The sequence below is a fragment of the Phymastichus coffea genome, unplaced genomic scaffold (assembly GCF_024137745.1).
Source record: "Phymastichus coffea isolate CEN01 unplaced genomic scaffold, Cenicafe_Pcof_1.1 PCOF00094, whole genome shotgun sequence".
NCBI lineage: Eukaryota > Metazoa > Arthropoda > Insecta > Hymenoptera > Eulophidae > Phymastichus > Phymastichus coffea.
Window position 1 is genome coordinate 30,945 of NW_026706905.1, and position 256,199 is coordinate 287,143.

Consider the following 256,199-nt stretch of genomic DNA (forward strand, 5'->3'; position numbering starts at 1 on the left):
CAATCAATGGATGGCAAATGGTTGACTTAATTAGAGCAAGGCCACGCGCGAAAGCTTCTTTCAGTCTGTCGATAGCAAATCGAAACAAAAAAAAAATGTTTTTTCTCATTCGGTCTTTGACGCTCCCTCGGAGCCCATTCGGAATTCGCAATCCCGCGCGTGGAAATGCCACGCGTACGGAATTTATCGAGTGCAAACTAGCGCGCGACCAAACTAAAAATTCAGCCGAACTTCCGACGTACGCGTGCGCACATTCCCTTTCAAAACGCAGCCAGAAATTTCAATTAGGGAGCCTGTCGAAGAAAGGCTGCAGCGAGTCTTTGACGGAGAAAACGCGACTTGCTTTCAGCCGATTCCGGCTACGTACCAAGTAAGCCCTTTGACTGAGACAGCAAAGTAGTAGCTGTATATTATCGACTCGATAAGGAAAAGGAAACGTCGAAGATGCACAGGCCAAAGCGGAAAAAGTTTATTTACATATCTCTCGTCGGCGCGCACGCGACATAAACGGCGACGAAAAGCCGTGGCTCTTAATCCCCCGAATCTGCTAGGTGATCTTGGAGCGGGGCGAAACTCACGCGATAGCCTTGGAATGTTCGGGAGGGGAGTGCGAGCAAGATCGACGTGGGCGCGTTTAGCCGCTACGAAACTGACGTTGCAAGTCGAGCAAGCTTTTGCCTCGCGTCTCCCTCACGAGGCAACCGCCGAGCAGCGCAGCCAGCAAGCTGAATCCAACGAACAGCCCTATCATCTTTGCCACGCCGAGGGCCTCGAGCAAAGTGCCGAGGTAGAGGTTCAGCAACAGGCTGACAAGCCAACCGATCGCTCCTATCGACCAACGACAATTTCCGTTACCACTCCTTCTTCTCTTCCGATGCTTTACTTTACTCACCAATAATCGAAGCACCGACGACTCTGCTACTCAGGGGGAGAATCGGAAAGCATTGCTGAAGCGATCGGCCCGAAACCTATGCCGTAAGCACTGTAGTAAGAAGCGATAATAGCCGGTGACTGCCACGGATAGATTTCTTCGCCTAATGCCAGTGAATTCAGTGTCCAACCTGTGCAATACAAGAATTACAACAATAATATCGCATCGAAAGTGCCACTTTAATCTCACCTAGCAGTCCCATGCTGACAGCCATCGACGTAGCTGATAAACTCAATAAAATCCTACGCCCAAGGCTGTCGACAAGTACGAGACCCAATAAAGCAGCGACAACTTGACAGACCGAGGAGACCAGGCACAGTTGACTCGAGGTCAGCCAGTCCCCAGAACCAGCGAAATCGACAATGGTCTGGCTATTGAATAGCATCGTTGTGGCACCGCTCAGGTGATGACAAATCGTTATGGCCAATAGCGTCCACATTCCACGGTGATACTTGGACTGTTTGGAGAGAGAAAAGAAAATGCTTAATAAACATTCTCCAGCGAAGTTGCTTATGAAGGTGCAAAAAAGATGAAAGTACGTAGATTTCGCTTAATATACGCTCGTTAAGTATTCTTTCCCCAGTGGCATCATCGGCTATTTATTACTCTCGATCGAAGCTTTTTATTGCTACACTTGCGGAATACCATTCTCCGTAAAACCATCGGCATTTTTTCCTTTACGACTCGCGATAAAGAAGAAAACAATTCGTTTCGAAGTTTTGCAAAGTATCGCGAGAATCTGAAAACCGCGCATTTCGCTTGATTTTCTTCTGGAATTGTTTGCTGATACCATTTGGTAATTGGTCTTTTCACTGCGAAATATTTGGGCGCGTAATCAAATAAATGTATGTTGTTCATCATTCAAACAATCCGTTAAGCAAACGTTTCCACGATTTTTGCAATGGTGATGTATATTCGGCCACTACCACAACTATATATTTCAATTGTGAAATTCGGGGAAAAGCAAATACGCATATCACGATCGAATGATTTTCCAAATTACTACAGAATTTCCTATGCGCACACAGGTTGATATCGAAGCTCCCCTTCCAAATAAATTGATTAAACACTGGGACGCAGGTCGAGCGCGAGTATATACTTAACGCCGGTAACTCGTACGCGGGTGCAGATATCGAAATCCCAGGCGCGCGAGCCAGTTGCGGCTGGTTGCGAATTTCTACAATAATTTACGACCGCGCGGTTTGCCGACTTTGCGCGAGTAAGGCGATACTCTCCGAGATGTTAGAACGCTGATACGAAAACAAAAAGGATTAAAGTCGATTTATCGGCGCGAGGGCGAACCGACTTGCAGCTAATTGAGGTTTGGGTGCGATGTCGATTGCGTTTCGGATGTCGCGCTGTCACCGCGGCAAATATTTTGCCTGCTTCGATGTAACTCGAAATTGTTTACCGTATCGACTTTCCACGTCGGAGTGCGAGGAAACTAATTGTAGTTACAAGCTATACGTAGACCAAGCTGTAAACCAAGTTATTACACTGACACTAATACCCATAAACGATGTTTCGTGATTTTCCCAGTGTTCACCGTTGCGACAGCTTGCAGCGCAGTAATAACCTTCGAGTTTCAAGGAAAACACCTTTACGTGATTGCGCTCCATAATATATCAAATGACGCGGGGACAAATGAATTCGGTTCCCGAATCGCGAAGTAAAACGTTGTCCTCGGCGTTGATAAGCTGGAGCGACGGCAAAGGAAGTGAAAGCTTTTCAGAAGAGAAGTGTACGTTTCCTCGCAATTACAACGGGTAAACGTGAGCTAGGAGGCGAGGAACGACGTACTATTCAATCTGACATTTTTATCAACAAAGAAAAGCAACTGCTCTGTTGTCGGCGCGACCAAATGAATAATTAATGAAACATGCATGTTTTACGTGCTCGGCCATTAATTAAGAAAGTACACATTCGCTTCGCGCGCTCGCGAGGGTCAATTCTTAGCGTGATTATTTTAACCTTTAACGACTCAATAATCTTTCGCTAAAAAGAACAACAACGGATCGCGTGCAACCTGGCCTTGCGGTACTCGTGTCGGGCAAGTTCAAGACGAAGGCGAAATTGAATTATAGGCAGAAAGTTCTACGAGAGATAAAGAGAGTGAGGTTACACATTTGTGTGTGTGGGTGCGTAGTTTAATCGGATGCTTGGAAACGATTGCGGACATCTTCTTCAGTACGAATATTATTGTAGAACAGTCTGCCACGAGGACAGGGGGATCAAATAGTTATCTTAACGGCGAATTGTAAAGTTACTTTTGAAATCTGTCTCTGGAGAGTTGCTTTCCTGCAAAGATGCTTTTTTACTTTGCACAGCGATTATCTGCAATTTGACCATGTTGTTCGACTTTATTCAGCATACACAATTTTCAGTAGGTCAATTTTCAGTACCTTATAGATAAATAAAGAAAAGACTGCAATAGATTGGACTAACGGCTTGAAATAAAATGAAAAGTAATTCACTCAAAGGTATAAATCGAAGTGAAAGCTAAAAAAGAAAAACAAGCCAATCGCTCAGTGAAGATCTAGAAAAAACCAAACCATCGTGATGAAAAACTCACCGTCAATCTCTGATTCTTGCTGACCAATTCCCTCAGCTTATCCATTTCACTCTCAACTCTCGCGTCACTGATTTTTGGATCGTGAAACAGTAGAGCTTCCCTCGCAGAGTCCTCTTCGCCGTTCAACATTCTCTCGACCGGATTGACGCTGATAGTGAGTCCGCATAACAGAGCGGGCAGACATGCCAGTGCGCAGTAGAAGTTGTAGCTTTTGAGATCGTCGGCATGGGTATCGACGAGGGCGTAAGCGACGACAATGCCCGAGCTAAGCATCGCGTGCGTGTAGTATAGCAATCTGTCGCGTCTCCACCCACTTGCGATCTCACCGATGTAGATTGGCAGTAGCGTGCTGAACATGCCTACGCCTATGCCGCTCAAACCGCGACCGATCATCAGCATCGTGTACTCGGCCTGTGGAAATGCATTTGCCGTTCAAAGAACATTCTTTCCTGAAACAATGCGGCATAAATCCTTAATTAAAAATTGTATCCCGGAAAGAGAGAGGGGAAGAGATAAAGAGAGATAGAGAGAGGATGCGTCTTATTTTGTTCGACCCGCATTCCGGCAAGTATCAGAGAAAGGGACTTCCATCAAAATTATTTTCGTCGACTGCTCGTGTGTATGTGTGCGAGTTTCGCTCTCGAAGAATTCATCCTTTCTCTCGTAGCTGTGATCCCTTTATGCGTCGTTTGGAACTTGGCAATGCGAAAAAATGGTCGTTTGTTAGGATCCGAAACGAGAGGAAAAAAAAGAGAATGAAAGGGGAAAACAACAGCGCCGCTAATGGAATTTCATCGAAAGATCCCAAAAATTGCCTCTGCTGCTTTTTTGCTCTTCCAGCGTTTGAGACGTTCAGCTTTTTCTCGACGCTGCGTGATATCTCATGGTGTTTTCTGATTATTTATTGCTTCGCCGATGAGTTCTTTTTTCTTATTTTCTTTTTTTTTTTAGTTTGTCTGATTGTACTCAACTTGCTCTACTTGAAATATATCTGTCAATGTGTGTTTAACAGATACGCATTTGAAGCAGCTCATTGATCAAAGATTCATTTCAATAGTTGTCAATCGTCCTCACATCGAAGCTACACGACGGCTGTCCAATCATAAATAATCCATCGTCGATTCATCGCCCAATCAAATCGACAGGGCGGGTAATCAAAGGAAGAACGAGAAAACTCCTTGATAAGGAGAAAACAAGGCGGATCGGCGATCCTAATGATTTTTTCATCGAGCCTAACGGCATGGCGTGGCGACGTAAGGAACCCCCGAGTGAAATAAAACTGTCGCGCGCGACCCACTTTCCCGCAGCGAAACTTGTCTCCTTCGCCCGGGCAAAGTCACGAGTACAAATCGAAATCCCATTTGCGCGCTGGCGCTCGTGAAAATTGATAAAGAGAGGAGAAAACATACGCCGTCGGCGATCTTCCGAGTCTATAGATTCGCAATTTCCCGTGTTATCTGCGCGAAGGAAGCATCACTGCCAAATGAAAAGAAGACCCGACGCTTGTAGAAAAAGGCTCGTTAGACAATGCCCGACAGTGTAGTAATGCAAAAATCCAAACGGACCAACTCGACTGGTCTCGTCTTCGACCTGTCTCCTTTTTTCCGCTCTCACTCGGAGGAATGTCTTTCCTATTTGTTTGTTTCACAGCTAGAGCATGGAAGACGCGCGACGTTTTTATCTGTAATGCAAACTAACGCTGAATGGGACGTTTTTCGAATTGATTTTTGCCTTGCATTCCGGAAGTACTTTCCTTTTAGCTTTTTGACTGAACAATTTTCACTAATAAAATGTTATTCAACAGGGTTTCTCATTCTAACTGACTGACAGAGTTGAAGCTGAAAAAATTTGTCACTGATAATTTTGAAACACAAAAAAATTAGGAACTTTTCCTATTTATAATTTTCGAAAGCTAAGAAATTGGTTGACAATAATCAATAATTCTTTGTGACTTTTAAATGTATCGAAAAGCCAAATCTGTCTGGAAAGACACTCGAAAGGTTAGTTAATCTGATAAATTCTACAAACAACTGTCCGGACATGCGAAAACAAGTCTTTTAAGCATTGACTGCCGGAGCGTGTGTTTAAACAAGTTAGATATGCGCGTTAGTAATCCCACCTCTGGGCTCCGTTAAGCCTGTCATAAATTCACTCTGATAGCTTTGGCTTCGTACAGCTGACTTCAAAGCTTTATTATCCCTACACGACGAGCGGAAACTAATCTGTCGTTCAAAACCGTCTTAATTACCGTAAAATCAACCCGTAACTCGGCGCATATCACGAAGTCCATCAAGTCATAATAATGCCAAACAATAATATCCTCAATCCATCACTCGCCGCATGCACTTTCTCCGCAGTCACTTATAACATCAATTTTCGAGGCATCCTGTCCGAAAATGTAGCGCGCCCGTATTCCTGCCGGGCGGACATTTAATTATCGCACGGCCAGTAGCGGCGCCCTGTAAGCTGTGAAGCAATTTCAAAGGGGGTGGGGCGGAAGAGGGGGAGGAGAGTTTTCGCTGGTAAGTCCCTTAGTCATCGCCTGGCCGCAACATAACGCTCATCCCTCTCGTCGCGAGAACAAAAGCTCTCCTCTCCGCCCGATCGCTTGATGAATTTGCCCGCGCACGATAAAGTGCAAGCTCGCCCTGCCTGCAAGATAATGCCGGGCGCCCGGGCTTTGCCCACCTACGCCCAAGCAACTTTCGTTCTTTTGGCCTTCGTCGGAAAGTTTCGCGCGGAAGAGAGCGAGAGACTCTTCTATTCCCGGCGAAGATGAAGTTCGATCAGGAGCCCTCGATCATTGTCGTGAAAGCTTTATTTCGCTTTCGACGTCCGAGTTGCAAAAGGCAGATCGAAGACACGGCCGTCCTCGCGCGCGCGTCTCCCACGGCTGAAGCGCGGCCAGGTGACTCACCCATTTGTCGGACCAGCAAACGAATAGCCATCCCTTGAGCAGTAGCAGGATATAAGTGCAGGCAATCAGGTAAGCGCGCCGCCGACAGCTGACGAGCACCAGCATACAGAGCAAGCAGCCAAGGCAGCAGCCGGCAGCAACGATTCCAATCACTAGGTCAGCCTCGTGCACTCTCCAGCCCACCGATGCACGCAGCATCCAGCCGCCAAATGAATTCCATCCGAATACCACGCCAGCGGCGAATGCGCCTGTCGATGCTGGATGTGTAAACGTAGTTTTATTGATACTTTGACGGACGAATGCGCAATCGAGCATATCAGCAATCAGACCAGTTTAACGTAAAGAATGAACGACCGAAATGCATCCAGAAGGAACCGACGTATTGTGCGAGAAGTATTCCAAAGATTCCATTGACCTTCGCGTAACACGTTAGCGAAAATGTTTAAAAGTTTTTATCGCGGAGAGGGCCGCAAGTTTATCCAAGTGAGCTGGTTATGCGGTTGTCAGAACGTAGAATCCTTGAGTCACGCGGGCAACGAATTGTTTTTCATTGCCCTGCAGGGGACAAACTGTATAACGCACTCGACTGTGCACACACCGATAAGCTTTTCAAAAGCAACAATTGTTACGACTAGCCTGTGCGCAAGCGTGGGCACGTGTACGAAATAATTATTCCCGTGCAACTGCTCGCGACAAAGCTTATTTACACAAAAGCCCTAACAAGAGAAAGCTTAATGCCGTGTACACGGGCGCATACGCACAAACACGCGGCTTTTTGGCCTGGCATCTTGGAAAGTTGAGCAAGTCCACTGGGGAGAGAGAGAGAAAGCAACTGCAGCGCAGCACAGCTAATCTCTCTCGAGCTTACTTGACTTTGCTTCGGTCAATAGAGTCCTCGTCAAGGGACTTTGGATTGAATCCCTCGCCCCTTGCGCAGATTCTTCGTCTCGCTGCCGTCCGCGTCACCGCGACGTTATTAATAGGCTTTCTCTCTCCCCCTCCCCGCCCCGCGAAGGTCATTCGCTTTTGATTGGCTTTGGAACTCTTCTTTCTCGAGCTTTATCTCCGCTACTGGACCCTCGGGCACTTTGGCGTCGCTCTTGTCGCCGGATGGGATTTCGACCGGCTCGCGAGTTTCCCGCTTTTTTTTTTTTTTTTTTTTTTTTTCGAACCGCCACGTTTCGCAATGAACCGAGCGTCAACCGAGGCTCGCTCATTGAATTTTATAATGACAAACTCCATTACGGGTGTGGGCGTTCGCGCGACGCGTAAAACCAAACGACAATTGATTTGAAAATGCGAATAAACCATTTTGCCGGGGCTCATAAAAGCGGCAGGCGAGAGAGGAAGTTTCGACCTTCGATAAATAAAACAGTACGTGCTTCATTGATACTCGATGCACGAGAAATTGGCCATCGGGCAGGGGCGCAAGAAATGAAAAGCTCTTAAACGAAATTGCGACAAGCTCGAGGAGCTTTATATTCCCTCGAGAGTTTTTGCATACTTCCGACCGCGCGGTGCGTCCGTCGTCGCAGTTTCTCGTATAAATGATATCGTAATATCCGTTTGATCGCGCTTCGAGAGCAAGCAATGGAATTTTCGAGCGGCACACTGAGTTATGTTTTTTCTCTCCCCCCTCCAAGGTTAAAAATTATGGATGTACAGCCCTTGAGGGGGATTGAGAAACTCGCCGTCGAGTAGATGATTAACAAAGTTTTCCGCATGAATTTTGTAAAATCCGATTTGCGGCGCGCGCGACAGTTTTGTATATACGTGTAGCCGATCTGGGCATAATTTTGAATTCGCGCGGCGCGACGAGAAAGAGGCTGCGTTTTGTACGTCACACTCGGGGTGTACACAAGCGAATCACCGATGCTTTTCGAGCTTGAAAATAACTTGCTTCTTTGAACGTAAATCAATCACCGCAGAGAACAGCCCCACGCGGGCACTCGTGCGTAATCGCAACCTCGATATTCAAAAAGTCATCCGGAAACATAAAAGCCGCAGCAAAAATAAGCTGTCGTCGTGGATTCTTCGTTTTTCGTGCGATATTTCGTAGCTTATATGAGAGAGAGAGAGAGAGAGAGGCGTGGATAGGGAGCTGTCCTCACCGAAAAAAACAGCGACGTGCTGAAGTGGCAACCTGGCGATCCAGGCCATTCTCGTGCTGCTTCGTCTCGGTGCCTCCTCTACCGTCATATTTCACTTAATTATCCGTGCGCGCTCTTCTAACTTATTCTCTTTTTTTTCTCCAGTCACCTCTTTCTGCTCTGGGTTGACTTCGAGCTCTTCTTTTCTACCTCGACAACAAAGAAAATTTCTCACACACGCAACACAGCGCAAGGGTTAGAGCGTTAGCCAGATGACTCACGTTTTGCACTGCTGTTTTGCTGCTGTTAACCTCTTTCACGAACGACCCTGGATTTTCGCTCTCTGATTTATTATGCCTGGCATTCGGTTATTTTTTGTTCTCAAGACCTGTTGCGGAAAATAAAATTGAAGCCTCGAGTTCGGTTATTACTGCATTTTTTCCAACTTTTTCACGCGCCAAGTGAATTTCACACGTAAGTGAGTGAGTAACAAGCGTGAAAGTCCGTGACGAAACTCTAAGAAAAAGTTTGAAAAATTCTCCCACGGGGAAAATATGTCTTTCAATCAAAGCAAACAGTTAGTGTCTATTGAGGTTAAAAGTGTATATAGGTCACAAAGATGAGCTTTTTTTACAAAAAATACATTTTGACAAGAAGTCAAACTCGCGAAATTTAATTTGTCACTATAGTTGTCAGAGAGGAGTCATTTTTCCTATATTGACTTACACCAAAAGCTAATTGAGTCTTTCACGCGTGTTTTTATTTTCTTTACGTATATCTTACTCTCGTATATTCACTCAGCGTGGAGGAAAAATTCGAGTACTCTTTCTCTCGCATGTACCTCGGGTGTCAAATATTATGACGGAAAAGAGAAACGTCAATAGGTAACAAATAATGCCATCGAGAACTTTGCACAGTTGGACATTGCTGTTACTGGATAATTACTGATTCTTCTGTTCGTTGGCGCGTCTTCAAACAATCTTCGCAATACAGGCACACACACACAAGCACACTCGTATACAGACGCGCGCACGTTCGAAAATTTCCCGGCGAAGAGTTTTATTTTTACGGATGGTGATAATAAAAGAGGAAAGAATAACACAACGGCATTACTATATTTCTCGACGCGAATCGAAAAAAACACTCGGCCGCGTGCAAATGCCCATGCGCTGCTGTGGATTAATCAAACGGCCAGCACGAGCGCGAATTTCCTTGACTTTATTGGTCGTAAAATGTTTGTGTGGAATTAGAAAGCGACACACAAGCGTGTGGATATTGTTTCGAAGGAATGTTTCTTTCCTATAAATTTTACAACGGTTAGAGGTATTGCTTTCCAAAAATAAGTCGAAAGTCATAAAAAGAAAGGAGTCTGAAACACCACTGTTTCTTCTCTTTGACTATTCAGCTTTCTTGAAGTCTTGAAGAAACTTAATAAACTTTTATTGCCAGTTATATTCAATTTGACTTAATGAAAGATCGAAAGCAAGATTCAATTCGCGAAAATTATAATTTTGTTGTTAAGTCGATGTAGTAGTAATTTTTTCATGAAAATTTCTGGTTAGGAAACGACATGGAAATCTGTTAATGACTGTTGTAACGAAGTAAAACATTGCAGCGTATCATATAAAAAAGATAAAACGATGTAATATTTTGGAGCCCGAGAAAGAACGCAAATTCACAGTTGTAATTACGCGAGATATCATTTTCGTATTTGATCGTTCGACATACAGCTCATAAACAACACTAAACACTATTACTGAATGAGTAATTTAGTTAAAATTGACAATGTAATTGATTACCGTAATAAAAGCACAGATTTTGCCTCCAGTACGACCGAATACAGTATAAACGCCAGACTCACGCGAGCCTGGTGATAAAATATACATGACCTCATTCCTTCGCGCAGATACATGTTCGACGGCAAACATTGCCAATAATTCGCGAAGGCCACCGCAGGGGAATTCTAAAGGTATAAAGGAAAAGCCAGCGCCATCCGAGTAGTTTTCAAGCCGCAACTGAGACAAAGACAGGAAGACGAGCGCCGCAGAAGTCTCGTAGACCGTGTCCACTGCGATCGATAACAAATCGACATCGTTTCCCAACGTACATATCCTCACGGGCGTAAATTATGCGAATCCCGCCGCTTCTTTCTCCTTCTCTCTTTGCCGGCTCGCCGACTCGCGTGCTTTCACAAAAGAAGCTTTAATTAGCTTACATACGACGACACACCCGCTTCCGCTGGGGACGCCACGTAATTAAGGGAACACACGCTCGACTTGAATCCCACCCGCGCGCCGCGCGCATACTTACCCCTCTTAGATATTCAAACGCCGCAGCGAAAAAAAGAGCTTTATGCGCCTGACCCCAGTTTTTCTCTTTTGCGCGATGCTACTCTCGCTCACTCTGACGGATCAAAGGATTTACTTTATTTGCGGAACAAAAACTGAAATGTCAATGTGGAAAAGGCAAATGATAAGTGAATAGGAAAGCTGGCAAGTCTTAATCCTTGAGTGCGCGCGTTTGCGAAAAGTGCAGTTCGCGTTCAAGCGAACAAAGTAAGGAGAGTGTTGCGAAAATTCGAAACGATTGAATTTTATTAATACATTGACGGTCCAAAAATATCGTGACCAAGTATCGGGTTTGCTTGCATCATTAAATCATCCTAAAGTGTGAAATCAATCTCATAAAGCCGGTTATGCTAATAATGAGTCGAACATCGACTCTTTTCGTCGTTTCGTGAGCGATAGGCTTCTCTTTAATCCCGTCTTTGCTGTATTAAGCACACGAGTATATAGGTCTATCGAGTATATAGGTCTATCTATAGGTCTAAACGACTGCACTCTTAATTTCCAACTCGCTCGCAACACAATACGTCAGGTTTCAACGATGCACACAACAATTTTCGCGAGCAAACAGTGCAACATTAAGCCACCTAATCGCGTGATATCCGTGTACACAGCGAAAGAGAAAGGCAACTCGATTAAAAAGTTCGTTGCATGGCTAGTTGTTATCTTCATGTTGGCTGCTTTCGCCTTGTTTTTTTTTTTTTTTGAGAAAGTTGTTGGTATTGTGTGAAGGTAACTGAAAATGAAATGGGTGTGATGAAGATTAATTGTTTTTGCGCAAAGTCTGAATTGAAATACATTGGCTTTACCGCACGGTGTGTTGAGATTTTTTTGAATAGTGTACTTTTGCGCGGCGGGTTTATGATTTTTTTCCTTCAGCTAATATTTTGTTTTAAAGTAATCGCACTGTATATTCAATTATCCCAGCTTTTATGCTTACACACATAAAAATTGTTTATGTTTGTTTAGCTTAAAGTCTACTTCATCCCACCGTGATCCTAACGTTGGCGAACAAAAAATATGAAAAAATATTCCATATTTTTGCTCATAAAATTTCGTATTTATAAATTCATAATAAATCACCATTCATAGCAGGATTATTCTGGAAAAAGGACATCGTTTCACTTTCCGATATTTCAAAAAAAGAAAAAAAGGCGACGAAAAAAACGCAATTACGACTGTTTTATAATCACACTACGATAAATTGATGTTAATCAGGCTCGAGAATGTAGTTCAAGTTAGTAAAACACAGCGAAAAAAAAAGCAGAATAAAAGCTGCCTGGTAATATAAAAGCGGTATGCGATATTGCTCGTCTCCGGCGTCAAATAAACGATGTCTGCATTCAAATTCGCCCGCGGCATAATTTTCGCTTCAATCTTTAAAACATGAAACAATCAAATGCTCGTAACAAGATATCCGCGCGAAAACTGTGGACGATTACCGCGGAAAATGCTCGCGAGATGACTAATCACGTCGAAGGATAAGAAATTGCCTTGCGCTCGTGTGTGGCTGTGGAATTATTATTGGGTCGACAGCCATTACATTCGGTGTGTGCGCGAGTCTTTCAATAAAGGCGAGACATGATTCTCAAGTGGCTCGAATCGCTTTGCGCGCGCCCTACGCGTCTGCGACACCATTACGAAACTTATTCGCGCGACATTGAAACTCCATTCGAGCCTAACTACAGCAGAAAGTTTTCGGCGCTGCGTGCGCGTGTATTTTTTTTTGTCGGCGACAATGTAACCATAAATTAACAAAGTTTTAATTACTGTGCGCTAGCGAGCAGATACCGGTAGAGAGAGAGAGAGAGAGAGAGAGAGAGAGGAAACCATATTCTTGTTAGTCCGCATGCATTATAACTTGGTCCTCTCTCCAAACAGTTGTTTAAAATTACCCCTCAAATTCAAATGAGCACGGGCGACGATGGCAGCCGTTGAACCGCAGTGACGATGAGTTTCGAGTTGTTGTTCCCGCATATTCGCGGGCTTGCGAAGAAAAAACCGCGAGCGATCGACCCGAGATACGGAGAAAAGAATCTACGCGCGCGTGCATCGTACACTTTCCTAAGGGTTCTACCGCCGCTGCAGATTCGCATTGCCTCACCCCGATGTTTGCAAACTTTTCTAGCTCGGCGGTGTACGTTTGTGCGGCAAAGTTGACTAAAATATTCTCAATTTGTTTGTTTGCTGCCGCAGGAAATAGAGGTTCGATGTTTTGTCGCCTGCGCGCGATCTGCATGTGATTTCTAGTTTTCAACGGGCTGGAATTGCACTTCCTTCCGCCTCGCCCCTCTCGCGCGAGTCTACGCACTCGACGATATTCGTAGCGTCGAGAAAGTTTTTTCAGCGTTGTCGTGTCTTATGGTCTCGCTCGTTACACGAACTGTAACCTAAACGTTGTTCCGCTAATAAAAAGAAAAGAACAAGAAAAAAAAAAGAAAAGAAAAAGAAAATACTAAAAAAACAAACATCTCGAGTCGTACGTGTCCCTCTCGTTATGTTCGGCAAGCGTATACGTGCACAAATCGCCGCTCTGGCGCGAGAAAGAACAGAAGTGGATCGCAGCACAACGGAGGTCGGCGTCGCGAAGCCTAGCCAGACGTGACTCCCGCGCGCGTGCGGTGAAGGAGAAGGGCGATGGTTTATTTTATTTTTTGCGATGAGTGTTCGCTCGTTTATTTTCGCGAGCGCGCGAGTAAATAGCACACGCGAGGAGCTTCGTTTTCGAAATCATTCGACGAGCAGTGACAGAGAAGAAAATTAAAGGTGTACGACGCACACTGTGGTATTATATTAAAACATCAAAAAATTATATTCAAAATGAAATATCTCAACTTAGAATTGACCGATTTTGATAAAATCGATTTCAATGTAAAGCTAATTACTTATACAATACAGGAAAACCTACAACGAGTGTCGAAATAGATTTCCTATCCTTCAAAAAGTTCGTGGAAATGCAAAATTTTTTGAGGCTGTAGATCTTTAGAGTAAAAATTAAAAATAATTGTTTTTAATAAGAAAATATAAGTTTAAAGATAATTTACTGAATAAATAGAAGTTGAAATTCATCAAATGTCAGGTAATAACAAATTCTTGGTGGTAAAATTGTATTTAAATATGAAAATTCTATTTGGCCGATAGTTGAAAAGTATTTAATAAGCCACACAAAGGAAATCACAGTATTGAACTTTTAATTATACTTGTGGGTGTTTAAAGTACTTAAAAATTCTATAAAAATATATGATGAATTTCAACTTCTATTTATTCAGTAAATTATCTTTAAACTTATATTTTCTTATTAAAAACAATTATTTTTAATTTTTACTCTAAAGATCTACAGCCTCAAAAAATTTTGCATTTCCACGAACTTTTTGAAGGATAGGAAATCTATTTCGACACTCGTTGTAGGTTTTCTTATATTCTATAAGTAATTAGCTTTACATTGAAATCGATTTTGATAAAATCTTTTATCAAATATTTTATCAAAATCGATCAATTCTAAGTTGAGATATTTCATTTTGAATATAATTTTTTGATATTTTAATATAATACCACAGTGTGCGACGTCGAGAGGGGAATATATTTCTGTGATATCGAAGTTTCCGAGCTCGCTGAAGTGGTCGGGACGAAGAACGTTGTTCGCTCGTGCTCGCAGGCTGCAAGTTGAACTTTCGAGTTGCAAGAGAACGAGAGAAAAAATTAACGGGCGCGCGAGAGATGGTGTAGATGGATGACGATTATAGAAGCGGAACGATCGTTAATTGATAGTCCCTCTCGGCTACTCTTCGGCTTTCGCTGCGCGCTCTCGGTCTCGCGGTGTGTGCTTTGCTTTTTAATCGACTGTTTATCGGGGCGCGATTTCGATTAAAACGAAATTTATACCTTTACCAATCGAGATCAATGATGCGAGAAAATGGAATGTTTGTTTCGAAAAAAAATGGACTCCCTGGCTGCATAACAAAATTGAAGAGACCTTTTCGTTACATCAACCTATGCAAGCGTGTGAGCTTCTCGTGTCGATTACAATAAAGATAATAGTTTGCGTTGCATAATACAGCGTTAGCGTATAGGTTAATTTATGAAGCTCCACGTGTGGCGCTTGCCGCTAGAAGATTACCAATTGTTATTTTTAAAACGTCGGGAAAAATCGAGCCAACTTTAGCAACCAAAATAAAAAATCGAAATCATTTATAATAAATCGATTACATAATGCATAATTTTATGGACGCTTCAGCGCTGAAATTGCACAAGCTCACGTATATATTGAAAATCTCTCTGCTTGCAGTATAAACAATTGAAAGCTATCGATAAGCTCTCAACGCTAACGGCAGCTAGTAAAATAAATCAATTCCAATTCAAAAAAGCCTTCTCGCTCCCTCGAGAACGAGAGAGAATGAGAGAACTTAATTCACATAAAAAAGAAAGCATGCGGGTAATGAGCCTATGGGCAATGTCAATGCTAGGCCGCAAGCAGAAAAAAAGGCAGTAGCGGAGAAGTGCGCGAAGTGTATATAACGAGACTGGCGAAGCGCATTGAGAGTAACGATCGCGTGTATAGGCTCGTTACGTAATGGCACACACGCGCGTGCGCGCGCTTTGTCGTGTGTGTACGTGTACGTAGCGGCCTCCAAAACACCGCGCGCGATATTTATGCGCTTAAACTCGCGCTCGCGATTGACATTTAAAAAGCCACCACGTCGCAAAACTGGTCGTATTCGTTTCTTCTCAGCGCTCGCCTGGACTCGAAGTGGCGCAATGTGAAATTTCGCATACGTCCTCTTTCGCGCGCGTTCGCGAAGAGGAAGAAAAGAAAATCAACTACGAGAATCCACAGCGAGATGACTTTGAGTTGGAGAGACAGCGAAGAAGAAAGTATTGCAGCTCACCGCGCGAATGAGAAATCGCGCGCGTTCTTCGAGAGACACTCGCTGTCGTGTTTCGCGCATTGCTCTTTCTCTTTCGCACGCAAGATAAAAAAAAAAAACATTTTGCGTTTGACTCTTTGTTCCGACATTTCGTAACGGAAAATTGCCTGTCGTAAATCCGTACCCGTTTGCGTCCAAGGATAATTCTTTTTTTTTTTGCGTAATCACGCACTACGACAATCCTTCTTTCGTCTTGTCGAAAATCCACGCACGTGATCGAGCTGTTTAATAATCCGTCCTGCGAATCCGTCCTCGCGTGACTTTGAAAGCAGATACATAAAGAGCGAGAGAGAGAGAGAGATCCTGCTCAACCCATTGCAGCACTAACACGCAGTGCTGTATTCTTTCGGAGTTCCATTTTCCGCTTCCGCATAACGATTGTTTGGCTAATTGCAGCTACTGTGGCAAGAGTCGATCACGGCGTGATTACTCACTTTACGGCGCGCGGCACTCAAAATCGTGCACTCGCAGTGATAAAAAATGAGAAGAAGAGACGTCAGCGAAAAAAGAGGAGCTAAGCTGAAATCGATAACGATGAGGATGACGAGTGCTCATTATTGCGTTATGTAAATAAACGATACTCTAACATGTGTGTATTAGAGGGAGAGAGAGAGAGAGAGAGAGAGATGATTTCTTCTTCTTCTGCGAGGTTCATAAATATTGATAAATTGCTGCTTCTACTGCCGGAGTCATTTGAATGCTAAAGCATCGGTTTGTTTTATTGTTCGAGCTTTTACTATGCTTTGAAATAAATGGCAAACTAAACAGAATGATAACCTTCAATTCGCTTTGCAAAGGGAACGACTTCTCGCTCAATTGCCATTCTATGCTGATTGGATTTCATGCTCGGTTCGATCAAATTTTTAATATTATTATATGAGAAGGGAGTCAATTGTATAGTTCAGTAGAACGAGGCCGTGCATGCATCGAAAACCTTTTGTCGTTGAAGCAAAAAAAGAAAAGATAATGCCAACTCATTGCTCGCTTGTTCAGTCACAACTGAGCAAATATTATCACTCGCGATTTCCAAACCGCGATGTAATAATTATTTCCCAACGACATCAATATCGTCAGCGATCAAAGGACTTGGGCTAAAATCAAATTTGCATTCAAGCAATAGCCACAACTATGCAGAAGCCATTAACGAGAATGAAGGTTAATAAAGCCATCAGTGATTCATCGGAGAGGCGCACTCGATTAATTTGGCCCGCGCTTTTGACAAGTCATTGGGAAGATGAGGCGTTGCAGCGCTTAGGTTTTCGTGGCGACCGATTACCGCTGATATTCCATAAGCAGTCGAAGGCAGAGCATCGACAAACGTGTTACTGCTTTCTTTTCACGCGAGAGGAAAGCCAATTGACGTGGAGAGAGTGATTCACAATTTTCTCGCTCTCAAATTGAGCTGATGAAGAAGAAAGAGCGGTTTTAATTTTTATACGTGACGATGATGACTTTTTTTTAAGTGCTTTCATCTACAAGAGAAAGAGAGGAGCAAACAATCGAAATGTACAGTCATCGCGTATTATGATTTATCGCCGACTCATTATCGGTCGAGATTTGCGGCACTTAGCGCAACGGCAGATCCATCAGAAGGTAACATTTTCGGGAGGGAAAGGGATAAGATCGTTATTGACACGCGATCTGTCGGTTAATCAAACGAAAAAGAGAAAGAAGAGAAATTCAAGCCCTCGCTCGCTCAAAACACGCGAGTATGCAAATGCACTTTGCTATAAAAGACCTTGAGCATTCCCAACTTCCGTTTTTCACTTCGAATCCTTTTTCTCTGTCCGAGGGAGAGGGAGGGGGGATTGGATTTTTATTGCTGTTTCACGTGGACATTCGATGATTAGCACTGTGAACAAAAAAAAGGCGTGTAAAAATGCGGTTGTTTTTTTGCGCTTCTTTGAAAATGCCGCGGTTTCGCAGCAGTCTTTTTGATGTTGACGTTGAGCAAGAATTTTAGCGGTAACTTATCAAAAGCAGGAGAATTATTTATTCGAGTTATTTGACAAGAGATACAATTCACGTTAGACATTTATTTCATGCAAAAAAAAAAATAAAGTAAACAAAATCGCTCGACTAAACTGTTGATCCAATTTTGTGTTGCAGGTACGTACCATCCACCGAAAACTCCTTTCAAAAACCAGTAAGTACGCAGCATCGGATCTCCCGTCCAGGAAATGAAAATCGTAAAAAATATCTCATATCCGAAAAAAAAAAAAAAAGAAAAGGCACTACAAACTTTTCTCGCGCCATCTTCCTCTCGAAATCGATCGCGCGTAAGCGCATATAACTGCAGTGCGCAACTTTCATTGAGAAAAATAAAAATCATTCGTGGGAAAGTATTCTCCCTCGCGCGCGCGAAGAAAAAAAAAAGAAATTGCGGGCCGATAAATCGCGCATTTCTCGTAAATCATGGCGGTTGCAAGCGCGCTCGCTATATATGCTCGATAAGCTCGGCATATGGGTGTCTCGCAGGTGCACCGCATACTTCATCTTCTCTGTTTTTTCGTAAAACTGATTTTTCCTGCTGACTTATCCGATACATTTTATACTCACTTCTTGGGCTTTTGTCTCATGTATGTGCATCGCTTTTGTATTCATACGCTGAATTTTATAGACTCGAGTTTTTTTTTATACTCTCCGCATGCACAAAGCATGAGAGAGGAAAAGAGAGATTTTGCTTGTCTACTTCCATCTGAGTATGGATATGCTTACCGAATGCATGCGATATTTCCCTTCTTTTACGTAACCATCGAGCTTTTTCGATATTTTTCCTTATTAGCTGAAAAAAAGTAATTGCAAACTCGTGTATTACCTGTAAAAACTGATTGGAAGCTCGCTTATTACCTCGAAATAGCTGCCTGTTTATATTATCAAATATCCTTTCAATTCTCATTGATCTCAAAAGCACCCAAAATTAATTAACTTTCTCTGCAAAAAAAGTACACCTTAAAGAAACGTTCTTGAGCGAATCCCAGCTTTCGACGTATAAAAAAATTATTGCAGCTAGTAAAAATAGCAGTTATTCAGGCTGAAGTTCTCGAAATAATCCTAAAACTAGCGCGCGTACCGTATAATATATCGGCGAGTGCCCACTTGAATTGCCTCCGCAGTAGAAAGAATCAAATAGAGAGAGAGAGAGAGAGAGAGAGAGAGAGAGAGAGAGAGAGAGAGAGAGAGAGAGAGAGAGAGGGAGAGAGATGCAGCGGCTGCCACCACTTGTCCTAATATTGGATTGGCCTTTCGAGAAGAAAAGCGAGTTCGCCGCGCACTAATCCTCCTCTCTAGGACTACTCGATCAAAGGCCTTCTGCGAGAGAAAGAGAGCGCACGGCCCGAATTTAAAGAGCTGTGCGCGCCTTATTAAGCGAGACGAGGATTTTCGGTTGAAGCTTTGCTGCCTATAAGAGTACTCGCGGATAATTTCTACAATCATTACATTAATCTTCGACTGCATTCAATGACGCTAGCTTTCTTTTGACTGCGCATCATTTCATGGCTATTGTCGAATAAATTCGTCAAATGCTATAAGTATCGGTGAAATCTTTAATGTGGATAATTGATCGCGTATTACTATATAATTGAACAACAGCTTTGATATGCGAACCATAGGGTATATCAACGACTCATTTACAAGTTAAATATCTGGAAAAAGTGCATATCGTGCACTCAGCATTTATTATTTATCGCTATTCTCTCTCTCTCTCTCTCTCTCCGGTAATAAAAAAAGGTTCATATATGTGCACGCTATGTTAAAAGAAATGAGAACTACAGCACGCCGTAAAACGTTAATTATTATTTTTTCCTCGCATCTTCAATACATTATCTTCCTAATGAAAAGAGCCATAAAAAAAGTCCGCGGCTACATGTATAGTGTGTGTATCCAGTGGCGACAGTGTTTAACGAAAAATTACGACGGATTAGGTAGAACGACAGCAAGCCCGAGAGGAAGATTGTCGCGCACGACGACGACGACGACGACAAAATACTCGAATTAGCCCTTGCAACTGTCAGGACTACGTGGCACTTGCTCCTTTATTGCCGGCGGTCGTGAAAATCGTGCAACGAACCACGCCTTGCGATATTTAATTGCTTCGAAAAATGCACCGAGACGAACTGATTTTTCCACGACAACGGAACTTTCTCTCTCGAGCGACGTCTTGGTTTTACAACCGGATGTAGGCTATTGAATTTGAATTTTTGGAATGAATGGCCTAGGTAAACCGAATGCCTTGCAGCAAATGTAACGCGCAACTATTTCAGCAAAGCGTAGCCGCAATTTGCGCAGCTGACGTACGTACATACGTGCGCGCGCCTTTTGTTTCCCCGGCCGTGTTGTTCTTGCGCTGCGCGTATATGCTAACTATTGGCACGATCAAAATTTCAACGGCAATTGCAAAATAAATCCTCCCTCTCGAAATTGCATTTCGGTATTGCAATTGAAGACGAAACTCCAGGCTAGCATTTTCATTTCGCTTCCGTGAAATTCAATTAAACTGTTCTTCTTGGACGCGCGTACGTGTGTCGCGTTATCACATAATTAAAAATAACTCCTTCTTCTTTGTTTTTAATTCTAAATCTAGCAACGCGTGTCTCAGAGATAAAAGGCTGACACCACGCGGCTGATGGTTAACCTGCGTCGTGTTTTCATTACAACTCAAATCCCCGTTGCGCACGCGACGCAGTGAATTAGAATTTACGAGACTTTGAAAACAATAAAACAATAAGGCGCCGTAACACATTGGATTTTCATTTTAACGAAAACAAAAAGTTGACACGACGACGACGACGACGACGACAAAAAAAACGTGCTGTACGCGTGGCGAAGACCTTGACGTACGCGTCTCGTTAAAGGCGTCCTTTTGATCACATCTTATCGTGATATACGAGGTAGTGCTGGTCGTCATTCTTTATGTTTACGTAGCTAATTTTAACGGTGGTTCTTATTAAATATTTTGTTGTTATTAGGAGTATGAGATTCGTGACACAAGAATTTTATGATATTCATTTATAAAACTTACGTTGACATTTTGATCGAGTGGGTACCACTTATCATCGAAAATCAGACTTGCGGCATCACAGAATCAAACGAAAACCCAAGCTTTGACAAATTCTCTGTATTTTCTGTGCGGCGTCAATCGGAAAAAAAAAAAAAAAAAAAAAAAATAGAATCCCGCTGTACGAAATTTTTTCCGTTAAATACTGTAATTTCCCTCGCATCGTAGGTAATATAGCAAGCGATGAGGCATTCCACGTCAATCAACGTCGCGAGCAAGACGCGATTTCACTTTAAGGCTATTTGCTGACTTTTTTTCTCTTTGCGCTTTTTTAATGAGCAATTGCTTGGCCTGCAGGCGAGCGAATCCGCTACGATCGATGCTTTGTTATTATCAGTCTTTTAAATCACGTTCTATTATTATCTTTGAAATACTAAACAAAATCTGTGAATAATTCGCAAGTGGATTTTCAAGTGCAAAACTAGCTAGTTTCACTTCTGAGGCAAATATTTGAATGAACCTACTATTATTCTACCACCGATTGATGTTTGCACACTTCTTCCATGAAGCGTAACAACCACAATCTTATCGTTATCAACTTAGGCGTGTAGGCTTTCTATCAACAATCCTTATTTGCGTACCTCGCGCTGATATCATTTTTTGCTCTTTCTTTCTCTCTCTCTCTCATCTCGTTTAAAATTGAAAAAAGAAGAATTGTTCTGTTTCCATTTGTGATTTGTGTCCAATCGTTCGCCTCGAAGATTAATCTGAAAACGACCGGACAGATAGGTAGGCAAGTAAGCAACGCTCTAGCAATCAGCTGACAAGTAGTAGAGGGGGAGTGGCTAGACAGTTCACTTGGTCAGTCAGTCAGTGAGTCGTACGCGTGTGTACACGTGTATTCGTCATCTAGTGAATGGACGATCGATCCGATCGAGCAGTCGGAAAACTTATGCTCTGCTGGAAGTCGCGCTCTCTGGTTATTGTTTCCTTCATGGTAGGTTTTGGACGATACGAGGTTAATGCACTTTCGGCTATCGAGCTTCGAGCGTCTAGTTATCATTTTTATTGCAGATAGTTCGTAGGTGGCGTCGGCCGCCCCCGATGCAATTCAGAAAGCGTTATACCTCCGCTAAAGCTGAAACTACCCACTTGTCGATAATACTTTATCGGAAGAAAATCAGTGACTGTTATAACGCACACACGAACCGCGGCTTTGCTATCTCCTCGCGAGATACGCGATCTTTTATTGTCAGCAAACGTCCAACTTTTTTTTTTATTAGCCCGTTCGAGCAAGTAAGTATCCTCGCAAGTTTGCTCGCACACTTCTTCTTCGTTCCGCTGCTAAGAATAACTCGATGAAATTCTAAATAAGTCCTCGCGTAATAAAGCTTTCTATTTATATGAGACGCATACACAGGCACAAATCGTATAGTACCGAAATGTCCGGAATATTACCGTTAGGTCTTTATCTAATTTAACAATACTTCAATCGAAATCCACGCGAGGAATCCCATGGAATAACTTTCTTTCGAAAACATATGTATTCGATGCGGAATTGTTTAATAAAGTTAGCATTGTTTATCTCGAAGAAGGAAACGATTTTGCGCGAAATCCGCTTTAAATTTCGAAATTCCGTGGATTCACAAACGTTATTTTCAACTTTCATAAAAGAAAAGCAAGTTAAAGCTGAACTGAAAACTTTTAATGAAATAGCGACTGTTTATATAAACTAAGTACGAATCAAAAGAGCAATACTTGTGTGCTTTATCGGCCACTTAGGTAAATTTGAAATACGAAATTATGGCTGGAACATGAAAGCCCTCGTAAAAGAAAAAGAGTCATCCCCTCGAGAGCGAGGGAGGGAGCAAAAGCAAAGCTTCGCGAGCAAACTGCTCGCTCATTATGCGAATCAGAGCGTCGCCGAGAGAAAAAAAGAAGAAGAAGAATGAGTCGAATGACACAGGCTGTGTAGCGAGTGTTTTATACATGCGTATATATGTATATTGTCCCCATCGGGGTTATTAGCATCACGCAAAAGTATGTGCTGGCTGGCAGTCCGTACGTTTGTCGCGCAGGTAGGTATACAGAGAGAGAGAGAGAGAGAGAGAGAGAGAGAGAGAGAGAGCGCGAGAGTCAACCCTGGGCAGCAATAAAATGCTTGCGCGCGCCGCCTCCTGCCCCCACCACGGCTCTCTCCCAATAGTCGTCGTCGTCGCGAGCGAGCCCAGAGCTCTCCCGCACGCACACAGACGCGCTCAGTTCAGTCAAGTCAGTCACTCGCGGCTGACCGTGGCGAGCGCTCGCCTAAGCGCCGCCGGCCTACCCGCAACCCTCATGATATTCAAGAAGAAACAGTGCGCGCACCTGTAATATACGTACTCGCGTATCCGAGTGCGACGGATACTTGCTCCCCTTTGTCCTCCTCCTCCTCCTCCCCACCCCCCTCCGGCGATTCTACCTTGTTGCTGCACCGGTTCTTCCCACCCGACCTTTCTCTTGGTTCGGTTCTCCGCGGCAGTCTCTCGGTGCGGTGATATTTATTATTATGTGCCAGACGCTCCAGTGACACTGGTTGTTTTAGTCACGAGGAGGCAGCCGGAGGAAGCTGAGAGAGCAAAGTGAGTAGCAGACCGATTCGCGTGCGGGAGTGCTCGGCTTCCTGTTTGCACAAACATCGCGCGCGTGTGTACTTTTTTTTCGCGATAAACAATGCGGAGTCCTCTGCTCGCGAAGATGTGCTGTGCTTTTTGTGTCGAGCGCGAGAGAGCCTGTGATTAGGATGATTACAGCTGTCGCGACGCTGCATAGTTTATACTTTCCGCGATTGTTAAAAGCGAGGCGATGAATATTCACTTTTCGCCGCTTGTAAACGTCCACGGACGAGATTGACACGAACAAAAAAGGCCGTCCGCGATAAAAGCCGCAGGCTCGTCTTGGTCTGTTTGCGACGAAACCGGCTGACGTCCATAAGGACGTGCGGAATTCAGGATTTTTCGGGAAGCGCTATCGGCGCGTGACGAACGCGCCGAGGTGACGCAAGTTCCCCAGCGAGCTCGGTGCGCCGAGCAGCGCGCTTATTCATTAGAACGCTGCCCGCTGTCGGCAGCGCGATGCAACTCGAGCGGCAAGTTTTCGCGCGCGCGGTCGCGAGGTAAACAAAAACACCAGCGCCGAGGCGTGTGTACGTTCGGCCAGGTGAATCGATACGCGGCGAGCGCGACCGAAGCCAAATTTTAAATTTAAATGTCGCCGAACGCACAAACTTCCCGCGCTACCGGTCGGCAGTACGCGTGTCGCGCGATTTTCGCCCGAGCGATCGATCGTCGACGACGGCCGAGCGCCGCCCGTCCATTTCTGAACTTCACTTTGAATTGAGCCACGAGCGAGCCCGTTTGCACCTGCGACTAGACATTTCCACCTGGTCGAGATGTCGCTTCAACTTTTATTTTTGTTATCGATTTTCCGCCCATCGGATAAACAGTCGGTATTGTCAAAGACGTTCCGGTAACGAATGCTCTGTCAAGCTCGAGTGTATCTCTCGTATAACTCCGTAAAAAGAGTAGGAGGGAGAAAAGAGGAGGCATAAAGAAGCGGTATAATGAAAGGAGAGTCATTCAATAGCCCCGGCGGCTTAGCAGAGGCAGTGAGAAATGAATGAAACGAAAAGAGAAGAGAGATAGTCGAGGAACAAGCCAAAATCAATAATCAATATCAGTCCTGCGGCTGATGCTTATTAAAGCTCCGCAAACGAGCATCCAGGGTAAAAACTATATATGAGGAATCCCATAAAAAAGTAGTATAACTCGATACCGGTTGACAACGTTCACAAATTGGTTGCATGCTCTCAGTTATACGAAACAAACGGGGCTTAAAATTACTGCATATACAAGCGATAGAAGATAGATTAACCTACAGAAGTTTTAAGAAAATTGAAACAAAGAACGTAATTAGTTGTTCGCGGGATTTATCTTTATAATATAATTTATCTTTCGGGAGTTTATTAAAAAACGAAGAGCGCCGATAACGTTAATCCGAGTTAAATCATTATTTAAATATTTTATTATCTTCTACTTTAAATGTTGATCCGTACAGAGCTTTGAGTAATACAACGAGGCATATAAATCTCTCAAAGAATGCGAGGCTGATACTTTTAATTAGCTGCACTTGCGTGATTTCAAAGCTTACCAGGCTTAACGTTCCGAACAGAAAAAAAATTTCAGCTCAGACCTGCTCATCGTTTTTCAATTAAACTTCGAGAGACCATGAAAATCACGTTTTTTCTTTTCATTGAGCTTTCAACCACGGCGTTTCCAAACGATTTTAGCACTTCCCCGAACAAAAAATACGGGTCGCATGAAAGCACGGCATGCACCAGAGTGTTGCGAATCTTTTTGACACTCCGCAGAACCGTGAACTCGCCAAATTGAGAGAGGGAGCGCGCGCGCGCTATTTGAGCGTTCGCAAAAACGGCACCGAATTATGATATTTTTTTTTCTTTCTTTGTGGTATTCTGCGCACGAGCGACCGTTTTGTTCCCAATGATGAATTTTATTACGCCTATTGCGAAGATAAAATTTGCGTCCGGCGAAATATTATTTTGCGTTCATTACGCGACGTCGCGCCATTTGCATGAATATGCATAATAATTCGCCGCGAGCTTGCGGACGCGCGCGCAAAAATAAGGCGGCGTAATTAAAAAAACCCAAGCACAGAGTCCATTCTCATTTTGTTCTTGTTCTTCCTTCCTTGCTTTTCGTTAATTATAAATTGCGATTTTTCCCAGCCTTTCTCTCGCTTGTTCGTTATCGCGTGCGCGACGCGCTTCGTATGCCCTCCCCCCTCTCGCTTACGACGTGAGTGCGCGTCGTGAATGAATTAATTTCGGAGATTGTTCGTTGGTTAAACGTAACGTGTGCTGCCAGTCCAATAGTTATTTGTTCTTTTTTTTCTTTTTAAATCGGTGCTTCCAGATAGAAATCAATTTTTTAAATTAATTAAAACTATTCATCAACTTCGTCACTACTTTCAATATCAACTAGTTTATTGCGCAAACCAATTTGCATTCTCGCTTGTCAAATAAACGTGCCAAACTTTCCATAACTCCCAATTACTAGTTTCACCTCAAAACGAATAAATTCGCCATCCATCGAGCAATAAATAACTCCAAAGCTAAATAAAGTCTCGAAAAAAAAAAAGAAATTAGCGTCTACTCACTAGGAGTTTTCCCTGTTTCTCTTACCGCGTTTATTAGCCTATCCGAGGAGATCGCTTGATTAATTGGCTTCTGGGGGGCAGGGGGTGGATTTGTGCGCGCATGTCCTCGTAAATTTCAGCTTGTGGCTTACACTTTGAGCATTGTTGCGGAGGCTCCCTGGTCAAATGTGGAATGCCCACACTCGTGTACACGAAAAACATGAAATTTCCTCCTTCTCGGTTCCTCCGAGGTATTTCATCATAAAATTTTTCGATGTGATTTTATGATAGATTTTTACACTAGATTCCAAAAGTATCGCACGCATAAATTTAGCGAGATATTTCAATAAATTTGTCGGCAAGCAAGACAACTTTATCTCTCGCCCGACGAGTTATAAAATTATTCAGCGCGCGTGAGTTTTTTGACGCCAAGTTAATTTAATCAGACACACCGCGACGTACGAGCTTTCAAGTCAGAGTTCGACGAAGATCGAATTCGACGATTCGGAAGTCAGTTATTTTTGTTTTCGTAACGTGTGGACACAAAAAAAAACAAGTTGCCAGCTCCTGTTACGTACAAAATCTTCTTTATGAAGTCCCGGCGTGGTGCACATTCCCGAAATGTTGATAAAAAAAAGTCACTCCGACGTTATTTTGCCGACGTTTGCGAAACGAGTGCATTATCAATATTCGCAATTTCGACTACAAAATCACGCGCTCGGTCAAAGTACTCGTCTCGCGTCGCTGCTCGCGAAAAACTGGAAATGTACCGCAGGGTCGCGAGATAAGATTTTCATGGTGACATCTCTCATGCTCGCGCCTGCGGAAATTTGAGATGCGTTGACTTATATTCGACTTGGCTGAAATAGGACTTTCTCTCGAGAACGCTCGTGATACCTTTATCTCGACCAGACTAATCGGTTTTACGCAGCTACAGATCTTCGAGTTGGAGGGATTTTCGACTAGATTTGCCTTGGTAATTTGTCATTCACGTTAAATTTAACGCTTGCACCGCCAACCAAATACGCGGCATGCTCGTAAATAAGGAATAAAATATAATACGCAATTTTCCAATGATACATTTGACGAAATGCATAAAGCGCAATCGCAACACCGAGATGATTTTTTTTCGTATAATACACTCCGCAATGCGCTCTGGCCAGCAAGAGCATAATCTTATCAGAATCGCACGGCGCGCGAGGCGAAGACGCTCATCTTTAGCTACGAGTCGCCGGTGGTCGTCCGTGTACCTCGTTAATTCATCGTTGGACAGGATTGGCTCGCAGCTATAAACATTCCCGCCTCGCGATCGGAATAATAATCGATAAGATTCCCGCCAAGTTTCGAGTCAGCTCGAATTAGACACAATCGGTTGGCTTTTCGCGTCTCTTCCGCGCGCGTTTATTGTTAAGCGGAAGTGACAGCCTCTGCTCGTCTGTCTGGAAATAAAGTTGCTCGCGATGATCTGTTGGCTTCCTCGAATAATTATGTGCCTCAGAAATAGCACGAGCTATTCAAAACCGCTAACTATTTCAGCGGTTTGTTTTTCGAAAACACGCGCTCGCGCACTTTATCGGAACGTCACTCGGCGCCGGATTTATTTTGGCTCTTTGATGCGTCAATTATTAATTGGTGCACGAAGGTGTGTGCGTATGCGCGCGCGATATATTAACGAATTAGTATCTACGAGGAGGATGAAGACGCGGTCGCCAATCGAATAAGAACAGCCGGTATTTGACGACAAATAATTCAAGTCTATTTATTCGGTGTGTATTTTCGAGGTTATATCAATAACGCGGCATTAAACTTGCACGGCATCTTTATTGATCAAGTGCACGAGCGGCAGGGTAGTGTGCAGCTCGCTCGCGCATTCTCATTGCCATATTGATTTTACACCGCGAGGCAAAATATCTGTTTATGTTAGTGCGGCCTGTAACACAACGCGCTCGGATCTATTCGGATCTATTCTCCACGAGAGAACTATCAGTTTGCTTCCTAGCCTGTTGTTATTCCCATTCAATGATGATCGAATCGCTCCGCGGAGAGACGCGCACGAATTGATTCCGACTATCCTACGGCTCGATGCAATGATTAATCCGTGACGAGCAATTGAAAAATCCTTATGTAAACCTCCAAGACAACACAGCGTTTGTAATACGTAGATCGAGGGGTAACGCGATATCTGCTTTTATCGCGCGCGACCAGATTAAATCTACGTAACAATGCCACGGAGTTTTCAAATGCTCGCGTAAAAAAAAAAACAAAAAAGAACTGAGTCACTTGTCGTGAAACTCAATTTGGATTTTGATAAAAACGGGGGCAACGAACGGGATTCCGTCGACAGTGTCGACACGGAATCACTATACTGTCTTTCTAACCAAACTCCTACATTTCGTTGAATGCGGGATTCACAATGCAGTCAGCGTATATGATGTCATTGCTTTAAATATTATACCTGAAAATTCATTTCAACTTAATTGAATTGATAAGACAGAGAGTGCTAGCAAGGTTGCGTAACGCACAACTCGGGTGAGTTTATTATTATCTCTTTTTTTAATACCTTATTTCCGAGTTAGATTAGCACGCGCATTACATTTATCTCTGAACGAAAACTTTGATCAATTCGTACGAGAGAATAACATCGTCTAGCCTGTTCGAAGAAGAGAAGGATTTCGGTTGCAATGTAGCACACCAACGACTAATTAGTGATTTTCACGCTCGCGAGTCTCCTTCGTCCCGATTACTTTTTTTCGCCTCTTTCAATCTACCGTGCAGCTCGCTCGTCGTCTTCTGCCAACTTTATTATTACCGGTGGGGCTCGCTACTTTTAACGTAAATTATCGCTCGCGCAAAACATTTTATTGGAGCGCGACGACACTCGAAAATTTATATACACCGCGTTATTTTTGTGTCTGCGAGGGAGGCGAAATCTTTGGTCGCCACGTTCGAGGAAAAAAAAAATTTTTTTTTTTCGCGACAGACGCTTCACAGTCATAAATCACAGCAGTACGATCCCTTCGCTTAAGCAAACAATCAAGCAAGCCGTGCCAGTTCATTCGCCGTGTGTTTGTCAAACAGTGGATTACGAGGGACTTTTGATTTGCATGATGCGAGCACTCTGCAGGAATCCGACGCACGGATTAAACTTCGCTTTGCATCTTTAGCGCGCAATACCTCTCCATGCGTCTGTACCCTCGACGAGAGGCATCACGGGGAGCGCGCAATCGAAAGCGTTATCGGAGTGCGTTTCCGCGATGTACCGAGATATTGTGCCGGATGAGCTTGTCATCGTAGTTTTAAATATTTTTCTGGAATATCCTCCAAATGGCGTAATAATGCTGATTCTTCGTCCGATATGTTTCCAAAGAGAAAAGGATTGCGAGTGTTATGCCCTTCGATGGATTGGTGAGGTTTTATCGCTATCCATCATCGGAAAGTGGCGCTTGACAATAACTCGCTGCACGCACGCACGCAGCGACAATATAAAATTCCACGCGATACATTATAGCAGCTAGTTTATGAATGAGAACAGTCGCTCGGTCGCTTATCATTTCAGTAGCCTTCGCGAGAAATTACCACCTCACGCGTACGACTGGCATAATCAAGTTCTTGTCGGTGTAACGAAAAATCGACGAGGTTACGTTCGATACGCATATCTATAGCTTCGTAAATTCTAATAAGCCGGCGCGAGCGAACCGCAGAGTGCGCGGGTCGCGAAAGAGAAAGGAAAAAAAAAATAGCGTGTCACGTCGGGTTATAAATAACCCGATCGAACGGATGCGTTGCAGCACTGCACGTCGCACGCATACACGCACTCGTTGCGAAATTATTTAGATGCAGACGAACGGAATGAACAAAAATCGATCCGACAAATTCTCGTTCTTGTTCGCGTGTCCCCCCTCCTCCGCTCCCGCCTCCTGACCGTCGAAAAATCCACGCTGAATCGCATAAAAACGTAACGCGACGACTTCTCCTCTTGTTTTATACGGGACGACGTGGGTAAGTTTACGATCGGAAGTGGGTCAACGGTATATGGATGAGATGCTGCCACTACTCCAATATTCGGTTGTTAGTTTGCTTTTGTTGTTGTTGAGCTTTGGAAACATAATTAAATTTTCGCACAGCCTTGATAGCAAAATCGATAAATTATTATCTAGAAGTGGATAATTGAAGCCGGTAATTAGAAGCTTACCTTAGCCAAGCGTCGTGCGTTACTTCGAATACTTGCATTGTCGTCATTGTTGATTGTATTTTCGTAGACTACGGCTGATGCCAAACATATACTTCGGGTGATGTCTCCCTCGAAGCTCGCGCGTCAAATATCTCGAAGCGTTTTGTCATATTCCCCCTCGAAAGAAAAACGCGAAAATCCGCCGAAACGATCGCGCGTTCAAATATGCGATTCTCCGTGTGTATACAGGGAGGTTGAGTATGTGTTTAAGAGGGCCGCAAGTTTCTCTCTGCTCAAAGAAACTGAACTTTTTTTTTCGCTTTAGCCCGCAAGGCATCCGAGCCGAAGGAAAAGCAGAAAAAAAAAAGAAAAGAAAAAACGAGGTCAGGCCAGGCCAACAGTGCTATCACTGCCCCATAAAAATTGAAACGCAGGGGGGAGAAAAGCTCCCAACTCTGCGTATAAATATCGAGACATTTACCGATAGCCCAGTCATCCCCACGGGTAACGACTGTGTTATAGCTCTTCTTTCTTTTACTTTCGTCTTTTTCCTTTTTGAGTCTCTTAATAAACGAATCGCAAACTCGATTTCAGCGGTACGTATTTTTTTGTTGAATGACTCGGCGTGCCGCGCAAAAGCGATCGCGCAACGCGAGTGTTTATCCACTTTTGATTCGACGTATCGCCCAACGATTTCCGTAGAGAAATGCCGCGTCGAAACGACGATTTCCGAAATGCGCAATCACGAAGTACTGTCTATTTGCTGCACGCGCGTAAAAATAGCCGAAAGCATTATCTCCGCCTTGTTGGCCGATAAGTTGCATGACACGCGGTCGGCTCCCTCGCGACGATAGCGAAATCTGATGAATGTAGGTCAGAATCAGTCGAGACCTCAACACGTCTGAGGCGGTAGGGCTGAAAAGAGCGGAATGGACGCTCTTCGGCAGCCGTGTACGAAAATAAAACAATTTATATTTGCCAATTGGGCAACGCTCGGAAGACACGTCGTGCGCGCGCGCGATGACCGAACCGAGTATCGAGCACGTGGCTGCGAGATAGCGTACGAGCGTGTAGCAAGCCGACAGCGGAACGTCCGATAAGGGGAAAGGATACTGTGCCGCCTGGCATCCAGGGGAATTTCACGCTGTTGATTAGACGCGCACGCACGGCTTTGTGTCTTTGAGGCGCTTCATCGAGACACTCTCGCGTTTCGCCCTTCGCAAACGAGGAATAGCCGAACTTCGTGTGCGCGTGCCCATCGAATCGCCAGCTTTCCCGTTGATCATTCAAGTCTGCTCGAAGTCCACGCGCTCGATGATCAAACGCTCGAAACGGACGGTGTGACAGTTTTGACGAGAGCGGCAAGTTTTATGGGGAGTTTGCGTCCACGCGCGTTCGATAAGCAAGTGGATTTTTCGCCTGCAGGACGCGTGCGCGCGAGTCTGGGGACAGCTGCGCTTGAGCAGCGGCAAAACCATTCACCCGTGACGTAAACGATTGTACAGCGCTTGTTTGACGACCAAAGAGATGCAAGATTGCGGCTTATTGATAGAGCCGAGAGTTTATTCACGTTGAACGCACCTCGCTAATAATAGCGACCGAAGGGCCCGAAACGATGGCATCCCGATCGATCGATCAACGCACACGGCGAAAGTTGCCGTGCGTTCGTTCTCTTTTTCGTGGGCTTTCTTCGCGAAATCGAGCAACACGCGCGCCATCGGCCATAAGATGACATAATTGCGCTACTCGGACACTCGCGCAGTTTGTTATAGCTGCACGTGTATATAAAGCGTCGCGCGCGCGCACAAACACACACACACACACGCGCGCGTACACAGATATATACATATATATATATATGGCACTTAAGTCTGACCTCGAATTAGAATAAACTTGACACGAAAATCGGAACGTTTCACTTGGCTCTCTATTCTTTTCACGCGTAAACGCGGAATTCAATTTGACGAGGTATCGATTTCGGCGTGTCCCCGGTATCGACCGTTTATCGTTCGCGTCACTGACCACCTGACCGTGGCAAACATTCGAGAAGGGGAAACGAGAGTAGCGCTCAAGCGGTTTCGCCAAGCTCGGTGCCCGCGCCTTCGTCGTGACAGCGTTGCAGATGACGTTCTCGCGAAAAACAATGCAACATAATGCCAGGTGCGCGGCATCGCACTGATCAGCATTGCATTCGCAATCCGAGCTGTGATCGGGCGGCCGCGGGCGCCACGACGACGCTCGGGAAGTGGCGAATCGCGTCTTGGCGCGGAGATGTGTCACCGCGCGCCAGAACGCAAACGTTGGGGCACAGCCGCGCGTCCCCACGGGAGTAGCTCTCCGTCGCAAAATCGATCGTCGGTCGTGCTCGCCCGAGCCGCAATGATTAATCGGCGAGTTCTCGTGTGTTTACCGAACTCGCCGCGCGTCGCGCCCAACGGGAACAAAGTATAGGAATACCGCGGCGACCGACAGGCCGCGCGCGAGAGCCGAGCCAAGGGCGGAAAAGACAGTGGCCGAACGCGTCGGCAATGCGAAAATTTCAATTTCCGCGCGCGGCTGAAAACATTCGGTAGAATTTCCATATACATGGGGTTGGGGGATGCCTCGGCGCCTCCGTTGGAATTTCGCTCAGCAATTTTTCCGCCTCGTCTACGTCCCCGAGAACAGTTTCTCCCTTCTATTATTTTTTTTCTTTTCCTTTTGTCATATCGCAATATCACGCTCGGCGCGCGACTCCACCCCGCAATTAAGCAAATTCTTTCTTTAATTTTCATAAATCAGACCGACACTTCGTCGCACTCGTTTTTATTTATATATTTATTCTTTTGGGCTTTGCCTTGCGAAGCGCGCGTAATTCTATGAATTCGCGTGTATTCGCTGCACTCGGCGACGACGACGAATAGTGATTAATTTTTCTGGAATTCTCAGCTACATAGTTGCGTGGTAATAGTTCGGGAATCCGCTTAGCGAATGTAATTGAAATTTATAATACAGCTTTGACGTAACATTTCATTGCTTTGCGTCAGTGTTATTAATCGGAAATGAATTCCGCGTATCCGTACGTGTGCGGTTCGCGTGTGCGTTAAATTGTTATTCACTCGTCACTAACAGTGTGCGTTGAAAAGTTTCGAGAATCGACCTTACGGTACGTATGGATTTTACGTCAACCAATTTTACTCTCGATATCCTCGTTCGCGCTCTTAACTGCTAATCAAACTCGCGACCAGTGCTGTGCGTCATCGTGCCGAATTGAGCGTAATGATTATCAGCCTCCGATGAAAAAGCCTTATCGTGTCGAATATCTCTCGAAATGAAAAAGAGAAAGAAGCAAAGGAAAGTACAGAGTAGAGCGCGAGGCCGTGTAGAGGTGAAAGCCAGTATCAATCACCGAAATTGTACTCACCTTTCGAGTCAATATTGGTGTCATTAAGGTCACTGCTTGTCGTATCCCGGCTCATTATTAAAGTGTCAAAATCGCGCTCGCGCTTGGAACAAATGACGCGTCGATGGCTGCCCCTTTTGTTCTCTTTTTTTTCTTTCGTTTGTTATTACACGCCACGACTGATCTATATTCGCAATATATATTGTTAAAATTTGTTAAAAGTCCCTTTTGTTTTGCCGGCGCTTGAAAGGACGGTAAAAAGCATTTGTTACTTTTCCTCGGCCTCGGCCGTGGGATTAAAAACAACATAGCTCGGTTGGTTTGCGTGCTAAATGCAAAACGAAAACCTTGTTTCAGTTACGAATATTCATTCGTTTGCCAGGTCCGCTGCCGTTTCAATTTGAATAGAAGCTACTGCATACGATATCGATTCTCGTTTGTTCTGAGAAATTTGTACCACCTTTTCGAGGCGCGTCAGACGCGCAATAAAGCCGCGCTCGCTGGCCAACACACTTTGCCAAAGCGCAGCTGGCTGAAGTTGAGGACACTGTAAGAAGTGTATGAAGAACGATCTGCACTTCGGCGGTCGAGCGTCTAATAGGTTTTCGAGCGGGGAATAAATCAATTTGCTACATACGTAATATAATCGCCAACTGCACGTCGTATACAATCGAAGCATGTAACCCGATTATAAACAATCTCATTTGCGTTCATAATTTTCTAGCTTGAGTCGCTTCGTGAGCCACGCGCTCTCGCGAGATTCATAAGTTTTCAGATGCCCGATAGCCTATAATCGGGCTTGTGACGTCGAACGCGAAAAATAGCACGTCGAATGTTTATTTCGGTGGGTAGTTTAATTGGCCGCTGGCAAATTTACGCGTGTCGCGCGCTTGACGCTTGTGAGATTTATCACAGAGTGTGTCGCAACGGAGCGGACTGTCAAAAACTTATTCATCAGCGCTTTCCCATCTGCGCGACTCAATTTGGACATTTCCCGACGAGCGAAGCCTTTCTCAAGGCTCAGCGAGCCGCGAATCGGTCGTCCGACTTCGCGCTGCTGGACAACGAAAAGGTGGACGCGCGAGCGAAGAGCGTATATATATATATATATAGATATATATATATACATATATATATATATATATATATACACACGCGCGCGCGCGCGCGCGCACGACGGGGCGCGCAGAGCCCGGAAATTCGCGTGCGCGGGCGAAGCACAATTGAATTCGCACGCTTGCCAGCGCCAACCTCGGCCAGCGGCAGTAAGCGCGCTCGACGCGGTGTGAATAGATCTTTCCACCTGAACGCCGCTTTTTTTCCTCTTTCAAGTTGACGTAAACAGCGAAAAGTCAAATCCATTCGGCTAGAATTTCCGGATCTCGAATAACGAAAGGTACCGCGGTAAACTCGCGCCTAATTTTTTTGCAATCCCGTTTTTCGCTTCTAATTGGAGGCACGTGCCCTGTTAATTAGTGTCACGTCCTTGGACTCTCGCATAAGCGAGTCGGGGTAGTGAATGAAATTTCTCTCAAGTCAAATTACATCAACTTTATCATGGTACTTCAACCTCATTACAGAGTCGTGGGTCGACTTTATCCTCGTGACGAGGAAAGTAAAAAGGACGGCGCGAGTTTTCTTGTCTGGGAAAAGGCAAGCAAAAGTAACCAGCGAGCTAAAGGCACGACGAAGCACCTGCAGCTTATCTCGGCTGGGCGCGAGGGAGAAGAAAAGCAGCCGGGCAAGACATTTTTCACGGAGCTGTATTTTCGCATTTCGCGGGGAGTTTGGTGTTGTCATCGTGGCGCCGATGATGACATTTACTGCGACGGAAAATCAAAGTTCAGAGCTGCAATGACGCTAAGGGAAATGCCGCGTTCGCCTCTGCGTTCGTTGTATCCGTACATACGTTATAATTCGTGAAATCCAACGCAAAGAGAGCGAAGATCGCTGTATAAATTACCCAATTTGTCCGAGCCGAGTGTAAAAATAGGGGCGCGCGCGTAATGCCATTACCGGTCAAGAAAGTCGAGATAGCGATTCTGCCTTAATTAATTGCCTGTTAACGCGAAATGGAGAGAGAGAGAGAGAGAGAGAGAGAGAGAGAGACAACAGAGAAAGCGAGCAAGTTTAAAGGAGGAAATATACAACAAAAAAGAAGGAATGGTAGAGAAAAATTATTTTTGAAGGGCTTTCACTTTTTCTTTTATTTTTGTCTATCGGAGATTTTAATGAGCTGAGCAGCGGCTCATTCGCTTGCATGGGGCGTTAATTTATAGAGCGACGTGAAAATTATACGAGTAATGCGTTTCGCATGAAAAGGAGCTGGCCATTCTCGCGTGCAATTATTTGCGAGCTTAATTTCGAGATTAAAACACAAAAGCTCCAAATTGCAATTTCGACGAATGCTCTGCCGAGGCGAAAGAAAGACCTGGCGCGCCTCCGTCTCTGATCGCATGCTTCGCGTTTCGCGCCTTTGACGCTCCTCCCGTCGCCTTTTCCTTTTTCGCTCGCGAGCTGCGGCCCGTCACGGCACGTCGGATTTGAAAATGTGCCACCGCTGCCGCTACCCAGTCTCATTCGCTTAGCCGCGACGTCCGCCTTTTATACGATTCTTTAATGCGACCCGCTCGTATTTAGGCGCTGTTCGTTTAATCGAATTTCTCGATGCGACTGTGTAAACGGTTCTTCTTTCCTTCTTTTTCGCGCGTGAATTTAACGCGAATCCGAATGCCTTCGGCAGTGCGCTCGGCATTCTTGCTATATTAAGTTGGGAATTGGCCGAGTAATGCGATCATTTGGAGATTGAATGTATATTGGCAAATTGAATTAATGTCCGTCGCTCCTATCGGGCCAATTGCAATATCGATGCAAAAATAAAACAACTGATATACCCGATGGGAAATCCAATTGACCTCCTCGGAAAACATTGGTTTATTTAAAACAGGCAATAACAAGCGGAACAGCGAGGAAGCTCATGAAAGTCAAACGTACAAACACAACGACCAAAAACGAAATCAGCGCAAAAACCTCCAGATAAACAAATCAATCGGTGTCTCGGCGGAATATAAGTCCGCGGAGTGAGAGAAGTCCGAGAAATAGACTTGGAGCGTCGTCTTCGCGATTTAGAGTCGCTCGCAATAATAGCTCGACGCTAAAATTAAAAGCTCGGGCGCGCTGGTCGCCGAGGAAGAGAGGGAGCATTTATAATCCGCGGTGTGTGTAATAGCCTTGCCCGCGGGACTCGACAGCTCGAAATAACAATAATGCCCCCACGACGAGCGCGATATGCCAAGAAAACCGACAGTCCATCGCCGTGGATGTCGACGCTTTTCCGGCATTCGTGCCAAACCAGCCGCCGGCCGAAGAAGAGCACTTTCAGTGCCCCAACCCGCCGGTGCTGCAATGACGATTGACGCGTCGACCGGTGCATCGATTGCTTTGCGAATTCTCACGATGCGCGTTTCGACCACGAAATCGCCGAAGCGGAATGGAGAATGCTTTGGATAACAAAAAAAATATGTATATAGTCGGATATGTAAGGCATCTCTTGGACATCGTTGCACGTGATATAAATTCCCGACATAGCTGAACCGCGTAATTGAGCTATTAGTTGCTCCACATCAGATGTTAATCGAGCCTCGTTAAATCGCAAAGAACTTCGTAAACAAGCATTACGAAATAATGCAAAAAAAAAAAAAAATAACGAGAATGAATTTCAGTCTCCCGCAGCGAATATCTCGTAATAGTAGCATAAATGATAGAACGCTTGACTGAAAATTTAAACTGCTATATCCTCGCTAACAGAGATAATTAAGCTGCTAATACGAGCAGTTTTCGGTTAATCTTAATTCACAACGAAGTTCGTTAAACTTTTGTTTTTCATCGGCAGATAGCGAGTTAAAATCGACGTGGGCGGAAACAGCGTTTAATTATCCGAAAGCTTGCGAGCGCAAACTCGTGTATTTATCACTCATTACGACTGTTTGTTTATGCTTGAGAATGGGTTTACAAGCCTGTTAGCGACTCGATCGTATCCGGCCGCACAGCATATTTCTCAGCTTCAATGACATTTCAAATATTTACAACTCTTCGCTTAACTGCGCTCTTCGGATTAACTCGTGTACGCGAATTCACTCATTTCTGCGATATTAGTCTTTGCATTTTTTTCAATGTAAATATTTATAAATTTATCGCCTCGTCAAAGCTCTTCAAAGCCAAGATACCCTTCACCGTAAATTATATATATCTAAAAGAGAGAGAGAGAGAGAGAGAGAGAGAGAGAGAGAGAGAGAGAGAGAGAGAGAGAGAGAGAGAGAGACATTTCAACACAACTTGTTAGATGCTTTCAGTTGCATCGCTGCGAAAACTTTCGAATTAACGGCTCGAGAGAAAAGTAAGCACCAGGGTGTGATGAAGTCGTTAGTAGTTTTTACGATTTTTCCTCCCGTATTGCTCGCTCGCTCGCTTTAAAGAAAAAGCTGTTTTCGCTTTGACAGTCTCCCGAGAAGAAAACCGTGATACAGTCAATTATCGAAAGTCCGAATCCTTTTGATCCATTGCTGAATCGCGTTTGAAAGATTTGCCAGCGGGAACGCGGAATAAAAATCGATATCGGTATTTATTCGAAGATTCTCGTCTTATGGATGATTCCGTTCGATTCTGTAATTTACATCACTGAATATGCATCGTGCGTCGCATTATTCAACGTCACACGTAAGAAAAAACTAGGAGGGGAATGCTGATTATCAAGGCGCGGGGAGAAGTTTCGTTAACGTTACGACGTAAATGTTTTATTCCAAAAGCTGACTGAGCGCGCGCACGGCTATAAAAGTCGGGCCTTTTTTTAGTTACCGTGAATGCAAAAGCTGTAAAACTTGCGAGTTTCTCGAGACGGTGCGCTTAAAGGAAAAAAAGAGTTATCCTTTTATCAGCGTTTTCCTACTCGCTTCTTCTTTCAACTTTTTCTCTTATTTCGGACGACAATTTTTTACGCGCGCTTCCTTAGATAAAACTGGATTTGCGATATTCTACAAATTTGAATGAATGACGCCAGACGACTCTGAGAGATATTTTACGCGAAATTCTTTGGCAGCGCGCACTCGATCGAGCACCAAAGGCTGAGGCACGCGACATCAATCGACCTCTCTCAACCATACGTCACATAGCGAACGAATACCGAAAAGAAACAACTTTTCCTACCCCGCAAGCCTATCGCAAAAACAATACTTGATGCAAACTCGATTTCGCCCTAAAACACGCTCCTTTTTTACGTGGCGTCGTGCCAAAAACTTGCTCCAATCGATATGACGCTCTCTCGCCAAAAGCTAATTCGGCCTAGCGCATTATGCATGAAACTTGACGGAGCCCGCACCCTCTCCCGACGAATTAAAATTTTTTTTCCCTCGAAAAGATCGTCGATTTTGCAATCTTGCAAACTTCGCGATATCTAACATCCTTTTCTGTTAGTAATTACAGAGTTTGCTAAGTCGTTATTGGGAAAAGGAATCTTTTGATGGAAACCCGCCATATTCTTTTTATCCACGAGTTTATCTAGTTTTACGACGGCGGGATGGCTATTTCGAACTGGAATCGATCGCAATAATGGTAACCCTTAAATTGAGAGATATATCGATCGCGTCAAATTGAAAAGATTTTCAATCGAGCGTCAACGTTGTCTCGAAAATTAAACTGCGAAAAAGAGCCATTCGCGACGTCGTTTCGTCACGGCGCTTAATCCTAAAAACCAATCGTCAGAGCTAAAATTGAAAAACATAGAAGGGAAGCCGCGTGCGCGGAGTAGATTGTACATCCCGCGCGTTGTTTCATCGGTCAAAACAGAACGAAACGGAGAAACAGGTAGTCGAAAAAAAAAATCCAATGCATCAGCGTAAATCACTTGCTGAAATTAAAGCCCAAGGTACGTATTAAAGTAAAAAGCTTGGCAATTTTTCACTGCCTACATTCCAGATTTACGCGTCTATACTGCTCTCCTTTACGACCGACGCATCTTCCTTCTTTATCAAGAATAAAATCTGGTTGGGTTGGGTAGTTTACGAGTGACTCGGAAAAATCGTTTATCGGCTTCTTTCATTCTACGTAAAATGGCATCTTCGTCGGATCTCGTCCTCGGAAGTACGGCCAACGAACGTCATCGTTCGAACTCAAGCGTAAATCCGGCGAGTAAGGCATTAATAATGCCCACACGCGCGTGTGCGCAGCAGCCAACACGCGGACTAATGTCAAGCCCGAGTACGTGGAAAAGGTCGTCTAGCTGTGGGGGCGACGGCAGCTGCTGGTACTTGCCGAAATCGCATTAAAGCCTCGCTCGCTGTCATCCAAATGATGCGTGGCCGGCGGCCAAACTCTTCTCCTATGGCTCAGCATTATTCTAGCGCTTCTGCCTCTTGTTATCAGTTTGTTTTTACGGCGATTAACCGTAGGAATTTAACGATCGCGCGCAAAGCAAAGAAACGCATCATCTATGAATATAATACGAACGTTGTGAAATTAGCTCGTAAAGGCAGCCGCACACCGATCGAAATCATTTGCGACGAGGCAGCCGGCGACAAAGGAGTCCAATCGAAATAAGACGCGCAACTCGACGGCAATTATTTACAATCCCGATCGAGGAACGACGTGTACGAACGCCCGATATCCTTTCCCGGCAGATTGCCCGAAAATACGAACGCGAGCATTATTTATAAATTCACGCATCTGCGGCGAATTTGTCATCGCAGCGTGAGAGCATTAAATTCGACCGACTGTTTTGTGTGCATCTCGGTATAATTAATTTTCCGGCGACGCGCGTTTTGCCCACAATTCTGCATCTAACGTACACTCGTAAGGGAGGGGGGGGGGGGAGTACTTTGATTTATTGCTTTCGGCAAACACTCAACGCAATAAAGGAGTCAAAATAGAGGGACGCATTTTCATTTACTTGCCAATTTTTTTACTCGATATTCTTCCGTTACTCTCGTCGTTGAGATTCGAAATGAGAATTTCCCCAATACAAGGGTTTTTGATAGTTCTAGCCACCAGCAATCTTAATAAAACCAACGTTTTTATTGAACCCGTGAAAGAGTTTATTCATATCACCAACATGTCTTTTTTTTCAATGCTTTTTATGAGACTGTAAAAAGAAATTTTCATTTCAAGTTTCAATGGAGCCCGAGAGATATTCAGTTATTCAGAAATGGAAAAGCTAGCGTGGAATAGAGTCCATTCATACGTTACTTTTTATACGCAGGTACGATGACAGCGATCGCACGGAAGTCCCTCGCGTTGAATAGATTAATAGGAATTGTGGCGAAACGACGAAAATCTCCTTATCGCTCGAAATAACAGCTGCTGAAATCTGTGAAAACTGCGACATCTTGCAGGGGACAAAAAAGCACAGAGCTCTGTAATTAAATGTAGAACTCAATCGCAATGGAAAAAGAAAGAGCCTTATTACAGACAAGAAGCCATTAAAGTGTGACGACGAAACGAATTTAACAGAACCAGCAGTGAAAGCGAAGTACACTGGGAATTAAATCGTTCCGTTGTCGTCGTAAGGAAAAAATGAAGCGATATTAAATTACGAAAGAGATAGAGAGTCGATCGGCTGAACGCGCACGCGAAAGAGACAGCTACATCCGAAGTCATATAAAACTTGGTCGGCGGCGAGACGCGACGTGAAGATGAGAAAGAGGAAAACGAGATTAGTCGGCGACTCTCGCGCTGGCAAAAGTGTATTTCCAACAAGGGCGGCAACTATATTTTCCTTTCGTCTTTGTTTTCTCTTCTTTTCCCTTGGGACCAAGTTCTTTTTTTTTTCCTCCCCCACTTCCGACAATTGTAATTGGATTTTGTCGATCGATGTATTATAAGGCCGAGTGAGGCTGGAACTGTGCGCGCGCGTGTATGATCGATGGCCCGAAGAAAAAACACCTACTAATCAAATAATAGTCAAACTGGCTCTTGCCGACTTTCTCCGCGATCCATTATCCGTCTTGCAACAGTTACGTCTTACGTAAAAATTTTTCCGTTGGCGAGAGAAGCGAAACTCGCGAGAAGTTGGCGCCTCCTTTTTTCTAAATAACGAAGACAACTCGCTCGGGGCGTCGAGAAAGAAATGTAATTGCAGGAGGGGAATAAAGAGCAGAGCCGTCTTCGCGATGAAAAGAGCGCGACTGCAAACAGACGCAAGGAGTGGGGAAGAGGAAATGTAAAGATCGACGAGGACGATTAATTGAGTAATTGAGCGTGAATTATTCATAAAAGAGGAATCAAGACGTTCGGCCAGGTTTAAGAATATTTAATTAGCGCTTTAATCGCTTAAACAGGAGTTATTTCGGGTTTTCTCGCTCCTCGCAACGCGTCGGATTTATTTACAGTCATTAAAATGCAGTGGGCGAAATTGAACGCAAGCCAGTCGAGCAATTAGCCTTGATAAATATTACGGTTGATCGATTGTATTGCCGCTTGTCTTTGGGTCTGTGTTGCGCGTGGCGAACGTGAGAAGAGCAAAAAATCGAAAGCGCTCTATGTCTCTTTGCTAACTCGGCTAGCCCTGACCCGTGAACTTGCTCTACCTTCTCGAATCTTTTTTTCTTTTTTTTTTTGTCTTTCCCGTTTATGAACCCAAGGTATATCAGATACGAAGATATATCTACGTTTTTATCCCTTCCTGGCGTTTGATAATTTTTAATTGTAGGCCGGCGTCGGGATAAAAGCAAACAATTGCCATAAGTCGCAATAAAGAGGCTCGGTGTTCGCGCAAAAATAAGCGTGCGCTCATTAATGTCGAAAATAATTATTAATCGATATACACGTAGCGCTATCATAATACGTCTATCAAAGTCACTCGCTCATCAAAAATACATTTAGACAAGGATCGCGAGAAGAAAAGAACGCAACGTATACGAGAAATTGCGAGTAATCCATTTCAATTCCATTGAATACTTTATAGGCGAGCGAAAGTGTATATACTTGTCAAGCGACTGAAATTAGCCTGCTACCTTTTCCATCCGCATGAATTATTGATCGAGTGCCGTAAATCAATTTATCGATGTATCTAAATCAGCCCTAAAAAAGTGTCATTCCATCTGAGGACGAAAAAAAAAGAAGACGAGTAATCGTATTCGATATTGTTAGCAGTGTCGTAAAACATGTCATTGAATCGTAAATTTCCCTTTTTCGTTTTTTACCAAACACGACGACAATTTCAGTGCCATAAAGTCGAGTTGAACAGCTTGAGAGCTCGACGAGTAATTACAGTTAGAATTTATCAAGCCGGTTGTAAACTCACGCGCCAAGCAGACCCTAAAAACCATCATAAAGACCACTTGCGTCTCTCACTGGCTTTACGGTCTTCCACTGCAGAACTTTTAGTTTTGCCCCCTTTTTTTACCTGCGCTCGGATGCATGCGAATTTATGCTAATGAAAGATGGAACTTTTAATTAAAAAAAATTTAGCCGTCTTCGTTTATAACTGCGAAATGTTTCTTGGGGAAGAGAAAAAGGAAGCTGCTACTGTGCAAAACTTTATTTTCTACTTTCCCGGGGGGGAAAAAATATTCTTTTTATTTCTGAAGAAGAAACTTACAATTTAATTTATAATCGCGTTGCACCGTTGCAAAGTTTATTAAGATATCAAAGGAATCAAATCACGAATCATCTTTAATATTTGGAGCTCAAACTTTCGCTCCACGGACTTACTTTGCGTGTCACTGATCGCAGCTCCGTTCATCCGTCAGCTTCAGTTCAAAAAAATAAAGTATGCAATTCAAATCGAAAAAAGATTCGTAACTCGCGATCTTGCGACGAAAAAAGAAGAAAAAGAAGTGCGTTGAAAGTTGAAAAAATTCCCCCCCGCCGGGGGTGGAAAAAATAGCTCGCCAAGGCCAAAGAACGAAACTTCGGATATTAAACTCTCTCGCTCGTACACGAGTGAGCGTCCAAGGATAAACCTAATTTTTTGTGTTACATTACACCGAGCATTTCGAATTGGTGTATTTCGCCCTTACTCATTCGTCAAGCCGAGCATCTTATCACGAGCATTCGATCCACACACACACACACACGTACACACATACGCGCACAGTGAAAAAGAGATTGAAGTCGAATGATAATGAAAATGTAATACGTAGACCTTAGTGTAACTCGGTAACCCACTCTATATAATCGATCAATTTGACCAATGGTATATTTTTGATCATTATTTATGTGGAATTTCACGCGCTTATGGATTTTGTCTGAACTGCTGAGAGATTCTCACTGTAAACGACTGTCTGCCACGCGATACGCCAACGATTTTTTCTTTTCCTTTCGAAAAGTACTACGTGAAAAGAAAGATTTCTCGAAATAAATGCTGCGCAGTTGTTACGCGATGAACTCAGTAATAATGAATTTCGCCGGACAAACAAGTCAAGTCCTCTCGCAGAGAAAAATTCTGGTGAATAGTGACTGATAAAGGGCAATGACTGGCAAAAAAGACTATAAATCAAGCTCCGAAAGAAAAAAAACATTTCTTGCAAACTCACTCGATCGAAGAGACACATTTCACACCGAAAAATCCTCTCTCTCGCGGACCATTAGTTAAAAGGGGAAAAAAACGCAAAGGTTTCTTTTGTTACGTATCCTTCGAAAGGATACAGATTACCGGCTTTCATTCATTGCACGCGTAGTACGCACTCGATAGCGCGAGAGTATTTCATTTTTCATAGCAGGTGTCTACGATGAAAAATACGCCTCGCACGAGAAAATTCGATCTGGAGTTCATTGACAAATGAAAAATACTCTAAAATTCGTGACAGTTTTTTCTTCGATACGTGAAAATCAATAAGATGCGCCAGAGGCCACTAAGTTATAGCTCGTTCAATCGAATGCTCGTGCCTTGAAAAACAAGAAAAACCCAGAGGGAAGATCGTGTTAGTACAGAAACGCGCGCGCACACGTCGCCTCGATTTTCTCTAAGAAATGTCGCCGCGTTAATGGACGCTTCTTTGAAAAACTGATGCGCTTGAAAGATCCTAGAGACGGTTTGCTACACATTTCACGAACTCAACGAAGGCGAACGTGAGCTCCTATTTCTTTATTTTATCTTTCTACTGGCCAAAGTTCACCGGATTATACTTCCGGGACTTTGGCTTTGTTGCAAATCATTGTTTTTCATGATGTAACTCGTTCGTAATATTTGATGAAGGTTGAACTTGTAAAACATGAAGTCGTGTACCGTCGGAACAGTAGCAGCATCACGTCAGAAGCGAGCAGCTGGGGACAAATTTTATTTACCTCTCTGGTCGTTTCGTTATTACTTATTAATATTTAATAACAGTCCCTACAGTTGACGATAATCGAAAAATATCGTCATTTTACTGGATATAAATGAAATATTACACAACTTTCCCCGTTAAAATATCCATCATCGTGATATCGAATGACTTTTGACCAAACTTCACCGTTTCTGTTTTAGGTCTCGCAACCGAAGGCATCATCGTTATCATCACGATTCTAAAAGGTAAAGTTAGCTTATAAACTGTTGGGTTCGAATGTCCCAGGTGTACCTGCACGATTTGTGATCGCGCGGGCGAAAAAGCCCAAGCAAGGACTGGGGGGAAATTAATTTTATCTATGCGCGAGACGTATGCGAAAAGTATAATGCGGCGCTGAGAGGAATAGCGAAAATAGAGAAAAATAGCGAAAGGTAAATGTATGAGAGTGTTTTTCTTTTTTCTATTTGAGTGGCCCAGTTTTCTCGCTGCTAAAGAAAAACGATGAGCCGAATGGAAATACCTTTACCACCGAGACCGAGTAATAGGCATGAGTGATATATTGACGTGTATTTAATTTTGGAGGCTTTTGCCAAGTGTAAATAACGCCCGCTGGCTCGTGCGCGGTGTTCTTCATTATGACCTACTTTGTAAATAAAGAGCAATTAATTGAGACTTAATAACGGAATATGTCGGAGCTTTCACACCGCATAGAAGTACGACGCTGTAAATACCAACACCGACTCGAAAAACAAAACAAAAAGAAAGAAAAGGTATGCGACAACAATTCAAAGTGAAAAACCCTGCCTGGCCTTTTTTCCTCTCAATACCGCGCGAAACCATTCGTCCACCCTTTCTTCAAAAAAGCCAGCTCCCAAGCCCGCAACCAGAAGAATAGAAAGTCAAGCCGTAACAGAGCCGCTGAAGAATCTAAGAAGCGGATAAAGCGCCGGAAAATTTATGAAGCTCAAGAAAATCGATGGTTGCCTCGGCGCTAGATATCGCTAATTACCCGAGAGCGAGAAAGCGAAAAGTGCTAGAGAAATCGCAAGGTCAAGGCGTTCACACTTGCATCTCTCGCGAAGAAGAGTTGCATTAATCATTCGCGATAAAAGAGACGATTAGCCATCGCGAAAAGAAGCCACACAGCCGCGCGTGAGCATGGATTTTCACGGATAATCGATTTTCTTTTCGGCGGTTTACGATGCTGAATTTCATGTCCAGTGGTCATACAGGTCGAAGTCGGATTATCCGCAACATATGTGCTCGTATGTCGGTGGGAATTTCAGATGGGTCGCTTCATTTTTCACCGATGTGAATCACAATCTTTTTCTTCGACGTCAAGCTCACGCTGCCCACGTAGAAACGCATTAGTTGCTCGTTTCACATTTAGCAACGCGGGGAAGTCGCCATCCGTAAACTTGATTTCTGTGAGCTTTACCAGCTGATTAAAATCCGATCAAAATATATTCCATCGTAAAAGAAAAAAAAATTAGGTTATCCACAATATTCGCATAAATCCGAAATTTCATAAAGCCGATGTACATAGCCGCGGCTCTGATGAAAATTTAACTAGGAGGAATTCCAATATGCGATCGACCGAGTATATGCTATCACCACAATTCTCTATAATTTGCACGTTGGTCGGCTATTTCGCCGCTTGTATAAAATTCACCGCCAAGCAACTTTGAACATTCCGCTCGTTGCTTTTCTCGACTTTCCAAAAACAGGATGCCTTACCATCCGTCAATATACATGCAACGTGATTGGCATATAAGCGCTCGATCGAGCGCCAAACTTCGGTAAAGGATAATTGGTCTCGTGCCCTGTGCTGGCGCGAGACAAGAAGTTACGATGGTATATGTAGAAGTGAAGGCATTGTCTGGGGTATGGGGTAATCAAAATCGAATTAATCGGCGCGGTTGACTTTGATACTTAACCGGCGTAACAACTTGGCCCTCGTGAGAGATTCAAATTAGATCGACTTGCTGTTACATCGATTTTCGCATCTTCTCCCCCCTCCCCCTCTCGGCGAATTGATTCGGAGCAATCGTGCACAAGACGTCAACTCGAACTTCACCCTCGACAACTTTGCCGATTGACTTCGCGAGTGAGCAGCGCGAAAACAATCGACCCAAGTCGAACAATCGAACTCTCTATCGCGTCTTATCGTCATCATCGGAGCTCCTTTGCGAACGAAACAAAACATCCGTGGAAAGCGTCGATGAATTTCAACTTTTACACTCTATTTCTCTGCCTCGTGGATGCATAAAACATGTGCTGCCGAGGATCAGCCGAGCAGCAAACTTCATTTTCATCGTCGCCGTCGGAGCAGCTGCTACTCCTCTCAAATATTAAGATCGACAGCTTAAAGCGACGTATAACCACCCCACCAAGAACATCGATCGACGCAGGTATTAGCTGCACATATGCCTCTCGTACGATTTGTGTGCCCCATGCAGATAGAACCTATGCGAGCATTGGCTTCATTTTCTTTTCTATCGGCCGCCGTGTATTGAAAAGCAAAATTGAATGATCGTTGAAAGAGCATGAGAATTTCCCGCGAGCTAAAAGTTTCCCCATTACGAAAGCTCCCTCGAAGGCGCACCCGTCCGTGAATTTTCGAGCAGCGTGTTCTTCTGCCGTTACCGCGCGCGCAAAAAAAATCCACTCGGTGCGTAATCGACGTTTTATCAGGATCCCGGAAGCAACTGCAAGATAAGAGGAAGAGGGAAACCCCTTTCAAAGCAAATATCTCGCATCAAAAGCACTACACTTCGGTCTGCGGAGTACTATTTAATCAGACTTGATATCGATAGCGCGGTGCGGTCTATTCAGCGTTTCTTCCCGGGCGCATCAAACGGAATCGCGTACCGCGCGCCACGTACGTACAGCGCCCATTATCGTTATCATTATTAACGAGGCAGAGCGAGCAGCTGGGAGCGGTCAAGCGGATCTTGTAGATTTGCCCGGAAACGGACAACCCGGAGCTCCGTCGTCGACGCGACGCGGATGTTGGGAGGCGTGCAACGTCGTCCTGGCGTATCGTCTCAAATCCACGCGCTCGAATTTCGCTTCTTATCCGCGCACCGCCGGACGCAGACTTGACCATACTCGCACTATCGAATTGGCGCATCGTTTGCGTTTCGCGCGTAATCAAATGGGAAGCGGCGCGGACGACGGGGCATCAATCTAGATTGAACTCGATACGGAGCGTAGGCGGCGAGAGAGGAAAAAGTCGCGCCGAAAATCAGCTCGGCATACGGGCCGAGAGACGAAAGACACGTGGCGCGCAAAGGCCGGCACGCGAGGACATTGACAGATAGTCTTAGCGAAACGAGGTCCGCGCCTATATACGCTAAAATCACGGGCTAATGCGGATTTACGAGGCTATGCGCACGCATGCGCGCTTGCCTCTTATCGGATGCGTTAATTTTCGGGGTCCCAAGGCAAAGACAGGGAAAGGAAATGGAACCTTTCAATTCAGATAAATTACCGATGATGCTCGAAATGGAGTTCTTTTTTCTCCCTTTTTCTCGCAGAGTGGAAACTCTCCTCGCTCTTTCTCTTGTTTTTTTAGCTTTTGCTATTTTTAGACGCGAACGTCGAATGGAAAACTTACTTCCACATATACGTATATCGGATTCCGCTGGTGTGTGCGCGCTGATTTGGTAGGATTATATTTTTGAAAGTGATAAATAAGCAGATAAGCCACTGCTCCGAATACAGCTCGGCAGAGACAATAAGCAGTTGCAGTCGCCGACGAAAGATAAGGGGATCAAACGCACACAGCGGTGACACGACGACATTCGAACCAAATGCAACTTAGTCCAGTGTCCTTGCTCAAGTAGAAAAAGACGTGTTTGGTCGGTCTTCGCGCTGTTTATGGAAAGCAGAAAAGGTTTAAACTGTCAATCGATAGCCAGTAATAATCACGGTCGCTTTGATGTAATGTCCGCCCGGGCACTCGACGTTCGGAATCCCTTGTTTATTTAAGCGGGCGCGAGGATCAAACTCACTAACGTTTTATTGCCGCTTTATTTGATCGATGCGGCCGGCAGAGATTTTATGTGATGATTGAAAAAAAAAGTCGTTTTACGCCAAAAACGGGAGATCTATCGACGTGGAGGACAAATTGTTCGTTGTTAAGTCGATCGGCTGACGGAATTGACTTTGCATTAATGTCTGGAATAATATTTTTTTACGGTTTATTGATATACTTATATACATATATAGAAAGACATTATTATTATTTTTTTTTGACAGCGTGAGAGGAAAACATACGCCGAGTGTCCGTTACCAGTGGATCATGAACAATTACGGACTCGATTTGATCGTCATATGACTCGCAAAAAGCATTCCGTAATACAAGAACGAATCGATCGCGAGTGGTTCAATTAATCGGCGATCATGCGGCTATGGCGTATGCGTATCAATGATAGATTTATCGTCGGCGGTCGTTGAAATCGCGCGCAATAACAAAACGTACGTCAACGATCGTCCTCTGGCGAAACATTGTTCCGAACACACAATAGGCTAATTGAAAAGGACAGTCGATTGGCTTAGGAATCCCGGAGCGGCCTTAATATGAGTTTTCTCGACGGGCGTTTGCCTTGTGCCGACGACGGACGAGCAACGAATCTAATGCTGCCGCCCATAGGCGAGAGAGATAGAGGCGAGAGCTCGATTACACGTCCACTTGAGGGCCGCGATCAATCGGACGCTCTGTTTGGTTCGATTCGCCGACTGCGCGGCAGCGGCTATTTACCCGCGTAAACGTGAAATTCTGGTACGGTCGGGCAGCTTTCTCGCCTTTGCGTACCTAATGCTACTGCTGAGCCCGGATGGTATATCGATCCGTTGTCGTTTCGTTTGCCGGGCGAGTGGCTTTTTTTCCCTTCTTTTGGTTTTGCCGCGACCGCGAGTGGGATGATCGCGCGTTTGACTCAAGCGATCCTTGGGAAAAAGGTCAAGCGAGCGTTGTCGGGGGTATCCCTCCGCAAACTTTCCGGCGGCGTCTCTACGAAGGCACTCCGGCGTGTAATTCCATCGTGGCGCGAGCATTCTTGTAAAATGAAGACGAGCGCAATAAAGCAGGAGCGCAGCTGGCTCGCACGGTCGAGAGGTATGTAGCGGTCGTCATATGAAACTCGAATCAATCGAGGTCTATTTGGCCTGGCTGTAGAAAGAAGAAGAATCCCGTGACGACGACAATGTGCGCGGCTGCAATTGATCATCAGCTACGTAGGCGCGAAGTGGCGAAGTGAGAGCGAAGGTCGAGAGTTGTGCGGCTAATCGACCATTTAAACGTTGCGCAACGGCCTTGCACTTGCAGCCGCCGTTCTCCTTTATTCGCGTCTCTGGTTTCAACGTTCCGCGTTCCGATGTTGCGTAAGCGAGCGCGTGCGGCTTGATTCTCTATGTGGCTGCCGCGGATGCGGGCGGCTTTCTTTCATTGCTTCTCGGATTGGTTTGATGGGGATAAATAGAATTCGTGGATGTTGCACCGATGCGTTGTTGCATCGATTTTATTTCATTATAAACGAGAGCATCGACCTACTTACTTTGATTTACGGTGAAAGTGACAAAACCTCTTGGTACAATATAAAATTAATAGAAGAAACTGATTGCTTGTACAATAGTGATTTCAATGGAAGTAATAATCGTCGACCGAGAAAATCGAAAGGTGACAGTAATGCCCATCAGACCTCAACGACATCAATTTCCTCCGAGTCGCACTTTACTATTGACGCTTATTTAGCATACGTAATGAATCGTCCCGCCAGACGAGAATTCGAGCTCGGCGCCAAATTACAGGAATGAAATTTTTACTTTTTAACGCGACCGCTGCTCGCACTGTGACGATTGAGCGCATCCTGCAATAAAAAGCAACTTTACAAAGAGCGCTTCGCTAGCGTTACACAACCAGTCGAAAGACTACATAAAAATTCACGGACATCCATGTCAATGATTCATAGAAGCAGAAAAGGAAAACAACCATTGAATATGAGTCAGTGGTTAAACAATGGGGGAGCGAACGCTCTTATCGGAAAGAGCTTTGACATCGTACGCAAAATTTTATCTGCCTCGTAAAATGGGAAAAAAGAGCTGTCACGCTGGTTTCGACAGCTCGCGGAAACCGCCGACGCGCAATGGCGAGTCCAGTCGCGTTACAATGCGTGCGTAATTTTCTTGTTTGCTCGCGCGAACCAGACCAACGGCTGATCGAGTCGCGCGGAATTGGCCGAAAAAGCTCGCCGTCAAAAGTGAGAAGTAAGAATCTCGCATGCGAAGTAAGTTTGGAGGGCTCGTCTTCTGACGTAGCGACGATGACGAATTGCGCCGCGACGCTGTCGATTATTTTCTCATTTCTCATCGTCACCTCGCTCGCTTGCCCGCCGCTCCCGTTACTTTTCTTATCCTTCGTAATTATTAATACTTGTCGCCACTATTGCGGCCACGTGATTTCGCGAAATTGATCGCCTGTCAGCTATCATTACCGTTCCTTTTTCTCCGCTCTTTCTTTGCCCTGACAGCGACAAAAGAAATGAGTTTCCCGTGCGTATGAGCGTTGCGCACACGTGCGCACGAGCAAAGATCTTTCGTGCACATCACGATCTTAATCATCTCGTTCTCTCTCTACGTGCATGAGTCATGTGCAATTTTCTAGTTAGCTAAATCCGTATTGAACGGTTCGACGCTATATATTTTTTAATTTATTAGAAAATCTCCGATATCTTTCTCCTCGCTACATTTTTCCCGAAGAATCGCGCAAATATTGCCACCGTTGAGAAAGTGAAAGAGAGAGAGAGAGAGAGAGAAGCAACGCCCGCCAAGTCTTTTTCAGACGCCAACCCTGAAAAAGCATTTAATGCTACTCTTATGTGTGTGAAAAAAACGTCGATCAATCCTCGATAAGCGTATGCACGTTACAGCAGCCTTGGTAACTTCCGATTGTACGCGTATGTATGTATGTGTGTGTGTGAGAGAGAGATTCCTCTCGTCGATTGACATTTGTTTTCCTCGGCTCCCGCAAGGCCAAGGCAGCACGCGAGCTCACATCTCGAGAGAAAGAGAGAAAGTACATCATTACGTGATCGCCGAATCACGCCTGCCAGTACCGACGACAACTGCCTTCCTTCTTCTCGAGTGCACGCTATGCCGCGGCCGCGATTTCTTCAGTTTGGTGCGAACAAGTACGAGAGCGTTCTTGTTCCATTTCTTCTGTTGGTTGACATAGTCGCGAAATCTCGATTCCCGTCATTATTCTTCGGATTTTCACGATCAGTCATCGCAAAAATTATTAAATCAAGTACGGAATTTTTTATCAAATCAGAAGAATTTTTCATTTATCTTCGATTTGCATGGAATTCCAGTTCACAGAAAAAAAAAGAAGAAATCCAGTAATATCTCGTCTAAAAATATTTCTAACAAAAAGAGGATGAAAAAAAAATTAGCTGGCTACTCGTAATGACCTCATACAATCCAGCTCACGCAGCGCGGCCGTATAATGAAAGAAAAACAAGACTTACGACAATATTTTTATCTGAACGCGCCGCGCAACGACGCGCGTTCAATTATTTTTGATTCGCGTGACGACAAAAAAGCGCGCTTTTTTCTCTCTTTCTCTCACTCGTCGAAGCAGCGACTCTGTCGTCCGAAAATACGAAAAGCATAAGAAGACGAGAAGATCGTTGCACTCGTAATTGCAGGAAATACGAAATTCCTGCCTCTTCCCGGAACATAATTATAGGCACCAAGGTAAGACAGATTTTTATCGGGCGACGCGGCAGTCGTGTATGGATTGCAAGCGGAAAGGCGACTCGCAGAGTGCTAACCGTGCCCGATTCGGCGATCGAGTGACATAGGTGCGAGGGTGCCGATCCCGCAATTAGTTTTGCCGAGACCGGAGTAACGCGGACGCGCGCGTGAAAAATTCACGAAACTGTAAACGGACCTCGGAACTAATACGATATCCCGCAAGACTCCCGCGTGAGATACGAGTGCAACAAGTTGAACGCGTTATTACCTCACAGACTTCCAACGCTCGCTCGTGCACACGCACGCACACATTCGTGCCCGCGCGCGTACACCTACGCATTATTCTCTCTCTCTCTCTCGCTCTTTCTCTCGTAAATCATTCCGCTCGTTTCGCCGGCGCCGCGTAGTTCGGTGTATTGTTAATTTTACGCGGCTTCGCATGTGCATATTTTTCGGCCAAGGGAGAAAGTAAATTTATCGAATGCCGTAAATATTGTCGCGAAGGCGGCCGGCACGGTTTTGATAAATCTTCTTTTGTTCGTCCGACAAGTGGGTTGCGCTCTCAACCATAATCCCAGCCATTTGTAGTTGACAATGGGCAACTGTAGCCGACTGTCGGTTCGATAAGTCGCGCGGCAAACGAGAGTCTGCGGCTTGCGGTGTTAAATTTAACGCGCCCAACGTTTGGCGCCGCTTCCCGTGGACGCAGCGCGGCGAGTTCGCCAAAGTCTCGACTCGGTGCCACTTGGCCGCGGGGAGAGCGAAAGGGAACGGCCGTCCAACTGAAAGCTCACCGGTAGGTCGCGCCTATCCGGCATGTTTACACGCGTGTCCGCGCGAGAGTGCGCCTACACGTCGCGTCGGCAGTAGCACGCGGTTGCGCAAGAATAGCGCATTATTCAATTACGCATATCCCAAGGTTCGCCTCGAGTCGAGTCGCGCGCTCTCTTCTCGCTATATATCCGCGGCTCTATTGATTATTTTTTTTTTTTTTTTTGCTAGCTCCGTTCTCGCTGCTTGACGTTTTCCCTCGAGCAGGATGCTGTGTTGTCGGACACAACAATGCCAACACTTTGAGCAGCGGCTCCGTCCGTGTCGGCGCAGCTATTGTTAGAAAATTTAATCTCATAAGCATCTTACGTACTTGCGGTGTTGCTGCTCTCGAATATAACTTTCAATCGGCAACAATGAAAGCCGATTGGCTAATTACAGTAGTTGCGTCAACGTCATTACTGATAATTGCGCTGGGATCGCCTTTGCGTCCTTCGACTGGTCATTGTTGAAATTGCCACTTTTCAACTTTTCCAAGAAGCGCTGCAAAGTCCAGTGCGCTTTTGACAAATCATACGCTCTCTCCCGTGATCGCTCAGTCGAACTAATTAACGAGTCGGATTGTTCCGTTGCGCGCGTCTACAATTGGACCGCAATCGCTCTGCAGAATGCATTTGCTAATTGCACTTTGGCTTACGTTGAATCCGCGCAAAAGGCAAACACCGCGAGCGCTCCTGTCCAAAACAAACAGCCGAGCGTTACGAGCGTACAACGATTCCCGCACGGCGCGGCAACAAATCACGAAGCCGCCGCGCGTAAGAAAATCAGATTTGGAGGCGTGCAATTTGTCCGGAGCGCGATATCGCTGGCGAGACGCACGCCCTGCTGGTAAAAAGCTCGGGGACAAGGCAGTCGCCAAATTAACGAGGCGCGCGCGCCCCCTAAATCATCGCTGCGGCGAGAGTTCACATTTCCACGGCGATCGAACGGAATGAAGTGCTCTCGATTCGACGCGAACGGCCCACCACCACCCGTATATCCGTGGCCCCGTTACGCGCGACGCAGGCATTTCGCGCGTAAGCGCCGCGGCGTGCTCGCCATCAATTGGAAAGGCGCGCCCGCGCGGCTGCCAAAATCACTCTCATTAGAGATAATAGACTTGGCGCGACGGCTGTTTGCTCTCCAGGCCTGTCTCTTTTTATTTGCGAGCCTCGCCTGCGACCGCGCGCGATTCATAAATCGCCGCGTTGCTTTTGCGATCGCGCCTAATCTCGGATTCCGCTGCTCCGACGCAGGTGAGCGGCGAACCAAGCTCATCGGCGATTCCTCGCGGCTGAGCGACGAACCGAGTCGGAACTATCAAATCTACTGCGACGATAAATCAAGGTTTCCTCTTTTTTCGCGCGCGCCGCACGCGCGCGTGCAGCGAAATTATGCGAAAGTTATGCGCGGCGATAACTCATCCGGTACACTCGAGTTTATTAAAAACACCTCCGTATCGCGAAGTTTTATTGCGACTCGCCGAGGAGCGGGGACACACTTCCCGAATGCAAAAATCTCGTCGGAATCAATTTTACGATTCTCCTCGGGCTTCCGCAGTTTCCTCGAGGGAGCGTAGCTGCCGTTTAGAGCGAGAAGACAGCCACAAAACGCGATTCAGCCGCCGTAACCTTTTTTTGTCACACTTGCAGGTAAACATCATCGTTTGTAAAGAGAATCGGCATTCGCACTGGCTGCTCCCGAAGCCCGGCCTTGGCAGTGCAGCTACGAAAAGGAGAAAAGAAAAGAGTACCGTTGCTTTACATAAGGTTATTAATGCCCGCGCTCGACATTATTCAAATGGACTTTTCCAAATCGCATTATACGGTGACGAGCTCGCACGCGCATGTACAGCGTGTGTGTGTATATATATATATATATATATATATATATATATATATACACACGCGCCAGTTACGTAAGAGTATACTTACGCTCGTAACCGACTAAAAATAAAGCCCGAAAACTCAAGGCAAGGCGCACGTGTGTTCGCGTGCGCTGCATCTCTCGCTCGTCGCCGTTGTCTCACCGAGCGTGAAATTGTAATGCGCTTCGATTAATTAAGATCGCTCGCTCGCTCGCGGGAGAGGCGTCGCAGCCGCGCGAGTTCGCTGACCCGGCGAGCGACGAGGTGGGGCGCTCGACGTGCTTCTCCGCCTGATCGTCGAAAGAATTTTGTTTTCGCTCTCGCGTGCGCGGACGAAGTGCCTCGCGAGCGCGTTCGGCACGTATAGGACGCAAGAGGCGTCGTCGCGCGGCCGATTAACGGCGCGGGCCGCGCTCGTTCCGATCGGCTCGATTAGCGGCGGGGCGCTTTTATCGCCTCGTCAACCGGCGCGGCGGAAAATCCATCAAGTTTTCATGGCGCGCGCATTAGCTCTCGATTCGACGCGCCAACGCTGCTAGATGAAAAGTTGATGAGGCTTAGCGGCGAAGCAGTTTATTATTCGCGGCGCGCGCGCTCGACCCGTTCCTTTACTTCTTCGTAATGCCCGCGCGCGGTAATGAGCCCGCGGAGGTGACGCTCGCTTAATGCGCGCTCTCGATAGGCCGGCGCGGAGACTTCTGGCGGGGCGCGAGCTTTAACTACCGCGAGAAAATTAACGCGCGCGTTTATTTTACTTGCCGGCGCGCCTCGCTCACCGACGACATCGACGATGGATTAGCTTGTTAGCCAAATCGTAAGCGAGATGTAACGACGCTTGCCAGCGTGTTGTTCTCGTGATTGTGTGCGTAATGCGCGCTTGCGGTGCGCTTCCAGCTATTATTTGTACGGCACAAATTGCAACACATAGGTTTACGATTTGTTTGCCGGCTTAATATTCGTAGAAATTGAATTAAACGTGATGCGTTACGAGACAAGGCGTTTTTTTTCGCGGGAACGGATTTGTTACGTCGACACTGCGGAGAATTAAAAGTGTTTGCTCTTGCGAATCAAGTCTGTTTGGAGTTAGGTAAATTCGTGACACAATGAAAAAGTACTTCATTACTTGCAGTCAATGTTCTGATAATTTACGTTGGACCGAAATCGTTTTTATACGGCGTGTTTTCTTATTAAACAACACTCCTAAAAAAATACTCAGTGCTTTCCGTTTGAAGCGTGTGCGCACATACACCAATTGCAGTGAAACTACTTCAATAATAAAAAAGCATCAGTAGGTATTCCTAATATCGTGCGGTACAAAGCCACCTCTTGGAGAAACAAAAGAGGAGTGATGATACTTTAAATTTAAGTCCCAGTAATACGGTTTAATGATCGCGTTGGATAAGGAGAAGAAACAAAAGCAATCCGTTGCGCTTCAAAGGAAGCTATTGGAGCTACGTGTTTCGAGTCTCCAAATCCAATATAAACTCTCTCGCTAGATGTGTTTTCTCGCGCTATCGACATCCACATGCCACGTGCATTATTTTACATTCTTCAACGAATTTCCTTCAGAGGAAATATTTATTTCCCGACCCAGTGAAACCCTAGCACAGAAACGCGAAAATTAAGCCAATCAACTTGGCGAGGACAAAAAGTGGCAAGTCACGCGAGGAAATTCCGTTTGTTTATTTCACTTTTTTTTCGCGCGCGCGCACGAGTAAGCTGATACGCGGCGCCGTTTGGCGGTCAAGCGAAAACCTTGTCAGTCGCGTTCGGGCGAAGCGTCGATAAATCAATCCTTTGTATTTTTTTTTTGTTTTGTTCTTTTTCACCCTCTCTGCGAAAACTGAAATTGGCAATTATAAAGGGCGACAGTCGCGTCCGACTGCGTGGATCCACATTCGTGGATTTTCGCCTCTCGCAGGGCAAATTTATTCGACGTGCGTGTGGTGTATCGTTGGAGATCGCGCGAGGATCGATTAGGATCGCGTACGAATTTTTCATTTAAGTTGGTGCGTGTTTGAATGAAATAGTACTTTCCTGTCTGACCGAAATCACGGTGCTTCTACTTGGTTCGCCCTTGAAGTGATGTACTGAATTTCGACAAATCTATTGTTATTTTTATGAAATCAGCTCCCGAAAAAAAAAGAAACAGTGTCCTGTAATAGAAACCCTAATCACAGTAATAGAAAATCAACCCCTGTGTGGTAAGTATCACATTACTTTGGATAATAAGCTTTCATACGATTAGAATCTGCTTCCCCTCGAAAAGGCTTTTCATCGATTTTACCAAGTAGCACAGATAGCCCGTTTATGCGTTGCGTTTCGAATTGTAAATAACGTCCTCCTACAAAGGGAACCTCCGAATTGAATCTCTCGCTCGCTCTTCTTTGAGCTGCTTCTCTTTGCACAAGCTTCATGTATATGAAAAAGATCTTCTCCATCTCGTCGCAATTTTTCATCTGGCGCGTGCATTTTAATCTTTTAATTGAAAAAAAAAAGAAGAGAAAAGCACTAGGTTAGTAAGCCAAAGCTTAACTCTGGGTATTACGCTCTCCTTTGACTTCGATTACGTTTATTAATAATGCAAGAGATTTTTGCGTCACAGTGATATTGCACTGTGGCACTTTTTATTCCCTCGAATTTATGGCATTGGTTATTCTCACGTCAAAAAAGATTTCTTCTAGAGGGTAAGCAATGAAAAAAAAAATAATAAAACCGATGCTGTATAGTAATACCGGTAATTCGGGAGAAAGAAACAGCATCCACGATGTCGAGAGTACCCGCGACGCGGTAAAGGACATCGTAAAAAAAAGGTGGGACGTACAACGATAAAAACAGCTACCGACGTTTTTTATGCACTACGCGGCTGCACTTTACCACCCTTAATCCCAACGCCTTGTTCTCTTGTTTACCAAATCACGAACTTTTGTAATTCCTCGATACCCGCCCGAGCTAAACTTCTCTGTCGAAACTTACTCGCAAGGATAAATATTGGCTTTTTCCCTCTCTTTCTTGCTCTGGTTTGCAAAAACACCGCAGTCGTGGGTAATGGATTTTCTAGCTTGGAAAAGTTTGCCGTCGCGAGTGTATGTGCATGCGCGTTGGAAAGATTATCGTGAAATGTTATTCTGGCTCCGAAATGAGATTTTAAGCCGCTGTCGACATTGTAGAAATTTATCGAAGACCTTTTGATGAGACTTTTTTTTAGATCAAATTATATCCGTCTTTTATGGTAAGATATCCTTTATAATTTTTTTCTCAACAGCCGTGAGTCTTTCTCTCTCTGCTAATACCAAAATCAATTTTTACGATCGGTCATCCGCAATCTCCACGCTATTACGAAACTGTCGTATAAGGGTTCTTTTCTACCCATTTCGCGTTTGATTGACCGTCAAACAACAGCGATCCCCTTCCTCGCGAGAAGCAAATTTTCCTTCGCGCGCATCGCTATAAAATTCTTTCGCGACATTGCATCCCCTCTTCCCCGGAAAATAAAAGGATGGGACATCGGAATCGATTTCAAATAGATAATCTTTCACGCACTATTACACTGACATCATCGCCTCGAACAAAGTTCCACTCTCTTTTTCTCGCTGTGATATTTAAAGTTTTTGGCTAAAGTCACTCGCCGACGTCGACGACAAGTCTCGACATTCAGGCGGGCGTATAATCCGCCCGTTGTCTTTGGCCTTCGGCCGAGAAAAATTAGCGAGACAAGCATCGACATCGCGCGCGCACACACGTGCAACAGCTTTTTGCCCTTGTCCTTGGCTCTCTTTTTTTGTTTTTGTCGCCGAGAGAAAGATCACGGCGAGAGATAACGTTAAAGTCACACCAGCCGCGGCTGGGAAACTTTCTCGCTCTCTCGACGAGAGAACGCACAGCGCACGCAGTATTTGTCAGTTGAAGTCCGCCAGACGACCGCTAACTTTCGGTTGAAGATTGGCAGCGTGCCAGCCGCTGCACACGCGCGCGCGTATCAATGGAAGCTTGCGAAGGCGCCGATCGATAGTCTTACTAGTAAGCCCTTGCATTCACTGCTGCGCTGTGAGAGACGATTAGCCGTATGCATTTATTCGCCGAGAGTGGCATTGATCATAACGTCCAAGGCGCCAACCTTTAAGTGATGGGAATCGACGTTTCGTGAGACCGTTCCGTCTCTCGTTTTTATTTCTTTACAAAATCAATCTTTCAACTTCGACGTCACGCGTGCAGAAAGCTCACCTTATATATACATATACATTTTTTTTTGCCAAGTCAAGAGTTATTGGTAGATCGTTGACGAAGCATCGATAGTTGTTAATTATTCAGCGAGGTTCATTTACTCTGTTTGAAAATCAATGATCGCTCGCATTCAATTCCAGTCTGCTTTTACTGCGAACCTTGGAGGGAAAAAAAAAGTTTACCAATAATTTCATCTACTGTTTCAATGTCACACTCTCGAGCACTGCCTTGATTTTTCTGACAAGTAACTTTAAAATATCAGACGAACGCAAAGAGTACATACGTTTTCTAAGAAAAAAAATCGCTGCACATGAGGTTTTCGGTTCAAAGATGACAAAGATAGTAGGCAGAGCAGCATTTCCGTAGCCCGCAAAAAAAAAACAGAAAAAAGCTCGGCCACTCAGCCACGTATGCACACGCGAGCCAATTGAACCTCACCTTCGCCTGGCCTTCCACGGTTCGCTAGAGAAAAAGAGTGAAAGAGAGAGAGAGAGAGAGAGAGAGAGAGAGAGAGAGAGAGAGAGAGAGAGAGAGAGAGCGAGAGAGCGAGAGAGAGAGAAAGAGAGAGAGAGAGCAAGAGAGAGCGAGAGAGAGAGAGAGCAAGAGAGAGCGAGAGAGCGAGAATAGAATAGAATAAGCTTTATTAAGCCGTGGGGTATAACCCCGTAGGCTATGAGCAGAATACAATGCAGATACATTAATTTAGAGCGCAGTAACAAGCGATAAAGTTATACGAATAAATTGTGATTTAAGATGAACATAAGTTAAACAATATAATTAAAGAGAATGAGTGTGAGATTATGAAGCATACATAGCAATAAATGATACAATATTCGCATGAGATGGAAAGAATAGAGATATGTTGATTGACAATAGGTTAGGTGACAAGATAGATGAGATCACAGAGCAGGGCGTACTAAATGCGATGTGATGAACTTAAGTGACTAGTGGTGAACAGGCAAGCATAACACAGTACGTTATGCTGAAGAGGCCAGAATAAACACTAAATAAAATCACCGGCCAAAGAGGGTAATTGGAGCCAGCAAACAAGTTAATAAGCATGGTGGTCAAGCAGATTCAAGACTAAGAACTAACTCGTAAAGCCTGGAGAGATGACGAAGTGACTGTGAAGGTCGATTGTGGATCAGGGTGGAAGTGTCGGTCGGTGTTACAACTTGGAATTGAATGGGGGAAAATTACAGACCAGGTAGCGACCAGGTGATAAGAGGTACTCTGATGAGGAAGTGAAGGCGGAGACGTTGAAAGGAAGAGGGATAGAAGGAAGTTTCAGGAGCAAGGGGAGATTTGTGAGGTGTTCGGCGTCCACCCTGTGGCGAAAAAGGAGCTGTTCGATCACCATAAAATAGTCATAGAGCCAGCGCCTGAGCTCTACATAGCGAGTAATATCAAACTCAGTTATGGCCAGCTGGTTGAGAAGATACATGCCATAGGCCGCCGCCGAGAACCTCCAAGCCTCAGTTCTTGGAGCGGGATAGGAGAAGGCCATCGGGGGATTGCGGGAGGAGTGCTTAAGATTAGGAGGATTTGGGGTTTTGACATAAGTCGTAAGGTAGCACGGGTGTTGACAGCATACGGTTTTGTATGTGCGAAGGATGAGAGAGATGTTGCGCTGACTCTCAAGAGATAGCCAGCCTAGACGCAATCTATGGAAGGACACATGGGAATCAATGTTTGGTGTGGGGATGAAAGGTATAAAGCCTGTAATAAATCGGACACAGGCATTGAAAGCTGTTTGAAGGGCCAGGGTTCTGGACTTATCAAGGTGCATGAAGGCTATGGAGGCGTAAGAAAAGTGGGGAAAGATCAATGTTTGAACCAGGTATTTCCTTGTTTCAATGGTGAGTGATTTTCTGTAAAATTTAAGGGAATTTAGACCAAGGTGAACTCTCTTAACAATGTCGGAGATGTGGGGTTTCCATTGAAGGGTCGAGGTGATAGTAAGTCCAAGGCTTTTGACCGATGATGAGAATGGAATCTCAACATCATCAATCTTGAGCCTGGACAACGAGTTTAGGTCAATAGCGAGGACGTGAAGTTCGCTACCAACGATCATGACCTTTGTTTTGGCGACGTTGAGTTGGAGACCGTTCGCTCGCGCCCAATCCGCCACCGCCTGCGCATCCAATTGGACCTTCTCAAGCCCCTCAACAATCTGGGAAGGGACGCAGTGATGGTAAATCTGAGTATCATCAGCATAAATTAGATGCTTGCAGAAAAAAAGAACTCGTGGGAGGTCATTAATGAAGATGGCAAACAGTAGCGGACCAAGGACGCTTCCCTGCGGGACACCCGTCCGGGCACGCTCCCACCGCGAAACAGTGTCCCCATGGTCAATGACAGCTTGCACCCTGTCGACAAGATAGCTAAAGAACCATCGTAAGACAGAGTCACCAACGTGACAAGCTCTGATCTTATTAATAAGCAAGTCATGTGGAATTCCGTCGAAGGCCTTTGAAAAATCAAAAAGGACAAGGATGGTAATTTGCCTCCTGTCAATGGCAAACCGCATGTCGTCAAGGACGCCCACTAAAGCAGTCTCCGTAGAGTGTCCCTTACGGAAACCAGCCTGTCTGGGATCCAGAAGGTCATTAGCTTCCAGGTGGTCAGAAAATTGTCGGTGCAATAATCGTTCAAGGATTTTTGAAGGTTCAGACAACTGTGCTATGGGCCTAGTATCAGAAGGAGACTGGGGTGATCTGACCTTGGAAAGAGGACGAATAAGGGTGCGCTTCCACGTGGCCGGGAAAGTAGATGTTTCAATGGACTTGTTATATATATCAGTAAGGTTGCAAGCTACGGTGTCAAGTCCAAGGAGAAGCATCCCTCCCGTAAGTCCATCACAACCCCTGCCCCTAGAACGCAACACCCTGATCTCGCTCTCAACATCAGCCTGTTTAATTTTTGAAAAGACAAACGGAGGAAAAGTAAAGGTCAAATGCAAGGGGGAACTGCAGATATTGTCAAATGTAGTGAGGGTTAGGGCTGGAGATCTGTTGACAACTGTAGCAAAGTATTTATTGAGTTCGTCAGCTGAGAAAAAGAGCAGTGGTGACGGCAGGAGTCGTTTGGTTAGGCCGATGTCATGGAGAGTCCTCCACTTGGATTTGGAGCTATTGGCGTGTTCAATATTATGACGGATATGGTTGTTTTTCCCAGTATCGAGCTCGTTTGAAATGGCAGTTCTTAGAGAGCGATACTGTTGAAGGGCTAAGGATGAGTTGGAGGCTCGAAAGCGTTTGTAGGCTGCGTCACGGATCCGCATTTGGACACGCAGCTTATCAGTCACCCACGGCTTCTTTTTGGAGGAGATGGTAACCAGACGAGAAGGGGCTAGTTCGTCAAAAGCTCCACAAACCGCAAGGGTGAAAGTTCGCTCAAGTTGATCGACTGAGGGAGTGTCTCGACGAAGAATATCACCCAGGTAATCCTGGGAGACCGAGAGCTTGGTGGTGATAAGAGAGTTCAGGACAGATTTATTAAGACGATGGAGAGAACGGGAAGCAAAGGTTTTAGGTTGTTCCTGGGGCGAGGAAAAAAGTATGGATAGCTCAATTAGGTCATGATAAGGTACAAATGGGGAGAGAGATTTGGTGAAGCTAAGGATGTGAGTTGAGGGATTTGTTATAAAAAGATCCAGCGCTGTATGTGTGGTCACTCCACTCTCAGTAATGGGATGGTGTGTAGGCTCGGTGGAGACAACCCCAAGTGCATGTGAATCAATGAGATCGCGCAATGCCAGGACGTGTGGAAGATGTGATGTAAGGTCGGAGTTGAAATCACCAGTGATAATGACATCATTGAAGAGAGGAAGAAAGGAAGAGATGGTGTTGAAGAAAAATGATGGGATTTTGGCGGATGGACGGCGGTAGACAATTGCAAATAAAAGTTTTAGGTGGCATTTATTTTGGATTTCGGCTATCATGAATTCGGGTGAGTTGTTAAACGTGGGATCAGAGGCAGCGAGTAATTTTACTGTCAAACTATTGCGACAATAGAAGCCAACTCCACCACCCTCCTTGCCCTCGCGATCCAGTCGGAAAAAATTGTAATTGGCTAGTACGAGGTGGTCATCAGAGATGACATTACAAAGTTTGGTTTCGGAGATGGCAATAATGTCATATGAACTTGTATGTGCCTGTGCTTCTAAGAGAGAGAAATGCCACGGTACGTTTAGGCCGTTTATGTTGATGTGCGCAACGGTGAGGGAAGATCGAGATGAGATGGAAGTGGTAACAGAATTATTTAGTGGGACCGTTGAATGTCATGAAGTTTGAGCTGGGTTACGGGTTGGCGACTGAGAAGAGGAGGCAGATAAAGTGAAGCTTGGTGTATTTCCAGGCGGTCGGATATGAAGATCAGAGCGAGGGAGTCGGGGATCATGAAGGGGACCGCTAAGAGGAGCGGAAGGCGCGGCCGAAGGGTGAAGGTGGCCTGGGGCTCCCACCGAGGATGCGACTGGTTGGCGAGATGCCAGCCTCGGCAAACCACGTAGATCAGCCTCAGAGACAATAGGGATCAGCTCTGATTGCGGCGTGGCGCGGCAGAAGACCCGCAAGTTTCGCACCACAGGCCACGCGTATCCGAGGTCGTCACTCACTTTTCTGGCCTTGGATAGCAGCTCGAAGACAGGCTTGGGGTAGATTGGACGCAGTAGTACTCGTATACCACCTCCACAGCCAAAGATCGTCTGGGCAGTATGCCCCTTCAGTCTGGACGAAAGCTTGATTATTCTGTCCCGAGAGGATGGCGAATCCAGCAGGAAGGTGAAGGACTTCTTTCGTGCACTTTGGGTCGAGTGAGAGAAGGACTGCGACTGATCCGTGGGCGCAGTAGAGCGAGAGGCAGCGGTGGGATTCCACTCCCTTGTCGCAATGATCGCAGGGAGGTTGTGCTCTCCGCCAAAGCCCAGCGCAATGAGGACAGAAGTAGCGGCCTGGAAGAGGGAACCTTGAAATTCCGCTGGTAACCCATGGACCAAGATTTCAGGCTCGTCGACTATTGCGAAATGGACGTCACGCTCGCGAAACTCATCCTGCGTTTTAGTCCAGAGTCCGCAAAGTTTCTCAAAGCGCTCAGAATTGAGTTGGGCTTCCCTCGCATGCCGCTCCGCGTTAAGCTGCGACTCCCTGCGGAACCACTCAGGTGCCTCAGACATTGCCGAACAATCGGAGTTCCGACCTGTAGTCGGAGGTAGCTCAGATCTGCAGGCTTTGGTGATCGGCAGCGATGATGGCTGAGTTGGTGAGGCTAGACGTTTCCTGGCGTGTGTAATAATAGAGGGGGAGTGTCCTGTTGGCGTAGCGAAGATATCCAAGACGGTATTGGCTAAGGCAGTATCAACCTTCGGCGAGCGGTTGAGGCAGCAGTTAAATTCTGCGGAGTTGTGATTGGCTGGTCTTGAGTTGGGTGAAATGCAACAGCTATGGTACAGGGAATTACAGGAGTTACAGAGGAGGAGTTGATCAGGTCGTCGCACGATCAATCCACACTTGGCACACACGCGGCTTGACATAAATAGGCGAGATAGGTTTAGAAAGAAATGAAGTGTCTATAATAATTTGAATGTTCGCGCGCAATTTCAAGTGGCGCGGATGCGCACGCAACCAACCAGCTATGATAAACTCGGTAGAGTGACCTCTACCGAGGAAAAGCGAATTATCACAGAGGGTGTGGCGGGAAAATCAAATTGCGCGCGAAAATGATGCTCTCAGTAATGCGGAACGCGAAATAGAAATTAGGGGGAAAATTTGGCGCGGAAAATTCGCAAGATGACGCAACCCGACTTAAATATACGTTATAACTTAAGATTAAAATGAATGATTATGAAAATAACAATAAAGATGAAGATGTAAATTACACTAGATGAATCGAGATGAAATGTAGTCTTAAAAATTAAAGTGATCGATTACAGGTTCGCAGTAATGACAAATAATAAAGAAAAATGAACAATACAAGTAGTGGCAAAATGTAGGCAGCACAAGATATTCCTCACTTAACCGACGAGAAAATAGTTGTTCTAGCGATGATATTCGTTGTTGGTAGAGCTAGAACGGCCAGGTAGGTGATGAGATGTCCTGGTGCAATTGTGATGCAGAAATTGATTCAATTAGTAGAGTAACGTATGCAGTGTTGATCCAGGTGAAAGAGGTTAGGTGATGCTGGTTGCACAAGTAATGCAAATTCCAGGGCAGAATGCAAATAATTATGCGTAAAACAGCGTACACTTGTTAGCCCCGTGGAAGATGCACTACCTGGAACAGTTTGCTCGAAGGTATGATGCCAGATGATTAAATAAACTGAATTTGTTGAAGAGCCGTTGAAAAGATGCTGTGATGCTTACCAGAGAGAGAGAGAGAGAGAGAGAGAGAGAGAGAGAGAGAGAGAGAGAGAGAGAGAGAGAGAGCGAGAAAAAATTGAGAGTGTGAGTCATCGATCGATCCGGAATGCCAAATGAGCCGCCGCCAAGCAATCGATTGCACACACGACATCAACCGTGACAATGAACTGCATTTCTCTCTCTCTCTCTCCTTTTCTTTTGGTATAATGACATGTCAGTGAAGCGCGCGAAACCTTTGCTATTTTAACAGATTTATTAGGGAAAAAGTGGCGACGGATCGATGCTTGTTATTTATAGTTTCAACTAGAGCTTGGTAAACTTTAGTCATGACGGAGGGAATATAGGCTTTTTTATGAGGTTGAGATATTGCTTTTAAAAGCTTTCGAGCGATGTAGCGAAATTCATTTTTCAGAAACGATTTCAAAAAAGCTTGCTCGATACATTTAACATTTTTCTTTGTGAAAGTCGCTTGCGATGGCTTTATAAAATTTTCTACCTTTTTTCGAAAAGATAGAGAATGATTCAAGAAAATATAGAACAAAATATTCTAGAATTCTGAATCCTCTTTCATCTCGTGTAAACAAACATCTCGCATCGATTTCCCTTTTCGTTGCAGGTAAAAGATGCTCATATCCATTCATTCTAATACGCGAGCAGTGCAAAACCACATTTTTATCCAAAAAAATATATATATATATATAAATCTTCACGCAGCACCAATAAATCTTGCTCACGAGAAATCTCTTAGAAAGAGGAAGCTCGGCTGGGATGTGCGTTTCTTCTCTGTAAGTATATAAAAGAGCGAACTGAAAAATTTCGAGGTGATGGAGAAATGCTTTGATCTATCGAGCTCCTTTTTTTAGCGGAAAGCTCTTCGATTTCCGTGGATTCGTTAGATTTACAGAAAAAGTTCGAAGTCTCGTTTTCTTTTTCTTTTTTTTCGAGGCACATCGCGATCAGCTTTTTCAATTTCGCGAGGAGAAATTAAATGTCCGTTCGGTGATATTCAAAAGATCTCTCCTAACTTGCTGTTTTTTCTGTGGCGCAAAATTAAATTGTCAAACTGCGCAACTTCTGCCATCTATAATTTCTTTTCTCCGCGTTGGAATGACCGCGATTTCTCATGCGAATTCTATTTATGCGCATCCGCAGTGCTGCATCTCAACAAAGCAGCTCATCGAGCAGCAGAAGAGAGAGAAAGAGAGACAGAGAGAAAAGGAACGAATCGATCGCCCGTAACCTTTCGGCGCTCTTGCTCTCTCTCTCTTTCTCTCGCTGTAGTATCAATTATCTTGCTAATTTTTTCACGTGCGCTAACATTTTCATTAGCTTCCCCCTGGAATCATTTCGATCGCCATCGAGTACGTCGGCCCACGAAAAGTTGCCTGAATTTTTCGTCTGTTCTAACGCCAGCAAGATCAGTCTTGATTGAGAGTCACGAAAGGTTGTATGTATTTTCATCCAAGTCATTCTCCTCAATCGACCGCTAACTTCATGCCCTCAATTAAAAGAGAAGGCTGAGTAAAAGCAATCGCGCGCTCATAAAAATTCACGCCTAATCAGTCACGATCGATACGATCGACAACCGGTTGTCGATCGTATCGATCGTGTTTCGCATGAAATGCCGACGGATGCTCTTAGCTTGCAACGCAGACAGTCCATGAAACAAGCACAAGAGCGAGAGAGAGAGAGAGAGTGAGAGAGAGGCAATCGAGGCATTAACTACGAAAGCCTGTAGACTCCAAGTCTGATCAGTCGGTTCGGCTTTCATCGTCCAAGCCATTGGTATCTCGAAAAGGGCTTATCGATTTGGTTGGAACAAGCTCCAGCGATGGACCACTATGGAAATGCAAGATGTGCACTCGGCAAATCGTACAGTGTAATGATCTGAAAGTAATTGTCGTTTATCATTTAGCATCGGTAAATTCCAGGCACAACAATAGCTCTCTCGTGTCTAAAATAACTCCCTTCCGTCGGGTACAGATCGCCAATAAAAACAGGGGTATGATCCGCGAAGTTTCAACATTCAAATTGTGGAGAAGCTTTACTGGAAAGCTTCGACTTGAAGGGTCCAGTTTCGTGCGCACGCGCGCGCGCGAGTGTGTATGTGTATGTGCGCGCGCGCTAGCTTCGGAAGAGAGAAAGTTGCGCGCGCGTGCCAACCGCAACACAGGCTAATAAGGCCAAAGTGCACTCGCGCCGCGCTGAATATTCAGCTTCGCGGGAGCGCATTCAAAAATTCCCTATTGGTAAACTTACTTTGGCTATAATTAGCATATGCATATTGTGTTTGCACTCGTCTATGAAGTTGTCCTCTATTTGTATATATGTACAGCTATATCGATTATTTTGAAACATAAAGAAAAAGATATTTGTTTCTTTGTCCGAATCGTTGTTATTTAACCTAAACTTTTGTTATTTTATGGATATCCGTCGCGATATTCGACTATATGTAACGTTGAGCTTTCATGTCCCAGGAATAATCTTTATTATCGCGTTTCGAAATGGAAACACATCCGATGCTTCGTTTGAAAAAATACACACGCAAAAAACGTATATATACATTGTCTGAAAGTTAGCGTGATGCGCTCACACAACAAACATTCATTCACGAATGGCCCACATAACCATGGTGAAAGATCCATCCAGCAAACATTTCATCTCCATTCATTCCAGCGGCGTTCCAATTCGGCCGCGAGCCGAGCGAGTGAGTGAGAAAGAGAGAGAAAGAGAGAGAGAGAGAGAGAGCAGAACAGAGCCGAGCAAAGCCTAGTAACCCATTTTCCACAGCCCCACGCAGTAACAGCACCAGTGGAGTATCGATTTCCGAAAGCACCTCTCTCACGTCGAGGCAAGAAATCTGTGGCTCGTTAGTCGCTCGGATAAACAATTCCCCGGGAACCATATAGGAGATAGAAAGGAAACACATTTTGTTAATTCACACTTTTATTTTTTTCGTAAGCGGGGTCGATATTTGCGTCCTAAAAATATGGAAACGGGATTCCATTCGTCGCTTTAAGCTTTTTGACCATTCAAGTTTGCGTATGCCGACGGTTTTTGCAATGATCAATATATCATGAAGAATTGAGTTATCATGTTTAACTTTAAACAGGATTTCTCCAAGTAGATTTTTAATTTCAAAGTGCCTGGTTAATCAGAGTTTGGATGCCAGATTGGGGAGTTGTGTAAGCTGTAATTTGTGTTTGAGTAATCAATTGTTCTCGCCAACAATTGACCTGGAACATATCACCGGTTAATTTGTGCGCTTCCCAAAGTGACCTCAGTTTACGAGAAAATCCTTAGTAAAAAAAAGAATTTATAAGCATCCGCGAATTCACATTTGGTCATATGAAAAATTATTTAAAATTCACGAATACATAAAAAGAAATAAAAACTTTCCATCAAATTTCCACACCCACACCCTCACTTAAAATAAAAAGAAGGAAAAAATATATCAACGTTCTCGCCGCTGCGAGAGAGTAAAAAAGAGAAGAAAAGGGCAGCAGCATATTTCGCCGAACAAAAGCGCGTCATTAAAAGCTCGCGAAAAATTAAATAACGGCGAGGGGAACTAGACCACGAGGGAGAGAGAGAAAGAGAGAGAGAGAGAGAGCTCGCGAGGTATCCCCGTAATCCCAGGCTTTCATCCGCGCAGCGCCTCTCGCCAAATGAAATCCCGAAAAGTGCATGCTCCGAGCGGGAATTATGACGCGCCGCCCGTATATTTATAACAGAGAGCTTTCGATCCAATTTCGTTTTATCAGTTTCGCTGTTCATTATCTTTCCCGCGAGTGTGATTTTTTCTCTCTCCGAGCCAATTTTTTAAAGTCAACAAGCGCGGGATTAGCGTTTACCGAGGCATAATTCAATGGCGCTTTTCGAATCCTCCAATGCCTAAATGAAAAAACAAAATGCAAAAAGTGCGTTTGGCCTATCGGTGGCCTGTGCTTACTACCAAAAAGTTTTACGAGCGCATAAATTTCTAGCACCGACGTGGAGTTCGCACATTAATATCAATGGAGGTCTAAGGAAGATTCAGTACATGAAAATCACCGCTGTCGAAAATCGATCGTTCATAATACAAACGGAATCTAATTGATCGCGACTCACAACTCATAGCAAAAAAAGCTCTACTGATTAATCGCTTTTAAATCGTCGACAGCTCGTATTGTAAAGTCATCACGCGTGCGCCGGTAAAAAAGGAGCAAGATAATCAACGTCATCAATTCCCTTCCGGTGCTTCCGATGAAGCATATACACTCGAGAGTTAATTAAACACTTTCGCATAATAGAAATAGCAATGTTGATTAATGTTGCGCGTCGCTTCATTAATCATCATCAATTTCCTGGGACTCAGCGTCAGATACGGATCAAACTTTCATGAGTTGGCGATGCCCATTCATTTATTATAAAGATAAAAGGGAAAGGAAGAAACAATGTCATTCTTCCCTGAAATACATACGTATGCTCGGCGCGTTCGTCATGATTAACGTTGACGAATCCGTGAGCCAGCGACAAATCCGTTTTATTTTTTCAATTATATTCTCAGTTCTGTGAATCAATTTCCCAAAGAGAGACACGTGTCACTTTAGCGAAACAATCTCTGCCTCTCCCGTTCTATTTCTTCTCTCATACAAATTGATGGCTTTCAATTCACGCCCTGTTGCGTGAATGTTTATTGATTTACGACGCTTTGTTTCGGGCCGATCCTGCGCCGCTATTTGCTTCATCGTTGCTCATTTTTCCCGGCCTTGCTTTTGAAAGTGCCTTGTCACATGATGCAACAACTTCATCGGCTGTCGCACCAGAATAAATACCCAAACATCCGCTTCAATTTTTCCAGATCACCGCATCCCTAAATCTCACTCTCCCCTCTCCGAGTTCCCGCTGAGAGACGTGTCCCTCGCGAATTCAAAATAAAACGTGTCGCCGAAACAAACGCCCAAGGAATTCGTAATGATCATCCCTCCCCTTCTGGCAGTTAACAGAGCTGGCGGGTGGGCGGATATCGATCAAGCATTGCCCGTGACACGTCGCCAACTTTATCGCCAGGGGCTTTGTTTGTGCCACGGGCGCACACGCAAACGCATATACAGTCGATTTACTGCCGACACTGCGCGTATTGACTTTTATACGCGCGTACTGACCGCGCGTGCGAGGATCTTGTTTTTGTCTTTTTTTGTCTTTTTCGTTTTTCGTTTTCGATTGCCCATGAATGAACGCAAAGATAATGGCGTGTTTTTATCGCGCGTGCAGTTCTGCATTATTTTTGTTTTTGTTTTTTTGTTTTTTTTTTTTCAAACGTGTTCAATGCTCATACGGTAAATAAAATACGATCGATCTATTGTATACAAACCATCGACAGATAACAGCGATGGGGAGGGTCGTAAAGCAAACAACAGCTAACCAACCGATTCCTTGCAAGGCGCGTTGTGTTGCATAACGTCGAAATCTCCATGAATCTCCATAATCCGAACAGCCTCTGTGACGCCCATCAACTAACTCGTACGGAACAGCGATGCTTACGGTGCATTAGAATTTCCGGATAATTGCAGTTTATTGCCTAATAGCACAGCCAAGTGTCGTTTGAGAAGAGAACGGAAATGAAGTTGTATGTCAAATGTCTTGTAATTACGGAGGCTCACATGAAAACTCGGAATTTTCAGTTGCAGCTTAAAACTCCGACATTAACTTGTCAGCTGGATATAAGGCTGCTATTATTCTATAAAGCAAGCACGTTTGTCATTTTTTAATTGACGATTGATATACAGTATTTGAAATATTACTTGATTTTTTGGATCTCACTGAATCGTAATTCTAGTGTTTGAGTTCGCGTTAATTTTAATTACAAAATGAGGAATTTAACATTGAAACCAATTTTTTAAAAGGACTCTTTATAAAAGAAAGTTTCTCGCTTCCAACTCAGTTATGGAAGAGAAATAAATCCATCGCAACAACGAGCTTGGAAAAAATGGCTGAACTCGCTCAATTGTCACGCCATCGATATTTCAATCTCAATTGTCAACGTGACTCGTGCGTTCGTTAAAAAAAAAGAACGAAGAAGAGACCTCGACACATACACATACGCGAGATGTCATGTGCGTCAGTAAGTAGTTTTCCACTTCAGGCGGCAAATCTCTCCTCTCCTTTGGTGCATCGTCGAAATATACGAGAGGCGAACGGATGACTCAGCAGCGAGACACCCGTTTTTCGCAAATTAATTATAGATTCGTGAAAAAGCTCTGCGTCACCGGCTCGACGTATCGATTCGTGGACGTTGATGTGCTCTCACGCTCCTGTCTGTAGAGATTCCACCACTCTATCTTCGGGACTTTAAGAAGAAAACCTAGAGAATCTAATCTCTGACAAAATAAGCAAAAGCCTTGGACGTCCAAACGATTTGAACGCCGAACGACTATAATTAAAGATGGAAAAATAAGAGAGTGCGCAGCTGCGACTTGTCGAACTCCGCGGTGACAACTGTAAGTCTATGGCGCGCGTGCGCCGTTAAGTGAAAAGGTAGTATAGCGAGCGTGTGGCATTAATCATCGGATAATTGGTGGCTTGTTAATCACGTAGTAGCGCTCGCTATCTCCCTCGACTCTGATTAATCGATCGTTTGATTTAACGTCCGCGCCATTGAAACCTCCGACTCTGGTCTTCGAACGGAAGTTTGGTCGATCTTTATCAGCCGCAGATGCTTATTCACGCTCGCGGAAGTTTTCTTCGCCGAGAAGTTTTATTAATATTTTTTCTTTTATTATTACAGAGAACTAGATCATCGCGCGAGCGAGCGATATCGAACTTCGAAAGGCCAAGTTTGATATCGCCAACTCGCGATCTCTCCTCGCGAGCAAAAGTTTTGCCTTCCCCCTCCCGCGCGGGCGTTGAATTCCGCCCTGGCCGCATTATCGCCGTTGAAAAATCAAATTCAACCGGGCACCAACGCTGCCGTTGCTGCTGCACGTCCTCGAGTCTATTTTTAACTGTCCCGTGTCACGACAACTCGCATCGCTTTAATTTCTCTCGCGTGCATTTCTCTCTCTCTCTCTCTCTTGCTCTGTGTGCCGTTGGCTATTGTTGTAATTGCACTGTACGCGCAGTCGTTTCGAGCTTCGAGCGGGGAGCCGATCACGTTGTTGTCGATCCCCGCAGACATCGAATTTTTGTCTTCTTCTTTTCATAAAACTCTGCCAAGCGTCGGAATTTCGATTGGGTTTTCGTGGAATAGGACGCAGATAAAATACTCGAGGCGTCTCTGAGTCACGTTTTCGCATCGGGAGATAAATATTCGCTTCGCCGCAAATATCCCGAAATTGATTTTTCACACTGAGCAAAAAGGAACGCGCGCGTGGCTCGCTTGAGAGTTCAACAAACTATAAGAAAGAAAGTGGACCGATTAATTTTTATTGCAAACGATCACCAAGTGCAAAGAGACAAGAAACGAAATGTTATAAACGCATTTAACGCAGTTTCTCTCTTTCTCTCGCGGGCAGTACGAAGGACGCGAGATTTTATGCGCACGTGCCAAGGTAAATAAAAGCCCCGAATCCGAAAATTTATTGTCCGTCGACGACGATGCGTCGGCACCCGTGGCCTTTTGGCTTATAGAAGGGATGCCTTTGCGTTTTCAATGTACTACTGCCGAGGAATTAACAGTAGAGGAGAGATTGATGATCGTCGTCTCGTATGCGAATATTACTGTATCCTCTTCGTTCAATGAAAGGGAAGAGACAAAGAGAGAGAGAAAGAGAGAGAGAGTAGACACTTTAACAGTCTGTAATGTATTACATTAAATTAGCCGCCCATCATCAGTCCTGTCTAAAAAGAACCTACCAAGCAAACCGTTGATAATCTAGAACTAGACATTTTTTTCTTTTGACAATTTTACTGTCGGTCTCCGTCAAAGGACTCGGGCAGTGGTCGTCCGAAAACTGCACGAACGGAGAGGGTGCTCCTGCCGTTTACTCTGTCTCTCTCTGTTTGTCTGTCTGTCTGTTGGCCTCTCTCGTTGTAATTTACGAGTGGTGTTGCGATAACTCTCACCCTCCCACCCTTGAATTATTATCATTACGAGAGTGTGTATGTGACATTGATCTTATGGACGCTGACCTTGGGCTAGATTAAGCGCGAGCGTTGAAATCCAGGAAGCTATTTTCGCGCGTGTGCGTCCCCACCCTCGGTTCTATCTCTCTCTCTCTCTCTCTTTCTGACAAAATCATGTATATCTTATACGGTACGCAAGACACACCACCCGCCTGCAGGCGTTTCTCGAAGCCTTTTACGACGGGAGAGAGACAAAGAAAGAGGCTTTAGGCATTATTATGCCGACACGTGCCGAGGCAAAAGTAACGAGGAGTCGACTTTGACGGCAAGAACTTGAGATGTTTTTATTCTCTTTTCCATTAGTGTTTAGGGATATCTCCCAAACGTACGTCGCAACTGCGCGTCGCCTGAAAATAGGTCAATAGGCCCACCACCCAACTGAAAACTTATAAAAACACGGAACTTGCCAAGTGTTATGTAATAAGGTTGAAACGTCGGATACCATAGGTATACGAAATGGGGATTCCTTCAATCCGACCAGCCGGAAAATCAAATCAATTTCAGGCTGATCCACGCCGCGACGAGTCTCCGCGAAATTACAATCCGCCCGTCCCGTTCGTTTCTCTTTTCTTTGTTTGCTTTATTTTTTTTTCTCTTTTTCCGCGGGAATAAATTACGCCCGACCTTATCCGGCGCACGCGACACCACTTGCCCGCGAACGCGTAATGCGCGCGTACCGCACGCACTAGTCATGAATTTCAAGCGCCCGGCACTTCCCCATCTTGGCGTGCGCGAAAGCCGGATTTGCGCACACATACATTTATCTTATTTTATTTACATACACAAAGCGCCCGTGGGAATTACACGTGGAGGAAGTACATTTTCCCTTTAAATTAATGCTCGCGAGGGCTCACTTTGGTATCGGCCCCTGTATTTCCAAGTGTCGACTTATCGCGATAAATATGACTGGTATACACATATTTACCGCGTCGTCTCCAAGACATTACGTGCGTCGATGCCAGAAAAAAGTTTCCGTTTTTTTTTTTTATTTTTTGTAAATCTCTAAAAAGTGTTAAAGTCGGACAGTATATAGAGGTGATTCATATTTCGGGGCACGCGATTGCAATCGTTAATTTTGTGACCGACCGGACGCTAAGATGCTACCATGAGATATTATTTTTATTTTTGTCTTGCAAAGCTCTTTCTTTTGTGGAGCGGTGTACGTGTCTTTTTCGAGAGCTTTTATATTGCGTCAGAGCTTTGGTTGGTGGTGATCATACAATTAATTTTTTTTTTGGCAACTGAATATGGATATTTTCATAAAGGCTAGGCTCGTTAAAAGAGCTGTAAAAAGAACTTGGCGATCGGAGCCAAGCTAATAAGCTCGACGACGAAAGAGAGAGAAAGAGAGAGAATAACGGTCGCGGTATAAAAAGTAATTTCCATCCCAGAGTCGTAAAAAGAGAAAAGGCCTACGGCTCCCGAAAAAAAGGAGAAAAAATAAATCCTCAAGCATCTTATCTTCGAGGGTACTAAACCATATTTTTGTCCCATATGTGCGCGAGGCAAACGATTGGCATCGATCACGAAACACCTACACAAAAGTCATATGGGAAATTGCAGGTACGATAAAAAAAAGGAGCATTTTTTCTCTTCTCCTTCCATTTAACTTATCATAGCTTCCGGCATTGTATACAGGCATCATCCTAAGATTGATAAATCCTAAGATTAGATTATACCTGCCTTCACGCGCTGATTGTTAACTAGGGATCGAATTAATTGTGCGATGGGAAGGGGAGGGGAGGGGGTGAGAACCAAAGTTCTTATTTCGCTTCCGAGATTGACGCTGATTCTGTTGGGATATGGTATTTCTTTTGCGTAGCCGGATTACGCGTGTGACTGCGCAAACAAATATAGGGGATTAGAAAAAACGAAGATAAGCAGTTTTTTGGGAGGAGGCTATCGTTTGTTGGATTGATTAGTATTGAGATAATATTGGATCATTTAACCATTCTCTTACTCTCATCCCTTTCCATAAATCTGGAAATGAGAAGAAAAATACTTTATTGATGTAGAAAGATAAAGTTATTCGTCTTGAGACGCTGTTATTTTCTATCCGGGTGATTCACTGGAAAGTTTGCTTCTGTACGACAAGGTATACATCACTCATTCTTGATTTTTATGGCAGTATAAATATACATTATATTCGATGATCTCTTCTTTCAGATAAATTGCTCTGGCAAACTTTTTCTGTGTCATTCAGCTATTTATAATTGCCGAAAACAAACATCAAACTAAAATTTCGAGCATAAAAATTTTCTGTGTTTTCGACTAAAAATAAATAATAAACAATTGCTTTGATGTTGTTGATAATAACTTCGGAGGTTATAGGAAGCAGTAACACATTTTCAGCTGACGGGAAAATCAAAGCGAAATATATATATAGCATCCCGACGGAAAAAAATAACGAAAGTTTACATAATGTGCGAGGGGTAATTTTTGTTGTCTAAGTGGGCCATTAAAAGTTTAGCACGTATAAGCACTTGAACTATCTTTGCGACAAACTTTGTTAGTGTTACTCGAGTTTCGAAGAAGGGGGCTCTTTTAGCTTTAAGGATGTTCAACGGTGTCATGCGAGAGAGGCACAGAAAGAGGGTCCGCCCGCACGTGCATGCCACGCCCGCAACTCCGGTTTTTGTTTATATTTTCATCAATTACGTACGATTTTATTATTGGAAACGTCCGCCGAGACCTCCAGTCATAATTTATTAATGTTTTTTATTACAATCCCTCAACTTCTCTTCAATTTGCACTCCAAATGAATCACCTTTTGACGACACTCGCTCTATAAAGAACGGAGCTTCGCGATCGCTTGTCTCGAAAATTTCAGCGAAAGAAAACGTTGGAAAAATTCATGCAATCCTTTCGTGCCCATAACTAGATTGTATCCAAAAATTAGGCGGTTCTCTTATAACTCTTCGCTTAAACATCCAACGTCCTTAATACGCAACATGAGTTACTTTGAAAGCGTTTGATCAACAATTACACCGGCTTCGCGTTAATAATATTGGCTTTTATCGAATCCCCCTCAACTGTATAACTAATTCAATGAATATTTCAAAGAGAGATTAGAAAAAAGGGATTAGATTGAGCGCAGACTACTGCGAGCTATCAGATGAGATCGGATTAATCAGCGAGTCTTTTACCCGAAGACAAATCGCATTCCCTATTCATTACGCGCTAAGTCGCTGTTTTATTTTTCAAAAGGGCAAGTAACGCTCGAAGTCTGATCGAAATCATATTTGGATTTCAGAATCTTGTAAGCTGGCAGCCGCATCGAGGATAACTCGTGAATCGGGCGAAGAGTTTCGTAGGTGGACATTGAAACGCAGCTGAGCTGGCCGCGAGTCGCAGTACAAGTTCGCTCGATCGCCAGTCAGCCGCAGCCAGCGCTAAGATCGTCATCATCAAGAAGTCAGGAGATCGCCAGGGCAACGAGCAGCAGCAGAGCGGCGGCCGCGGACGTTGCAGCGGCTGCTGGAGAGTAGCGGCATCGGCTGGTGGTTGCTCGAGCGGAGCAGCTGTCATTCGTTTAGCGGCGGCGGCGGCGCTTCTAATCGCGCTCGCAAGCCCGGCTAAGGCGGCGCTCGCAAACACGCATGAGCGACCCCCAAGCGCCGCCGCCGTCGGCACTCCACTTGTTCCTCCTGACGATCGCGTCGCATCTCGTCACCACTATCACCGTGACCATGGCGGCGGAGGTGACAGTTCCGACGATCCAACAGTCTACCTGGCCACGCGCCAATACAAGGTAGCCGCATTTACTTTCGCTCTTTTCGATCCCGATATCGTCTTTATTGGAGCAGGTTGTTGCTTTTATCCTTCGCTTTCACGAAGAAATTGGCGACCGCGATGCTTCGATTTTTTACGTATTCGACGAAATCGGTCTGCTCGTACAATAATCACGCGGTTCATTCTTCAAGTAATATACTTGTTCAAGGTTTGAAAAATAAGCACAATTTGAATTTGAGAATCGGATTACTGAAATACTTGATCAATGATTAATCGTTGTATTTCGGTTGCTAGAGACAATATTCATAGATTTTTTACCAAACTGAAATCCGTTAAAATTGATTGAAATATCTAAATATCAATTTTCTAGCAAACCTTGTCGAATTTAATATGTTTTTAGAAAAAAAAGCCTTGAACAACTCGACTTTTTTCGGATAACCCATGTTTAGATGTAACTCTTAAAGTAAAGAAAATAAACGACCATTCCGTTAAGAAAAAAAAACAGGAAAAGTCGTCTATCGAATCGCCAAACTCATAAGGAATTTCTTCAAATTTTCAGCATCACGAGTACAGCTCGATAACGAGACAGGTGGCGCGCTGGCGTCGTGAGGTAGACATGCACTCGGCAGGTCCAGCAAGCAGTAGCAGCGTCAAACCTTATGTATCGACGACGACGCGTAATCCAAAGGACGAGGAAGACGAAGACAGACGCACCGCGATGGTCAACGACGATTCCCGCAATCTCAGCTTCGACGAGGGACCGAAGAATCTGACCGATCACAAACCCATCGACGTGCCCAAGTGAGCGTCGAGCGGCGTTCGAGCCTGCAATGAAGGAAACGGCCTCGATCGTTTATGCTAAACCCGCGCCTCCTTTCCTTTTTCAGAGCGATAGCGCTGGGCTGCTTCCTAGGCTCGATAATCCTAGCAGCGGTGTTCGGCAACCTCCTTGTGATGGTATCGGTCATACGCCACCGCAAGCTCCGCATAATAACCAATTACTTCGTGGTCTCGCTGGCGCTGGCCGACATGCTGGTGGCGATGTTCGCCATGACGTTCAACGCGAGTGTGCAAATCACCGGGCAGTGGATGTTCGGCTACGTGATGTGCGACGTATGGAATGCGCTGGACGTGTACTTCAGCACCAGCTCGATCTTGCACCTCATGTTCATCAGCGTGGATCGCTATTACGCCGTCGTCAAGCCACTCAGCTATCCGATCAGCATAACCAAACGCGTAGCCTTTTACATGCTGTTCGCTTGCTGGTTCGCACCAGCCATTATATCTTTCGTGCCGATTTTCAGTGAGTGGTACACTACCGAAGAGAACATGCGAAATAGGAGACTGTACACGGACGAGTGTTTCTTCAAGGTGCGCTTTCTCTAGCCTTCCCACGATCCCATGATCCGTTTCGATTGACTAAACGAGTTGCTGCTTTTCTGCCAGGTCAATAAGGTGTACGCGGTTATATCCTCGAGTATATCCTTCTGGATACCCTGCACGATAATGACGCTCACGTATCTGGCGATATTCCGTGAAGCGAATCGCCAGGAGAAGCAGATGCACAGTCGAATGGGCAATGCCATGTTGTTGAGTCACAGGCCGAGTCGAGATCTCAATAACATCAATGGCGAGCTCAATAGTGGCGGTGGCTCCTCCAAAACTCTCACGCTCAACGAGGTGAATATCCCGTCTTTCTTGTTATCACTGACCATTCATGTATCCATTGCTTTGTTAAATTGCTTGGTGACAGTCAAACCGAACGATCGACCCGAACATTATTTAATCGTATTATTTTGAGGTTCCTTTTGTTCTTCATTTTCCATTGGATCGATCGGAAAGCCAGCACTGCAAAACAAATTCACGGCTGCTACTAACGAGATAAGCTTGTCATCTGTAGACGCTACTAACAAACAATCGGCCATCAATCGATTCTAGGAAAAATTGGAAAAGTCTAATTTGATGTTCTTTGTTTCTTGTTTCTTTCTCCCCCCGAACGAACGGAAACTTTACAGCCGCAAAGTCGCCGAGCGAGCGATATGCAATTGACAAAATGCCTTCTGAAAACGCAGGTGAGTGGTGCAGTGGAGCATCACCTGCACACGCCAACCAAGGACAAGAACATTCAAAAGATGAAGCGCGAGCACAAGGCTGCACGAACGCTGGGGATAATAATGGGCACGTTTATGTTGTGCTGGCTGCCGTTCTTCTTGTGGTACATCATAACGAGTTTGTGTGGTGACGAGTACTGCCCCTGTCCAGACGTCATGGTGACGATATTGTTCTGGATCGGTTATACCAATTCGGCGTTGAACCCATTGATCTACGCTTACTTCAATCGCGACTTCCGGGAAGCCTTCAAGAATACTCTACAGTGCGCCTTCTGCTCGCTATGCCGTCGAGAGCCCTCGGATCTTGAGGCACTCGATTTTCGCAGGCCCTCGCTTAGGTGAGAGACTACTCAAGCCGAGAACAAAAAAAGCAAAAAAATTATTACCAAGCCAACATCCTATATATCTCTCTCGCTACTGCTACCGAATCTGCGGCGCTACCATATCGACGCCTGTGCTTTGTCCATTGTGCTTGCCAAAAATATTTAACCAAACAATGTACAAACAAACAAACCATACATTAATAGGTAATTAGCGAACTTCTTTTTTCATTCATTTAACAACGATCTCTCGCGCGCGCATCTTCGGATACTCGCGCGACCGAGAATCATGAGCTTCATTGACGCTTCCGTTGTAAATAATAACTATACTGCTTATGCCTTTCCTTTCTCTGATGTCCTTAGGAAAAAGGCTAATTCAAGGTGTAGTTGGCTTTCATTTTTAAAGATTGCTCTTTATCACAAGCTGCAATCTCATGGTTCTTTCATTAGATAATTTATAAACGAAGGGATGAAAAGCTTCCATCAGCAAAGTTCAAACTCCGAAAGAAGGTATTTTTAAAGTTGGACCGAAAATGAGTTCGCGGAAGCTTTCCAGTCCCTGAGAAAGCATCTCTCATCTTTATCGCTGAAACGCTTGTCTCGACATTAAAAATCATTATTATCGAAGCCAGAGAAGCCGCAAAAAAAGAGAGAAATTGCTGTACCAAGAGCCTCGTTCCATTATCAGTTTGAAAAGCAAGCGACATCCTGCTCTCTCGCGGTTACAGCACAACAAGAAATAAAAAAGCTGTCGGTTGGATGAGGAATCTCGGTTACAAAAGCTTGCTCAGCCCCCGATAACGAGAATCCGGGGTAGGCCATTAAAACGTCATCCGAGGGGTTTCTCACGACAATAAGGTCGCTTCCTTATTCCGCGCGTCGATCGATAGCACCATCGTGTTGGCCGCTGAATTGCACGCGCGCTCGCACTCTGATGCGTCCGAGTGGTGCGCCTTCTCTGGAGACCAGCGGAAAGACGTTAACGAGTGACTCTCCTCTTCTTCGGAGAGTGGAACAGGTTACCGCGGCGATTCCGCGTTTCCCTCGAAAGCAATCTAAATCCACGCACGCCGAGACGACGCTCCATCCCGCGTCTGACCATACACCGAGCTGACTACTACGATGAATCTCGGTCCCGGGCTGCGCGTTCTGCGCATAATGGAAAGTGTGCCGATCGCATTTTCTCTCTCTTTTTCGCGCTCTCGCCAGCTTCATCTCCGACTCCGTTTTTACGTACGTCGAAAAATCGATTGCCATCTCATCGTAGCACTAACGTAAAGAACAAAAGAAATCAAAACAGACCTCGTGCGTGTGCCAACGAAAAACAAAAAAAACCTTCCCATCTGACGCAGGTTGACTTCCAGGTACGACGACCGCACGAAGAGCATCTACTCGGAGACGTACATCAAGCACAACGACCGTCGCGCGAGCAGCGACTTCGGCAGTAGCCTCTGAGATGAGGCGATTGGCAAGAACAACAACAACAACTTTCGATTCTAAAAAGCAAATCAACCAAAATCGGGCTCGCGCGCGCGCTCGCGCGTCTCGCTCGTGCGGAGTCAGTGTGTATTGCCAAAGTTAGCTTGTAAGCAAACGTATGCGCGAGCGCGAGTGTGCGTGTGCTTTCGTGTTTTAGCCAAATCATTCGTTTTTTGTGTTTTCTTTACCCGTAGCTCACGAACGCGCAAGATCCCGTCCGGAATCGCGCTCAGCAATCCAAGTATAAATATAACGGAGTATTAATGATGCAAATCTCTCTCTCTCTTTCTCTCTCTCTCTCTGTTTTTCTCTGTCTCATACTTCCTCATTAAACGTCGTCTCTCTATAATTATATACATATGAAAATCTCGCGATCTTTTTCTACGACATCTTTCCCAAAAGAGTCTCTTTTTAGCTAAGTGTATCGTGTATAGTCAGTGTTTCATATTAAAGCCGACAGAGCGAGCGCCATTCCGGGCCGTTTAGGGAACCACAAACCAAAAGTCATAAGAAGCAATACTTTGAAAAAATAACGTGCGACTGCGTTATAATACAGATTACGCGATTATTTAAGCGATACGCACATTTATGGAGATTGCTACAATTGCGGGTGCGCGCGCATGGGTGTGTGTGCGTGTAAATGAGTGTGCGCGTATGTGTGTGTGTGTGTGTGTGTGTGTGTGTGTGTGTGTGTGTGTGTGTGCCCGTGCGCGAGGATATTTATTGAGCGAGCGCGTTTATTATTTTTTTTTCGTCTTCGATCGCTGTTTCACGTGTTATAGCCGCTGCTTGTTTAATAGAAACAAAGATAATTATTAACCAAAAACACGGAATTAGCAATCTCATCGCAATTGTGTAAATAAAGTTTGTAAATATAATTAATTGAATAAATGTGTAAATATTATTAAAAGAAGAAACATTTATTTTCTCTTTATGTTTGCAGTGCATTTTATTGAAAAAAATCGTTCTTGTTAAGTTTTCTCAGAGCAAAACTAATATACATATTATATATAAATATATACGTTGAAGAACTATATAGTAATAACTTACGCGCTTTTCATAGATAACGATGATGATTATGATGAGTGCAATACGATATGTAATTTACGACAGTTATTGCTTTGTCGTTCAATTTCTATTGTTTCCGTTGTTTCACCACGACACATTCTTTAAGATCTTACCGCACTCACGAGAGTTATACTAAAAAAGTAATATGTATATACATATATACACTTAACTATGTGTGTGCTCGTGCGTGAGTGTGTGCGAAGCAAAGAAAGAAAACAAAAAGTGACATAGTAGGATTTGTATTTTGTAATAAGATAATATTTGTAAATACTAGTTATCTATTTCCGTTGATGCGCTTGTCCGTTTTCTTTTTACGTTGGTATATGTAGGACGAACTGCTTAAAAATAATAAAGAAGAGTAATATTGTGCGGAAGAAATTATACATGCACTTGGAGAAAAAGGAAGCAAACAAATTCGTTTCTCAGTTGTGTGTGCATGTATGTTTGTGCTTATATTTGTGTGAATGTGAAAAGACCTACGAATCTCCTAAAGGATATGAAACTCACTAATATTTATTATATTCGACGATTCTGCGCTTTTTTTCATTTTCTTTCAGCTATTATTTTTTTTCATTTTGTATATCGTTTTTAAAAAAAAAGCGACACGAAATTTTTTTTGTGTAAACGTTCCAGCCAACGTGTTTGAACGATAAATGAAATTTCGAAAAATAAAAAAATTTAATTGTTTGTTAATAAAGAGAGTCAACATAAAGAAACCATGTTTTATGGATGTGTGCGAAATGACAAGTGAAACTAACATGAATTTGGTCAGACGACGTGAGTGATGTCCTGTTTTAATTTCTGTTTCGTTGTAGTACGGTGTAAAGGGTATAATATATTATACACGAGACTGGAAAGTTGTATGCTTTTACGTAGGGCAAGCAATTTTGAAAGAAAAAATAATTGAAGCAATACGTATACGCCAAGTATCATCGCATGTGCACAAGACGCGACAGAGATTAGAAAAAAACTACAGAAAAAATACCGCCACACACAACTCTTACACACACACACACACGCGCACATACACAACACACGTATATACATGCTTGTTCCTTCGAATCGAATACAACACTCGCATATATATATATATATATATATATATATATATATATATATATATATATATATATATATATATATATATATATATATATATGCGTTCGCGTGACGAGGAGGCCAAGGTGCACTTTTTTCGCACAAATAAAAAAATGCAGTATCCATGACGATATGTTGTATAAATGTGTTAAATAAAAGAAAAAAATAATCGTGAAATGTAATTGTAATGATGAAAACAAGATCTAATGTTATCGTGTTTGAAAAAAAAATAAAAAACAAAACTCTAATCGTGATCAAGACTTAACAAAAACAAAAACGTAGACTATCTTTAAACTAAACAAAAAATAATAATAATAAAAATACAAAACAGAACGTTAGGAAACACGGTGTATCTAAACACAATTTAACTATTTCTACGATGTTTGTACATTCATTAAAAAAAAATAAATATATGAAACGTGTAGTTCTCGGCAAAATAAAAAGAAATACTTACGAAAAGCTTCAAATACGCTTAGAAAAGGAAGATCAATTTTTACGTTCACCTTGTTACATTACTCACACAACGGTTGCGTTCTGACGAAAAAAAAAAAAAAGAAAAACCAATTTTTTACAAAAAGAAGTCAAATATATGATACAAGGTTACGTTATGCAGGCTAAAGCCGATCAAACAAATTAAGCTCCACTTCGAAGATGATTCAAATACTCATCGTCGCTTCAGCCGCGTAAAACCAATAAATAACGAGCACATCAAAATAACGCGCGCATTTCGTTTGAAAAATGCCGAACGATTGGTTAAACTCGACGTATCTGAAGTGTTCAAGAGGCGGACGTTCGCGAACAATAACTCTCTCCTATGCTCGGGGAGACCTAAAGAAATGAAAATGCACGGAGCGTTCAAGGGCGCACTTATAAGTCAAGGCGTGTATCTCTATATTCTTAAATGTTTGAACCACTATTTTTCCCTCGTGGGCGTGAACTTTTCGTGCGCGCGTGAAAATATTTAAAAGAGGATATACAAGCAAATGAAAAATTGCACGGAAGGAATAAATTCACTACCAGAGTAAACAAAAAAAAAGCGTAGAGAGAAAAAAGAGGTACAAAAGGCGCACGTCAAAGGGAAGAGGACGAGGCATCAGCTGTCACGTGCGCGCAAAAGAGAGAGAGAGAGAGAGCCAAAGGGAATACAGCCCGATACATGAGAAAAATAAGCTAGCCAACGCGCGTGACGGCGTGGGGACTGACTGAAAGCTCGTTCCGTTTGTTGAAAAGTAAACGCGTGTGTTGACAAATTTTCGGCGATTCTAGCTATCTTCGGAGCAACGCGGCGACGCGTTTGAAAACTCGACGATGCGCGAAGCCAAGCAATAAATCGTTAAGCACGCGCGGGCGGATAGCGCGGGCATCAGTGTATCAAGCAAAGCGATAACGCCGGAAGTGCGCGAACCCCTCTCCGCACGCGCATGCGTGCGTATAAATAGCCGAGGCACAAAGCTAATGAAGCTGCTTTTTTCAGCTGAATTGACGTCTCCTTTGTCTCAGAGCGAACGACGAGTACTCGAACGTCTGGAGAAATGGGCAAGCTCTCTCACGTGTTCTCTGTTAAAATGTACATAAGAGGGAGGGGGAGGGGGCGAAAGCAGGCACATATAAAAGAGCAATAAGCGGCACTGAAAATGACAAAACGAAAATGGGCAGCTGAAGCGGCAAGCAATGAAACGAAAGGATCGGCGTACATTCCATCCCTCTCCTCGACAATTCTTTTGTATGATAATCGAAGTGACGTGTCGTGTGTTCTCTCAAGTCGGACAATCATACACGGCGGCATTGTCGCGTCTGTTTCTTCCCTCGAACTTCGATTGCGCCATTATTCTTTTTGTCCAGTTACGTTCAAAGAACACGCGGACTCGGAAGGCAGTGCGAGTGGATTGTAAATAAAAGACGTATATGCTTCAACAAACAAGCAATAAACTCATATATAAATGGATCTTCTTCTTTGTTTTTTTCATTATTTCAAATCAGTTTTTGTTTTCGCGAAAAAACACCAGCTTCCACTGTAAAACGTTACTTAAGGAGGACAAAATCATTAGATTTGCAATCTTTCCAAGCATGCACGATGAATGTAATAACGTTTCTAGGCTCTGTTTGTGGACAAAAAAAAATTACGTAAGACACACAGAAAACAAACACACATCTACAAGAATAAAAACTATATACGAACAGACAAACACGTGTATGTGTATAGCGTATCTAAATAAATAAACAATTGTATTTGTATGTGTGTTCAGCGACGGCGTGAGAATCAAAATGCAAGAAAATAATCTATATACGAAGGCGCAAAGCAGAGACTCGTCACTCGCCGCGATGATATTATTCGTCATATGCAAAATATATACGTTCGAGTATACATCCGCGCAGGTGCAGAGGACACGTCAAACACAGAAACGCAGACATGCACACGCGTACACGCATTAATGAATGAAGCTCTACGAAATAAAGCTGAATGTTCTTGTAAATAGTGATTTACATGTATAAAGAAATAACATTAGGAATATAAACACACGGCGACAACAATGACAACAGCCAGTGCAGAATCAAAGTGTGTGTTTGTGTGTGTGTGCGTGCAAGAAGAGCTGTCTTCTCTCGCTGAGTCTAAGAGTACGCCGAGCGAGAACGCAGACACGAACATTGATGATTATAATATCATTAAAAAAAAAACTATGAATGGTATATATTAGCTCGAGAGGAACAACACTAGGCATATATATACCCGCGGTTGTATTTTCAATGTTTACGGTTTCATTTTGTTATATGACTTATATTTAACGAAGAACGTACGGTTGGATAATAAACATTGTTTTTTGGAAAAAAAATAATCAATTTTGCTGTGCTGCTGTCTTTTTATTCTCGATCCTTTCACTTGTAATCTGTAGCTTATTGCGTTGCTTGGCGTTCTATACATCGAAAGAAAAAATTATTTCGAGCTGAACGGGCTTATCAGCTTTGAATTTGCTGCATACTAAAATCGGAAATGCTTTTCTCGAACTACGATGTGGTTTCTTGAATTGGACAAATATTTCCAGCGGTGAGCTTATCAGCCAAATAATTAAAACGCAATAAACTCGAATGAAACTACATGAGCACCAGCTCGAAAGCAGCAACATCTCGAAATCAGATTTATGCATCTCAAGTGTAAGCGACATATATATATCCTGCGCCGTAGCTTGCGGCAGATGATAAGTGCGCGCCGCAGTAATGCCCAGAGGAAGCATTTCGCATTCGAATCGGAGCCAGCGCACCGAGGTGCTGTATCAATAAGGAGCCAGGCGCACGACCTCAAGATCGCGTATAATCATAGCCGCAAATCCCGATCAATCGGCCCTCCCGTGAATTCAGTGTAACGACGCATTGCTGTCGCAGCTCGAACAATGGAAGTCAATTAGTTTCGGCGAATCCCACGCTCGGCTGACAATCGAACAACTCGATTAACCAAGATTCGCGCAAAAGGGACACGGGGGTACGCGCGACGCTCGCGTATCGACTAGCGGCGAGAGGCTACGGCGAATCGCCGGCGGTGCAGTTTGCACAGCGGCATTGCGCATTGCAGTAATCCCCCTGGATAACAAACACTATATCCGCTCGAACCGCGCGCCTCGCCGACGTCGTCGTAAAAGCTCCGCTGCTTTGCGGTTGCACGCGAGTGCTCTTATCTAGCGAGCCTCTCAGTTTTTCGTGGCTGCACCGACGCGTATTCAGTACTCGTCGCGTTCGCAAATGAAACTGCGGTCGCTGCTAAAAAAGATTGTATCGTGCATGCAGACTTTACGATGTCGCGCTTTTGCAGTAACGCATCTGATGATTCGATCCTTCACCCGTAACGTTTGTTTATGTTTATTAGCGAAGGGCTCCAAACAGCGTTCATATTTTGCTCAAAACGCTATAAAATCAGATATAGAGATATAGTATCTATAGTTAACGTCGACCCCAAGAGCCATAAGGCCTTTCTTATGCTAGATGTGTGTAAAAAATTTTAATGATGCGATATGATATTAAACATAAGTTTCAATGAATAATTGTTCAAAGTTGATAATGTTTTCAAATTTTTTGGACATTAATTTTTTTAATTTACGAAATTTTCGTGACTTCTTTGAAAAAGGTAAAGAAAATGTTCATTGAATATTCTTCAAATAATGCCAAAAATGTTATCAAAAAGTAGACCATAAAAATCAATTGTTTAAGAATTTAATAATATTAAAATCTCGAACATACAAATCAAATTTTTTTAATACCTTTTCTAAAACTTAGTTACTGGACGATTATGCGAAAAAATCGGTAAAATTAATTGTTTTCTTTATTTATTTTGACATCGTACCTGTCGCTTAAATAATTCGTTTCGATTTTATGACATAGTAACCGCTTTCAAATAATAATAACCACGTACAATTATTTGGTCTGACCAATCTCGCCTTTAACTACTAAAAGCCAACAAAGTAGGGATTGATGATAAAAAGCTTACCGATCAAGAATCCATAGACTGCAGACGCTTTCCGCTGGTGGCGCAGTCGTCATCGCAACAAAAAGCCGAATTGCGGTTAGTTTTACCATCGTCGCCGCACCGTCGCGCGCGTTGCATCGTCCTTCGATAAAGTTCTCAAAGACCTCGGGCTCGTCCTTCGACGACTTGCCGGTTCTTCGAATTTTCCTGCGAATCCTAAAATCCTGGCTAAGGATTTGTAGGTAAGTTTCACGTGTCACCCTTGCATACCAACAATTAATATCCGTTTGCAACTGTCTGTTGTTTTTTGTCGTTTTGGCGAACCACCACGATCACTTTGGTATTTTGAATTTGGTAACCTAAACGTTCGGTGTTTGAATTTATTTTGTTAACGTTTCAACTATAGCTCATGTAAACAAATAATGTTGTGGCTAACGATGAGTTTGTTAGCATTCTATGGAATAAGAATTCCATATTAAAGCTGGTTTAAAAAGAAACAGCGTAAACATCATGTCTGATGCAAGCCAGTGTGATTACATCAACTTCCAAGCATTGTGCAACTGAATAGTTGAATGTCTATCATTTATTTAACGCAGGAAAACTTTCAAAATATTCTTGACAACTACTCTGTTGAGTTGTGATGACAAAGGGTAAACTAGTCACTCGACCAATTGAAAAGATGAGGCCTCTAGGAATGACACTAAAAATGGAGTGTACAGATGAGCCTTTAAGCTATTATCAAAAGGCAGCAAGAACGAAATATAAATCTGAGTATGATAAGGTGAGATTATAAGATTTGAAATCATATTTTAAAGTATTTTTACTATTCGATATTATATCAAATCTTTAAGGTCAATAAAATGTTGGAGTCACTCGTAAAAGATCAAGGAGGGACATTAATATGTCAAGCTGGTGTTGTCAAAGGCTATCAATATCAGTTGTGAGTACCATAAACAATAATGTATGCCAATAGTGCTATCCTATTAGTATTTGATCTATCTTTCATTACAATTTCTTTATAGACCTACTGCTGCTCCAGCAAGTGCAGCTGTCGTTAAACCAAATGCCCAAACACAAGTTATTGGAGTTGTAAGTGATAAGCTTTTATAGAGCTTTGTATTTTATAATAACATTTATATAATTGATTATTTCATCATTTCAGAATCAAACTGCAAATACAAATAATCAAATAAAACAAATCATGTTGAACAATACTAACAATTCTCAAGGACTTCAGCTTGTTATGGATCCAAGGATGGTAATTCTTCAAACTGTTTCACCGCAACAGGGTGAGTTTGTTTAATAACAGCAAATCTAAGCCATTGCTATATTTAAAAATATAAAATTTACTAGAAATAATATTTTATTTCATCAGCTGGAGTTGCTGCTTCACCAATGTCTCTCATGGCAAACACATCGAATTCAACATCTACAGTTATGAGTACGATGACAACTGCATCACCTGTAGTGGCTCCAATCACACCTGTATCTCAGCAACCACAAGTAGAAAATACTGTAAATATAAATCTATATTTTAAGTATAAAATGTTTTTATTGAAAATACTAAGATTTCTACATTGTCATTTTATTTGTTGATAAATTACTGTTATTTTTATTATATTTTCAGTATGTTAGTAAAGCCGGTAGACCTGTCCGAAAAGTTACGAAAGTTTTGACAGTACAACAAGCTGATATCATTGAAGAAGTAGGTATCTGTTTTTCCTTCTTTTTGATCAAATTTATGTAATAAGTAATACAAACTTTCTTTCTGCAGCCTGTCTCACCTCCTCCTACTCTTACACAAATAAAAAGGATAAGCAAACCTTCAGCAACAACACACGTGGTTACGCCAAGTACGTTTAATAAAATTATTACTATAATGTTATTCAACTACTTCAACAAGTGAAATAAATTAATCTAATTGATCATCTATAGCGTCGACTAATGCTCAGGGCGTGACAAATCTTAGAATAAAAACATTACCAAAACAACAGTCAGGAAGTCATTTAGTATCTCGACCTTCTGAGCAATCAGCTATAGGAGGTATTGCAATTGGTAACAAAGTAGCAGGTAAGTAAACTTAAACTTTCTCCATCTCCATTAGTAACGATAATAATAATTTGCATTTTTAATCGGTTAGCGGGCGAAGTTATTGATGAGTCGAAGAAAAATCTTCCTGACGGAAGGGAAGTGACCTTTAACAAGATGAACGGAGGACGGACTTACCCGTCGTTAGTTGTTGTAGCAAGACCAAATCTCAAGACCAAAAATATTACCTCACAAGTTGCCCAAAAAGAAAGAGCGGATTTAGGTGGGTAAACATTTTATTGCCGTTCTAATAAAATCAAATATATAAGAATAAAAAATCTTCATTTTCCATTACAGATATAAAAGTGAAAGGTGTACTGATGTACTCAGCAACAAAGTTTACCGAATGGCTAATCCAACAAGGTTTAGTCCGTGCAGAACAATTCTGTGACAAGCATAACAATCTGAAGTTGAAGTTGGGTATGTTTAGCGACTCTGGTACATTTCCATGTTCAGGTGGCTACGTATGGATCTCGTCGTGTTGTCCCGATCGCTTTGTCTCTGTGTTTTCGGGCTCCGTATTTCAAGGTGCTCCACATTCGCCGACTGTTCTACTTAAACTCGTTTACCATTGGGCTTGTCAGACCAACGTACAAAACGTTATCTCGTGGGTGAAGGTCACAAATTATTACGTTAAAACATTTTATTCACTGCTAAGAAGTGTTTGCACCGCGGCAATCTGGCAAAAGTGTAAGAAAATGGGTGGTAGACATTCTATGATACAAGTCGGAGTTATTAGTTTAGGCACTACTTCACAAGATGGCAATTTACGTCAGGTAATTTTACTATAAATACATACGAGTTTGTTATATAAGTTGACGGTTAACTCTATTACATATTTTATAAAGGTAAAAGTAGAAGTATTAGGTATCCTTGACCCAGAAACTCTGGAGCTCAGGCTACGTGCATGCGAACCAATACAAGACGGAGACAGATCATACAAACGTCGTTTTACCAACATTCTCCACCCATTGTCAGAATGGGTGGACAAAGATTCCAAGATTTTGACGGACTTTACTGTTGACAAGAACACACTCTCTGAGATGGGTTTTAATAACGTCTTGCAGTCAGCTTTTAGCGAGCAAAATCCTAGAAATGTTTCCAGCAATTTTCACGTAATGGAATATCTAAGAAAAATCGTGCCCAGGATGTTCCAGAATACGCTGAGTCTTCTTAGCAGATCAATGATTCAGCAATTCTTGGATGAACTCGTTTGGAGAGAGATGTATGGAACCACTGCTCTCAGAGCTTTTGAGAATATTATTACGCATATTTCGGAGCAGACCAAGCTGGAGTCAGGTATGCAAAAATTTTTCAAAAGATTATAAATAATTTATTTCCATTAATTTGTAACGTGTTCTCCTCAGACTCGACGTTATTAGAACGTCTGAACAAAATCGCCGCAAATCCCTTCCAAGATTGGTCATATTGGAACAAAAACACTGGCTCGTCTTCAGTCAACAATGCTACGGTCGCGCCAATGGTCTCGATACCCAAAGATACAGCCAATGAGGTACAAGAAATTCGAGTAGCTGGTCAAAAAAGAATAGTAAGTCGCAAAAGGCCCTATTCGGCGACCATTAGTCCTGAAACTATCGAGAGGAATTCTACGCCAGAACCGAAGATTGCGAGAGACATAAGGCCTGAGCAAGTACCACTACAAGAATTTTATTACGGAACTATGGCACCCGAAAATCCCGTCAACAAGGACAACAACGTTACGTTCACTTTTAAGGTAAATTGCCTATCTTTCAAATTATGATAAAGATGAATAAGCGTAAATGTTTTTCTTTTCATTATTCGTTTTAGTGTTTCTTATGCACAGCGTCAATGCATTCCAACACAGAAATTATGGAACACATGGTAAGCCACGTGCCACCACGGGTACCCGGACAGTCGGATCCACCAGTTTGTCGTTACTGTTGCACTGCCTTCTCGTCTAAATACCAAATGGACGTGCACGTTACCGAAGCTCACAGCAACTTCGGCAACTCAGACAACGATATGGTTGTGTGCGCCATTTGTGAACAGAAATTCGGTATTTTTTTATTTTGAAACTATAAATGGAATACTTTCATTGAAATTATTCAATTTCCATAATTTCTCCTTAGGGACATCTGGACTGTTAATAAATCACCTGTCGTCGATGCACTATCCATCTGAGATGCCATACAAATGTCATAGCTGCGGTTACCGTAGCTCCAGTCACAAAGACGTAATTGATCACTATTATACCCTACACGAAAAATGTGATGGATTGCAGTGTCCTTACTGCTTAAAAGTGACCAGTTTCGTTAACGAGGATGGTCAACCATGCACGCCAAATGTATATAACTATCTGATGCACATGCAACGTCATATTGTGCGTCGCGAGGAGAAGCTCAATAAGTGCCCGCGTTGCTGCTTGTGGTTCAACCAGATGAGTGCGCTCAAAACACACGTTGATCTTCATTGCATGGCAACTGGTTCACGTAAGCTTTCATTTTTCAAACTCAACATGTAATGGCAACATTAATTTTGTTGACGATAATGAAAATGTGTAGGAGTGACGCCGTACACTGACAAGGAAAATACTATTACCGTGGCACGCTCACGTAACGCCGTTAAACGTTACCACTTCGATGATTATGCACACGAAATTACTCCTACCGAGCGTATCAAGAAGTGGATTTATGGACCAGTTCATGTTAACGTACCTTCCGGCAAAAGTTGCTATGAGTGCGAAGAAGACGTTGATATGCGAGAGCATTACCCGTCAGTATATTCAAGTTTTTATTGAACATAAATGGGAAAGTAATAATTAATAATTAGTTGATAAATATCTTTCATTTTGTTTAGTGGCGAGCAAAAATGTCAAAAATGTCGTTACGTCACTTGTTGCTGGCGCGCGTTTAAAGAGCATCAGCGACAGATACACAATGAAAGGCCGATGACGAGCGTCGTTGTGCCTTCACCACTTATCAACATTCCTCTTGAATATGAAATGCAGTGTGCTTGCGGTTACAAGTCAAGTGATGGAAATCTACTTTGTAAATAATAAATACTTTATAAAAATATTATACGACTCAATGTGAGAATTAATTTTACATGTTTTCTTTTTTAGCGGTGCATTTAGTGAGATGCAAAAAACGCAATGCATTTCGGCCTGAAGAAAGTAGACCTGGGATGTTAGACAGTTTGGGACTGGTCCCCAAACAAACGTCTGAGGTATAATATAAAAGTAGAATTGATTTTCACTTTTTTATTTTGTAGTGCTATTTTTTATTTTGGCTTTTAATTTTTTCTGTTTCTCTCTCTCTTTTTAAATGTCTTTAAAGGACGAATCGTCGCCTCAATCTTCGAAAATTTCAGCTTCAAAGTCGTCAAGAAGTTCTAGTGTAAGCAGTAGCCGAGGCAAAGATGATAAACCATCAAGAAACAAGTGAGAAAGTACTTTTTTGGACTATTGATGCTGGATTTAAACATCAATAATTTTATATAGTAAATGTCTAATTTTGTGAAAGAAGATTAACAGTAAGAGCAGTGTCTAAAAAACTTTTTTTCTTCATATTGTAGTAACAAAGTGTATATTAGTGTCCTCTACTTCTGAAATAATTCTAATATGAAGAAATGTTGTAACTGGACTCAAACACAGAAGTTTTTTCTTCTTATTTGTCATAATAGATGTAAACCTAATAAATTTTATATCCATATATAAATTTATGTATTCATTAAATTTCAATCACTTTACAATCACAATAATTTCAACAAAACAACGAATAGTTTGACTTCAAATACTACGGTGAGCGCGCACATCTCCGCAGCAAAGCGAGCCACAAATAATTCATTAAGGTTTAATATAATAGATGATAAAATATAATGTAATATGATGTATAATATGATGGTATAATATAGTAGGTGGAAGTATCTGGACGCTGCCGGCCACGGCTCAGTTTTCCTTAAGCCTCTGAGCATTTGCGTTCCGTTTATACACTCGTTGAAATACGTCTTTAGTAGCCCGCGAGAATCACATATACTCTGTACACTTGAATAAAATGTATGTTGTAGTTTAAAAACTGACTACCCTCATTCTCTACTACTCTTCCTCGATCCGCTCTCATATTTCAATTGGAGCGCCACGCATTCCAAATCTTACGTTAGCGCAGCTAATTTCAGTTGGTTTTGCGGCGGCGCAACGAAACTCACCGCCAGTGACGGACTTGCGTTTAGTTTCACATCAATCGTGAATCCTTGAGGACCGCCGATCGTATCTCGAAGTGTGCCGTCAGTATAATTTTTTTGTAAATCAGTGTTATATAGTGTTCTTGCACTATTTAATAAGAACGTGTTTGTAGTGAAATTTTATAGTCTTCGCTGACAGCAGGTATGAAAATTATAAATAAGACTAGAGAATACCCCAAAGGTGTAGCACGCGTACGTAGGTGTGTGTATACGTCTGACATGTAGTTATATATATACATATATATATATATATATATATATATATATATATATCGATTGTCGTTACACTTCCAGAAAGTACTTAATGACGCATCATCGTTTCTGACTTTTTCACGAACAATGTAGGCAGCATACATTTCTTCGTTACAATGTTTACGTGTATCGAGTATTTCATCAGCTCACGCAAGTCCTCCATGTTAAGTACATCTTTTTCTTTGCGCACTCTCTTCCCGCTTCTGCGAGACATGAAAATGCAACGAAAATAGAACGTACATATTTTTTTGCACAACCTTGAGAGAACTTATCGATTTTTCACTTCTATCATAAACGAGCGATCGCTCACCGTAGGAAATTAGACCAATTGATTGTCTTATAACGATTGAGAGAGTACCGTGTGTAAACAAAATGTCTAAGAAGCACTACGTGTATATCCGGCTGCTCACGCGTGAGTTCGTTGCACTAAAATCCTATAAAATTAGTCATCGTGTAACTCTATCTATCTTAACATTTTTGCAATATTCGAATATTAAATGAAGAACCACTTAACAGTGCACATTTAAAAGAAAAATCGCAAGTGGCCTATATAAAACCGCATAAAAATTGTATCATGACGATGAAATGGAGTCACGAATGACATAGACTGCCTGCCGTAACTTGATTCTTACACATTGGGGTTTACATAGACGTAATCATGCAATATCAATTTTGAAAAGTGAGGTTTAGGCGACAACATGTGACGTAGTTATTTGATAATACAATTTCATCATCGTAAAGTACCGTCATAAATGCAAAAAGTTTATGAAAGAATTAAAAATGAAAATAAATTTTAGAGAGATAAACATGATCGATTTCTTTGCATCACGAACGTAAAGTCAACGTTCAACTACATTGTACAACGAATAATTAAATTAAAAAAAGTATTTTCGCAAACGCAATATTCTTATATCCTCGTTTATTCACGTGAGTCTCTTTTTGAAAATCTATATCCGAAGCTTTTAGACGACGTGATCGTAAAAAGATAAGAAACGCTTTGAATCAGTTGCCAGTGCTTGTCAGCTAGACACTGTCACATACGTGCACACACCTATCGAACGTTGCACCGTTATATTGTTAACAGTCGATTATTTAACGGCTCTCGCCCCGCCTTATCGTACATCGCAATTTCATCACGCTCATTTTTCTTTCATCTATCGAACTTGTTTTCTCACGCTTTCTAATGTATTGTACATTTGCTGCGAAAAATGCAAGCGCAGTTTGCTCGTCGAAAAAGAAAGTCGTTTCAAGGTTATTATTAGAGCGAACTGTGCGTGCACAAAAAAATGACGAGTTTTCATTAGGTTTAATTACATTCATCAGTATGTATTAATTTACTTGTAATTGAATAATATTGAAACGTGCGACAAACTAGCTGCTACTTCATCAATTAAGCAGCTAATTCGATTAACGAACGATTGCCGCATGATTCATCACAGCTTTGATCAATTCAATAAGTTTTTTGATATATATATATATACACAATCACAAATGTTACTTATTCCATAATATCTATAAAGATAAGCGCACTCGAATTCTATATTTAGTAATGATGAAAGAAGCAGACTTATGTCGTACGTAAAAAAGATAAGTGTGTAGGTATTTTGTAGGCATGAAGCACACAGACACAGATGCATTGACTTGCTGGGCGCACTGTCATTGATGACTGCGGTTTATAATATAAGCGACTGATTGTGTAGTAGCACTCGAGCGCTCAGTTACACTGCACTGCATATATACTAGCTAATTTATATATGAGTCACTCTCTTCATTGTTTTACTAATGCAATGTTAAAAAGGGCAGAGCATGTTTCAACTTTGGACTTTTTCTCCCACGTTATTTTGGTTGAAAGAGCTTTGCACCTTATACAATCATCTGTCATTTTCATGACAGTTAAATACAGTACTTTTTGTTTAATATTCAAGATTTACTATGTCTTTTCTAAACATTCTCATGAGTTTTGAAAATAAACTGACATTTCTTTGGAAAAAGGATTGTTCCGAAACTCAATTTTCGAATGATGTATATTATTATGCGATAATATTTTACATAACAACAACGGTTAGTCATTATATCAACATCTTAAGTTTGGCTTCTTAGCTCACTTTTAAGAAAAAACTACAGAATACCTATGCAAAACGCCTGTTTTGTTTGTAAATATCCATGTTCGTCTTATGTTCTGCGTATTAATCATTATTATCATCATTTGCCACTCACCTCGAGAGCAAAAGAAAAGAAAATAATCATAAGCCGCTGATATATACATAGAAACGAAAGTGCAGTGTTTTGTGAGACTCAAGTAAGCTAACGTGAAAAAAAACATTGATTGTTTGCAGCTTTGTCTAGGCAAAGATGACAACCTGGCAGAATCCCGGTGGCGGTTATCCATATCCCAATCAACAAGGTGCTACAATCATACCTATAAAACATTTCGCGCGAGCTTCTCTTTTGAAACTTCTGTCTAGTTATACATTGTAATAATAAGTATATTAAGCATATGTGACATCGTCAATTTTTCAAACGACATTGCTATAAATATGTGAATGCAATGGGAATGAAGAAAAAACAATCGACGCGTGACTTTTCAGGATACCCAGGTTACCCACAAGGCGATTCAGGTTATCCAGGCGCAGGCTACCCAGGAGGCCCACCACCGGCCGGCTTCAATCCACCACCTTACGGTAATCAAGGAGGTACATTTTATCGTTTTTCATTTTTGGTTTTATTGCGTAAATTGATAAGCGCTGAAATTTTATAACATTCACGTACTAGCGTTTATTAAATGTCGTTTTTATTTGATTCTTTAATAAATTGTCGGTAAAAAAATGCTAATTCAGATTGACTTGAAATTATAGGACCCGGTTTTATACCACCAGCTGCTCCACCATACGGACACGTACCACCTCAGCAAGGCATGTACGGCGCAAGTTACTCGGAGGACCCCATGAACGATGAGGCCAAGGGGTTCCAATTTAATGACACCACCATTCGGCAGGCCTTCATCAAGTAATTTTTTTTCTGTCTAATTTACTTATTTCTGAAGCAGAAGTAAATCACTAAACGTCTATTATCTTTTAGGAAAGTCTACAGTATCCTGATGGTCCAACTTCTCATCACCTTTGGCTTCGTCACCTTATTCTCGCTACATGATCCCGCCAAACTATTCGCTCGCAATCATATTGGGCTCATGTACGTTGCTTTGATCGTAACATTTGTGCTGATCATTGCAATGGCTTGCTGTACCAGCGTCAGGCGTCAGGCACCAATGAACTTCGTTTTCCTCTTTATATTTACCCTCGCCGAGGCTACACTGTTAGGTTTCGTTTCAAGTGTACACGATGAAAAATATGTAAGCATTTCGAACGCAAATGAAAATCATTCTTAGAGAGAGAAAATATTTTGTAACACGCAAATTCTTGTTGCAGGTGATGCTTGCTGTGGGTATAACCGTAGTTATCTGTTTTGCGCTGACTCTATTTGCATTCCAAACGAAAATAGATTTCACCGGCATGGGAACTTACCTATTCGTAGCAGCGATCGTTCTCATGATTTTCGGTTTCGTCGCAATATTCTGGCATGGTAAAATCGTAACTCTGGTCTACAGTTCATTCGGAGCTCTTCTCTTCTCATTCTATCTGGTTTACGATACGCAACTGATGATTGGTGGCAAGCACAAATATGCATTGTCACCTGAGGAATACATTTTCGCCTCACTGAATTTGTACCTGGACATCGTCAACATCTTTTTGTACATTTTAAGCATCATCAGCGCGTCGAATCGAGATTAGATTGTAAGATATGTGACATGATAAGTCAAATTGTCAGATGGAGCAATTCATTTAGTGAGTTTTTTTTATATATATGATAATATAACCCTGGTTAAAATCCAAAAATTTACCCTCGTGAGTGATCTTTATTTCTTTTTATTTATTGCTTTTTAATGTTTGCTTGATTTTTTTCTTATTTTACTTGACAACATTAAGTTATTAATTTTTTGTTTGTGTTAATCGATAACGGATTTTAACCAGGGTTACATAACAGAAATGAGTAATGAAAACGTCCTACAAGTTTTAACAATACGTATGTACATCAAGTATCTGGAGTTGATACAGTATCGTTTTTTTTGTTTATTTAGGAAAAGAAACGATAATGCAAGCAGCAAAACAAAGTTTAATTTAAGATTTGTATTTGTAAGCAATGATGAGAAAGAGTGTAAACATTAAAAAAATTTTTTGTTGAACGTTGCAAGTGTGCCGCATTATTTATTATTTTGTTTGAAGTATGGTTCTCATAGATACCGAAAGTGAATTGCTAATCATAAGTCGCATTAAAATAATACAATTATTAATTAAAAACAATAATGAATTATTTAAATTCGATATTTTGTACCCGAACAAGTCCATTTAAATTGTAGTGCTTCAATTTACTCTAGGAAATATATCACAAATAAATATCCTTTTTTTAATTCAATACGAAGAAAAATTAGATTTGCGAATACTGTTTTTTCGTAAGAATATTTAATTACAACTATTAAAAAATATATAATATACTATTGGCTCCTCCAAACGTTTAAAATATCGCTCTTCATAATCAAATAATTTTCAACGTTCCTAATCATGTATATGTTTACTACTATTATTATCGTTCATTATTTGTTTATATACATGCAGAGGCATGAAATGTTTATAATCACCATTGATTAATAATAGACCTTATAACGTATTTTTATATCACATGTTATATCAAACATGAGTAGTATTCATTCACATAATAAATGTATTAATTAATACTTATTGTATATTATGTACTCAACTACTTTAGACACGTTTCTAAGTTGGTTATGACTATCAAATTTTTCGCGTAAGTGTACGATGAATATTTTTCTTCATGTTTACCACAACTTCATTATTTTATTAAAAAATTAATTCTCGAAATGAGTGATTTTTTTTACACTATACTGTTCTTAGTTTATTATTGAAATAAAGACATTTCAATATGTTTTAGCCATTTTTAATATTAAGTTTTACACGCATACACACGCGCGTGCGCGCGCACACACACACACACATTTATAAGTGAACTAGGGCCTATCTTCAATTAAAAATATATACCCGTATTTATAAAAAATTAATGAGAACAAAAAGTTATAATCAATATTTTTAAGAAACGAAAGGTTTCATCAAAGAACAAGAAATTCAATAACAAAGTCATAGTTTTTGGAATTTTACTTTATTATGCACGTTGAAAAACAGGCGCGACGAGGATTAAACCATTTTTTTTAAATATTCGTCAATCGGCCCGCTTTTCGAGCGGCAGATTGCACCTCATCGGTTACACAAAAAAATTGCAACAAGTCAATATTATAAAATACAAATGATTTGAAAATGCTATTTCTTCACCTTTTTATCAATACAAATTGACGCTTTTCTATTGCCTTGCGTCGCATATTGCATCGTGTAAAAATATGTATAAAAGACAGATTTTTAATAATAAATAAATAAATAAAAACATGCTTTGATGCATTTTACAAGCAAAGCAGCTCGACAAAACAGTTGGTGTGTAGATGAAGATTTAATTTTCAACAATAAAATGCCTTTGTTGAACAAAACAAGATTCACTAATTGCTTGGTTACTTCATATGCACCATCTGATACTTTCTTTAATCCATACTTTTCGTAATACGCGTAGAAAACGTACAACATACATTGAATTCTCACTCTTTTTTTTAATTCACGAATTACTAATAGAGATAATAGAGATAATTAATTCACAAATTACTAAACGAATTACTAATTCACGAATTACTAATAACTTTTTTTGTTGAGATTACGTTATCCAAAGTTTTTAAAAAGTGTATTAATATGTTTCTTTCGGTGGCACTTAACAATTATTTTGCAAAAAATGTTCTCTTGAAGTGTTTTTAAAAAAATATTTTCTTGTAAATAACTTTATACGTTTAGCAATTGTTTCGCGTTATACAATGAATATGTACACGTGATTTAAATCGAAAATAAGTAACAATTTAGTTGATTCGAAGATGATTTAAAGTATTTATCTTTGTTGTAAAAACAAATTCTTAAGAGGTAGTAAATACGACTAAAAATTGCTAGTCAACCACTTGACGTATAATACTACGTATGGGAAAAGTGATACAGATATCTAAAAATCACATTTTCAGTTCTTTAATATAGTATTTCGGAAAGTCTTCGATGCAGCAATCTTTAGCTTAGGAATTTTCATGCGCCAAATAAACTTTCCCAGTTTGGTTCAAGTGGTCAGTTATGACAATGTACAGTAAGCAATCGTGCAATAACGCATTTACTAAAGCTAAAACTTAAATAATATGTACGTAATTTTAAGTCAAATTTTGTCTAATGATATACTTTGTTTCATTTTTTTATGGTTTATCCTGTTAAGGAAACATCGTAGTTTACAAATATAAAAAACATTGCAAAGTTATTAGTATCCTTTTTTTCTTTTCAAACACGTTTAGAAATGATCTTTTTTATATTCCAACACGTTCAGCACGAGTAAAATTCAGATCGATATTTTAAGCCTAAGAGTTAATCACATGTAAAAGAGATATTTTTATATAATTACAATGCACTATGAGCAAAAAACCATTCAATTAATCTAGTTAAATTAATGTAAAAACAGTTATTGAATCCAGTAGCTTTATAAAAAAGAAAGAAACACAGAAGTAAAACTTTCGTTGTGTCCACCGCGAGAAAAATGAAAGCAATAATGCTGGAAGTATCCTTACAAAGCTACGGACTCAATCGTTTGCCGATTCAACAGCAACGATTAGCTGCCCTTTCAAATCTTCGATCAACTTGCACGCGATCAGGTTGTTCATGAGGTTCCTTGCCTTGAGTCTTGTCAAGTATTGCCTCGGCTAATTCACGGAACGCTCGATCAATATTGATATTCGCCTTCGCTGAGGTCTCCATGAAACGGATCCCATGCTCGCGAGCTATCTGTTGAATAAAAGAAAAAAATGATTAAAAAATGCTATCAGTTAAGTGGTAAACAGGGGATTGGTCGGTGATTAGTAAGTGCTTTGTTCGCTCTTTTTATTCAAGTAATGAATCGAAGTTTTTTTTATTGCTTTTTAATAGTTTTATCGGGCATGGCGTGAATTGTTTCAATGTTCTCGAAATAATTGTGTAGATTAAACTTAAATATCTTGACTCTTTTAGATCAATTTGATGCAATACTCTCACAATGCTATGTAAAATTTATTTGCATTAAAAATATTTGAAAACTCAGCAAATATATGCAGCAAAATACATATACTTACAGAAACAATATTTACCAAAATTGAAAGTAAGAGTGATAATAAAGTGTATTAGATATATTAAACTTGACAAAATCTCTTTTTGAAAAAGTAGAAAAGTTATATTGTACTTACTGCTTCACCTCGCTCAGTACTAACTTCACGCCTATCTTCCATGTCACTTTTGTTTCCCAAAATCATTTTTTCTACATTTTCATTCGCATGCTATAAATAAAGAAACATAAATTGTCATTTTTTTCTCATCAAAGTTGGTTGACAAATCTACGAAGACAATAAGTTTCACAAACCTCATCTATATTCCTCAACCAGTTCACTATATTTTCAAATGTCTTTTCATTTGTAATATCATAAACTAACATTATTCCCATTGCACCCCTGTAATATGATGTGGTGATAGTGTGGAATCTTTCTTGTCCAGCTGTGTCCCTAGAGCAAAATAAATAACAAATTTGTAAGTATAAATTTTGCTATAAGAGTATACAAATTAATTTGGTATTGCATTGTCACACCATATTTGAAGCTTAATTTTCTTTCCCCTGAGTTCCACAGTCTTTATTTTGAAATCTATACCTGAAATCACAAATAAACATTAATTATTTCGGCTATCCAATCTTAACGTTATATTACTAACAACCAGCTAATGAAAAAAAAAACTTGTGCAATCATTCTCAAGCAATAAAATCACTTTTGTTATAAAAAACGTATCCTTCTACTCAAAGAACTCAACACAGGAAAAGGTAAGTTAACCAGAGAAGCGTAAATATCGCGGAAGAAAACGGAACGGTGGAGCAGTGACACCAATTGAAGTATGAAGCAACAACGAATGCGAATCAGATACACGCAGCTCCAAAAAAAAGAAGAGTCCTCGCGCAAGATTTGGTCATAAACTTGGAGGCCGAAGTATAATATCCTCGTATCAAAAGAGTAAAAAATGCAATCAATCACAGACGCACGTCTATGTCTGTTGATCTTTGCATTTGCGCAGGAGCTGCGTTCGCCTAAAGAAAGAGATAGAAAGAGTACCGGCGAGAATACACTAGTATATACGGATGAGTAATGCCTTTGGAGCGTTTAAAAATAAATCGAGCTGTGCAGCTCGGGCTCACCTATGGTGGAGATGAAAGTAGTCGAGAAGGCGTCATCGGAGAAACGGAAGAGAATACATGTTTTGCCAACACCACTGTCGCCGATGAGCAGTAACTTGAACAGCAAGTCATAAGTTTTCTTTGCCATTTTGCTGTTCACTCTTGTTTATATTGACTTCGTTCGGTCCGGATGTTTTACAGATTGCCAAACAAGATTATTGCTTTTTTTATTATTAAAAACTGCGCTACTACTTGCTTGAATTCTAACCTTATAACCTGATTTGCTCTGATGGACGAACTAAACCGTTGCTACTGACCGCTGACGACGTCCGCCGTCCGGGTCCGACGACACACAACGCTGCGGCGACATACACGTACACACTACACACATTCGCCGTTCGCGTTCGTCGTTCGCCTTTCATGTGATTATCCGCGGGCACCATAAGATGGCGCTGAATAGACATTTTTTTAAAAAAAAGCCCTAAAAAATTGGTTTATTGCAATAATTTTTATAGCTAAGAATTACAATTTAAATATCCCGCGAATATTACTACTGTTAAAAATAAAAAGTAACATCATGTACTTTTAAAGAAGTAAAGCCTAACTTAATTTACTCCTTGGTTACGATGACGTTTAGGAAATGAATATAAGCATTATTTGTACTACATGGTCAGTCACCAAGCAATCTCCTCGATAATCCATAATATTTCGTATGCAGATTGAATCGAATTTATTGCCTCGATAAAATATTTTGCACGTCCTGTCAGACTTGGAAAAGTTTAAAACAACTTTACACTTGCTTCTATCGACGTAGCAACAATCGCATTACAATCCTTACATCTGATCAATATATGCTATATATATCTGCTGCATTTGTTTTCCCTTTCGCGTTTCTCGTAGCTACGGTTGGATAATGATATTCCCCAGAAAATGCACAATGTACATAACAGACGATAAACGGCTGATTAATAATTCCTCGTCTTACGATTGCGAAATCTCGCCAAAAATCGATTCCAAAGCGCTGAAGTTCCCGAGAACATCGCAATTTCCTCGCAATTAAACCCTTTAACGCATTTAATATTCGCTGCATCCGTCGAGCGTTTCCACGAAGCGATATACCTAGCGATATGTACGGGGAGTCACGTGTAATTATCGTACCGGAGGTGTTCCGACGCGCGAGGGAAGCAGTGTACATCTCTACCTGCGATGAGCGAGAGAGGAGTTTGTTTTAATAATACTATCATCTCGAGGATTTCCAACAACTTAAAGCGACATTGCTGAACTCAGAGTTGCATCACTGAGTTAGAACAGTTTTCAATTATTGAATGTTCTTTTCGTCTGTGATTCTTCGGGATGAAAAAATTCTTTGGAGCTTCTTACTCCAACATGAATTCAGTTTCAAAGTTGTCGCGTTTATCCAATTTTTTCTTATTATTTCTTGCGGTAACGAGTTTATCGAAGCATTGAATCTTTGTATCAAGAAAGTGCATCTTATTAAAACTTTATCTGTCGACAATCGTTGGTTCATTTACATTTCTCAACAGTAGCTGCCAGACGATGAAGTACTTCGTTTCGTTTTCTCAAATGGATTCAGGTATCGTCAGTTCAATGAATATTTTATGATTGATTGATATCAAGCAAGGAATCGTAGAAGAAATAGTTTACCACGAGTCACGCTCGAAAATAGATTTTGCTTTGAAGGCCGCGGTCGATCGTCCGGAAACCGTCGACGAGATGGAAGAGCGTCGCGCATTACTGTTCGAAAACAGCGCATTTTTCCATAAAGTTGTCGGTTTGTGGCCAAAAGAGGATCAACCGTTGGGTAACTTTCGAGCTTTGAAATGTCATGCTGGCATTTTTTCTACGATTGCTATCGCCATCATGCAGTACAGCGTATTGGCAGTCAACGATGACAAAAGCAGGAGGGCTGAGTAATTATTTGTTCTTTCTCTCTGTCTTGATACTCGATGTTTTCAAAATTTTTATACGCACCCTTTCTTCTGTTGCTTTGAACAGCATGAGTCGATCACACGCATTCATACACGTACACTAAATCATAAAATAATTAGGCAAAATACCCTGCCCAATAAACACTTTAAAATGCGCTATTTTTCGACTTGTTTAATCGAAGGTGTTGTACTCTGCCATATTAATGTCAAAAATAAAATATGAACGTAAATGGGTTGGTTGTTAAAATCGAGTGATGCCGTTGAAGGGTGCAATTCTTCCTACGGCAGGATTTTTCCTTCGTCGTGCTCTAAACATGTACATAATTAAATATGCCATATTACTTATTATCTTAAACTTGATAAAAAAAAGAGAAAACCAAAAATGTCCTTAATCACGAACTCTAAGCCTGTTTTTTAAAGTTCATAAGTTAAGGAAGGTTACAGCTTTTAATGCACTTACAAAGTAGCGGCTAGCTATTTGAAAGTTTCTAAGTATTAGGTCAATAACGTACTTATCGTACAAAAATGTCTATTTTTCAACAGGTTGTGTATTGAAAGCGCACTCGCAACTGCAGCATTCGTGAAAATTCTGCCGTGCGTAATTAACAGGTAAAAAAAATAAAAGCAAGGGTAGGGTACACCCGTCAAAACCTCAAGCTTTAGTTTCAATTTCCATATAAATTTTGTGTCATCAGCGTGAAAGCTGTACTAAGCTTACTTCTTGTTTGAAGACGAAACAATTTTGTACCTCACACTTTGTTTCTATACGTGTCTAACGCCCTTTTTCCAGGAAAAATATCGTAGAGTCACATCAGAAGACTCAAGAAATGAATGCTTACTTAAAAGAGTCATCTGCTGAAAAGAAAATCGCCTACAACTGGCTGGATTTGCAGAACAAATTAATAAGCAACATCATCATATCTTACGTGATCATTGTCGCCACATATTTCGTGTACCCAATGTACAGAGGAGATCAATTTCCAATGCCAGTAGTAATAATGTTCTGGCAAAAATTTCCCTGGTGATTCTCGACTACTGTACTAATATAATGGCCATGGCACCTCACGTCTCAGCAATAAGTTACCTCGTTTTTCTAGGAGCGTATTTATCTACGTATATGAATTTATCATCAGCTCCCTGCGAATCATCGCAATGATATCATGCGACATTTACCTCGTGATCTTCATGTGCCATCTTTGCAGTGAACTGCAACTCGTTGGCAACGCGATGATAGAAATAGACGTGCGCGACAAGCAGTCGATTTTTCGGGCAATCAAGAAACACAAAAGAGTGCTGGAGTACGGGCAATTGATATGCAAAGAGTTCTCTTCGGTAATCATGGTTCAGCATGTTGGAATGTCTATGGGTATTTGTTTTGCAGCAATTAGCGTACTTTATGTAAGTTTTAATTCGAAGTAATAATTATCCACGTGATAAATAAAATGTCCCTGAAAAAATGTCCATCTTATTTTAATCTCGGTCGAAATAAAAAGCATACGTTTTAGTTTTATGATAAAACGTATTATTAATCAATCACATTAATGTATATCAACCGGGATTAACTAGAATGATTTTTTAGATAGCAACGTTATATTAAAATATTATTTCCTTGAGAAATGTTATTCAATTTCATTGACATTTCAGACAAAGAACCAGGCTATTCTAATCAAGTTTTTAAGTATCGGATCGATCCTTGCTTTCGAAGTATTGCTTGTTTGCTTCGTGGGAGAAACGATTGCCGGCGAAAGTTTGAAAATAGCCGAGCACCTTGAAAACAAATTCGAAGGATTTTTGGACGACACCGAATCATTAAGGACAATGAGTTTCATGTTACTTCGAGCTCAAAGACCTCTAAGTCTGAGAGTAGGCGATAACACAATGATCAATCTTAATTTATTTAGATTGACGATAAATAAGATCTTCTCATGCATCTTGATATTGAAAAGAGCAATGGCAGAGTGAACTTAGGTCAAGAGACAAAATACACTTTGTATTTGCTTCGTAATTTTTTTAAGGCTAGATGCTTAGGTTTCAAGTAAACCAGTTTGTCATGACAATTCTAATTTTTTTCACAAGCTTTTTTGTCCGGTACTACACCTGATTCATCCAAAAATTTACGTGTGAAGGATTCAAAAGTCGATTTCGCAGTTAAATGTCGTGTCGCGATGCGAGACCAAATTGCATTTTTTTATTAATAACATCAGCTGTGGAACTTAATAATACGAAATCTAACGAATGAATTGTAATAAAAAAGGCATTCGGCGTAAAATAGATGAACGATTTATGAATGATGCTTATCACAAAATAATGTTCGGGTAACAACACGATCTTCAAATCACATAGTACTTTATAAATAAGACATCGCTTTGTAAAAAAATACAAATTTTCTCTTTAAAGATTAAGTAAACTATGTAGTCGAAAAATTCGTACAATACACAGTGAATGCTGAGCATAAAAAATAGCAACCACCTGTATACCAAACTCTTAACTCACGAAAAACTGCACTCACCCAGTTCAATTAGTTAATTAAACGCAACAATACGTAAATCGTACACGTACAAAAGGATATATTTTTTAACAGGTTCTCCATAGAGGCGGCAATAGCAAATATCGCTTTCATGAAAATTCTGCCGTGCATACTCAACAGGTAAATCAGTTGTATTTTAGATCTCGCGTCGATCAATATCATTGTGATTTGTTTCGATTGAATTCTCTCGCCATTTGAAAGCTCATTGCGCATATTCGTCTGTCGAACGCTCCCTTTTAGAAAGAAAATGATAGAGCTGTACCACAAGACACTGGAAATCAACACGTATTTAAAAGAGTCGTCGGCAGAGAAGAGAATCGCCTACAAGTGGCTGAGCTTACAGGTCAAATTGATAAGCGGCATGATCGTGTCGTACGTTCTTGTGGTTTCCATGTACTTTTCTTACCCGCTGTACAGAGGCGATATCATTCCTATTTGCTCGGAGCTCGTGCCAAAAGTGCTTCACCGATTTCCCTGGTGATTGCCGACCACCCGAGACGGTACGATCAAGTCTCGCTGGCGCTAATGTCAAACGCACGTTTTTATTCCAGGAATATATTTGTCTACGTGGCCGAATTTGCATTGTGTGCTCTTCGACTAATCGAAATAACGTCGTGCGACGCCTACCTCTTAATTTTCATGTGCCAACTTTGCAGCGAACTACAAATCGCGGGCAACGCGATGCAGGAGATCGGCATGCACGACAAACGGTCAATTTACCGAGCAGTGAAGAAGCACAAAAGGGTACTGGAATATGGGCAAATGATATGCATGGAGTTCTCCTCGGCAGTTGTTATTCAGCATCTCGGAATGTCCATCGGCATATGCTTTTCAGCGATTAGCATACTTTACGTGAGTTCTTACACTGAATCACTACTTGCAAAGATACGATCGTTCCGTCTTTTTTGCCGCTCTTTCAGACACGAGAGCAGGGACTCATGATCAAATTTGTGTCGATCGGATTGCTGATGGCCTTCGAAGTACTGCTTCTGTGCTTCGTTGGGGAAATCATTGTCGGAGAAAGTCTGAAAATTGCCAACTATCTGGAAAACAAATACGAGGACTTTTTAGACGACACGACGTCGCTAAAAACAATGAGATTCATGTTATTCCGATCGCAGAGGCCTTTAAACCTGAGAGTTGGCGGTAGCACCGTTATGAACCTCAACTTGTTTAGACTGACTATGAACAAAATTTTCTCTTGTTTCGTGATTTTGAAAAGAGCATTGGCGGAATAATCAAAAAACTAAAGTCAGCTTACTTTGAAAATTGATCATCGTGCTTTTTTAATCTAAAAATAGTTGCAAACTGCTTGAAATATTACATGTAATTCACTCGGTCACTAGAAATTCGAAGCGTGCACCAAGCCAATAAGCACGTACTGTATTGAAGAGACGAAGTTTACTGTAAATAAGTGTGCCTATACGTTCACTTTTACGGCGGGTGTAAATTTATGGTTGCGCAGAAGCTATAATACTGATTATATGAAGACTTACAATAGAGTAGTGTTTTCTACTCGATATAAGGCACGCGATTTTGTTGAACAGAAATTTACTCCATTAAAGTCCTGATATGTGAAACGCGTTTGTAAAACTCAATGCAAGCTATATCACCAGAAATAAAGCACCACTTCGTAAGCGAGTCGTAACTTAATTCGAAATAAAAGCTCTCTATTCACATTCCGGGGCCCATTATAGACAGCTCTAAACGTAAAATGACAACAATATCAACTCGAGTTCGACATTGCGCACGGAACGCGAGTAGCTTTGGAATTGCACGGTCACGAAGAATACACGCCATATCGCAAGAAAGAACCGTCCCTACGGATTTGACATCGTAGATGGGATTGTGACTTGGGCGCTCGTAACTAAAAACGGTAAACGCCACACGCGACGATCGATCAACGAATCGACAAACAATTTTAACTCAAGCTGCGATCTGCAATACGTTTTGTCATAGCAAGGTGCTTATAGACTCGTGTCGCAAGATGCTCCAAATGAGCGCGCACTTGATGAAATCGTGCGCCGAAAAGAAAATCGCGTGCAGACAGGCTGGGCCTGCAGATCAAACTGTCACACAGTATATCGTGTCTGTTTCGAGTGCTTCACAAGGTCGCATTTGCAATCACTCATAGTGAACGACAGCTGTAATTAACAATCTCAGTCGGAAGTCATTTTATTAAACAGAATTTCAATTATTTTTTGAGTTTTGTCGTGTTTTACCTACACTCTCATCTCGGTCATAATGTCCTGCGATATTTGCCTCATAATCTGCGCGTGCCAGCTGCCAAATTTGCGGTGATCGCAAATCGTTGGTAACGCGATGTCATAGATAGACGTGCGTAGCCAACAATCGATTTTGGCCGATTGGGAAACACAAAAGAGTGATGTCAAGAGTTCTCTCCGACGATCGTCGCCCAGTATAGCGGAAATGTTCGTTGAACGTACTTTGCGTAAGTATCTCAGTATAAAAATGAAAGTATTCGATAGATTGAAAAAAAGTTGCCTGATAAAATTATCCATGTTGCCACTTCTCAGACGAAGAATCAGGGGCTTGTAATCTAATTTGTATTTATTGGCTTGATGATTGCATTCCTAAAATACTTCGTCACTGCTTCTTCGGGGAACCAATTATCGAAGAAAATCTCGAGATGACTTATTGCCTCGAAAATAAATTCGAAGTATTTTTGAATGCTGCGGCATGGCTAAAGATAATGAATTTCATGTTGCTTTGATCGCCAAAGCCTTAAAATCCGAAAGTTGACCGTAACCCTATTATTATAAATCTAAACTTGTTCACAGACTGGTGACGAACGAGAACGATGACAGAATGAAACAGCGATCGAGAATGACATTTTAATTAAAAATGACTCACACTCGTTTTCCTTTTGTAAACGGGTTAAATAAATGCAAAGCGCTTAGACTTTTAATATATTCACTCGATATTGGCGGCAATGTTTTCGATGTTACATAAAGGCTTATTAAATATTTAGAAGCTCTTCGAGTCGTACAAATATTATTGTATCTTTAGATCAGTTACGAAATGCATAGTTTTTGTATATTAATAAATATTAGAACTCAGCAGTGACGAAAATGAAATGACGAGGCGACGCAGCGTTCAAGAGTGCCGCTTTTATTTAAGGAATTCCTGTTCTCTTCCTGTAGTACTATTATAAAACATCTCGCGAAGTTCGATCAACATGCACTGCTTTTACAGACTTGTTGCATCACTCATAATAGAACACTGCTTTGAAGAAAAAAGTAAGTGAGCTCGGAACAAAAGGTTTTCTTTTGTATACCGAGTAAAAGAGTAAACTATAAATTTTTAGAATATACGTATGTAAAATACCGGCAAGTGTCTATAGTATTCAGAATGTATATCGCATAAAAAAAATTTTTTCCTACTATCGTGCGCAAAATCGAACTTTACGCAGTTTAGTAGGAAATAGTACATTATACAACGAGTGAGCGAAGTTGGTGATTCCCGCTCGCTTCGCTCGGGCGGGAATGCGTGTGTGGGAATCACCTACTTTGCGCACTCATTGCATAATGTACTATTTCGTCGTTTACCTCTTGGAAACTCGCACTTGTTCCGCACGCTCTGTTGCAATAGTATCATGCGATACCTATCTCATGGTTTTCATACAAACTATAGGAAAGGCGATATTGACCATTAACAATTGACTTTACCTTTACTTTCGCAAACGTTATTTTTATAATTTAGCACTTTTTTCTAGATTTTTCTATCTAGAAACTCGCTAAAATAATCGCACGTAATATATAAAATTCATAATATTCAAATTCATGAAATGGCTTGAAAGTTAAAGTTACGATATTTCTGAAAAAAGTACCTTCTCCGATGTGTCGAAAAACTAGCTCGAGAAATTGACCGTCGGTTAGAAGAAAGAGTTGGCTGTCTATGAGAATCTAAGTAGATATCCTACTTTAACTTCTGACTGATAAAGTCACATTTAACAACGTGATGCAGAAGATTTGCGAGGATAATGAAAATATCCTTTAGAAAAAGCACATGCATGAAGGATTATAAACGACTACCGAATTTTACAAATTAATGCAATGTAAAGTGAAAGTTTAAACTTGGCAGAACAATTAATCTTTCGCTTCAGGCATTCAAATTCAAAACAATCATCCCGCTAACTCGGTAGGTAAAGAAGATAATTTGTTTTGATCTTACAAAACTGGCGGGCCAGTGCGTAGACGGTTGCTATAATAACTTTATTGTTAAAGTTCTTAAGGTTTGATGTGTGTCGATCATTTATAAAGATGGTTTTCTTTATTACTTTGTGCATGGGAATCATTAAATAAATTTAGCGTATCTCGCAAAAGTTGATTATGTTGTAAAATTTGATTTATATAAAAATTCAAAGTTCCATCGAGGTTATATTTACAATATATGGACACTATAGTTTTGTAGTTAATAATCATTTAACAATAATTTTCATAATATGGAGATTTTCGAACTTAGTGATTCTGATGAGGAGAACTCGCTAAAATATCAGGCTCCTAACGATTTAGACGTAGGTGCTGATCCAAGTGATTTTGAATTTCAATTTCCTAGTTTGAATTTGAAGGCTATCAACTATGTGCCTCAAGAAAAATCTAAATGTAAAAATGAAATCATCAGTAAGAGTACATCTACAAATATGGAAGTACAAATAAATTCACCACTCAAAAGAATAACACCTGAAAAATCAACAAAAAGTTCAATTACAAGTAAAAAAAGTAAATCTGAAAGTGATTCTGATTACAAGACTCAATATAATGATTTAGGCCCAAATATTAACATTAAGGAAATAAATAATTTAAATTTATTAAATAATGCTAATAAAGATGAAACTGGAACTAATAAAGCTAAGAAGAGAGGTAAACATCCTATGAGTACAGGTAAACTTTAGTTCATAATCTGAATTTAATGATTTGTTTAATTATAGAGAAGAGTGCATCAATAAAGACAAAGAAAGTCGACGAAGAAAAAAAAAGGAAGCAACAGGAAAAACAACAAGAAAGGCTAAGAAAAAAAGAAGAAGCTGCCAGATTAAAAGCAGAAAAGCAATTGCATGCCAAAAATCGCTTGGTCATAAAAGCTGATTACAGTATGAAAATGATGGAGATTATTATTGACAATGTTATACAAAGTTTAGATTTCTTTACTAATTTTCTAAAAACTGTAGAAGATACTGACATTAAATATAAAGTTCAATCACAAGTAATACCAAAAAGTATAACTTGGAACAGAACTGTAGAAGATTACTATATAAATGATCAGCATGAAGTGTGTTCACGTACAAAAATAGTCAATGAAGATCATGTTTTAGTTATTTGGGATCATGAAGAAACAATTAATCATATGGCTAATGATACTTTCATTTCTGAATTATCCATAATAAAGTCTCGCATGCCTGCCAAAAATTTATTTTTAGTTATTTATAAAGTAGAAACTTATTTTAAGTTTAGAAAAAATGCTAAGGGCCGAGCTATGCAAGACGACATATGCAATGGATTAGGTAATGTTACATGAAAAATATTTTAATTTTAAAATTTAATAAGTTATACAATTTTTCAGTTGAAGAGAGAAAGAGGTACAAATCAAACGAGGAGAAAGCTTTAGCAAATCTTCCGAAAATCTCAAAAAAGAAATTTGAAGAAATTTTGCTTGACAGTCAATTAGACCTTAATGTTACTAGTAGATTAATAGAAAATCCAGAAGAAATGGCTTTGTTGATTCATCAGTATACGAGATCGTTGGCGCTTTTGCCTTCGAAAATAGAAAAAAGACAGGATACATCTAAAGTTGACTGGTTCATTAATACAGACAGTAGAGACACAGTTAAAGTTGACAAAGATGGTAATGGTTTGAAAAGATTATGGCAGCAACAACTTTGCCAGTTCACTCTAATGAGTTTAGAATCAGCAGAAGCCATCACTTCAATTTATAAAAGTCCAGTACAATTGATTGAAGTTAGTACATTATACTTACTTTGTAAGGATCGTAATTTTTATTAACTTAATTAACGTTTTTTTAGGCTTATGCTAACTGCACTTCGGCTGAAGGAGAAATATTACTAAGGGATGTTCCTGTGGGTATTATAAAAAAATTTTGAATTTAAAAATCATTCTAAGTAGTACTTTTTTCTAATTTTTAGATAAGACGAGCTGCGGGACCTATAACTTCTATAAGAAGAATTGGTCCAGAATTGAGTAAAAAACTATATGTAATGTTTACATCAAAAGAAGGGAATATTTATCTAAATGAATAAACTTAAGGTTAAGATTTATTATAAAAATTTATTTATCATAAAAATTTTACTTTATCATAAAAAATTCATCAGAGTTTTAAAAAGCAATTAAGTCTAGTGTTTAGAAAATTGTTTCTGGAATATTTTATTGAATTATAACGAAAACATAATTTTATTAGAATATTTTATTCAAAATAAAATTCAACAATAAAGAAATCGCAAGCTTTTTTATGAGATAATATACGATGTACAAAATAACAAATTTTCCTTTAAATTCGTTTTTTAATGTTTACATGTTGTTTCAAAAAGTATATATTCTACCAAATTGCTTTACTTGTAGACTGAGCGAGTAAATCATAAAAACCACTTTTTATATACTTGTTAGTCAGTAATAGAATAATAAAATCTCTATATTAATTGCATTTGTTTACTCGTCATTATTTATAATTATTCATATGATTTTTGAAAATATTTATCTACCAATTTTACTGAATCTTCATCAGTTAGTCAATCAGTCTTTACAGTTAAATATAAAATGACGCGAACTCAATTTTATATGATTAATAAAGTATACTATATACAATACACGTTTAAAAAAAATTACTTCTGAGTTTTTTGTACATCACTAAATTGATTTCTAGGCTGTTCCTCAACCTTAGAATTTAGGACAAGTAGTTTCCCACTGGGTCTTCGATTTTTAGTAAGAATTATCGATGGATTTCTGTTGACATCCGCTTCATCAGTTCTTTTCGCTATGATAAATTTGGTGTATTTGACAGGTAACTCATTTTTACCAATACTGCTACTTCCAATAAATAATAATTTAGGCATCTTATTAGGTTGCAAATGCTCGAGATTTTCACCTTCCTTGGCAATAATTATTGGGATGTCAAGTATGTTGCCAAGATCTTCAATGTTATGGTTTTGCTCAGTAGGTAGCTGTAAAAATAGTTGTAAAATTTTTTAATTTACAGGAGTATGGAAACTATGAAAATCAAAGTAGAATTTTGATTTTTTTAAACCTCACAGGATTCAATACTACACTTACAAGAAATGCTTCACAGTACTCCATTTCGAAAACAGATAGTCAAACGAATTTTTGATTTATTCAAATTATATTCGTTAAGTCTTATTCTTTCTGCCAATTTAGGCTTTAATAAAAAAATAGAAGAAAAACTATAGTAAGCATGCCTTCAATATGAGCATTTACATTTATTATTGACATTTTTCTTGATTAATAATGAAATATATTTAAAAAAAAACGGGCATTCTCCAAGCATGTATGCAATAATAACGAGGGGTGGGTCGACAAACGTGCAAACGTGCTTTTTTCTTCATTAGACCCATACCTTGGAGCTGTGTAAGCTCTTGCTAGGGGACCGACTTGTCTTAGCCAGTGGTGGCGGTGGCCTCGATGACTGGTTCTGCACTGGTTTCCTGTTTACAGCCATCGTTGAAATGTCCGCCACTATAATAACACAGACACCTCACTGAGCCGACAAACCAGCCTAATTTTTCTCAATGAAAAATAATAGAAAAAATGAGGAGGAAGGAAAGGAATATAAAAAATGTTGTTGCCGTGAAGAAAACGATTTATTCAACATAAAAAACGAGACTGAGCTTTTGGGGATTATACAAACGGTTTACTTTTGTTTTTGGAATGGTGTTAACAAATGAAATTTTCTTGTTTTTAATATGTAGTGTAAAAATAAATTAATACTATGCTACTCCATTAATCGCTTCATATATCATTCGACAATATTTCATTTTATCACAGTTATAGAGTTTAAACGAATTTTTTATCTATAATGACTGTCTAAATCTCCATTGCCATGCGTCTGTATGACTTTACATAATTTCATTAATACAAAAATAAATGTACGTACATGATTTTGAAAATAAGAATTGAAGCGAGAGGAATGCCAATTGATTTTGTTTTTCAGTGTGAGGTAACTAAAAATACTAGTACGAATACGCAATTCACATCACTTTTAATAACCGCGATTGAAAACGCATATTTTAAAGAAAAAAAAGTAATATCAGAAATTACTCATTCTTTACAGGGTTAGACAGAACTCTACCTTTTATCGAGGTTGTAGTGGTAGCGATAGAGGTTGTCGTCGGCGAGACTTTCGTGGCTAAAAGCACATTCGCTGGTTTACCCGTCGTTGCAGCATTTAATGGATTTTTCACAGTGGTGATGGGCGGCATTATAGTACCTGGAGTCGTGTTCAAATTGCCTACTGAAAATCACCCTGATTATTTTTAAAATATTGTCTTGGCGGAATAATAAAGGTTTGTAAACCGGTGACTATACCTGCTACTGGAGGATTTATTTTAATATGAGCACTGGATGGCGCGAGGACATTAACCATGCTGACCTCGCCTAGTTTGCCACCCGGTGACCTATGCGCGATTTTTTTCGTTGGCATGATCATTTTTATCTTCGCAACGTTCTGTGGACCTCCTATATTCACTTGATTGTTTTTCGACACTTTGATGAACGCATTTGTCGTTTTGATCGTATTACCAGATTTTCCAGGCGTCTGCAAGCTTATAGATGTTGGCTCAAAACGGATTGGTCCTACCGGCGATAAGCTTGCAAAAGAGCCGATGTTTAGTGTAATTCCGCCAGACGTATTATCAATACTCGACTAAAAAATTACAGTAAAATAGTTAATAAAATTAATTTATATTAGTTACAATACTACAAATTGTTTTTGACGCAGTAGTTATAATCTTAAACTACAGACTACCTGAGCAGTTTGGCCGGATGCATAAGCAGTTCGTGATTTTCTTCTGGGAGTTTGTGTTGCTGCCGTTCCAGTTAATGCTACGAGAGTTCCCTTTGGTAACATGTTAGTCGTAATTGTTGAATTTCCAGTAGCATTGACTTGTTGCGGTGACTGCGGCCTTAATTTCTTTAGACTCGGTAATTGTGAATCATTGACTTCCGAGTTATTTGTAGAATTTCTCCTCTTTCTATTGTCGTTTTTCCTACCTAAATTTATTTAACAGACGAGTATTAATTATATGACAAAATACACTTATTAAAATTTTTTTAAATGTAAAACACGCAAAAAATAAATACCTGGTGCTCTCAATGGTAAAGGATGCGGTTGCACAAGAATACTACCAATAAAATCGGCAATTTCGTCAAGAATGCATCGATCTACCATTCCTTGACTTATTTTCTCAGCAACTTTTTTCGATGTAGATACCCTTAAATGATCATCAGCCGAACCAACAACTACGAGGTTTGTCGCCACCAACATTCGTTCGCGTAGATCTTCGATATCATCTACCCGAGAGATGGTCGAGTGTTGACCAATTATAAACATCACTGGACAACGAAGATCTAGAATAGTATCTTCCGGAGTACCTCGTCTACCATCTACTGTGCTGAATGGAAATCCCAGACAAACTATTGCTGTTACGTGTTCCATTTGGCCTATCTATTAATGAATATTTTTTTTATTAGAAATTAAAGTAACCTTTCGTAATATTCTGTAGAATTAAAAAGCTACTACATACTTGACAAGCTATTCCAGCTCCAGAATTGAAGCCAATTAAAATAATAGGCCGGCTGGGATAATCTGCTCTGGCATCTTGTATTTTACCTCTCGTTGCTTGGATGAGTTGCTCAATACCAGCCATCACAGTCAGTCTATTTGTAGTTAAGGCAACGTGTGGAGTTACAGTTATCACCATTCCAAGGTGACCAAATTGAGTGATCCACTTATGTTGTCGTGATGACATGTTTATTGACAAACCACTTGGCACAATTATTAAAATTGGATTTCCTGGTAATTTTTTCTATAAAGTAATAAGATTTATTATCAAAGTATTAAACAAATATTTTAAAGTATCTTTTATTAAAAAATGCTTACTGGTTTGTTAGCATTTAAAATAGGTCCAACAGGATCCCAAGACTTTTTTAAAAGTGGACCTAAAGTTTCCCATGTAACTGAAGAAGGGCTTTTAGCATTAACATTTGGTTGTATAGCTACCATTTTATCAATCAATTGAGGAATTTTCTGCCTTAAAGTCTGCAAAATATCCAAGTAAATGGCTAAATAATTTTGAGGTAGGTAGTCAAACAATAAACTGTGTAACCACTGAGTTATTCTCCAATCCCAATTCACTGATGCTAAACATTCCCGAAACTTTTTTGCTGTAGTATCAATGGATGTCCTTCTCAATATAGGTTCATGTAAACTGGTTACTTTGGCTAGTCTAGCTACTCTTTCTGAATTCAATATTCTAACTACTCTGGCAAAAACTCGATTTTGCACTGAAGACCACAATATTTTATCTATTTTCTCTTCCCAATCTGAATCTGTATCTTCAGGCTTCACAAAATTAGCTACTCTCTGAAATTCATCCATCGATTGTTTCATCTTGGCCAAATCATATGGCGGTGCTATAGTTTCTGAGTCATTCTCATCAACATTGACTATTTCATCTTGATTGTTGTCTCTATTAAATATTGAATAAAACTTAATGCAACTGAATTTCAATTATTATTAATAACCACAAGGATAATACTCACCTTAAATATCCACCTGATGATTTAGGAAAGAAGAGTTTTTTTACAGGTTTCACATAAGCATTTTCTGGTTTCCAATTCCATGGTCGAGCATAGCAGTGATCTTTCAATATTGCATCTACCTCAACTTCATAAGTACCAGCTAATTGATGGAGGTAAGATATCAACTTATTTAGATTCTCCTCCATTACTTCTCCAGTTGGACTCGGCATACTTGGGTTTACACTTTGATTTGTAGAGGTTGCAGACTGATTAGTTATCAGCATTTTTGCAATATAATCTTAAAATTTTAGTTGAACCACAAAATATTCATGGTTCAGTCTTTGAAATACACCTTGCTTGCTAGCTGTTTGAATATAAGATCATAAATAGAACACTAGTAAGATACATACAAACACACATTGTATACAACACACGTAAACAAGTATTTTCTTTTTATTCAAATGATTAATCATCATTTTTAATCAATTCTTAAAAAATCATTGTTTGACATTTTGAATAAATTTTATTTTGTATAAGAAAAATATAACTATCTATTTGAAAAACAATGAATTGACAAAAGCAAACGTTAACAGTCGATCAACTTTACCTTGCAATATCGCTCACTGGCAATCATCCTTCTCGTTCCAAAGTAATTTTAACAATAAATTAAGCCACAAGGAGAAATGAAATGAACCGGGAACAAACTTTGTTAAATAGAATATTCATGATCGGCTGTTGCGTCATATGGCTTAGAAGCTATCCAAACGACGAAAATATACAACGTCGTTTCTTGTTTGATATAACGCTGATAACGTTCACTTATAATCTTCTCAATTACAAATGAATTTAACACTAATTAGAAGATTTTCGTTGCGAAAACTTATCACAATGCTGGAAAAAGCTTAGAAATGCTTGGTAAAACATTAATACATATCATACGCTTTGGCTCTTCAGTCCTCAGTCCTCACTGGACTGGATAGGAGTCTGGACATTGACTTATCACTCACGAGAGTCATGAGCGACTGAAAAAATTCATGAAGCGCAGCCGCCTTGCGGCCATTTCACGCACTTTTTTCGCCTACAGTGTTGCTCTATAGTCTGTACTCTCACACAATCGTTGCTCGTTATTTTAATCAAAAGATAGAGGTGGTTTGGATTTTTTAAGAAATTATTTACTTGATAATAAATTTCAAAAAAACGTGCAAAAAATATAAATTCACATTATCTTATCAATATAATCTCGTAATTTTACAAAAAATTGATTGAACTATTCTAGAATTCTAACTAGCAAGAATTTGTTTCGCAGGTTAGGATTTTTCAATACTTATTTTTTATTAGTTTACTAGCAATCAAAGTCTACAGCCTTTCAATAACTATTTACTTTATAATTTCTTTCTACAATTCCATATGCTTAATTAATTAATGTTAAATGTGCTTTTTCAGGAGGTTATTAAATGTCGCCATTGTTGTCGTTTGCACAAAAAATCTTCTGCTACCATCACGTTTCCACGTGTGATTGTTTATAAACAGCAGAAATACGTCAAATTGTCCTTGAAACACAGAGCTGAAAAATGAAAAAGAAAAGAAAGAAAAATATTTTTCAAAGTTTTCCGCCAGCAGCAGATGTACGCGCATGAGTCGTTGCCAGTGGCGCGCAGCTACGTAATCAAGTATCAAACAATCGTTGTTCAGTTATATATACAGCTGTTCTCTCTCGCGTGTCCGAGTGAGACCTGACATGGGCTGATCTTGCCCCTTCGTCGAATTGCAGTAGTAAGGAACATGCCATCGTCGGCTCCGACTCGGCTATGACCACAGTGTATTCCTCGAACATGCTACTGGAGATTCTGTTTCGTGTATTCCTGGCGATCGTCAATATGTAAGCAACCTTTTTCTCTCATAAATCATACCTCGCAGTTCATTTAGACTGCATCTTTCTCATGTGCGCTTACAATCAAATGGTTTACTCTGCAAGTGCAATGTTTGCCTTGTTGCGCTTGCAGTGTGGCGGTTGATTGTTAACTCGATACGAATTACTTTTCACTGCTTTTTTCGATATGCATTTTCTTGGCAATTACCAAATATTCATACACGTCAAAGTACAGTTAAAGTAATTGCATGATTGGCGGTAATTATCGATCGCTATTTTTAGAGAGCTGGAACATGCAGAACCTTTCAACAGAAAAATTCATGAAAATGAATTGTGGTTGTATAAAAATCCTCGCGTCGAGTCCTATGTACCTGCTTCAACACTATGGGTAAGTTGGTATATGACAACTGTTATCTATACGCAATTATTCTAATTGTTCTTTTATTTTTAACACATAGGCGGTGATAATTATTGTTCCCTTAGCTGTAATTCTACTTATAATGTTACTACAAAAAGAGAAAGGTGACTTTTCTCAGGCTGTGCTGTCATTCACTTTATCATTAGGATTTACTGGAGTCTTAACTAACATATTGAAAATAATTGTGGGTGAGTCAATGTTTGTATTGCTTTTGTATCAACTTTATACGTTCGAGTATCAAAGAGATTATTGACTGACGAAATATTTGTAGGAAGGCCAAGGCCAGATTACTTTTATAGGTGTTTTCCAGACGGCCAGGTGAATTTTGAATTTGAATGTACAGGAGACCCATCAGTGATAAGAGATGGAAAGAAGTCATTTCCCAGTGGACATTCCTCACGTAAATGATTTTTGAAACAACGTTATTCAAACTAAACAAACTTGAAAATAAAAAATATCGAAACATTTTTCAGTGGCGTTCGCGAGTTTTGGCTTCGTAGCATTGTATTTAGCCGGTAAACTTCATACTTTCAGCTGGAATGGTAAAGGACAATCATGGAAATTATTCCTGTTTGTGCTTCCCCTTGGCACGGCACTAGCAATAGCTGTCAGTCGCACCTGTGATTATCATCATCATTGGCAAGGTAATCAATACTAACATAAAAGACGTTTTCTATCCATAAAGTTTCAATAGAATTAATACCTTGAAAACGAACGGTAATTGTAAATATATGTGCGATATGTAAATATATTTGTCGTAGATGTTATGATTGGTTCAGCACTGGGTTTTGTATTAACATTCCTGTGTTACCGACACTATTATCCACCCTTGGATTCTTTAGTCTGTCACAAACCATACGCGTCTCTTATGAACCAAGTGGAGCACAAGGAATTAAAAACCACAAGGATAGAATTAAATAAGTGGACATGAAATTGCATCTATTCGAGCACCAAACAAAAATCCTAATTGATGTTTTCCTAATTCTTGTACATAAATGTGATTATAATTTCCAAAGTATTTTTATTATTTAAAATGAATACACATATTTTGTACATACAAAAATAAATGTGATTCGATATATTATTTCCAATATATCGAAGATTTTAACATATCCATAGTTGTTTGTTTTCTATACATGAACTATGCACTTTTCTGTTTTCATCATTTTAAGAATTCATAATTTCACTTTAAACTGAATCATTTCTTCTTACTACAAAAGGGGCTTCAATTGAATTTCTATATGAGTTGGTAAACGCAACATTAAAAAATTATCACATTAAAATCATTATTAATCATAATTCATAACGTTAAATGATTTGAAATTAATAATTTAAATTGAAAATAAAAAGGATTAATAAATGTATGAGATATTGATCATTTCTACTAGTATCATTTTATATTATTAAAAAAGTTAATATAAGCAAGAAAACGTCATATGCTATATGTCAATATTCTTTACAAAGAAATTTAATCTTAAAATTTGTTATCACACGTGTCGTAATAATCACGTTGTACATTGTGCGATCATTATTAATAAAATTACCATTACTCTATCAAACATAAAATAAATAAAATAAAATTGAAACAATGAACGCTACTTACACATAGAGGAAAAGATCCTATTGAATTCCAGCTAGAAAAATTTGTAAAAAACATTAGCACGTTCCATTAATTATTTTTGTTGCAATATTATTTGTACAATAGAAAGATGAATTTTGTCTATCTAATCATTGTGCGGGTTTCGCATCATCTCATAAGCCTTCTGAGTTACCATATTCCTCATATCCGTCAAGGCACTTCTGATATTGTTGGCAAATCTCTTCGAATTCTGCGAACAACACAAAAAAATTCAAAAACTGTCGCGAAACACATTGAATTCTGTGTGAAACGGATGGAAAAATTACAGTCTCGGGCGACGTATGTTTGCTGGAAATGTGAAAAATAAGTAAATCTTCACCACCGAAAGCATAGCACACTCCGTAGCCGTCTTCGTCCACAGGTCCGAAACCTGCTCCGCCGATGATGAATCTTGGCTCTTTCTTCAAGTCGATCTTGAAATACTGCTGTAATGGGATCTGCGAGGTTGATAGATTCCACGGTTTACTGAATACTTCCTATAAAAAGACGATTAATTGTTCGATTTGCGTCAGAGAAACACGAAAAACTGTCATACTTTCAAGAACGGCGAGTCAACTTGTAGGTACTTGGATACGACGAAGAGAGCGAAGAGATGCCTGTCGACACCTTGGCCGCACATAGCGTCCTGCGAGTTAATTCTATGTCGGATCGCGGTAGCCGTCATCAATTCCAATTTTTCCGCTGTCTGAAAAGAAATCGAAGCGTCACTCTCGTCATCCGCCACGACAACCGTGAAACGATCTACCGTGGCATTGGGGTCGTCCATGGCCTTGACCCATGCAGCCATCTCCATAGTACACGGCCTTATAGTTTCAGTGCGACCGGCGCGGTACAACCTCGTAATGGACGCCTCGTACGTCATGGCCAATTTACCGGTGTCTCGGTAGTAAGCCAACTGCAAAGCCATTTGCACGTAGGCGTCTGGCGACACTTTCACCCTCTTCATCAAGCCTTTTCCATAATCGTAGTGCAGGTAAGCGTAGAGATCCACGCTGGCAATCATCTCTTCGGCTAACTGCGCGACAATCTCATTAGTATGGGCCTGGGCACCGCGGGAACACGAGTCGTGTTCGAATAAGGCACAATTACCAGCGCTGATCTGTCAATGACCTGAACGCATTGACGACTCAAGTCCCAACTCAGCCTCGTCGGCAACGGCACCGTGCGATCCGCAGTTCCCTTGGTGTGCCCGTTCGCTTTGTAGGGCCTGCAAACGAATCGACGACTCGATTGGTAGGGCGCAAACAATGCCTCGACACGGATATTTGGCACTATTTTACTTCTCTATGACGTCCATACTGAGGACGTACTCCGATATCGACGCAGTGACGGCGCCGTCGGCCCTGAAACCATAGCGTTACAGCTCGCGAAAGACAACTGATTTTGTTAGCGCGATTTACTCACCACGAGTGCTCCGCGTGAATGATAGCCTGCAAAGCATGAAACAAAAGTCAGTAGTCGGACAGATAACGCGAGCGCAGTGAGAGCGCGCCGTGTACTTTGCCGTTCGTCGAGACGCACAAATTGAAGGACTTGTCGAACCAACGATCGTAACCCTTGCCATGAAGGCCCGCGGCGCTGAATTTATTGAGCTTCTCCGGATCGTCCTGCAAGCGATCTCTGCTATATCTAAATTCATCCCAAGTGAATGTCATTCGAAACTTCTTACTTTATCGTATTCGTACGCAATGTCGTCCAAGATCAGAACGAAAGCTGCTGTCTCTATGATTCTCAGCGACTCTCTGTTCGCTCCTGAGCCAAAGAATTCCCGTCGAGCTCTCGCCCAGTCGGTTCGATTGCCGGCAGTTAGGGCCGCGAGTTTCTCTTCCCCCGCGCAAGACTCACTTCCGTCGTTCAAAATCCATTGGATCTGCCTGTCGTCAAGAAAGCATAAACCGGCAAGTCAGACGGAGCTTCGCTCAAATTGCGCGTACCTTTCCAAGTCGCACGGGCGCAGAAGCCGGCCGTCGTGGTAAATCGGAAACTCGTAGTATTTGCCTCTGTGGTAAGCGACCATGTGATGGAACTCGTCGCCGAAGTGAACGACCTCGTCGACCTCGATGCCAGGTACCCTCGTCGTATTGTAGAACAGCTGGTATTGCAGCGAGCACAGCGGTATGATGCCTTGGATAACGATCTGGAAAAAGCTAGTTCACGTGGAAACAGAGCACGAACGCCCTAAGCCATCCACTCACCGGTCGTAATTGTTGGCTTGCGATAAGCTCTCGGCAGTGCAAGTAAGCGTAAGTCAGATAAGCAGCGCGAGCAGACTGGATCTTGGACGGATCCATCATGATCAGGTCAATCGCGTAGACGTTGGAGTTAATCATCAGAGGCGAACGACAGCTGAGGTAAGCGTATTTCTTCCACCAGTCGGACACGTAGTTTGGTGACGTCCAAGATTTCAGGTGCAGGTAGCGTTGTAATAATTTCGTACTGGGTTGTCGTTGAAAGTCGCGTGACAACATCGACAGACGATTGTACTCTTTGTCGTCGAGTAGTGGACGCATACTTCTCAGGTACTGTTTGTGGATCGTTATGCTCAGCTCGGAAATGAATTTTTCGGGCAACCAGTTTATCAGTTTACCTTTTCGATTGTGACGTCGACACTTGGCAGTGGCAATCTGGGTAACAAACCTTGAAAGCTGTAAAGCTGCGGTTTTTGCCACATCAATAGTATTTTCAAAGCACTCGCCCAGATTCTCGTGATTAAAGATTTTTCGGCAATGGGATCCTCGTAGGCCCAACCTTTGTACAATAATAGTACGCGTATTGTCCATTGAATCGCTAATACTAATGTTATCCACATTAAGAAACTAACAACCAAGCAATTGGCCAAAGGAAAACTGTAACGGTGCAGATAACGTTAGTTTGTAGAAAGGAGCATTGCTTTGAATTGTCATGGTACTTACGGGAAAAAATGAAGGGACGACGTTACGATAACTGCATTAGAAGTCTTTTGATCGGTCAAGTGAATTGCTGTTGTCAGCATCGTGAACAAAACCAAGCTGTAAATTGGCACTGGGAATGCTGCATTTGTTATTAAATTCTGAAAGAAGCAATTTTAGATTTGGAAAAGTCAAAGCTTCGTAACAAGTAAAAATGAATGTTATGAAAAAATAATAAAAATGGTGTAATCAACGTAATTCTTCGCCTACCTTCAAGGAAATGAAACGTTTCCGCCATGATAAATACCGAAAAAGTTGAGATGTCTCGATCATCCTTTATCCTCTGTTGATCTAAATCAAACCTTTAAATTTATATATATGTCTATCGTATTCGTATATTTTCTTTTTCTTTGCGTTATAACGACTGATAAAACAACGAATTTCTGTATAAGACTACAACAAGGTTATAACTCCGATCTTTCTATGAACTTCTTTATAATGCTCATTACAGCTCGAAACAGGTCACCGTAAGTGGTTTTCGTGCCGACAAATAATGAGTGTAATTGAGTGGCTTTTTCGTAATCTAGATGAAGTTTCAGATTTTTTTATCGTTCGTATTTTTTGATAAATTTATATGAATAAATGAGTCTATTGGTGATATAATATTTTTTCTTAGATTCCATTTAAAGGCATAATAATTTATTTCTATTGATCACTATTGACAATAATTAACAATTGAGAATTTTATTTCTTTTGCTCATTTTGCAGGCAAATAAAATGAAATACCTAGGTGCGCGAGTAAAATCACTTAAAAGTAAGTCTTTTTACAGAAAAATTATTAATCTAATTTAGAAAGAGTCTGCAAATAAATGTGATAATTTTGTCTAAATACGATTCATATTGCAGCCTTAAAATTAAAATACTGCCAAATTTTGTTATTCCTCTATGTTGTTCGTGTCATTTAAATTGATCATAAAGATTGCGTTGGTAATGTCGTTCGGCGAATTTCAACTCAACGTTATAAACGCAACCGAGACTTGCGATGAAATTAATTGAACGTGTTCTTAAAAACATTGTTTCACAGGATTTCAGGGATTTTTGAATTACGCTTGTCATTTAATGATACGTTGAGAGACAATTTCTGCCGCTGACGCTTAATTTTCTTCATTGGCTTTTAAGCATGCACATGGTACTTAAGTTGTATTTAACAGTAAAATTGAAAATAAGTAAGATTTTACAATTTATAAATTAATAGCTTTTGTTCTTGATTTTAACTGTGCATGGTTTACTGAATTGAAATACACTGTGCACGAATGCACCCTGTATTAGAAGCACTTACATCGGTTGAATGGAAGCGTATTAAAACATTTACTAGTCCACAATGTACGTACTAAGAGCAATCGATGAACAAAGTCAATATCAACTACGCGGTATAAGCTTCGAGCGAAGCTTCACGCGGCGATAACAAAACGCAGCTCGACTTACCGATAAATTGTGTTAGCAAGTCCATGCAGCGACGTGCAATCAATAAAACGTCTCACTCGACTGCAGTCGCCAGGCGGACGGCACAGACTCCGCGTTTGAAATTCATGGAGGCTCTGCTCGGAACAGGTGTCGCGAGAACCGCAACTCGCTGCATGAATGCACGCGCGCTCGTCTGTATGGCAAACTTGCCGTTGAAAAAAGGCGGACTAAGCAGGACGCTCCGCGCAGCAGGTAGGGTAGTATGGAGGGGGTGTTGTGAATAATACAGACGCATGTCTGCGAAAATGAGAATGTTTTTTGCACGACTTCCCGTCCATCGATAAGGAAGGTTTTAAGCGGCGATTTCTTTTTATCACGTCGTGTTATTTAATGGATATCTGGCGAGTCATGTAATGATCAATATTGATTTATTAACCGGTATAAACATTAGCACCTTTCGCTATTTTTCAATTTCGTTTTCAGCTCAAATATTTCGTAGATCTGTGATATAAATATTATTAATGCGCCTATTTTCGTAACTGAAGCTCTTCTATTGCAAAAGCTTTTTCATATCAGCCAAAGCTTTGCTCACTTCCCCACCAAATCTCTTCGAATCCTAGAAGCATAAGTCAAATATGTCATTTGGCATCGATGATTCATCCAAAGAAATGGTCGAATCATCGCGGTACTAACAGTTTCGGTAGAAGCATGTTTACTGGAAATGTGAAAGAAAAGTACGTCCTCGTTACCAACGATATAGCTTACGCCATATCCATTCTCATCAACAGGACCGAATCCTCCTCCGCCAGTAATCACTTCAGGATACCTTTTACTATCCATTTTGAACAGTTGGTTTTGAGGAGTTTGCGAGGTTGATAATTGCCATGGCTGAGTAAATACTTCCTGCGACCAAACATATTTTCCAAGAAATAAAATAGAATGAATATGGAAGGTAAGTTGATAGTACCTTCAAGAAAGGTGAATCAACTTGCAAGTACTTTGACACGACGTAAAGGCTGAAGAGATGTCTATCGATTCCTTTGCCACACATAGCATCTTGATAGTTCTTTTTATGACGAGCTGCAGTGTCCATTAGAAGTTGCCGTCTTTCTTCGACCTAGAAAGTAAGTTTCTATAAGAAAGTGAGTGCTACGGACAGTTTGCATGCAAAAATCTACAGATTTATAAAACAGTTTGCCTTTCCAGATCAATAGACCGTTTTAACTTAAAAAATACCATTAATAACTCATACCGATGACTTTGCATCATTCATAGACTTGATCCACGCAGCCATCTCTTGAGTGCACGACCTCAGTGTCTCGGTACGACCTTCGCGATAGAGTCTTGTCATCGTAGACTCGTAGGTCAAGGCGAGTTTTCCGATATCTCGATAGAACGCTAATTGTAAAGCCATTTGAATGTAAGCATCCGGTGAGACTTTGACCTTCTTCATGAAACCCTTGCCGTAGTCATCGTGCGTGTATACGAATAAATCTACTCCGGCAATCAGTTCTTTGGCTAACTGAGATAGACATTTGATCAATTTTCGTGTAAAAATGATAGATGGGAATTCGTATTACCAAAGCCGATTTTTCGATAGCTTCCAGGCATTCCAAGTTAAAGTCCCAATTTAATCGGATTGGCGCTGGTGGTGGAAATTCCGGTAATCCCTTAGTGTGACCGTCTTCATTGTACCTTTAAAATGCATAAAATTTGCGGAACTGCAAAATAGTGAAATCGTTAACTTTATCTTACCCATTCAAAAGTTCCATGCCAAGAACGTATTCCCATCCGTGAGATGGAACTAAGCCATCCGCCCTAAAAAGTGTACGTATAGCAAATCCAAACAAAGCTACATCGTTTTAGCACTATAATACTCACCATGAATGTTCTACATGTATGCAAGCCTGAGAAAGAATATACGGTGATTAAATTATCTTTCTTACAATTGAGATTTACTTTTCAAACATACCCTGCCGTTGGTTCCGATGCCTACACAGAAGGTTTTGTCGCACCATCGATTGTAACCATTTCCACAAAAAGTTGTGCGAGAAAAATCAGTCAAGCTTGTCCCCTGATATAAAAGAGAAGTGACGAATTGTCACAGATACAGAATATGAAAAGTATATAGTACCTACATTCTGATCTTCGTATGAAAAGTCATCCAAAGCAACGAAAAAAGCAGCTGACTCGACAATTTGCAGCGAATATTGATTAATACCAGTGCTCAAAAACTGCTTCCTTATCTTCGCCCATTCGCTTCGATTTAAAGCCGTAACCGACGCCAATTTCTCCTCTCCCTCGTATGGCGAACTCTTGTCGTCCAAAACCGACTGGATCTGTCTATTTGCCGTTGGAGATTCATGAGTGATTTAAAGAAAAAGAGAACTTTCAAATACATACAATTCGATCTCTGACGGCTGTAGAATTCTATTTTTGTGGTAAATAGGAACTCTGAAGTATCTACCCTTGTGGTAGACGGCGACATGACCCGAATCGTCGTAATGAACAATTTCATCGATTTCCATTCCCGGTATTCTGGCACTATTGAAGTACCGTTTGTATTGATAAGAGCACAATGGGAGTACGCCTTGTATAACAATCTGATGGTAAGAATTTTTCAATCTTCGGTAGATCATAAAAAACCTATATTTTTTTCAATATTACATACCGGATCAAGTTGTTGGCTTTCAACAAGTTCCCTATAGCGCAATAACGCGTGAATCAGGTAAGCAGCACGAGCAGCCTGAAGCTTAGTTGGATGAACGTAAATATGATCGAGTCCGTACACGTTGGAGTTGACAAGAAGAGGCGAGCGATTGCTCAGGTAAACGTATTTTTCCCACCAATCAGTGACGTAATTTTCAGACCACCACGACTTGAAATATAAGTATCGTTGAAGTTTTGAACCTAGGTTTTGCTTGAAATCTCGAGACAATGTCACCAGTTGGTCGTACTTGTGACTTTCGAGGAGAGGTTTCATGCTCTTCAGATACTGTAACCGAATCTGATTAGCAAATAAGAACAATTATTTTTCATTAATGAATCAAAAACCAACCTGATCTATTGTAGCATCAAGTCTCGGTACTGGTAACCTTGGTAGTAAACTCTGAAAACTATACAACGCAGGTTTTTGCCGGAGAAGTAGTATCTTCAGTGAAAATGCCCATAATTTGGTGGCTAACGACGGCTTGGTTGGTTGCTTTTCGTACATCCAACCTTGATATTGAAGTAACAGTCGTATGGTGAATCGAATTGTTATCACTACGGTTAGCCACGATAGGAAACCTGCGATGAGACAGCTTTCCCAGGGAGACCTGCAATGCTAAGTATGTGATTCATTGGCGAGATGGAATTTTAATAAGGATTTTATTACTAACGTGTTAAAATTGAGAGAAATTAATCTGACGACATCGCCAGAATTAGAATCGTGCTGTTCGACAAAGTGAATTGCAGTCACTGTCATTATCATCAGTGGTAAGCTCTTGATTGGAACTGGGTACGTTGCATTTTTTATTTTGCACTAAAAATAATCAAAACAACTTTTGTATTCTTGAAAAATAAAAATTTTCAAATTATTTTGATAATTGAAATTAAAATCTCGTTTATCAGATTTATTTCTTGTCAGTTTTGAACAATGGATATAAAGCAATGTTGTAAATATGCCTACCTTCATTCGACTTATTGAACGTTTATCCCATATTGACGGTGAGTGAAATGTTAACGTTTCGGCCATTTTTCTAAAATTCCTATTGTAGAAAGTTTGAATTTTAGTTATTTGGCAGAATGTCGCGTTATAAAATACATTGTTGTCAATTGCATTTGAAAAGCAGAACATTTTTATTTAGCGCCAGACGTTCTTACAGAATACATTATTTGCCAATCCATGAAATTCAAATTCATTCATTGAATAACTAACCTGATTAACCTCGGTACTTTAAAAAATGATTTCTTAATTTAAAATAATGTTTTAGCCATCTAAATAGTGCAAAATTTTAAATCTATTTAAGAACTATTTTTAATTTCAAAGTGAACCGTATACTTACTTAAAATTACCACAAGTTATTTCTTTATAATTTTTTTAGATTGATTTTGAAATTTTCGAACAATTGCTCATTTACGGCAACACTCAAAACTCAACACTGAGTTGCTGTGTTTAAAAAGCTTACATTATAAAATAAACAAAAAAATATCCATGCATTTTGTGGAGTGTATTACACATCCGTCGATCGACAAACTTGTGAAGTGACTGTCAAATTAATGTTCACTGAAAACTATCATTGCATACGTTAAAGAGGGAGTAAATGCATACTAATTACCCGATTGGCAATGCGAATTTTGCAAATTTGTCCTTACTTTTATTTTATTTTCAAAAAAGTAAGTTTTTTTTTTCCTTTTACGCGCATATGATGTTTGTGTAGCATACAACATTTTTTCCGAAAGTGAAGAAAAATTTAATTTAATTTATCAGTTACAAATAATAAAAGAATATTACTGAAAATTTTTCAAAAATGTATATCTACGTAACCGTCAAACCCACTGATATGAATTCTTTTTACTATATATCGTAAAACATTAGCTATCAAAGTACCGATGCAAAAATAGCTTTTCAAAAATATTTAAAAAATTATAAACTTTCGATATGAAGCAACGGCTATATATCTGAAAAAGCGTAATTTTTATTGCCAAAATTATTTTTCAGTTGGATTTCTTCGACTTTTTTTTCGACAAGTATCAACATTAAAATTAATAAATCAGGCAATAAATCAAGAAGCAATAAGGAATGACAGCGATTTCTCCACTACGGCGCGACGCGTCTAATCGGATAATCTATTACCTGGAGTAAACAAAGCAAAGCAATTATGCTTTGGAAGTATAATTGCTACAAACGTTTTAGTGTTTCTTATAGTAGAGTAAATTTCGCTTTATGAAAATACTTATTCCTATCTCTTATGGTTAATCGATCATGGATTATGATAAAAACATCACAGAAATAAGTTGTACATACAAAAACATGTAGGAATTTATTGCTCAATCTTAAATTGTGTACAGCGTTTAAAATGGTTTCAGTAATGTCATATATTTATAGATTGTTTTCCAAAGGCATATTAATGTATCAATGTAATGATATACATCGATAACTATAAATAAATTTCGATGATATCTTATATGACATATAACAAAACAAAAAGAAAATAATCGATGATCAAATATGAATTGACATAAACTGCATCAAATGTTCTGATTCTTCATATTGTTGGTTTTTAACATTAGATTTTTCATATCTGTGAATGCTCCTTTGAGCAACTTAGCAAACCTTCTCGAATCCTAAAAGTTAGAATTAAAAATTATTCAATGAAATCTCGTCAACAAATATAATTTAGAAAAAGAGCATGAAATTCGAATAAATACGAACTGTGTCAGGAGAAGAGCGTTTGCTGGAAATGTGAAAGATAATCAAGTTTTCGCCACAAATATTGTAGCTCACTCCATATCCGTTTTGATCGACGGGGCCAAACCCTACTCCACCGGAAATGAAGTCTGGATTCTTTTTATAATCGACCTTGTTACATTGATGTTGCGGGGTTTGCGATGTTGACAGTTTCCACGGCTGATTAAAAACTTCCTACAGATAAAAGACATTTTACAGTAAAAATGTAGCGCTTGACAAACGAAAGAACGCTTAACGGTACTCCTTCAAGTCTGCCTACTCATTAGCATCACTGTATATACGTAGCTCCCTAAAGTTTCACTTAACGGAAATAAAAGAGACGAGACCTTTAAGAAAGGAGAGTCAACTTGTACGTATTTAGAAACGACGTAGAGTCCAAAGAGATGTCGGTCGACTCCCTTGCCACACATTGCGTCTTGGTAATTCCTTTTATGTCGAGTTGCAGTATCCAACATAAGTTGATATCTATCTTCGACCTGCAAAAGAGTTTTTGTATTGAAATACATTGATTATTGAAATAGTCGCTTCGACTCTCTTGAATAATGTTACTTGAGGAAACAGTAAAACTGAGAGATTAATAATTAAACAGTTAAATTTTAGATTGCGAAACTGTTCGCATGCCAAAACAAGACAATGAAGCGTGCGAAAATGTTGCTAAACGATATCTTTTTTCTACGTGTGCGTTCTACGTCGTTGCCGTCGTCGTTGTCATTTTATATTTTTCCACAAATTTTCGTGAATCCAAATAATTTGTGGCGTGCACGCCTTTCTGCACATGTATTATTGCCTTTGTGCCCTCTTGGGTAGTCAAGTGGTTAGAGCTACCATAAATACATAATTTCTGTAATAATTCAATAATTGTCGCGCTCGCCAATCCCCTAATTTACAGAAAATCAGGCACACCACTCGATCATTGTTCTTAGGATCCAAATGACTTCTTCCTTTCGGATATCTTAGATGGGATTCCCACAAGGTCTCGAAGAAAGTTTGGCGATTTTCAATAGGGTGAGAGCTCATTGCCTAATCAGGTAGATATAACAGCTAAAATTAAAACACATTATTATTGTCCATACCGCTGAATTAGGATCCTCCATGGCCTTAACCCAAGCGGTCATTTCTGGAGTACAAGACCTCAAGGTTTCAGTACGGCCCTCGCGATAAAGGCGTGTCATGGTGGCTTCGTACGTCAGCGTAACTCTACCAGCATCGCGAAAGTAGGCCAGCTGTAGGGCCATTTGTATGTAAGCGTCCGGTGAGACTTTGGCTTTTTTCATAAAACCCTTGCCGTAATCGTCGTGGATGTACGCGTACAAGTCCAATCCTGCGATCATTTCTTTTGCGACCTGCGTAAAAATCCGATTCAGATACGATTACCGATCGCAGAAATTGATACGCCGTTCGCGATGAAAAACTCACCATAGATGATTTCTCGATAGCTTCGATGCATCGCGGATTAAAATCCCATTGCAATCTGACCGGTAATGGCGGTGCGAATTCTGGAGTCCCTTTCGTATGACCATCTTCTCTGTAGCTGATATAGATAAAACGAATATCGATGAAATCAAAACGCCTGGCTAATTAATAAATAACGCAGAATAATTTACCCTTCATGCCATTCCATGCTGAGAACATATTCCCATCCGTGAGCTGAGATTGGTCCGTCAGCCCTAAACAACGCAAAAATATAATCACGCTCTGTATGAGCATTTGCGTGCATTGTTGACGAGCATACTCACCAAGAGTGCTCAGCCATCAGACCAGTCTGCGACAAAATTGAAAATAAAACGGAGTGTAATATTCGAAAAATATTATGAATGAATGAATTTCACGAATGACTTTTGCAAAATCACCTTGCCGTTCGTTCCGATAGCCATCATCAGAGATTTGTCGCACCAGCGATTGTGTCCATTACCACAGCATATGGCATCGATGAAAAAGCTCAATTTTTCCGGATCGTTCTGGGAATAATAAACACGCGTGATCGGAAATACACCTCGAAAGAAATACGGACTCACGTACTCTGTCGTCCTCGTACGGGTAGTCGTCCAAAGACACGAAAAGCGCAGCCGACTCGATAGCAGTTAACGAGCACTTATTGATTCCCCTGCCAAAGAACTCTTGGCGCATTTTTGCCCATTCAGTTCGGTTGGACGCAGCGGTGAGTGCCGCCAGTTTCTCTTCGCCATCGGCCGGTGAACTTTGGTCGTTCAGAATCGCCTGGATTTGTCTGAAAAAATTGGTCTTTAGCTCCGATCGAAGAAATGATCGATCGAAGCTTGCGATAACTTACATCTCGATTTCGCATGGTTTCAAAAGCCTGTTGTTGTGATAAAGCGGCAACAAAAAATACTTGCCCTTGTGATAGACCACCATATGCTCCGAGTACTCGTAGTGCACGATCTCATCGATCTCTAAATCTGGTATTCTCGCTGTATTGAAGTATCTCTCAGACTGAGCGGAGCACAATGGTATGATGCCTTGTCCAACGAGCTGCAACGGTATATGCGCATATATTTTCAACAATCAATCAAGCATTCTGGCTTATCGTTGACGTTTGACGAACCGGTTCGAGTTCTTGACTGTCGATGAGCTCTCGATAATACATAAAGCCATAAATCAGAAATGCAGCGCGAGCAGACTGAATTGTACTCGGATTTATAAAAATGAGATCGACCCCGTAGACATTGGAGTTGATCAGAAGTGGAGCACGATTCATGTGATAAGCGTATCTTTCCCACCAGTCGGACACGTAATTGCTCGACCACCAAGATTTCAGGTGCAAGTAGCGCTGCAATTTCGAAGCGACTCCTTTCTCGAAATCTCGTGCCATCTCCGCCAAATGTTGGTATTCCTCGTCGCTGACGAGTGGTCGCATGCTTTTCAAGTACTATCACGCAAACCATTACAATGACGAAAGCGTGTGGCATTGTAATAAAAGAACATAACCAACCCTTTCAACGGTGTCTTCGACTTTCGGTACAGGCAGTTTGGGCAGTAAACCTTGAAAGCTGTAAAGCTTGGGCTTCTTCCACGCCAGCAAAACTTTCAGCGCGAACGCCCACAACTTGGTGGTAAGCGATTGATTTTGGTTTTCGTACATGTAACCTTTGTACAAGTAGAGCAGTCGAATCGTCATTCGAATGGTAAACACCCCTGCCAGCCACAGTGACAGACCAGTTGCGAAACAGTTCGCCCAAGCAGATCTGCAATGGTAATAGGATCATTTGCGAGTCGCATATCTCGGAATACGAATCCAGCTGTACTTTCTATTCTCAGTCGAAAACAACATCTTCGTTATTTGTTTAATCAAACCGAACATTTTCTCAAAGTTCTGTTTGCGCCTACTGACTCCGCGAGACACGGCACGCTTTACGCGAATGCATAAAAACTAATTAATTAGCCAAATGCATTGTCAGCGCGTTTATTCTTATGCCACATACATTAAACATCGGGACCCAAGCGAATAGTGCGCACGTGACTTCGCGCAGCGAAACCCCATTATATCTTCGGCAAATTAGATTTGGCTTACGCGAGTAAACTGGGCATTTTGCCGACGACGTCGTAAGGACCGGCTGGATCCGCATAGTGTAACGCCGAGACTATGGTGATCGTGAGTGGTAAAGTCTTGATCGGAACTGGGAACGTTGCATTCTCTATTGTATTCTGCAAAAAAGAAATAACGAGTTCGGTTTCGGATTAAAATCGCTTTTTCTCGCGGTTTCGACGCTGCTTGCACTTACCTTGTATCGAAGCAGACGTTTTCGCCAGGACAAATGCAAATGCAAATTGTATGGGTCTGCCATTTCGGTTGAATATCAAAGCTATCGCTTTCTTTGGATTTCAAATACAGGACTGTGTCTCGTAAGTCATTCGCTATGAAATTACCGTTCTCATCTTGAAATTCCTGGCGCTGCGTCAAAAGTAATGAGGCATTTGCTTAATTGAAAAGTGACCAAAGGGCAAATTGTTATTTGCAATTATAAGCAACGCGAAGAAACGCGATTAGAAATGTTTATTCTGCGTTTAGCATAACGTCTACTGGAATTAGAAGAGGCGAAAAAAAATTCCATTCAGTTCTCTTACGCTTTTTATACCAGAGGAAAACAGGTGGAACGTGATAATTGTACAAACGTTATAATTACGCGATGATGCTATTTTCTTTTTTAAATTCGCCAAGTTAATATGTAAAAACCCATCCAAGAGCACATTAAAATTTTCTAGATAAGGCCTTGTGTAATTTGCGTTTTCTCGAGCTCATCTCATTTCCCATTCCATACAAATTGTCTCGAACCAATATTACAGTCGCCATTTACAGGTCATAAAGCTCGGTAAGCGATGCTGATCGCAACGCCGGTAGAAATCGAAACCGGTTTGATAACTATCCGAAAACGAAAGTTGGCCAACAAAATGGAATGGAGTTCCATCGTCTCCTTTTCCTTTTGTTGAGTTTCTGAATAATTTGATGCGAAATATCTAAAAGTTTCATCTTTTGACCGCCCGTTTTCACTTTGTTGCTTATAGAAGAAATTTCCGTACTATTTTTGAATCTATTGTTATTATAGAAACAATAATACTAAATAATGATAACGGGACTCGATATGCGTCTGCTCGAACTTTCACGTGCAATAATTGTTTTAGGGCAAGCTATGAGGAAATCGAATGAAAGCGAAGACTAGCTTCGTAACTACGCGAAGGAATAAGGCATATGAATGTTCCGTTCTTCGATATTTATGAATTTTTTTTTCTCTTTTTTATCCCGGTGAAAAAATTATAAATGAACGAGAGGCTGTGTGAAATAACGGTGTGACCCTATATAAGTTATTTATATTTCTTATATGTACATTATACCGTTATACCCCGCCGTCAGCTCGATGATTAGTTTGATTAAACAATATAAAATTAAACATGTTCATCAAATGAAATTTCAGTGTTTTTCTTAGTGTAATTAAGTGAATTTTTCAAAAACCACGTCTGATTCACTTTTCATCCCACTCATTAAATAGAATATGATCATTAATTCAAGTAGATGAATATTTCAAATAGATGAATATGCTTATAAGTTTGGAATTTTCGTTAAGCAAGCATGTAAGAGTAAAAATTGACGGCGCGGCTGTCCAAAATACGATGAGGATGTACATGACAGAATAGAAGCGATCATTGCTATTTGATTATCCTCTTAATTTATGAACCTCATACTGTGAAAAGATGCATGTTATATAAATTGATTCAATTATCAAGTATTTAAATGTCAAACATATTTTTATTTTATTGATTTTTTAAATTATTTTTTTAATTTGTAAGTTCTCCTTTCAGAATACTTGGTGAATGTGAAAAATGATATAAAACTTTTTGCAATAACAATTAACTTTTAGAAAAATCAAGAATTCACATGCCTGACAATTATTAAATTATTAAATAGCTTCTCAATACTATCTAAGTAATTACGGAATGTGAAGGAAATTGTGTAAAGAGTGCTGACGTTGACCAGTCAATGCCAAACGAACGTTACACGCAAAAAATTAGAAACTTAAACTGTAAATGAAAGGCAAATGAAGTCACTTGAATGAAAATTCGGTAGATTCCGAGGTTTCCTAAATGAAAAATACGAAAAATTCAACTTACCCGAAGTCACAGCATCACGTATTTCACTTTCTACAATTTACGATACTTTCGCGTCTTTACAGTGTACGCAATCAGTAGCACCGAGTTTAGCAACACTTAGCACCGGGCTTGCAGCAACTTTCAAGCCGAAGTTTATTTATTTATGTTTTTCAAACACTTTGAATTTATGCTTCCCGCATTACTCCTCGTGCGTTAATGCATGTGCATCGATTGGAGAAGACGTTATATATGGATACTGAAATATGGACTTTTCAACCGAGACGCTCGTTTTTTTCGAAGTGGGGATATTTACGTGAACGTAACAGAACTCTAAAAAACACGTCGGTATGCGATTATTTTCGACCTGTCCATTCATTGATAAAGAAGACGGCACATACGAATTTAACAATAAATTGAGAAAATACTTGAAACGTTGTTTTTGATCAATTTTCATACTTATTCGCTCGATCTCCTTGAAATATTTAAGTAGAACGATAACTTTTCTTATGTACAAGATTTATTTGTTACCTAGCGAAGTACGAAATTACTGACTCTGTAAAGTTAATGTTTATTTGATATACTAACTACAACGGAAATTGCAAGAAACAACAAATAAAAAAATCGATTTCGTCGATCATATTCTACTTTCCGTTTACGCCAAGCAGAATTGTTAGAAATCAATCATTTCTATTTTTATATCAACGGAATACATGAAATCATCTGAATTTCAAATGAAAATTAAAATATTTTATAATAAACTACAATCTATTATTACTTGAAAGATTCAAATTTACCGCGAAAAATAAGTTAACACCCGTGCAAACATCTGGCAACGCCGCGACGCTTGAAAATTCGCGCCATCTGTCGTCTCTTAACGGTCGCGCCGTCGCGCGGCAGTTGCCAGTTGGGGTTTTTTTTGTCGGGGAGAGGGGGAGAGAAAGAGAGAGAGAGAGAGAGAGAGAAAGACAGAGAGAGGGAGAGAGAGAGAGAGAGAGAGTGAAGGGCTCTGTTTTTACGGGAAGAGCTGAGCTGGCCTCAGTCGCTTTCTGTGGCTCCAAGTGTTGGTGTCGTGCCTTGAAGCGCGTCTCTCTCTTGTCCCATCCATCTCTCTCGTTCTCTCTCCGAGTTACATTATATGCATACAGAAAACAACGAGAAATAAAGGAGGAGCGTCGTCGTTGTGTACGTATGCGTGACGTAGAGACAGGTGAAAATGCAGTCGCGCTGAACTATCCGGGGGACACAAACAGTTGCGCTGACTTCTAACCTCGCCTCGTCGACATTAACAGCAATTTAGAGCATAGCTACGCGTGGACAAGAAAGAGGCAGCGGCAGGCAGGCACAGTCGCACGCTCGCAAGAGAGATAGGTTCGAAAGGTATCTATAGTGTCTGTGTGAGAAGTGAGTGCAGCGAGAGAGGAGGACAAGAGTATAAGTCTTTGTCTAAGCCGCCGTTGTGTGGATCTTCCTGTGGCTACTTCGTCGGCCCGAGCTGGTGCCGCTGCGGACCGACGACGATTTACCACCAACACCTCGGCATGATCAACATGGAGACCGACAAGATGCCCGAGGAGGAGTGTCGAGCTCCCAATATGCAGGTTGGTAACCGACTTGCTTCATAAACGCTTTTACTCTTACGTGTAGGTATAATTTGTACTTTCGCGTCAGATTCTGAGATATATGTGTATATATATATATATATATATATGTATATATATATGTACATATATACACACACATATATGCCGTTGGGCTCTCTGTAGGTGTGCGTGCATGTGTGCTGCTTGGCAGGATGTGGGGTTATAAATGAAAAATGGGTTTTCCATGCGATGGGTTTCTATTCTAGAGCAACAATTACATAGCTCCTGAAATAATTACTAGCTTGGGATTTAGAGATTAATCTTTAACAAACAAGTATGACTAGGACATGCAGCATGTAGTTAGTGTTATCAGTTATTGTACAGCAGTGTTTAATGACATCTAACACTGAGTTATCATTTATTTTGAAAGTTTCATTTACTGGCACAATGGGGACAGTAATCAACAATATTGCTTATTAGGAATAATTTCAATTGAACTTCATTCAGTAATTCTTAAATTTAATACAATTTTCAATAAGTTACTTCAGTTACAACAGGTCTTGCATCAACTGTACTATTTGCTTCTAACATCTATGTATTAACATAGCTATGTTCATTAAGTGTTGATTCACCTAACTACTCAATTCTTTATTTAATTTCAACTGAATCAAAAAAGACCTCTAGCTAAATTTCTTTATTCTGAGACTTTTTGGGTCATTCATTGTCTGGCTGCATTCTACTTTGCCATTCAATCTAAATAATGAACATTCCAAGCTGGCTGAGTAAACATTAATCAATAATCAAGCTGTGTATGGTAGAAGCTAACTGCAGTAATGTATATAAATTCCTTCACATATGTGTGATGTGTCTAAGTTTACTCAAAGTATGAAATGTCTATTTTTACATTCAATATTTACCTTTCCTCATTTCAGTCTAGATAGAAAATTTTCTCTAAATCTACATAGCTCAGCATAAATTCATAATTGAAGTAATCGTTTTTCTCTGGAATTTTCGTCTACGAAAGAAAGAGAGAGAGAAAGAGAGAGAGAGAGAGAGAGAGAGCAATCAAATATACATTTGAGCAATTAAAAAGCCAAACTAGCGCACATGGCACGAGGATCATCATCGTCGTGGCCGTATGGCCGCCATCTTGAGTTCTCTACACACTCAGGCGTCTTTCGAAAGCACCAAAGGCCTTTTTCTTTTTCACAGGCGAGTTTCATTCAAGCATCTCTGGATTTTTCATTTTATTCTCTCTCTTCTGTAGCGTCTAGGGCACCGGAAAGACTCGTTTTGTCTCGGTTTGCCTCTTCCGAAAGTGAAAGAGAGGGAAGCTTTAGGCAACGAATTGACCGTTTTATTTTTATTATACTTATTTTTCACACAAGTATTTTCTCTATGATGCTATGCAAAATTTTTGAATCCGTTAATTATATATTTCTCTTTAAAACGTTTCTGTCGTAAATTAAAAAAAATAGCTTTAGGACAATTTTTTCCATTTGTGAATGCCTGCAGTAAAATAACGGAACACTCCTCCTTGATTTATTTTCTAATTTTTTCTGCCCGCTACCTAACCTCCAATTTGTTGGTGAAGAGCATACTGAATGGTCATCGTTTTACGCAACAGTTGATGATAAAAATGACGTGTACGGTTTCGTATTTAAAAATAAAGCGACGATGAGAACACGTGTTAATTGGGTTGATAAGAGCTTGAGAGCAGAGTTTGTAAGATGAATGAAGAGTAGAGAACTCGATTCGAATTACTGCTCTTGAATTTTTGCAGTACTTATTTATGCAAATTTATACAATTTTAAATATTATAAAAATAAAATTGCTTTTGTTTCGAGTTTAAAGGAATATCATTTTTATGCATTGGAAATAATGGTGCATGGAACATTACTTTTTGTATTGCCACAGTAATGTTTTCTCGTCGTCCCTTTGTTCGAAAAATGAAAAAGAAAAATTATGTTGAGCGGGATCTCGCAAGAATAAATTTGTCCGTTCTTTGCACGAGAAAACGTTCGCAAAGTATTCCACTGTTGATCAATCTTAAACCCATCCCACCTAGTTTCTAGCCAACTACACGTGGCAAATTATTTTACGTTCTGATAATTTGACCGATGAATACATGTACGCATCTTTAAGAAACAAAAGGCAGCGTTATCTCGATGGCTATTTTTCAGAGCGCGTCAAATGGAATTGTTTTCTCGCGCGAGGAGAAAGCGAATTCGTAGTTAACGCGCCCGTTTCTTATTCAGCGCTTATTGTACTTGTAATTGTCCTTGAATTTTATTGCACGTAACGTATCGTCGTTTTTTTTCACCTTAACGAGGTACACTCAATCGATATGCCGAGGCTGAGAAAACATCGCAACAAAAAAGAAAGAAAACGACTGTTGTCTTTTCGCCATGGCTCATTTGTATTTGCAGTTCAAAGGTGAACGACTCGTGAAAAGCCCAACCACTACTAGCACGTGATTGCTAAATTTAGATCTAAAGGAAAACGTCGATAACTGCTACTCCACGTCGTCAACGCCACTTTCAGAAGAAAAAAAGAGCTCTTTTTTTTTTTTTTTTGTTCCGGCGATCGTTCAATAAACTCTCGAGAAAGAGAGCCACGTAATTGGAAAAAAAAGTAGCGAGCAAGCTCGAGCGTGAATCATTCCATTCCTCGCACGTAGACTCTTCACACATCAGCACGGCGTGTTTTGAATGTAGCGAATCGCGCGCGAGCGAGGGGGATGATGACGAAAGTCTCTGCGCGCGCTATCGATTTCGCCTAGTTTTCCCGAGGTGGCGCGTGGCTTGTTGGCCCACTTTTTCCAAGGGACGCCGCTGTGACGTCTTGCGCAGCGGAATTCCATTTCCGAGGCATCTCTCGCACGGCAGCAGGTTTTTTCGGCTTCGATTACAAGTCGGCGTTGCATAATAGGTCGTCGACTCGCGTTCTTCGCGAGGCTCGTAAGGTTTCCGCCAAGAATCTCTTCGCTCCTCAAAGAAGAGTCGACGTGCGCAACGGCAGGCCTCGCCAATCGATGGCAGGGGTCCAATTAGTCGGCGGATTCCAAAAGCAAGTGGATCATCGGTCCGCCAGGCTGTAAAACTTGCAAACGGAGTCGCACGGCGGACGGGCCGCTGCTGCGTCGTAATGCGGCGCGGCGAACTTTCACCTGACCCGAGCCGTGCCTAGAATGAGAGCCGAGCGAGGATCGGCGGAGGCTTGATCTCTCCGCGGTTGCAGCTCCGCGTTGCTGCCGGCTTCGCTTTATAACCCGCGGGTCTTGCGAAACGACCGTCGTTCCCGCGGCGTCATCGATTCGCAACGGTCTTACGCATACACGCGAGCGATTCGCCAATCGACGTCTGTCCGCGCGCTCGGCGTCGAAGCGAGAGTGCCCGACCAGATCCGTGCCTTGTTTTTTATTTCCGCGCGCGCGTAAGACGTTTCAGAATTTTTCGAAGTAGAAAAGAAAAAGTATATATATCCGTACGTACACACTGACGTCACGCGCACGCGTGCGCGGTTGCGTCGATCGTCGGCAAGGAGCGATTTTCCCGAACAATGCGTGTCCCTCGACACAACTAACGAGACGCGAGCGCACGCTCGGTTCGCCCAAGGACACCCGCACGATCGAGCCTTAATATAGAGTGGCTACGCGTGTGCGCGCAGTCGATTGATTCAAAAAAAACGTCGACTTTCTTCTCGGATGAACGTACACTGGCGCGCGCGCGCACAAAGGAAGAGCAACCCGCGTGTTTATCTTTCTTCTCTCTCTCTCTCTCTCTCTTTTCGACAGCGGAACAAGTAGGTCAGAGTCCTTCGTCGTTTATCAGCGGGGCAGCGAGGGAGAGAAGCCGCCCGCGCCGTTGATTCGCCGCGGAGACAAAGGCGAGTCGCGAACGTCTTGAGAGCGACCGGTTTGGTCGATTCGAAGGTCTCTCGACCGGTCGCCAAGGCACGCATCCCTCCGACGGGTCGCGATGCTCCGTCACTCAGCGACTCGCCCAATAGACGCGCGCAATGATTTTTCTCTCTCGATATGATTTGAATCGGCGCACGCGAAAGGGCCTTGGGAGCCGTCCGAGGTCAGCCGGCTGCGCGCCTGTCGCTGCCTGCCTTCGAAAAGGCTTCGCTTTATTGTTAACTGTCCGCGCGACGCCGATTATTGTCCGGCGCACCGAGCTGTCGTCGAGCATTTTTCTTCTCCTGATGCTAATTTGCGCGCGAGCGCGTCTCTCTGCATTTAATTGACGGCAATGAATAAACATCCTCCGATATTTTCATTAGCGCGCGATGCTGACGCGATGACGCTCGGTTTACCGTTAGATTTTCATTTTGCCAATGTTACGTTTTAGCGTGTTTACGAACGTCGATACCGGAGGTATTCAAAAGTTCCGTCCGAAGACCTGCGAGAGCCTTCTAATTATATCTTAGCTAGCGTTAATGTCGCGGAGAATTGACATTACAGCTATTTCCTTCTCCTGCTTCTGTCTTGTACGCTGCGCGTGTAACACCGAGTCCAAGACAGCATGGGACATATAAGAAAGTTGACTAACTACTGCGAGTGGTGAGAAGCAACAGGAGCCGAACTTTCAGTCAATGAAAATCCTGAAAATGATTCACACTGAAGTCGCGTTTGAAAAGCCACCAAATCCCGTGACGATCATCCATACAAAGTGCGAAGCATCAATCTCGTACGAAACACGTAATTTTTACAGGAACAATTATCGGGCGCAAAAACTCGCGAGTCTATGATTGTCGCATTCGTACTTTCTCACGAGACAATGAGCGGCGTATCTGGAAAGGAAGCACTTCCGAGAGAGAGAGAGAGAGAGAGAGAGAGAGAGAGAGAGAGAGAGAGAGAGAGAGAGAGAGAGAGAGAGAACTTTCACGTTTCACAATGATGCTCCAGATGACTTCCTTGTAATTGTGCAACCGCTGCGTTCGCGCGTTAGACATTTATTGTCGCGGAGCGAGGGACGACGAACTGCTATCGCATTGACGCACACGCGTGAGAGATCGAGAGCGCCGTGCCGTCGTATCCTGAAATGTCGCCATGCCGCCTTATACACGCTGTTTTTAGGGATGGTAATTAGTGCCGCCGAAAGATTGTGCTTTGCATTTTTAACGAGATTCGGATTTTTACAAAGGATTTTGCGTTTTACGGCAAGAATTATTGTTCGAGCGAACGCTAACGTTATTTTCAGCTACAGTTACGAAATTGAAAAGTTTCGTAATGTCCATTCCACCGATAGTTGAAATTCTCTAGTGTCTCTAAAAGTTCATCAACCTAACGACCCCAAGTTCATTTGCCAATTCAAATAGACCTTCGAAAAAAAGAACGGCCGTTTTCACCGTTCGAACTTTGATAAAACCCAAAGATTTTAACGACTTCTGAAAGCATTTAAAATATTCAACACCTCTTCAAGACACTTAAATGGGTTGGCTAAATGACATGCATTCTGCGTGTCATATCCGCCGCCACACAACGCGCGCAGCGTAATTTTCGAGATGCTCGCACAACGAACTGTCTTGATGACTCATTGTCTTTTTCAAGAGCCAATGACTTTCGTGAAATATAACTACCGAGCCGAGAGACAAAACATTCTTCTTCCGCGAGACGGTCGTCGCGAGGCCCACAATGTTCATCAAGCAAACGATTGAGATTAGCGGCTTTTTCCCGCGATAATGTCCACGTGTTTTGCCTTGTCTTATCGAACAAAAGCGCGTAACTGTACAGTCAGGTTTTATCTCTTCTGTCCCCTTCTCCGTGCCGCTGGCGCTGGCCGATGGAGCGGACAACCGTTATAGCTTCGATGCTCCGTGTGCGCGCTGCCCGACAAATCGCGTACAAGTCGTTGCGCGCACAATGGGAAATTAGTATCAGTCGCGCGCGCGCACGACGCCGCCTCTGCGCCATTACGACTTTTCTCCGTTCCCCGGCGTGGTCGTCGTCGATTCCCTCGACGTTCCACGCCCCGACAGATTCTCTCGCCGCGTGGCGAGATTTCACTTCCCCTCGGAAGTTTGTCGTTGCAAGCGTATTGGAGAGCTAATCAGTTGGGAAGCTTGCGACACTGCGAAAGAAATTTCGTTGAGCGAGCTCGATGTTCACGGTGCAAAGATAGCTTTCCGAAACCGTGAGTGAAAACTGGTCCGCTTCGCGAGCGCGCGTCGCAAATTATCATCGGATCGACGTCCAGTTAGCTCCGCTTCTCGGCGGCGATTATCGAAGTCCATAATTCGAAAAGGTGCCGTCTCTTGGCGAAAAGCAACACGAGGCTCGCTCGTCAACATCGAGAAATGGAAAGTACGCGCGCGGCCGAGGAAGTCAGACAAGTGTGTGAGAAGGAGGATAGAAGGCAAGGAAAAAGAGGAACGCGGTCTCGGGCTTAGCCGCGCGAGTGGATCTGGAATTACCGTTAGGTCGCCGCGCGGACGACGAGAGAAAGAAACAAGGAGAGCCTCGAAAAATGCTCGCTCGTTAAATTGGCTTTCTTGCGCGTAACCCACTTCTCCGCTAATTGAACCGGCGAGCGGTTCTTTTTCGTCAAATCGAGCGAGGCGCGAACTCTTGCTTTCACTGCGCCGTGGTTTCGGCACCCACAACCAACGGGACGATCGCGCGCGGGTGCATGAATAATTCCCGCGGCGCTGCTCGCGAGACACGTCCCCGACCGAGGCCTAGTTCGGCCTAGTGCGTGCGCGCCAATGCTCTTCACCTCCATCTTGGCTCTCGTCCTTTCGATTCCCACCCCCTCTGCTCCTCTTGGACTTTGGCTCTAGCGTGGACTGCTTTTCGGGGCAGGCAATGGCAGTCGTTGAATTGGGCGCTCCCGCCGAAGAAACCTCACGAGTGACTTTAGAGGACGAGTGATTCTGGTTGTGGGAATTCAAGCTTGGGCGCACGCGATTCGATTGGTCGGAAATCGAACGCCTCGGCCGTTAACGGAAACTGAAGTTTACTCATCACTCGAAGGAGCAGAAAAAAATGTTGAAAAAAGAGTACCGCTACGACTCGAGGCGCCTCCCCTCGAAAAGCATAGCGAGATATAGACTACCGCATCCCATCCGTTTCACCCACATCAAATTAGGCAATTCCAGTTGCGGCAGGCTCTCCCATGCAAATTGCTCGCAAAGATTGCCAATGCTAATGGATTCCTCGTCGAGTTGGAAATGGACTTTGAAACTGGCGTCAGCGAGCGCGCGCAAGAAAGTTTTCGGCGGTGCTTCAATTAGCCGGCAGCGTTGCACTGCCACGGAGGCACTGCCGCTTTGCATTCTGCGCGCGATCTAGTAACACGCCGAAGCGCTCGCTTTTTCGCCAGCTCGTTAGCGAGCTTCGAAGGAGAACAGGCGCATCCGGCGTTGCTCGCGAGTAGTTTTCCAGGCAACACGTCCCGCTTTTTTTCCCCCTCGCGCTCCAATACTCTCAGCTCCGAGCTGAATGGCCGTTAACAGCACGCTAGTCACAAGTGGGAAGGAGAAAAAAGAGCCTCTAAGATCCGCCGAATAACAGACTTTGCGGTCGGTGAAAAATGAACAGGACTGGGTGGGGGGGGGGGGGGGGGCAAACTCTTTCCAGTCAACCTTGATTGGGGGGTTCGAAAGTACCAAGCGTCGGGTTTTAAAAGCCTTCCCATTTGGCCGCTCGCGTGGCGCGAGATTATCGACGGCAAATTAACGAGAATCGATGAGCCATCGCGAGTCCAGCTTAGACGAGAAAAAGTTCCTGCGATACGGCAACGACCCGTTCGCCGCAGTTGAGGGTGAAAGCGCGCAACCGTGCGCCCGTCGCGATACGCGATAATTGCCGGACTCGCCACGAGAGATATATCTTTACTGCGCGCTCTCGCCGGCTGACTTTCGTTGAGCGTAGTCGCGTACATCGTTGCGTCTTACCTCGCGTCGTCGCTCGATATTCGGAAGGCGCGGCTCGATCCGCGAGTCACTCGCCGTCAGGTGCAGACGGCGAGCGAGGAAATAGCCAGAGACGCGAGTGCGTCACGAGAGACGAGCGGGACACGAAGGGGCGCGCGACGCCCGGAGTTGCGCTCCGATGATAGAGCGACGAGGTCCTTTCTTGCGCGAACGCGAGACGCCCGACGGAATCGAGGGGCCTCTCGTTGCGTAAACGCACGTGGCGCAGGATGCGTCTCGGCTGGAAGGTGCGAGCCCGCACGGTCGACGCGGCCGTGTAAGCGCACATCCAGATAAGAGTCGGTCGAGGCGCTTTCTGCTTTTCTCTCTTCCGAGTGCGATCGAAGCGAGAGAGAAAGAAACTTACAAATGTTTTGCACCAACACTGCCTTATGAAAGCACACGAGCAACGCGTCGTTCGATTAATTTCAAGTTGAATTGGAATATAAAACGAAAAGAGAGAGAAAAGAATTTGGCGATTACGCCTTCCAACTTGACATGTTGGCTGATTGCACGTTGGGAATATTGCCGGTAAAACGAAGAGATTTCTTTTCATCGCGCCGAAACGGAAGCCGGCTACGGCTATTATCGATGCTTGTTCCGGCGGAGTCGCAACGAGGAACAAAGAGAGCCCACGAGGTCACAAATAGACGCTTGATTTAAAAAAAGTCGTCTTCTTTGGCAGCACTGCGATTCGCGTATCGCGTTTCATTGGCCCCGACAGACACAGCTCTGGCTCTCGAAAAAGAAGCGCGCGACGTCTGCCGTCGAACCTTCGAACTCGCAACTTCAACGTAAGCCTTGTAACACTTTCCAGCGGCGCGAGTACTAAACTTCGCGGCGACTTTGTTCGCTCCTCGCTCCACGATTTGCAATTTGTCAATTGGCCGGTGAGAAAGGGTGTCGCGCTCGATGCGTAACTCGTAGCCAAGCCTGTCGCGTGACCCAGACGTCTGCCTAACGGCGCGGGCCAGCATTTCCCTTTGCCGATCTCTCTCGCGCGTAACAATGCAACAGCGCGCGGTTTTGCGTAATGCGGGCATTGTTGCATCTCTCTCTCGCGCGCGGTGAAAGTGCCACGGGCGAATTGCACAATGTTCGATGTATCCCGTTGTCGGGATGCGCGTTGCGTAATTTTTTTTCGCGCTTGATCGAGAGATGCGAATGGAGAGCGAGCGAGGAGAAGGAGAACGGAGAGCCGTTAGTAGACTCGTCTAGTCGCGACGAGAGAGACTGGCAAAACGAGTATTAAGGAGCGGCTTTTGCAGACCCTGCGAGAAGATAAAAGCAGCAGTCGCAAAAGGTCAACAAACTTAGTTTTTTATTTTTCTTTTTTTTTCTTCAAATTAACCTCCAATTGGACCATCCTTGAATTTTCCCTCGGTAGTTTGCGGTTTTTTTTCTGCCCATTTTTAACCCATTTTTCTCAGACAACCAGGGTTAAAAAGTTAATTACGAAATCATTCGCCTGCACGTTCCGCGATAACGCTCTCGGTCGACAAATCAATTTTTTTTTTTTTGTAATCTTGGATGACGTTGATGTCGATCACCGATAACTCGATTGAATCGGTTCGACATACATTCCTTCCGAAGAAAATTTAATGTACTTGTGCTTTGCGATGGAGGATCGCTCTGGTAATCATTGTTGCGCTCGGTTCATCGCGAAAAAAAGAGGCCCGATCTCCGCAACCACTTCGCGAAAGAAAAAGAAAGAGAGAAAGAAACGCGCGGCGTTCGACCTGCAAAATCAAGTCCGCGTGGTAAAACCGTTTCCCTTTGTTCTCTGCTCCCATTTTCGTCGTGTTCCTCCTCGCGCGCAGAAAGGAAACCGTCTTCCGATTGTCCCGCGTTCCTTTTTCTTGTGTGCTTCGATCTCGTTGGAAATTTTTTTTTTTATTTTGTTCGACGAACTTATCGAGTTTTGCTGCGATACAATGCTGGGTTGAGAAATTTGCTGTCAATGAATTCTCGGGAAAATAGCTCAATGAGCTTTCTTTCGCAAGATTCGACATTTGCATGACAATCGCGATGGCTTCTTAGCGCATCCGAAATCCTGCTCCAAAAGACAACTAGAGCGAGAGCCCGCAGCGTCGCGAACGAACTCGACCGACAACCGAAATAACAATTTGTCGAGCGATTATTAAGCCGCGTTAATTTGTCGTTGCGTTAGTAGGCTGAAGAATGCGGAGCTGAGCGCGCCTCTGCGAAACGTACCGCATTGTTCGTTTGACTTCCTATACTACGTGACATTTTAATTGGAGTAAAGGCTTTCGATAAGGTACTTTTGGAACAAGCTTTTTTTCCAATTCCATGCCAAACGCGATCGATCTCTTTGCGTAAGAGGGATGAATTTTGCTTTCGGCTTTTACTTCCGAAGCGAGACTTTTCGGAGAATTGGAATAATATCGTTTTCGGAGAATGATCATGAATTATTGATGAGGTCCCTGTTTCAATATTCGAGCGAAATGGAAAAATTCATTTCGCGGAAGATTTTCTTTTTGCGCGCCAATCAATCGTTTATAACAATTGATTTGTTAGTTAAAATCAAAACGTACATTGATGCGAAATTACGTATAACTCGCGCTTTCTACACTCGGTGCCACGAGAAAAAAAAAGTTGGCATCGAAAACTCAGTTGAACACTTCCATAAAAGCGAAAACGTCTCGGGACGGCCGTAACAGTCGCGTCGGCTTTATCGATCTGCCAGCCTCGACTCATATGCTTAATACAAGCAGTAGCAGCTGCGTACATATACGACGTCCTGCCAAAAGTGTATATTATACGTGTATGCGAGGGTACGAAACTTTCTTTTTATTCTCTTTCTCTCTTTGATGGAATAAAGGTTTCGCTGAGTATTCACGAAACGATTGTACGTTCGTTGAGAAGAACGACTAGATAGCTTATCAGACGTGATTTAGAAATTGACGTTTACTCGCGGCTGTTCTCTCAATAAATTGTTTGCTTTTGCCATCCAAAGCAACAAATTATAACAATACCAAGTCAACAGAGCACTTCGCTTGTTGAAAATCACGTAAAACGAGGCAATCTCGTGCCAAATTCTCTTCTATGCCAAGAACCTTGACATCACGCCGCAAACGATAACCCATTCAAATTGTCGCCACCCCCTCCCCCCTGTCTCGTAATGATAAGCTCGTTCCGTGAATGTGAACGACGATTTCCCATTTTTAAAGGACACTGTTACAACTTTTACGGGAAGAAGAGCCGCACCCATCATTCTGCACATGTCGCGCACACATTCGTCTTATCTTTCCCTTTGATTTTTGTTCTCTCGGAGTCGTAATTTTGCTCGGCACAAACGTGTAATTCTCTCTTTATTTCTGGCGAGCTCACGACGCGCATAGTAATTGCGCGTGGAAAACCATCGAATAACGGAAGACGATAAGAAAAAAAAACCCGGTTATTTCTGATTTTTACGTCGATCGCCTGACACTGGAATTCGACAACACGCTTGTCACGTTAATTAATGAAAATGAATATCGCTTTCTGTTGCAGTACCAAATGATGACGATACTGTACGACCAATCGCAGCAGCAGGGCTGTCGGAAAAAGGACTTGTCAACGACAACCACAGCAACTCAACAGCAGCAGCCACCATCCGACATCTGCGAACAGTACGCTCACGAACGGGAGCAATGCATGAGGTTCTTCGAGAAATGGAGTGAAGGCGAGCAAGTGGAATTCGTGGAGCAACTGCTGGCACGCATGTGTCACTATCAGCATGGCCACATCAATGCCTACCTCAAGCCCATGCTCCAGCGTGACTTCATATCGCTACTGCCCAGTAAGTCGTAGGCTGGAACGAGGGAGGATAGTGACTCGTAAAGTCACGTTTGCTGATTCGTCTCCATGACGCTCTTCTCTCACATTACTTTCCTCCTTTTTACTTGACGGAACCGTCTTCCTTCTCTGCTCGATTGGAAAAGACTTTTATTTGAATTTCCCGGAAACTTGATTTTCACCAGTCAAGCGTGAAATGGTTTTTGTATTCCGTTTTTTATTTGTTCTTCCTGTAAGAATTTATCGCGGTAACAAAAAAAAAAAAGAATTACGTGTACTCAAGGTATCTCCATTTCCGATAATACATTGAAGGACATTGCTTTTTCCGTTCTGATAAAGCTTTGTCAGTTTTTTTTATAGGCAATGCGATTCTTCGAGCAGGGCAAAATTGTTAAAACCCGTGTTCGCAATATACAAAGAGCTTTTTTCACGCATCAAAACAGTTAATATTACAAGGCAGCTTTGAAAATTGTCAAACAACTTTCAGCTGCGTGAATAGCATAACTGAAAAATGAAATGTTTCAACTTTGCTTTTTGCAGAAAAAGGATTGGACCACGTAGCTGAGGCCATCCTCTCGTTTCTGGATCACGAGTCGCTTGCGGCTGCCGAGCTTGTCTGCCGAGAATGGTACAGGGTCATTAGCGAAGGGATGCTATGGAAAAAGCTGATCGAGCGCAAAGTTAGAACTGATTCCGTTTGGCGTGGACTTGCCGAAAGGAGAGGATGGTTAGTCCTTTTCTTATGACTTCCTTACGAGTAACATACTACAAAAATGCTAAGAAAAAAAAAACTAAATTCTTGAATTTCAGGATCCAGTACCTGTTCAAGCCTCGCCTAGGCGAGAATCATCCGAGCCACACGTTTTACCGCAATTTATTCCCAAAAGTGACTCGCGACATTAAAAACATTGATAATAACTGGCGCAATGGGATTTTCAATCTACAACGAATAAACTGTCGCAGCGAAAATAGCAAAGGAGTTTATTGTCTACAATATGATGATCAAAAAATCGTCTCGGGTTTACGTGATAACACAATTAAGATTTGGGATCGCAATAGTTTGCAGTGCACCAAGGTGCTAACTGGACATACTGGCTCGGTGTTGTGTTTACAATATGACGACAAAGTTATTATTTCCGGCTCGTCGGACAGCACTGTGCGCGTGTGGGATGCCGTTACTGGAGATATGGTTAATACCTTAATTCATCATTGCGAAGCTGTGCTTCATCTCAGATTCAACAATGGCATGATGGTCACTTGCTCAAAGGTGAGTTTTTTCTTTTTTAAACAATGAATGTTTAGGATGCTGTTATTTACGTCGTTAGTTTCTGCAGTGTTGTTATTTTTGCTTGAAATTAAACATTGATAGAAGTACTACGTCACTGAGCGAAGTGCGTTGAACTTCTTTAAAAATAATTTTCCATTTAGACGTCCAGATATTTTGAGATATGAAGGCTACGACGAAATTTAAAGCCTCCATCGAATTCTGAAACAATATTGATTTTTTCATTTGGCCTTTTGAAATATCAAAACATTATCTTCTATTTGTAGGATCGTTCAATAGCGGTGTGGGACATGACATCTCAAACAGAAATCCAACTACGTCGCGTTTTAGTAGGCCACCGTGCAGCGGTGAACGTAGTTGACTTCGACGAGAAGTACATTGTATCAGCAAGCGGTGACAGAACGATTAAAGTATGGAATACATCAACCTGCGAGTTTGTGCGTACTCTGAGCGGTCACAAACGTGGCATCGCTTGTCTTCAGTATCGGGATCGATTGGTTGTTAGTGGTAGTAGCGATAATACTATCAGACTCTGGGATATCGAATGCGGCAATTGTTTGCGTACACTCGAGGGACACGAGGAACTTGTCCGGTGCATTCGTTTTGACAGTAAACATATCGTCAGTGGCGCTTATGATGGGTATATAATTCAACTGTTTGCATAATTTGAAAATATATATGCGGAAGTTAACGTATTTCTTTTCTCTTTATTTTCAGAAAAATCAAAGTCTGGGACTTGGTTGGAGCATTAGATCCACGTACTCTGCCTACAAGTCTATGTTTACGCACGCTGGTGGTAAGCTCAGATTATATAACAAGAGTTAACACTACTTTACGATCATTAATTTTTTGTTATAACTTTTATTGCAGGAACATACTGGTCGCGTGTTCAGATTGCAATTCGACGAGTTCCAAATTGTATCATCTTCACACGACGACACCATACTTATATGGGATTTCCTAAACTGCAATCAAGACGGCTCAGCTAGCGACACTAGCGCTGCCTTCCGTAACAATAGTACGATCAGTGTTAATCAGTCTGATACTAGATCTCCATCTCGTAAGTATTTAGTTGTTAATCTATATATTAATGATTTATTGATAGGTTTTGAAGTAATTTTTATCTTGAGTATCTTTACACGAGTTTTCTTGAAGAGAAACAAATTTATGTAGTAAATAATGACTTAATACTCCGATAAACAAATAAATAATGACATGTTAAAAATAAACGTTACTAATAAAGATTAATTTTTTCTTTTCCAATAGCATTCGAGTGACGCATCAACACGATGATTCCTTTATTGTGATATAACTGTGAGTGTATAACATATACTTTTTATTTTCACGTTTTTTCGTGAATTTTGCAATCGCTTCATTCTGGAGCAATCGGTAATAAGGGAAACGGTAAAATTACATCCTCAATCTATTTGATTCCAGTAAAGTGGTTAACAAGTGATTTCAATGTGTTCACGATAGCATGCGCAGAGAAAAAAGAGCTACTTCGGAAGATACAGAATTCTGGACAAAGCAAGTTATCGTGATTGGAAAGTAAGCTAATGAAAAAGGACTCGGCGACGACGACCTTCATTCGTCGCTTCATGCGCGAGGGAAGAGATTAACATAAACAAACAAAATATGATCAATTGAATTTTTTTCCGAGGTCTTTGAAAGCACATGTTTTTCATCCAGATAATCTGACTTTTCATTATTATATGCTATAGAAGGAACGAAAAGAAAACAAAGTACAGAAATAGCAATGTGCATCATATACTCATCTTTACATCCCGTGGATGTAAAACGAGATATATAAGAACAATGAATCTTTTTCGTATTTTTGGCCCAATTGTGTAATCGAGATAAAAGCAAAGCTCTAAGCTCTATGTAATCGTGTTGACCACTTTTTTCCTACTACGATGGGACGAAAAAAGAATAAGAAAATAACACAAAATAAGGTAAAAAAATAAAATAAAGACAAAAGACTTACGCAACAATGGAGAAACGTTTTTAGGAAAGCTAATTAAATGAAATATTAGATGTATTATAGCAAAAGAATTTTTTATGTAATTAATTTATCGTAAGGAGACAGGAGAGTGTGATGTGACTTGTCGTTTGCTTGGAGTACTTATTTCAGTGCGTGTGTGCGGTCGTGTGCTTTAGATGTACGAATGAACAAAGAATCAAGTTTGATCATCGTGTTTTACGTTTTCAACAAGTCTTTATGAAATTTATTGCTAAACCGCCTAGCAAAGCGCCGTTCACGGTATATGTAACAAAATTTCAAGTCTATTACAAACAAAAGGGACTTTACGATTTTCTTTTCTATTTAAACAAAGTTCATATAATTTTATCGACGACGGGCTAGAGCGACGAAAACGCATTATTCAAAAAATTAATATAATTTATGTTTGCGCATTAAAGCCTTAGCTACGACGCAATGCCATTCAATGTTCAAATTATTCTTTATATTCAAAATTTGTAAATAGAATAATTATCTGCACGAGCAGTTCCGTTTGTTCCGAAAACAAGCAAATGTTTGCAAAACGTTGCACATAAATTAAATAATCTAAGAGATATGTCCAAAAAAATTTTTTGCTCAACTAAAAAGAAATCTTCATTATTTTTTGAAACATAATAGATAATTTGTAAAAAGGAAAATATACACTGTATAGTAATCAATACTCTTTGCTATTACATTGGTTGATTCAATGTTGATATTATTTCTAAAAAGAATAACATTTATGTTAGAAAAGAACAAACATGAAATGTTCAGAAACTGCAATAACTTTTAAAATGAATTTTCTTTTTATTTGATTAATTTTGAAATTGATAAAGTTATACCTCATTTTTTATAAAATATATTTTTTATTATAAGGAGCATTTTCTATTAAATTTTATTTAAATGTAGGTTACATTATCAAAATAAGATTGCTCATTCGCTGTAATGTAATCAAGTTTCTTGCAAACTGGATAGCAGTTGGATTTTTCGTTTTCTAAATTTTCCAATGAAAGAGCAATTTAGTATTGATGGCGTATTACCTAAAAAATTGTATGAGTGTGTAAATACTTTATGAATTCCTTGTTTGTTGTCATAAGGGATATGCATAATAACGATTAATTCTCGTAGATTTAACGAAATAGAAAAAAAAAACAGACTGAAAAAAATTAATTCGTAACCGATGTGCGTGTGTTTATTTTGTTTATAAACTCTCGATGTATCTTAATTTTTGAGTAGAATTATATTTTAAGCAAAATGTATCATTGTTTCTGGTAAAATTTAGTGTAATAAATAATAAATTAGATAATCAATTAAGAACGCAAACTTGAAATGTCAGTATATCGTGCTCCTTATTAGGCGAAATAATAATTATAAACATTGAGATTTCAACTCCTCAACATGTCGAATATTTAAAAATTTGAATCAAATAGATTTAACTTAAAATTACAGATCGTCATTCGGTGTTGCCTTGTCTACATATGCGCTTTAAGTAGAAGACTATATATTAAAATTATTATTAAGTATAGAGGGAAAATTAACTTAAATAAAATCAATATAAATATATCTGTCAGCCATCAAAACTTTATACAATTTTGATAACTAACACGCATTAAGAATATTATTTTATGACTTGACCTTTAATTATATTTTTTGTAAGAAATGGTTCCTTTCTTGATAATTGCAATTACCACTTGAATAGTTTAACTTGAGGTGTTAGTGGACAAGGCATGTGTGTTATTTTTAAATTATTCCATTATAAATGTTACAAAAACAAAGTTTTGAAATGGAATATTTAATGAACGATGATTGGCTTTCAATATTCATCTGTGTATTATTCAAAATTAAAGTTGTGAATTTTAAGCAAACTAGCCGGCAAGCTTCATTGCGAGAACGTTGTCACAACCGTTTTTGCCAAACCTGCCAACCAAACGGCGTACAACGTTTCTACGACGAATAGTATATGATCACCGCAACGCAATCGAGGCATTGATCAAATGAATCGACTTTGAACAGTAATTAAAACTTTTATATAGAGCGGAAAATCTTCACATTATCAATGTCTAGATTACGTATAAACAACGGTTTTCCTATTGCTTCTATCGTAAACTAAAAAACATGATTTTTATTACTTTAACAACGGAAAAACTGAAAAATGATAGAAACAGAAGAAACTTGTTTATTTTTTTGCGTGTAATTGCAATTAGCAGTCCGCTTTCAAAGTTAAAAATTGTAATTATTCAATAATATTCTGAGACTAATATTTATTGGTGCTAGGTAAACCAATCGGCAACTTGACGAAATAACGTTGGGATACCGTTGGCAGCCAATAAAGACGAACGTTTTACCAGTTGAGACATTGTTACCACCACGATTATTAATTGATTATATTTATAATTGTTTGGCTGTCTGATTAACAGGTTTGACAATTACAGCTTTTCTGCTGTGTGTGGGTGTGAATATTAAGAAAGTGGATTGGTTTGGTAATTTAATAGACAAGATATAAATTATAAAATAGTATGATATCAGTCTAAAAGAATTTATTGTATGATGTCGTTTATTCACGTTGTATTTTGAAATTCATCACCTTCAATTTTTATTCAAATGTAAAGCAAATATATGTTTATAAATCAGGATACTTATTAAAGATAATACTTCTCAATTACCAATTACAACTTTATTGAAAAATCTCGCACATTAACACGTTGACTGCTACATGACTTAATATGAGTTATGATTTTTATTCATCAGGTGCTACATGATCTATAGTAAATTTAAAAAACAAAATCGTTTTCTCAACTCTCACCAATTATTAAATGTTTTATCCTGCCGTTTTTATTTGTTTTTTGGAATCTTAAAAATGAGTAATATTTTACCGTTTTGGTTTATATTGCTAGTTGTATTCGAAATATAATAAATTTAATTCTAAAGTTTGATAATTTTTGGTCGAGCACTGTCAGAAGGAATGGTTTGTTTCGCTTTAGCAGTTAATATGTTAATGAATACACAATGAACATTATAAAGGTATTTTTTCCACTTCTTTTTTCCATGAAGCTGAGTGCATAGTTTACTCTTTTTCAGGTGCGCTGCGACACCCATTAAAACAAGTATAAAATATTACTTTTTATGGGACTTATTTTCAAACTAAAATTTAATTTCACTTACTGTTTTCTACTAACGTGTTATATTTTATTTTAACTTTAAATATCAGTATTGTATTGTTTTACACGCGCGTGCTCATACACTCACAGACATATGCACGCACGCACACACATATAAAACTTCAAAATTTTTGCCATCAAATTTTATAACAAGCATATCAAATTCAACACCATAATGAACTAAATAATGCAGTTAAATTTTACGTTATCGAATACAAATATTTTAGTTAATGTATAATTATATTGAATTATTGCTACAAATGCTACAATTTAACCTTTTCTTTTATATTCATAGTACAATAAAAATTTTATGGGAAATGCAGCAAATCACAGCAACAATGCGGGTCTATCCCCCACCACCTCGACTCCGCGAGTATAGTGTTGTTGCAGGCAGTGAGAGGTGGGGGAGCGAATGAGGCGTCGTCACGTTGAATGAAAACGCGAAAGGTGTGTGCTCATCGGCTGACTCAAATCAGCTCAAAGTGCCAAAGAAAGTTGAATAAAATACGGTACCTTTTACAAAGTCTCCATTTAGTTCACAACATATTCTGATCAAAGCAACGTGTATGGTCTTTATTCTTATCGTTTCATGAAGGTGAGTACCACGCTACAACGCTTCACGCGAGATCCTTTGCAAGAAAAAGACGGCTCGGCAGACATTCCTGCAACAGGGCTGTCATCGCATTTTCCCGCTGATTCAGACACATTAAATGCTATCATTTCTTATTTGGTTCTCCTATGGAATCTGATAATTTGCATATCTGTGTTTAATGTGTTACTATGATAGCAAGGTTACGTAGATGCAGTTGTGTTAGATAATTAGGACAAAAAATTAGGCTATGCACTAGAATCGGTTTTCTATTGTGACTCACTCGCTAGGCGTTACTCTCTTATCGGATTTTGTTTCTTTAATCAGGTATAACGGGATATATTAGATTTTTCTTTTTAAAATAAAAAAGATTTTCTTTTTACACTTAATTAAAAAGTTTTAACTGTATGAATAATTAATGTATTTCTGATCAGTCATATTTTAAATTTTCAATATTTACGTTAAACAGAGTAACAAGTGACGAAAATAAAAATGTCCGATCACTTTGGGACTATTACCTTAAAATGGGATCCCAAAAACTTGGAGATCCGCACCATGTCAGTGGAGAAAACCCTGGAGCCACTTGTGCTGCAAGTGACAACGCTGGTCAATACAAAAGGACCCAGTAAGAAAAAGAAAGGCAAATCAAAGAGAGCTAGTGCTCTTGTTGCAGCTGTAGAGAAAGCCACTGCAAATTTCATCGAGAAAGGAGAACAAATTGCTTATGAGAATCCTGATATCACAGCTGAGATGCTTAGTGCAGTTGATGAAGTGAGAAAGACAGGCTCTGCTATGAGTATTGCAGCTAGGTAAATTTTTTTTTTGAATCATAGTTTATAAAATGTTGCATGCAACAATTTTAATTGGATAATTTTATAGAGAATTCTCAGAGGATCCATGCTCATCTCTTAAAAGAGGAGCAATGGTTCGTGCAGCCCGAAATCTCCTTTCAGCTGTCACTAGACTGCTTATCTTAGCAGACATGGTTGATGTTCATTTGTTGCTGAAATCTTTGCATGTTGTTGAGGATGATTTGAAGAAACTGAAAAATGCTTCCTCACAAGGAGAATTATTGGAAAATATTAAGCAATTTGGTAGAAATGCCTCAGAGCTCATGAATCAGGCAGCTAAACGTCAGCAAGAGTTGAAAGATCCTCAACTACGTGATGACTTAGCAGCTGCACGTGCTGTCCTGAAAAAACATTCAACCATGCTGCTGACTGCTTCTAAAGTCTATGTTCGGCATCCTGAATTGGCTGCTGCCAAAGCTAATCGCGATTATGTATTGAAACAGGTTAGTTTCCTTTTTAATCTTACTTTAATGCCGAGCCTTCATTTAATTATGTATATTCAAGGTTCACGGTTTTTGATGAAATTTGATTAAATAATTGATTAATAAATGAAATAATGCGATTAGTGAATCATTGTAAAAGTGAATCGCACGTATAATACTTAAGTTTTTCGTATCTCTGCATTATGATTACCGACACTTGCCGCCCTCTGCTTTCACTCACTCAACTGTACGTACATGCAAATCACTACATACAGGTCTGTGAAGCGGTGAACACGATAAACGACGTTGCTCAAGGCAAAACACCATCGGAGAGTCAACATCCATACGACGGTCCTGGAGAATTAGCTGCAGCTCTCGACGATTTCGATGCTCGTATGAACATGTCGCCTCTCGCTTACAACGAAGTTCGTACACGACCAAGCCTTGAGGAAAGACTTGAGAGTATTATTAGTGGAGCTGCTCTTATGGCTGATTCATCATGCACTAGGGATGAAAGACGCGAAAGAATTGTTGCCGAATGCAATGCCGTTAGACAAGCTCTTCAGGATCTACTCAGCGAGTACATGAATAATGTAAGTTTTTGTTGTTTGTTTACCTGTTTCTTTTGTATAATAGTAACACCGCAAGAAACGATCGATGCTGTATAATCGGATTATTTCGGCTTACGAATTAACATTTGTTTCTGGTTAGAAAAAAAACTTACTATATTTTTTTTCTACAACACAAAATAAAATTGTATTAGAGAATATTTTCATTGCTTTATATTCTAAATGTAACACTTTTTGAATGGTAACATTCATCACATAAAAATATTCTACAAAAAATAAATACCTCTTTCCATAATTAAAAACTGATAACTTGTAAAATAGTTATCAAAATAACTTTACTGTCAAAACACTTTTAACTATAATTTTTTCAATACTCTCTTTCATTTTCATAATATTCTAGCATACAAAAGACATTAAAATTTAATTGACAAAGAATAGTGCACCTTGTTAGTTTTTTTACCTTACACTGTTTATTGATGTTTTTTTCATCATTTCTTTATGTTCATACGAGAGCAGTTGCAACTCGCTCGTGCTGGTAAAAGGGTAAATATAAAAAGATCACCCTGTATATTGCTCCTTGTAATGCAGATTCAACTTATAACGCTGGTCATCACTTACAAAATCAGCTTGTTGTTTGAACATTCCTATAATAATTATCAACTAATAATGTACTGCCTTTCCATTTACAGCTAATTTTTTTATACCACTGCTTAGACAACTGAAGCGCGTGTATGCTTTAAAACTTTGTAAATAGCCGTCCACGAGACATACACTTAACTTTGTATCTTTGACTTTAAATATAATTGAAAATATTTAAGTCCATAGCTCCCAGCTAGTTTGGAGTTAGTTTACTTTGAAGATTGCAAATGAATTATATATACACCAGTCGATGACTCCTGAGTGTTGAGTGTCTTCCTAACTTAATTAAATTCAAGCTCAACTGACTTTCCTCTCCATATTTGACAGATGGGTGTATCGGAACAATCGGAGGGTCTTGAACGTGCCATTGACCACATGTGCAGAAAGACGCGTGATCTACGTCGTCAACTGCGTAAAGCTGTTGTTGATCATGTATCCGACAGTTTTCTCGAGACCAGTGTACCTTTGTTAGTACTGATCGAAGCTGCTCGTAATGGCAGAGATAAGGAAGTCGAAGAATATGCCCTCGTCTTCACCGAGCATGCCAACAAATTAGTCGAGGTAATTCTGTCTTCTCTATCTTCAAAATAAATCCAATGCTATTTTTTTAATTGATTGTTTTGTATAAAATAGGTTGCTAATCTGGTCTGTAGTATGTCGAATAATGAGGACGGCGTGAAGATGGTGCGTTATGCTGCCGCTCAAATCGAAAACCTTTGCCCGCAAGTGATCAACGCAGCTCGAGTGTTGGCAGCGCGCTCTCGCTCAAAAGTAGCACAAGATAATATGGAGGTATTCCGTCAAGCTTGGGAAAATCAAGTTCGAGTGCTGACCGAAGCCGTGGACGATATTACCACAATCGACGACTTCCTCGCTGTGTCTGAGAATCACATCCTCGAAGATGTTAACAAGTGTGTCCTTGCTCTTCAAGAAGGTGACGCTGATACATTGGATAGAACGGCTGGAGCAATACGAGGTCGATCAGCTAGGGTATGCAACGTCGTTCAGGCAGAAATGGACAATTATGAGCCGTGCATCTACACCAAGAGAGTGCTCGAAGCTGTTAAGGTATTAAGGGAACAAGTTATGCCCAAGTTTGCTCAAAGAGTCGAAGTGGCAGTCGATGCTTTGGGGAGCACTCCACCTAAGGATGTTGATGAAAATGACTTCATTGATGCATCTAGACTTGTGTACGATGGCGTTCGGGAAATTAGACGCGCTGTTCTAATGAACAGGGTATATTTTCATGCTCATGTTTTGTATTAGCTTTATAAGCGTAAAATCTTAATTAATAATGTTGAAATTTATGTTTCAGGCCGACGAAGACTTAGATCCAGAAGATGTGGAATTAGACGAACATTATACTTTAGAAACTCGCAGCAAATCAAGTGCTCAGACTGGTGAACATGGAGTTGACGAGTATCCAGAAATAAGCGGTATAACCACAGCTCGCGAAGCTATGCGTAAAATGACTGAAGAAGACAAGCAGAAAATCTTGCAGCAAGTGGAACATTTCAAGAGCGAGAAGCTTAAGTTCGATCGAGAGGTAGCCAAATGGGACGATGCTGGCAATGACATTATTGTACTTGCCAAGCATATGTGCATGATCATGATGGAAATGACAGACTTCACTCGTGGCCGTGGTCCTTTGAAAACTACCATGGATGTTATCAATGCCGCCAAGAAAATCTCCGAGTATGGAACAAAACTTGACAAACTTACCAGGCAAATAGCCGACCAATGTCCAGAGAGCTCTACCAAGAAGGATCTACTCGCTTATTTGCAGAGAATCGCTCTGTACTGTCATCAGATGAACATCACCAGTAAGGTGAAAGCCGATGTACAGAATATCAGCGGTGAACTGATCGTCTCAGGACTCGATAGCGCTACTTCACTTATTCAAGCTGCGAAGAATCTTATGAATGCTGTGGTGCTCACCGTCAAGGCTTCTTACGTTGCCAGCACTAAATATCCTAGGCAATCCACTGTTACGGTAAGTTCTGGTTACGGTGGTGGTTCTTTTCTTTTTTCCTCTTTATCAAGAGTGAGATTTGTCCTTTACTATACCTAGACGAAGGAATTTTTTATATGATATTAATTAGTGTCTTGTTATCAAAAAGTTTTATAACTTAATTGATCTAAAATAAGTATAAGCTAGTAGTAAACGAAAGCTCGAGAGCTTGATATTGGGCTTACGATGTTTTGTAGGCCATTGGCGACAATAGGCCTCGTGTGAAACAATGGCCTCAAGAGCCGCTCCTGCTCTACCTACCCGTATCATACAATTTATCTATTACTTATTCCGTATCACTGGTTTAATTATGTTAATCTACAGCACAAAAACCGACGATACTTGCTTCCATTTTTATTACTTTAGGACTTGTATCAGTGAATTCGCACACCACCGTGACAACGTCGGCAAAGACATAGTGTCACTGCTTTGCTATTGCACAAGTACATGATTATTTCAAGAGCATTTAGATGCTTTCATTTTAATTGATTTTTACTGTGAAATATTAAGCATCTAAATACTCTTTGGCAAGACTGATTTGTTTCGTCCATTGTAAATAATTGAATTTTTATACATTTGGAATATCAGCTAATAGCTATTTGTTAGAATAAATAAAAGCACTTGGATTTTGTCAAAATTACAGAGAATGATTTAATGTACTGAAATCTCACTTATTAATAATTTAGTTAGATATTTTTATGAGCAAATAATTCTCAAAGTATTATTATTATAAGAAAAATATATCTGTACTTTGGCTAATAAAAGCTTTACTTATTGCTTGCTAACTTGCCTTTGGATCTAATAGCACGTAAGTATTTTTCGACAGAGATTTTTAACGTTGGTGTAGTCTGAGATAAGCTTGCAAAATTGTTTTTATTTATTTGTTTCAGTCAGTAAACATTTTTTTTATGAGAATGACTCCAGAGACATTTTTATCTTACATTGACTCTGAGATATGTCCGATACGTTGAACTAATATTGAAATTGTATTATTTTAAGAATTTATGTTTGAATTGTAAAACTGAGTTGGATTATGACAGTCGAATAAAAATATTCATCTTTTTTTTTTTCGTTACAGTCCCCGATTGTCGTATGGAAGATGAAAGCTCCAGAGAAGAAACCACTTGTGCGCCCCGAGCGACCGGAGGAAGTACGCGCCAAAGTTCGTAAAGGATCGCAAAAGAAAATACAAAATCCCATTCATGCACTATCAGAGTTTCAAAGTCCTACTGAAAGTGTTTAACCTTTAAAAATCATACTTTGATAAATTCCAAAACGGTCGTACCGGGGCAAATTTTCCCTGATGACTGAACAGTTCTCACGCGAATAGTGCGCGCTTTGGACTGCTGAAAAAATTCATGTATCAATTTCAAGTATTTCAGCACCTATCTAAATGATTTTCAATAGCCTCTTTTATCATAGTTATTGTAAAAAAATTACTAAAGAAATTCAAAATTCAAAAATAATAGAAAATCATAAATTTTTTAATTTTCAATATTTTTACGTAAAAATTTAGGTACGTATGTCTGAAATATTAACCTTTGAAGAAAAATATTTTTACGATGTATGTTTTAAAAATACTATTTATTTTGAAGTATAGTTAGATTTTTATAGATAAAATCGTCATGCAAATCGTTTGGAAAACCCGATTCATTAAGTCATTTAGAAAAAATATTTACTTACTCAGTTTCAAAGCTTTTGCGATTAAAATAGGTAAATATTATCGCCACACGAAGTTGAAAGATCACACAGGTGGTCATATGAGCTCACTCTTTCAAGCATCTACTTTAAATGAACAATATGCACCGACTGACGCTATCGAGTTAATAGTAGACAGTTGTTGCGTTAGTGGATATCCTTAATTAAAGATGGTATTACTTTGGCCATTTTCAAATGTTTCAATATCTAAAATCGTATTTTAAAGAAAACTGGGGACAAGTTGCCCCCGTATGACCTTTAACGGTTAAACTTTTGCCAATGGGGAATAATTTTATTTTATATTTAAAAACCATGAATGTAGTAAAGTACTAATAATTGCACAATCCATCGATGTTTCTTCTCAGATTCGTGAGATTTTAATGCTGTACGCTGTCGGTTGTTTTTACAATTATGTACGCTATACACATTTTTATCTTAGATGAGATTAGGACACGAACAAGATACTTTTTACTTATTCATTCATTTTCTGTGTACTTTCACTTGAGAGGTATTTTACTAAAAATATCTCGAAACCTATCTATTTTTTTTCTTTAGTATTTATATGAACTACGATAATTGTAATTTTTATCTAAAGTTTTGTATATCGGAATGACTCGACTTGAAAACGCTTTCTTTGTAATATTTTCATCTTTAGAATGAACACTTCTAAACGATACTGATTACAAGCGTTTTGAAAACGACAATAATCCAAATTCATTGTCTGCTGTTGAATACTGTAGACTCTATATTACAAGATTGAAAGTATTTCGAAAAATAGCTAGTTAGTCGAGTATTCGTTACAAATGAATTTGTATCCATCAATCATTACGAAACTACTGACATTTTTCAAAACTTCCTAAGCCCGCGTCGATATTTTGTCAAGAGATTGATGTGATTATTAAAATATGGCTAACTTCAATTTTGTACGTATATTATTATAAGCCTTTCATATTTTAAAATGACGAAATGTCTACTGCCCTTAGTATAAGAAAGCAAGGTAGAGAATGTAAGGCAGTATTGGATAATTTTTTTCTTTGTACAACAAACTGCCAATCGAGAGAATATTGATCACTGAGCTGATTGTATATACGTGGATACATATTTCACACATAATTGAATGTTCTTTTCGGATATCTTTTGACCTTTTTGTCATGAGATAATGGACAGCAAAATTCATACGAGTATTTATAAGCATCTTACATACTCGCTGCAATATATTTTTTAATTACAGGGTTAATTATCTGAATAAGTAGATGAGAAATATTGTATCAACTTACGAATTATTTCATATTATCGATAATCTCGCACCAAAATAGTTAAAAACGTGAATTACTTTATTTTTATGTAGAATCAGGAAGTATTGAAATAATTAGTTATTTAATTTTTTTTCTCTTGAAGCACATTATATATTTTTTTAAATTATAATTGGCATGTTTGAACGAGAAGATATGTTTTCTGAAGCATTTTTATCGAGATTTATTTATTAATCAAGTCATTGTATTCTTTAGTCTTTTATTTTAGGAAGAAAATTTAAATCTATTAGTTATCATTTCAAGAATTTATCTAGAGTACTCAATCTTTTAATCTTTATTTTTTAGGTTTATTTTTGTAAGTCAACTCACTTTCTGCTGTAGTAAATTATGAATGAATCGAGAATTTTAAATAATAATGTGGTAATCATTTTGTATGGCATATTAGTATAATAAAGTGAATACAAAATATACTTGACGACGCAACCTGTAGAATTTACGGAATTTTATAATTAAATTTTACAATAAAATCATCACAAATATATAGAGGAAATAATAAAAAAAATTTGTAATCAATGTAATTTTCCCTTCCTGTCTCATTGACTGTCGGAAGTAGAGTTATAAAAGTAGATTTCGCATATCACAATGACATGTTATAAGACATGTTATACATCTTTAAAAAATAATTACCGTTTTATTCTTTACTACTTGAAACAGTATTGCTGATGCGCCGTTAGGATAAAATGATTTTGACTGTATTGAAAAAAAAAAATAAATAAACAAATGTGATTAAATGTAAATGGATTTTTCACAATTGCAAAAGGAAAACAAGCAATTAGAAATATACTGGAGTCAAGCATTATGTATTTCAAATTGTGCATCAATTGTGTGTAATTCATTTTTGCAAGAAGCAATCATGTGCAAATTTTTTAATAAAACCAAGAAATATTATTCTTGTAACATTTTATGTGAGATGGAATTATTTTGCGTATGGAAGAGGAGATTACTTGTTTAAGTATATATTATACTTGTTCTGAATATATTTTGCAGTTTCAATAATAAACTCATCTATCACGAATAGATGCCAGAAACAGTGTATAATTCCCAACGGGAAATTTGAAAAAAAAGTATTACAGATGACAATGCAAGGTTTTAAATGTGTTATATGTATAATCTGCTGTAAACTGCATGCATACACATTGAGAAACGATCAATAAAATTTTACAGAAAAAATATAAAGAGGATAGTCTTTTGATACTCATCCCCTTATTGATTTGTTTTTTTGTTTTTTAATTTTCTTGTAATAGATATTAGATGCCGTGAATGAAATAAAGAAAAAATAATTACTTATAGATTCATTCGTACATCAAAACATGAAACCTTTCGGGTTACACAACTGAAAAGGAATTAATTATCGTATTTCGATACTCGTATGTACTTATCGCTGAAAAACATCCCTAAATAGAAGTGAATAAATTCTTGTAAGTAAAAGTTAGGCATAAAATACGCTATTCAACAAGAAATTTATAAATTAAATTACTTTTAGCTTGGCATCTTCTAATCAATTTCTTAACCCACGCCGAATTTAAATAAAAACGAGGGGCGCGTAAGCGAAAATGTAGCGCATATAGCTATATACAGTACAAGCATATGATGTATGGATGTATGTATGTATGTACGTATATGTACCATCTGCATTTTGAAACTGCTAAACTATGATGGGTCTCGACGGGGTGGCGGCGTAGCGCAGTAGCGCCGTCAGAAAAGAGAGACAGATAGTGTCCCATACCAGGCTGTTCTAACCTCAAACGTTGCATTTCCTCTGGTCGCTACTCCACAACAAGGCATCGTATACCACCGTATTTGTCTCTCTCATTCTGAGGAAGATTATCGACGACGATATTCCAATGTGGTAGATGAACTACAGCATCCTTTGCTTCTTGGTTCGTTGACATTTCACTTCTCGTTCCTTTTTTGCTATCGCCAGTCTTTTCTCCTCTGTGTATGTATCGCGGAGTCGCTACGCCGTCGGGCTTCCATTTATACTTCTATTTTGTTCGTTCCTACTTTTGTTTTGTGTCAAAGTTTTTCACAAAATATGAATCACCCTTTGTTTACCAAACATTTGCTAACACGTATTGTGAGAAATGTTTATCGTGTTCAATATTGTACTTATTCTTTTTCAAGAAATCGTTATTTTTTGAAGTATTGTTGTTACTTATCTTCAATTTTTTATACTTTATTATCGCAATATCGCAAAGATTTTGAGTGTGACACATATTTTTTCAATTTTTAATAAGTTTTTAGATGTCCTGAAAACAATTTAGTCTTCTGATTTTGAAGTAAAAAAATATACAGTTAATTGTTAAGATTTTCCAAATTTAATTATGTTTTAAAGAAGTTTAAAACATATTGAAACTATTTCAAACACAAGTTCACTGTTTTACTTGAAAACATACTGTAGGACAACTTATTTGATAACATAATAATTACCACTTTATTATAGATACAGAAATTTTAGATGATACATAAATAATTGCAAGACTAGCAACAAAGGCTTACATTATTTCAGGGACAATTGTGATTAGAATATTTTGGATCTGATGAATAATTACCTCCAATGGCTAGATGAAACTTTTTCATTAAAATCATGAGTTCAATTAAATGCATTGAACATTGGGTATACAAAATACTTATTTTTCAATCAAATAATTCTATACAACAGGTATAATTTTTCTGGTTAATTTTATATTTTTCTTTAAAATAGTTGTCTTGTCTAGTTGGACATTTAATCTATACTTGATGAGTATCTCAAGGCCATGCTAAAAGGGGTACAGCTGAACTGAGGCCGAAAAAACAATGGATCCCCTGCAAGAAGTACGTCAGCTGGAATTGCTGTGCAAGCAGCTTTATGAGTCTCAGGATTCGGCACATCGTGCAGAAGCAGAAAAAGCACTGGTCATTTTTCAGAATGCCCCAGATACACTTACCAAGTGCCAGATGCTACTAGATCGTGGAGATTCAGCTTATGCACAGTTATTGGCTGCGACTACTCTTACTAAATTAGTTTCTCGATCTGCTCAGGGATTGAGTTTACAGCAAAGACTTGATATAAGTTAGCATCTTCTATTTTTTATGATAATGTGTTAATCAGTTGTACATGTATTTATAATCTATGTCATTGTAGGAAATTATGTTCTAAATTATTTAGCAACACAACCGAAACTGCCCAACTTTGTTATCCAAGCATTGGTTACACTATTTTCTCGTATATCAAAACTTGGGTGGTTTGATTCAGACAAGGATGAGTTTGTTTTTAGGAATGTAGTCAGTGATGTTTCCAAGTTTCTGCAGGTTTGTAAAAAATCTAAATTTAGATAGATGATAGTGTAAATTAAATATTTCATCAAATTCTTTTTCAGGGATCAGTCGAGCATTGCATGATAGGAGTGCAATTACTTTCCCAGTTAACTTGTGAGATGAACCAAATATCAGAAGCTGATGCCAACAGATCTCTAACGAAACACCGGAAAATAGCCAGTAGTTTCAGAGACACGCAACTGTTTGAAATATTCAGATTATCGTGTTCATTATTGGGTACTGCGCGTGAAAATTGTAAAAATTTAAATTTCAATGACGAAGCTCAGGTATATTTTTTTACTGATAAAGAGTCTTTTTGATTAAAATAATTGAAATAAACATTTTTTTTCGTTATAGCATGGATTAATGACTCAACTCTTACGACTAGCACAAAATTGTTTGACATTTGATTTTATTGGTACCTCAACTGATGAGAGTTCGGATGACTTATGCACCGTACAAATTCCGACGAGTTGGCGACCTGCATTTCTCGATTTTTCCACTCTGAAATTATTTTTTGACCTCTACCATAGTCTCCCGAATTCACTATCTTCACTTGCACTTTCCTGTTTGGTTCAAATTGCCTCCGTAAGACGCAGTTTGTTTTCAAATACTGAAAGGGCCAAGTTCCTAACTCATCTAGTTAATGGCGTTAAGCATACACTGCAGAATCCGCAAGGGCTAAGTGATCCTGGAAATTATCACGAGTTCTGTAGATTACTTGCTCGTTTGAAGAGCAACTATCAACTCGGTAAGATATTTTATAATTCATATTTTGTAGAAAAATAACAATTCTCTTCGAAGCTAATATTTTTTTCGAAACTAGGTGAATTGGTGATGGTTGAAAATTACCCAGAGGCCATTCAGCTTATTGCGAAGTTTACAGTGCAAAGCTTACAGATGTGGCAGTTCGCGCCTAACAGCGTGCACTATTTGCTAAGCCTATGGCAGCGAATGGTCGCCTCTGTGCCTTATGTCAAAGCAACTGAACCTCACCTTCTTGAGACATACACTCCAGAAGTTTCCAATGCCTACATCACTTCGAGATTGGAATCTGTTGCAGTAGTAGTGAGAGAAGGTTTGGAGGATCCTTTGGATGATTTGGGAATGGTCCAGCAACAGTTGGAACAACTTTCTGTTATTGGTAGATGCGAGTATCAGAAAACTTGTACCCTCCTTGTTCAACTGTTCGATCAAGCTGCGAGAACTTATCAAGAGTTACTTGCACAGTCTGGTACACCAACCCAGCAGATGGACATTCTCGTTCAGGAAGGGCGGCTCACTTGGCTTGTTTACATCATTGGTAAATTATTCATAAGCAATGTACTACGATATTTCTGTGGAAACGTGCTTCGAATTCTATTTTTTTTGTATTGTAGGAAGTGCTATAGGTGGCCGAGTATCCTTTAACAGTAACGAAGAACATGACGCAATGGATGGTGAACTGGTCTGTCGAGTTCTTCAACTGATGAACTTGACTGACTCAAGATTAGCACAGGGTGGTTGTGAGAAGCTCGAGTTGGCCATGTTGAGCTTTTTTGAACAGTTTCGCAAAATTTATGTGGGCGATCAAGTACAAAAAAATTCCAAAGTGTATAGGCGATTGTCTGACGTTTTGGGTTTGAGTGATGAAGCTATGGTTCTTAGTGTGTTTATTAGAAAGATGTAAGTATTGTTGATATGATTGTATTTTAAATAAAAATACTAAATGCCGTTGCTTTTCTTTGTAGAATAACAAATTTGAAGTATTGGGGAAGAAGTGAACAAATTATTTCAAAGACTTTGCAGTTATTAAGTGATTTATCTGTTGGTTACACTTGCGTTCGTAAACTTGTTAAATTGGAAGAAGTTCAGTTCATGTTAAATAATCATACGGTACGTCGAAATAATTAATATAGTTCGATGAAGGTAATTTTTATTTTATTTTATTTATTTATTTATTAAATGCCTTTTCTGTTTCAGAGTGAACATTTTCCATTTTTGGGTAACAGTGCGGCTGTGACAGAAATGCGTTGTAGATCAATGTTCTATACATCACTGGGTAGATTGCTTATGGTGGATTTGGGCGAAGATGAAGAAAGGTTTCATACATTCATGCTCCCTTTGACAGGTTGGTATAATATAGAGATAGGTATAAGAATTAATAGAGATTTCTAATTATCAAAATATTTATAGCTGCTTTTGAGAGTTTGGGTCAGTTAATGGGAGCAGCTGACACGCCACTATTCGCTGCTGAGGAAGCAAAGAAAGCATTAATTGGTTTAGCAAGGGACCTTAGAGGATTGGCATACGCTTTCAATACTAAAACTTCTTATATGATGTTATTTGATTGGATATATCCAAATTACACTCCGATCTTATTACACGCGATCGAGCTTTGGTATCACGAGCCACAAGTGACAACACCAGTGTTGAAATTATTCGCGGAATTAGTACAGAACCGCAGTCAACGTTTACAGTTTGACGTGTCGTCTCCAAGTGGAATTTTACTTTTTCGCGAGGCGAGCAAAGTGATATGCAGCTATGGCAATCGCATACTCAACATCGAGGTGTCCAAAGATCAAATTTATCCACTGAAGCTTAAAGGTATCAGTATATGTTTCAGTATGCTGAAAGCTGCATTGTGTGGCAGCTACGTCAACTTCGGTGTGTTTAGGCTCTACGGTGATGAGGCACTCGACAACGCTCTGAACACTTTTGTAAAATTGCTGCTCAGCATATCGCAAAGTGATCTCTTGGTGAGCTCTTCGGACTTTTATAAAAGGATTCTGAGTATTGGTAGTTAAATCACGTAGTCTTTTTTTTAATGTAATTTTCATGAACATAGGATTATCCAAAACTGTCCGTAACATATTACGCTCTGTTGGAGTGTCTGGCGCAGGACCACATGGCCTTCCTCTCGACCCTTGAGCCTAGGGTATTTTTGTACATTTTGTCGAGCATCAGCGAGGGCCTCACAGCACTAGGTGCGCTTAAAGACTCCTACACAGGTCTGTGCGGCTGTGATTGCGAATGTATCCTCGTCACTATTGCACAAATTGATAGTCGTCGATATAAATTTTTACATTGGAACTTCCTTGTCCTTTAGCGCTTGTTTTTTGTTACATACCTCCTTAGTATTTATCTTTATTTCAATCGCCAGTTTTTGGAAATTTTTTTCATATACTTAACTTTCACCATTTGAATTTTTATAAAAATTTTATCGAAGTAGAAGAAAGTGACACTTCAGATCAATGCAATGCTAGAATGATTGGGTTATCTTAATCAAAGAGTGCCATTATCTTCTGCTAAAAATTCTATCTTTTGAATTCACCATAATGGGAGAGACATCAAATTACCGAAATTCGTTTTATTCTTTTTCGTTGTTTACCAATTGTTAGAAAGTTATGCACGAGGAGGACTGAAGCCCAAGATTACCAGACCGTCTGCATCAGATCTAAGCACCCATACTCAGCCGCACAGCTGGCCTATTTACTAATTTCATTTTTATTTGTTCTAATATTTTATTGTTTGCATGGCTTTTATTGATTTTCTGTACTTGTCTTGCGATTGTTCGTATGTGCCTGCAAGTAATTAGAACAATACTCATTCGTTAATACCCCATTCAGCAGCATTTATATATTTCTATCTATTTCTTCATTTGCAGATACGATGATTTGTAATGGCTGTTGCGTAACTCTAGATCATATTGTAACTTACTTATTTAAGCAACTGTATCAGAAAGGTAATATATTTTTTTCTCAAATTCATATTTATAAAAATAAAATTAAAGAATACATTTTCTACTTTTTATTTTCTATCGAAGCTGGCATGTATCCCGGTAAAAAGAATTCCGTTGTGCAAAGTGGCGGAGATTTGTTTTTACAAGTTCTCAAACAGCATCCCGAAATACTGCAGCAGATATTAAGTACTGTTTTAAATGTGATAATGTTCGAGGATTGCAGAAACCAGTGGAGCATGTCGAGGCCACTTTTGGGCCTTATACTTTTGAATGAAGAGGTTGGCGCGCTTTTTTAAAAAAATTATATTAACATTCATCGGATAATTTTTTGATGACTGTTTATTTATTGTAGTATTTTAATCAATTGAGAGAAAATATTATTAGAAGTCAATCAGTAGATAAACAAGCTTCAATGGCGCAGTGGTTCGAAAATCTCATGGACGGTATTGAAAGGAATTTACTTACAAAAAATAGAGACAGGTAATAATTTTCAAACTAGTTGTATTTTCAATTTAAAATAGTATTTTTTCTGAATTTATTTTGTAATATTTAAAATATTTTACAGATTTACGCAAAATCTGTCAATGTTTCGGAGAGATATAAACGATTCGTTAAAAGGGCCCAGCATGAACTCGACCAATTCGGGCAGTGACATGATGACATCGTAGTGACATTGCTGGTTTTTCCTACCAGATGCCGATGTCAAAACTTTTAGGCTCCTTGCCTACCAAAATGCTTGAATGTATGAGAGGGAGAGAGAGGATTGGAGAGGGAGAGTAGGAAAGAAATGTAAACAAGAGTGAGAATGCCATTATTGAAACACATGAACAAACAAACAAAGCCCGACTATGGTTATTATAGATACAAAAAATAACAAATTATGATTGAAATAAGTATAAAGATTTTAAATGAAGACTGCCGCTCGACTTCCGATTCATCACATAGCACTGTCCTTGTACACTCCTCTGTTCGATAAGAACTTCGGAAAAATTGATTTTCCTTTAAATTTCGTCAGGGTTATTGATTTCTATCTGGGAAACATCGTGAATAAATGAAGTTTAAAACATCACCTACGTTAATTGATCATTCTTCAGTGAAGTTTCTCAACTAGATAATCAAGAGTTAAATAAAAGAAGTAATAAATATTGCAATTTCATGTCAACAAATACAACAATCACTTTAATGAAAGAAACTATTTTTTGAAAATAATAGAGAAATAAAAAAGCAATAGAACTTCTTTAGACTAGTTTAAACAAGATTATTAACTATCATCTTTTTAATACCGTCAAGAGAGTGACTTTCCTAATTAAAATGTTATCGTTCAATTAGTCGTATTATAAAATACGTAAAACTGGAGCTTTGAAATCTTTTGACCATAGTTTACTGTTCAGTCAAATTAATGTGGCCAATATAAATTGTACATTAAAAAAAATTTTCGAAGTGTGAATCGGGTAAAAATTGTGAGCAATGTTAATTCATAAAATCTGAATGATGCTTTTCTATAATACATGACTTCGTTCGACTATAGTTTTTCTCGTAAAATGTTTGTTCAACGTTGCAATAAGCTATATGAATTTAGCATATGCATTTTTCCACTGTGACAAATAGAATGATAAATTCACTACTTTGTATTGACTGGTAACATGTCTCAATTCTTAAAATTTTAATTTTTATTTACATTCGATAAAACTGTGAATTTAAGATCAGAAAAAAGTTTTTCGTAACCGAAAAGAATATGATGTTAAAATTATAAGTTCACATGGATAAATCATCATGTTCTACTAATGTTGTTTTAATTATTTCATTTGTGCATATGAATCAATGGGAAAAAAATAAAATCAAGTGACAAAACTTGCGCGCTGTTTTTCGACCTTTATATTTTTGTATCATAATGCGTACGTTATGTGTACTTGTGATTTGTGTTTGAATATCGCGAAGTGCCGTCAAACTTGCCTTTTTTCATGATCGCTTAGAAGCAACAATACCGAGAGTGCGTGGATTTCTTTTGATTGGCAGAACTATTTGAAAGCTGTATACCATATCTTCGTAAAAAATATACTGGCACAAGTGGATATTTTTTATGTGCAGTTGTATGAAGAATATAATTATTTTTCCTAGTGATTGACAATATTTGATTCATTTGCTTTTGAATGAATATTGAATTTTGTTATGTCAGTATATACGTCTTCTATAATTAATTTGATAATTATCTTTTACATTGCAAATATTTTCAGAGTTACAATCAGTCGCCAATACTGACGTAGCAAGCTTTGTTTGGATCATGAATTTAATTTAATTTTGAGTAAAAAATAAGTACAACAAAAAAAACGGCATATTTACATATATTGTATTATTTCTAAATTGGATTAAAATATTTTAAGATTGAATTAAAAACGTTTTAATTAACAATATATAGAACCATATTTGCCGTCTTTTGCAGTGTAGCTTTTATTTTCCAACTTATAATTGATTTACTCATTCATGCATACTTTGCATGTATATTCATTTTTTTATACAGAATTTGATTTCAACTGTTATTTTTATATTCAAGCTTTAAATGACTTCTATTCATTTCTGTATAATCTAATATTTTTGGTACAAGTTTAAAATCCATTTAATTTAAATCTTGAGTTATCAATAGTATATAAACTCCATGGGTTACAAATAGTAATTTATCAATCAAGTTTGAAAAGTCCGAACAATTTTGTGTATTTCACTTACGGAAACTGCGTGTAAAAATGATTTGAAATAACTTAAAAGTCGAATAAATTTATAGTATAAATTAAATTTATACAAACGCCGGTAAAATAGAAAACTTGACTACTGAAAGGGACAAATTGAATAATTAATAATATGCGTGTGTATGCAAAACTTTGATTCGTTGCAACAAACGTATAAGTATGCTTGCTTAATATCACACAAGAATGAATAAAAAAATAAAATTAAAAAAAGGTTGCTACAATGAGTGGAAGAAGTATAATACCAAGATGAAACAGTGCATTTGAAGTATGAAAAACATAGTAACGAAACAACTGCGTGAATGCTTTTCTTTCAAAATCATGTTGTGTCAAAAGCAAAAAAAATGTCCTGGGTATTTCTTGTCACGCTGCAAATTGTACTGTACTAGAAATATTTATATTTGAAACAAAATAATAAAGAAATCAGCAGCAAAGTGAACGACAAGTGGAGTTTATTAATTTAACAAAGTGATATAGAAAATATTGCAAATGAGTCTTAATGGAAAGTTATTTCACAAATAAATGAGTACTACAAAAAAGTATACGTCTGTTGAATTTTTTTCATAACCGGCCTCGTTTTTCGACACTTCAATGTCACACTCTAAAATGCCGCGTTAATTAAAACAAAACGTCTATTTGATCGCAATAAATCGCCGCGTAGATGATCAAGAACTAAAAAGCAAAAAGTATACAAGTGGGCCTGTAACTCAACGGTAGAGTGTCTGCTTCGTGTGCTGAAAGTCCTGGGTTCAAATCCCAGCTTCTACAATTTACTTTATTTTTGCTCTGAAATGCTCAAGTGTCTGGGTGTGGCCTTCGAGTTAATTTTGTAGATTTTATTCCTAAATAAATATAAAGTTTTTGGTGTAAATTTAATTTTGACCATTTTTTTATTTTACGATTGCGTTTATATGTAATAAACATCAGGTAACTAATAATTCTACGATTGAATATTTAGTTATTTTGGAATGACATTTGTTTTAAGCGCTTTTACATTATTTGAAGAAATGTAGTAACTGATAATTATCGAAAGTTTATTGTGGAGTAATTGGGAAAAAATAATTTAAATATTAACGTTCAATTAATATATATACAAAAAACAGCGTCAAAACTGTTTGGTGCGCTTTCGCCTAGTCTCCTTAAAAATGTACTCGTCAATGAGAATTAGTTGATCGATGATAAAAAAAATTGAATGATCAGTAGGTTATTAAATCGCAATTGATTTTAACACAAAGGTGTTACTTACCTTACGTTCGCTAGAGGTCGTCGGTACAGTATGTACGGTAACTTTACCATCTCTAATATCTGGGGGTGTAACTCAGTGGTAGAGTGTCTGCTTCGCATGCTGAAAGTCCTGGGTTCAAATCCCAGCTCCTCCAAACATTTTTTTTAATTTTAATTCTTTTCACCATTTTTCAAATTACGCACTGCAACGTTAAATACAATGATATTTCATCGATATTTTATACATTTATGAATAAAACGTTCGTGCAGCGTATCGTAGCGCACGCATATGTGCGCGAGCCATGCCAACGTTTCATGAAGCGCATACTAGTCGATGACCTTTATTTTTATATATTGGATAAAAAAATATTATCTTAATTGAGGGTGACATGTCAATGCTCGATAAAATAAATAATTATTTTGGTCTTTCAATTAAAATCCATTCGCTTTTCCTCTCGATAGAAGCTTGGATCTCTTACTTATTGCAACCTCGATTACAGCGTAAATGGAATGTTTCTTCATTTTAATGATTCTACGTAATGTATAAAAATAATTGCAAAGCCATTCATTGCATCCAGAATAGTTGGTGCAGGAGACATCGAATATAGTTCAGAAATTTGACTTGATTTGCTTTGGATGCTTACGATACTTTTCGTTAGAGATTTTCGATGTGCTAAAATAAACAATGTACAAAATAAGGACATTGACCGAACGTTTTTGTAAACAAAAGAAAATCACAGCTGTAATTGCAAAAGTACTCCGTGAATACAGTTCAATTTAATTGTGATCGTTAAGAATCCCGAGCAAATCGTTACTAACAAAATTGTAATCTAGTAGTCTGTATCGAAACATGTGCGCGCTGCGGCGGAATAAAATAAACAATGGTTGTGCTTAAATATTTCAGTTGCAAATTTATTAGTACACCACTTTATACATACTAGATTATACATGAACGTCTGAAACGTGAAAACAATGTGAAATAATTAGTCAACGAGGCAGATTACAAACAGCAAAGTGAGCGTAACAGCATGTCGAAGACCGGCAAAATACATAAGAGATGCGCGTTGACATTTGCGACGGCGAGAGCGAATGGGCGCGCAGTGCGTCCCGAACCATTGATAAGCACTTGAGCAGCAGGAGACGCGGTAAAATCTAGCCCAGTCTAGTCACTCCTGCGGCACTAGTACTTAGGAACAGGACGGGATTTATCGTCGACAGAGCTGGTTTGTGTCCTTCGGCTTGGCCAGCAGCTTCGGCACGAGACTCGCTGAAACAAGAGCAAAAGTAGGACTGCGCGCGAAACGTCAGTCGGCGACGCGCGGCGCCCCCCTGCCCCCCCCCCTCCTCCGTTCGAGCAACACGTGCGCGCAACTGCGAACGGTCTAATTTCGAGCGGCGCGACGTGTCGAAGCAAGCCGCGACTTGGCTTTACGACCCGTGCCGCCGTTGACTCTCGCCTCCCCGACCGGAAGCACTCAATTGAAATATTATGAATCGGAAGCGGAGGGAGGGAGATGGTGCCGCGGAGAGAGAAAGAGAGAGGATTAAAGGCTTGCATCCCGTGCGCGGACGAGTGGGGGGGGGGGGGGGAGAAAAAGCGCGATTGCGAGCTTTGCTTCTTCGTTTTTTCCACTCTTGGTTGGCGATCGCGTCTGATCAGATAATTAGCCTTGCGAGCGGATACGTCGAGTTGAACGAGTTGTCGAAAACGGCGTTGTTTCTCGGTACCGAACTCGCGGCTCGTTTTCCATACGATTCCGTGTTCCTCCATGAAAGTTAAAGGGAAAACAAAAAAAAAACATGTTCATCGAGCGCTCAATGGACGTCCTTTACAAGTTGAAAGTCAGCTGACAGCGGACGACGCGACTCCAACGAACGATCCAAAAGACGCGGCGCTAGAGCAAATCGAAAACGCCGGTCGGCGGCCACGAGCGGTAATTAGCCCAGATGCGAGCGCGAGACGTGAGAACGAGGAGGCGGGGGCTGTTCTCCGCGAAGGAAATCCTAATAAAAAGCCCGGTCGGTCGCTACATTGGATAATTGCGCGAGAGAGGGATGCGCTAAGTAGCAGGTAATTGCATCTCGGCGGCGGCTGCGATTCGCGAAAATCGCCGCCGACGCCGCGCGCTTTTATTTTGCGCGCTCGTGCGTGATGTAATGGAAGTCTTCTACTCCGGGATACATCAATCCAGCGAGTTGTCTCGATTCCCAGACGAGAAGAGGGGCCTCATTCTATCTCTCTCTCTCACTCTCTCTCTCTCTCGCCGGCTCTTGCACAGTGGCCTTCATTCAGCTTTTCAGGACTCCCTCGCGCGTGCGCCTCCGCCTGAAAAATACGCACACGCGGTGTACTCAGTTTTGGCTCTCCTCTCCGCGGGCCGCCGACGCGCGCGAACTTCTTCTTATTTTATCTCGGCCCAGATAATAATTGCGCCAGATTGGAAATATCGGCGGCGAGAGCGGGATAATAAAGAGCGGCGCGGCTTCCTGCCCTCCGACGCGATCCATCGGCGACCTCGCGATTCGGCGCCAAGTAGGCGAGCAACGAGCGGCCGTTATCTGCGGCGTAACCGAGCCTGCATCCTATCGCGCGAGAGCGCGCCTCTCGCGTTACTCGGCACCCGCGCGCCCCGTATCGAACTCGACGGCGCTGCTTCGATTTCAAAACAGCGATTCCTTTTCTCTTTTCGTCCAATCGAGCGAAGGAATTCGCGCGTGCGTCACTCGCGCCCGAGTCATCGTCGGCGTGAGACAATTAACGCTCGTTGAGCGCCGCCGCCGCCGAGAGAGAGAAAGAAAAAGCAATTCGGGGCGTGCCGGCATTGACAGTGCGCAGATGCTCGGCCGACGAGGCGGCCCGAGAGAGAGAGAGAGAGAGCACGTGCGATTTTTTATTTCCAGATGCTCCACGGCTGATGCGCGCGGGTCGTCGAACCTGTCTCTCTCGGGCCGCTTTCGGCGCGACAACGACAGACCGCGAACCTTCCCCGCGCGCGCGGTCAAGTTCCGCGTCCGGCAGCTTTGCCGGGCGCAGAAGCAGATTCCGCGCCGCGCGTCAACATTATGCAACCGGCGCGCGCTCGCGGCTTGTCAAAATCGAACTCTGGCGGGCGGGGGGCACGTTGCGTCGGGCCGCTGCGCTACCGCTGGACGATGCGTTCGTGGAACGGCTCGTCGAGAAATCTCTCTCTCTCTCTCTCTTGCCGTATCAGCTGCGCGCGGGTCAAGAAGCCAAAGACGATAAAAGGCCGCGACGACGGAAAAAGAGCGAGCCCCTCTCTCTCTTTGTTTTTCTTTTGTTTCTTTCCAGCGCGGAAACTCGGGAAACGCGCGAGGATATTTCGCGCGCCCGCGCGCGGCTTCCGTTTTCCCCGATCAAAATTCCGGCCTGACAATGCCAGGAAATGCCGCGCGACGTCGGCTCGACCTCTCGCGATGACGCTTCAAAAGAATGGAGAAAAACAGTAACTTTACTTACGCTTTCGACTCGTCGCGCGCTTGCACAAAAGTCTTCTAGACGTACACACACTAAGCAAAAGAGAAAGAGAGAGAGAGAGAGAGAGAAAGAGAGAGAGAGAATGAGAGCGATGAAAAGAAAAGCGGTGCGGGCAGGGTAGGGAGGATTTAAAGCGCACGTTGCCGCGTCGTGAATCGAGGAACGTGAACGTCAAGCGAGACGAGATGACCGCGCAACGGCGGCAAACGGCCGACTGAGCGATAAACTAGCCTTGATTGGCTTAATATAGTCGGGCGCGCGCGCGGAACTGTAATTGGCCGGGCGAGCGCGCCGAGCGCTGATTGGTCAATTGGGATCCTAGAGAGACGCACACGCGCGCGCCGCGGGCAGGGACGTGAAGCATTTAAGCGTTCGAGCGGCGCGTTCCCGCGTATCGGACGCGCTGGCCGCCGGCCTCTCTGCGGGTGCCGTCCGAATTCCGCGGACCGGCGCGTGCGGGCGGGCCGAGGGGTGGCCGGCTCTCTCGTCGCGATCTCTCGCGGATCCCCGCTTGCGCGCGGCGGTTTCCCTTGCCCTCGCGGACCTAGCAAGGCTCGCGCTGTCGCAAGCGCAGCGCGCCGGTTTATTTTCGGAGCACTTGGATATTTCAATTGAATAATAATAGTTTTATCGTGACGTCAGGCCCCGGAGGAGACGCGTGAGATCATGCCGTTCGATAGTTTTTTCATCTGCCTGCGCGCACGCATGTCGTCGGCGAGCACGGTTGCGACGCCAAAAAGACATTCGCGCGCGTTACGCGAAAACGCGCAGCGAGAGGGAACGGATGAGCGCAGCTTTTTTTGTTTTGTTTTTTTTTTTTTTTTCAAGCAGCAACCTCAATAGCCAAAGGTTTTTTCGCTCGACGTTCCAAGTCCAATTTACCAATTGAAATCAGTGCAGGGCTCCGCGAGTCCCCGCGCGCGCCTCTCTGCTGAATGACGCGGGAGTGAAACACGCCGAGCTGCTACTGCGGCTAACTCTTATCAGACCCATTCAGCTCTCTCTCTCTCTCTCTCTCGCTCGCAAGCATTCGTTATCTTCGTCTCATATCGGCTGCGAGACGAGCTTTTGTACGTGGATGAATGTTTGCACTCTGCAACTTTTCCTGCGTCTGCCGACTGTGTCTGTTGCTTTTTCGAGATTTCCCGATTATTGACTGTCTTTCTAACTCTGAGCCATAGAGTGCATTGTCAAAGAATGCAACGATTGGTCGCGCTGAATCGGCCGTTCGATTTAAAACGACGAGCGCTCAAGCAAGAAAACGCTGGCGTCGTCTCGCGAGCAACTTTCCGAGTGGAAATAAGCAAGCGGAACGGCAAGATGCGACGCGCGCGTGAGGCACAGCCGAACGTCGCGTATAGCGAAGAAGCCGAGCAGGATCAGCCGCGCGCAGATGAAATAAACGACGCGCAGCGCGCCGCGACGGAGGCGAATTATCGCGTTGAGCCGTGCGCACGGATCTGCCGCGCGGTATGCGACGACGACGACGACGACGACGATGATGATCCGTCGCGCACGAATAATAACCGTTCAATCGCCTCGGTGCCGAGCGATTAACCCCCTTTTCAGGCGCAAAAAGCCTTTCATAAAGATCGCGTCACGCGCGTGTCCGCTGATGCCGCTGCAAGCTCTTCGATCGCAGCCGCTCATTTTCGGCCGATTTACTCCTTGACGTACTTCCGCGGCGTCCGGCAACGCTGAAAGTATCATTTCTCGCTTCTAATTTGCGATAGACAAAGATACAGTGAGAGAGGGATGAAGGGAACGGTGTCGAAGAAGAGACGTACATGCAATTTTTTTTTCATCTTGAACACTGGGAGCAATGGGTTTTTCTTGAATAAAACGGGATATCAATGTTTAATTACGTAATTTATTTGATGAATACAAGAGAAACGGGGCGCAAAGAGGAAAGGTCGATTACTTTGAAGACGATGAAAGTGATCATATGTAATCAGTTTGACATGTCCCACAGCAAATTATAAAAATGTCTGATTATGAGTGCAAGAGAAGAAACGTCATTGAAATTTTCAAGCGGATGACTCTTAAAAGCAATCGCACGCAGTGAATTTGGCAGTCGATTGTTTCGGCTTCACGAGTAAAGTAGCAGCACCGCGGTGAGTATCAAATACAATCACCTACGGCACTACTACTTAGCTCGCGACAACCCTCAAAAGCCAGCTCGGCGATGACTGAAGCAGCACTAATGCTCAGCCCACGCCCGCGTCCAGCTTTTTATACAAGCGCCAGACGAAAACAGATAAGATTTTTCGGCCATCCTCGCCTATCTTCTCCTTTGTCGACTGATGCCCGGCGCGAGCCGAGCGAGCGATGTAGTGTTCAGGGCGGTTCGGTGTTGCGAACGCAACAACGAGCCTGCGTATCTTCTGCCCGTTATTGCGGTCACAAACTGAAACGTCTGCGATGCTTGCGCGCCGCGTGCGCCTTGGAAGCTGCAACAGAAAGGGTGTGCGAAGGATTCGAACCGATTCCTTCCCGGATTATTCAACGAGCGGCTCTCTCTCGCCTTTTTTCTTCGCTTTATTCCCCCGGCAAATCACGATGTCCGAGCAATATCTCTAGGCGCGCGCTGCGATTAGATAATGCGACAATCTTTTCCACGCGAGGAGACGAGAGAATAGACCGAGAGAACAACGAATCCTCGTATCGAAGTTAATTAATCGGCAAGCAAAACGAACAAAGGCCAGCGAAGATTGCGGCGGATGAATGGGGCGTCGCATGCACGGCCCTCGGCAAATTGTCGAACAATGGGGAATTGATGGGAAACGAGGAAGGCCTGATTGTGGCGGCCGATGACGCGCTGCAGTTCTCGAAAGTCCGTGGAAAAGTCGGGCGCGCGCCCGCGGAAGTCCTCCTCTCGCGCGACGTACGCGTCGATTGACAAACGACGGTGCTCGCTCGGTAGCTCTTCGGTGAAAATCAGCGGATCGGGCTTCGTACCAGTACGCCCATACTCTCGGACCCGCGGCCCTTCGTACCCCTCGCTTCGCCTCATGCGGGTATCCATATAGTCGACTGTGTTCACCTATAGAAACTCATCACTCGTGCCTTTGCAGATGTCACACGCGCTGTATAGTTATTATTAATGCGTTGGAAATGCCCGCGTACCTAGCTTTTCAAAGCTTGGCAGCTGCAGGAGCGCTCGGTCAGTTTCATCTTGGCGCGCGTTTGGAAGATAACCTTGTAGGGTTTGTGAGCGTAGTTTTTATTTTCAAAATCTAGTTAATCATTGTCTGGTCGTAGTTTAAATAGCTGTCTTAACGTTCGTTAAATTCACTTAGAAGTCACCGTTCACTTCGCCTCTATTACAAAAAAAGTCTAGTGGCTATGGATTCAATGGAAAACCTATGATTCATGTATAATTTCTCGAAAATTTTCATTGGATGAATTTCATTTTCAAACATAAAATATGATCGATTGAAACATTGGTAGAAATGCATTCGGCTAAATCAGATAGTATAGATATTTGAAATGTAATTTTTTTACAATCAAATAATATACTTGAAATACAACCAACGTTGAACTTTTAAAGTTGAATAATTGCTGCATTGACTTGAACGTCGCAAGATAAAACACCTAAAAGATAAATACCTTAACAAATACAAGCTCAAGCAGAAAAAAAACTTGGATGAAAAAAGCAAGCCGCATCGCGTACATAGCCGCACATAACATTGGTGTCGGGGACCCACCATACATACGTAAATGTGGGTTGCCGAGTTCCGGTGGCCCTTCTAAGATCCGATTAATCCATGAAAGATGTATATACGGGTACAATTGCCTCTTCCGACTCCCACGCTCGCGCCCTTTTCACTTGGCTTTCTCTCTTTCAATCGCGCACCCTTTTCCTCTCGCGTGGCTGAGAACACACTTTGGATGATCTTGTCACCTCTTTCGTGTTACTGTAGTCATTGAAAGAAACGAGCGAGAAAACTGTGTAATTTTTTTTTTCTTTATTGTCGACTGGGAGCACTCGTCATCGAAAATTGGCAGACTGGAATGTTTTATAATAGCTGGATTGTGAAGTTGGAAACGCACGGTCGATTGAAATGTATGCGCACGCGTCAGGAATGGCGCGATAAAAAAATGCAAATATCAATTTTCGTCCCGCTGAATGACTAATCGGGGAAGCATAAAAGTAACAATTGAAAAAACATTATAATTGCCACCTTAGACGCGTGCGAGCAACGGCGCATTTTCTTCTTTTCTTTTCTTTTCGGGCAAATAAACGTTAGTAATAAATCGGTCAAGATGTTTCTGGAATGCCGAGTGATCTTGCATCCCGGCGTGCTTCAAGACAAAGAAAACACTGGAATACTATAACGTGTACGTACAATCCATTGGTTCACTTTGCCAAATTCAGCAACCTGGAGCGCTTCGAAACACACTCGATTGGAACGTAGCTGCGAAGCAAAAGAACTGGCGAGCACACGGGTCTGCTCGTCAAGCCAGGTAGCACTCCATCCATGTGGCACATAGTCTCCGCAGGCTTGCGACACGCTACTCGGTAATGGATGACGGAGATGAATTTTTCTTTCTTTCTTTTTTTTTTCAGCGCACCGCGGCGCGCACAGGTGTTTTTTTGTGGATCACGTGTGCCGCATGTGCGCTAAACACTCGATAGCGCGGCTATGTAGCGCGCGTTCATTCTCATTCTCTCTCTCTCTCTCTCTCTCTCTCTCTCTCTGTTTTATAGACTCGTCAGACAAAGCTCTTCGATGACTGGAAAATTCATGCGGGCGTTGTACGTCGGCTTTGTTGGAAAAGGCTTTTTTTTCTTGTTATTCGGGCTAGTTGCGGCAAGCTTAGCCGATCGAAGCAATAAATTTGCAGTTGTTTCGTATAATTTCAATTTCAGACGTTCCTCTTGCTCCGCATCTGTATACCATCGGAATCGTACTAGAAGTTCGGATACAATTACAGCTTGCAATAATTGTTCTGCGGGGTGCTGATTTCGAAACGAAAAAAAAGTATAACGATGACAGATATCGCGAAAACTGCCGACAGCTTCTCTGTCGAAATCAAGCTCAAAGAAAAGTCTCGCGCGGAAGGATGAGTCTGTTTTTCCTCGCAGCCTCGCACGGCGAATAATTGTATAATAATCCTGACAAACAACACGGCAGGCGTAAGCGTCGCCATTATCAGCATTTCTTCGAGCTCGCCTCTCTCTCTCTTTCTCTTTCTCTGGGCAGCAAATTGGGTAGAAAATGCGAGCGCACGCAGCACAGCCGGATACTCGGGCAATGAATCTCATCCACGTCGTCGTTCAAGAGGAAGTTCGAATTAGTCGCCTGCACCGTTGCTGCACTCTCGAGAGACTAGTTCCCGGATATGAAAAATCTCTCGCTGAACGATGGCTTTTTGCTTTTTTTCGATGCGCTCGCGTAGAGATCGCCTGGATTGACCACTTCGCGCGCGGTACGCCAAGTAGAATTTGAAAAATGGGAGCTACGGAATGTCGTTAAAGCGATCCCCGATAGCCTCGAGGTCGTGCATGGTGCAATTGTCAATTCTTAAATAGCTTCACTTAAGATAACAATTTCACGTCTTATTAAGATTATACATCACAGCCGAATGAGTAAGGTTCTCTAATTAACCTTATTAAGATACTTCCTTCGTTACTTTCTCTCTCGGCAGCTTGAGCTACACGGGATGATACAGTGTACACGCGCGGCTTAGGATTCAGCCGAATATGCTGTAAACACGTAATTTTTCAATTGCTCGAGCACGCGATAGATTTTTTCGCTCGTCTCGTCTCACTGACACACCGATGCCAACTGAAATTGAGGGGTCCGACGTGATGGTTTTTCAGCTGCTTATGTTACGCTATGCAAAAGACGAGCGCAGATGAAACGCGCGCGACTCTTTTTTTACTGGCACTCGTGTTTGCGCTCGTCGTAATCTAACAAAGCGAAAACTACAGCCGTCATCGTGGCCCGAAACCGTATTTTTCCTCGTCGATCGAGCTTTGAACCACAGCTGGTAGCACATACCTCTCGCGAGCGAGTACGATATGGGTAATTGGAGAGACACGCCAGATATCGATGACGACTCGAACTTGGCCTGTGCGCGATGCTGTCAAATAAATAAAAATAGAAGAAAATACGATGTGTCTCGGTTCGCGCGCTCACCATGCGACGTCACTTAAGCCTCATTAGGATCGTTTGACCCCACGGATATGGCGCCGTTTCGTGGTGAATATGGGCGGGCATACCTATACATGCGTGTTGATTACACGGTTTCGTTGGTAGAAATTTCACGACTCGGATATTTTCACGGTGTGTCAACCCTTTTTCGTCGTTTTAAAAGCGTAATGCTTGAGCATTTGTTGCCGCTTTCGCTTTGAAGAATAGCGATTCTTTGTCCAGCTATACTTTCAAAAGCGAGTGATGTTTTTCTTTAATTCAGTTAAGATTTCGGTTAACATTCTTCTAGCTTAACTTTCGTATGGTTAATTTCTGTACAACAATTATACACAATATCACTCGTATAAAAATCAATTTATTAGACGATCATTAAAACGTCTCACAATATAACATTGCACATATAATAATAACAGTATCAAAAGTAAAGCGCTTAAACATGAAAGCTACATTTATAATTAGACAGCGAGACAAACGCACTTCCTCTGTCTCTCTCTCGTCAAACTCGCGCTATTCTCAAATCTGGTACAATCTTGAGCTGTAATTGAATAATAAGCCATGCCGTCGCTGTTCGTCGTTCCATTCATCATTAATACATATTTACAATCGCAATTATAGCCGACGAGCGACACAACGATCGCATGGCATGTGCGCGGCGCGCAGTATAAGCGTCAATCGGGCCAATTCAACGATAAAACGCGCGGGCTGATGCTATATACGTGTGAACGTGGCGGGCGCGAGGCCGCTTACGATTCTTCCGATGAACTAATTTTCGTGCTCATAAAAGCTTTTGTGTGTGTGTATCTCTGTGTGTGTGTGTGTGCGTGTGTGTGGGTGTGGGTGTATGTGTACGTGTGATGCGTGCCTCTATCGCTCTCAATGGGACGTATCATTATCCAATTGAAAATTCAAAGCGTTAGATTGCAGCCGCTCTCTCTCGCGTCGCGTCGGCGTTAATTAATTTCTCTCGCAGATTATGTCCACCACGCTTGGCTCCATCAGCACTGGCTCCAGGCATCTATGTACTGCGCTACCCAGGATCTCATCCAACAAGAAGTGCACTAAGCTGAAAACATCATAACGAAATAGAAAATTGTTATTTATTTATCATTCTCGGAATGTTGATAATAAATAAGACATAGAAAGCTACTTTGAAATGGAAAATATTATTTTTCTGTAATGCAAGAAAGAACTTGACCATTTAACATTTAAACTGGTGGATTCGCGCTAATGCATAATAATCAAATGATCTTTCAAGTGCAAAACGAGGAAACAAATGGATAACTCACTTCTCATCACTGACGAATCGCCAAAGATAAAGTTGCAAATAATGGGTATCGACTTGTATTTGCTGCAGACCGTATTTGCTGAAGGTCCTCAACCTTACACACTCGAGGAAGGTCTGCGAAAAACGGCAATAAAGTAATAAAATTGTAGAAATGAAAATGATTCTGACAAAGCCGGCGCGACAATTGGATAATGACGATAAAGGCTCATTTTGTAAAAGCGTGTTCGCGAGTGGGAGCCACCTGCACGCTATTCTCGTTTCTTTATTACTTGCAGAATGACTTTCGCGAAATCGTCAATTTGAATCGAGAGCAACCGTGACGACCAACGATAGTTTTCAATCACGACTGAAGAATATCCTTTGAAGTTATATTTAGGCGTAGAATTTCTTTACCTTGAGACTGATTTTCACGATTCCCGTTAGAATGGATGCTTTGTTGAATTTCACCGATGAAAAGATTTCGATTCTTTCGGAAAATAATTTGTGGATGTTTGATACGAAGGATGAGTCCAAGTGATTTGGAGTATATGATGACCAGTTTGAGCGGTATTGATGTCTTGAAACACTGAAAGATAAAAAACATCGGTTTCATGAGTTACGAAAATGTTCAAATCTTTCTATACTTTAATACTTTAAATTTTCATGATTTTGGAATTATTCTTAATAATACCTATGAGTTTTTCGACTGCTGTCACTACTTCTGTCAACTTGTCCATCATTATCATCATAGAGAGCAGTGACCTGTGATTCGATAGCCGTGATATCCTCGACAACGCGTTTCATCACTGCTCTAACTGTTCTGGGCTCTATGGTATGCAGCCAATCACGCGTTTCGACTGATTTTCGGAGCATCTGAGAAACTGCAAGTCCTTGCAAACGTACAAAGTTATTCAACAGTTCTTGAGCTGTTTTCTGAAAATTTTCACAGATTTCGATTTCGGATGTGAGATCGCCTTTTGAAGAGGCATATTCTTCTATATTGAATAGGTCATCTGTCGATGTTAACTACGAAAAATAATAATACTCATTAATGTTTCTTCATGCTTTAACAGTTATATTTTTTTTGTTTGGGACTCACGAGATAATGAACATTGCTGTCTTTAAATTCAAGGCACATTTTGCTTAAAAGCAAGAGTAACGTTAATGGAAATTTCGGAGTATCCAATCCCGTGCAAAATCCGTTGGCAGTAGCCGTTAAATGATAGAGAAAGCCAATCACCAGACCTTCCCTAACTTCATCCACGCAAAAACGCTGAAGAAATTGTGGTTTTAAGCCAAATGACAATTCTGGCTGCAAAAATATCTACGAAAAAATATACGTGATTAGTCTTACTTCGAAATCAGTTCAGTTTATGTTTGATTATTTTTACATACAACCAAATCCTGCAATATTCCCTTGACTTTTTCGATAGTAGGCATTACAAGTAGAGCTTGTAGTTCGGGTAAACCGCCATCACTTTCGGAAGACACTTTGGAAGCTAAGGTTTGTCTGACTTTGGCTAGAGTTTCATTTAGATGCTGTTTTAAAGCTGCAAGATGATTGCGGCATTGTTTTCTACCTGCGCTTATGACTATTTCTGTTCCAGTTCTAAAAAAAATGAATAATCTTCATTAGGTAATATACAACTTTTTTGTGAAGTATAAATTTAAGACATTTACCTTGCAAAATCAGTGTCTTCACAGAGTGCATTCATAGCTTGCAATCTTTTATAAAATCTATCCAATGCTCTGACAAGTACTGCTGTGTCAGCTACATTTTCTACTCTCTTTCCAACAAGATCAAAGTACTTCTTCATGTTATTCATGATAAAAGTATTTAACCGAGAAACAGCTTTAGTATCAAAATCATCACTAAATTCATTAGGCTCTAATGGTGGGCGATCAACAAACATATCCTTGTAAGAGGCAACAATCAAACACAAGTCACTCAAGAAACCAGATAAGCTTGCATCCACAAATTCAATTATATCATTTTCACACATATCTCTCAAATTATCCAATTGTTCTGACAGCCGAGCATCTGCATGGGTCAGAAAATCAGCACACAATATATCAGCTGGCTCTTTTAATTGCAACAGCAGATCTACACTTTCTGCCAGAGACTGCATTGATGCATCTTTCTTTTCAAATTGTGCATGCAGTCTTGTTTTCAACTCCTCTACTATATCCTCACAGTCTTTTTGAATACCTTGGAAGGATGGCATGTTAGCGTATTGATTTAATACTTTTTTGGCATGTATGTAGTCTTGTACAGCCTATTTCAAAATAATAAAAAGACAAATGAAATTGTGATACAAAAACTCAAAATTATTTATAATTAATGCTATTGGCATACTTGACGATAGTTCTCTTCGTTTAATTTATCAGTCAACTTATTCGGTAGCTTGAATAAAAATTGCAGTTTTTCCAGTAACGTATGGATTGATGATAATCTTATAATTTGATGTTTGGTACTCTGCAGGGTTGATGATATTTGTTCAGACGATGAAGTGATACTATCCATATTTTTAGCCAATAAGTCCATTGATTCCTCCATCTGGTTAAAGTCATATTTCATCTACAAAAAGTAAACAGCAATTAGATGAATGTCATTGAAATGTAAATTATTTGAAATAAATGTTTTGAGTTCTGGAAAGTACCTTCCTAACAGTATCTGTAGCTGCTATGAATTTATTGTAATTTTCGTAAACGAGAGTTTGCATATCAGAATGTAAAGTTTGTGTATCACGCACAATTTCTGCTTCATGATCCATAACTTGTTTAAGATTACATTGCTAGAGTAAAAATAAACGAAGGTTACTATGAGATTATATGTGTCAATATCTATTAACGATCGTTTCGAGAAAGATTGATAAACATATAACATTGAAAAACCATACCTTGAATAGTTTTTGTAGGTACAATTCAGAATTGAAATTTGGCCCATTGAGGTCATACGGATTTCCTGAACTACTTGAACTTTCAGAAGTCATCATTGACGAAAAGCTGTAACTTCTATTTGCGATAAAAATTACAATAAAAATTGCTTATTATTGCACTCTTGCAGACGAAAGTCAGCTGTCTTACAGTGACACCTGTCATATCCATCAGATGGCGCCACTGATTGAGCTCCGAAATTGAAAAAAAAAACCCGTAAATGACAATCACGCGTTATCTGACGTTTTTCTCGTTTTTCTATTGAAGAAATATGAATAGTAAAATTTTTAGATAATCTTTCGGTGTAAAACTTTGATCTTATGAATGTCTCCCACTATTTTTAATAAAAATGCAATAGTTATTAGTATTTTGGTCACTGTATAACTATCACGTATTTTGACAATTGACGCCAAATTAAGATAGTGAAAAACCAGAATTAAATTTCTTTTCGTTATCAATGGCGTTAGTCAAGTAAGTCGAAATGTAACATATCGCGTACATTGGCTGTCTGATCAGATCACGATCTTTCTCAATCACTTTGTGAAAGCAAAAAGTTCCACTGTTGATCCCAGATAAATTGGAAAATTATGACAAAATTCGAAAAGGTAATATTTTATTTATTGTTAAATTCTTATTATATATTATGAATAAATTGAAATTCCTATTCGTAGAATGCCGACAATTTATCAAAGTGCATCGTAGAATATATTGCGAAGAAGTTTAAGTTTAGTAAAACAATTGTATCACCTAATGGCGATTGTGTAAATTTTATACTGTGCAAGATGTTCCAAAACAAGACAAATTTTCCTAGCAGAAGTTTTGTGAAAAATTCAAATATTTATTGCACATGAAACTTAACGTAATGCCAATAGAAGTCGACAGGAATAGTGTGTTGAAAAAGTCGGTCGAAAGACAATCGACGTATCGCTCACTAAGGTAATTACAGTCTCGTTGTCAAACGAACGATAATAACAGTGTCTTAGGAAAAATTTCGAAACGACGAGTAAATACGCCAGCAAGCATTGTATTATCGTCAGATAACGTTTTTCTATATAAACGATCGCACGAATCGGAGAATCCCACTGGCGCCGAGCGAAAACTTGGCGTATTGAAAATTTACCACGTTAAAGGAAAGTAGCTAAAATGAAACCGGATCTCGATTTAGATCGTCTTGCGTACGAAACATTAGTCGATAAAGCAAAAACGAAATCCATTTGGAAAGATGGTGTGTTTTTGCCGGAAGAATATAACAGAATAGCAGATGCCGTCGAAAATTTCGAAGTGCGCGATGATGATGTGTGGGTGTGCAGTTTCCAAAAGTCAGGTGGGTTTTTACAGATACGTAGTGCGAATCGTCGCTGGTTGTCATTTGAAATATCGAACGGAAAGTTTTACATTTGAGGATAAAGGGAAAGTTAAATTTCGTAGGCACCACCTGGACGCAAGAAATGGTTTGGGGCGTTACGCACGATGCAGATCTAGAAACCACCAAAACCTACCTCAACGAAAGATTTCCATTCCTCGAGTGAGTAGCTCATGTCAAACAGATGTCGGTTGATCATGCCACTCGAATAGTAACTCTTTGGTCGCGCAGATTCACAGGAATAATCATCACAGCGAGAGTGGCAATGCGGGAAAATCATCCAGACTTAGAGAGATGGATCTACGACAGTGTGAATTACTGCAAGGATCTACCTGCGCCAAGACATATCAAGTGTCATTTACCTTTCAACTTGCTACCGCGACAAATCAGGACCGGCGAGAAGAAGCCGAAAATCGTGTACGTAGCCAGGAATCCGAAGGACGTCTGCGTGTCGTTCTATCATCACTCGCTATTGTTGGAAGGATATTGCGGCAATTTTCAGCAGTTTTGCGAGCTTTTCTTGGGGGACAGACGTGAGTGTGACGAGATGTAAATCGCGCCTCGTCAATCGGCGATCAAATATTTTCAGTTTTTTTTTTGTCGGCATCGCGGGATCTTCATTCGCATTTTCATTGTGTCACAGTGAATTACGCACCTTATTGGAATCACGTATTGGGCTTCTGGGAGAAGAGTAAAGGCATGGACAACATAATGTTTATAAGATTCGAGGACATGAAAACGGTAGGTCGCCGTAAGACACTCGCCAAAAGACGTCTATCGGTCGATAATTTAACTTCTTTCGCAGAACCTTCCGGACGTGATAAGAAAAACCGCAGCGTTCTACGGCAAACAACTGAGCGACTCGCAAGTGAACAAGCTGGCGGAGCACTTGAGCTTCGCGAGCATGAAGAAGAATCCGTCGCTGAACAAGGAGAGAACCGTGGAGATCATCAGTGAAATGAAAGTCTTCGGGGAGCACAGGCCCAAAGGCGAATTCATTAGGAATGGCACGGTCGGTCAGTGGAAGGAGAAGATGAGCGACGAGACGATCGCAAGGTTCAACAAGTGGATAGCCGACAATTTAAAAAATCACTTGGATTACAAAGTCTAATTACAATTCGTTTGCTTTGCGACATTTACTTACGGCACGAGTGTACATCCAAGCACACGATAAACGAAAAACAAAAGCAAAAGAAAGTAAATAAATAAATAAATAAATAAACGAGCCACGTACGCGTGTAAAAGCTGTCGTTCTTAGCCATCATCGTGCTCGCACTCGTCGTAAGCTCGTCGCTTTGACGGCAGCATGTCGAGCATGATCTCCTCTCGAAGGCGTCGAGTGGACGTCCCGGTGAACGGACTGGGTCGCTCGACGACGCCCCAGCGCCGACTCGACAGCTCGAGGACGCAGTCGCGCCTCCGGCGTATTATCGCCAGATGAAGCGCGTTCAATCCGTGCCTGTCGACCGCGTTCGGATCGGCTTGGCGCGCCAGCAGACCGCTGAACACCTCGTAGCTCGCGAGGTAGACTGCGGAAGCGACATTTCGTTGCAGACGGAAGCGAGGTGATCGCAAAGTCGCAGTCACCGGAAATCATGAGGGGCGTGCGCCCGTCGCGGTCCGCCGCCTCAATGGACAGTCCGCAGTCGAGTAGCGCCGCAAGATTGCTCAGCCGCTCGCCGACCACGGCGTAGAACAGGCAGCTCCATCCGTTCCTAGGCCCGAGCCAATCGGGATGAGGAAGATGCGCCCTCCGCGATGGCCGCGGGCGCACTTACACGTCGGTCTTACTCACGTCGGCGCCTTTCTTAATCAGCACGCTCAGTATCTCCGGATTCTTCGCGCAGCGGGCGGCGTGCATCAGCGCCGTTCTGCCGCAGGCTTGCGTCAGCGTGGAGTTCAGATCGGTCGGCAGCTTGTCGATCAGAAAGCCGACGATCATCGGATCCGAGCGATCGATCGCCGTCGTCAGCGGTGTCGTCGAGTGCCACGTTGGATAGTGCAGGTCCATCGTCGGGCTTGAAAAGAAAGTACAACGATCTCCGAGGGGAAAGCGATTACCTCGTTTTTCGCCGAATCGCGCGTCACGTTACTTGTTATTCACGTGCTCGCGGATCCTCTTCATCGTCCCGAACTTGATCAGTTGGACGAGTCGCTCCTCGGCTGCCGGCATCCTCCAAGCCGTAATCGCGTGTGCACGAAGCCTCGTGCCCTACTGCGGCCCGTACATCAGAAAAGCTCCGAGCTTTGCGCTGCTCGCCGAAGAGCTTCCTATCGATTAAGCGCGTCGCTAAGGCTGGCGGCTGACGACGATGGGACGTCCAAGTCGCCAGGTCGTAGGTTACTGGGTTACACTTTGACGCGAGGCGCGTACGCTTTCATTGACAAATGCCGACTGGCAACATTAATTGCACCTGTTACTCTCTGTATCCGACGTTTTGTATAATTATTTTCGTCTGTTTTTCAAGCCCCGATTTCCGCAAGAACGTATCCAAAGGACAACGTACGTTTCATTTAGCCTTGAATAAACTTCTCGAGCGTAGAAACGGAATGCGAATTTCTCAATGAGTCTTCGTTAAAACCGAGGACTGATCGATCCCACGCGTGCCGCAAGCTTTAGCTTCGGTGCTATCCCGGCACGAGCGGGAATATTGCTCTTTGTCAAAAGGGCCGACAACGAAGAAAGACAGCGATAACTCGCACGAGCGAGATTGGGTCGGAGCGGTACCACCCCTGCACGCCTGCATCCATCTATCCTTACGCACTCCTACGTGATGCCCAAGAGTCTGAATTCCAAGGCCCTCTTGCGCACTTGCCTCATCCCCACCTCTGCCTCTTTGGCGAACCAGCCTGGAAGGCCACTTTCTCCAGCGAGACAAGCAGCGGCGGCAACAGTAGTCGGCTGACGGGATACCGTTCGGGGCCCGCGCGACCGCTTCGCGAGTTAACAAAACGCACGCCTCTCTTCGTTGACAAACGCCGAGGATAAACTGAAGGGCTGGCAGGGATGATAGGTCGAGCGAGGGGAGAATCGTCGCGGCTATGAAAAGGCCAATCTACTGCCACTGCTGCTACCAGCTGCTGCTGCTGCTGCTGCTGCTGCTCGGCCTTGCTTTGCTGGCTTCTTCTGGTGAGCATGACGTTCGAAACGAAAAAAACCCGTGCGTGTATGCGTGCGACTGGTTTCCGCGGGACGCTGACGCGCGAGCAATGAATCACGCTCGATTCTGCTTTTTTTTGGCTTTTTTTTTTCCTTACTTCTGGTGCCACGAGAAAGTCATCGATGTAACGGTCTACGCGAGAGACGGCCAAAGAGCCAAATAATTAACGGTCAAGCAATCGACTTTCTATTCATAAAACAGCGACGAGAACAATATTAAATGAACGTGGGTGGAAATCCATTCAGCGAAAAGAATGCCGGGTCTCTTGAAAAACTGTAATTTCATGATTTGCACTAGCGGAAGATGATGGTTCGTATATGGGCAAACACATCGCTAAGCTGAACACCAGGCACCATCAGGTCAGCGGCAGCGTGTACGCGGTCGACGAGTACACGTTGCTGCTCACCCAGTTCAGCTACGACGGTACCGGCGCCGACGCATTCTTCTACGCTGGCTCAACGAACGCTGGTCCGGGACCGACGGGATTTATTGTGCCCGACGAGTATGGAAAGTGAGTGTATGAGTTTTGCTTCTCTTTTTCTCATATTAACTTAATTTCTTCGAGAAACGATCGGTCATTGTAATTTAATTGTCTCGCGTGACGAAGAACCAACGTCCTCGGTCGCTATCACAACAAGGACTTCACTCTGACGCTGCCCGAAGGCAAGAAGATCACCGAGATCAAATGGTTCGCCGTTTACGATCTCAGCTCTCAGGTAGTTTTACCGAATCTCGTGTCTATTCAAGCCTCACACCAAATAACGACCGGTCGATCTCGTTACCAACAGAATCCCTTCGGCGACATCACCATACCAGACAATTTCGATCCACCAGCGCCACAAAAAATATCCCAGCTGACAAAGGCGTCGCGCAACGTGTCATCCGACTCAATAATCATCATCGATGCCAAGACCATCAGTATACCGAGGCTAACGTACGATGGTTCGGGCGAAGAAACTCATTTCTATGTGGGACAAGGCTCAAGACCATCGCCTAAGGGTACCAAACTTTCCGATGAATATGGATAGTAAGTTTCTCGTTCTTTTGTAGTTATGTATGTAGATTTATTGACGTTTGCTTGGCGTGTAGTTTGGATCCGCTACGTGCTTATAACGAAGAAAATGTGATTATTCAATTGCCCGGGGACATGACCGTTTCGAATATTGATTGGTTGAGCATCTACGATGTGAAGACCAAGTCGAATTTCGGTTCGGTTATTATTCCAAAAGGATTAAATGTGCCGCCGTCGCTGGTTAAAGTTAGTAAATTTGTTTCGTTTTTTTTTCTGGCAAAGGTTAAATGACTCGATAAAAGCTTAAATTTGGATTTAGGTAATCAAGCTGTTAAAGAATATGCCAAATTGTGTACAGCTTCACAAGCGATTTCAAGTCGGTTGGGAGATCTTCGGACCTCAGATAACCATACAACTCTCCGGCGAAATCGGTTTGTCAAATGAGAACTTCTATTCAGCGAAATTTTGTTGTTTTCTTGTAACATTGAATGTTTTCTCCTCAGCGAACAACGAGTACATGGCATTTGGATTTTCCGGCTCGGAAGAGAAGAGTCAAATGGAAGGGGCTGATGTGACGATTGCATACATGGACGACGCGAGAGGCTATGCCGCTGATTACAACATCACTGCTAAAGCGCCGGTACGGTATTTCTCATTGGGTTTTAGCTGTCCGCGGAATAATTAGCAAAGCCATCTTGTTGTTTTTTAGTGCTCCAAAGTGCTTGGCCAATACAAAGGGGTGTGCAAAGACGAGCTTGTCGGTGGGCAAGATAGCAACCAACTGTTCACCGCGACAAAACAAGACGGAATAACGATCATCACTTACAGGAGAAATCTGATATCTTGTAAGTTGCGCTCTCTTCCATCGAATTGGCCATCTTATTAATTCGAGTTTCTTCTTCGCAGCCGATCTCGGCGACAAAGAGCTACCAACCAACGGCTCGGTTTACGTGATCTGGGCGCTTGGTCATCTCGACGAGAACAGGGAGCCGAGTTTCCATGACTTTTACCCAAAGAGTAATTTAAAACTCGAATTAGGTAGATCCGAGCCTGAAAATACTTGCGTTGACTTCACCACTTCGAATACGAAACTAATCGAACCGTGGGAAAAGAATGAAATTTTTGACAGGAGTATTCGAACATTCAGAGCTACCATCGGACCATCCGGTGGTCAGAGAGGATATCAATCGATTACCGGTGCGTCTTCTTCACTTTCCTTCGTGCAACAAAAAGGAATGGAATCGAAATGTTGCTTTTTGCAGGGCAAACGTCCACGGGACTGGCTTGGTTTATCAATGGACAGCTGATACCAGAGCTGTACCTACGTCGAGGTTTGACCTACCATTTCCGCGTTTACGGTGGTAACAATCCACACAGTTCGAATCTCTATCATCCACTGATCATAACTGACGAGCCACACGGAGGTTACGACCGATTGAGTGACAATGCGCAGAGCAGAGTTCGCGTACTCGCTGGAGTGGAATTTACGAGAAGGGGACGACCGAGACCCACTGCTGGTATGCTCTGCTAAGCTTGAACCTCAGGTTTAAGTCTGACGCCACTTTGTTTTGTAGTGGGGCCCTTGTGTTTGAGTAAGCATAGCGATCGAGATCGTCGACTCGACGACGATTTCCCGACCTTCCGGCATTTCAATAGGACGTTGGTTCATACTTGCGAGCCAGGTGAGCTTTTGTTTTGATTGCGTTACTTTTCGCATCTACGTAGATAGATCCGCATTTTTTTTTGTAAATAGGTGACGCTGGAATCCTCAAAGTAATGCCAAACTCCTCATGGCCGGATATTGTCTACTACAATTCCTTTACTCACGCAAACATGGGTTGGAAAATTCACGTTGTAGACACTTACTTGAAGAATTTCGCCTCGGGTCCTTCCCACTGCTCACTTGTCTCGATGACACTATCAATTCTATTTGTTGTTGCTACGGCTATGTGAGCCAAGAATGCTGTTTTACTGCTCCTTTTTTATGCGTGTTTTACATGTTTTTTTTTATACTTGAGTAAAAATGATTTTCGATAAAGAAACTTTATCTAGTACACGATTTCTAATCATACAGAATAAGTAAGTTTAAAGAAAAACTATTTTAATAAGGTTTGCAAATAAAAGAGAGAAGCATGGCTGAGTTACAACATATGTCTCTTTATTTGTTTTTTTTGTAGTATGGATTTTAAAATATTTTTTAAGTTTAGCACATTATTAATTGAACGCTCTAGTGAAGCTAAATTACTTCAAAAATACACAAATATAATTTTCTAAATTCTAATCGCTTTATAAATCTTGAAAATTAATTTTTGCATATCTAAACAAAGCGCTATTGTAATATAAAAAAGATTTTAGCTCAATAAATAACAGAGACTTTTCCTACAAAAATAAATAGTTCAAACCTTTTATTGGAAACCTACGTGTTACAAAAAACAAAAAAAAGTGCTTTGATTGAATATTGACACGTATTATTTGTAAATTGAAGGTCGATTAGATATGCTATACGATATTCTTCTTTATTATTGTTTATATAATTGTATTAACGTAGTAACAGTTATTGCATTATCAACTAAAAACAATGTTAATAATTTCTCAAACGCTTTTAGAAATTACTTTTCATGGAAGTTTGCGCTCGAAGTATATGTACGTCGATGATAAGTAATTTCGTATGGTGTTATATGACATTTTTTACGTATTCTCTATTTTCTTTTTTTACTCTCACGTTCATTCGCACTCACATGAAACATGCTCTTAAGAAATGTTTTTTAACTAGTTATCACGTGCGTAGGTCCTCATGAAAAGGACTACGATTTTCTGCAGCCTTTCGATTACATTTACAGATACATAGATAAAATTTTCATTAGTTATTCGTTGCGCGACTGCGCTAGAGCCTTTTCATCTCTTTAACTTATGATGAAAAATATCTTTTATTTACAGTTGAGATTTTAAATTAATCCAAATTTTATCGTAAAATTGATTAAAGTGTTTATTAAAAATTAATTTAAAAGTAATGTTGAGACTTGACAACATTTTTTTTCTCGTAAAATTAGATGTATAAAGCAAGAATAAAATTCTCCAATAAATTATTATTGCTTCGTAATTCTCACGCGGTGACATTTTTACTATAACCTCCAAAATTCAAATAGAACAAGTTGACTTTCAAAATTTTGGATTCAATAATTAGTATAAATTATTAAACAATTAAAAACTCCATGAGAATTCATTAATTAATTTACAATCGTTTACAACACACAGAATAAAACTTCTGTAATAATGTAAAAATAAAACAATCTAAATTTACATTATCAATTCAACTAAGACAGTTATCAATAAACATAACAATAGCTTAACACTTTGTATTAATTTCAAAACGAATATCTGGAATACAATAATAAAATACGTAAATTGGCAATGTTGAAAAATACGATAAAAAATAAAAGAAAAAAGAAGAAATTCCACGCATCGGAATACAAAAAATTATACAACGAAGAATAAAGGAATTTGTGTTATTTACAGTATCTAAATTACACGCTTATCTTATTCCATATGAAATTTGAGAAAATGTTGTAGTGTTACAGGCAATTCCGTGCACTTTATACCATACTTGGAAATCGCTTGAGCCGCATGGCACTGAAGAGTTATGTACTTGACAAGATTAACATTGTTGAGGGAGTTTGAAGATATTAGGCGAGCTGGAATATCACCGGCTTTGTTTGGCACGTCCAAGTGAGCACCGTAATCCAATAATAACTTAATTAACTGTAATTTAAGAAATTTATGAGTCGACAGAAAAAACGACTTGACGTAATGGATTATTCGCCTAGAGATTTATTATTTAATAAACGTTATTGTACATACCGAATTCTGAAAATTATAAACATTGCTAGCTATATGAAGAGGCGTTGATCGAGATTCATTGCGTGCGTTTACGTGCGCACCGCATTCTAGAAGAAGCTTAACGACTTCCAAGTTAGGGAATATTTTCTGCAAAAAAGAGAAAAAAAGATACATGATAGAATGATACAACTTGAAATGAATGAATATGGTTTTTTACGAGAACAACGACTTACTTGAACATCATCGGCGTTGAAATAACTGGAGTTTATTGTGTTTAGGCACGAGACACAAAGATGCAATATCGTATCTTCGGTTGATGCTGATCTCGGGTTTTCTTTGACCAATCTATGCACCAACTGCTTCATTTCCAGTTTTTCTTCGTTCGTCTGTGCCGTCTCGATGAGCAAGTAAATTAGATGCGTTACGCACTTTAATATACAATCGTAGGTCTCTCCTTGTCTTTTATGTACTGGTCGGTACTGGAATATTTATAAAGGTATTTGTAAATTTACGGAAAAACGTTTAAAAAAACCAAAAGATAGCCTTTTGTTTCCGATCATCGCGTTGATTTAATGAATATAAAATTCTACAAAAAGAGGAATTATCATTTTTTTATTTAAATTAGCTTTGCAAATAGACATTGTTTCTATTTTTCTGCATAAACATGAAATTTTATACTTTGATATTTAAATCTAAATAGTTGTGTTCATTTTTAAAATAAAATTTAAAAAACTAACAAAATGTAATAATAGAGTGAAACAATCTGATTAATATACTTATTTAAAAAAAGTAGCGCGATAAAGAATATATAACGTTGAATAATTTATTACCTGGAGTAATCGCTTGGCCTCACTGAGAGGTTTAGTGATTAATTTGAATACCGTGACTACATCATGGAATCGAGGTTCTTGTTTTTCTCGAATGCGGTCTAGTTCAAGTGCTTTCTCATTCAGGTCGACCATAAGTCGGACTAGGGCTTGAGCGGTAAAGCAGGTATCAGAGTATAAAATCTAAAGTTAACAGAGAAAGTCACTGAATAAGACATATTTTATCAGAATTTTTCACGTTACAATCTGATTATAAAATTGCTGTGATAAATTTTCGCCTCTTTTGAAATATAAATAATTTAATCTTTACGTCTTTTTTTGAGAATGTATGTAACAAGTTGAAAAATAATTAAAAAGTTTTGAACTTACGGAATCTTTTTCAACACGAATCTCCAAAGCACGTGTCCACAAGTCTATACAATACTGATAACTGAAAATCAAAATAAAAACATAAGAATGACTTAATATTTATGATAATGCAAAATAGAAAAAACTTACCGTAAAGCATCGGCATATGAAGCGCCTCTGTACATAAGTCTAAATAGCGTATCCTTGTGATAGGCCCCGAGAATTCTTTCACAAATAAGTAAGCTCTGGATCCTAATGGTATCGAGATCGAGCATGATAGTATTCAGTTCGTCGACGGTACTAAACTCTACCATATTTCTAAAGCTTTCTCGTTTGGGGTAATTCGGCCTTTTAGGTAAAGGATTACCATCGATACCATTGATATTACGAATTGCCAATGCTGTTTGCCAATATTTAAAGGCCAATTGGGTGTCGCTGTGCTCATCAAAGAACGTCGAACCGATCAACTCGTGCGCATCAGCTAGTCGCTCTGGTGGATAGTTTATCTTCTCGACTGGAATAATCATTGACAATGACAATGAAAGTATTTGATCGCGTGAAAAAAATATGAGAGAACGGTCGAGTTTAATGAACGGTGTTTTTTTCATTTTAATCAAAGCAAAAAGTGATTAATCGATGAATTACATTCCGTGACTTAACAATTTCTGCGACATCGATAATGTTACTGGTATCTTTTTTTTCAATTTACCGAAAATCTGAGAATACATCGGTATCATAATTGTAGAATAATCAAGTTTTGACAATGAAATAATTATTTTGTGTAATTTATCATTCTTCGTAATTAATTATTCGTATCGATCACGTTAAGAAAAGAAGATAAACATCTTTTTTGAATGCGGATCGACTACGTTAAGCATTCTTAATTTTATACTTTAATTACATTCTAAATCAGTACTCAAAAGCTTATCATTGATAAAATGGATAATAGGTAATCATAAGATAAAATAATCTTTAACGATCCTTACTTAAGTAATCAAAAATTTGTGTAGCACCCTTGAGACACGCAGTTTGCAGCGCATCATCGTTATATCTCGACCTAAGATGTGGATTGGCATTGTATTCAAGCAACAATTTCATAGTTTCGAACCTATGTTCCTGTATAGCATAATGTAATGCAGTTTTGCTTTGTATGTCAGTAGCATTAACATTAGCCCCATGTTGAAGGAGATAAGTACAAAGCTCGACACTTTGTACGGAGTTGATGAGGCACGTGCCACCATTGAAGTTTGCTTGCAATATGTCTGCACCGTTCTCCACCAGACAACACACAATATCTGAAATGATAAACGATGGTGAAATCACAATCGAAGGACTGATAATTGATTCAGTAACGGGTGGTCGGAAGCAAACTTTGAATTTGACGCGCACGTTTCAACACTATCCGCACACTGCAACAAATAGCATTGACACACGCGTTTGTGAGCATTAACCCAGACCTGCCTTGGCACAAAAATCTTGGCTCAGTTTGCGACGCAGATACATCAATGTCGATTAAAGAAGCATACCAAAGAAGCATACTAAAGAAGCATCAAATGACTATATCAAAGCTGCTAAAACTTTGTCTCTTATAAATAATAATTTTTATTCAAACAACATGCCTATCGATTAAATACTAAGAACAGATAGATACCTAGATGCGTCATGAAACAGGCAGATCTGACAGGTGTGGAGCCAGAGTCGGATATAGCATTAACATCAGCACCATGAGAAATGAGACATTTTAATACAGGCAGCTTGCCAGATACAGCAGCACACCACAGAGGAGTAACACAGTGAATGGATCTGTCGTCAGGTACTTCATACAGGCCTCTCTGTTCGATGTCTGCATGGCAGACTTTTATGAGATACTCCACTATCTCCACGTGACCCCTCTTACACACAATAAATAACGGAGCACAGCCATCTCTGGTTCGAGAAACCAACTGTTTTAGATCTTCGGGCTTATGTTTCTCCAATTTACTTCTAAGGAAGTATGTTAGTCTAGCTCCTGGTGCAGCATGCTTGCACTCTTGCATAAGATCATCAAACAGCTCATCCATAGAATTTGATGTTGACTGTCGACTGTTGATCCACATTGTAGTCCAGCGCCAACAAGTCCTTCTTGCAACTGCTTCTCTCTGCGAATCACAAAAATTATAAATCAATGAAAAATACCTCTTACCAAAAATATAATAGAAAATATAATATAGTATATGTAGAAGTAAGAGTTGTTCTAGTTCTCTTTACAGGATGGTATTCATATCTATACATAGTATTGATTAGAATTGAGTTTAAGATAATAAAAGATTAGATAAACAAATTTTAACAAGAGATGTCAATGAGAATGTGTTGATCAGACAAGCCAGCATTGACTGTGACAGACATTAGCCACTCACAATAACATTACCAAATCAATCAAAAATACTTCCTAATGTTTGTTTGTCTATGCACACATTACAATACATACACTTGATTCTATACAAATCAAATGCCTTATCTATTCAGAACTGAAAAGATTTAAAAAAAAATGCGTCACTCACTCACAAATTAATCAACCAAGGCGTTAAAAGAAAATGAAAAAAATTCGTGTAAAACTCGTGCCGTTAACTCCGTTAATTCGAGATAGCTGATTAATCACTTCGATGCTTACTCAGTCGTCTGTCGTGTCTAACAGTATACCAAGTCGTAGAGCACAGCCCGGCCGACAATAAAGTGCGTAAAATTTCAAGTGCGAGCCGTCGTCGCCGAGCGACGTCGTCAATGAACTTCTCTGTATCTCTCTTACGCTCTGGTGTGCAGAGACCTATTAATAAACTATCGGACTTTTGTCGTCAGGGAATATAGAACTGTATACCTGCTCGCGCTGTATCGCGCGCGTCAAGTGATTCACGGCTGCAGCTACAGCTGCAGTAAGTATAACAACAAAGGGCTTCCGTGATATGTCTGCAGGCGAGTTCCGATTAAGGGATTCGACCGTGACGCCGAACAAAGGACTGGTTTTAAACGCATGCAACGCAACAAAGTATGACGCGCGTGAGAGCGAACGTTCTTTTGATGACGTCGCCAGATACAATAGTTACGCTTGAATAATAAAAAAACGGAAATCGCATGACAATTTATGTTGATAGCGTCGCACTCTGTGACTCATTGCGCGCGATGTCGGTGCACGCGATTTTCCTCTTGTTTTGGTTATCGCTCTTTAATTGTGGACCTATTTGTTCTTTTGCTGTCTTTTCAATCGATCGCTAAAGGTCATTGTTAAAAATACCCATTTGTTTGCATTTTATGATTGTCGAATACAAAAATAGAGAAACGAGAGCGGAAAGATGCGCGCGAGAGGAGAAAACTCTTCAGTAATTTTCCATAAAATAAACACGACGATATAGTTCCATACCCCTTGATAGTAAGCCATAGAGCATCGCGCAAAATAACTCTTCATGGTGACGGTTCCTGCTGTTTAACTCTGATTAGAGTAGCGATAACCTGGGAGATTCAGTAGGGAATGAATCAATAATGCCACCATGCATATGCACATGAAAGCCGAACAAACGAAAAGAAAAAATAAAAAAACGAGCAAGCAAGAGATGTAAATGTATTATCACGATAAGTGAATCATATCAATTAGTCTGGGCAACGAACTCGCGAGTGAGCCAGTGTGTGTGTATACCGTATGATGATGATGGTGAGTGGTAAGTAAACAAAGCACGCAAGATAGGCACAGAAAGGCGCTTGAGTCAAACCTTTAAAGATGATGCTGCTGTTGGTAATGGTGGTGATGGGCCATATGACGACGACGCCGACGACGACGGCGGCGACGACGACGACGACGACGACGACGACGACGGCGACGACGACGACGACGACGACGACGACGACGACGACGACGACGGCGGCGACGGCGACGGCGACGACGACGACGACGACGGCGGCGACGATGGACGAGCCACTGTTGCGTAGGTGTTGGAAAAGCGTCGAATATATACCACGATTGTTGAGCGGCACAACAGAACCGCGACGACTGATGACCGCGGTATTAAATCCGCACCACCACACTCCCCTGGCAAGCGCCGAGAAACTTCAACTTTACTAACACATATCACACGCAGACTAAATCGAAAGACTTGCTGCTGCTGCTGCTGCTGCAAGATCAGCTCAGCTGAGACTGGCAAGCTGCACCTGACGCGCATGCGCGCTTTGCACTTGGGGGGGTTTTTATTTGAAAAAATTGGAGTGCGCGCGTGTTTCGATATGCACGTCATGAGAACAGCATAATTGCGCGATGACTAGATCGATGCTAGATAAGAAACTTTGTGAATGAATATAGCTGTATGCTCGTGTGCTTACGCGTGTTTACAACTAGTTGTGAGGTTTTTTACGCGCGAGCGGCAAAGACGTTTTATCCACTACACGGTCGGGTAATTTGTTTTAGTTAGCTTCGGGACTGATTGCATTTTAATTGTGATTTTTAAGTCATTACGGCGGAGCGGAAAATTGAGCAATTCAGATGGTCACCTTAAAAAATTTCAAGGCCAATGACAATCTATTTCGATGAATTTTGAAAGCACAGCAATATACATTTGTTAAACGGATATAATATATTTGCTGATTCAACGAACATGAAATGTTACGATCTTAGCATTAATTCTATCAAGCTCTTCGCTTATTACTGTTTCAAACTGGTTTCTTTGCGGACAGTGTAATTGTTTTCCCAAGTTAAAAATAACTACAAATATAAACAATAACACATTTAATTAAATATGTATGTTAGTAAATTGACTCCTTTCGAAAGTTTCCTTGTGTAATCGAAGATGATGAAAAATTCATATATCTCCACTAGAGCCATTTATCGGCCTGTTCGCGTTGATTAATCACCGGAAATGGTTGTATCCGAAACGTTGGTTCTTAAACTAGAAACTCCCTCGGACAGCTTTGGATAAATGAACGACTGAAAACAAAAAAAAAACTCGCAAAAAAGAAAGTGGGGAGAAAACTACAGACCCTAAAACTGATATCACCGCGAGAAAAACAACAGTTATCTCATCGTCCGAACGATAGTCACGCAAAGGTAGAATCAAAGTAAATTGATTTATACGGCATATACCCGAAGTATGTACATCTCTCTCACCATCATGCTGGCTGCTGCTGGGTAATGACGATTCGCCGACGCGCGCGGGCGCGTCCTAAAAGTGCGCGCGGCTTGTATTTTTGGCAACTCGACGTGCACTCCTTGGCAATGCGATGCGCTCGTCGTCGTTGGCAGCAGTCGCGCGCTACGCCACTACTGCCCGACGCCGCCGCTCTACCACTTTCTCCGAGCTGCCGGAGAGCGTCTATAGGTGAAACTTCCTCCTCTCACGCAAAACGTAATTGCTCTCTCTCTCTCTATCGCCCGCGTCTGTTTACACTTTCTTTGGCCTCGCGAGAGACGGTCGGAGGCTGCTCTTGCCTGGAAATGACGGTCGCAGCGGCCAGGGAGGATACGTTTAATTCAAACGCGGAATAGTCGCTTGCACTTATGCGCTGCGTCCTGTGCAGACTGAAGAGATTTGCTTTTCCCATTTTTTTTACTTGCATCAATCGCCATCGTCTTCTTTTTTTATGAGCTCTAAAACATCAAATCTGTTGATTTCTTTTCCAAGTCTAATACGCAGGATCCAATACGCAGTATGAATTTTCAAACCATTCGATTGCTATACTTCGGAGGCGAGAATTCAATGACAGCATTCGCGTCAGGTGTTGTTGCACGTGGACTTCGATGGAAAAATTTATATGCACTGAAACTACGAGCTCGTCAGCGTGGCTACGGCGAGCAGGCACTTTCATGAACACCGACGTTGTAATAAAACAATCTTAACTTTATTCTTGTGGCGATTCTAGTAGAATAAATATAAAAAGGACTCACCCCGTCGGTAACTCGACTCGCAGTTCCGTTCCACGATCTTTCTGGCTCTGTCGCGACTACACGAAAGAAAGTGCACGCTGCCAAATTTCGTTTTTCCAAGAAAGGTCCCTTCCAAAGGGCAGTAGGCGTGGCTTTTACGGGGTCCGTTCGCATCGCTTTTCCGCACAAGAATTAACTTTCCCGGACACTTTTCAAAATAGAAGTCTCGTTTTATTTTGTTTCTTATTTCCCTATAATGACGGTCCGTAACAGTTCGAGGTAACTTTCGTTATCCGCCAAGAGAGTCTTTACGTTCCGCAAGAGCTCTAATAAAAGAATTCGTCGCTAAAGGCTACATGAACGTACAACAAATAATTACGTCGCTTATTCAACTGCACTAAATCGACGTTGCATAGTTTATTTGCACTGTACTATTTTCCACTCTCGAAGGCGACAAAAATATCGTTCAATGCAAATACGTTACATGACTTTAAAAATAGGTTGTGTCGAAAAAAAAAGGAGAGAAAGATCGATTTGCCGGAACGACTGGAAAGAGAGAGACAGACAGAAAGAGTGAGAGAAAGAGAGAGAGAGAGAGAGAGAGAGAGAGAGAGAGAGAGGCAAAGCGTTGTTGAATAACGGGATTTTCGCGCGTAACTTTATGAAAGCGTCATGCCCAGTGAAGAAGAACGCTCGCGTGTCTCGTCGTTTCTAATGAGTGAGAAACGAACGGCCTTTATTCGTTGCACAAACAGTTTGACATGCATAATTCCTGACAAATAAAACATATATCGGCGTCACATGGCGACAAATATATCTCCTTCCGTTGCAATCGTTGCCGCGCAATTGCGCCGACACCGGGAAAAGCCTTTAAGAGCTTGACGATGGCTTGGATAATACGGGAAGTATAATAAGTAGAATGAGACTGGTGTGGTAAGACGAGCTCGTAATAGTCGCACGGCACTCGTTACTTCGTTAACTTCAAGCTGTGTACGCTATATTTTACTCATCTTATTTTGAATTCCGATCGCGTGCCGTTATGGGGCTCAGTTATGACTGATATTTGTGATCGTCGTTGCGTAATTTTGCACAGGAAGAAAGTGCATTTCAATAGAAAACAAGTGACTGAACATGAACTTGTTTAATGCGTGAAGTATAGCTGTGCCGAAAAAGCTCGTTGGTTTTAAAAATTTGCAACTCAAGTTTTCGACTTTCAGGATAAAACTGTGAAGTTATTTTATGTGCTGGATGGAAGCCAAATATAATGTGGTACAAAAGTAAATGTGCCTCGCGGTGCGCGATCGTTGGCATCACTCAACAGGACGATTTTTCGAGAAAGTAACTTTTTCAAATTGAGTGCTTTCGGAGCTTGAATTTTGTAAGTCATTGCATAAAAATCACTTTTACGCAGACTGCTACCTTGAAAGAACATTTTTTTATTTCAAATACTTATATCGATTTTGGTTAGTTTATACTTTTTGCCTTACAAAAAGAAACGAAATTAAAAGATATTGCAATCGATTGTCGTTTATCACCAATTAATTGTCTTTGATAAAGTTCATTTTCTATTTCCCTTTGAACGTCTTTTCTTTGTTTAGCTTAAAATAGTGCTTCTCGTTACGAGGAAGTAAAGTTGAACTTTACGCACCGAGGTGCTCGAGCACAAGAGGGTGTGACGTTTAAGCCCGCGTAACGATCAATGTGTTTTTGCATATTATGCGCAAAGTACATTCGTACTGTGATATCTGAAAGACCAATAACGATGCGATTTTTTGTACGACGTATAGCCGGAGCTTGAGTCCATTGTAGCAAGGGCATAAGAGCGATGGTGAGCAGAGGCTGCGCGGTGTGTCTTTCTTCTGCGAAAAATCAATAAATAGATCGTCATTAAAGACAATTAATGAGATAAGATAATTGAGAAGAAAATCAGTCATATAAAATTACACGATAAAGTGAATCATTTTACAAATGAGGTTTCCGTTTCAAATTTTTCAGAAATCGTACTCTTGGATTCAAATGAATGTTTCAAGACTTCCTTATCAATTCTAAGAGAACCTTATTATACAACAACAAAAATTGATAAATTGACGAAAATCGGGATAGACAGCCATCTTGATAATATACATGTAAATTTTTTTAATTACTTTTGCTTGTAGTCACGTGCTTTACCAGTTGAAATTATACGGAGCACATGTGAAATAATGAAATTTATATCACGCACGACAAATTTTCTTAGAAATGCTACTCATCTTAGGATTTGTAAAAGTCGATAACTTGCTAACGTCAAAAAAGCGAAAAATCGATGTCAAGAATACGCAAGCAGCTCAAAAGTCCGCAGCAGAAGTTCAGTTGGGCGAACTTAATAAGCCATCGAGTGAAAAGCAGAAGGTTCACTCTCCTCTCGCGCGGGAGAGCGTTTGTACACACGCCGCGCGGCGTGGCAGAAATGCACCTCTCGGATGAAAGTTGCACCGCGGGCGCTTGCGATAAAGGAGGAAAAGAAAAAAGAAAAAAAAAGGAACAGCAGCGGGCGAACGGCGCACGTCGCCAGGTGAAATGCTACAGTCGAAGTGTCGGGCGCGCGCTCTCTCAGTCCAATTCCATTGAGGCGACGAGCTGCATCGTCGTCGTCGCGATCGTCCGTCGCTCGGGATATCCACTTTTCATCTGACCATGGCGATTACGTACTCGACCGTCGACGGCGAGCTCGGCAGGAAATTGGATAAAATGTTCGGCGTCAAATATGCATTTTTGAAAGTTAAGCCCGGCAATTGCTTGCTGCCACCGCAGTACGTTTTTGTCGGACCGAAGATACGAGATTTGGAGGTACGCGAGAACGACTTTTGGCTGGTTTCTTTTCCTAGGACTGGTAAGTAACGTTTCAAAGTCTTACTCACATGGATGTTTTCTAAACGTTTCCATTTACTTGAATGATGCTGCGCGCGAAATCGCTAGGATTAAAATAGCTTTAATTTCAACACTCTTGTAAGCTTAAATTGCAATGCAAAAATGTCAACAATTATAAGTACTCTCGATTATGCTCCAAAACTCAAACGAATCCACTTTACCAGGAAGTCACTGGGCACAAGAAATGGCCTGGATCATAGGCAACGATATGAACATTGAGAAAGCTCGAATGACCCACGTCGCCTTAAGGACTCCACTCCTTGAGTAAGCGCAATTTCTTTTTCGATAGTTTCAAGGATAATCGTTTTTTCATCAAACGCTGCTTTTACAGATCGTCCGCATTGATGGTGAACGGCTCGTTCGTGGAATATTTCACGAAACTCGGCGAATCCGTGGACCAAGTGCATAATATGCCAAGTCCGCGCTACATAAAAACCCATTTGCCGCTCGATTTACTGCCAAAGCAGCTCAGCGAAAAGAAGCCAAAGGTACGTGTCGCTTATTTCCGATTACACTTTCACTTTTCCCGATCCTCATTCATTTGCGCTCGCGCGTTTTATAAGCACCGCTGCAAAACTCGTTTGTGCCTGCATTAATGCTCCTATCTCTCCCCGACCCGTTCTTTTTTTTTTTATTTTACGATTACCGAACTTTCAGCCGCATATCATTTCCTTTCAGATGATCTACATCGCGAGAAATCCAAAGGACGTGTGCGTCAGCTTTTATCACTACTGCCGACTATTTCACGACTTGACTTGCTCGTTCGACGAGTTTGCCGAATTGATGCTCACCGATAATGGTAATTATTTATATAGCTGCAAACGCGACTCATCTAAACCAAAGCAAACGGATTTACGGTCTATTCCGTTTCTTTTAGCACCCCCGATGCCGTTCTGGAGTCATGTCTTACCGTTCTGGGAACGTCGTCATCAGGATAATATTCTGTTTTTAACTTACGAAGAGATGAAAAAGGTATATTGTGTTGTTTTTACGAGCCAACGGATTTATATTTCCTAGTCCAACGTTTAATTGAGCATTAAGTAACTGTAACTGATGTAACTCGATTTGACAAAAAAACGTTTTTTTTTTACGCTAGTGATCTTGCGAATTGCGTCTATACTGCTGCAATCACTGAGAAATGAATATAAATTGTTGGAAAAATTACCATTCATTGCTTTTCTTTGTTTGTTCAGGACCAAGCTGCAGCTATTCGAAAAACCGCGAAATTCCTAAAGAACAAAATAACGGACGAGCAAGTAATACAGCTGTGCGATCATTTGTCATTCCGTAGCATGTCAACGAACCCATCAGTGAATTACGAGCATTTGTTGGCTCAAAAGAATACCTGTCCAAATGATCCTAACACCAAATTCATACGCAAAGGCAAAGTCGGCGATTGGCGTCACTACATGTCGGACAGTTTGTCATGTCGATTCGACGAGTGGATAGAGAGAAATTCGAAGGGTACCGGCCTTAAATTTGTCATGGATGACTTCGAAGATTAATTATTTAATTATTGCTTTTCTTAATTTATTTTACTATAATTCTTTTGACATTGTCATATTATCTTTGGAGGCTGCCCATTGTAGCAATTTTACTCCAAATTAATTGTTTATTCGCATATCACGTCGAAAATGAAACAATCAAAATAATTACTAAAAAATATTGTTGGCTTTGCCTATCTATCGTTTATATATCTATCTACTTATTTGTTCCCTGTTATTTTATTTATAAGTTATAACGCTTTAATTTTGTACTTCGCATTTTTATATGTTATTTTAATGGGATGCCATCGATACACTTATTGTTCCAATATGTATATTCATGAATATTGAATCGTATACACATTTAACAATGTATATATTATATAAATGAATAAACTACAAAAATAATATCGTTTTGTATGAAATAATTCACAATACAACATTATTTTATTGCTACATTTGACATTGTAACGAATTTCTTGAGCAACGATTTTTTTCCTCGACAAATTCATAAAAAGAAGATCTAGTTTTATTTGCAAAATATACAGCAATAAGATTTGCATATGTTCTACTCATCAGTGTAGCGTGATTTTTCCTTGACCGATATGCAGAACATTTATCATTGTATAGATTTAAAATGCACCTATGGAGTGGTATCACTTAATTTTTCCATATGTATTAATTTGAATGGAGAGCATATTTCAGCGCACTTTTCAAGTAAGTTCTTTTACTCAATTAATCTGTTGAAGGATCCGCAACAATAGTAATAATCGAAATTGTTTGCATTAAATCTTACTTCGTGTAGTCAGTATACCAAATAGAAATATTTCCGATCGGTTTGACAGTCTCAAAACGATGCTCATTGTACATGATGTTCACTATATCTATTGTGTAATAATACGATCACGAAAATACATCTATTAGTTAAATGGCTGAAAGATTCTGCTTTCCCTGACTCGCCTAGATAACCATTTTTGTCACTGTGAAATTTTGGATCTCGCCTCCATAAACATAAGTTAATCAGATTTTGAGAACACAATGGGTGTCTATGAAATGGACACGATAGAAATGGATATATACTAATTAAAGAATGCTATACTTGTAGTTCGTGACAATTTGAGCAATTCTCTATATCAAGCATTTGTTGCTTGGTCATTATATCTAGATAATGAGTACCGTGTCTTGCTGTCATCTACATTTCTAAAAGCCTATACAATCTACATAAAATAATGTGCTTTTAAGCGTGCGACAGAATAATTGATCCAAAATATAATTATCGCACACGGATCATTCTAAAACACATTCCGCTTGAATTAAAATTCTCCTGTGGCATCGAGATATCATTGATTGCATTGCACTAATGACACACATTTTTCCGCCACATGATGTAGTGAGCTGCTTATAGGATATGTTAATATCTCAATTGTGGATAAATAATGTCATGTAAAACATTGAAACAATGACAAACTTTTTGACACTGGAAAATTTACCCATTTTGTGGAGTATCGTAAAACATCTTGCGTTTATGGTTGAAACTATTGAAGCAAAGAATTATATTGTTTGATTTGAAAAAAAACCAATGATAATGAACAATGTTAAGAAATTTTATGAATGAACTTGCTTTCAACGCGGCTGTTGCTGCCGTGAATGAATTTGTATGAAGTTTGGATGCCAAATATAGATATAAATCTTCGATAGATTTATAGCATATATTAGTGTTTACAAACTGCTTCAAGTAGACAAACGTGGATATTAGACAATAAAATGTATCTAGTAGATTGTTGTTGGCAGTAACAATCACATCATGAACTTGAACTGATATGCACTATGTTTCTTGTATACGACGAACTTTTTCGGCAAGAGAAACGAAACCAACTGAAAGGTAATTTGATATATCTGTTCTTTTATAATCTGATATGCTAACTTTTAACTTATTCAAAGCGATAGGCAAATTTATAAAAGAGGTCATTAACTGATAAAAAGATGTTATTATGTTAAATATTCCACCACAAGTGCGAGTAGTGTGGCGATATGTGTCGTATTTCAAAAAATTCGTCCATAATACACTTTTTGGGAATCAATTCTTTTGAATGAATCAATATACACGAATAAGAGTACAGGCGCATGTATAAACATCAAAAGTATTTTTGATACACCATGAAAAAGGAAGACGATATAAATGTGAATATTTCAGCAGCAATTGTTTTTACATATTTATCAGAAACTATAATGTATAAAGATTTAATCTTGCAAGTAATAAAACACAGATAGAAAATTATAATTAGCAATGAATTTACAAGTACTTAAAAAATAATATGTACATGCTAAATTCCTGGCCGAGTATTCTACAATTTCATTGAATTATTCAAATATATAAGTGTAAAAACTAAATGTAATAAAGATGATAGGTAGGGGATTGCCAATATGTCTATTAATAAAAGTATCCGATGCACTTGTCGTTGTATCATTTTGCATGACATCGCAGAAGTTCGCATCACATTGATCAAGCATCGGCTGAAATTCTCGTTTCAAGTAATCCCAATCGCAGGAGGGCCCTTCGCAGCCTGGTATTTCTACTGGATTTTCAGCAATATGAAATTGCACTTGGTTCGGCATTGTTATGTTATCGCATCTGAAAATCCAACGGGATGAGTTATGGTAAGACTTGTTTTTCAATTGTCTAAATTACCTGTAGAAGACAGCTACGATATTGGAAGTAAATGCATTCATGAACGTTGTGTTGTAAAGTCTACTTTTCATTGACTCGTAATTAGATGCTAATAATGGTTGCTCGTGATCGAAGACTTTTAATAACGTCATCACCGATTGAATGTTTGACGAATGGCCAAAATTGAATGTACCTTTTGGCTGATTTTCGATATTTCTGTTTTCCAGCTGTCTGAAATTCCACGCGGTGATTCCTTAATTAATCTCGTTTCACAAATTAAGTTAAAGAAAACATAAATCACGCACTCAAAGGCTTTGAATAACTTTTTCAGAATGTTACAGTTCAGCTTTCTACTCAACGTATTTCCCGGTCCGCAACAGTAGTAATAGTCAAGATCACTGAGGTACTCGAACACCATTAAATTTTCTTTCGAGAAGACGGTACACCACTTGGAAATCTTTCCGGCGTCTAATGCAGTCTCAAAACGACACACGTCATACATGACGCTCACTATATCTGTTATGTGATAATAAGTCATTCCAATCTGCAGTTTCTTTTCTGTCAAGCGTATGTCTTACCAAAGCCAACTTTTTCGGTGAAACCTAGTCTTTGGCTGACTTCATTTAAAGTTCGATGCATGACCGGTCCAGTCGCAAACCTTCTGTACTCCGTCATTTGTACTTCATGTTTATACTCCTTTTTCCACCTGTCGCAGTCTTGATCTTCCTACATGGAAATCAACTCGTCAAGTACATTTAAATATCAACGAGTATGTTCTTAAATTGTATGAGTTCTTACTTTCAACTTTTCTCCGTCAAAATTCACTGTGGCATTTGTATCGAGCAGTGCGTTAGCAAACGATAGCAAGCTCGAAGTCGCACTTGCGCGTTTTGATGCCGCGAACTGAAAGCAAATGTACATTGCGCTGCTACTACTTTCGATAGCCAGCCAGTAGTCACATTAATTATCTTACGTTATAGTCCGTTGGATCATTCGAATCTAGAATTTCAGGAAACGCGTCTTCTAATCGTTTAGCCAGTAGATGCAGCTCGTTTTTACCTGCTTCGCCCAAAGTCCCATTTTTTTCATAAAAGTTCGGATCGGGCTGCCATAGTCGCAGATCCGTCAGATCTTTAGGACACAATTGTCCCCCTGTAAAGTGGACGTCGTAAGAAATACACGCATCAAGAGCAAAAATAAGTTCGAGGACTAGTACAAAAATGCTTACTTCCATGTTGGTGGTTTGCGACAATTTGATCTCGGAAGCTCTCCAAGTCAAGCATGTGCTGCTTCGACAATTTATCTGGATAGCGAGTGCCATGCCTTGCCGTCATCCATATTTGCAGAGGGGTACAGCCTACTCAACAAAATTATGTTCTTTTAGGCATGGCAAAACTGTAATCATAGCGCGGAAGTCTCCGAAACGTATCACGCATTGGTGAAAATGGTCGGACGACGCTAAGAGATATCATTGATTGAATTGAACCAACAACAGTTCGCACCGGCGATTATGTTAAAACGCCGTATATCTGCAAATCATCTGGCATAGCGAAGTGCGGTTTTTATACGTGTTTCAATAATAATTGCAGTAAACAATGACACGAGAGGTACTGTGTTGTGGCACAACGATAAGCGATTCGACGCTGGAAAGTTTTCATTCTTTTTAATTTTGCCATTGCCTCCGTGATTTTGAATGCTAAAGTAGATAATAAGATTATCCAATGCTAAGAAGGCAAGAGCGAAAAAAGGCAGGACGAAAAATGAAATAACGGGAATTGTCAAACTTACCTGCGACGCGCTCGATTTCACCATGGACAAATTCATACGGAGTTCTCGATGCCAAATATGGATAAAAATCTCTAGTAGAGTTGTAGCAATCGTCGATATTTACAGACTTTCCTTCGATTGACCAGAGATAAACGAGTAGACAATATAATATACTTAGTATACACCAGTTCAAAATAACCATATTACGAAGTAGAACTGATGGGAGCTGCCGTTCCTTCAAATGTTCAAAGTGTATACTTGAGATTCGGGCTTAGATGTGACGTAATTGTTTTTTCTTTTTGGCAGAGAGACTTAACTAACTGGAAGGAGATTCAAATACATCTACTCTTTTATAAACTGCAGTCTCTATCTTTCGTAATTTACAAGAGCGATGTTATGTTTGCCTCTTTGTTCGTCAAGTGAAATCTCGGAGATAAGTTGATTTAAGTTTCTTTTCCTGCATGATTCGAGATTACATCATGGGATTCATTGCTGATGGCACTGAAAATTTAAAAGCTTATGTTTCATATCCAAACTGTTATATTTACGAATAATTTGTCTCAAACAAATATGAAGAGGATTTATCTCGTGACGCAAAAGGTGATTGAATAGAAGTTAATATTTATTGGTGAATCATTTCCAAATATTATTAGAAATTGTAATATCAAACAATATCATTTTAGTATGCATTTATGAATTCAAATAAGTGAATAAAAATAAATATTTCTAAGTCAAGTGTAACTATGTGATTTTCTGTAGCTATTGTACACTTGAAAATAGATTAAGTGGTAAGTAAATAGATTAGTGGAAAACTTATGGAGTACAATACGAATAGTATTATCTAATCTCTGGACTATGACTGGGTTTCCTAATTTTTTCGATATCTTGTATCCACATCCGCCAAGATTACAAATGAACGGACTATTAACCTATTCAATTATTCTATAACCATTCTACACGTTCGCCGGACTACGTTAGAAAAGTTTGTAAAATAAACAAATCTCGTTGATAAGATTTTGCAAGGCTTTTTTCATAGCACATTGTAAATATCTTCATTTTAGAACTCTGCAATGCTGCTTCGCATGGAAATATTTTTGCTTTGACGGTATAATCTTATCTGGCAGAAATCAAAATGCAAATACAATAAGTGTGTTTCCGTGCGCAGTTAAATCGTTCGACAATTACAGAGCAGTGACCTACATAGTTTTTATAAAAATTCATTTTGTTAGTTCTACAAGGGACGATGAAATAAGTAAAAAAATTAATAGACATATTTATTAAACATATCTCGATCTTCATATTTGAAATAGACGCCATACTTGCCATCTCTATCTATCTAATAATACTAGTAGTAGGGCATTCTGTAAACTTAAGATTTGCCCGACTATTACCATACCATATCGCGATTAACCTTGTAAATATCTTAAAGCAATAAAACTTTGTAAAATTCATGGCACAATCCTCCCATGTAAGCTTCTAGGATTAATATAGGCATCAATGTATTTTTCAATTCAGGTGAATAATCCTAATGATGAAACGAATTTGATACTTTTATTCAGTTCTCTATTTCGAAAGTCATTGCTTTAACACCCCATCTTTTAACTGTATAGTTTCAGTGATTCATATTTAATGGAATAAAAGAATAAAATTCAACAAGTTAAATTGTATTCTTAAATTATATTTAATAGTATTCAGATACATTATTAATAAAAACATGTTTAGCTATCAAATAACTTAAACATCTATTATATTACAATAAAAGCACACTTATCTACAATTCTATGTACAGTGTTATTCGATTCGATGTGTGAGTATGAGAAAAATAAAACAGTTTAACTAGCTAACATAAACCATGTTGTTACTGAAGGTAACGAATACTGAAAGTATTAAACTGATAAAACCACTGTAACTCAAGATATGCGCTGCTTTTGACATGTCACAGAAGTTAGGATTACATTGCTCCAGAACTGGACCAAATTCTTTTTTTAAGAATTCCCAGTCACAAACATTACCGTTGCAACCTGGTACGTCTATTTCATTTTCAGAGTTGTGAAATGTGACTTTATATGGTGACTTCGATTCAGTGCATCTGAAACAGCGAACCGATTTAGAAAGAGTTTTGAATTAACTATTGATTTGTGCTGTCTTTGTAGCTTACTTGTAGAAAACTGCAATAACATTAGCGCAGAAGGGTCCCATTTTTGAAAGTCTGTAGGTTCTGTTTTGCATGGCGTAAAAATTGTCCGCCACTATCGCTGGTTCGCTCTCATAAACCCTCAATTGTGACATGATAGATTGTACATTTGTTGAGTGACCGAACGTGAATAAAGCTCTAGGAACTGGATTTCCATTTTCAATTCGCCTGTAAAAAAAGTTGCAACGTACGACGAACATTTTCAAGCAGCGACAACGTGACAGATGAATGAAGCTTATACTTACGCGAAGTTATCGAATAGTTTTTGGACAAGTCCGCAGTTGATTTTACTGCTCATTTTATTACCCGGTCCGCTAGAATAATAGTAATCTAAGTCACCGACGTATTCTAAGACTATCATATCCTGTTTAGTGAACATTTGGCACCAGGCATTTATATTGTCTACGTTTGGTACCTCTGGGGGATTCAAAGCTGTCTCGTAACGACAAACTTCAAACATTGTTTTTGCATCACCTATTCAATAAGATACAGAAATATTAAACGTTGTTAATACATATATTTTTATAATCTATCAAATTGCTAAAAATCATTCTTACGATATCTGATTGTTTCGGTGAAACCAAGTCGGTCACTAATATTACGCAACATTTCATGAGCTACGGGTCCGTTCGTGAATTTTTTTTGTTCGTAATATACTACTTTGGGATCCCAATGTGCTAACCACCTCGGGCACTTTTTAGCGTCCTAATTTCAATCATTAACAGTCGTGTCAATAAATCAATGGTTTTGATCGACGTTGATAAAAATTAAAATGTCATTCAATTACTTTGATATCTTCGTGTTTTACGTTGATCGTCGACTCGTTTACGTTAAGGAGCGAAGCGGCAAAAGCGACCAAACTTGAAGTTGCTCTTTCGTTGTTCGTAGTAATAAACTGAAGTTTCATTAAAAAGAAAACGGTAAGAAGTCAAGTCAACATTGTAGTAATTGATGGCGGAATTGTCAAAAATCATTTATGGCAATTACTTACGCTGTAATTGTTCTGATCATCAGAATTCAATATTTCCGGAAATCTTTCCTTCAGTCGCCTGGCTAGCAGATGAAGTTCTTTTTTTCCTTCGAAGGCTAAAGTACCATTTCTGTCTTCGTAAAAGTTTGGATCCCTACGCCACAATCGCAATCTTTGCAGATCTTGTTCACAGACCTGACCACCTACAACGAGGACGTTTTACTAAATCAAATAAAAAGCTCATGAATAAATGTGTAGATGTTAATCTCCAGAACTTACGTCCTTGTTCATGGTTCGTTAATATTTGTTCCCTAAAGTCTTCGAGTTCGAGCATTCGCGCTTTAGTCATGGTATCAGGATAACGAGTTCCGTGTCTCGCAGTCATCCACATTTGCAGTGGCTGACATCCTACAGAGACAATTGCATTTATGAAATTACCCAGATTAACAGCGATGAAAATATAAAAATAGATAAAAATGTGCATTCAAAGAAATTAATTTTAGTAACTTTCACCAAAGACGTCGGTAAAATTTTTCACGACAGATTTTTAAAATCAATCACGACAGATAGATACCTGGAAGACGCGTTGTTATGTCACCATGCACATAAATATATGGGGTTCGAGAGCCCATCATTGTATAAAAATCTTGGGCAGGATTGTAACAAACGCCATTACTGAAATTGGAAAATATGGCCTTAGTAACAGTAATCAAGGATAAAACAAAAAGCACTTTTGACGTTGTAGTCATGTTGCCGATAACAATGCTGTCTCACGAAAAGAGTTCCTAAAAATTTACGAACGATTCACTGTGAAACAATCCGAGACAACTGATTCTGAATGACAGATGCATTTTCTTTTATAATCTCACTGGCGTCTTTTCGCGTCAGCGTGCTATTTACTCGCTGGGTAAAATTCCGAAGATAAACTTTGGCTGCTTCTTGCGGCGCGCGAAATTACCGGGAAAAAATTGCGAATTCCTCCCTGCCCTCAAATTTTGGATACTTACATATTTACAATTGTTCTTTCTACGAACTATGAAATTCGTAAAACAAGGAATAGTTAATTTTTTGAGCGACAGTTGATAAATATGTATTAAATATTAAACAGTAAATTAATTTTGACTTTCTCTTAAGAGTAAATATTTTCTTTGCTTATCAATAAATAATAGCGGCTCGAGGAATGCAAATAAATTCTACCACTAAACAAGTTGATAATATGTCGAAAAGTTTAATCGAATAGCGGTTGCATTCTTTTCACCATAGTTATTAGATTTTGTAAATGATAGGCGTAGTTGTACCAATGATAATTATCATCTTGTCATAACACAAGAAGATCACTATCAAGCCTTTGGATGATTTTAAAAATCTTTTAAAAGTGAATAACTATTTAATTGTTAAATAATACGTTTTGAGTGTTTAGTTTTGATTTACAACAGGCCAAAAAACTGCATTAAAAAAGCTGATAACAAATAAAAAACGATTAAGCCATTGTTATCGCTTCATCCACCAACTATAACTCATTAATCTCTCACGTGTTATGTTTAAGATCCATCAACTTCCTACACTCGAAAAAATAAAATTCATCTCAAGGTCAATCATTTGTTTAGTAAATACAAATATTTAGCAAATGTAACGACACCTGTGCTTTGCGAGTTTTTCTTCAAGTAATGCGATAGTCAATTATTTCATAGCAAATCATGCTTCGCAGACAGTATTACGTACTACAGTTTGTTCCACGATTTTCAGCGCATGAAAAATCATTTGGAATTTATTTGACCTCAAAATTCGAGATCATGCTACTGACAATTTTATTGATTCCAATTTAATTCTTGTGTATTTTCGACGTTGCATTTTAGATGAGATAACAGCAAAAGAAAATTTTCCATGACTTTTTTACTATTATAACTTTGCGCAATGATTATTGTTTTCATTGTCCAGGTGATATCAATTGTAAATGAGTCATCGTATTATTGAATGTATAGTGAAGCATTACTTACGTTTATAAAAACTCTTGCTTACTTTTGATGTGCAATAAAGTAACTTGAGCTTTTTCGCGCCCGAGCGAAGCGAGGCTGAAGATGCCACACGAGGGTGAAATCACTTTCTTGTACAAGTATCGAAATTTACTATTATGTGTCAAATTTCCTTCCGAAGCAGCTAGTCCCACATTCAATGTCATAAAAAAGCATGCGTTTATTAATCCACCTGCATTACGCAATTGACTCATATAGAAACGATGAAAATATTTGTATAAGTATACAAATGTTTTTTTTTATAAACTACGTTGTTTTCAGAACCCTGAAATGTAAAGATGTGTGGAAAAGAGCGGAGGATTTTGATGAAAATAATGTGCATTCTTTCCTGTACACAAATGTTCCTTATCTTTTATGTACACACGTGAATTGATTGTTTTATTGTGCGATAAATCAGAAGTGGAAAAAACTTTATATATCGAGATGTATTTGTTGAGCGCGCAGATAAGACTTGCACTTGCCATCAAAAAACTGATTGGCACGATAAATTTCCTTTTGAAAATCTGCCCAGCAATTAAGAAGTGAATCTGTCTTTTGAAAACAGCACTTTTAAATAAAAATTATAAAAGACGTACGCCAAAAAGAAATAAAAACATTTAAATAGTACGTTTATCTGTATACACACCAATTAACGTGCATGAAAAATGGATAAATCCGATAAAAGTTAATACAATTATTCAATTAAAAGAGTTAATATCAGCAATAATGCGTACAACAATGATAAAATTACCGAAACTCGCGCGCATTAAAATTTAATTTTGGCGGGAATATACCAGCGGCGCCTACACGACCTCGACCGATCGTACAGCGCGCCTTATATCAGTCTCATTCTCATCGCATTCATTATCCCACACATATACTAACATCCAATCAAATGTAGCTATAGTAGTAAACACCAAACCAAAGGCAGAGCCATCTATATTAAGAAGACAACACAGACGCACACACGTAAATGCGAGTTTATCCGTCTGTCTTTCTCTTTCACTCTCAGGCGTAGTATAGTACACCTCCTACGCACGAGAGCGCGCGTACTACTACGCTACGCTCTCTCTCCGATGTATTCTCCTTCTCTCTCGGCGAGCGAGAGAGCGTGAGAGAAGATGGCGACGTGTTTGAAAAGGTCGTCGTCGTTGCTAGAGCTCATCTGCCCGGTGTGTCGTACGATTCTGCGGGAGCCGGTCACCTTGCCTTGCGCTCACAATCTTTGCCTTCGCTGTCTCCAAGGCACCGTGCAACACAACAGCCTCACGTGTCCTCTGTGCAGGCAAAGACTCGGCTCTTGGCTACGCGCCGCCACCAAATCCGAGAACCTCGTCAACGCCGAGCTTTGGCAACTCATCAGGCGCAGCTTCCCTAGGGAACTCGATCAAGCTGCATCCGTGACAGCAGTAGCGGGTACGAGTAGTACTGGACACAGTGTTGCTGCTGTTGACTTTGACGCTGGTAAGTTTTGCCAAGTTGCGTCACTCGCGACCACATCCGACGTCTTCTCATTGTGTTGTTTATTGTGCTACGTCTGTGTGTGTACAGTAGCTAACGCTGCTGACCGAGAGGACTAAACATGAACGATGGATGTTTTGCTTTTGATTTTGCAGGCTTCATCCCCAAAAAGATACTTAGTGCTGCTGGTGAGATAAGGAGGGAGTATGAGATCCAATTGCAATTGGCCCAGGAGGAGATGCAAAGGCAGCAGGAAAAGGAGAGGTTAGCCAGCGAGGTGCTGATTAGGAAGTTACAGGAAGATGAGGAGCAAGAGAAGCTGATGCTGTTGGCTCAGGATCAACTGCTAGCCAAAACTCTAGCTAAGAGAGAGTGCAGCATCAGCAAAAATGCCACGACAGTTAGTGTAGATAAGCCAAGTCAATCAAAGCCAGCGACCAATCAAAAGATGTCAGTTAAAAAGCAGAACGTTGCACCCATATCGAAAATCAGGTCTGAGAAATATTTATTGAATGCCAAGACTAATCCTGCTAATGTACAAAAAGAGTCACAGGACACCTTTGGCTCTTACAAGCCTGTGCCAATTCACAATGCCGTTACCAGAGTTGTTACACATCAGAGCCGACTGAATCAGCCAAACAATTCAACCTATTCAGCTGCCTTGGTAAGTTTTTTTTCTGACAGATCATTGATTATTCTTGAAATTACAGCTTTTATGGATTATTGCATTGCTTAACAGGGAGAACTTGTTGGTTCTACTTCTAAAATTTATGGATTACAAAGCAAAGAGGAATTGCAAGTTCCCAGTGATGTTCTCAGCAGTAAAAAGAAAAAGTTAGGCGTTGAAGTGTGTATTACAAATGTCGAAGGAGAAGAGAGGATTGGTAGTGCTGAAAGTGCTGGAAGTCATGATAGTATCAATCAGGAGATACATCATTTTAAGCCAATCAAAGCTTTGCCTCGCACACCACTAAAAGTCACAGGTAAATTATTTTATATACAATTTTTTCCCTCGAAAATTGAAATATCAGTAGTTAGTATTTTGGCTAATGTTAATCAATTCACAGATGGTAGACAATTTGACCTAAAATTAATTAGGGTCTTGGCAACATATAAGAAAATTACTAATGCAGTGTTGAAACCTCCAGTGCAGACAAATTCAAGAAAAACATTTGGGTGTTCTTGGAGTGCTTTTAAGAGTGAATTATAAATCATTTATTAAGTGCAACAGTGATTTTTTTCTGAATATTATTTAATAATTATTTTGTAATTTCAGGGATATCAAGGAAACAGGTGCTACAAAAAGAGCCTGTAAATATTTACCAAGAGACTAAAAAGACTGAGAAAAAATTAGAACCCTTGCAGACAGTAGCCAAGTCAAGTAAACTGGCATCAGAAGTAGAAGAAACGTCAAAGCGAAAGCGCAATATAGAAGTGGCATTTGATAGCAACGAAAATTATACTAAGAAAATCGTTAATGGCATAAAAGTCAGTAAGAAGTTTAATATTGATGAGCAAACGGAAGTAAAGTCTAACAGGCGAATAGGCAATGTGAAAAACGGGCTTGTTCTGGGTAAACACAAGTCAAATAAAGTCATAGAAGTCGTTAATATCGATGACGATGAGCCTGCACCTGAACCTCCAGCTGGTAATTCGTCGTTGAAAATGAGAACGCCTGATCCTTTAGCTTTCACTCCGAAAAATGATACAAGGCAGCCTAGTCCATTTTGGGAAATGGCCATTGAAAATATCGCTGAGAGAATCAAGAGAAGGAAAACATCGAGGACTACTAGCAATACCGAAAATATTCAAAGTGCAATCAATCTGGTAAGTGTGTGGATGTATTATTATTTTATATACGTTATAAGATACATTACAATCTGAAAAATGTTTTACAATTATTTAGAAATATTTATGTATCTGAAAAATTAAAAATGATAAATGCTTTCCAGGTCAAACCGGCAGTTAAGTCCAAGAACTCCAAACCTGCTAAAAAATCAAGCAAACCAAAAGTGAAAAAGACTAGCACTGCAGGAAACAAAACAGCAGCGACAAAAGCAGCAAAGGCAAAAACGAAAACACCGAAAACTACGACAATCACTAGTCAGATCAAGAGATTAGCTGCTCGATCTTCAAAACGACCGAGGTACACCGAAGATTCAGAATCCGAACCGGAAGATCTGGAACCGGTCGTTGAACAACCCAACCCCGAGCCAGTGAAACAACCAGAGCCTGAAAAACTAGCTGCTCCATCACCATCGCCACGCAAGAAACCTCGTAAAAATGCTAAACCTCGACGTAACAAACCGAAGAGTCCCGATGATGATGCGATAATTAAAGAGCAAGAACGTTTAGAGAGACTTGCTGCTCAAGAACGTGAAGATCGTGAATTGGCTTTGCGATTGCAAGCTCAATTCGATGCTATGGAGAGAACACCTGTTAGGACGAGGAGAGGTGTAGCTAATAGGGTTATGACTCCCGTACTGATGGAAAGGAGGCCACAGAAACGAGCGCTAGTCGAGTAGGACTTACCTAGGATCCTCGTAAGGATCAGCAGGCTTCGCGCTGGCCGATTTCGCGCTTATATGGTCAAGTGAGTTACCATACGATCTACTAAATTATTTTAGGTTTTTTATCTCTTGCAATAATGCATCGTATTTTTTTAGGGCTTAGCAATTTACGATTTTCTTCAGCTAACACACGCAAGAAGTGATTGATCAGAAAGCTCGCAATATACTTGAACATTTTGTAGATTTGATTCTCAACGATTTCGATCTCTTGTATTCACTTGATGTTATCCGACCGAACTTGTTCCTAGTTCTTGGGTCATTATTGAAGAGGCACATCTATCAGCCAGAACTAGCTAAATAGTTGTTCTTTAACTATGACAAACTATCAGTTTGTTAGATAAATTAATTTCACTAAAACACATTCAACAATTTTTAATGCTATTTGCATACCGACGGTACGACATTTGTTACTTTCTGTTTCAATTCAAATCTACATTATAGTAGTAAAAATGTATCGGGTTTTCGTTTGAATATCCTATAAGCTAGATATATTTTTATGAAAGTAGTGTATGTTACAATTGATTCCCAGTGATTATTCTTACGCCATGATTCACATAATAATGAGCAGTATTTATACGCAACATGCACATTTATGCACATGCACATTATTATTATTATTATTTTCGTTTGCTTTACAAACAAATGAAATTTGTTATATTCATGGGTTTCCTATTCTCCATTGTCCATATCGAAGCTCGCTATCTGCATCAAAAATATGCATTGTACAATAAAAGAAAAAACTCGAAAATGGAGTATAAAGACTCGATTTCGCTTAGCGTAAAGACAAGTCCATGGTTCTTGGAAGTTTGTCGTTCATCTTGTTTATATAATAATGTGCTGCTGGAGAAAAAATGAACGATCAATTTCCAACACCTTTGAAATGAATTTATTTTATTATTTTTGTACGAGTGTTACAATACACATGGTATAGATAGGCATTTAATCATGTGTAAAAAATATCAGCTAGTATGTAACTCGCGACTATAACTTCATTTGTACAGCATCACTTAATCATTTTATAAAGTAAGAGTTTTGTATAGCTACAACAGTGGATTTTGTTCCAAAATTAATGTCAAATCAATAACATAAACTCGTCACTATTAAGATTCAACTGTCGCGCGTGAATAGTACGTTGTATTTTGTATAGATCTTTGTCTTTTTTCTTTCGTAAGGGAAAATGTAGTACTATTATAAATTTTAGGTAAAACGAAATAATATTTTCTGATAAATTAATTTGAAAGATCATGATTTAGTATGTATAATAGTTTCGAGTGATACATTTTTAGATTTAGTACTTACAAAAAAGAATTATGCATATAAGTTAAATTATACTTTATTTAAATGTTTTAAAAGACAATGAGTTTTGTGATAGTTATAAAAAGTAGAGTGATTGGTAGATTAAGTTTTACGATAAAATTAGTAAAGACGAAAAGATTCATGCAAAAAAGGTAGAGCTAATTGAATATTTTTAATTTTGGTATTTAATCCACTATCTCAGAGTGCAACAATTTTTGACGAAATGGTTGTACTAACGAAGACTTGTAAAAAAAGCGAGAAGTATGAAGTTAAAAGAATTGATTAAGGGTTAAATGTGTGTTATGTCACTTTGAAGTGTCCCCGCGCAAAAAAAAACAAAACTATTGTCAAATACTGTATGCAATGCTATGTAGGTTAGATGAGTAAAAAAGTGAATTCTATAGTTATGATAAGAAATATAATGGTCTGTTTACGGATCAGTACAATATATATTACGACCTAGTGTGTTAAAATACCTTCAACTATATTTACTGCGTAAACAAACAATTTTTTACATAAAACGACATGTGTAATTAAAAAAATCAAGGCTATGGGAGTCTTGAGTTTCTTCCATTTACCAAACAAAAAAAAGGAATAAGAATAATATAGACAGAGAAAATATAAAATATATATGATGTTTTATTCGTTATGATTTTTGCACTTTGTATCTCTTTTCTTTTGCAAAGGAGAGCAAAACAAACAAAATCACAAATATTTTTCATAACGGACTGATATGCATGAATTTTCGTTAAGAAAAATGCCGTAATATAATGAAATATATATGTTCTCGTTAAGAATTTATATCCCAAGAAAGATTAAGTTGTAAATAGGTGGAATTTTTGTATAAGACGGATTTTATCCCGACACAACTAAGAATGTAAAACTTTGATCAATGAACAAACTGAAAAATAGAAAAAACATTAAACTTTGAGATATATATCTGATTGAACTTACGAGTAAATATTTCAATGTAGAAAGAAATTACTTTTGTATGTATGATATTTCGAAAAAAAAGCATGAAGTCCTATGTTTGTCTTCAGAAACATAGTGAACGATAAAAATTATTCCAAAAAAGCTGTGGGAAATTATTAATAAATTTATGAACTACTGATAAGTCAATTTAATTTTGTCATTTCCTTCGATTTTATCTATAAATTTTTAGGTTTTAAATAGATAAATTAATTTGTTAGATTCTATGCTTCAAACCATTATTTTTTAAGCAACATTATATAAAACGTTTGCAGCTACAAATGAGCTAGAAATTTGTTAAGGTAATATGAGAAGAAAATACTTTTTATTATCGCACGCAACAAAAATGCATTTACTTATTAAGTATTCAGACTGAAAAAGTGCATTTCAAGTATAGGTGGTTAAAAGTTTGGTTTATTACTGAAATGCAGAAAATGAATAGATCATGGAAAAATTTCAGCAAACTTGTACATAAAGATAAATTGTCATACAGCTAATTTTATTCTGTTTTATATGGTATTTTATGATGATTATTAATCGTAGATTGGTATTAGGTTACTTAAGTGAATTGGATAAAATTATATAATCAGTAATTGAAGTTGGATTTTCAAAAAATTAGAATTTGAAAAATTGTTAAAATCCGAAGGTTGTAGACGAGCATAGAGAGCCAGTTGTGACGAAGTATTGTGCAACTATTTATTTTTTATCGTTTAAACTGTAACTTTGAGTGCAAGATGGCTTGAGTTCTGATAAAAGTGGTGACAGTCTGTAAAATTTTATTAAAGCTCAAAGATCTATAAAGTCGTATGAAATGCTAAAAAGATCTAGGAGGTCCACGAAATTTTCGTCATGATTGTAAGCGAGCAGCAATGTAATTTCATCCAAATCATTTGCCTAGTAAAAGTCATTCCGGTAAACATATTCGCACGTAACGCTTAGCCCTATTACCCAAATGTTCTGTACGACACAGCTGCTTTCACCCGGAAAACTACATGGTCGGGGCACGCGACGAAAAAGGATGAAAAAAACGACGGACACAACACGCGGTTACATAACCAAAGGTGAGTGCTTAGATAACAGCGTTCGAGCGCGAGAAAGGAGAAAGTGTACGCTTCGTGCGCGCGCGTGCGGGTTAAGAGGGGAAAAAATGAGCGTGTGGCTCGAGGGGCGAGTGTCTCTTTGTACAATGTCGTGCCCTTGTGGATATTCTAGGATTTTGGTGTAAAAGCTACAGTAAGACGGATCTTCGAGCGGTGCGTACCGTTTCTGTACGTCGCAAGAAGTCGTTGCCATTAATTGAAATTTAGGCGCGAGCGGTGACCGATCAAACCTACGTCATCAATATTCCGCAATATATACGTGGCGCAGAAGCGTCATATACCTGTTTGGCACATCAAGCGCACAAGGTCGTCGAAGGTCCGTAGAGATAGCTTACAAAAACACGCTTTACGTACTTGCAGTGCAATTGCGAGTGAATTCAGCGCCGACTGTAAAGTCAGACACTAAACGCGAACGAATCGCGCATTTTGGGCGCACTCAAAATTACGGAAAGTTGTAATCTCACGAAAGCGACTTGGTCCGCTATACGCGCGACAAACGAAACGCAAATTCGATTTCTCGCAGCGACAATTCACGTCGAACGCTCCTTTCCCAAGAAACGAAAGAAAAACATTGGCAAGCCCACGCTCAAGGGCTCCCCTCGGAAAAATTACGTTTGATATCCTAATGCAAACGCAACTTGCAGCGAGCGCTAAACGAAGCGAGAGAGAGAGAGAGAGAAGCATACGTGTGTTGCGCGGCCTCGGAGCACGGCTGCTGCAACGTGACCAGCCACGTGAGCGGATTCTTTGGTCACGTTGCACACGGCGTGGTGTGCGTTCGTGCCGCGGCCACTGTCTCCGCTGCCAACTTTATTCGCTCGCCGATCGCCGACTTGCTTGCTTGCCTTCCTCTCCGCACTTTCAGTTTTACTGCAATACCCTTCGCTTCTGTGAATCAGTTTGTTTTTCCTCCTCGTCGTTGATCTGTGGTGTGCTTGTGATTGCTGTTCTGCGCCCACTTCTCTTAGATTTTGATACTGGTGAAGTGCGAATTCAGTGTTGCCGGAGATAGACGCGGAAGAGGTGAGCGTACATTAATTTTGGTGAGAGGGTTGTGAAATCTGTGGAGATGATTTGGGTGGAGATGCGATTGCGAATTCATCTCCTCTTGTGTTTTCGTTGCGAGAACCTAATTTTGTAAGAGTATGGATTGCAAATTAAGTGACGCGACGCGAAGCTTTGAAAAAGAGAATAAACGTAAAAGTAAATTGTTTGATATGCAAAAGTGGGTGCTAGCATTAAAAGAAAAATCGTATCATTAATTGATTGACAAAACTACGACTCCTGCGAGTACGTTACTTTTCAAATAATAATCACATTTGATTCAATGCTCTTGATATTCGTAAACAATTAATCATGAACAGCATAGAGAAGAAAAGATCGTCATAGTTATCAGTTAGATCGAGTTTGGTGTGCTACGTGCGCGCGCGCAGAAAATCGGCACCATACATACGGATTGGTGATAATCATCTGCGATGGCCGTCTCCTCCCCCGGTGTCGATTCTTTGATGTAATATACGTGTGAATTATTTTGTTGTTGTCATCGTTGCGAACTCTTTCATTAAGTTCATACGAGTAATACAAAAATGTTGATAAATTTTTTTGAAAAAATCTCTGTAATTGATATTACTCCATAGAGTTTCTAGGAATGAAATTCAGAGTGTTTTCAGGATTGTCGGCATACATTTTTTACAATTATGGGTGACGACATTATTTAATAAGTATTAATTGTACAGAAAGCCGACTTCGAAGCTTTCTTGCAATTACTCTTTAGCTCATGTTTTAATCAAGTTGATAATCAGTTGGGAACATTAGGCTTCCAAAAGAAAATTAGGTCTCCAATACAGAGCCATCTCCTTTTTTCAGTCGGCAAAAATGGTTATATAATTTTTGTCGTTTATACATCCTCTGCTAATGATCCTCGTTACGACTGCCCGATGCCAATATCTGCATTTTCCCTGCGCTCCGTGAGTAGCTTCGATTCATTATTTTGATAAGCCCTTCTTTGTTTATTGAAGAACATGTAATATCTTAAAGTTTTAATTTAAAGCAAAATGCAATAATTTTGTTTTTTTTTTTCATTCAATGATACAAGCTTAATAAGCAAAGAATAGATCGCATCCTATAATTTAGCAGAAGTCTTTATCCGCATCAATTGCTAAAAACAATTCGATAATGTCCAAGTACAGGGAATAAATAAAGTCAAATGCAGCCTTCAATCGCGCTATCTAACGTATAGTATACCCTCTGAAAAATCTGCAACGCACAGCAAAATAAACAGTAGCAGTGTAGCCACGGTGGTCGCGCGCTGCACTGGCGCAGCGGATAGCGAAACCTCTTAGATAACAGAGCTCGTACGTGTGGCAGAGTCAGTTGGCTGTCGGCTATCGATAGCAGCACGGTTGAACACAATTTCGCGATCGTAACGCGCTCTTCTATACACTCTTTCCTCCTCCTCGGCGTCGCCGTGGAAAGAGTAAAAGAAAAGAACTTCTCGAATGATCAACGATGCGAGCGCGCGATTCTTATTTCGCTGGTTTTCGTAATCGTCGTCTGTGATGAGCATGCATTTCTTTTTCTTTGATGTCAGAGGTGGACAAGACTGATAGAAAAATATTGACCGCGGGACGAGATGAAATTTTCTTTATTCTCGCGAGTAAGTAGTCACGGTAGAATATGGTCAGACCGAACCAAAGCGCTACCTTCTCTGTTAAACGAGAATAATTCCCATTGTCTCTGCGACTGATGTTGAATAGTAGTGAAGGGCGATAGGTAAGACACTGCTTTTGAGACTGTTTACAAAGCTATAGATAACTATAGACAAACAAGTATCGTGAATTCAAAGGAAATAAAAGATGTAGAAGAGAAATCGGCACGGAAATCGAAGATCGGCATTGGCAGTGCGCGCGTCATGTCAGATCCACGTCCGTTTCAAATGATGACGTTCGGTGCACCAAGAATATTCCTTCAGAGATTAAAGCGAACAACGCGTGCATGTACTTGTAGCTACTGCGCACGCCACACATTTCAATGAAAATTTTCAATGAAACAGACTCACACTTTTTCGTCCGATTAATCAATCGTTCGCATGAAGTATTGCATAAATAGTAAATGTTATGATTTGCTTTGATCGATGTACACTTTCAATATTTATTAGACGAACCATATCCCATCACGAAGTAATTACGATCAATACGAAATCCTACTAATTTATGGACTATACTTAAGTAGATACATCAAAGTTTTGATTAGGTGCACTTTGAACTACATTATTGACGCTCATTCATTCATAGTTTCTTTCATTGTAAACTATCAATGGATTTCCATCGATGCCAAAATCCATCTTAGCAAATACAGTCATATGTTCACGGTGCACGTGTTTACCAACACAACGCGGTCATTCGCAAGCTTCGAACCGGTAAAGCCGGCTACTGCTTGTTTCGCACTCGGCAATGACGTAAACAATTTTCGTAGCTGTGCGAGTATCTTCATTGGAGGGCGTGTTTTGGCCCCCTTGTCGAACTGATAGTAATTCGCTTAATTGAAATTAGATATTGAAAGAGAGATGATATCGCTCCAGTCGAAGTAGTAACTCTGACTTTTTGATAATTAACGTTACGTCATGAGGAAATCTTCTAATTATTATTGATCGAAATGCTATTTACTCGTGTAAGCTCATTGTTACAATTGATGAGAATATGAAGTTTCGAGGGCTTGAAAAATAAAGTTGAATTTTAACTCTTAGCTTATAGAAATTAGATGTATCTTTTTCTTCTTTTTCAATTGAATTATAAATCTCATAAACAAGTTTTTTCTTCTTACAGCTCGTACAATTTTCACTAAATACAGAGGAACTTGAAAATATATGTTCAATATGTGACAATCGATCGATTAAGTAAAAAAGAATGCAATGACGAAAGAGCACGAGTTGACAAGTTCATTCCTCGTACAGCAGTGTCTTCTTTCTAATTCGTTCTAAGGAACGCGAAATGATGAAAAAAGCATCGCGAACCCGAAAAAGGAGTTGAATAGTGGCTAGTACAATGGGTGTCACGTTGCAAGCTATGTTTCTCTGTTACGTTGTGACGAATAAATTCCGAAGAGCGTTGTGACGGTGATTTTACTGCTCACTGTACGATTGCCAAACTTTGGCACTGTGATCTGATGCCGTACGTGGCTAAATTTTAATTTTCATGCGATAAACGCAATTTTTAATCAAAACACGACTCGATTTTATGCGAGCTACGATGAAATTCACTCAAACTAAAGATCGAACTGTGTGTATACGAACTTCAACGCGAAATACGAAAAATATATCTTTTTATCTTTTGACACAAAGGATATTTGCTATTGCTGCAACATTCTTTTTTTCTATATAACGTCGTAATTGTGCTTATTGTGAAACATACATTCAGACGCGCAAACGAGCGCAAAATAAATATTTCTATTTTTTCACAAAGAAAGTATTTTCATAAATTTTGGAATGATATAACCTGCCGTACACTGGCAAATAAACAAACATTGAAATTTTCAAATCGTTTTTAAAGATTAAAATATCATACTCGCGGAGTGAGACATAAATTGATGTATTTTAATCTGCGATTAACCGAGCAGCACATCGGTTAATACGTAAGCCAAAATCATTTGCAATGCAATCATCCAAAAATAATGTTCGAAATTATTCTCGATTTGTCGGCTATCGACTCTCTTTTCCTAGGTGTTATGCAACTTAGATATGTCGTAATCGAGACAGATATTAGACGCGGCCCTGATCAAGACGTACGTCTCGAGAAAATTCGCTGAGAAGTCGACTGTTTTATCATCGCGTTTGAAGGATTACGAGGTAGTTAATCTTTTGTTTTCTGTTGATATAATGTAGAAGTGTGATGAATTTTCCGAAAAAAAAAAAGAAAATGTACTATTGATATGTTCAATAGTGCTGAGATCTACATTCACAAATGATTCTTAAAACAAATTAACGTGGACGATGCACTGAATGTGAGAGTATGAAGAACGTGGACTTGATTGATAATTCAGCCGTGAAACGAAAAAAAAGTTTAAATTTCGATGCAAGCTGAACGAATTTCATTTCCGACTGTGCGAAGACCGACTTTCGTTGGAGTGTCAACGCTTCCACCAGAAAATTAAAAAGTCGTAAAATATTCGCAAACGTTCTACATAAAAATAAGTAGAGCGAAACCGCAATTAGCAAATAAGGCAATAAGTAACGAAGAAGAAGAAAAAAACGCACAATTGACCCTCAAGTCTATATTTGAGGAATAAAGTTATATGTCGTCTGGCAACAATCTGAATAGATGATATAATCACAAGTGCATTAAATCCATTGCCACTCGAAGACTCATTACGTGCGGCGATACAAAACGTTACGGCATTAATTTTCAAACGCCTCGAGTCTCTTTGAAATATTGGATAAGGTGAAAAGTGACTTCCGTATATCACAATGCAACTAAACCTACCAGTTTGCAGTTGTGTGATTTTTTTATCCATTGTATTTTTATGTCTTCTTTTATTGCCAGTTGTATGATAACGTTTTTGCTTACGTAAGACGTAAGCAGCAAAAGTTTATAAATTCACGAGGTCGTGTTCATTTTATAAATACGTTTGTACTACTTGATGTCTTTCTGAGATTATGATGTAAGAATGTCATTGATACTGAAAACTACTATGCATTTGCCTTTTAAATATTTGTACGGGTTTGTCTCCTACGTGATTGTTGTCTTCGCGATCGAACTTACATGTTCTAAGTAAGCAACGTGAAAATCAATGTACGTTGATAGTGCGACAGTATAAACATTCGGCAAAAGCTAGAATGTTATTCTGTAGTGGTTTTCATACCTGTGTATTAGCACTATTATTTAGCGATTGAAAACAAACAATACGACTGGTATACATTCGACTGCAAACAATGTCCGCGATTTTATCACGAGCATTCGGCATTGTACCATAATTGACACGGAAAACGTGTGACAAAGAGAAAATAGCAACCCAAAATTGGGCAGCTTAATCGATGCTACAACTAATCCGATTGTAACTTGCGTTGAAAAAAATTATTCGCACTCGATTCATGATTCTTCTTCCCGGGGAAGGTCGACGACCGCAACACTTCGCTCGCGAGGTCAATCTGCTAAGCACGAAGCCAAGCTTACTCGCGAGATGCCGAAAAACACACCGAAGCATACATAAAAGTGGCAGGTAGAGAGAGAGAGAGAGAGAGAGAGAGAGAGAGAGAGAGAGAGAGAGAGAGAGAGAGAGAGGGCAGCCGCGGGGCGCTCCATGGAATTGAAAAACTTTCGGTGGATGTTGCATTTTTCATCCGCGCGCTGCGCCGCGCGGCAGCAGCCCCTCTCGAAGCGAGAAACGGGGTGAGCGCTGGAACTGTCGGCGAAGATAGCTTTTTTGTTTCCGCGTAATACGGACTCAGATGGGCGACGTGCATTTTCTTTTTCGCCCGATGAACGAGCTAATGGCCGCGCGGCCGTTCGAGCTACAGCTCGGCGCGTTTCATTTGCATTCTATTTTAGCTCCGCGGCAGAATGATATTGTGTAATCAAGAGTTACGGATGAGTTTACGTGGAAGTCGTGTTCAATGTTACCGGCGCCCAACTGCACAATCAACTGCGAATGAAACTCTCGTTTGACAAATGGAAAAAAAAGAACGCGCACGAAAATTTCTAAATTCCTTTTTTTTATAATTTTTTTTTATGCGTAATCTAAAAACGAATAGTTAAATATTTTTATCGATCGTTTTTTTCACGATGGTAAAAGACAACAGATTTTATAGATCACACTGGGTAAACTTTTACAAATAACATTCTTAATATAATATATATAATACTTGACAGTTTCAGCTCGGATGAGGCGATAACCATGCGAGCATATCCACCAGTAGTATCTCAGTCGCAGGCGAATAGCGAGAAAAAATTATGTAACATCGTCGGAAGGAACAGCCATCAAGTGATTCAGATGAGTCAAGCAGCTTTGACACCGACGTTTCTCCAACCGCTACTTGTGGTAAACTACGGCGACGCTAATAGAACTGAACTGTACAAAGTCGTTGACGAATGATAAAAACGTTCGCTATTTTTTTTTTTGTTGACGCGCGGGAGAAAATTATCTTGGGTTATATCGTTAGCGAGTTATGTGATTTCACCATGCAAGGCGTGAATAAGTCATGTATTTATGGTTTTACGCATTACGCACAGCGATAGTCAGTCGCGATTTATCAAGTAAGCACAAAGATATTTCGTGAAACATAAAGTTGCATAAATATATTATTTATCGATAAGACCCAAGTGCTTCATCTAAGTTATTCATCTAAAAGTCAGTTAAAATTTGTAATGCCGTACGAACGCCAATACAATAGCTTAACATTGATTGCAATATTGCAAAAGCAGAAAAAGTACAGCTCGCGGAAAGATCCACCCAGTGACAGCAAAGAAAGTAGACGAAATTCTAATGATTTGGACTGTTTTCTGTTTTTCTCTTATGATTATGATATCAGAATTTCAACACAGCTCAAACTAGTCCAATATCACGGTTTCACCTCCGCAGAGCGGCTGAGCTGAGGATGACGGGCAGCCAGAGTAGCGAGCTCGGCTGTGCCACTGGTCTTGTTCAGCACCATCATCAGCAGCAAGGTCCGGGACCACCGATCGACGCCAAAAGCAGCGACACGCTGAGCGATGGCGTGGCTGTTCAGGGCGACGGCAAAAAGCATACTGTACATTGGTTTCGCAAAGGTTTGAGACTTCATGACAATCCGTCGCTTCGCGATGGACTTGCCGGCGCGTCCACCTTCAGATGTGTCTTTGTGCTCGATCCTTGGTTCGCCGGGAGCACTAATGTCAGCATCAATAAGTGGAGGTGAGCAAGCCTCGCTTCCTTCATTTTCGACGAATATTAATTTGACCAAAGTTACTTTTTCGACACTAAACTTTCCAGTTATAATATTTGGCGAGCGATTGTGTCTGCGCGTGTATACGCGAGTAGAGGAAAGTTGAAGGAGATTGCAGTTAAAGTGCATAAAGTAGGCGAGAGCGTATTAGTCAGCCTCGCGGTAAAAGATGGCTGTTGCTCTCTTTTTCTCTTCTTCTTGCAGCGCGGCGCAGCATTTATACGTATTTATAAGGGCCCAGATAATGTTGTTGCTCAAACTTTTCTTGCGACCAGCGCTGCGCACCAAAGTTCTCTCAACGCGGCATATTTCTTCAGTTTTTGCAAGTTACTTCATTAGCATGCGCTCGCGGACTGTTCTGCCGTGTTTCGGCGAGGACGAGTGCTTCGTCACGTTAACGTCGTCCGGTATATTTCGTCGATGATTTCGCGAACTTCACTCTTGGACGCGACAGCTACGCCGAGGATATTTTAGCGTTTAAGCCCGCTCCACGCGCGCAGCGAGTTTTACGAGCGAGATCGTCGTTCCGCGGTGGAATCGCGAACCGTTGACCCGAAATCCCCTCACCGCGGAGCCACGCTGATCGCACCAACTTTATTTCTCACTAACGATCAATAAACGCGACTTGCAGATTTCTCCTGCAGTGCTTGGAGGACTTGGATCGCTCGCTGCGCAAGCTCAACTCGCGACTGTTTGTGATTCGCGGGCAGCCGGCGGACGCACTTCCAAAATTATTCAAAGAATGGCGCACGACGTCTTTGACTTTCGAGGAGGATCCCGAGCCTTACGGCAGGGTCCGCGACGAAAACATCACGACTTTGTGCAAGGAGCTCGGCATCAGCGTCGTCCAGAGGGTCTCGCACACGCTCTACAAACTCGACGAGTGAGTATAATCCACACTCTGCTCCGCGACTGCGAGATCATCGCAACGACGTACTTTAGCGCGGCTTCGCTCGATGTGCCATGCCATCGCGTTGACGTGCCTCGGACGAGCGGCCGCTGTATTGCTGCTCGCCTGGAATGCCATTCTTACGAACGAACTTGCCCTCTCCGCAAGTCTTTCATCTTTTCGTTGCCGCACTCGCCCGAGCAATAGTTTTGCCATTGCCGATTGTTTGTTCCACAGCGATGCCTTGTGTTATTATCAAAACTGCAACAACAAAATAATCTTCGCCTTCGCGAACGCCAGATAAAAGTGAATTGCAGCGTAGCCTTGCGCGCACATACAGATATCAAAGCGTTCTCTCGGCCATCCTAGGCCGCGGCAAAAAGTCGACGTGGTACTTCAACACGCGCCGCCGCTTCAGTCTTTTTTTTTTTTTTCTTATTCTCCTGCTATTTTTTTTTACGATTCGCGCGCGTATGGAAGAAAGAAACGCGAGACACTGGCTTGTGCGCACAAGAAGAAACGAACGCGATCGAGGAGTTTTTTTTTTTCTCTTGCATGTCGGTAATAAAAGATTTTTTTATTCTTTCTTTTCTTTCGTCGACGAAGAAGTACGGAGATTTATCGGTTTTTCCTGCGCGAGCTGCCTTCGGATAGGCTATGCGCGCCCGAAACTGCAAGCAAAGAAGAGAACAAGCGGCGACCTGATATTCCGAAAATTCTGCGGCCAATTCGACCAAATCGATTTATAAAGTACACGTCGTAAAACATTACAAATCGCGCGCGAGTATTGAAACGGCCGTGCAAACATTGTCATATATATCCAGCGCCAACACAAAAACGCTCGAAAAAGAAAAATGTCCATATCATCAATATTTCCAGTTTGACAAACAGCCACTATCCGATCCTCTCTTTTGCTTGCCATGAAAAAAAAAAGTGTCCGTTCCTTTCAGCGCGGCGCAAAATCTCCGTGGCAGGCTATGCTTGGAAGGCCGAGCGATCGATCGACTGACGCGAAAGCATCGATCAAGCGTCGGCGCAGTTGAAATACATTTGCGAATTTCAATTCGACCGCAGCGCGCGTTGTTCTCGGCCGTAAATTCGACATAAACATCGGAACGGAGAAAGAAGCCGAGGGATCAGATGACAGGGAGGGGATAGAGCTTAACGTACAGATGTTGCGCGGCATAAATTAGCCGGCGTTAATGGCAACATGCCAGTGCAGGGACCTACGCGCGCGTGTGTATTCGTGTACCGATCTCGAGTTATGGCTTTTTGATGGATGTAGCTGACGATGCTTCTGATACATTGTATATCAATTGCCGTGTTGTACGGTGAATTATTCATGTTTAGAATGAAATTGGGATCGTTGGGAAAGTTAAAAAAGACTTACTTTAATTCTAAGTTAACCTTAAGGTTCCTTGCTCCCTCTGCTGTTTTTTTTCAGTCTAAATGATTTACCTTAGTGTAACAATGGGACTTTTCTTTTAATAACAATATTCGTGAATTTTATTTAGTAGAGTTTCCAATTCAAACGGGAAAGTCTTTCCGGTTCTTCAAATTTCAATGGGCAAAAAACTGAATATGTGGATGTGATATGAAGAGCAGGCTTTTACAACCGGTAAAAGAGTAGATGTAAAGAAAAAAAAGCATAATATGCTGATGTTAAGTTCAATTTCAAATGTTGTTACCTTTCCACGCGGAATGGCTCCTTTGAGTTGCATTTTAATTACACTTCAGTGATTTGGCAAGTGAAAAACTTTTTCCCGAACTTTAATTACAAGCGAAGGTGTATTTGCATTGCATTTAATTAAGATGGCTTTTATTAAGCAGACACGTAAAAAAGAATATAGACAGTGGTCATTCTGAATTCTCATTCGTTTCGGACTATCCATCATTGTCACACCCACTCGCCGTACCAAAATAATTTCGTCCGGCCCCTCGCGTAAAGTAAATGTTGCGCTCAAAACAGTAACGTGTAAATTGATAATTCCCGGTGTTATTCCACGCGTGGGGGGGGGGGGCTTATTCCGGTTACGGCGACGACGCTAATGAAAAACCGTGTCGCATTATATCAGCACGCCGAGCGTTTCAGCAAGTCGAACGCGAGCTTTTTACTTTCTCTCGCTCGCAAATTAAAAGGATTACGACGGCGGCGAGAGTCGGACTGTTTTCACTCGAGGATTAGCCTCGCGAAATGTACACAGCCAACCGCACTTGGTAATTATTCCTCTTTCTTTCTTTTTTTTTCTCTCGCGTGGTGAGGTGTTTGCTTTTTTACGCACGATCGAGTTTGCGATGAATATGATATTCGTGCAGCGGCCGATATCGGTGGGTATAACAAGTGGCGCGCTCGATTAAGCCTTTGTTATACCCAGCGACAGAGTGGAAATTCATTATGTCGTTGTTATCGAGCTATGCATTATTGTTATTGAAAAAAAAGAGACAATGGTCTGATGGAAATTTATCAGTGTACGATTGAGGAAAAAAAATCGCGCGTGTATTATATATGGAAAGGCACTTTTTTCGTTCATTGGATACGCGGCAAGGCCGATAATCGTAGTAGGTTTGCGCGTCAACAGCACCTGCGCAGCTGCTGTTACTGCAACTTCGACCCTCTTGGCAACTCTGCTCTCTCTCTCTCTCTCTCTCTCTCTTGCTTTAGCCCAGGGGCAAGCTTTCATTCCTACTTTTATTGTTGACGCGCTCTCTCGAGGCCTTGCTTGCACTTCTTTTTTTTTACTTTTCACAGGCGGAACCGAATAAAAGTCCACGACGAAACTTGGCTTGCGGAGATAATAATAATGGCGCTTTTCTCTCTTTTGCTCGCGGTGTGTTTCGAATTTTTTCGTGCCCAAGCTTTGATATTACCGAGGAGGTTATACAGTTCTTTCCCTTCTTTTTCGTCTTTTAACATTTTGATAAATTTGTTGCATCTTTCTCGAGCACGGAAAGTTCTCTTTTGACCGGCGGTTAATGTTAGACGAGGTTGATGCCCATTAAAAAAAATGACTTTCCTCGTTAATTCTAGTTCGTGAAAAATATAAGATAGCAGATAAACCAGTCTGCTATATATGGTTGAAACGATAAATTTGCACATCCTTTATCCGCAGGATAATTGAAAAAAACAATGGAAAACCACCACTGACATATCATCAATTCCAAAGCGTAATCGCCTGTATGGATCCACCAAAACATCCAGTACCTACAGTCACAGCTAATTGTATTGGTAGCGCATACACACCCATGAGAGACGATCACGATGATTACTACGGTGTGCCGACCCTCGAGGAGCTCGGTAAGTGGGCTTGTAAGTCACGTTGAAACAATCAAACTTCGTCCCGCGAGCACAAAAAAGATTAACAGCTCCTTTTTCTTTCCTGCAATCGAGGCTTCGACACCGAAGCGCTCATGGCGCCCATGTGGGTCGGTGGTGAGAGCGAAGCATTAGCCCGTCTTGAACGCCACCTCGAGCGTAAAGCCTGGGTCGCGAGTTTTGGCAGGCCGAAAATGACCCCGCAATCACTTCTACCGAGCCAGACTGGATTATCGCCTTACCTGAGGTTCGGTTGCCTCAGTACACGACTGTTCTACTACCAGCTCACCGATCTCTACAAAAAGGTCATCATTTCCGTTATTTTGTTAATGTCTCGCTTTCGGCTTGTTCAACTTGAGATGTTTCGCTAAAGACAATATTGGTGTGTATTTTTTATATATTGTCGTCTCAGTTGACAAATCAATGAATAAGCCGAAGCCTCGGTTGAATTATCTCACTGCTGGGTTGGGTTGTCGCGTTTGACATTCGATAAGTTGTTGAGTCTAACGATTAATTCTCTTGAATTAAGTCTTTCAGTGCAAGAGCTACGTTACTTTGAGGCTTACCATCTGAAAAGGCAATCTATTGGATTTTCTTCGGAGTAAAGATTAATTGATCCCGTTATTGTGTACAACTTCCAACATTAGTCTTTGCTTTTACTATTAAATATAATCGATATTAATTGATGGAAACAAGTTAGTTTTCAAACGAGTTGTAGGGTAATAGTTAATATAATAGCAATTCATTCGATGCACCCGAAAATTTCGCATAATTGTTTGATAGACAATATTTTGATCGAACAATGAAACAACTCGCGTTTACCGCGGTCACGATAGTACATAATGAACGAAAGCCCAAAAGAAAAACAACACAGCGATAGCGAAATAATCCGACGAAAGAATCAGGCAGCGTGAGTCTGGTTAACCCAAAGTGACATTTTTAATGCCCGATTTGACTGCAGATAAAGAAAACGGTGCCGCCGTTGTCGCTTCACGGCCAGCTGCTGTGGCGCGAATTTTTTTATTGCGCCGCCACCAAGAATCCCAACTTCGATCGGATGCACGGCAATCCCATATGCGTGCAAATACCCTGGGACAAGAACGTCGAGGCGCTTGCCAAATGGGCCAATGTGAGTATTTTTTGCTTTCCATTTCGTTATTGCGATGCCCCCCTCCCCTTTATGCTAATTCTCCGACGAATGTTTCTGCTGCAAACACGTTTCTACTTTGTGACACGTGCCTAATGTTTAACAGTTTTGTTAGAATTACACTTGGAGCATTGATTATTGTGAAATCGATGACGCAATCAGTAGTAGTGTTCCGTTATAGTCAGCCACTATTGCTTCCTTTAGTGTGCCTGTGAAGACTTGATTTTGGGTTTTTAAATTTAATATCAAACATGAATGGTCCACAATTAGGCTTAACCGAGAATATCATATCAGATAATTCATTAGCGTACTCTAAATTCCTCGGTAATCACTCACACGTTTGACTCCCCGGTCGGCTGTGAAAGATCCGACTTTTTTCGAAAGACACATCGACAGCGACAGAACTGCGACCGCTCTTTGTAAAAATTGCAGGGTCAGACGGGTTTTCCCTGGATCGACGCGATAATGACGCAGCTGCGCGAGGAAGGCTGGATTCATCATTTAGCGAGGCACGCAGTCGCCTGCTTCCTGACCAGGGGTGACCTCTGGATCTCGTGGGAGGAAGGCATGAAGGTAAGAGTGTTATTGTAAAAAGGAATTATTTCGAGACGATACTCCAATTATACTCAGCCGCTTGTATCTCTTAATCACATCGCCGAGGGCATATTTGAATATATTCGAAAATTAATCGATAATCGTATATTTCGCAGAAAGAGAAAAGCTGACTTTTGTGCAAAACGTTTTAAGCACTGAACGAAATTACTTGAAATGAGCTCATTCGAGATTATCCTTAAAGTGCCTTTGCCTTGTAAATACTTGTACACTTTGGAGACGCGCGCGCGTGTGTGTGTATATATATAATGAGAGCGAATTGTACGAATGGAAATTACGTACAGGTGTTCGACGAGCTGCTGCTGGACGCCGACTGGTCGATAAACGCGGGCATGTGGATGTGGCTTTCGTGCAGCTCGTTCTTCCAGCAATTCTTCCACTGCTATTGCCCCGTACGATTCGGCAGAAAGGCTGACCCAAATGGCGATTATATTCGGTGAGTCACACACATACATAAATTTGCATAGCGCAAGCGCTCGCCGATTCTGCTTTCGTGTATTTGGAATTCACGAGCCAGCGAGATTCGTTTTAATCCCTTGCGTTAAATTATTTTCCGTTTGGGCTTCGAGCGCCGGGGAATGTCGTGCTCGCTGATTTAGGGATTAAGGCAGTAAAAAATAAATTCCCGCCAGCAATAGCCTTTCCATTTTTTTTATCTTTATCTCGCGGAAAATTCAATAACTGGCTTCTTACGGACCTCGCCTCGAGGGTTTATCGCGTCTTTTAATTTTCAATACAATCGAAAGTTTTCCTTTCATCAAGGCTTGCTTTTAATTACGTCGCTTTGTTCAAATTGAAAGCTCGCTCGATTAATAAAGTGCATTTTTCAAGACGCTACTTACCAGTGCTAAAGAACTTCCCGACGCGTTACATCCACGAGCCGTGGAACGCGCCTCTGTCGGTGCAGCGTGCTGCTAAGTGTATCGTCGGCCAGGAATACTCGTTGCCGATGGTTAACCACAGCAAAAGCTCTCGCATCAACGTTGAGCGCATGAAGCAGGTCTACCAGCAGCTCAGCAAGTATCGAGCCAATGGTACGGATATATCCTTTACGCCTCTCTCTCTCTCTCTCTCTCTCTCTCTCTATCTCTATGTACACGTTGGTGCAAACACGATTAATGGCCTCGTAATATCGAAGCCACATCTGAGCTCTCTCCTACTCAAGGAGCTTGGGGACTTATTGGAATTTACATTCGAGATTAAGGAGATGAGAATTAGTTTCGAAGGCGCTTTGGTGATGATTTTAACTTATGAAAGTTTTTTCTTATTGTAGGACTGTCAATGAAAGGAGACACTATAGGTAAGAATTGACATTGGCTATAAGTGTAACATATTTTACTTGACATCTTTTTTTCACATTATCTCTATTATTGGCGTCAAGAGACCTTTCTCTTTCGGAAATATCACGTGATATATCGCGCCTTGAATACAACATGATATATCGAGTGATTCTGTTTGTAATCATGTGAAAACTTAATGTGTGACGTAAATGTTGTGACATTGTACTTGGCTTTATTCTCGTTAAATGTTAAAATTGTTTTTAAATGTTGTCTTTGTTTTTTTCCAAATTTTTTCTCCATTACAGTCATGAATTTTCAAATTCCCGTCTAAGCATAAGAGCGAACGCAAAAAAAAAAAACAACGAGCACGTTCGCCCAAGTGAGCAAATACTACAATAAACATTACAGGTCTGCTAAGTATCTCGCCCTCGTCGATACCCCCATTCACCTACGAACAGGATAATGAAAATAAAAAGCAGCAACAGCAACAACAGTACCAGCATCGTCATCAGAATCAGCAACAGATGCAACGTTAACATTATGAGCAGCAGCGAACGTTGAATTGGAAGCAGCAAAGCGAACAGAATGGCGACTGCTTAACGTTGCATCGGCAACAGGTTCATCAGTGTCCCCGTCACCAGTAGTCGAGAATCGAGGGGGAAATGTCTTATTTGCGTTTTTATCGCTTATGCGCGAAGAATAGAACGAATGTGAAACGTAAGCGAAAGAATTTTTTTCGCCGTCCGCGTCGAAGCCTGTGCTTCTTGAAATTTACCATGCGTGTGCTGCATCAAATACTCCTAGTGTTTATTCGGGCTAATAAATACTCGTTTAGAGCTCAGATTAGTGCCGAGATGTTTTTGTCGTCTGCTTGACTTCTTGTTCCTTTTTGATAAGTTCAACATTCAATATCTCATAGATAAATATGCATTCATTTACGAATGCACATGAGTTAGTAAAATCTACCAAGTAACCGTAATTTTATGTTACAAGAAATCACAATCAGTGCAATGCTGATCGAAAATTTTCTGAACTAACTAACGTTAAATACGGATGTAAACGATTCACATTTTATCTATAAACTTATATTTTTTATTATCAACATAGTATCTTTTGTAAGGTTACATTTCATTACATATAATCATTAGCGTTTAACTTGATTAATCAACTGAATAGTACGTGAATGAATTTTCATCATTAATTTATTTGTTTTTGTTCGTTGTGCTGATTTATTATTTTTTGTATGTCGATTGGAAAAAAAACATATTTTTCTAAGTATTAGCGTCCTTGATAAAAGTGCGTGCAGACTGTGCGAAGTTTTTTGTGTGTGAAGATATTGCGGAACTTCAAAATAGATAAGCAAAGTGTAAAAACAATGTGTACTGTACAAACAAACAAAAATACTTGAACAGTATTGAAAATATTTTGTTATAGTACAATATAAAGAATTATTCTACGTAGAATAAAGGTTGAGATAAAATAAATGTAATTTAAAATTTATAATCGATACGTTAAATACTTTTATATTTATAATTTTCGAATATAAAGGCAACGTTACTGGCGATAATCATTCTTTTTTGTACTTATTCTATAATTGTAGTCTTTAAGAATGTAATCCATACTTTTTATTACTTTATCCATCACAAATATAGCTTTATTCACTTTATATGAAAATTATAACTTAGAAATTAGGAGATATCATCGGCAGCTATAATTTTGCAAAATGGATAATATGAAAGAGTGTTTCAGAAATCGTGAACGATGCTCATTTGATTTCTGATTTTTTCAGTTACTGTGGCAAATATAATTTTCGATAATTTATACGTAGAATGCATTTATATTTTATATTTCATAGCTTATTATTATACTTTATATTACATTTACTCATATGTAATCATGAATGTAACAATTTTTTTATAGTGCTACTTTTATTTCGTTTTATAAACATTTACTGGTTTCAGTATATCAAGCATTTTCCATCGCGAAGTACGATTCACTGATGCGACATTCTAAACAAAATTATGTTCCGATTTGTTCTTTAATAATACAGTAGATAATCATTTGACGCTTCTGGTTGAGCGATATAAAACAATTTGATAGCGGCGTTTGTACAAAGGCAAAAGTACCAAAACATAATAAGATACGCTAATGTTGAAATGTTATTATATCAGCAGCAGCATTGCGATATAGAAATTTTCGTCGGATATCGAGTGGTCTACATTTTAAATATATATTCTTTAAATCTGATCACAATATTGCGAATTTAGAATTTTGATGTTTATGACATATTCGATTGTGAGCAAATAATCTTTTATATTTTTTTGAAAGAAATAGAAAAAAATGTTTGTAAATTAACTAGAGATGAATTATTAAAAAAAATATAAGCAATTGTTATCCAATTATACCGACAAAGAGTTTTACGGAAAGTTATAAAGACTGAAACGAATTTCAGTAGCCTAACAAACTCAAAGTCCTAAAAATTTCTAGTGACTTCATAATAACGTTTAATTCATCTTTATGAAAGGATAAGTGTTCCATCTGCAGATATTGAAATTCGAACTAACTTGTAGGAGAATTAAACGTAAAAATTATCATTTTTCATCGCGACAAAAAATATTATTCATTCTCGCTCGATGATATATTTTCACGAACTATTTACCGTATCGTTGAGTTGGTATATTCCGAATAATTATATCCACGGGTCAATCGAAAGTAAATTTATCATTGTGTTCGACGATGTTATTAATAATTTTCGTTAAGGAAATGTACAAAATAAAACGATTGTACGCTCTGTCGAGCGATGAGTGATCTGTATAAAAAAATCATACTTTTCGAAAAAAATATGGTCTTCCCTCATTAATCCTAAGCACTATATTATCTTACCATTGGATTCAACGCTCATAGAGGACTTCGAATGAGAATAAACACATATCGATATTATCAAACACGTAAGGGATCACTAAGGGCTATAAGCTCAAAGGACAGGTCGGATGGATGATCAATGTTGGGGGGGGGGGGGGGGGGAGAGGAGCTTCTCTCTTGCACGTGGTGCTTGACGCCTGTTTCGTTGTCGTCGGGCTTGTACTCGCGCGCTCAATGGCTTCGTTGGATCAATGAGCTTCCGAACAGCCGATAAACACGTGCTTTGCGTTGTGCTCCTCCAAAGACACCTTTAATTTTTGGTCGGCCGCAGTAACCACTCGATAACGTTCTTGTTATTGGGTTTATTATAGTCAGATGAAATTTCACAGGATTATTAATTTCTCGAATTGAACGAGTGAAAATTGTCGCGGGCGGTGACGAATTACCCGAGGGACCACTGAAGATTTGCAACTTTCGAAATGATCAGTTCGCGCACATCCGAAGTACTTCTCTCTCTCTCCACTTTCTCGACGCGCCATGTCCATTCTTATACGAGCTGGAGAATTCCGCTCGCGCCCTCATTGTTTTCGCGCGGGCTGATGAATTTTCTCTCGATTGTTCTCGGCGAATTCCGAATGGCCCCTGGTTTGATTGGGCAGAACTTGACCCTCTTTCTGCTAGAAGTTCTCCTCGCGCGGATATGCTTAGGGAAATTGACGTGGAACGAGGATTCAAAAGAAATTTCTTTCGAGCCGATACTTATCCGGGATGGTTGGATCGGCGTAGTCGAGTGAACAATAGAATCCCCCGCCTTTTTTTCAAGCATTCCTCGTTTCGCCAAATGATAATACAACTGGAAAAATACGAATATTTCTTTCTTTTTTGCACATGTATTTGTATTGTATTGTCTGAATCGTTCGTCGTGACGACGCTTCGTTGTCAGCCATTGACGCCAGAGCGGATTTCGCTTCGCCTTCTCTCCCTTCGTTTTTTTATCACTTCAATTACAGCAGCTGCGCCATCCGACCGCAGCGGAAGGAAAAAAAAATGTTGTTAGCTTTTCTCTTGTCAATAAAACGCGTAAGTGCCTTAACTTTCTTACTGTCTATCTGAAAAGGAGTGTTATCGATGTGAAAACCGAGACTATACAGTTTTATCCTTTTATTTGATATATCGTTAATTATCTGCAATTTTGTCTTCGCTCGATGTATTTTTAGCTTCCCGTTCCACTATTTCATCGAGCGCGCTACCCTCGCCACGGGGATGTAAATGTTTAGCTCGCGAGTTTTATCGAAATTAACGAATGACCTCGGCGTCGATCTCCAGCCTCTCGCTGAAATTTCGAATAGACTCGGGCGAGCCTCTCCGCGAGGGGCGACAGTTACATTCTCATCCGGCAGGTAAGAAGGGAAAAGGCAAAAAAAGATCAGCCCACGGTATTCTAAAGCACTCAGCCGCGCGGCGGCGCACAAAAGCGAAATCTCGAGCTCTTGCCCGAACTTCTTTTCCGCGGCGATGTATACGTACATCCTAAGGGGCGTTGCCTGTTTTTCGGCATGTATCACTTGCGTGCGCACGTATGCGCGCGCGCGCGCGTGAAAGCCTCGTCGAGAGTGCACTCGGTGCCGAGCGCGTTGGCTCGTAATGCTTCATTCACACTTTTACGTTGCTGCGCGTTTGCGTTCCTCGCTCATTTATCCACGTGCTTTCGCTCGTCTTGTCCGAGATTCATGAAATAGTCGAATGACAAATGCGTATAGTCCTATTCCGAAAAGTGTTGCCTGGGCTAGATTAACAATCAAATCCGTCTGTCGAGTCTTCAACGTCAAAGAAAGCGATTACCAAAGTTCGAACTCAACTCGTGGCAAACAATCTTACGCGACTGGCTCGGGACGGGGCGTAACAATGAGCCAATCAACGACGGAATCGTCAATGCGACGAGAAGCACCTCTCGGGAGAAGCTCGCGAAGCGATCGGCGCTGCCTATACATCGATGTTTAAATAATCGAAACCGCGCGTGCGGAATTGAGTTTCCGTGATGCACATAGACGGAAAGCGAGAGCGACGAGCTTAGAGGACAGATGTCAATTATTATTGAGCCCCGCGTGGCTCAATTATGCCGTGTGAAGATTATTCAAAACTCGGAGCGCTGAAAGCTTCGCGGATGCGGCGGGCGTGTTTCGTTTACGAGCCTTGCTGCTGTGGTAGGCGTGTAACTAGCTGAAATAAAAAGAAACAAGAAACTCTGTGGCCAACCAGTTTTAGAGGTGTTCTTTTTTGTGCTCGTAAAAAAGGAATCTTTCGCGAAAAATCATGTGAAAGATTTAAATCACTCTTGGCCTGTGATAATAAAAATAAATTGTGTACAGTAATTTAAACAATCTTTAATTATTCAGTTTTGTCAGTTTCAACTCCACGAAATATTTATCTCTTAGCCACAAAGAAACACTTTGTTGGTTTGACTTTTTGGTCCGTAATCAAAGACATTTGCAAGCTTCGAATGATACAAAAAAAACTCAGGCGACAAAGGGGTTAGAATGCAACAGTAGTATGACAAAGGCTGTAGCCTCGCGAAAGCAAAACTGAAGTAGTTTCGCGAAAGCCCTCTCGAAAGTAATGAAGGTTTTTCGGGCTCGTTAGAAAAGTTGAGCGAAGACAGTAGGGGAAGAAGAGAAGAAAAAACGCTGCAAACGAGAGAGAGAAAGTGAGGAGGTTAAGAAAAAAGAGCAAGAGAGAGTTGAGCGTCTCCGAAAGAAAAGAAAAAAAGAGAGACATGGAAGACGAATATGGTACCTATCATTTTAATGACGCTCGTTATAATAAACAAAGCTCTTGAATTGGAGAACGAAATATGCCGTCAAGTCAGCTCACCGTGTTAACGTCGCGCGTAAGTGAAGCGACGGTTGATTTTTACAGATGACCTCGCGGCAGCTCCAGCGTTTATCTTACTTCGCGACGCGTTTACCTCGTCGTTAATGTTCATTAGATGCACTTCTACCTTCGCTGGATCTATTATATTTTTTAACAGAATCCCTTGTAAAACATTCGTAATTATTATTTTTAATTTTACAAAGGTACAAAAAAGTGCCTCTGAAAGTGTTGGTCGTTTTTTTTTTCATTATTTTATGATAACACAATTGCGCATTGAAGCTCGTTGATTGGCAAGTATCCGGATCGCGCCAAAAGCACGCGTTCATCGTTTATTGGCTATTGGAAAGTGACTGGAAACTGCCGTTCAAACTTTCGATAACCATTCATTATAGTACAAAACCCGAGGGAAAGAGAGCAACACTGACCATAATTAAAAATCCAAACGCAGTTATTTTCTCGCAGAAAACTGGGGTGGAGACGCGGAGTCGGTCAGAAATTCGGGGTCGCGGGTCTCCCGAACGGACGTGTTCGCACCTTGGGTAGGTTGCGTGCCAAGCGTGGGTGGGCGTCTCTCTCATCGCTTAAGCATCGATCGGGCTTCGGCATCGGGAAAGAGAGAGAGAGAGAGTGAGAGAGACAGAACAGAACACAGCGGCACATTCAGGTCAAGCGGCGACGCGGATTATTTCCTCGAAATTCCTCGTCGACCTTTCTCTCTCGGCGAGAGCGCGCCAATTACCGGTGACGAATTTTCACTGTCGCTCGTCAGGAGTTGCATCTTTTTAATAAGCTCGTTAACGTGCGTGCTTTTCTCGTTGGACCTGTTTTTTTTTCTTCTGTCCTCGCGCCGTCCGCGGTATCGTGTATGCACCACTGTCGATGCTACTACCTCTACTGATCAACGGATTGACGCGAGAATCGAAAAGAAAAGGAAATGCTTTTTTTCCGAAGACTGATCTTCGTTCGCTGGCTGGTTTGCGCACCGCGTTTGCTCGTCTGCAATTTGCCGATGTTGACGCAGACACGCGAACAAAAGAAAATTAACATCGTAATCATCGCTAAAAGTGAAATTAGCAGTATTTTCACGCAGAGCCTTGGATAGTGAGAAAAGTTTAACGAGTAAACGTTCAATTTGCGGTTCATAAATAATTTGCCGCGGCTTAAAGAAGAACTCTGAAGCAAAAACAAAGAGCGAAGGAAAATGAACGCGGGCACTTTGTAAATCACAAGCCAACATCAACAATTCCGTGACATCTCCATTCAGCTGCTGCAGTGAGCAAAAAAAAACACAGAAAGAGGCGCACGGAAGCCAAGGCGGACTATGAAACTGCGCGCATAATTGGATTCCGGCGATGTTTACCACGAGAGAAGGAGGCTGTACTGCAATTACAAATGCAATTTATGTGAGAGCGAGCTGCGAAAAAGCGACGCCAAGTTCGCCGCCGCCACTGCCGCGCCAAAACTTTTCGAGGCACTTTTTTGTACGTGTGCGTGTGGGTGTATCTATGCGTGCGCGTGTGTGATAGACTTCGTGCAAATATTGGCTTTCTTCGTTTCCTTGTTTTCTTTGCAGGTTGCTCTCTTATTCGAGATCCTGGGCTTCTATCAGCTGTATAATGTTGACATAAGCGTGAAATTTTCTTATGGAGATTTCGAAAATAAGCGAACAGAGCTAGAATTATTATCGCACGCTCGCGGTATGAGAGATTAAATGTTGTAGATTGAATTTGATCTTTTTATGGTGTACGCTCAGTTTAGTAACCTCCATTCATATCGTTTGCAAAATGTAAGTATCCGCTAACCTTCGTCGAAAGATTAAAGAAAAAACATACTTACCGCAAGTAGAATATCTCCGAGTTTAGTCAGCCTATAAACCTCCTGACGATCATCTTTCGATACTTCATCGCTTTTCGATCCCATAGCTTGACTCGATCGATTGGGCGTGTAAAAAAAAAATGCGCGCGAGAGTGGGAATCGTCTAAAAGACTCCTCGTGGTGAAATTTGCGTGACAGCGGTGGCAGCGGCGACGAAAGACGCCACGAACGAGTCATGGCGCGTGAAATTGAATTTCACTCGCATCCCTCTCTTCGCTCGCTTGTCGTCGTGTTGTGTTGCTTCGCGAATGCGTTGTTTCGTAAAAAAGTGCACTTCTTTGTTTTTCGTTTAGGAAATGGTTAATGTTGATCAAGCAGATTCTGCTGCACGAATGCATGCTTACGAAGAGTAAACGGAGCAGAGAGTGAGAAAACGGTTTTTTGTTTTGTTCAGAGGAGAGATTACCAGATAATTCATAAACTAAGTCGATAATATATAATTGGAAAGAACGAAGTAGTACATATAGGACGTCCTCGCGAGAGAGGATATTGCACTTGTAGAGAAAGAAAAATCTCTAGAAAGAAAAAGAAAAAAGAAGAAAAGTTTATATAGATTGGTAGATCATTTCACGCTTACAACGACGGCATTCTCAGGAAAAGCTTAATAAAATAAAAAAAAATAGAGAAAAAATACGAGCCTGTTTGTCGCAATAAAAATACATTTTACATCGACATAATCATTAACTCCGGCGTTACATCACGATCAGAGCGCAAAGATAAGAGCTCGTATACGAATCGTACCCAGAGTTTACGCTGTCGTCCATCATAAAGTAAAAGAAGAAAGAAAGAAATCTCATTCGCATACGCCCACGCAGTAAAATTCTCGCATCGTTGAGCGAAAAAAAAAATCCGACTGGCGCGCGTCCATTACGAGAAAATTATCGGGTAAAAAGAAGAAGGGTGCGAGAGTGAGTGAGCCTCGAGGACCTTCACAAGAGTGAGATCAATACGCACTCTCTCTCTCTCTCTCTCTTTCTAGTCCCCACCCCGTTCTGCTGCTGCATCTGTGGCGCACAACTCTCTGCCGTCTGGCGCTCCACACACGTGCAGCGTCGTCGTGCGCGTGCTTGGCTTTTTTCGCGGCGCGAGTGCCTACGTACGCTCTGGGTTTGTTTCGGCTTGACTGTCGGAGGAAGAAATGATGACCAAATTCGTAGGAGGTATTTTTTCGTCTTTTAAAAGATCTTGTTGATATTACAATAGAACGAGGCGCAATTATTGCTTCAGACTCGAACGTTTCGCGAATAACGAGCGAAGAGAGCGATTCATTTTTGCATAAAAACATAACGCGCACGCGCGAATAATCTGCATTGCCGTAGCTTTTAAACAAACAGAAGTTCGTTACACAAAGTAAAAGCGATGGGACGAGCGCGGCAGCGACTGCAAATTAAATTGCTTGAAACGTCACCCTGTAGTGAACATGCACTTCGTTTTGCCGCGAATACACCTTCGTGTTTAATTTCATTCGGCCATCAGCAATATATACCACAATAGTTCAGATTCTGTCTACTTGCAGCTTCTCCCTCGCATTACCGCACACCGCACGTCCCGTATTTCGTCATCTATTTAGCGCGCAATCAACTCTAATTGGCCAAGTACAAGACTAACAGCAAACCGAGGCAGATTTTGCAGGCCGCGGGTAGAAACTTTCACGAAGGCACGTTTGCGTGAGCTCTATTAATACGCTATTGCGGGCTCGTTTTGCATTGCAACGGCTCGATTCAGAAGTGCCTGTAAGGTAAGAGCTTTCGATTCGCCAGCGACAACAGCGGTCCCCAGTGGAGCATGTCGACACCATAAAAATTGAATGCCGCATGAAGCAACGAAGAAAAAGGAAATAGGAGCGGGGATAAGCATTAATTAACGAGTAGCGAAACAACGCCTCCTCTTGCCAAAAACCAGTAGCATTCAGAATTTGATTCTGCGGCGTGCTGCTGTTGCTGCTGCTGTTGCTGCTGCTGCTGCTGCTGCTCTCGGTTGACCCGTTTCGAAAGCAGTCGAGCGGAAGTCGATTCGCGTTAAACGACATCGAAAATTATATTGGGCCGTGCTGCTGCTACCTGTATACTGAATCAATCGTTTGATGAGAGCCGAACCTGCTTTTTTTTTTTAATAGTTTTCTTTCTGTTTTTTAAAGTCTATTGAACTTTTTGATGTGATTCCTCTGTTTCTATTTGTCGGAATATTTCGTTAAAAATACGGAAATATAGCTCGGGTACGAGATTGATTGGTGTTAGACAACAGTTCGTTGGAGAAGAATAAATTTTTGAGCAAAACGTCAATAACTTCGATTGTGTTTTGCCGATATACATTAAATATTGGAAGATGAAAAGAACAATGGCGCGATTCAAAAGCCGCTACGCGCTTTGATTTTTCAAAAGTTAAAAAACCGACAAATTCTTGGAGGATTCGCGAAGACCATGCGCGCTTGATTTTCTTTTGAAAGAATCAACGTGCAGGAAACGACTTCTCCAAGATATTCTCACCAAAACATAAATAAAATGAAATAAATGATTCGTAACCGTAAATATTTCGATGTCTCGCATTTCCCATTTTTTTTTGTTCTCGCCTTCGGATTTCACTACGTCTGACTAAACTAGCACTATTCCACTTGGTTCATGCGAAAGGTGTAGTAATAACTCGAATTATCGGGTAAATTCGTAGTAAAGCATGGAGTTACCGTTTAATCAGCGGAAACGGAAGAATCCAACAATCGATTGCGAGCTGCCGCTCACGCCTGTATTTCTTCAAGCGATATATAGAAAAAGTAATTATCCGATAAATCAAAGGGGTCGACGTTCCACACTTGCTCTTGCTGAGAAATGTCTTTTAAAGCTGATTAAAATGACCCGTAGCTTTTGAAGGATAAGCAGTAAATTGAACTTAGATTTTTAAAGAATGCATTAAATTAAAAGAAAACATAACAAGTAATTTAATTGTTGTATTACTATAAGTTAATCAAAAACCTAATTATCACATTTTCGTTTCACATTTGACATTTTCATTTACGTTTTGTCGAAAAGCAAAAGAACCGGGGTTGCATACTCTTCGCAAAGGCAAAAAAAAAAATTCTGCAAAACCTAGACCGCTAAAGAAAGTAAAAGAAAAACAACGCGACTTAAAAGTGAATAGCGACAACAAAGTGCAAGGTCACAATTCGCTCTCGAAACATCGAAATTACTGAACGCTCGTTTGGGCCTTTAAATTTTCAAACAGCGATTTGGTCTGCACACCTTTAAAAAGGTTCGACCGTGGCTGCGCGGAAAGTTTGATTTCTGTTTTTCGTAGGTCAGCGCCGAGGAACGAGAAGGGGAGAGATGGAGATAACGAGCAATGTAATATGTATGAGACAGAGTAAGAGAGAATTCGAAGGCTTTAAAAGCTCCCTTGGAAATGATCGCGACGATCGATGTAGCGGCACTTTGTTTCCTATATAAGACGAACGTTGGTTTTATTTTTCAAGGCTGCAGACACGCGAACGGCTTATATGCATATGCTCGATCGTGTGAATTGAATTCCGGGGATTTGGATGCAGCGCTTTTCGCACATTGAATAATGTCCGCGCGCGAATTTCGCTGGCTTTGAATTTTGATGAGCGCGACGGGGTATTCTCAAACCAAATCTGTTTTAAACGCGAACGGATTCGATCAAGGCGTTTATAATGCATCGGGGTATTGTTTTCGAAATTGATTGATCAACGCTAGCGCGTGGTTTAGAAAAGCTCGCGATAAATTCGATATAGTTCGATAATCGCGAGAGCGTTTACGTTATTAAAAGGCCTGGAGGGTGGGAGTTGAATTGAAACGTCAATTTTTCGAAGTCCATCATAAAATTTTTCAAAACGTCAATGCATTATTCACAAAGTTTTCCTGATTAAAGTTGCATAAACTATGTGTCGGCCGGGTGAGTATAAGTTCGTATACCGATGGGGACGAAACGGAATCGAAGGTCCGAAGAAAAGTTACAAACCGGTATGTTACACTGATTCATTCGGAGTACAAGATTTTCATGCTAATTGCAGTCAGTTGACCGCTTGTATATCACAATACGAGCAATATATAATTCTGCGAACTATCGAGGCCTCAATATCAGCAAACTTTCAAGTTGTCACTAGTTACGGGACCTGCGATGGATAGCCAATCAATTATGTATCTTCTAATGATAAAAGGAGAACAAATAATTTCCTCGACTCGCACTTAATTTTTACCAACGAAAATTAACAATAACTTCAAGCTGACTCGTCTTCGAGATATCGACGAATCAGTTTCGGCAAGCAAATAAACGAGAAAAGAATAATTAGCGAGTAGTAGGTCGAGGCCGGGCGAAGCCATTTACGATAATCGGGGCTATGCTGCACTGGCGCGTCATCGTAGTTGCAAGTTTTCCCGTTGCGCCATTTTAACGAGTCTCCTTCCTCGATCGCGGCCTCCCGTGTCTCTTCTCGCTTCTCATTTTCCATCGGCGTTGTTGCGCGCCGTCCGCGATAATCCCTCCCTCCCCTGCGCGATTGAGTCAACTTGCCGCTCGGCGGGGGCTCTGATTAGCCTGGGTTTGCGAAAGGTGCGCCGCCGCTACGTTTACCGCGATTATTTTCGGCAAATGGAGCACCTCTCTTGACAGGAGAGAGAAAGAGAGAGAGAAATAGGTCGACAGGGATTATCGATCTGCGAGGCTTGTTCAAACCTTCAAGTCGCAAAGTGTAAGTAGGGAGAAAGTTGCTTTTTCATTGGACGGCTATTCGCACGTTGTGTGAAATTTATTAGTCATGTACTTTAAAAGCGTGTAAGTCATTCAAGTGCCCGTCAGTTTACACGATGAAAAATAACAGCTAAATAAACGATGATTAGCCTGTTCGTAGAGTCCTGAATCCCACGAAAACATTTAGATGTGGAAAGTAGGTAAAGAAAGACACGATATCATCGAAGTACACAAAATTGACTCGTGTATTCAAGCCAGAACTACGCTGAAAGAAGCAAAAGGACAAAAAAAAAATAAAGACAGGGAAGAAGCGTTCATTGAATTTCATATATCTCGCTAGTTGGAAAAATCCGCGGAGTTGAATGAGAAGTCGAAAAAGCGCTGAAAGGCCGTTTCATCTCAAAGGTATAGGCTTTGTAGAAGCAAACATCTCTCGGGGCTTTCAATGTACTCTTGCGAAAGAAAACATTTTCATTTATCAAGCGTCATTAAGCCGGTCGCTTGAAGAATGTGAGAAATAAGAAAAAACTTGTCG

At 40.7% G+C, this 256,199-nt stretch overlaps 24 protein-coding genes and 1 non-coding gene across 51 annotated transcripts; 15 read left to right on the forward strand and 10 right to left on the reverse strand.

Annotated features, from left to right (window-relative positions):
- Positions 1–23,028: 23,028 nt before the first annotated feature.
- Positions 23,029–83,692, forward strand: LOC131669576 (octopamine receptor beta-2R-like). 11 transcript variants are annotated; one of them, XR_009302381.1, is made up of 8 exons: positions 23,029–23,400; positions 44,987–45,031; positions 77,163–77,660; positions 78,201–78,442; positions 78,529–79,012; positions 79,088–79,321; positions 79,657–80,279; positions 81,425–83,692. XR_009302381.1 is itself a non-coding variant. In XM_058944544.1 (8 exons), the coding sequence occupies exons 4-8, from the start codon at positions 78,258–78,260 to the stop codon at positions 81,525–81,527; spliced, it is 1,440 nt and encodes a 479-aa protein (XP_058800527.1). In that variant the 5' UTR covers positions 23,029–23,400; positions 44,987–45,031; positions 77,163–77,660; positions 78,201–78,257; the 3' UTR covers positions 81,528–83,692. The 11 variants fall into 11 exon arrangements, 7 of the variants coding, with proteins under 7 accessions (XP_058800527.1, XP_058800532.1, XP_058800533.1 ...); XR_009302382.1 differs by having other exon boundaries at positions 81,437–83,692; XR_009302384.1 differs by having other exon boundaries at positions 79,714–80,279.
- A 4,592-nt stretch (positions 83,693–88,284) lies between these two features.
- LOC131669561 (uncharacterized) lies at positions 88,285–97,618 on the forward strand. 2 transcript variants are annotated; one of them, XM_058944513.1, is made up of 21 exons: positions 88,285–88,412; positions 88,767–88,951; positions 89,022–89,110; positions 89,193–89,259; positions 89,333–89,459; positions 89,546–89,685; positions 89,798–89,875; positions 89,945–90,023; positions 90,106–90,240; positions 90,311–90,481; positions 90,556–91,034; positions 91,107–91,557; positions 91,626–91,993; positions 92,068–92,296; positions 92,370–92,729; positions 92,802–93,012; positions 93,097–93,287; positions 93,362–93,465; positions 93,576–94,621; positions 97,320–97,424; positions 97,587–97,618. In XM_058944513.1, exons 2-19 carry the CDS (start codon positions 88,811–88,813, stop codon positions 93,681–93,683), a joined length of 3,528 nt encoding a protein of 1,175 aa, XP_058800496.1. In that variant the 5' UTR covers positions 88,285–88,412; positions 88,767–88,810; the 3' UTR covers positions 93,684–94,621; positions 97,320–97,424; positions 97,587–97,618. The 2 variants fall into 2 exon arrangements, with proteins under 2 accessions (XP_058800496.1, XP_058800497.1); XM_058944514.1 differs by having other exon boundaries at positions 93,610–94,621.
- On the forward strand, positions 97,084–98,519 carry LOC131669508 (protein lifeguard 1-like). Its single transcript, XM_058944425.1, has 5 exons — positions 97,084–97,135; positions 97,320–97,424; positions 97,587–97,737; positions 97,810–98,080; positions 98,157–98,519. Exons 1-5 carry the CDS (start codon positions 97,084–97,086, stop codon positions 98,517–98,519), a joined length of 942 nt encoding a protein of 313 aa, XP_058800408.1.
- Positions 98,520–98,526: 7 nt separating this feature from the next.
- Positions 98,527–103,473, reverse strand: LOC131669566 (ras-related protein Rab-10). The gene is made up of 5 exons (XM_058944521.1): positions 103,135–103,473; positions 102,538–102,598; positions 102,316–102,454; positions 102,143–102,232; positions 98,527–101,708 (listed from the first exon to the last, which is right to left on the reverse strand). The coding sequence occupies exons 1-5, from the start codon at positions 103,259–103,261 to the stop codon at positions 101,523–101,525; spliced, it is 603 nt and encodes a 200-aa protein (XP_058800504.1). The 5' UTR covers positions 103,262–103,473; the 3' UTR covers positions 98,527–101,522.
- Positions 103,474–104,324: 851 nt separating this feature from the next.
- LOC131669565 (odorant receptor 49b-like) lies at positions 104,325–108,989 on the forward strand. 2 transcript variants are annotated; one of them, XM_058944520.1, is made up of 7 exons: positions 104,325–104,414; positions 104,658–104,707; positions 104,815–105,044; positions 107,644–107,709; positions 107,830–108,066; positions 108,141–108,441; positions 108,510–108,989. In XM_058944520.1, the coding sequence occupies exons 3-7, from the start codon at positions 104,848–104,850 to the stop codon at positions 108,825–108,827; spliced, it is 1,119 nt and encodes a 372-aa protein (XP_058800503.1). In that variant the 5' UTR covers positions 104,325–104,414; positions 104,658–104,707; positions 104,815–104,847; the 3' UTR covers positions 108,828–108,989. The 2 variants fall into 2 exon arrangements, with proteins under 2 accessions (XP_058800503.1, XP_058800501.1); XM_058944518.1 differs by having other exon boundaries at positions 104,335–104,414; positions 104,801–105,044.
- Positions 108,990–111,621: 2,632 nt separating this feature from the next.
- Positions 111,622–114,623, forward strand: LOC131669564 (crossover junction endonuclease EME1-like). Its single transcript, XM_058944517.1, has 6 exons — positions 111,622–112,472; positions 112,541–113,113; positions 113,173–113,567; positions 113,633–113,686; positions 113,753–113,873; positions 114,487–114,623. Exons 1-5 carry the CDS (start codon positions 112,055–112,057, stop codon positions 113,864–113,866), a joined length of 1,554 nt encoding a protein of 517 aa, XP_058800500.1. The 5' UTR covers positions 111,622–112,054; the 3' UTR covers positions 113,867–113,873; positions 114,487–114,623.
- On the reverse strand, positions 113,915–119,380 carry LOC131669563 (KAT8 regulatory NSL complex subunit 3). 2 transcript variants are annotated; one of them, XM_058944516.1, is made up of 10 exons: positions 118,984–119,380; positions 118,398–118,740; positions 117,736–118,324; positions 117,380–117,661; positions 116,937–117,300; positions 116,602–116,846; positions 116,163–116,499; positions 115,927–116,085; positions 115,195–115,313; positions 113,915–114,784 (listed from the first exon to the last, which is right to left on the reverse strand). In XM_058944516.1, the coding sequence occupies exons 2-10, from the start codon at positions 118,658–118,660 to the stop codon at positions 114,446–114,448; spliced, it is 2,697 nt and encodes an 898-aa protein (XP_058800499.1). In that variant the 5' UTR covers positions 118,661–118,740; positions 118,984–119,380; the 3' UTR covers positions 113,915–114,445. The 2 variants fall into 2 exon arrangements, with proteins under 2 accessions (XP_058800499.1, XP_058800498.1); XM_058944515.1 differs by having other exon boundaries at positions 115,927–116,088.
- A 591-nt stretch (positions 119,381–119,971) lies between these two features.
- LOC131669549 (phospholipid phosphatase 5) lies at positions 119,972–122,295 on the forward strand. The gene is made up of 6 exons (XM_058944496.1): positions 119,972–120,255; positions 120,529–120,634; positions 120,705–120,852; positions 120,936–121,064; positions 121,138–121,308; positions 121,426–122,295. Exons 1-6 carry the CDS (start codon positions 120,185–120,187, stop codon positions 121,593–121,595), a joined length of 795 nt encoding a protein of 264 aa, XP_058800479.1. The 5' UTR covers positions 119,972–120,184; the 3' UTR covers positions 121,596–122,295.
- Positions 122,296–122,351: 56 nt separating this feature from the next.
- Positions 122,352–126,841, reverse strand: LOC131669547 (carnitine O-palmitoyltransferase 1, liver isoform-like). Of its 3 annotated transcripts, none has more exons than XM_058944493.1 (15): positions 126,677–126,841; positions 125,462–125,542; positions 125,216–125,352; positions 124,891–125,149; positions 124,499–124,825; positions 124,238–124,440; positions 123,973–124,177; positions 123,803–123,910; positions 123,708–123,733; positions 123,584–123,646; positions 123,393–123,510; positions 123,049–123,318; positions 122,839–122,988; positions 122,570–122,779; positions 122,352–122,493 (listed from the first exon to the last, which is right to left on the reverse strand). In XM_058944493.1, the coding sequence occupies exons 2-15, from the start codon at positions 125,522–125,524 to the stop codon at positions 122,389–122,391; spliced, it is 2,244 nt and encodes a 747-aa protein (XP_058800476.1). In that variant the 5' UTR covers positions 125,525–125,542; positions 126,677–126,841; the 3' UTR covers positions 122,352–122,388. The 3 variants fall into 3 exon arrangements, with proteins under 3 accessions (XP_058800476.1, XP_058800475.1, XP_058800477.1); XM_058944492.1 differs by having other exon boundaries at positions 125,462–125,553; XM_058944494.1 differs by lacking the exons at positions 125,462–125,542; positions 126,677–126,841 and having other exon boundaries at positions 124,891–125,051; positions 125,216–125,318.
- Positions 126,842–127,140: 299 nt separating this feature from the next.
- On the reverse strand, positions 127,141–130,391 carry LOC131669509 (carnitine O-palmitoyltransferase 1, muscle isoform-like). The gene is made up of 14 exons (XM_058944426.1): positions 130,326–130,391; positions 130,036–130,178; positions 129,714–129,972; positions 129,327–129,650; positions 129,059–129,258; positions 128,794–128,998; positions 128,628–128,729; positions 128,537–128,562; positions 128,411–128,473; positions 128,236–128,350; positions 127,908–128,177; positions 127,623–127,772; positions 127,349–127,558; positions 127,141–127,271 (listed from the first exon to the last, which is right to left on the reverse strand). Exons 1-14 carry the CDS (start codon positions 130,389–130,391, stop codon positions 127,206–127,208), a joined length of 2,199 nt encoding a protein of 732 aa, XP_058800409.1. The 3' UTR covers positions 127,141–127,205.
- Positions 130,392–131,662: 1,271 nt separating this feature from the next.
- Positions 131,663–137,925, reverse strand: LOC131669548 (carnitine O-palmitoyltransferase 1, liver isoform-like). The gene is made up of 15 exons (XM_058944495.1): positions 137,730–137,925; positions 135,848–136,017; positions 135,637–135,770; positions 135,058–135,310; positions 134,671–134,994; positions 134,398–134,597; positions 134,127–134,334; positions 133,958–134,065; positions 133,844–133,869; positions 133,712–133,774; positions 133,524–133,638; positions 133,181–133,450; positions 132,434–132,583; positions 132,072–132,281; positions 131,663–131,983 (listed from the first exon to the last, which is right to left on the reverse strand). Exons 2-15 carry the CDS (start codon positions 135,908–135,910, stop codon positions 131,888–131,890), a joined length of 2,220 nt encoding a protein of 739 aa, XP_058800478.1. The 5' UTR covers positions 135,911–136,017; positions 137,730–137,925; the 3' UTR covers positions 131,663–131,887.
- Positions 137,926–138,712: 787 nt separating this feature from the next.
- On the forward strand, positions 138,713–156,920 carry LOC131669540 (beta-TrCP). Its single transcript, XM_058944480.1, has 9 exons — positions 138,713–139,306; positions 150,722–151,010; positions 151,547–151,733; positions 151,817–152,273; positions 152,558–152,931; positions 153,009–153,087; positions 153,162–153,351; positions 153,558–153,605; positions 153,729–156,920. The coding sequence occupies exons 1-8, from the start codon at positions 139,247–139,249 to the stop codon at positions 153,566–153,568; spliced, it is 1,647 nt and encodes a 548-aa protein (XP_058800463.1). The 5' UTR covers positions 138,713–139,246; the 3' UTR covers positions 153,569–153,605; positions 153,729–156,920.
- Positions 156,921–157,864: 944 nt separating this feature from the next.
- Positions 157,865–166,691, forward strand: LOC131669579 (catenin alpha). Of its 2 annotated transcripts, none has more exons than XM_058944555.1 (8): positions 157,865–158,040; positions 158,504–158,843; positions 158,914–159,328; positions 159,583–159,900; positions 160,843–161,076; positions 161,149–161,751; positions 161,831–162,508; positions 163,605–166,691. In XM_058944555.1, exons 2-8 carry the CDS (start codon positions 158,527–158,529, stop codon positions 163,767–163,769), a joined length of 2,730 nt encoding a protein of 909 aa, XP_058800538.1. In that variant the 5' UTR covers positions 157,865–158,040; positions 158,504–158,526; the 3' UTR covers positions 163,770–166,691. The 2 variants fall into 2 exon arrangements, with proteins under 2 accessions (XP_058800538.1, XP_058800539.1); XM_058944556.1 differs by lacking the exon at positions 163,605–166,691 and adding an exon at positions 162,724–163,227.
- Positions 166,692–167,280: 589 nt separating this feature from the next.
- LOC131669577 (exportin-7) lies at positions 167,281–175,799 on the forward strand. Of its 4 annotated transcripts, none has more exons than XM_058944553.1 (16): positions 167,281–167,417; positions 168,047–168,154; positions 168,242–168,589; positions 168,662–168,828; positions 168,897–169,121; positions 169,192–169,585; positions 169,661–170,137; positions 170,214–170,499; positions 170,565–170,709; positions 170,797–170,944; positions 171,010–171,572; positions 171,662–171,824; positions 172,481–172,558; positions 172,640–172,833; positions 172,908–173,035; positions 173,121–175,799. In XM_058944553.1, the coding sequence occupies exons 3-16, from the start codon at positions 168,334–168,336 to the stop codon at positions 173,221–173,223; spliced, it is 3,327 nt and encodes a 1,108-aa protein (XP_058800536.1). In that variant the 5' UTR covers positions 167,281–167,417; positions 168,047–168,154; positions 168,242–168,333; the 3' UTR covers positions 173,224–175,799. The 4 variants fall into 4 exon arrangements, 3 of the variants coding, with proteins under 3 accessions (XP_058800536.1, XP_058800535.1, XP_058800537.1); XM_058944552.1 differs by having other exon boundaries at positions 167,285–167,417; positions 167,981–168,154; XM_058944554.1 differs by having other exon boundaries at positions 167,285–167,417; positions 167,981–168,154; positions 171,662–171,800.
- Positions 175,800–176,600: 801 nt separating this feature from the next.
- Trnaa-cgc (transfer RNA alanine (anticodon CGC)) lies at positions 176,601–176,672 on the forward strand. Its single transcript has one exon. It is a non-coding gene; the product is annotated as a tRNA-Ala (tRNA).
- A 9,846-nt stretch (positions 176,673–186,518) lies between these two features.
- Positions 186,519–190,515, reverse strand: LOC131669532 (vacuolar protein sorting-associated protein 51 homolog). The gene is made up of 10 exons (XM_058944465.1): positions 190,339–190,515; positions 190,099–190,233; positions 189,795–190,016; positions 189,119–189,714; positions 188,834–189,047; positions 188,538–188,762; positions 188,130–188,464; positions 187,853–188,024; positions 187,461–187,573; positions 186,519–187,237 (listed from the first exon to the last, which is right to left on the reverse strand). Exons 1-10 carry the CDS (start codon positions 190,432–190,434, stop codon positions 187,129–187,131), a joined length of 2,217 nt encoding a protein of 738 aa, XP_058800448.1. The 5' UTR covers positions 190,435–190,515; the 3' UTR covers positions 186,519–187,128.
- Positions 190,516–191,444: 929 nt separating this feature from the next.
- On the forward strand, positions 191,445–192,959 carry LOC131669541 (luciferin sulfotransferase-like). Its single transcript, XM_058944481.1, has 5 exons — positions 191,445–191,699; positions 191,804–191,900; positions 191,970–192,271; positions 192,382–192,479; positions 192,544–192,959. The coding sequence occupies exons 1-5, from the start codon at positions 191,519–191,521 to the stop codon at positions 192,847–192,849; spliced, it is 984 nt and encodes a 327-aa protein (XP_058800464.1). The 5' UTR covers positions 191,445–191,518; the 3' UTR covers positions 192,850–192,959.
- A 33-nt stretch (positions 192,960–192,992) lies between these two features.
- On the reverse strand, positions 192,993–194,322 carry LOC131669510 (putative ankyrin repeat domain-containing protein 30B-like). The gene is made up of 4 exons (XM_058944427.1): positions 193,832–194,322; positions 193,517–193,756; positions 193,326–193,453; positions 192,993–193,267 (listed from the first exon to the last, which is right to left on the reverse strand). The coding sequence occupies exons 1-4, from the start codon at positions 193,909–193,911 to the stop codon at positions 192,993–192,995; spliced, it is 723 nt and encodes a 240-aa protein (XP_058800410.1). The 5' UTR covers positions 193,912–194,322.
- Positions 194,323–194,428: 106 nt separating this feature from the next.
- On the forward strand, positions 194,429–197,873 carry LOC131669491 (protein Skeletor, isoforms B/C). Its single transcript, XM_058944394.1, has 12 exons — positions 194,429–194,868; positions 195,197–195,410; positions 195,507–195,615; positions 195,688–195,926; positions 195,989–196,157; positions 196,231–196,342; positions 196,415–196,551; positions 196,621–196,756; positions 196,818–197,108; positions 197,174–197,428; positions 197,486–197,593; positions 197,665–197,873. Exons 1-12 carry the CDS (start codon positions 194,781–194,783, stop codon positions 197,862–197,864), a joined length of 2,058 nt encoding a protein of 685 aa, XP_058800377.1. The 5' UTR covers positions 194,429–194,780; the 3' UTR covers positions 197,865–197,873.
- Positions 197,874–198,094: 221 nt separating this feature from the next.
- On the reverse strand, positions 198,095–205,054 carry LOC131669492 (protein fem-1 homolog A). Of its 4 annotated transcripts, none has more exons than XM_058944396.1 (9): positions 203,574–203,653; positions 202,575–203,061; positions 201,910–202,218; positions 201,074–201,437; positions 200,945–201,005; positions 200,579–200,758; positions 199,982–200,227; positions 199,770–199,895; positions 198,095–199,670 (listed from the first exon to the last, which is right to left on the reverse strand). In XM_058944396.1, exons 2-9 carry the CDS (start codon positions 203,017–203,019, stop codon positions 199,449–199,451), a joined length of 1,953 nt encoding a protein of 650 aa, XP_058800379.1. In that variant the 5' UTR covers positions 203,020–203,061; positions 203,574–203,653; the 3' UTR covers positions 198,095–199,448. The 4 variants fall into 4 exon arrangements, with proteins under 4 accessions (XP_058800379.1, XP_058800378.1, XP_058800380.1 ...); XM_058944395.1 differs by having other exon boundaries at positions 203,464–203,587; XM_058944397.1 differs by lacking the exon at positions 203,574–203,653 and adding an exon at positions 203,468–203,572.
- Positions 205,055–209,477: 4,423 nt separating this feature from the next.
- Positions 209,478–211,216, forward strand: LOC131669552 (luciferin sulfotransferase-like). The gene is made up of 6 exons (XM_058944499.1): positions 209,478–209,673; positions 209,876–209,975; positions 210,043–210,199; positions 210,390–210,510; positions 210,589–210,683; positions 210,905–211,216. Exons 1-6 carry the CDS (start codon positions 209,478–209,480, stop codon positions 211,214–211,216), a joined length of 981 nt encoding a protein of 326 aa, XP_058800482.1.
- Positions 211,217–213,327: 2,111 nt separating this feature from the next.
- Positions 213,328–216,077, reverse strand: LOC131669545 (multiple inositol polyphosphate phosphatase 1-like). 2 transcript variants are annotated; one of them, XM_058944489.1, is made up of 8 exons: positions 215,652–216,077; positions 215,092–215,220; positions 214,837–215,015; positions 214,662–214,766; positions 214,442–214,589; positions 214,169–214,373; positions 213,885–214,094; positions 213,328–213,827 (listed from the first exon to the last, which is right to left on the reverse strand). In XM_058944489.1, the coding sequence occupies exons 1-8, from the start codon at positions 215,830–215,832 to the stop codon at positions 213,557–213,559; spliced, it is 1,428 nt and encodes a 475-aa protein (XP_058800472.1). In that variant the 5' UTR covers positions 215,833–216,077; the 3' UTR covers positions 213,328–213,556. The 2 variants fall into 2 exon arrangements, with proteins under 2 accessions (XP_058800472.1, XP_058800471.1); XM_058944488.1 differs by having other exon boundaries at positions 214,169–214,379.
- A 1,215-nt stretch (positions 216,078–217,292) lies between these two features.
- Positions 217,293–219,610, reverse strand: LOC131669542 (multiple inositol polyphosphate phosphatase 1-like). The gene is made up of 8 exons (XM_058944484.1): positions 219,369–219,610; positions 219,074–219,202; positions 218,816–218,997; positions 218,612–218,719; positions 218,382–218,529; positions 218,070–218,298; positions 217,789–217,992; positions 217,293–217,719 (listed from the first exon to the last, which is right to left on the reverse strand). Exons 1-8 carry the CDS (start codon positions 219,541–219,543, stop codon positions 217,467–217,469), a joined length of 1,428 nt encoding a protein of 475 aa, XP_058800467.1. The 5' UTR covers positions 219,544–219,610; the 3' UTR covers positions 217,293–217,466.
- A 1,701-nt stretch (positions 219,611–221,311) lies between these two features.
- On the forward strand, positions 221,312–227,237 carry LOC131669507 (titin-like). The gene is made up of 7 exons (XM_058944424.1): positions 221,312–222,270; positions 222,423–222,931; positions 223,007–223,250; positions 223,335–223,466; positions 223,544–224,094; positions 224,220–224,860; positions 224,934–227,237. Exons 1-6 carry the CDS (start codon positions 221,928–221,930, stop codon positions 224,790–224,792), a joined length of 2,352 nt encoding a protein of 783 aa, XP_058800407.1. The 5' UTR covers positions 221,312–221,927; the 3' UTR covers positions 224,793–224,860; positions 224,934–227,237.
- A 1,799-nt stretch (positions 227,238–229,036) lies between these two features.
- Positions 229,037–246,262, forward strand: LOC131669580 (cryptochrome-1). 4 transcript variants are annotated; one of them, XM_058944557.1, is made up of 12 exons: positions 229,037–229,225; positions 235,066–235,234; positions 235,775–236,086; positions 236,749–237,000; positions 240,117–240,313; positions 240,395–240,624; positions 241,281–241,448; positions 241,899–242,039; positions 242,363–242,514; positions 242,910–243,112; positions 243,352–243,378; positions 243,767–246,262. In XM_058944557.1, the coding sequence occupies exons 3-12, from the start codon at positions 235,791–235,793 to the stop codon at positions 243,892–243,894; spliced, it is 1,794 nt and encodes a 597-aa protein (XP_058800540.1). In that variant the 5' UTR covers positions 229,037–229,225; positions 235,066–235,234; positions 235,775–235,790; the 3' UTR covers positions 243,895–246,262. The 4 variants fall into 4 exon arrangements, with proteins under 4 accessions (XP_058800540.1, XP_058800543.1, XP_058800544.1 ...); XM_058944560.1 differs by having other exon boundaries at positions 240,117–240,301; positions 243,767–246,261; XM_058944561.1 differs by having other exon boundaries at positions 243,664–243,771.
- Positions 246,263–256,199: the final 9,937 nt, after the last annotated feature.

Bases quoted from the DNA above. Each gene is read 5' to 3' on its own strand.
- LOC131669576 (XM_058944544.1), top strand. From the start codon at position 78,258: ATGCACTCGGCAGGTCCAGCAAGCAGTAGCAGCGTCAAACCTTATGTA. The intron at 79,013-79,087 runs GTGCGCTTTCTC...CTTTTCTGCCAG, and splicing joins CGGACGAGTGTTTCTTCAAG to GTCAATAAGGTGTACGCGGT. The intron at 79,322-79,656 runs GTGAATATCCCG...GAAACTTTACAG, and splicing joins AAACTCTCACGCTCAACGAG to CCGCAAAGTCGCCGAGCGAG.
- LOC131669561 (XM_058944513.1), top strand. From the start codon at position 88,811: ATGACAAAGGGTAAACTAGTCACTCGACCAATTGAAAAGATGAGGCCT. The intron at 90,482-90,555 runs GTGGGTAAACAT...TTTCCATTACAG, and splicing joins AAAAGAAAGAGCGGATTTAG to ATATAAAAGTGAAAGGTGTA. The intron at 93,466-93,575 runs GTATAATATAAA...ATGTCTTTAAAG, and splicing joins TCCCCAAACAAACGTCTGAG to GACGAATCGTCGCCTCAATC.
- LOC131669508 (XM_058944425.1), top strand. From the start codon at position 97,084: ATGACAACCTGGCAGAATCCCGGTGGCGGTTATCCATATCCCAATCAA. The intron at 97,425-97,586 runs GTACATTTTATC...TTGAAATTATAG, and splicing joins ACCTTACGGTAATCAAGGAG to GACCCGGTTTTATACCACCA. The intron at 97,738-97,809 runs GTAATTTTTTTT...ATTATCTTTTAG, and splicing joins ATTCGGCAGGCCTTCATCAA to GAAAGTCTACAGTATCCTGA.
- LOC131669566 (XM_058944521.1), bottom strand. From the start codon at position 103,261: ATGGCAAAGAAAACTTATGACTTGCTGTTCAAGTTACTGCTCATCGGC. The intron at 102,599-103,134 runs GTGAGCCCGAGC...TTGTGATTTCAG, and splicing joins TACTTTCATCTCCACCATAG to GTATAGATTTCAAAATAAAG. The intron at 102,455-102,537 runs GTGTGACAATGC...ATTTTGCTCTAG, and splicing joins AAAATTAAGCTTCAAATATG to GGACACAGCTGGACAAGAAA.
- LOC131669565 (XM_058944518.1), top strand. From the start codon at position 104,671: ATGAAGTACTTCGTTTCGTTTTCTCAAATGGATTCAG. The intron at 105,045-107,643 runs GTAATTATTTGT...ATTTTTTAACAG, and splicing joins GACAAAAGCAGGAGGGCTGA to GTTCTCCATAGAGGCGGCAA. The intron at 108,067-108,140 runs GTGATTGCCGAC...TTTTTATTCCAG, and splicing joins GTGCTTCACCGATTTCCCTG to GAATATATTTGTCTACGTGG.
- LOC131669564 (XM_058944517.1), top strand. From the start codon at position 112,055: ATGGAGATTTTCGAACTTAGTGATTCTGATGAGGAGAACTCGCTAAAA. The intron at 113,114-113,172 runs GTAATGTTACAT...ACAATTTTTCAG, and splicing joins CGACATATGCAATGGATTAG to TTGAAGAGAGAAAGAGGTAC. The intron at 113,568-113,632 runs GTTAGTACATTA...ACGTTTTTTTAG, and splicing joins GTCCAGTACAATTGATTGAA to GCTTATGCTAACTGCACTTC.
- LOC131669563 (XM_058944515.1), bottom strand. From the start codon at position 118,660: ATGCTGATAACTAATCAGTCTGCAACCTCTACAAATCAAAGTGTAAAC. The intron at 118,325-118,397 runs GTGAGTATTATC...AATATTTAATAG, and splicing joins TCATCAGGTGGATATTTAAG to AGACAACAATCAAGATGAAA. The intron at 115,314-115,926 runs GTAGAGTTCTGT...GTGTTATTATAG, and splicing joins CACTACAACCTCGATAAAAG to TGGCGGACATTTCAACGATG.
- LOC131669549 (XM_058944496.1), top strand. From the start codon at position 120,185: ATGACCACAGTGTATTCCTCGAACATGCTACTGGAGATTCTGTTTCGT. The intron at 120,256-120,528 runs GTAAGCAACCTT...CGCTATTTTTAG, and splicing joins TTCCTGGCGATCGTCAATAT to AGAGCTGGAACATGCAGAAC. The intron at 120,853-120,935 runs GTGAGTCAATGT...AAATATTTGTAG, and splicing joins CATATTGAAAATAATTGTGG to GAAGGCCAAGGCCAGATTAC.
- LOC131669547 (XM_058944493.1), bottom strand. From the start codon at position 125,524: ATGATCGAGACATCTCAACTTTTTCGGTATTTATCATGGCGGAAACGT. The intron at 123,911-123,972 runs GTAAGAAGTTTC...GATCGCTTGCAG, and splicing joins TTGCGTACGAATACGATAAA to GACGATCCGGAGAAGCTCAA. The intron at 122,780-122,838 runs GTATGACAGTTT...GTCTTTTTATAG, and splicing joins TTGACTCGCCGTTCTTGAAA to GAAGTATTCAGTAAACCGTG.
- LOC131669509 (XM_058944426.1), bottom strand. From the start codon at position 130,391: ATGGCCGAAACGTTAACATTTCACTCACCGTCAATATGGGATAAACGT. The intron at 129,973-130,035 runs GTTAGTAATAAA...TTAGCATTGCAG, and splicing joins ATTTCTCTCAATTTTAACAC to GTCTCCCTGGGAAAGCTGTC. The intron at 128,178-128,235 runs GTAATACGAATT...TGTCTATCTCAG, and splicing joins CTATCGAAAAATCGGCTTTG to TTAGCCAAAGAACTGATTGC.
- LOC131669548 (XM_058944495.1), bottom strand. From the start codon at position 135,910: ATGGCAGACCCATACAATTTGCATTTGCATTTGTCCTGGCGAAAACGT. The intron at 134,598-134,670 runs GTTCGTCAAACG...ATACCGTTGCAG, and splicing joins ACAGTCAAGAACTCGAACCG to CTCGTTGGACAAGGCATCAT. The intron at 133,870-133,957 runs GTGATTTTGCAA...ATTTTGTCGCAG, and splicing joins CTATCGGAACGAACGGCAAG to ACTGGTCTGATGGCTGAGCA.
- LOC131669540 (XM_058944480.1), top strand. From the start codon at position 139,247: ATGATCAACATGGAGACCGACAAGATGCCCGAGGAGGAGTGTCGAGCT. The intron at 151,011-151,546 runs GTAAGTCGTAGG...TGCTTTTTGCAG, and splicing joins CTTCATATCGCTACTGCCCA to AAAAAGGATTGGACCACGTA. The intron at 151,734-151,816 runs GTTAGTCCTTTT...CTTGAATTTCAG, and splicing joins CTTGCCGAAAGGAGAGGATG to GATCCAGTACCTGTTCAAGC.
- LOC131669579 (XM_058944555.1), top strand. From the start codon at position 158,527: ATGTCCGATCACTTTGGGACTATTACCTTAAAATGGGATCCCAAAAAC. The intron at 161,752-161,830 runs GTATATTTTCAT...TTTATGTTTCAG, and splicing joins GCGCTGTTCTAATGAACAGG to GCCGACGAAGACTTAGATCC. The intron at 162,509-163,604 runs GTAAGTTCTGGT...TTTTCGTTACAG, and splicing joins CTAGGCAATCCACTGTTACG to TCCCCGATTGTCGTATGGAA.
- LOC131669577 (XM_058944553.1), top strand. From the start codon at position 168,334: ATGGATCCCCTGCAAGAAGTACGTCAGCTGGAATTGCTGTGCAAGCAG. The intron at 170,945-171,009 runs GTTGGTATAATA...AAATATTTATAG, and splicing joins ATTCATGCTCCCTTTGACAG to CTGCTTTTGAGAGTTTGGGT. The intron at 172,834-172,907 runs GTTGGCGCGCTT...TATTTATTGTAG, and splicing joins TTATACTTTTGAATGAAGAG to TATTTTAATCAATTGAGAGA.
- LOC131669532 (XM_058944465.1), bottom strand. From the start codon at position 190,434: ATGATGACTTCTGAAAGTTCAAGTAGTTCAGGAAATCCGTATGACCTC. The intron at 189,048-189,118 runs GTAAATGTCTTA...CATTTTTTTTAG, and splicing joins GAAGACACTGATTTTGCAAG to AACTGGAACAGAAATAGTCA. The intron at 188,025-188,129 runs GTATTATTAAGA...TTTATCTTTCAG, and splicing joins AGCAGTCGAAAAACTCATAG to TGTTTCAAGACATCAATACC.
- LOC131669541 (XM_058944481.1), top strand. From the start codon at position 191,519: ATGAAACCGGATCTCGATTTAGATCGTCTTGCGTACGAAACATTAGTC. The intron at 191,700-191,803 runs GTGGGTTTTTAC...TAAATTTCGTAG, and splicing joins GTGCAGTTTCCAAAAGTCAG to GCACCACCTGGACGCAAGAA. The intron at 191,901-191,969 runs GTGAGTAGCTCA...TTGGTCGCGCAG, and splicing joins GAAAGATTTCCATTCCTCGA to ATTCACAGGAATAATCATCA.
- LOC131669510 (XM_058944427.1), bottom strand. From the start codon at position 193,911: ATGCCGGCAGCCGAGGAGCGACTCGTCCAACTGATCAAGTTCGGGACG. The intron at 193,454-193,516 runs GTAAGTGCGCCC...GCTCGGGCCTAG, and splicing joins GACGTGAGTAAGACCGACGT to GAACGGATGGAGCTGCCTGT. The intron at 193,268-193,325 runs GTGACTGCGACT...TCGCTTCCGCAG, and splicing joins CACGCCCCTCATGATTTCCG to TCTACCTCGCGAGCTACGAG.
- LOC131669491 (XM_058944394.1), top strand. From the start codon at position 194,781: ATGAAAAGGCCAATCTACTGCCACTGCTGCTACCAGCTGCTGCTGCTG. The intron at 195,616-195,687 runs GTAGTTTTACCG...CGTTACCAACAG, and splicing joins TTTACGATCTCAGCTCTCAG to AATCCCTTCGGCGACATCAC. The intron at 197,109-197,173 runs GTGCGTCTTCTT...TGCTTTTTGCAG, and splicing joins AGGATATCAATCGATTACCG to GGCAAACGTCCACGGGACTG.
- LOC131669492 (XM_058944396.1), bottom strand. From the start codon at position 203,019: ATGTGGATCAACAGTCGACAGTCAACATCAAATTCTATGGATGAGCTG. The intron at 201,006-201,073 runs GTAAGTTTTTTC...TTTGATTTTCAG, and splicing joins TCATATGCCGATGCTTTACG to TTATCAGTATTGTATAGACT. The intron at 199,896-199,981 runs GTAAGTCGTTGT...TCTTTTTTGCAG, and splicing joins TCAACGCCGATGATGTTCAA to AAAATATTCCCTAACTTGGA.
- LOC131669552 (XM_058944499.1), top strand. From the start codon at position 209,478: ATGGCGATTACGTACTCGACCGTCGACGGCGAGCTCGGCAGGAAATTG. The intron at 210,200-210,389 runs GTACGTGTCGCT...ATTTCCTTTCAG, and splicing joins TCAGCGAAAAGAAGCCAAAG to ATGATCTACATCGCGAGAAA. The intron at 210,684-210,904 runs GTATATTGTGTT...TTGTTTGTTCAG, and splicing joins CTTACGAAGAGATGAAAAAG to GACCAAGCTGCAGCTATTCG.
- LOC131669545 (XM_058944488.1), bottom strand. From the start codon at position 215,832: ATGGTTATTTTGAACTGGTGTATACTAAGTATATTATATTGTCTACTC. The intron at 215,221-215,651 runs GTAAGTTTGACA...TTTGTTGAGTAG, and splicing joins TGAAATCGAGCGCGTCGCAG to GCTGTACCCCTCTGCAAATA. The intron at 214,590-214,661 runs GTAAGAACTCAT...ATTTCCATGTAG, and splicing joins TTGACGGAGAAAAGTTGAAA to GAAGATCAAGACTGCGACAG.
- LOC131669542 (XM_058944484.1), bottom strand. From the start codon at position 219,543: ATGACTACAACGTCAAAAGTGCTTTTTGTTTTATCCTTGATTACTGTT. The intron at 217,993-218,069 runs GTAAGTATAAGC...CTTTTTTTACAG, and splicing joins AAACTATTCGATAACTTCGC to GCGAATTGAAAATGGAAATC. The intron at 217,720-217,788 runs GTAAGCTACAAA...TCGCTGTTTCAG, and splicing joins GTTATTGCAGTTTTCTACAA to ATGCACTGAATCGAAGTCAC.
- LOC131669507 (XM_058944424.1), top strand. From the start codon at position 221,928: ATGGCGACGTGTTTGAAAAGGTCGTCGTCGTTGCTAGAGCTCATCTGC. The intron at 223,251-223,334 runs GTAAATTATTTT...ATCAATTCACAG, and splicing joins CACACCACTAAAAGTCACAG to ATGGTAGACAATTTGACCTA. The intron at 223,467-223,543 runs GTGAATTATAAA...TTGTAATTTCAG, and splicing joins TTCTTGGAGTGCTTTTAAGA to GGATATCAAGGAAACAGGTG.
- LOC131669580 (XM_058944557.1), top strand. From the start codon at position 235,791: ATGACGGGCAGCCAGAGTAGCGAGCTCGGCTGTGCCACTGGTCTTGTT. The intron at 242,040-242,362 runs GTAAGAGTGTTA...AATTACGTACAG, and splicing joins CGTGGGAGGAAGGCATGAAG to GTGTTCGACGAGCTGCTGCT. The intron at 243,113-243,351 runs GTACGGATATAT...TTCTTATTGTAG, and splicing joins CAGCAAGTATCGAGCCAATG to GACTGTCAATGAAAGGAGAC.